Raw genomic sequence first — 288,358 nt, 5'->3', positions numbered from 1 at the left:
GAAAAATGACAGGTGGCTAGAAGATACTTCCCTGGCAAGGGAGGGAAATGAAAAAGAGGAAAGCATTTTGCCAAATCAGGACATTGGAAAATACAATGGACAACACAAGGCATGGAAGAAATAAATGTATTTTTAAGAAAGCAAGGAGAATTGAAAATTTCACTATCTATCTACTATCATTATCTTCTAGAGAGAAAAAGCAGGCACTTAATTCTGCAACTTTCCTAGGTGTGCTCTCCCTCTTAGACTGTGAATTAAAGACATTATTTGTTTTATGCAAAGGAAGAGGGGAGGCTAGAGGCTGGAGTAGCTTTATACATTCTATGTAAAGAAGGACCATCTCTATGCTCTATTCTAAAAATAATTCACTAGTACTAGTAAGATGACCCATTAAAAAAAACAACTACAGACCTATTACTAATTAGCATCAAACTACAAATATTAAGAAAAGAAACAAATAAACATTCAACATATACCAGAAGGCTCTAGAACCAGTTTTCATATCAGAGGATGCCAGTCATGAAACCTATAAACTACAGGAGGCACAGAAGCACAATCCCAAAACAACAAACTTACAACAAAATGGTGGGGATGGACACCTGAACAAAGTTTCACATTATCGGATGCCAGAGGCAGACCCCCCCCCCCCATCAAAATCATATAAATAGGAGAGCACCTGAACACAGCTTCATACCACCAGGTGCCAGAGATGGAACTCTCAAAACAACAAAAACCCCAAACTGGGGCAGGGCACCTGAACAAAATCTCACACTATCAAGTGCCAGAAAACCAAGAATGGTACCTAGGAGACAAACCAGTGGCAAATCCCAGAGAATATTTTGATCTAAACCAAAACAGAAGTTCAAAAATAGAGCAACTGAGTTTAAGACTGGTAGACTCATTTCATTCCACAGCCATGCTACTACTGCTATATATTCAAAATCTGGAATTTTGGGGGATCCCTTTATGTGGGAATCTACCCCCCCCTTTCCAAGTCAGATTTGTTTAATCCCACATCTGTCAACTAAAACCTGAGTTCGAAATAGAGCAGGAATTTGAAAAGTTGCAGAGCTCTTTTCTTCCAAGGCTACAATTTTCTTCAGGTAGCAATTAATGCAATTTGAACCCTTTGGGTAATATGTTTGGGAGAAGAAGGAGAACCTTCCTCTCTTCAATTCCCTGTCCATATCCACATGTCACAGCATACATCTACACAATTTAATAATTTAGGGTTTAGAATATAATTTAGAGTTAAATATATTAGACATATATTAAGTTTATTCTCTAAGATTTACCACAAAACCTAAAGGTGGAAGCCCTCTATCCAAGGTGACCACCCTGAGCAGAGGGAGACCAGGATATTTATTTATAAGAAAAAGATATGGGAATCATTAAACCTCTTTGGAAGCCTGTTTAATAGGTTACATAATTGCTCATCAAAGAATATCATCCTTATACAATATTATCTGAACTTAAAGGAGGATTCATAGTTGTCTCACTTTCCTGGATTAAAGTATAGCAAAGGTAGGGTGAATTTTCTGGCTTTTCTAATCATCTGTCTTCTTGAATTTATAATTTTCATGTGGAGAAATAATTATCATTTCTTATAATAGTAAGAAATCAAACTTTTTACCAGAAATATAGGTTTGAAATACTTATCAGATGGTAAAAATAAAGCATGAGAAGAAGCAGACATTCTAGATACAAAAATTAAGTTGAACAGATGAAATTCTGAGTGGCCAAAGTTTTGGGCTTTTCCCTTATCTTTTCAGAATATTTTGGTGCCTTCCTTCCAAAAACCAACATTTTCCATGCCATAAATTTTTTTTTTTTACACAGACAATTCACAACTAATAAATACCTTCTGTGCCAGTCACTTCTATAGAATCCTCTTTTGTAACAAGGTTCAGAAGTAGAGGCAACTAAGTAGTGTATGGATCAGCCTAGAGTCAGGAGAACCTGAGTTCAAATCCAACCTCAGAAACTTTCCAGTTGTGTGACTCTAAGCTAGTCACTTAATCCTCATTGACCCCAAGATACTTTACCTTAGGGCACTGAAATTTAGAGGATACAAGCAGAACCTCAGCATCTAAACAACTAAGAAACCTGGTTAGAAAGAGGAGTTAACATTCCATCAGTGCAACAATCAAGCACAATTTGGGAGTATCTGCAATGGAGAATACCATCTGTATCCAGAGAAAGAATTATGGAGTTTGAACAAAGACCAAAGACTATAATCTTTAATTTAAATAAAACCCTGTTATCTTATTATGTAATTTTACTATCTTTTATACTATTTTTTCCCTTAAGGATATGATTTCTCTTTCATCACATTCAACTTAGATCAATGTATAGCATGGAAACAATGTAAAGACTAATAGACTGCCTTCTGTGGGTGTGGGGGGAGGGAAACAAGATTAAGGGAAAAATTGTAAAATTCAAAATAAATAAATAAATAAATTTAATTTTAAAAAAAGAAAGAGGAGTTAAATTAGGAGACTACCTAATATGAAAATATATTTAACAGACTTATATACATATAACCTATAGGGGTCAGGGGAGAGGAAGAGAAGGGAGGAAGGAAAGAAAATATAAAACTCAAAAGCTTACAGAAGTGGGCAGCTAGGTAGCACAGTAGATAGAGCATCAGCCCTAGAGACAGGAGTACCTGAGTTCAAATCCAGCCTCAGACTCTTAACAATTATCTAGCTGTGTGGCCTTGGGCAAGCCACTTAACCCCATTGCCTGGCAAAAACCTTTAAAAAAAAAGCTTATAGAAGCTGTTGAAAACTATTTTTGCATGTAGTTGGAACAATAAAAATAAAAAATCAATTTATTAAAAAAATTTTTTTTAAATAGGAGATTACCAGAAGACACCATACCTTCCTCACTGCATTTAGCTGCTTTCCGGGAAGCTCTTCTTGGTCAGGTACAACTATATCTTACTTCCTCTCCCCTATGAGAATAGGGATTCCCAGAAGGGGGAATGTCTCCCCACTTTAGGCAGTATCCTGGGGTCTCTTCTCTATCCTAACCACACAACTAAATTTTGTCTTAAAAACTTAATTTCAGGGTGAGTTTTCTGTGGTTTGCCTTTGGGGCATTTTATGCCATTGCTAATTACAGCTCTCCCTTAACCACATTGCCTCCAAACTGGTGTTGCCAAACTGGTTCTCACCACCACATTTGTTATGGATTTCCCTCTTCTTTTCCTGCTTCCTTCCCTAGCCTACTCATTACCCCACCCATTCTACTATGCCATTACTACTACTATAGTTTGTCATATGGGTTAACTTTGACTCACCTGGGAAAATGCTCCCATTGATAATGTTATTTCCATAAGAAAGTTTGCTTTCAGTTCCAATCAATATTCAGACTCATTTTTGGAAGACATTTGGTTTGTAGTTATAACCCATGACCCAGAGAGAACTGAAGTCTTGCATTTACACAGACTAGATTAGATCTTTAGGATCTGACAATGGTAGTCAGGTTTGTTGCATAATCTCTCTCTCAGTGTTCCCAGGCTTAGAAAATATTGAGTTTGTCTCTGTCTTGAATCAAACTCCTACTGTCTGTATTTCCTCATTTTTTAAAGGCGCCAGTACTAAAACCCAGTTCTATTTAATCATCTAACGTTGGATTAGCTTTTACAAAAGGGTGTTTACTTCAAAACTATAGAAATTTTTTTTTTCCTAGTACCTCAGAGGCATAATACTTCCTATAACACTTTGGTCTCTAGTTCTACCAAATTCAATTTTGGTGTTGCCTGTTGGCTTCTGTTGGGTTGAATTCTTTGAACTATGCTCCTAAATGTGTCACTATTAGACTGACTGCAGCTTCTGATCTGGATTCTTGGTCTCCTGTACCCAATGTCTTGTGTTTTTGACCATATCAAATACCCCACATCCTGTAGCTAGAAGAGAAAAGAATGAACAAAAAAGGCCAAAGATGCAGAGGGAGAGAGGTCAATGGTTTCAATGGTTTCAATGGTTTCAATGGCCCAGAGTAAAGAGTCATTTTCACCTTTAGATTCCAGTGCAGTCAAAAGTCCCAACAAGTGTTGAGTGGAGCTGTTTTAAAGATGCCAACAATTCTGATTACAGAGACAATGGAAAAAGGCTGCTTATAGCCATGTAGTAGGCCAATATAAAATGTCTCTGTATGTTCCAGTCCTTCCATTTCCTGGAAGGATGGATGATGACATCTTTGCAAAATGACAGTGTTTGTACAAGTCACTAATTCCCAATATATAATAAAATCTCTTTATGACTTGGATCCTCACCTAGAGTTTGCCTCAAAGAACATCAGAATTTATCCCAAGTGTAGTCTTTACAAAAAAAGGAAAAGTCCTCAGATCCACACTCTTGCTCGCTCTCTCTCTCTCTCACATATAAATGTGCACGAGTATATATGTGAGTGTGTGTGTGTATGTTTGTGTGTGTGTGTGTGTGTGTGTGTGTGTGTGTGTGTGTGTGTGTGTATTCTAATACTTGGGCTAGAAATATTTGGAATATAGAGCAGACTTTAACCCAATTTTTAAGATGTAAGGAATCACATCAGATCCCTTGTTAGCTTTCCTTTCCTCTCTACTGGGTTTGTGCCTTTGCAAAGGTCTACAATCTTTCAGACTTAGATTATTCCCCTGATTAAACCCTTAAAAGGGGAAAGATAGAGAACTAATTAACCTGCCCTTTCATTTAATTCCTTTATCAAGGACCAATAATTGTTTGCTAAATATTTAAGTCAAAATAAAATAAATTTGTGGGATATAATACTCCTTATAATTTTTATATATATAAAAAATTTTAACTGGTAATATATCTTCCTTTTCCTACAGTTTCTTGTTTTATATTGTTTGCCTTTGAGTTCACAAAATTGATAAATATTCTTTAATTTTTCATTATGAAACTAAATTTTTATTACAATTGATATTCAGTATATCTTTGAAGGACTTTCCATTTTTTTCAAGTTTAACCTTGATCATAGCCAACATAGGTTGGCTATGAAAAACAGGTTTTTCAGTGTGTTTTAAATTGGCACATGCATACAATAACTTCTGTTATATATGTAATAGTCAATGAAGTGTGATCTCTAAGAATTTCAACTTTTGCATGCTAACTTGGAGTATTATATATCCTCAAAACCCACAGAATTAAAAACACAACAGAAAAGAATGAGAAATGTTATCAATGATTCGAGATTATAAATACTTAGTCCAGAGTGATTAAAATGGCTTTTATTAACTCTTCTTTGCAAAAGACCCTTTCTCCTAATGAAAGAAGGCCCCAAATTATGACAATGTTCAGCCTTATTTGCAGTTTGAAAAGCTTGTTCCTCCAGGGTTAAAATCTAATTAATACATTCACCCCTATATAATTTCCCTGCCCTGCTTGCTCATTATACTAATGAGTACAGGAGAGTGAATAATAATATGTATAAACCTTCTTGAGCAGGTACACTTGTAAAGGACAAGGACCCTAGGTCAACTTGAAACCAGATTGGGGAGATCTGATCTAATCTCAAGTCTTGATCAGGTTGGGTTCAATTTTTTTGTCTTACACTCATACACATGCCCATAGTCATCAACACAGGCAGACCCCAGTCTTTGTAATGTAAACTAACAATCTTTCCTTACAATCTTGTGGAAGTCAAACACCCCCCCCCCCACACACACACACACACATTCCTTACAGATATATATTATATATAGTACAAAATCTGGAATTCAACTGATAGTGGACATATTAAAGTGGTGAAGTTCTGGGGAAACCAGCTCAATTCAGTTTCATCTTCTGAGTCAGTTTAGTAATATTAGAAGCATATACATAACCATTGCTATTAGAAAAGGAAATTGTATCAAAATTATGACTTGCTTCAAATAATTCATACAACACTGTTGGTAGCTTTCAAAACTTAAGGAGTCTATCTCTAGACTTATATTGCCATCTCTACCCTACTCTGGCAAAAGGAAAACACTTAAAGTTACTAACAATACACTCCGAATCTTTACAATGTATGAACTTGTTATCCCCAGGTTCATTTGTTGGACCCAGAATTCATAGTACTAGAAGAGCAAAGTTCATTCTTCCTTATTCCTTTACATAATGGCACTATCCCTCACTGCTCTTCAGCTCCAGTTCCTTTTTGATCCCGGAGGCCTGAACAAGGGACTCTTCTCAATCCAAGAGTTCCTCCATTATTACTCTGTATTGTAGACTAGAAATGACTTGAACCAGTCTGCAGATCAGGTTCAAGACTGGAATAAAATGAAACACTTCTAGGTCATCTAAACACAAGAAAAACTAAGTGAATCAATTGATGTAAAACTATATTTGGAAACTTCAAAAGGTTTAGGCACGTCTATTTTATTGGTTTTTTCTGTATCTTTGTTATCAATATTCCTTAGTGTTACAAAAACTTTTTTTTGTGAAAACTTTTTAAAGAACAAAAGAAATTAACATATGGTTCTACCTATTAGGACCAGATACATCAAATGACCTCATATATTTTGATTTCATATTTTATTTCCCCCCAATTACATGTAAAAACAATTTTAGACTTTTGTTTCAAATTTTCTCTCTCCCTTCCTTACCTCCCCATTGAGAAGGCAAGCAATTTGATATAGTCTATAAATTTACAGTCATGTCAAACCTATATCCTAGTCATTTTGAAAAATAAAACACAAAATAAAAAATAGTTTTGAAAAATATGGTTCAGGGTGGAGCCAAGATGGTGGCATGAAGGCAGCATTTCCTGGGAACTCCTTCCCCACCAAACTCCAAAAACCAACAAATGATGACTCTAGCCAAAATTTAGAGGAGCAGAACCCACAGAAAGACTGAGTGATACATTTTCCTAGTCCAAGATAACTTAGAAGTTCCATGGGAAAGGTATATTTCACCAGGGCAGAGGATTGGATAAAAGCCACAGCGCAACCCAGCCCAGCACAGCCCAGAGATCATCAGCAACAGCTTGAAGGGGCAGTGAGAGAACTCTGTTACACCAGAATGAGTGTGGAGTGAGGAGTACCAGTCACAGAATCTGCAGCAAGAATCTGGAGAAAGCAACCTGCACCCCCAGAAACAGTAAGGGATGTCTGCAGAGATTTCTCTGCTCTCCCTTGGGGTAGGACTCTGCTGCTAGCCTACACTCAGATCCAGCTTGCAGTTTGGGCTTCCATACTAAGTAGCCAAGCTAGATCCCTCCTTATAGCACCAGGGCAGAGGGAAGTACTGAGGTCATCTACATATAAAAGCACAGGCAAGAGAGCATGTAAGACCTTGGAGGAATAAAGGTCCCAGTGGGATGTCCCCCCCCCCAAAAAAAAGCCCAAAGCCTTGGAAGTGCTGTCTTGGGCCGAGGAAATGAATAAACAACAGAAAAAGAAGAATCTGACCATAGAGAATTACTTTATTCCCATGGAAGAGCAAAACACATACTCAGATGATGACAAAAATCGAAGCTCTGTATCCAAAACCTCCAAGAGAAATAGGCTCAGACTATGGATGAGCTCAAAAAAGACTTTGAAAAGCAATTAAGGGAGGTGGAGGAAAAATTGGGAGGAGAAATGAGAGTGATGCAGAAAAATCATGAAAACCAAATTAGCAGCTTGGTGAAAGATATACAAAAAAATACTGAAGAAAATAATGTTAAAAACCAGTTTAGGCCTAATGGAAAAAAGTAAAACAAAAGGCAAATGAGGAGAAGAATGCCTTAAAAAGCAGAATTGACCAATTGGAAAAGGAGATAAAAAAGCTCTCTGAAGAAAATAACTCCTTCAAATATAGAATAGAACTAAAGGAAGTTGATGACTGCAAGAAATCAGGAAGAAATAAAACTCTTCCAAAAAAGCCAAAAATTAGAAGAAAATGTGAAATATCTCGTTGGAAAAACAACTGACCTCGAAAAAAGATCCAGAAGAAATAGTTTAAAAATTATTGGCTTATCTGAAAACCACGATCAGGAGAAGAACCTAGCCATTTTTCAAGAAATAATACCGCAAAATTGCCCTGAGATCCTAGAAGCAGAGGGTAAAATAGAAATCAAGAGAATTCACCAGTCACCTCCTCAAAGAGATCCCAAAAGAAAAACTCCCAGGAATATTATAGCCAAATTTCAAAATTCCCAAATCAAAGAGAAAATTCTAAAAGCTTCCAGAAACAAATGACTCAACTACTGAGGCTCCATAGTCAGGATAACACAGGATCTGACAGCATCTACATTAAGGGCTTATAGGGATTGGAATATGATATTCCTGAAGGCAAAAGATCTTGGTTTACAACCAAGAATCAACTACCCAGCAAAACTGAACATCCTCTTTCAGGGGAAAAGATGGGCTTCAAATGAAACAGGGGACTTTCAAACTTTCCTATTGAAACAACCATAGCTGAACAGAAAGTCTGATCTCCAAGTACAGGACTCTGGTGAACTATAGAGGGGGTGGAAGAGAAGGACTAACTATGAGGAACTTAATGATATTGAACTGTTTGTATTCCTACATGGGAAGAAGATATTGATAACTCATATGAACCTTCTCATTTATAAAAGCTGTTAGAAGGAGCATATATAGACAGGACATAGGAAGGAGTGGAATATAATGGTATAATATAGTAAAAAGTTGGAGTCAATGGGTGATAAAGGAAAGTACTGAGAGGAAGGGAAAGGAGATGGAAAAGAAGCTAAGAAATTTCACATAAGAGTCAAGAAAAGCTTTTTTAGTGGAATGGAAAGGGGGAAGGCAAGGGGGAATGAGTTAGCCTTCATTCTCATCAGAAATGGCTCAGAGAGGAAATAACATATACACTTAATAGGATGGGGAAATCTGTCTTACCCTAGAGAAAAATGAGAACGGACAAGATAAGGGGGAATAGGGGGAGGGAAAGGGTAGGGGAATAGATGATAGAAGGTGATAGGTGATAGAAGATCAAGGAAGAGGGTACTCAGATTCAACATATTTTTGGACAGGGCCAGGATGATAGGAGAGAGAGAATAGAATGAATGAGAGTGTGGAGGAATATAGAGTGGAGGTGCAGCTAGTAATAGCAACTGTGGGGAAAAATACTGAAGCAATGTCTTTGGTGGATTTATGATAAAGAAAACAACTCACCCCAGAGACAGAGCCATTGGAATCTGAACACAGACTGAAGTACATTTTTTTCCTCTCTCTCTATTCTTGAGGTTTCTCATCTTCTTGGGGGGGGGGGGGAACGGGGTTTATGTTTACTCTTATGTTTACCCTTTAACACATTCAATTTAACACAATTTAATTCAATGTATAGCGTGGAAACAATGTAAAGACTATCAGACAGCCTTCTGTGGGGGGGGGAAGGGAGGGTAGGGGGGGAATTATAAAATTCAATACCTCACAAAAAATGATAGGTAGATATTACTATTGTATATAATTGGAAAACAAAAAATGTTAACAGAAAAAAAGCAAGCCATTCCCCAATTGACAAATGGTCAAAGGATAGGCAAAGGCAATTTACAGATGAGGAGATCAAAGCGATCCGTAGTCATATGAAGAATTGCTCTAAATCATTACTTATTAGAGAAATGCAAATTAAAGCATCTCTGAAGTACCACCTCACACCTCTCAGACTGGCCAATATAAGCAGAAAGGACAGTGATCAATGTTGGAAGGGATGTGGGAAATCTGGGACACTAATGCCTTGTTGGCGGTGCTATGAACTCATCCAACCTGGAGAGCAGTTTGTTGCCCAAAGGGCAATAAAATGTGCATACCCTTTGATCAGCAATACCACTACTGGGTCTATACCCTGAAGAGATGATGAAAAAAGGTAAAAAACATCACTTGCACAAAAATATTCATAGCAGCCCTGTTTGTGGTGGCAAAGAATTGGAAATCAAGTAAATGTCCTTCAATTGGGGAATGGCTTAGCAAACTGTGGTATATGTATGTCATGGAACACTACTGTTCTATTAGAAACCAGGAGGGATGGGAATTCAGGGAAGCCTAGAGGGATCTGCATGAAATGATGCTGAATGAGATGAGCAGAACCAGAAAAATACTGTACACACTATCAGCAACATAGGGGTGATGTTCAACCTTGATGGACTTGCTCCTTCCATCATTGCAACAACCAGGGACAATTTGGGGCTATCTGCAATGGAGAATACCATCTGTATCCAGACAAAGAGCCATGGAGTTTGAACAAAGTTTAAGGACTATTCCCTTTAATTTAGAAAAAAACAGATATATTATTGTCTGATCTTGTTATCTCTTATACTTTTTGTTTCTTCCTTAAGGATGTGAATTCCCTCTCATCACACTCCATTTGGGGGTATCTGTGATGGAGAATACCATCTGTATCCAGAGAAAGAATTGTGGAGTTTGAACAAAGACCAAGGACTATTACCTGTAATTTAGGGGGAAAATTGATATCTTATTATGTAATCTTGCTATCTCTTATACTTTATTTTTCTTTCTTAAGGATATGATTTCTCTCTCATCACATTCAATTTGGATCAATGTATACCATGGAAACAATGTAAACACTAACAGAATGTTTCTGTGGGGGTGGGGGGAGAGAAGTAAAATTATGGAAAAAATTGTAAAACTCAAAATAAATTAAATCTTTAAAAATGAAAAAAAAGAAAAATATGCTTCAATCTTTATTTGCTTTCGGATATAGATCTAATTGCTGAGAAATGACCCATACACTTAAACATTTTATATTTTTGTTGTAAATAAGAAGAAATGCTCTTACAATGCTTTATTTCTTTGCCCCAAATTAGTCTTTTCCCTGTGAAGCATTGGTAATATTCATTGAATATTTGTAAAATTTTATGAATAATAAATTTATAGAGTAAAATAAAATTTTATATTCTCATGTAATATCATTTTGCAAATTTATTTAATTTATTTTTCTGGCATTTCAGAAAACAATTAGCCTTGTTTTCATCCTCACTGATAAAATGTCCAAGACAGTATCTGATGAACAGATTTCAGAAGTATTAAGAACTATCTCATCCAACTTATCCAATGGTGAACTTTCAGGAATGAATTCAATTGTATAAATGCTACATTTGCAGAGAATGAGGCAAAAAGAGCACTCCTCATCTTAGTCTAGTGTTAATGAAATTCTTTTAATAATTGATAATCTGAAATATAATGAGCAACATAGTACTTGTTGAACCCAAGTTCACAGTAATAGAAATGAAGAGTAACAATGCTTCAAATGCAAAGATAATTCTTGATGATAGACTGTTGCTTCTCAAGCATTTTGAGATGCTTGAAACAGTTTAATCAATTCCTAGATATAAAGAGGTACCTTCCCTTTGATCTGAAAACTGAAAAATACTAAAATCTTGCAGATTTTCTCTAAAATCCTTGCTGTAGAATCATTTTATTAAAAATTGCTACAAGGCCACTAGATGGTGCCATAGTGCCTAGAACTTGAAGCCTGAAGTCAGGAAGACATCTTCCTGAGTTCAAATTTGACCTCCGATGCTTCCTAATTTTGTGACCCTGCGCAAGTCACTTAACTTTGCCTCCGTTTCTTCATCTGTAAAATGAGTTGGAGAAGAAAAATGATAAACCACTCCAATATCTTTATCAAGAAAACAGCAAAATGAGGTCACAAAGAATGAATGAATAGCAACAATCTATTTCCAGTGTATACATAGCGGTTGGTTGGTGAGTATTGCTGCCTTGAAAAGCACACTGTAAATTTAACCAATATAAGTCAAATAAACCAGATAAATTTGATTTGAAATTTTGGTTGGCAGTAAACATCAAAAACAAAACTGCAAACAGATTCCATTTCATTGGAAAATACAGTATGTCTGTAGATGTTTTATTGAAGTTCATGAACACATGATTTAATAAAAGTCTAAAATATAATCTAAGGCAATTATTTTACATCTATTGATATTTCCTTAAGACTTGCAAAGCAGAGGTTGGGTCTATTTGGCAGAACCATGGAGAACTTTCAGAAGAAAAAAGGACATGTAGTTCACTTTATGAAACTCTGGAAACCAACAGTGACCCTGTTGTGATCCTAGTATAAGAGAGCTAAATATAGTACTCCTATGAGTAACTTCCATTCAGATGCTCAAATTCTGACAGAGAACAATTTGAAACAAAAGTTGGCTATTTTATCTTATTTTACAAGGATAACATAGTGATAAATATTCTTGACCAAATGGAAAGATGAAAGCAGCAAGGAGGAAAACTTTTCATGTTCCCCATGACATGAACCCCATCCATATCTGAATAATATTTTTTTTAAGATGTGCAATTTCAATATTAGTCATCAAGAGCAATCCCCAAAAGTAAATGAAGAGTTTTACCAGACATTGTCCAAGCAGCAAATTGGAAATTACAACCATAGTTGAAGACACAGATGCTCTTCTTCTTTTATTTATTTTATTTTTATTAAAGATATTATTTGAGTTTTACAATTTCCCCCCAATCTTACTTCCCTACCCCCCCCCCCAGGAAAGCAATCTGTCAGTCTTTACTTTGTTTTCATGTTGTACATTGATCCAAATTGAGTGTGATGAGAGAGAAATCATATCCTTAAGGAAGAGACAAGAAGTCTAAGAGGTAACAAGATCAGACAATAAGATATCTGTTTTTTTTTCTAAATTAAAGGGAATAGTCCTTGAACTTTGTTCAAACTCCATGGCTTTTTATCTGGATACAGATGGCACTCTCCTTTGCAGACAGCCCAAAATTGTTCCCGATTGTTTCACTGATGGAATGAGCAAGTCCTTCAAGGTTGAACATCACTCCCATGTTGCTGTTAGGGTGTACAGTGTTTTTCTGGTTCTGCTCATCTCACTCAACATCAGCTCATCCCATCCCTCCTGGTTTCTAATAGAACAATAGTGTTCCATAGCATACATATACCACAGTTTGCTAAGCCATTCCCCAATTGAAGGACATTTACTTGATTTCCATTTCTTTGCCACCACAAACAGGGCTGCTATAAATATTTTTTGCTATAAATATTTTTGTACAAGTGATGTTTTTACCCTTTTTCATCATCTCTTCAGGGTATAGACCCAATAGTGGTATTGCTGGGTCAAAGGGTATGCTCATTTTGTTGATTTTTGGGCGCAGTTCCAAATTTCTCTCCAAAAAGGTTGTATGAGTTCACAGCTCCACCAACCGTGTAATAGATTTCCCACAATCCTTCCAGCAATAATCATTATCCTTTTTGGTCATATTGGCCAGACAGATGATCTTCTAATCAAAACATGCCATTTTTATAACACTACATAATACCTTAACAGGACCACAGTTGTACAACAAAACAAAATAAAAAAAAACTTTATAACAAATGCACAACAAAAAAGTATGATCATAAAAATGTGATTCCTAAATTAGTGACTATAAGGAAATATATTTGATAATAAATATTTTATTTCTATCTGTGCAAATATACTTTAAATATAATAATTATAAGCAAATATTTTATCTAGAATAAAAATTCCCATCCTATATCTATTTTCTTTGCCTAATAGATTAAAAAACTACAATGGACCAATAGACACTTTTGAGATATTCTTAAATTCTGGTTCTTCTTAATAAGAGGAGGTTTATTTTGCCAAAGCAAGGATACATCTTTGACCTAGTCTATATGATGGTATAGCTCCTATCATAACTCCATCCCTTGATGGCAAAGTCAAAAAAGTCTACTAAAGCAGTGAAATCAAACTGAAATAGAAATAGATCCCTGTGGACTCCCTATTGACTTAGAATACCACAAATTAACATTATTTTTGTGGTATTTTTATTTTGTTAACTATTTCCCAATTAAGTTTTTGTTTCATTTTTGCAAGGTAATGGGGTTAAGTGACTTGCTCAAGGTCACCCAGCTTAGTAAGAATTACATATCTGAGATCAAGTTTAAACTCAGGTCCTCCTTACTCCAGGACCAGTGCTCTATCCATTGCTTCACCTAGCTGCACCCACCCCCATTAAATTTTAATTTGGTTTCCATTCTTTTCAGTTTTTGTAGGCTGCTTGTTCCCTTCAGACTATAAGTTTGACACCTCTCTTCTAGAGAATTTACTATCACTTAGCATTAGCTTTAGTGATGTTTACTTGACAATACTAATCTTGGGGTCTCATGAAGGTATGTAGATAGCACTGGAAAAAGAGCTTAGCATAATACAGAAAGACAGCAATATGGATGATCAGCAATATAATAGTCCCCTGAATGAACGAACAAATTTGGAAAAGAAGGAAGATCAGAAATCCCAGATTTTGCCTCTCTCTTCTGAATAACCATGTTCTGTGTCTTAGTGAAGTGGTTCATGCAGTAGACAATGTCAAATCTTTGGATCTCACAGTGGCTTTCCTTGCAAAGGAGTGACAGTGAGTAAGATCATCCTCAGAAAAATCCAGGCTACATCAGGACTGTAGCACTGATGTCATTTCTGGCATAGTCACTGATTTGCATCTTGGACCAGGAACATCTTCAATAAAATTGATTGGAGCCTGAACCAGTGACAAGACTTCCTCTTACCACTACCCCTTTAGTGTTCCTTGGCCTCCCACCAGGAGCCTCATGGTGGATAGAGAATACTAAGTCTCTCTTCCTCTCCTGAGAGACATCCCCTTTCTTTCACAAGGCCTAGATAAGAACTCTTCCTCACCTTCATACAGAAACTGAGGATTGCTATAAGCAGGCTAGTTTGAGGATCCATTTTTTTTTCTCTCAGAAAAATATACATTTAATATAATTATATAGTCATGGTCTCTCTTCCCATGGTCTTAGAAAGAAAGGCATTTCCCAATAATAGTATCCTGATTCTCTGAGACCTTTCTGGAAAGAAGTTATTCAAATCATCTAAAGAGAAAGAAAAGCATTCCAATTGAGGGATACTCAGACTGTATCACTAGGGTTTAGGGATCTTTTGATAGGAGGGAGCAAGGACCTCAAGGCCAAGGAGACTCTGATCCAAGGAACAGAATAAGGAAGAGCTGGAGACAGTCAACTGCAACTGGCTAAAGATAGACCATCCTTAATATATAAAGTTTCCTAGAGTATGTGTCTGAAAAACTGCTGGACCTGAGAGTTTTCTTCCTTTTGTAGAGTGGTATTGAATCATCATGGATATGGCTTCTGAGATGTATGTAACACAACTCCAATAGATAGGAGCATTTAGCACTTATTTAATAAGAGTATACCTCTTACTCAGTTGGGAATAGGTCAAATATCATGAAGATTAGCACAATATCACCTGTTAGCACACTAACAGTCAATGAAGTCCAGTTTCACATATCTTTCAGAGTGGGAAGCTGCTGTGAAGTAGGTAAAGTAGTATTCCTCAAAAATCAAGTCCTTTCTTATAAGTGGAAGTCCACTGGGCTATCTGAGGATACAAAATAGGGCCTCTAGCAGAGTGACATGTTTCTAAAAGACATTAATACATTTACTGAGGGACAGCTAAGTGATGCAATGGATAGAGCACAGGCCCTGGAGTCAGGAGGACCTGAGTTCAAATCCAGGTTCAGTCACATAATAATTACCTAGCTGTGTGAATTTGAGCAAGTCAGGCTCTCTAAAAACATGGGCTCACCAAATCAAAAGGGTCCCATGATAGAACACAACTTCTTTCCTGACACAACTTCTTTTAGGCTTCTCTGATAAAAATTCCTTCCCACAGGAAACCTGATTAGCCCCAGATTCCCTGAGGCAGATTCCAGTTAGATATAAAAAATTCCAGTGACTGGAAGTCTAGGTCTTTCATACTCGGTTGATGCCTGAGACCACTCAAGTTATCATATCTTAATGACCTAGTGGCCAGACACATTACTATTATTTGGAGATGACCTGAAATGCTAAATGCCATTTTATCCTTATTAAATATTCTTGCTGTATTGAGTAAAAATAAGCTTTCTTGGTTAAACATTCAGTGACTTATGAATGCCTCATTTCATCCCAATATTGACCCTGAACTAAGAGAGGTCTAGTATTAGAGCCACATCTACCATAGACCTAGGGGAGAGACTGCTGAAAGGCAGGTACAATATAGGTCTTCCAAGACTATGGACTATTTATTCTATGACCCATTTGGAAGAGGTTGACTTGTGAATGACTTGGTAAAGGGGGAAATCAGAATATCTTTATAAATATGGAAAAATCAAAAAGTTGAAGTGACTTTCCCCTAACATAAAGATATAAATAGAAGAGTGTAATGACTTCTGTCCTATTTTTTCTATAACTCACCTAGCTCAACTCTTTCTATAGAACAGAATATAGATCAGGGAACATGAAATGAATCCTCATTTGAAAGAATTGGGGCACAAGATCCTTTCCTTTTTCCTTGATAAGCAATTCCAAGAATCATGAAATTGGCATGCATAAAATGAATAAAGATTCATCATGATCTTTTCTAATTGCACTGATGTCATTGATGGCAGCTTGCCATTATTTCAGAGAACATTCGAAGAATAATTGATTTCTGAGGTGGGTTGGTTATGTAGCAAGAGCAATAGATAATGCAATGCCATGGGCTTAGATAAAAACCATTACATTGGATTGACCTGTTTTGGAGAATTTACTGGAGGACATAGATAAGAGTTGCACAAAATGAGGTGTTATGGATGAGTTGCAACCTATGTTATTGGAGGAAGTTCCCACATGGGAATTATCAGGGGATTAAAAAACACAAATAAACAATAGTTTTGCTTTAAATGCTTTGCCTAATTTTTGCCATTTCTCTCATACATATCTCTAAAGATGGCATGAAATCCCTTGTTTCAGGATCTATCAGATAAAAAGCTTCTGTTGATTAAATCTTCCTTCTTCCCACTTCTCCAAACTCTCCTCTCCATCGACCTCTCTCTGGAATTCATTTCCCTTTGTCTACATCTCTCAATTCTTAGCATTCTAGGAAACCAAGTCCAAGGAACTGTTTCAATAACATGGGATTCTTCTAACTTTCCTTCTTTGTAGACCCCCAAAGGCAAACCTGGCAGACTGAACTTCTGGGTCACATCCAGATCAGTTCTGTTCCCTGGGATAAGTTTCTCCCCTTCTTTATAATTTTCAATCATTATCTTGTTTGTTAGCATTTTTCTGAGCCACTTGAATTCAGTGGATTATTCCATGATGCTTATGCATCATAGCACTGCACAGAAAAAAATTATCCCAAGACCACCTGTTCTAATCCTTTCCTGAGTTAAAGAGCATCACAAAAATGTGGATTATACATTTTAAGTGGGAGAGTCAGTTAGATGACTCAATATACCTAATTTCTCACCAATGAATGAAGCTTTACCTTACCAATGATGATATTTGGGAAAGGAATAGAAGGGAATTCACATTTATATAGTACCTACTATATTCAGGCACTGTGCTAAGCACTTTTCAAATATTATCTCATTTGGTCCTCACAACAATCCTGGAAGAGTGATATTGCTATTATCCACTTTTATATAATTGAAGCCATTGAGATAAGTAGAGATCAAGTGACTTATCCAGGGCTACACAACTAGTAAGTGTCTGAGACTAGATGCAAATTCAGGTTTCCTTGACTTCAGTCCCTGTGCTCCATAAACTGAGTCACCTAGTTGACTCAGTAATATATAGATCAGTGATATCTTCACAGATAGTGTCTGGGGGCACTTCTTTTCCCAAAGAATTCCTGCTCTGGACTCATATTGGATTAAGTACCTAGGGGAATCCAAAAAGGGATCAAGGTTTTTTAATACTCTGGTTCATTATGTCCTCCAGAGTTCTGTGAAAAATTCCTTAAATAAAACATACGTATGGTTCATGTCTAGAATCTCCTCTAAAATTGATTAACAGAATCTTTCTAGAAAAAAGACATTCATTATATAAAGTAAATATACAAGACAACTATCCATTTCTCCCACCACAAAAGAAAGGTTTAATACAAGTTTTAATATAACTGTTATCTTCCAATAGTTTGAGCCATGTTTGATTCTAGATGATCCCATTTGGGGTTTTCTTGGCAAATATATTGGAGTTGTTTGCCATTTCTTTCTCCAGTCCATTTTATAGATGAGGTAACTGAGACAAACAGGGTTAAGAGATTTGCCCAGAGTCACACAGCTGCTAAGTATCTGAAACCAGCGTTGAACTCAGGGAGATGAATCTTCCAGACTTCATTTCTAGTAATCTATCCACTGTGCCACATTAAGCTGCCCCAAACACAAAGTTATGCATATTTAAAGTACAAAACAATAGCCCGAGTCATAATATATTCTCCCAAGCAGTAAAGACACTTTGTGGAAATGCAAAATACATATTTTTCTTTTCCCTCTGACCTGGGCTATCTTTAAAACTCAAAAGTCTGGATCTCCCCATAAACTAGAGTATGGCATGGGATTTCTCAATCTCTTCCAAGAAGTATAGGTTCAGGAAGCACTTCCTGCTACACAGTCATTCCTGACTCAGGAACCTCCTATTTCTCACACTTACAGGGTAATAACTAAGGCTGGGAAATGTTCATCTTGTGGGATTCTCCTTTGGTAACCTAAACTCAGTTAGTAAACATAAAACAAGGAAGAAGAGACAGATTAGGAGCTTGAAATCCAGCAGCTCTTCCCCCACCCCCACATAGACACATACACACATGGGTGTTTGTGTGTGTCTAAAGGTGTGTGGGCATATGTCTGTGTATATATATATATATATATATATATATATATATATATATATATACACAAACATAAAACACACACATATATAAACTTTAAAGTTTACAAAGTGCTGTACATATTTTCTGATTTGATTCTTTATAATGTCAGGAAGTGCTATTACTATCTTCACTTTTATGGATGAGGAAAACTAGAAGAAGAGAGATTACTAAAGGACTTGCCAATAAATGTCTAAGGCAGAATTTTGAATTTGGGTCTGATTTCCAAATCCTGCACCTTCTATACTTTGCACCACTTCTCTGTCTAATCACCTAATTTTGTGGGTCTCAAACTCAACTAGGTGAGCATTTATTCTTTTTTAGAGGCACAAATACTTAAGTTGCAATGGCCCCTGGAAGGTGAAGAGAGAGGAGGTATTGACTATGGCTCAACAAAAGAGTTACTCTCTCTTTTTAAAAATTTAATGCTTTATTTTTTAGCCAATAACACTGTAAAACAAATGTTTAAAAATTTTTTTAATTCCAAATTTTCTCCTCCCTCCTTTCTTTCCCTCCCCACCATTGAGAAGGAAAGCAATTTAATATAGGTTATACATGCACAATCATGCAAAGCATATTTCCCTGTTAGTCAAGTTGTAAGAGAAAACACAGAAAAATGAAGAAAATTAAAAGTAGGCTTTGATCTGCTTTCAAACTCCATCAGTTCTTTCTCTGGAGATATATAGCAATAGAATTGTTTTGAATCATTGTATTGCTAAGAATAACTAGGTTGCAGTTGATCATGATACAATATTGCTATTATGGTGTACTGGTTCTGTTCATTTCACTCTGCACCAATTCATGTACAATTTGCCATGGTTTGTTTTTTTTAGATTTTTGCAAGGCAATAGGGTTAAGTGACTTGCCCAAGGTCACACAGCTAGGTAATTATTAAGTATCTGAAGCCATATTTGAACTCAGGTACTCCTGACTCCAAGGCCAGTGCTCTATTCACTGAGCCACCTAGCTGCCCTTCCATGTTTTTTTCTGAGAGCATCCATTCATCATTTCTTATAGCATATTAGTATGTCATCACAATCATATTCAACAACTCATTCAACCATACAAAAAAGGTCACTTTCAAAGAGGTATGTTGCCCCAAATTTATTCTGCTGCATTGAATCATTACTTGACCCAGGAATGCAGGTGTAAAAAGAAAATAGAGATTTATTAAAAGAAGTTACAATGCAAAAGAAAGTGATAAAGACTAAAAAAAAAAATTAAAAAAAATTAAAAAGGGGCGGCTAGGTGGACACTTAATAATTACCTAGCTGTGTGGCCTTGGGCAAGCCACTTGACCCCATTTGCTTTGCAAAAAACTAAAAAATAAAAATATAAAAAAGAAAGTGATAAAGAAGTTAAGAAGAGATTAAAGAAAAGTAACTTGGATTGCTAATCAATCTTGTTAAGCCAGCAGAAGTCCGCAAGAGAGCTGAGCAGTAGCCCCTCTCCTTAAATCTCCTTAAATTCCCCCTCAGTGTCCATGGGAAGAGGTGGTAACTTGGGAGCTGCCCAAATCCTGCTTTGGAGAGTTTGCCTTTGGGGAGGGGTCTTGGATTCCAGTATGGGTGGTCTCAGATGTTGCCTCAGTGCCTGCATGACCTAGCTTGCCCCACCCATGAGAATGTGGCCATGGTCAGACTGGAAGTCAAGACAGAGTGTCTCAACAGAGTGGTGGAGGAAGAATGAAGATCTTTTTTAACAGTTCAAACAAAAGATTTACAAAATCTGTTTCCAATTGATTTCACTATTCTCCATGCCCATGGTTCTCTGCATCAGATAGAAGTCATTTTATAACCCATAGAATTGGTAGTTCTTCCTGGCCAGATTGCCAATCTCTCTCTCTCTCTCTCTCTCTCTCTCTCTCTCTCTCTCTCTCTCTCTCTCTCTCTCTTTTAAGGTTTTTGCAAGGCAAACGGGGTTAAGTGGCTTGCCCAAGGCCACACAGCTAGGTAATTATTAAGTGTCTGAGACCGGATTTGAACCCAGGTACTCTTGACTCCAGGGCTGGTGCTTTATCCACTGCGCCACCTAGCCGCCCCTGCCAATTTCTTTTGATATAATTTCTAATCACAGGACCAAAGCTTTATTCCAAAAGTAGAAATATGTGACCCTCAGCAAGAGGTCAATGGACACACCTAGCTCCATTACATAGAGAAGAGCACATTATTATCTGCATCATTTGAGATCTTATTTGTGATAGAGTGATTGGCAGAACCTTTAATAGGATCTGAGGAAAATGAATGTTACCTTACAGATAACAGTTTAATATTCCTCCCCTTCTTTAATGGAGATGAGTGGATACGAAAATGGACATAATACTAAATCTGTACTCAGAGCAACTGGGGGATAATCAAGGCAGCAGATTGAATCACAGAAAGCTGACATTAAGATGGACATTAATTTGTGCCATTTGGGGACAGTCTTCCTTGCCAAAGCTAACTTTCTCTCTGTGTCTTTAATCCCATATCCTCCAACTCCTTCAGAACCTTGTTTCATTGTTCATTCCCTCAACACTTATTTTCACTTTCTCTTTCTTTTTTTGTATCTACCAATAAGCTTAGACTTCCATTATTGTTTCCTCAACTTGCTCTCCACTTATCAACCTTTCTTTTTCCCCCTCATTGTCCATTAAATCTCTAGAAAGAGTATATCTCTTTTCTGTCTCCACTTCCTAACTACCTTACCTCTATGACTCATTAGAGCCATACAGGCTAACAAGTGCTTTGCTAGGCAATAAAATTAAGAGGGTGATTAAAGATAGTAAATTCCTTCAGATGGAAGAAGCAACTGAGTTTAGCATCTAGTTAGCAAATATAATTAGTTTAAATGAAAAGCTACTAGATAACCTATTTCTTCCCATTCCCTTAGGTGAGCTTCTCCTAAGCCCAGTCTTCTCCATTCTTGCCCCTGGAAGATGAAGCACATGCAAGGAAAGTGTCTTAGGGTTTTAATCTTTCCTCAATAAGGGCCTTGTGTCCTAGGGTCAAGAGTTTTGCTCCCAAATAAATTTGTCTTTAAAAAGTTCTCTTTTTTTTTGGTCTGTTTTCTTTCACAGCATGATTTACATAGAAATGTGTTTTTTACAACCTATTACTTGCCTTCTCAATGGCAGGAGTATGTGAAAGAGGGAGAGAATTTGGAACTCAAAATTTGAAAAAAAAAGGTTAAAAATTTTGAACTGTAAGTGTGTGTGGGGGGGAACAAAATATTAAATTAAAAAAAATAAAGATGTGGAACCTGGGGGAAGAAGGTCATTTGAGTATCTTTTGTGTTCTTACCCCAGGGTCCAAAATTGCTAGATACAGCTTTATCATCCATTCATTCTTCACTCTCCCTCTCTTCCTTGATCCTCTGTCCTCCCTTGGTTTTAATGACCATCTTCACTCTTTTCTGCTTTGACAAATCCCTCTTGATTTTTTTTCACTGATTCCTTTCTCCCTCATTCCTTTCTCAATCATCAGAATTTCAAAGGCTTTGTCTTTGATTCTCTTCTCTATCTCTACTCTGGCAAATTTATGTACCCACATGCTTTCAGTTATGCCCTTTGTATAAATGTCTCCTAAATTTATATATTTAGCCCTTATCCATTCCCTGGGGTCCAGGCCTGCATTTCTAACCACTGAGCTAGCTTACTGGTATCTCAGACTCAGTACATCCAAAATTGGACTTACCTTCTTTTCTCCAAAGTTTACCTCTTCTTTTAACTTCCCTATTTAAGGTGACAGCATGACCATTCTTCTAGTTACCCAGGCTTAAAGCTAGGAAATGATTCTCTTCTATTCCCTCCATTTAGTTACCCATTTTTATAAATCCTCTCTTCACCACATTTCTAGGTTCTATTTCTAGCTGTCTAGTTCCATGGTCACCACTACTTGAAACCCTAACCCCTCTTACTCTTACTCTTACTCCTCCTAACTGACCTCTCTGATTTCTAGTCTTTCTGCTCTCCAACTCATCCTTCACAGTTGAAAGAGTAATAGTTCTGAATCCAATCATTCCCCTGCCAAATTCTTTAGAAGCTTCCCATAGAATAAAATGTAAGCTCCTTAGCTTGGTCCTCTATAGTCTGCTTCTAACTAAGTTGGATTAATAGCTTTTACCCTAAACTCCCACTAGATATATCTGAAAAAGTCTTCTTACTACCATATACGTACCCATCTTTGTCCATTAATGCTCTTATCCTTTCAAAGCCTAACTCAGGTGCTGCCTCCTCCATGAAATATCCTGATTTCCCCAGTTAGAAATGAACCAACCTCCTTGAACAATGCAGTAAACTCTATCTTCTCCAAAGAATTTAGTCATTTTCTGACAGTTGTTAACATATATCAGTGTTTTTTATTTCATCTTTATATCCACAGAACCTAGTATATTTTATACACAGTAGATTCTTTGTCCATTCATTTGAACTAACAGAGTAAGAATCATTTGAAACTTGACAAAGTAGAACTTTCCATAAAAAAAAGGCGGGGGGGGGGGGGCTGTGGTTTGAAAGCAAGAGAATTTCATTTGAGGGGAATACTGTTATAATGACTGGGTACCAAGGATGTCAAAGACCTATTAAAGGATGATGCTATAATCTTAGACATCCCAAGCCAGTCTTTAGAAAGGATGTAGGGCTCTTCTTTGCTATCATCTCTTAAGAGGAAAATCAGTGAGAAATAAAGCTGTACTTTCAAATAAATAAGTCAGTAGGGTGAGGTTCTTTGGTTTTTTATTATTTAAAAAAAATATGTTACAAAACAATATCATTCATCTTATATTCTTGCTTATTTCTTTTTTAAAAAAATTAAAGTAATAAAAAAGTCATTTTATAAAATAATACAAAAGGGCATGAAAAGGCCTGGGAGGTGAGGATGGAGAGGGACTGAGAAGGACTTCTGGTGGAATTGAGGAATCCAGTGCTTTAGGCTCTGCCCCATGGACCAAAGGCTCTGGGAAGAAAGGGTTGGAAAGGATAACAGGGGAGTCCATACTGGTGACAGAGGCAGAACCAGGAGAGGGTGATGAGTATGTTGCTTCATTTGATAGGCAGCCAGTCTCTGGTCAAACTGCTTTGGAAGAAATGGGAGGAAGAGTTGATATCAGAGACCTCAGCCAGGGAAGGAAGGAGGAAGGGTGAGTAGAAATGATGGGAACAGTATAAGGAAAATGACAACTCCCTCCTAAAATTTTTAATAGATAAAAAGAGGAAAGCCAAATAAGGTATGACATGCACCCTAGATTTTTGGAAAACAGAGTTCAAAGGGCTCAAGGAAAAGACTATAGGATTCTGTGGACTAAAATTCTCTATGGGAAATCTGCCTAGGAAGGATGAGACTCTGAAGAATTTCTTGGTAACTTAAGTCACCAAGGAAAACAATTCCAATGAATAAAAATAGAAGTCCAATGAGATCAATGTAGATATACTGGGAACTCATCAGCCAACTGAGATTTCAAAGAAATATATAAAGAGGATGGAAGCAAAGGCAAGGGGATAGAGGATGAATAAAAGAACATGACACTGTCCCATAAATATAATATCAGGAATGCTAAGGCTCAGAATGGGTAGGAGCTGGCTAGGAAAGTTAAGGATGACCCCCAAAATGGTATTTTAAAAACCATGTTAGGAAAAAAGATTACTTCTTGGTGGACAGAATGTAGGCTCTTTAATTCTAATTGCCTTTATTTTCTGACAAAGAGACAACTCTGAACTGATAATAACAGCAAAAATGACTAACAGGGAGTAGATGTCCAAGAGAAATGAGATAGTAAGAGAATGCCTAGATGCCCTTGATCATTTGGAGGCCCATAGCCAAAATGAATTCCATCCTTGGGTTCTGAATGGGATGTCAACGATGGCAGAGCCACTGTCAATGGCATTTGAAAGACTATAGAAACAGAACAGATGCCATAAGACTAAGGAAGGGCAACTGATATTCCAATTTTTAAAAAAAGGGAAGAGGGGAAGAGAACAATATGCAGACGCAGAGTGCCTTCAATTCCAGGGGGAACTCTAGAATGAATCATTAAAAGAATTATGTAGAAAAATGAACAGCAATCATGAAGAGGCAGCATGACTGGTCAGATCAAGCAAATGTTGTTTCCTTTTTTCACATATTTCCTGGAATAGTGGATTAGAATACTACAGATATGGTTTACTTAGATTTTAGTCAAGCATTTGATTAAATATTCCATGTTTTTCTTATGGAAAAGTTGGAGAGATGTGACAGAATTGAGTGGTCAGATTCAAAAAAGTGACCCTTCATAATTCAATAACAAAACTTAGCAGGAGATATACAGGGAAATATTCTAGGGATCTGTGTTGATCTCATTCAGTCAAACATTTTTATCAATGACTAAGATAAAGTCATACTTTTTTTAGGTGACATACAGCACAAATTTAATGACACCATTCTAAATGACAGGCAGGATCCAAAAAGATGAGTTAGACAGAAACCAATTAAGTGGAATGAAATAAGATTAAATATAAGAGATAAACTTAAAGACACCTTCCAGTTAAAGAAGACAACTTCCCAAAGACAGGATGAGTGAAAGGGCATTGCTAGACCACAGTATGAAGGTTCTGATGGACTGCCAGTTCAAGATGAATCAGCAGTGTGGCCTACATGGAGAGGAATAAGGCATAAAGAGGGAAGTGCACCTGTATATTCTACTCTTGTCAGACCATCTCTGTGACATTGTGTTCAATGCTGGGTCACACAGTTTTAGATGGACTAGATAATGTCCAGAGATGGACAGTAAAAGGCCTGGAGTCCATGTCATGAGAACATTAGTTGAAGGTGCTGGGAATGTTTAACCTGGAGAAAAGAAGATTTGGGGGTTGAGGTGGGGATAAGGGGACACAGGACAGCTTCAAGGATTTGAAGGACTGTTATGGAGGATGGATTAGATTTGGTTAGCTTAGTTTTAGAAGGCAGAAACAGAGACAATGGGTTGAAGTTTCAAAATTTAGACATCAGAAACAAAATTTCTTAATAAAGCTATCTAAAAGTGAAATGGGGTGCCTCAGGAGGGCATAGGTTCCCTTCCTATCCCTATTGGAGGTCTTAGGGTAGGCTGGATGACCCACACTGAATATATTATAGTAGGGATTCTTTTTTTTGGGGGGGGGACAAGGATTAGGCTGGCCACTGAGGACCTCTCTAACTCTGAATGTTCTGTGATACTAACTATCTCTAGACCGAATTGAGGTGGAAGAGGTGGTTTGAGGCTCTATTGGCTTCAGTGGGACACACGTGTCTAGGTCCAAAGGATATCAGGTTAGAGCCTGGTAGTGTGAGGTCAGGTGAAAGAAGGGAGGGAGGCAAAGTGTCTACAGGGGGGTCACCCTCTCCTGTGCTGGCCATGAATGATTTCCACATCCTAACTTCATTTAGCTCCCACTGCTAAGCATCCCCAGCAGCTTGCTGGGCTCTAGCCCTTGTTGCTGGGCCATTTTCTGTACATCAAAGCCCATGTGCATGAGAAACTGGATTATATTCATCTCTTGTCCTGTAAACTGGTCTCGGATAGTGGGACAGGAGGGATTACAGTGGGGCCAGGGGCAGTTGTCAATGAGGTGGACAGGACAGCCCTTCAGGGGAGGTGCTTTGCCGTTTTTGCTGCTCTCATGAAGACTTCGATCCCAGCAGTGAAGCGCACGAGGGAGCGAGGTGCCCTTCACCTGAATGTCAGTCCAGTGGCTGCAAAGATTGAGGCACACAGGTGAGTGGGGGTGGGGGTGGAAGAAAGTGAGGTGTCAAGAAGAGGTAGAAGGAAGCCTGTAGGCTGAGATCTTACACATTGTAAGAGGAACTGAATTGAATTACTGTAATGAACACTTACTTTCGGATGATGATCTCATGGGACAGGCAGGCAGGGGCAAAACTAGCCCTGGGTTGGGAAAGGAAGAGATGAGTGATTATTAGTTACCCATCAGTGCCAACTTCAATCCCATTCTCACTACACTGTACCCACCTGTCTATTCTGACATCCAAGCTCTTTATCCTGTCTCTCATGACCTTCCACCAGCATTTTGCTCCCTAAACATAGAACTGCAGATTTAGGGTTGAGAAGGTACTTTAGAAATGCTCTAATTCAATGTCCTCATTTTACAGATAATGAAATAGAGGTGAAGTGACTTGCTCAAAGTCAGAGCAAACAATTGATAAATCTAAGATTTGAACTCGGGTACTCTGACTCTAAAACCAGTGTCATTTATGCCACAACACACTGTAACTAATTTCATTTCCTGTTGCTTTTCTACATAGAACTTTCTAGTTAGAAGCTACTAGGTGGTGTAAGTGAATAGATCATTAGACTTTGGAGTCAGGAAGACCTAAGTTCAAAGACAGTCTCAGATAGTTAACTATTTGTATGATCCTGAACAAGCCACTTAACCTCTGTCTGTCTCAGTTACTTCAACTATAAAATAAGGATAATAATATCAGCTATCTCCTAGGAACTTTGTGAGAATCAAATGAGGTAAAATTGTAAAGTGTTTAGTACAATGGAACAGGTAAGGTGACAGAGGCTTGGATCCGTAGTCAGGAACACCTGTCAAATCTAGCATCAGACACTATGTGTCTATGTCACTTAACCTCTCTTTGCCTCTGTTTTTTTCATCTGAAAAATGAACTGGAGAAGTTATATTGTTCAGTCATGTCTGACTCTTTGTGAACCCATTTGGGGTTTTCCAGGCAGAAATGCTGGAGTGGTTTGCCATTTCCTTCTCCAGTTCACTGATTGCAAGAGAATGATTCTAAGAGATCTTTCTAACCAGGCTACTCAGCACAAGGTTTTTATATAGGGACCTCTAAAAGTAGGGGCTGATAACTGATTCTTACTTGCTACCACCTCTCTGAATTTGGGACAGATATTGAACATTCCTGAAGGTTTTCTGCTTGACCATTTAGGAATCTGATGATCATCTGGACATGACATCAAGAGGCTAGGGTGAATTATCCCATGACCTTCAAGGACTTGTCCCTCCTGTGTATGCCCTCCCCCCCCGCCCCCATGCTGAAGATACTCACGACACATCCTTGAGTGTATTCCGAAGCTCCCGGCCAAGGTTCTGAATATAGAGCCATTGTCCTTCCTGCACAGGCTGTCCAGTCAAATGCACATTGTCCACAGTCAATTGGGCCTCATCAAACAGCCACTGTACCACGAATACAGGGCCTAGGACAAGGCAAGAACATATTTAGCTCAGGGACAGTATTCCCCTCCTCCCAAGATCCCTTCCTGCTTTTCCTCAGAGGCAACTGCAGGTATTCCCTCATAATCCCCTACTAACCTTCTCCTGCCTATGTATTACAGGTGGAAAGTACTTGTTATCCTGACTACAATTCAAATGATCCTACCTTTGGCCCATGCTCTTGCTCTACACCCTTCTCTTGCAAAGCCTTCCCAACTCATATTCTCAGGAAGTTTACCCCCATTATGATGGCTCCTTTATCCTGCATTTTACCTCCATCCTACCCTCCCCATTTATGTACACAAACTCAATTTTCCCTGGTTTTAGGTTACAGAACCCTAGAACCATATCTAGGTTCTAGAATGTCTGAACTAGAAAGGATCTAATGCAATTCCTTCATTTGACAGATGAAGAAATCAAGACAAAGAAAAGGAAAGTGATTGAGCATACAGCTAAGTGGTAGAACTGAGACTTAAAAGCAGGGCTCAGGACTCAAAATTCGAAAGTCCTTTCCATTCTACCACAATACTTCTCTTACACACACAGAATATTAGTACTGAAAAGAAACCTAGAGAATGAGTGGATTCATCCCAAGGTAGCTTTTAGAGTTAGCTCCAACTGGCTTGTTGGAGCTGATTGTTAAAATTTTCAGTGTGAACATTTGGAACACTACAAATCAGGGACTATGTTGCTCTAAAACCATTGCTTGAGCTGAGCCCAAGGAATAAAATCATCACCAGGCTGGAGACTAATAATGATAATAATAATCATCATCATTTGGTATTTATATAGTGCTTTAAGGTAAAGTCCTTCACATCTATTATCTCATTTGAGTCTCACATTCCCCCTCCTTAAGCTCTAGCTCCTTCTAAACATCCTCAGTAGTTGTCATTCAACCCCTGTTTAAATATCTACATCCACAGCTCATTTCATTTGGGGACAGCTCCAAGTGCCAGTAATTCCTTGGTTCTTTGTAAGTAGACACAAACTCCTTTGGGCACACTGGGCCAGCCTCCTTAACCAAGTAGTTCTCATCCTCTCTCAGATATATTCTGGCTGTGTGACCCTGAGCAATGGACAAATCCTCTGAGCTCTTATGGAGAAATGGGGATACCAATGCCTATAGTACTTAGGCAGCAGGATTATAATGAACTTCAAATGATAATGCATACAACTATGTATACTTTACAAACTTTAAATATTATGTAAATGTCAGTTATCGATCATATAAAAAACAATAATAATAAATTTTCAAAGGTTATAAATTGAAGGAAAAAAGGTTCAGATCTGCATTGGGTTCCTCATTTGGAACTCCCTGGAGCAATCAAATCATATGTCCCATTTTAAAAAAAGGGGGATAAGAGAAATGAGTGTGGGGGCAGCTAGATGGTACAGTGGCTAGAGCATTGGCACTGGAAGACCTGAGCTGAAATGTGGCTTCAGATACTTCTACCTGTGTGATCCTTGGCAATTCACTTAACCCAGATTGTGTGCAAGTGAGTGCACACACACATGAAAAAAGAAAAAAAATGTATGGCACAATGGGTAGAAGGACAGTCTTGAAATCCAGAAGCTCTGGATTCAGGGGTAAATCACTTACCTATAATTTAGACATTTATCTAAAAGGGTAAGTTGTCTAGCTACATCAATGGAGGGAATTTTTACTCTGAGCATTCCCTCTATAGCAAGGAAATTGAAGGTCCAGATTGAAACAAAACATGCACCAAAGAAACTAAACCAAACAAAATCTAGACTCTCATTTCCTTAAGTCCTTTCTTTCCTCTGTACCCCTTAGGCAATACATACAGTAAGAAATGACTCTGTGTTGACAATAAGCCCTACTCCACATTCCCAGATTTTGATCTCTTACTTTTCTGAATTTTCAGGGGGAGTAAATGGATCCTTTGGAATCTTTTGCTATCATGCCTCCTCCTAAGCCCCAAGCTCCCAATCCCACTCACATCGCAAGGTAGGGTAGATTTTGTATCCAAAGAAGCAGTTCCATTCCTCGCCTTCCTTAAACTGTAGTCGGCAGCGCTCAGGAACGACCCCATTCCAGTACCTGGAAGACCAGGAACTTTGGAATCAAATCAGCTCTTGAGAACCTCTTCCAATCCCTCAACTGTGGATTAGGGGAAGCAGGAGTCCTCATAGGGTGATAGGTAGATACTTTCTCCTCTATCAAACTTTGCCTACCTAGACTCAGGTCAACATGACTGAAGTAATAGATCCACTATTCCATGGGCAATCACCTCCCATCACTGGGGGCCATGGGCCTGACCCAGAACTCTCCCAAACCCAAAGAATTCAATGTTGGAAACTGAACTGGATTCAGTCTTTAGTAGTGCTAAGATTCTCTCTCTCTAGGCTCTCATTTCTGACCTAGATGAGAAATGCAAGGCATTCCTAACCCCTCTCCCTGAGTTGGAGAGTCATCCTTTAAGCACCATGGACTAAATGGGTCCTCAATACTTGGGGACAGGGGATCAAAGGGCAGTAATGTCTGATACTAAGGAAGGGAAAGGGGTCTGGGCACCTGCAGTGGGGTGTCAATAACTAGGGGAAGGGAGATAAAAGAAGGTAGAGGAGGCTATCACCTGATCCCTCGTCGAATGGCCTCTGTGGGTGCACAGGTGATGGTGTCAATGCAATCTGTTCGACGGTACTGCCTGTTGTCCAGGAACCAACCAGAATCAGCCAGGCCCCGAACTTGGATGGCTGAATAGCCCAACTCTTCTAATTGTTCTGCCACCCGATCCACATTCAAAAGAACTCCAGTGCCCCCCGCACTGAAAGAGAGGGAGAAGACACATGTTGATCTGGTAAGCAGGGTCATTTCTAGAAAGGTCACTTAGCCATGGGATCATTGTCTATTTTGATGTCTTTTATTTTAGGAGATCCATGGGAAAGGGCCCTGAATTTGGCAATGGTAGTTCTAGAACTGAATCCTAAACAGATCTACTACTGTCCATGTAAATCTGAACAAATCACCTCCCATTACAGGGCCTGTTTCCTCTCTGTAAAATGATAGGACTGGATAAATGATTCCAAGAAATATGAGAAGATGCCACCCCTCCATTTCTTTGAAGAAATACGAGAATCATAGGTGTAATATATTGTATATATTTTCAGACTTTTAAATTGATGTTTTATTGATTTTTTTCCTTAAAAATATTGTTATACAATTTTCACAGCTAGTATTTCTGATAAAAGATTCATTTCTAAAATATATAGAGGACTAGTCAAATTTATAAGAATACAGGTTATTCCCCGATTGATAAATGGTCATAGGATATGAACAGATAGTTTTTAGATGAAGAAATTAAGGTTCATATGAAAAAGTGCTCCAAGTCATTGTTGATTAGAGAAATGCAATTTAAAAACACAATTCTGAGGTACTACCTCTCACTTAACAGATTGGCTAAAATGATAAAAAAGAAAAATGATCAATGTTGGAGAAGATGTGAGAAAACTGAGTCACTATTGCACTCCACAATTGGAATTGTGAACTAATCCAACCATTCTGGAAAGCAATATGGAACTATGTCCAAAGGGCAATAAAAATGTTCATACCTTTTGCTCCAGCAGTACAACTACCAGGTCTATATACCAAAGAGATCATAAAAAAGGGGAATATATACAAATTTTTTCAAAACAGCACTATTCGTGGTAGCAAAGAATTGGAAATTGAGATGCCCATCAATTGGGGAATGGCTGAACAAACCATAGTACATGAATATTATGGAATACTTTTTTTATAAGAAATCATGAAAGGTTAGACTTTAGAAAAGCCTGGAAAGACTTGCATGAAATGATGCTGAATGAAGTGAGCAGAATAAGGAGAACATTGTACATATTAATAACAACATTGTGAGATGATCAACTGACAGCTCCTCTCAGCAGTTCAGTGATGGAGGACAATTCTGAGATCCATTATGAAAAATGCCATCCACATCCAGAAAAAAAAAAATCTATGGCATCTGAATTCAGAGCAAAGAATTCTATGTTCACTTTTAAAATGTTCTTTTATATTTTTCTTTCTTTCTTATGATTTTTTCCTCCTTAGTTTTAATTCCTCTTTCACAACATGAGCAATATGGAAATATGTTAAACATCATTGTACAGTATCTGAAAACTACCTTTGCATGTAATTGGAAAAAGAAATAATAAAAGAAAAATATTGTTATATGAAATGATTCTCAGGTGAGGGTAGAGTTGCAGAGGAGGAATTCTGGGAGAAATTCTGGTTATGTAAAAAAAATCAGCCAACAAATATATCAAGCATTATAATAAGCATTAAGAATAAAAATACAAAAACCCCAAAATTAAAACCCAATCCTAACAATAAATATATTAATAAAATTTATTTTTTAAATGATAGGAATAGATTAGGTGATTTCTAAGATCCCTTTCAACACTATATCCAATGATATTATGAACTCTTTGTGTCTCTCTGTCTTTGTGTTTCTCTCTCTCTCTCTCTCTCTCTCTCTCTCTTCCCATCATACACTCTCAGAACATTATTCATGTCTGGTTTTGTGTTTCTCTTCTGAAGTAAGACAATGTGGGACAGTAGTACCATTCTGGGAATGGGGAGACCTGAATGCTAGTCTTAGCTCTTTGTCACCAGTAGTCTCCCTTCTTCTGGGCCCATTTTCTCATTTGTAAAATCAGGGAGTTGAATTAGGTGATCTCTAAAGTCCTGTAAAAATCTTCAAGTTGCATTTGTAGGTCAAGTGTCAAGAGCAGGTCCTCATCATTTTCAAGGATACACATACTCCTAAAACTAGAGTTCACGAACTACAATTCACTATAGGTGCATAAACCTAAAATTTGTGCTCAGATTTGTGGGTCACTAATCCAATCTGGTATACTTACCTGGCCCAAATAACTCAAAACAAGGGCTTTTACAGGATGGCATTAAAAGAATAGTAATAACAAATATGATGAATAGAATATATATCTTTCCAAAAAAAAAGTCCTGTGAAGCAAAATATTTCAGCTTGGGCCAGTGTCCTTCCCCTTTCTTTACGTCAACCTTTTGTTCTAATGTTCCTCTCCCTGCTACTCACCTGCTTCCAGCCAGCAGCAGTACCTTGGCACTGGTCAACCCTTTGCCCAGGAGCTCTCGAACCACCTCTTGAATAATAAGGGCCCCCATAAAAGCATACTCATCTGTAAATCAAAGAAAGTGTCTCTGATGTAGGAAAGCATTGTTGCTTATTGAGCAGGAAGAAAATAAGATCCTTCCCATTTTCCCCATCCGTCAAATGAAGGGCCTGGATTTCATTTGTTAAAGTTAGACTAAGCCTCACTTGGAAAATTAGGCTCTTTAAAAATTTCAATTCTGGGTGAGCAAGACCAGAGTAGAATGCTCATATCTTGAAGATGAAATACTGTCTAGGGAGATTGTATCCCACAAAAGTCAGGATCTCTGATATAATGAGTCTAAAAGAGAAAGATAGTACTGGGGGAAAATATCCAGGGGGAGATTTAAAGGGATTTAGGACTTGGGGAATCAGGGCTGTTAGAATAATCGTGGGTACCTATGACCATGAAGGAATGAAAGGAAAAAGAAGAGAAGAAAGGGAAGAAAACTTACTGGTTTCAGACTTGGAGGAGGCTCCACTCCAGACATCACTAGAGCAATAGGGGATAAAGCTACAAAAGAAAAAGTTAATAAGACTAACAAAAAAAATAGTATTTCCCAATTCCAAACTGACACCTCCCCTGGGAATCTCAAGCTCTGATTTTCTAGTAGGTATGTGTCTAAAATTTCTTAATGCTATGACTCTACTCCATCTCCCCCCAGGTAATTATCCCTATTCCCCATACTTATCCCTTACACCATGTTGGCATTCCACCAGTGTGGATTCTCCTCTGGTTGAGATGAGAGGATACCAGTACCTAGATGGGAGGGGAGAAAAACAGTGAAACTTTTGATCAGGCTTAAAAATCTTGTTAGAAGATGATACTGGCACAATAGGGAGAGGTCAACTTGGGCCCTAGGGATAGTGAGGTAATAGAATAAGCAAAATCTCTAGTCTAAGACAAACGCTAACTGTGTAAGGATGAGAAAACAGAAAGTCAAGTCACTCAGTGTCTTTATTTCATTATCCTTATCGAGGAGTGCTTACTAATATTGCAAAAGTTTAAGAAATATGGGTGGTTAGGAGTGATGAAGAAGGGTTATGCAGATAGTAAATGCTTCTCTTGAGGACCTGAGGAGAAATCCTTTTAAATAGAAAAGCTTAAGAAGTTAATAATGAGAGTACTTCTTATTTTTTATGGCAAAGACCTCAAAATTCTTCTCTTTCACAGCTGCAAAAATTGAGACATTGATAGTCCTAATAAGACAGCAATAGAATTGAAACCAGACAATTCTCTTGCTTTCCCATATACCACTCCTGGGAGAAGTCATGGAGTTAGAGCTAAGTAATGAGGAGTCATCTAGTACTAACTTTTCTTAAGGGAGAGAAGAAAGGGAAGGGTCAGACAATGGATCTGAGGTTTGGCTAGAGCAAAAAAGAGGAGAGGATAGGGAGTCCAGAGTCCAAGGAGAATTGTGGGAGGAAAGAAGGGGGGTGAAGGAAAAGGTAGCCATGGGGGTAGATGTGACTGCTGACCTGTGCGAGTTCTAGGCCAGTCTTTGGAGCTCATAAGACGCCTCATGGTGTCATAGCGAGAATCGCAGTTCTCCCGGTTAAAGCAATACCAGCCACCTGCCAGGTGAGATACAAATTTAATACCCTTTGGTCTGGGCCAGCCACCCACCCCTCTTTCAAGAGGACCCTCCCTCAATGTCACCCTCTTTGGGTTCCCCAGTTCCTAGAATCTTTCCTTCCTTGCTTTTCCGGCACTCTCCCTCCCACCCTTACCCCTACCCCCCACCCCATGACCCACCTTCCAAAAAGAGCAACCAGCGCCGGCTGCCCTTAGACTCCTTGAGGTAGTAGCTGTAAGAGAAATAGGGTTGGTAGGTCAACTAGGTCTTCCCTGATCCTCCATAATCCTGGGATGCCAGGTAAGAAAGGGTTATTCCACCTGTCACCAAGGTAGAGCATTCTTGTGCCACACGGGGGCGCAAGAGACTAGATAAATCTGTAGCCAAATTGAAGCTTAAAAACTTTTGAGTAGGGCAAAGATTTGGAAAGGACAGAAACAGGTCTCCTGGGGCTAGTCTTAGGGAAGAAGTTAGGGCAGGTCCAGGTTTCTTACACCCTGGAGGGCCGAGCCAGCTCAAAGGAAGGGTTGTTGAGGGAAGACAAAAGGGTGTTACTGTTCTAAAGAAAAGAACCCTGGAAGGGCAATCCAAAACTTTTGTTCCCATGCCAGCTCTGAAACAAACTACCTTTATGACCTTGGGCAATTCATTTGACCTCTTTGGTCCCATTTCCTTAGCTATAAAATAAAGAAACTAATACCTAGCTCTCCTTGCTCTACACTTGTAATGGAAATTTGAGGATATTCTAAAAAAATACAGTCCACCATTATAGCATTGTTGCTAGAGGAAGGAAGCAAAGGGCACCCACCACATGAACCTCCATTCACCTGAGTAATCACTGAAGAAAGGAAAAGATGAGTGGTTTGAGGATCCCAGACAGTTAAAGATATACTTAGGAAGAGCTAACTTAGTGCCGAGGGAAGAAAAACTGGAGAAGATAGAATCGAAAAGAATGAGGGAGAGTTAGAGCAGGAAAGAGGACTAGGGAAGGGAATCCTGGTTCAGTTTTGTTCACTGACCTCATCAACGCCCTCTCCCTCATGGCTGCTTGTCTGCTGTGTCCCATACTGTTGCCATGTGGATGTCCAGTCTTTCTCTTCCACCCCTACCCCCAAGGCTGTGCACTTCATGGATATTCAATTCATGGGGTTGATAGATATTTGGTAAATTCTTGCTGATCATGACTGTCACTAATTTACTGCATAATCCGCAGCAAGTACTTTACTTTCGAGTCTTATTTTCAGCCTCTCAGTACAAGAACATTCCAGTCCTGGTTTCCCTCAATTCTCTTCTAGGCACTGCCTAATGCATCTCTCCTCCCTGCACCAAATACACACCCTAGAAGGAGAAATGATGCCCCCAATGTCGGTTACACAGTATCAGAAGGTATTGGAATCTCTGGACTCCAATTTAACGAACTCAAGGATTTACACTGCGCTGAGCACTGGAGGGACAATGGGTCCCCTTTTTTTCTGGGTCTTTATCAGCCAAGTCAGGTAGACTAAAGAAGCAGTCTTCAGACAAGGGAGAGGGTTCCCTGTGCCTGACTTTGATCTCTACAGTTCCCTCATTTCTTTATATGGGAAAGGACCTAAATTTATTCCTAAATCTTGGAAGCTTTTCTTTGGAGCAACTGATTATTTTTTTTTTGCATGGAAACTAAGTGGTTATTTTTCTTCCCTCATTAATCATCTTTTTTGGTGCCACGTATTGGTGAAGACAGGAGAATGAGCAGTTTCAGGACTTCTGATACTTTACCATCCAGGACTCCTTATGCTCGAGTGGATTTTGAGGCTTCAAATTCTAGGGTCTTTTCCCTAAGTATCATAAACTGGGGAAAGGCTCAGAGAGTTTCTCCAGGAAAAGGGATGGGCTTAGGACCAGAGGGGAGAGGGCTCTCCCTCACTTTCTTCCCCCCTCCTTCTTGTGGGGGAAAATTCCAGGGTCTCTAAAGGCAGAGCCGACCAAAGGCTTCTGCTCCCACAGAATGGACTGGGGTGGGGGGGGAGGGAAGAGGAGGATGCATGGGGTGGGGGCAGCGGGGCAGACACCGCGGCGTGGGACGGGCTGAGATCCTGCTTCTGCTCTCTCGCACTTTTCTTGGGAGAGGGAAGACTGAGACGCAGAGGGGAAAGCAAGCTGAACCGGCGTCCACCTGCTGCAGAGGGAAGTGGACTTGGGAGAGGGCTGCAAACTGGGGACAGACGAAAGTGCAACCCCTCGAGGCCCGATGGATCCGGAAAGCTCGGGATGGTGGGGCTAGGGGACGGGGAAGGGGAGGGAGCGAGAAGGTCCAGCCTCTGGAGTCACTCACCCGGCGGGGCTGCCGTCGTTGCAAGTCACCGAGGTATTGAGGAGGAGGTGGAGTCGCAAATCCTCATCCAACTTTTGCGCTGAACAGGGATACAGGGACTGTGCCAGACTCTTGATCTGAGACATGAAGCTGTCCATGTTGCCCTCCACGGCCGTGAAGTCCAGCGGGAAGCTCTCCACCGCCTGCCCGGCCACCTCGCCCAGCTCGCGGCCAGGAAGCGCCTGGGGCTGGGGCTGGGGCGGGGGCTGGGGCGGGGGCTGCTGCTGACCACGCCGTCGCCAGGTTTTCCTGCCCTCGCTGCCGGGGCCCCAGTGCAACAAGCCCAGGAGGAGCAGGACTCGCACCGCTCTTTGGCCCATGCCAGCGCCGCCGCTGTCTTTCGGGACCACCTGCGGGGGAAGCGGGTCGGCGCTGAGCTTTGGAACCCGAGCCCGGGCGCCGCAGGGGCGCTGGGTCCCCGGCTGCGGTCCTGCCGCCCTGGGCCGGGCTCCGGGCTCCCGGAGGACCGCTGCTCTCGCCAAGGGTCCGTCCGCCCCGGGGCGCCCAGCCTCGCTCCGCCCCGCCGGGGCTCCGGCGGGCTGGGGGGCGCTGCGCCGGCCGCTGGGCGTCGGAGCGACCTCCTGGGCCCCCGGCCCGGGTGCCTCGGCCCGGCCGTGCCCGAGCGCGGGGCCGCCTCCCCTCGGGCTGGGCGGGCTGGGCTGGCCTGGCCGGGCTGTCCCAGGCAGCTCCTGCTCTCCCCGCACCCTGCTCCGGCTCCGCGTCTGCAGGAGGGCAGTCCCGGCTCCGGGTGCTTTGGCTCGGTCCCGCTCCAATGAGCGGCGGGGGCAGAGCCTGGGCGTAGTTTGCGGGGCCCGCGGCTGTCCCGGTGCCCACGCGTTAGATGTGCAGCCGCCGCCTCCCGGGCCCTCGCGGAGCTCGGGGGCGGGGGGGGTGGGGGGGGCGGGGGGTGGGGGGCGGGGGAGGCGGCGATCTCGCTCTTTTCCTAGGCGGAGGCATCGTCCTTTCTTCCCAGACCGCAAACATGACAGAGGGGCCTGGATTAGCCCGCCGTGGCCGCCGGAGGCGCTCCCGGCCCCGCTCGGTGTGGGGCAGCGCGGCGGCGGCTCCCGGCGCTGCCACCGCGGCTCCCATTAAGGGAAAGCCAGCCAGGCGCCTCGCCCTCCCCGCCCCTCCCCCCGGGGGCGGGGGAGAGGGGAGGAGGGGATCGCTTTTAGGGGAAGGGGGGCTCACCTGCGCCCCTCCCCCCTCGCCAGCTGCCCCGGGCGGGCGAGGCCGGGAGCCGGGAGCGGCCGGGACCCCCTCGCGGGGTCCCGAGAGCGCCGCCCGGGAGGCGGGCGCGGCCGCGGAGCGCACCTGAGCCACCGGCCGGGCATCCCCGCCACGAGCGGCCCCGGCCCGCCCGGAGGGAGGCTGCCCCCGGCTCTTCTAGGCTCGGACATTGCGCCCCTCCTGCCCATCGGGCTTCGGCCGGGGGACGGGCCCCCGACCCTCCCGGCCAGCTGCAGCCCCTGGCTCCTAGCTCTCCGAGCCCCCGCGGCGGCGCCCCGCACCGAGCTGCCCCGCTGGGGGGGGGGGGTCCCAGGCCGCCGGCTCCCCCCGCCCCCCGGCGCTGGCGGACAGCCGCCGGGCACTTTTATCTAGCCGGGGGCCCCCCGGATCAAAGCGGCGGCTGCCACCGGTTTCTCCGGGTCTTGGGGGTGCGGAGGGCGGGCGGTAGGCAGGGAAAGAAGCAATAGGCATCTGAGCCAGGGTAGGGGTGGAAGGGGGGAAGGATGGACAGGTGTGACTGGGAGCAAAGATCCTGCGGCGGGGGGAGGCTTCCTCAGGTCACGTAGGAACAGATACCTCCTAATCCCGCAGAGAGCAAGCCAGGATCTGCCCGAGCTGAGACTTGGCAAGGGTTTTATGGGGGGAACCATGTTGGAAACCCCTAGCGCCAATGGATATAGTGCTTTGGTACAGTTTTCCCCGGCCTACTAAATGACCTTAATTCTCTCTTAATTGACTTTGAAGACTCTTCCTCCCCAGCCTATCTTCATTTCACTCTACAGATAAGGGAAACTGAGGTCCAGAAAAACTGAGTGATTTGTCCAAAGCCATTCCGATCCTAAGTAGCAGATCTGGAATTAGAATCCAGACCCTCTGACCCGAAATCCTGTGCCCTTTACACAAGGTCACACAGGGTTGAGAACACATGACAGAGGTGGACTTTCATTTAACCTCTGACTCTGGGACGACGCAATGGAAAGAACACTGGGCCGGAAGCCGGGAACCCTATCACCAACTCTGTGACCTTAGTCAAACTCCTTCTCCTCCTCTCAAATAAAATGTGGCTTTCGAAACAGTTGAGCCCCTACAAGGCACCACTCCAGTCCCTCCAGTTCTAACATTTAGATTCATTGCATACATTGAATTTCTAGGAGCAGCTAGGTGGCGCAGTGGATTGAGTACTGGGTTTAAAATCAGGAAGATATAAATAAACCAATCTCAGACATTTACAAACTGTCACCCTGGGCAAGTCACTTGACCCTCATTGCCTCAGTTTCTATATATGTCAAATGGAGAAGAAATGGCAAACTACTCTAGTATCTTTGCCAAGAAAACTCCAAATGGGTTCATAAGAATCAGACTCGACTGAACTTCGTAGGTAGGAGAAGTTGACAGTAGTAGAGTCAATAGTATTTTCTTCCCAACTCTTCTGGCACTAGAGTACACTAATCCCAATCAGGTACATTAAGTGTACATTGCTCCCTTTGTTTACCTAACATAACTTTTTTTGGGGGGGGGGCAAGGCAGTGGGGTTAAGTGACTTGGCCAAGGTCACACAGCTGGGTAATTATTAAGTGTATGAAGTTGGATTTGACCTCAGGTCTTCCTGACTCCAGGGCTGGTGCTCTATCCACTGCACCTAGCTGCTCCCTAGCATAACTTTCAAAACATCTTTTGTACTTTTGTTTTTGCATCACTTTCATTTCATAAGATATTCCTTCCCCCTCTCCTTCCAAAATATCATCTTATAGCAAAAAATTTTTAAAAAAGAAAAAAGTATTTTAGCAAAATTCAGTTCTTAAGATGAAAAAGACATTTTAGCATCAACTAAATCTAACAGAATAAGCAGTATTTTACATTCATGGTCTCTTACCTTTTATCAAATGTGATAACATGTAAAGGACTTTGAAAACGTGAAGGCAACATATAAATGTTAGCTATTATTAAGGAAGAAAGAGAGGTCCATTTTCATGTCCATAAGTCTGGTCTTCATAACTACTCAAACATTCAGTTTCCATTTTCTCTGTTGTTGGTCTATCCCATTTATATTGTTCAATCTTGTTTGACTCTTCATGACTACATTTGGGGTTTTCATGGCAAAATCAGGAGTGGTTTGCCATTTTCTTCACCAATTCATTTGACAGATTGGGGGGTGAGGGGGTGAGGTGTACAGGGCTAAGTGACCCGGTCCAGAGTCACAGAGCAAGTAAGTAAATGTCTGAGGTTGGATTTGAACTCAAATCTTTCTGACTCTAAGCTGGGTGCTCCATTGGACCACTTAACTGCCCTACATTGTTACAGTTATTGGGTATCTTGTTTTCCTGGCTCTGCTTACTTTGCATTACTTCACTTAAATCTTCTCATGATTCTCTATAATCTGCAGATCCATTACTTCTTACAGTGAAAGAATATTTCCACAATTTGGAAGGAATATTCCTCAATTTGCTTAGCCATTTTCCAAATGAGCACCTACTTTGTTTCCAGTTTTTTGCTACTGCAGAAAGTACTACTATAAATATTTCAAAGTTCTTTTTTCTATCTTGACTTCTTTGAGATATATATCTAGCAGTAGGATCTCTAGGTCATTACATGTATAGCAGGTTAATTACTTGCTTATTTTAGGATATTCCCTTTGTTGGCTTCAGTAAAGCTGAACAAGGTTAGAGACAAAGACCGAAACAATGAAATGTGGATGGCCCTTTCAGATGCAAATTGAGGAAACTGAGGTTTTGCATAACTAAATTTCACAAGAAAAGCAAAGAAAGGACTTTGCACTGGGGCACAAATTATTTTAGTGTCTTTTCCAGCAGTTTTTTTTAGCTACATTAAACCAACAGGAATTTAGAAAGTAGTAGGTGGTCACCATAAGTTTGGGTGAGGTCCCTCATGAAGGAAATACATCTTTGAGCCAGCAAAAATTATGGAATAGGAAGAGCTATTATTCTTCCATTCTCCAAGTGAGGGATCACAAATCTCTGAATCGAGGTTCTGAAGGAAGAGAAATGGAAAGCCAATTCTAGGCTAAGGATCTGCTGCCCTTTCAGAAGGAACACAGGAACTCCCAGGCAGTCCGAGATTGGAGGTGGAGTGAAGGGAATCCATCAAATTAATCATCTAAACAAAGCTACCAGGGAGTCAGATCATCTCCACAACACCATGTCTAGTATTGAGCTTTGTGAAGACTCTCTGGAGACAAAAAACAAAATGAAACAGTGAGTTCTGATGAAAGAATCATTTCTAAAATAGGAAACTGAGTCAAATTTGTAAGAAGATAAATCATTCTCCAGTTGATAAATAGTCAACAGATAGTTTTCAGATGAAGAAATTAAAATTATCTATAATCACAAGAAAAAATGCTCTAAATCACTATTGATTAGACAAATGCAAATTAAGACAACTCTGAACAAGGACCTCACATCTGTCATATTAGCTTACATGACAGAAAAGGGAAATGATCAATGTTGAAAGGGATGTGGGAAAACTGGGACACTAATGCACTGTTGGTGGGATTGTGAACTGATCCAACCATTCTGAAGAATAGTTTGTAACTATGCCCAAAGGACTACAAAAACTTCACATATCTTTTTATCCAGCAATAGTACTACTAGATCTGTATCCCAAAGAGAACATAAAAAAGGGGGAAAGCCCTATATGTTGTTGTTTGTCCTTCATTCTTGAGTATGACCATGACTTCAGAGAGGTGATACCATGAACATGCATGTGATTTGGATTTGAGTAAGTGGGGTTAGGGTGTTGTCCTAAGATCATCAGCCTCATTTTCTCCTCCAGAGCCATCTAGATCCAGTGGTCAGATATGAATCTGCATGACTGGAGATGACCCTGGATTCAAGGCTACCAGAGTTAAATGTCTTGACCAAGATCACACAACTAATAAATGTCAAGTGTCTGAGGATAAATTTGAACTCTTGTCCTTATGATTCTAAAGCCAGTGCTCTATTCATTGTGATACTTAGCTGCCACTCTTTATAGTGGCGAAAAAATTGGAAATTGAGAGAATGACCATCAATTGGGTAATGGCTGAACAAGTTGTGGTATATTAATATGATGGAATACTATTGTTCTATAAGAAAGGATGAGCAGTCTGACTTCAGAAAATCCTAGAAGAACCTACATGACCTGATGCTGAGTGAAAGTTAATAGAACCAGAAGAACTTTGTACACAATAACAGCAACATTGTGTGATGACCTTAGCTTTTCTCAGCAATACAGTGATCAAAGACAATTCTAAGAGACTTGTGATAGAAACTATCATCCACATCCAGAGAAAGAAATGGAGTCTGAATGCAGATCAGTACATATTAGTTTCATTTTTAAAAAATTTGGTTATTTTGTTTTTTCCCTTTTGTTTTGATTCTTCTTTCACAGTGTGATTAACATGGAAATATGTGTAACCTGATTATGCATGTATACCCTATATCATATTTGCCATTTTAGGGAGGGGGAAGGAAGATGAGAGAGAGAAAATTTTACAAAAATAAATGCTGAAAACTATCTTTACATGTTCCCAAATACTTTTGTACCATAAGTTTAAACCCACTCTGCTTTTAAGGATTCTGTAACTATTTGGGGGAAAATATGCCCCAGTTTTTGAAAGGTATGCTTGGTAACTATTCTTGTTATACTTCAGTTAATGGGTTTTTTTTTCCTAAGACCTCAGTCTACTAACTAGGAAGAACACTAGTGGGGCATGTGAAATATAGTGTTAGTGGTAGACATTTTTAGTGTTAGAAGTTGCCTCTTGTAGATATAACCTGCCAGTGACAGGCAGAGGAGTGAACCCAGAGGTGCTACACTATACACAATGCCAAATTGCTTTCCAGAATTGCTAGATCATTCAGATGAATGTCTTACCAACAGTGTAGTTTAGGAAATTACTTTCACATACATTATGAATCATAGATTTAACTCTGGAAGGGACCCTGAAATCCAGTACTCTCCTTTTACAGATGAGGAAACTGATATTACCAGAGGAAGAATTTGAAAATTTGAACCGAGATCTTCTGAGTCCAGAATCACCATTTTTTTCTTCTGTGTCCCTATTTCATTTATTCCTCCTTGAAGGCAGGCAAAGCAAGGATACTTTCATCACCAGTGAATAAACCAAGGAAAGCCATTCAGGTCATACTGTGAGTCAGTGAGATAAATATTACTAGAACCTGGGTTTCCTAACATCTAATCCAGTGTTCTTTCCCAAGTAAAGAATAGAGTGGATACAGCTCTGGACTTGGAGACAGGAAGATCTGAGTTTCATTTCAGACTCTTACTAGCTATGTGACCCTGGGCAAGTCATTTTTCTCATCAATGAAATGAAGGTAATAAAAACACCTATCTCATAGGGATATTATGACTTGAAAGGGGCAACAAGTAAAGTACTTTGCAAAACTTTAAAATGCTTTATATATGGTAAGTAGTTAGGCAGCTAGGTAGAACAATAGATCACAAGTACATTGAATTTGGACCTTATGAAGACTTGAATTCAAGTCTTATTTCACCTCAAACACTAGTAGTGTGACCATAGGCAAGTTGCTTAACCTCTCTTGTCCTTAGTTCCTTCATCTGTAAAATGGGAATGATAATAACATTTACCTCACAGAGTTCCTGTGAGTACCAAAGTTTGATACATATAAAATACTTTGCAAACCTAAAAACTCTTTAGAAATCATTTCCCTGGGGCAGCTAGGTGGTGCAGTAGATAAAGTACTGACCCTGGAATTAGGAGGATCTGAGTTCAAATTCAACCTCAGACACTTAATAAGTATCTAGCTGCATGACCTTGGGCAAGTCACTTAACCCCGCTGCCTTGCAAAAACCAAAAAAAAAAAGAAAAAAGTAATTATTTCCCTTACAAGGCAATGCTGCCTTAATTCACAAAGGCTGAGTTAAGGAAATACTTCAGTTCATACAGAGAAGAGCACAACTACCTAATTCTTGGACTACTTTACCTGATGTTTTTATCTTTCTCTCTCTAAATAGATTGACACCCACTTCTACAACTAGGGTTTTTAATACTGCCTAAGATTTTTTAGGTAAAGGTCAGGTAAAGATTCTTTAACCAAGGTATTTTGATTTTGTAGCTAGCAGAAGGCCAGTATAGTAGCTCAATGCTTTCTGCTAAGAATCTCTGAAATATGATTTGTAGGTAATGACTCAGGTGAAGACTCTGGCTTTCTGTTTATCCCTATTCCTACTCCTCTTCTCTTTGACTTGCTTGCACCAGCCTCTACTCCCTGTTCAATGCAGCTGCTTCCTGTGGTAGACAGTTCCTATTCACACAGGTTTACTCAATGTCAGCAGTATTTTATTTTAGGACCAGGATCTTGAATGTCAACATAATCTTCCTCATACCAGGTCCCCCCCCCCCAATTCCCCACTGATGAATGAGCTGAATGAAAATCGAAACATTCATCTAATATTGATTGAAGGGTAGTTTTTTCCTACAACCTTATCCTAGCTATTCAGAGTACAAAAGGAATATCCTAGTTAAAAAAAAAATGAATAGCAAGTAAACCCCATTTATTCAAACCTATCACAAGTAGGAATCTAAGAAGTCATATGATGAGAATATACCAGACAATACACAAAATAAATGAGCTCTCCCACTGGAATTGAGCTATTTTAGCTCAACCAAGAGAGTATTTTTAGAAAATCTTAGAAACAAGATATGAAAAAAATAAAGAAGAAGCATGAATTCAGATTTGAGGAAGTTTAAGATATAGATTCTGCATACACAAGCCAAACCAGGAGCTGGATCTGGCACAAAAGGAATCAGAATGAGAACGGGAGTTAGTTCAGGAAAGCTTCCATAAGAAGGTGAGGATACAGAGGTTCAGAAAGATGAAATTTCCATTGTAATCTTTCCCCTGTCTGTTTTTTGCTTCAGTAACTATGTGGAACTAAAAAACAACAAAATTTTCTATAGAAAAGATAGCTACTCATTTACTGGTGATTCTGTAGAAAGGAATTTTATGGAAGTTCTTTAGAAATATAGTGGTATTTACTTATCCCTGTCTCCCCCTTCCTCCCAGAATCACATAGGTTTAGGGGTCCCTTCCATATTTACAATCCACCTGCCACAGAATTTCTGATCTTTGACATTTTTAATGGAATCTGGGAAGTGTATAGGGCCAGGAGAAATCATTAGTCCATCCTTCTGAATTTCAAGACAAGAGAGTATTTAATGGATTGTCATTCATCCCACTTTTAAGGGGAAATGGTAACTTTCACTGTGGTTGGAAACAGACTTCAACTGAAAAGAGAAACAAGCCAATTCAAAGAAGTGGGTGGGACAAAGTGCGGTAGAGGGAGGCTGGGATTGTTTTTGCTTGATAAGAATTCACCTGGGTACAGTGTTAAAAGTTTGCAAAGAAAAAAAGAAAAGTTTGCAAAGCCCTTTCATCATAACAACCTTGAAAGGAAAGTAGGTCATAAGTATAATCCCCATTTTACAAATAAGAAGTGGAATTTCAGAGAAGATTTTTCCCAAGGTCATACAGTGTCAGAGTCAAGTTTGAGAGAATGATAAAAGCCCTGAGTTGGGAGTCAGAGGACCAGGGTTCAAATCTCACCTCTGATGTTCACTACCTATATTACCCAGGGTAGGTCACTTAAATTGCCTGGGTCTCAATGATTTCAGCTTTGAAATGAAGGGATAAGATTACATAGTCTTTGAGGTCCCTTCCAGTCCTATATCTATGATCCCATTTCGAGATTTCAGTCTCTGAATGTCTGGCACTGAGGAATTGGAGATCTAAGTCTTGGCACCCTTAGGCTGTCACTCACTGGCTCCTTATCCTGTCTACCTTAAGAATGAGTCAAATGGGAAGTGTGAGAGATATGGTGATTTGAAAAATAAGAATTGGGGTCAGAGCTGGGGCAACCCCTGGGGCTTGTCCTAGAATATGGCGAAGTAAGGATAGTGGGCAATAGGGTAGGGTGGGATGTGGAAGAAGGCTGTCAGCAACTCTGTGGGGTTCCTGCCCTGGGCATTGTGGTGGGAACTGAGAGAATCTAAAACAGATGTGCTGATCCAAAGGAATATGTCTGAGGGCCTGGGATGTCTGTCATCCAGTAAGCCGTGAGTGCCCATTTAATGATCCCACCCCAAGCTTTGTCTCTAGGTCCCGCCAGTGTTCCCTCTTGGGGGCCCCTCTAGAGGGACATCTGAGCTAGGAAATTTTCAGTACTAGGAAACAGCTCAAAGCTCAACTTAGAAGTCTTATTTGTTTTTGTTTTTGTTTTTTCTTGTTGCCTCTTAAGTGGGAGGCCAGATGGCTGCCTCCAGGGCAGTGAGGCTCTCAGGGCCTCTCCCCAGCTGTGTGAACATCTCCTATCCTTATGTGGGGGTGCATCTTTGCAACCATATGTATGTTTCCCACCTGGACATCTCTCCCACTCTATGTGAATGAACCTCAGAAGTCTTATTTGAAAATGTTATTTCAGGCTATGCCATCCTTTTCCCCCAAGCCTTCTTTCCTCTGCCCTTCTCTGTATCTAATGAACATCCTTTAGAGCTACTCAACATTCTGTTCAAATTTTTTTCTGCTCCTGAATTTCTAGTCCATAAGACCAAGGAATTTTGCTGATGAAGATCTGCTGGAAAGCATTCTTTACATCTCATCTAGGATTTCCCCAAGTTTTTGACCATGGATGATCATTTGTTGAGATATCGTAGAGGAAGTCCATACATCAAGATTAGGTGGCCCCCTAGGATTCTTTCTAATTCTTTGATTCCCCAGGCTATGACCTGGGCAGAACTTTCCCCACTTCTAGGTGACCTGGACATCTCCCCTTTGTCACACAACTATCCTACCTCAGTAGGAATAGTCCTACTAAGACTTTATTCCCAGATCCTCTGGGAATAAACTCCTAAGAAAGTTACTTCAATGGAAATTTCAGATCTCCTCAGTGATAGGTTAATGAGTTGAGCAGATAGGTCAATGAGTGATAGGTCAATGAGTTGGGAATATATATTTAACATGGAAGAAACCTTGGAGATAATCCCCTTTGATCGCCTCAATTTACAGATGGAGAAACAGAGACCTGGAGAGATAGAGGCTTGCCAAAGGTCTAACTAATAATAACATCTTTTGAAGGTGGGGTTGGGGAAAGGACTGTCCAGGTCAGAGTGATGATGGTCATATATGACCTCTATGTCACAAATCAAAACAAAGCAATTTATTTTGATTGGAAGGTCAGAAAGGAGTACCTGACCCAATTCAGGCAGAGAGTGAATTCACAACCTAGGACCAGTTCTTTTTCATTTATATTTGGTTCAGGTGTCAGATTCCAAAATGAACTTGAAGTTAATAACAACTAGCACTTTTTGGTTCGTAAAGCATTTTACATACACTATTTCATTTAGGCATACTTTATGAGATGGGTGCAATTATTACTCCCATTTTATACATAAAGAATCCAAGACTCAGAGAGACATTTAGTGACTTGCCCAGGATCACACAGCTGATAAATGTAGAAGGCGAAATTCAAACTCAAGTCTTCCTGATATCAAGTCTATCCCCTATGTAATATATCCATCTAGCTCTCTAGACTCCTTCTCTGTCCCTGGGACCTGCCTCTGATAGCAAAGTTTCTGACAATGAAGTCTATCTATGGGATTGCAGATTTGGAAATAGAGGTCCTTAGAGGTCAACTGATCCAACACTTTCATTTTACAGATGAGGCAACAAAAATTCTAAATCATTTGCCCAAATTTTTAGGTAGCATATGTTGAAGGTGAAACTGAGATCAGTTTTTCTTGTTCAAATATATGCCCTTCACCCAGAGATAGCACTCTAGACATTTATGGAAGCAGTGCTCACCCTTCTTTCAAAGGAAGATCTTAGACTCCAAGAGGCATGCTGTGTTTAGACATTCTTGAGTCTGTATCAAAGTTGATTTTCTCAGCAGCTTTCTCCCACTCACATATTTAACCCAACACCATTTAGGTCCCCTACTAGACTTTATCTATGGTTCAGTCCACTCTATTCTGGGCTGGCAAGCCTAACACTTACTCAAAAAAAAAAATTCGGGTTCCTATACACTCCATTGATCTTTTTTTATTAAAGATTTTATTTATTTCGAGTTTTCAATTTTCCCCCCAATCTTACCCCCCCGAAAGCAATTTTTCCATCTTTACTTTGTTTCCATGTTGTACATTGATCCAAATTGCCACTTTATTGATCTTATGGAAGATCACAGGCAAGTAACTTATGAAGATAAGAGGTTCTGCTGAACCTCTTAAGTTTCCTTGAGCCTCCATTTCCTTACTTAAAAACAATTTTCTTCTAGGACCAACTCTGAATAAGAAATAAGGGCACAGGAGAAAGGATATTTGAATTATCCTGTATATATAGTTTGAAGGGGGAAACATCAGGAAAAGTAGGATCTAATAACAATGGGGGTACCATGGGATCTTAGAGAGTGAAAATGGAGTAAGAAGCTTTTTTTCTGCCAGGGAATAGAGCATTAAGCTGGTCAATTCTATCTACTCCACCGAACTGAGAGTCGGGAAGGGTCTTCCACCTAGTCCATTCCCTCTCTAGGCTCAGGTCCCCGTCCTCTTCCAGGTTGTTTCCTACTCTGGGCCCCATGTTTCTTATTTGATCAATCCATTTTGATCTAGAAGTGGCTTTGGCTAGCCATGTGACCTTTGACTCTTCCTCCCACACTTGTGATCCACATGTGGCCTTTGGAAAAGCAAAGAGCCAACTCTTAGATCTCACCACTTGGAACTTTTCAACTCCAGTTACTTCAAAGGGGGTAGATGGGGGGAGGGGGAGAGGGGGAGGAGAGAGAGAGAGGAAGGTGACTGGAGTGGTAGAGGTCCGCTTCTGCTCTTAAAGGGCCAAGTCACTTTCTAATGCAAAGCAGATCATTGGAAACAGCTGGTTAGCTCCAACTAGAGAAGGAAAGTCTCTGTGAGAGGGAGGCAGAAAGGCAGGCTTGGATCTGGGAAGGTAGTATAGTCCCCATTTTAATCTAGCTCTGAAATAAGTTTCGCTGGCTCACTGATTTCCTAGTTGTGAGATTATTTTTCTTGTCTAAAGTTGAGAGAAGTGATGAGTTTTTTTCCCCCTAAAATTTCTCACACTAACAGACATGAATATTTCTTCATAAAGCGAAGACTGAAAAACAGGAATGTATATGAAACCACAAATTTCCAATATAGTGCTTGGCTTTATTTTGGGGGAAGTATATTTAAATTTTAACATTGGTGTTACCTTCTGAACTTTTCCCTTTCTTTAAAATACACCTTACTATCACTCTTTGTCCTCTATTCCTCCTCAATTACTCTTACTTCTTTTTTTTATTTTCCTTTTTTGCAAGGCAATGAGGTTAAGTGATTTGCCTAAGGGCACACAGCTAGGTAAGTGTCTGAGTTCATATTTGAACTCAGGTCCTCCTGACTCCACGGTTGGTGCTCTATCCATTGTGCCAACTAGCGGGCCCCTTCCTTTTTTTTTTAATATCACAATTACCTTCTCACAAATTCCTAAATTATCCTTCTTCACCAAAAAATCATTCTTTGTAATAAATGCAAAGAGTCATACATTGACCCTGTCTGAAAACGAATGTTTCTTTCTGCATTTATAACTCTTCATCTCTCTGCTAGGAGGCAGGAAGCTTGATACAATATTAGGGTTCTGAAGAATTGATTATTTATTGCACAGATCATCATTCTTAAGTATTTCAGTTGTTTTTCTTTACAAAATTGTAGTCGTTGTACAAATTGTTTTCCAGGCTTTTCTCATTTCATTCTTCATCACTTCAGACAAGTCCTCCCATGTTCCTTTTTGTAATTTGAATCTGGCCTATGGCATTCCTATCCCCAGAGCACATGAAGTGTACTAAGGAGCCTACTAATGGAAAGGGTAGATGACATGTTATGGTAGGGTCTCTGTTTCCCAATTTAGAGCATTTACAAACAGTCTCTACCTGGTTTTGGTCTGTTAATTAGATGGTGAAGATACGTATTGTTGATTGGCTACCAAACTTTTTTCTCTTCTTTCTTGCCTGGCTGTATTTAAATGAGGAGGCAAGGACTATTGTAAGTCATTGGTGGACTACCACCATGTAGCCCATAAATGCATAACCCTGCTTTTGCTTTTTTCTCTATTTTGTCTAGTCTTCTTGATTTGGAGTAGAGTTGTACTGAAGAAAGTTACAACTTTATGAGCTTTGAAGGGTCCGAATACTGAGCCAGAAATCCATGAAGTTGAATCCCAGGCTGAGATATTTAGGAAAATTAGAATGGTGTGATCTTCTTGACCTAGTCCAGCAGTAGCATTGATACAGACTCATCCATTCATTGGTTTCAACATATTTTCAAGTATACTTATCAGGGAGTAGTTGAGTTCAAATTGAACCCATTTTTCCTGGTGGTTAACGCTGTATAGGGGAATGTTACCTAGTATTGTGACCTTTGTTCTTGCTATATTTACCCAATAAATATCTCTTTGCCAAAAGCTAATTTATGTTAACTGGTTAAATGAAAATAATCCACTAATAATTGGCAAGCTATATTTAGTATTCATATTAGGGGTTTAAACTGCCAGCTTTAGAGAAAGACATTCTCAGCACCTCAGGGGAACATCTAGAACCTTGAGGGGGAGATGTTGCTAACCTTAATCAGGATTATAATTCATCAGTATATGTGAATTGGATTGAAAATCCTCAGAGCTGGGGTAGCTAGGTGGTGCAGTGGATAGAGCACCGGACTTGGAGTCAGGAGTACCTGAGATCAAATTTGGCCTCAGACACTTATTAATTACCTAGCTGTGTGACTATGGGCAAGTCACTTAACCCCATTACCTTAAATTTAAAAAAAAAAAAGAAAATCCTCAGAGCTTATAAAAAGACTATATCTAAATTCATCTTTTTGATCATTTCTTATAGCTGTTTAATATTCCATTCCATTCATATAACATAATTTGTTCGGGCATTACCCAGAGGATGGTCACCCACTTTATTTTCAGTTTTATGTTGCAACAAGACATAGTATTTTATAGAAGCTAAGTTCTGGTATTAGTGGATCAAAAGTTATGCACAGCTTAGTGACTTTTTGTAGTTTCAACTTCCTTTACAGAATGGTCAGTATGGTCAGTATTCAGAAGGGTTAGTGTGCCTGTCTTCTTTCAGCTCTTCCTATATTCCTTTTTGCTATCTTTGACAAGCTGATTGAGTAAAAGGTAAAACCTCAAAGTTGTTTTAATTTGCATTTCTTTTTATTATTAATGACTTAAAGCATTTTTTCATTTGGTGGTTGACATTTTGCCTTTCTTTTTTGAGAGCTGTCTGTTTGAAAGATGACAGGCTCAAGGCAGAGAAAGTGGTCTCCGTTTTTGGACATGGCCTATAATGTAGATTTGTTTTGCTTGACTATATTTATTTGTTACAAGGTGCTTTTTTGATGTGATAGAGACCTGACCAATGGGAACAATCCTTACAAGAGTGTACAGAATATCAGTGATGTAATTCCCTCTATGAATGATGAAGAGAGTTTTTGGGAGACTTTGGAGCATATGCAAATATTACATAATTAGTTCAGTTCTAACTAACCAGGTGAACAGCAGTCTCTGACTTGGAAGTACTTATTTTTAATTTATTTTTACTAAAGATATTATTTGAGTTTTACCATTTTCCCCCCCAATCTTGCTTCCCTCCCCCTACCCCCCCCAGGGAAAGCACTCTGTCAGTCTTTACTTTGTTTCCATGTTGTACCTTGATCCAAATTGGGTGTGATGAGAGAGAAATCATATCCTTAAAGAAGAGAAAAGTCTAAGAGGTAACAAGATCAGACAATAAGATATGTTTTTTTTATTTCAAAATTAAAGGGAATAGTCCTTGCACTTTGTTCAAACTCCACAGCTCCTTATCTGGATACAGATGGCACTCTCCTTTGCAGACAGTCCAAAATTGTTCCCTATTGTTGCACTGATGGGATGAGCGAGTCCTTCAAGGTTGAACATCACTCCCATGTTGCTGTTAGGGTGTACAGTGTTTTTCTGGTACTGCTCATCTCACTCAGCATCAGTTCATGCAAACCCCTCCAGGCTTCCCTGAATTACCATTCCTCCTGGTTTCTAATAGAACAATAGTGTTCCATGACATACATATACCACAGTTTGTTAAGCCATTCCCCAATTGAAGGACATTTACTTGATTTCCAATTCTTTGCCACCACAAACAGGGCTGCTATAAATATTTTTGTACAAGTAATGTTTTTACCCTTTTTCATCATCTCTTCAGGATATAGACCCAGTAGTGGTATTGTTGGGTCAAAGGGTATGCACATTTTTGTTGCCCTTTGATGTAGTGCCAAATAGCTCTCCAGAAGGGTTGGATGAGTTCACAGCCCCACCAACAGTGTAATAGTGTCCCAGATTTCCCACAACCCTTCCAACAATGATCGTTATCCTTCCTGGTCATATTGGCCAATCTGAGAGGTGTGAGGTGGTACCTCAGAGAAGCTTTAATTTGCATTTCTCTAATAATTAATGATTTAGAGCATTTTTTTCATATGGCTATGGATTGCTTTGATCTCCTCATCTGTAAATTGCCTTTGCATATCCTTTGACCATTTGTCAATTGGGGAGTGGCTTTTTGTTTTAAAAATATGATTCAGTTCTCTGTATATTTTAGAAATGAGTCCTTTGTCAGAATCATTAGTTGTAAAGATTGTTTCCCAATTTACTACATTTCTTTTGATCTTGGTTACATTGGTTTTATCTGTGCAAAAGCTTTTTAATTTAATGTAATGGAAATCAACTAATTGGTTTTTGGTGATGTTCTCCAACTCTTCCTTAGTCCTAAACTGCTCCCCTTTCCATAGATCTGACAGGTAAACTAATCCTTGATCTTCTAATTTGCTTATAGTATTGTTTTTTATGTCTAAGTCCTGTAACCATTTGGATCTTATCTTGGTAAAGGGTGTGAGGTGTTGGTCTAATCTAAGTTTCTTCCATACTAACTTCCAATTATCCCAGCAGTTTTTATCAAAGAGGGAGTTTTTATCCCAATGGTTGGACTCTTTGGGTTTATCAAACAGCAGATAACTATAATCATCTCCTGCTTTTACACCTAGTCTATTCCACTGGTCCACCACTCTATTTCTTAGCCAATACCAAACAGTTTTGATGACTGATGCTTTATAATATAATTTTAGATCAGGTAGGGCTAAGCCACCTTCTTTTGCACTTTTTTTCATCAAGCTCCTGGCAATTCTTGACTTTTTATTTCTCCATATGAATTTACTTACAATTTTTTCTATCTCGTTAAAGTAATTTTTTGGAATTTTGATTGGTAGGGCACTAAACAGATAGTTTAGTTTTGGTAGAATTGTCATTTTTATTATATTAGCTCTACCTATCCATGAGCAGTTGATTTTTGCCCAGTTATTTAATTCTGATTTAATTTGTGTGAGAAGTGTTTTATAATTGTTTTCAAAAAGATTCTGAGTCTGTCTTGGCAAATAGACTCCCAGGTATTTTCTATTGTCTGAGGTTACTTTTGAATGGGATTTCTCTTTCTAGCTCTTCCTGCTGTTTCTTGCTAGACATATATAGAAAAGTTGAGGATTTATGAGGGTTTATTTTATAACCTGCAACTTTGCTAAAATTGCTAATTATTTCCAGTAGGTTTTTGTATGATTTCTTGGGATTCTTTAGGTAGACCATCATGTCATCTGCAAAGAGCGAGAGTTTTGTCTCTTCCTTCCCAATTCTAATTCCTTCAATTTCTTTTTCTTCTCTAATTGCTGATGCTAACATTTCTAATACAATATTGAATAGTAGTGGTGATAATGGGCACCCTTGTTTCACCCCTGATCTTATTGGGAATGCCTCTAGCCTCTCACCATTGAATATAATGCTTGTTGATGGTTTCAGATAGATACTGCTAATTATTTTAAGGAACAGTCCATTTATTCCTACACTCTCTAGTGTTTTTAATAGGAATGGATGCTGTATTTTGTCAAAAGCTTTTTCAGCATCTATTGATATGATCATATTATTTCTGATAGGTTTGTTGTTGATATAATTGAGTATACAGTTTTCCTAATATTGAACCAACCCTGCATTCCTGGAATAAATCCTACTTGATCATAATGTATTATCCTAGTGATGACTTGTTGTAATCCTTTTGCTAAGATTTTATTTAGGATTTTTGCATCTATATTCATCAGGGAAATAGGTCTATAATTTTCTTTCTCTGTTTTAACTCTTCCTGGTTTAGGTAACAGTACCATATTGGTTTCATAGAAAGAGTTAGGCAGAGTTCCATCTTTACCCTGGAAGTACTTTCAAAAGGCCTTACCCCAACATAATCCCTTGGCCTCCTTCTTTCTCTCTTTCTCTTGGGTGAACCTCTTCCCTTGTTTTGCCAATGGATGGCATTTGATGAGAGACTATGCTAAATGAGAAGAGGCCTTGGGTCTTCTTCTAAAGTTAATGTGGCTTCATGAATATAGGCCTTAGTATTTGTTCTTTGGTATTAATTAGGTGTAGGGAGTTGGAGGCTATGACCTGTTGAGTTTTGAATTCAGGAGAATGAGCCATCCTGGAGCCCATAAATCTGAGAGTCGAGTCCATGCTAGATTTTTTTAGCTAGACTAGTGATAGCTGAAATGAGAACTCATCTAGGATTTATGTGAAATTTTGGACAACTTTGGACATGAACTTGATGGGGCCAATGCTATGTAGAAACTGAGTTAAAATCTGTGTCCATTATTCCGAAAGACAGGGGTGCCTCTGAAGGGTTAGGGAGTAAATGTTTGTACTTTTATGTTTGTTACTATTTAAAATAACTATCCCTTTGTAAAATTTATTTTATGTTAATAGGTAAAGTGAAACTGGGATACTAATTATTGGCAGTTTATCAGTGAGGTGAATATACCCAAAATGATGACTCAAATAAATAGCAGTATAGAAGTTATCCTCAACTCCTCATGGGATGCTCTAGAACTGTAATAGGAAATAAAGCTGGGGGCGGCTAGGTGGCATAGTGGATAAAGCACCAGCCTTGGAGTCAGGAGTACCTGGGTTCAAATCCGGCGTCAGACACTTAATAATTACCTAGCTGTGTGGCCTTGGGCAAGCCACTTAACCCCATTTGCCTTGCAAAAACCTAAAAAAAAGAAAAAAAAGAAGAAAAAAGAAAGGAAATAAAGCTGATATAGCTATGGGACAGTGAAGTCAGGGATTATTTGATTATTAAATTTGTAAAGAGGAAGGCATGACTGGAAAGGAAGTTAGAAATAGTGATATCAAAAAAAAAGACCATTGAAAAAAATTTTTTTAAATGCACAGAAAGGAATAGAATGAAGTTTAGAAGGAGGCAGAGAAAAGCAGGATAGTTTTGAAAGTAATGTGTTGAATTTATGATATACTAATGAATTTTATTTTATTTTTCCCTCTGTTATATGCAAAAACAGGTTTCAACATTCACTTTTAAAACCTTGAGTTCCAATTCTCTCCCATCCTTTCACCCCACTCCCTCTTATCGAGAGAGAAAATTATTTGATATGGGTTAAAAAATGTATAATCATAAAAAACATTACCACAATGTAAAGGTAATCATTAACCCCATCCTGCTCCCAAAAAAGAGAGAAACCTTAAGAACAATAAAGTTAGAAAAAAAGTATGCTTCAGTCCTGTATTCAGATACCATCAGCTCTATCTTTGGGATAGATACCATTCTTTATTTATGATATACTTTTTTTTGCAAGGCAATAGGGTTAAGTGACTTGCCCAAGGTCACACAGCTAAATAAATTATTAAGTGTCTGAGACTGGATTTGAACTCAGGTCCTCCTGACTCCAGTGCCAGTACACCACCTAGCTGCCTTCCTATGATATAATTTTTTTTTTAGGTTTTTGCAAGGCAAATGGGGTTAAGTGGCTTGCCCAATGCCACCCAGCTAGGTAATTATTAAGTGTCTGAGACTGGATTTGAACCCAGGTACTCCTGACTCCAAAGCCCGTGCTTTATCCACTATGCCACCTAGCTGCCCCCCCATGATATAATTTTAAAGAAGCAAGCTAACCAGGATAGAGATTCATAGTTTTATAGAGAATCGTCTTTTTATACTCTACTTTGAATATAGAAATGATGTTTTTTCTCTTCAAAATTAAAAAAAATAAAGGAGAAATATTTGTTCATATCCTTTGACTTTTGGGGGGAATGACTCTTATTCTTAAATTTGCATCAGTTACATACATATCTTGGGCTTAAGGCCCTTTTCAGATAAATTTTTGGAATTTTTTTAACTATTTCCCTTATAACTTCACTGATTTTATTTGTATAAAACTTCAATTTTGGTAATGTTTGAAATATAGTACTGTTAAGAATTCCCTTTCCCTTTTGTCTCCTCCAGTATTTCCCCTGAGATTTTTGAACTTTTGTTCCTCCGGAAGAATTTTGTTATTATTTTACTCTACAGTTCTATAAAATAGTCCTTTGATAGTTTGATTGGCTTGGCATAAATAAATAAATTTTGCCCTGCAGCAGTTGGGTTGAGAGGTAAACAGCTTTAGAAATTTATATCTCACAGACAATGTGGGGGTCTGACAGCTGGGTAGGAAAAGATTGAAGAACCTTTCATTGTCTAGTGAAGCTGTGCTGACCAGAAGGAGTTTGGGACTGTGGCTACAGGGAGAAGTAACTAGTACAAGCCTGGTGAATGGAGTAGCAAGGGGCGTGGACCCTGTTGATTGTGGACACTTGCAGAAGAGCAGAGTCCCTGGTTTCAGTTCCTGGCAGAGAGAACAACTCTAGTTAGAAGCTACAGGAGGGATGGCAGGGAGCAAGATCATTTTCTGGACAGTGTGACTGGTGTCTTTAGCTGTGACTTAGGAGAGGAGAGGCCAAGGTCAAACCTCCCCCATCAATCCCTCACCCCCCCAAAAAAAAAAACTTCAGAGAATAACAATAAGAAGGACCTGAGACTTGGGCATCATTCTGCATATCTCAGATCTACAACTTGATTACACTCATAGCTGCAAAAAAAATCAAAATAAAATACAAATGAGTAAGCAAAGGAGAAAGAACCTAACCATAGATAGTTACTATGGGGATGAAGAAGATCTAGGTCCATATACAGAGGAAAATAATGGAGCTAAAAGAAGCCATTCATTTCTCAATGAAAAATTTCAAATGGTCCCAAGCATAAAAAGGGTTCTTAAGAGAACTTTAGAAGTACTTAAAAGTCAAACAAAGAGGTGGACAAAAAAAATTAAGGGGAAAAAATAAGAGCAATCTAAGAAAAGCAAGAAAATTATGAAAAGAAGGTCAACTAACAGGAAATAAAGAATCAAAAACTTAAGGAAGAAAATAATTCCTTGAAAACTAGAATGGGTCAGGGGGCAGCAGCCCTGGAGTCAGGAGTACCTGGGTTCAAATCCAGTCTCAGACACTTAATAATTACCTAGCTGTGTGACCTTGGGCAAGCCACTTAACCCCATTTGCCTTGCAAAAAAACTAAAAAAAACAAAAACAAAAACTAGAATGGGTCAAGAGGAAGCAAATGACATTTTGAGACATAAAACAATCATAAAAATCATAAAACAAAATTGAAAGAATGAAAAAATAGATGAGAAAATGAAACATCTTATCAGAAAAAACAATCTAGAAAATAGAGCTAGGAGAAATAACATAAGAAGAGACAAACTACCTGAAAATCAAAAAAAAAAACAACCCTTGATTCAATATTATGAGAAATTATCCAGGAAAATTGCCCTAAAGTTCTGGAACAAGAAGGCAAAATAGAAATAGAAAAAAATCCCACCACTCAACACTTAAAAGAGATCTCAGGAGGAAACTTTGGAGGAATAACATAGCCAAATTTCAAAGTTCCCTGGTTAAGGAGAAAATATGGGAAGCAATAAGAAAAAACAAAACAATTTAAATATCATGGAGTTACTTATAAGGATTACAAATAAGACCTAATAGCTGCCACATTGAAGGACTATAGGTCTTAGAACATTATATTCTGAAAGCAAAAGAGTTGGGTTATACTCAAGAGTAACTTACTCAGTAAAGTTAAGTATAACCCTGAATGAAAAAAAAAATCCTAATTGGACGTTTAATCAACTCAAAGAGTTTCAGGTTTTTGTGACAAAAAACCCTAGAACTTAAGGGAAAAATTCAACATATAACATCCAGGAGATGCATAAAATAGACATTAGAGACCAATTATAAGCTATTCCATCAACTCAAATGGTTTACTTTATATAGATAAAAATATTAACAGTGCTCTTATGATTGTCACCATTATTTAGTTATTTTGAAAGAGAGGTATGGGTAAGATAGTGGGGTAGAAGTAAAACAGAGGAGTGAATAGAGATAGGGTAAATAGGGTGAGAAGGATAGTGAGGAAAAATGGAGAAAAATGTACAATAAGTATGTCTATCAGAATGTGGATAGGATGGATTTGCCCATAAAAAATAGATATTACAACAAAATTTTGAATTCAACAATATGTGGTTTTCAGGAAACATAAAAATGAGAGATACCCACAAAGATAAAATAGAAAGGAGAAGAATTTAGTATGAAAAAAAGTAGGGATAGCAATCATGATCTTCGATAAGGTTAGAATAGATTTTATTCAGTATTGTTTTAGACCATTTAAAATATGTAGACAGTATAAAATACCTGAATGTATAACTGCCGAAACACAGAACACAGGACTATATGAACATAAACATAAAATATTTTTTAATAGAAATAAACTCAGACTACATAATTGAAGTAGTATTTATTATTCAGAGATAGGTTAAGCAAATAAAAATTTTAAAATGATAATTTTATCTAGCTAATGTATTCAATATCATCATTAAAAATATTTTACCAAATTAGAAAAAAATAAGAACAGTTTATTTGGAAGAACAGAAGCTCTGGAATTTCAAAGGAACGGGGTGGGGGGGGGGAGAAGATGTAAAAGTAGTTGATTCAACAGTATCAGAGCTTAAATTATGTAATGAGATGAGCATTGTTGAAGTAGAAAATGGAAAACTTTGATTACTTTAACATTTTCTTGTATTAAAAAACCTATGTAGCCAAGAATAGAAGGCATGCAGAAAATTGGGGGGGGAATCTTTATAGAAATCTCTCCAAAAGGATATTATTGGGTTGTAATATTGTCATGGTGTAGGCCTTGAATTTATAAAGGAAGATACTATCCATTTTTAGAGAAACAGATGATAGGCGAAAATAAGCATAGTATGGCCTTAAAACTATATGTATAAGTGTATATGTGCATATTTGTTATAGACATCTATGTATATATTTATAAATTGACCCTTAATTGTAGCCTTCTTTAGGGAGGGGAGGAGAAGAAAAGAGAAAAAAATAAAGTTAAAAAAGTTCACAGCAGGGTGCAGCTAGGTGGTGTAGTGGACAGAGCACCAGCCCTGGAGTCAGAAGGACCTGAGTTCAAATCCAACCTCAGACATTTAATAATGGTCTAGCTGTGTGACCTTGGGCAAGTCACTTAACCCCATTGCCTTGAATAAATAAAAAATTTTTTTTAAAAGTGCACAGCAGAATGTGGGGGGTGGGGGTGGAGCCAAGATGGCGACAAGAGAGCAACTGCTCTTAGAAGCTCTCTCATAAAACTTTGATAATAAGGATTCTAACTAAACTTTCCAGAGAGAGAACCCACAGAGGGACCCAGTGAGGCAGTTCTCCTACTCAAGGTAACCTGGAAAAGAGCAGAAAGGCTCTGCTCCTCCGGGTTGGAGGAGCGTCAAGCTCTGTCCTCTGCCCCTGGAACAGGACTCTGGGGCTCTGAACACATTCAGATCCTGATAGCAGTCTAGGCCCCCCACCCATAGAACAGCAGGGCACCCCCCTACCTCAGCCCCATGGCAGAGGGGGACGCATATGGTCATTCACAGACCAGGAGGGAGGAAAGAGCCTCATACACTGAGACCCTTGTGGGAGTGTCCCAAAAGCTCAGGAAGCACCCCAAAACCAGGCTCAGGCTGGGAAAATGAGCAAGCAGAGAAACAAGGGGAACACCATTGAGAAATATTTTGCCTATGAGCCCAAGAAGGATCAAAATACTCAGTCTGAAGATGAGGAAGCACAAGCTCCTGCATCTAAGGACTCCAAGAAAAACAGAAATTGGACTCAGGCTATGACAGAGCTCAAAAAAGACTTTGAAAATCAAATGAAGGAGTTAGAAGAAAAACTGATAAAAGAAAGGAGAGAGATGCAGGAAAAACATGAAAATGAAGTCAGCAGCTTAGTCAGGGAAATCCAAAAAAATGCTGAAGAGAATAGCATGCTAAAAACCAGCTTAGGTCAAATGGATAAAATAGTTCAAAAGGTTATTGAAGAGAAGAATGTTTTAAAAAGCAAAATTGGCCAGATGGAAAAAGAGATAAGAAAACTCTCTGAGGAGAACAAATCCTTCAGACAAAGAATGGAACTCAGGGAGATTGATGAATTTACGAGAAACCAGGATTCATTACTTCAAAACCAAAAAAATGAAAAATTAGAAGAAAATGTAAAACACCTCATTGAAAAAAAAGAACTGATATGGAAAACAGACTTAGGAAAGATAATTTAAAAATTATTGGAATACCTGAAAGTCATGATCAGGAAAAGAGCCTTGACATCATTTTCAAAGAATTACTACAGGAAAATTGCTCTGATATTCTAGAAGCAGAGGGCAAAATAGAAATGGAGAGAATCCACTGATCCCCCTGAGAAAGAGATCCCAAAAAATCAACCCCTAGGAATATTATAGCCAAGTTCCAGAACTCCCAAGTCAAAGAGAAAATATTACAAGCAGCCAGAAGGACACAGTTCAAATATCGTGGAGCTGCAGTCAGGATCACACAGGACTTAGCAGCAGCTACATTGGAAGCTCGTAGGGCTTGGAATACAATATACTGGAAGGCAAAAGAGCTTAGAATGCAGCCAAGAATGAACTACCCAGAAAGGCTGAATGTCCTCTTCCAGGGAAAAAGATGGACTTTCAATGAACCAGGGGAATTTCAAATATTCCTGTTAGAATAGCCAGAGCTGAACAGAAGGTTTGATCTTCAGATACAGGACTCAGGTGAAGCATAGAAATTGGAGGAGAAGGGAAAAATATGAGGGACTTAATGATGATGAACTGCATGTATTCCTGAATAGAAAAATGACACTGATAATACTCATATGAACCTTCTCAGTTAATAGAGCAGGTAGAGGGAGCTTTTATAGCTGAAGCACAGGAGAAAGCTGAATTTGAAGATAAAATATGGTGTAAAAATGGAGTCAATAGAAAAAAAGGGAAATGTAATGGGAGAAAGAAAAAGGAGAGGGGGAATAGGCCAAGATATCTCATATAGTAAGACTTTTCTTTATTACAATGAGCTATTGCAGTGATATGGAAGGGGGGAAGGCAAGGGGGAATGAGGGAATCTTTGCTCTCATCAGAGGTGGCTAGGAGAGGAAACAGCATATATACTCAATGGGGTATAGACATCTGGAGTAAGGAGGGGGGGCAGGGGGAAGGGGGTGATGTGAGTGATGGAGGAAGAGGATGGACCATGGGGGGAGAGTGGTCAGATATAACACATTTTCCTTTTTACTTCTTGCAAGTGGCTGGGATTGGATGGCCTGTCTGGGACCATAGGGCCAGGTGGATTCTGGGCCTAAGGGGTAGTATGGGGGCTCGGGGTCTCTTGGCCCCAGGACCAGGGATCTGTCTGCTGTGCCACTCAGCTACCCTACAGCAGAGTCAGAGTGAAAGGAGAGAGAAAATATAGTACATGGTAGTGGAGAAATATGAAAGGAGGGAGTTGCACTCAGCAATGGCAATGATGGAAAAATATGGACTTTCCATAAAGAATGTGATCCACTCGCGACAGAGCTGTTGGTGTTGGAACAAAGACTGAAGCACATTTTTTATTATTATTATTTGGGGGGGGTGCAGGGCAAATGGGGCTGTGTGGCCTGCCTGGAGCCACATAGCAGGGTGATCTTTGGGTGTCTGAGGCCGGATTTATACCCAGGTGCTCCTGGCTCAAAGGCCAATGCTCTGTCCACCACCCTGCCATCCCTACTATTATTACTATTTTATTTTGTTTTATTTTGGGTCTTTTTTTTTCTTTTTTTGGTTTTTGCAGGGAAGTGGGGTTGGGGTAGCTTGCATTGTCACATGACTGGGTGATTGTTGGGTGCATGGGGCCGGATATGGGCTCGGGTGCTCCTGGCTCCAGGGCTGGGGCTCTGTCCATTGCGCCACCTGGACATACCTACAATTATTAGTATTATTTTTTTTAATTTTAATTTTCTCTCTCCCCTTTATCACTCAAGCGAGTCTATATTTGGGGGGGGAGGTATTCTGTTTACTCTTAAACAAGAATATTTTATTAATGTATAAATAAATTATTTGTACAAAAAGAGAATAAATAAATATTAAAAAAGGAAAAAAGTGCACAGCAGATAACTAAAGAAAACAAGAAAGCATAGAAAAACTGGCAGCTTCAAGAGCAATGAAAAGTATTTATTATGTAGGTTTTCTTGAAAAAGAAAAATATTGTTTTATATTGAATCCTTTCTTATGGTCTGTTGTATACATAGAAATGTTTTTTGCCTTTTCTTATTTTGTATTTAAGCTCAAATTAAAAAAAAATTTAAAAGATTAAAAATATATCTTTAACATTCATCAAAAAAATTCTGGCATTCCAAATTGTCTCCCTCCCTCCAGTCCTTCCTTCCTTCCCTCATTCATTCATCAAAAAGGCAAGAAATTGTATCAATTGTATGTGTGAAACCATGTAAAATATATCTCCATTTATTACCAAAAAAATAAGAAAAATAAAGTTAAAACATTATACTTCAATTTGTATTCAGAGTTCATCAGTTCTCTCAGAAAGAAGATAAAATTTTTCATCATGAGTCCTTCAGAATTGTCCCAGATCATTATATATATTGATCAGAGTATCTAAGTCTTTCACAGTTGTTCAGTCTATACTATTGCTGTTATAATATACAATGATCTCCTGGGTTTTTCCTGTCACTTTTTTTGGTCATTTCTTATAGCACAATTTACATCATAATCATACACCACAATTTGTCCAGCTATTCCTCAATCAATGGATATCTCCCCAACTTCCAGTTCTTTGCCATGATAAAAAAAAAAGCTCCTTTAAATATTTTTGTACAACATATAGGTCTTCTTTTCTTTTTCTTTGGTCTCTTTGAGATATAAACCTAGTACTAGTCAAAGAATATAGCTTTTTGAGCATAGTTACAACTATTCTCTAGAACGGTTGGGTTAGTTCACAATTCCACCAGCAATGCATTAATGTTCTACTTCTTCCATATCCCCTCCTGCATTTTCTATTTTCCTTTTCTTTCATGTTAGCTAATTTGATGTGATATCTCAGAGTTGTGTTAATCTGCATATCTCTTATTATCATTGATTTAGAGTATTTCTTCATATGACTAAACATAGCTTTGATTTCTTCTTCCAAAAATGACTGTTAATATCTTTTAATCATTTATAAATTGAGGATTGGCTCTTATTTTTAGAAAGTAAACTCGGTTCTCTATATATTTGAGAAATGAGGTCTTTATCAGAGAAACTTTCTGTAAAATTTCTTCTTTCTAATTTTCATGGCATTGGTTTTGTTTGAACAAACCATTTTTAATTTCATGTAATCAAAATCATTCATTATACTTCCTATGATCATCTCTATCTCTTGTTTGGTGATAAACTCTTCCTTTAGCATAGATCTCACACCTAAAATTTCCCATATTCCCTTAATTTGCTTATTATCCCTTTATAATTAAATCATTCCCAATGTGAGATGTTTGTATCAAAATGTTTTCCAGTATTCTCAGTAATTTTTTTTTAGTTTTTGCAAAGCAGTGGGGTTAAGTGGCTTGCCCAAGGTCACACAATTAGGTAATTATTAAGTGTTTGAGGTCGGATTTGAACTCAGGTACTCCTGACTCCAGGGCCAGTGCTCTATCCACTAAGCAAACTAGCCACCCCAGTAATTTTTGTTAAATAGTGAGCTCTTGTCCAAAGTTTGGATTTTTGGAATTATCAAATACTAGATTACAATGGTCATTTACTACTCTGAATTGTGTACCTAAAGATTGCTTTGATGATTACTGTTTGTAATATAATTTGAAATCTGGTATTGGTAGGTCACCTTCCTTTTTTTTAAATTTTTTTTTAGGTTTTTGCAAGGCAAATGGGATTAAGCAGTTTGCCCAAGGCCACACAGCTAGGCAATTATTAAGTGTCTGAGACCGATTTGAACCCAGATACTCCTGACTCCAAGGCCGGTGCTTTATCCACTAAGCCACCTAGCCGCCCCCTTTTTAATGCTAATTTCCTCATTCACCCTTTTCATTTTTGTTACTGGTAATTTGATTTTTTCTTTTTAGGTTTTTGCAAGGCAAACAGGGTTAAGTGGCTTGCCCAAGGCCACACAGCTAGGTAATTATTAAGTGTCTGAGACCGGATTTGAACCCAGGTACTCCTGACTCCAGGGCCAGTGCTTTATCTACTACGCCACCTAGCCGCCCCCCCCCTTTTTTTTATTGATTCCCTTAATATTATTGACTTTAGTTCTTCCAGATTGATTTGCTATTATTTTTTTTTTTCTAGAATTCTTTCTGTAGTTTAAAAGAATTCCTTGGTAGTTTGATTTGTAGGGCATTGAACAAGCAAATTAATATAAGTACAATTGTCATTTTTATTATATTGGTTTGGCCTATTTGACATTTCTCTAATTGTTTAGATCTATCTTTATTTGTGTGAAAAATAGTTTGCAATTATGTTCCTAGGTTTGTCTCAGGAGGTAGACTCCCAAATATTCCATATTTTTGCAGTTATTTTGTTTATTTGAGGCAATGAGGGTTAAGTGACTTGTCCAGAGTCGCAAAGCTACTATGTTCTGACATAGGATTTGAATTCCTCCTGACTCCAGGGCGGGTGTTCTATCCACTGTACAACAAGATGTACACCAGCAGTTATTTTAAAAGAAATTACTCTTCCTATGTCTTCCAGCTGTGTTTTGCCAGAAATATAAAGAAATTTTGATGATTTTTGTGGGTTTATTTTATATCCTGCAAATTACTGTTTTAATTGTTTCTTCTAGTTTTTAATGGCATCGTTAAATATACCATCAAATATAGCTTTGTTTCCTTGTTGCCTATTCTTTTTCTTATGATTTTTTTTATTGCCATAGCTAGGATTTTTTTAATAATATTTTATGTTTCCCAATTATATATGGAAATAATTTTTAATATTCATCAAAAATTTTTGAGTTCCAAATTCTCTCCTTTCCTCTCTCTCTCTCCCCTCCTTAAGAGAGAAAGCAATTCGATATAGGTTATATATATATATAATCATGCAAAACATATTTCCATATTAGTTATATTGTAAAAGGAAACATAGACCAAAAAAGCCAATGGTTTATTTATTTTTTTTCCTGAAAAACTAGTCCTTATTTTATTTATTAGTTCTTTTTTTACTTACAATTTTATTATTTTGACCTTTGACTTCTCAGGATTTCTGTTTTGGTGGTTAAATGGAGACTATTTAATTTGTTCTTCTGTGTTTTTTTTTTAATCACATGTCCAATTCATTGCTCTGCTCTTTTTCTTTTTTATTGATGTAAGCATTTGGAAGCATAAATTTTCTCTCAAGTATTGCTTTGACTGCATCCCACAAATTTTGGTATATTGTCTCATTGTTGTCATCCTCTTTAATGAAATTATTGTTTATATGATTTGTTCACTAGGATTAGATTACTTAGCTTTCACTTCATTTACTTTTTTTTTTGTTTGTTTATTTTTTGCAAGGCAATCTGGGTCAAGGCCAGAGCTCTATCCACTGCACTTATTTAACTGCCCTTTTTCCATTGTACCACTTACTTTCCCAATTCATTTTCAATTTGTGCTTCCAAGACCCTTTTCTGCATGCAATTTTTATTACATTATGATCAAAAAAGGTTGCATTTAATATTTCTTCTTTTCTGCATTTGTTTGTGAAGTTTTTATGCCCTTAAATATGATCAATTTTTGTGATGGCATATTCCTTTCTATTCCCATTCAATATTCTCAGGAAGTCTATTATAACTTTTTTTTTGGCAAGGCATATGGGGTTAAATGTCTTGCCCAAGGCCACACAGCTAGGTAATTACTAAGTGTCTGAGGCTGGATTTGAACTCAGGTACTCGTGACTCCAGGGTCCGTGCTCTATCCACTGTGCCACCTAGCCACCCCAACTTTTTAAACTTTTCCTATTCATCTCCTTAACTTCTTTGTTATTTATTTTATGGTAAGAATTACCTAATTTTGAGAGGGATAAGTTGAAGTCCCTCACTAAAGTAGTTTTACCTTTCTTTCCTCCTGAAGAACATTTAACTTTTTATTTAAGAATTTGGATACGCTGTCATTTGGTACCTATAGGCTTAGTAAGGATAATACTTCATTGTCTTAGGTATCTTTTCACAAAGTGTGGTTTCCCTGATTATCTCTTTTCTTTTTTTTTTCCTTTTGCATTTTTTGAGATCATGATTGCTACTCTTACCTTTTTTTAAACCTGAGCTGAAGCAATATAGATTCTGCTCTTAGTTTCTGATTTTTTTAAAACTCTGTATGTTTCAAATGTATTTCATGTAAACATGATATTTTTGGATTTTGGTTTCTAATTCATTCTATTGGCTTCCCTTTTATGGGTGAATTAATTCCATTCACATTTACAATGATGGTTATGAAATATGCATTTCTCTCTATCCCATTTTCTTCTGTATATCCTTCTCTCTTTTTTTAATCTTATCTCTCCTCAAAAGTTTGTTTTGCTTTTGTCTATTGCCTCCCTTAATCCACCCTCCTTTTTATCCCCTCCCCTTCCCCTGGGGTCCTTCTTCCTCTACTACCTTATTGGGTAAGTTATATTTCTATACCCAACTAAGCATAAACATATATCCTTCCCAATTTGAACCAATTTTGATGAGAATAAGGTTCAAGCATTGCCCACTTCATTGTCCTTTCTACGGTAAAAACTCTTCCTTGAGTGCTTCTTTCATGTGGGATAATTTTCCCTTTCTTCTTCTTCCTCACCCTTCCCCCAATGCATCCACTTTCTCACCTATCCATTTTTTTGAGGGCATTCCAACACAGTTGACTTACACTTGTGTTCTTCTTCTAATTGCCTTAATAGTAAGAAAGTTCTTTGGAGTTACATGTATCATCTTTTTTTTTTTTGGTTTTTGCAAGGCAAATGGGGTTAAGTGACTTGCCCAAGGCCACACAGCTTGGTAATTATTAAGTGTCTGAGACCGGATTTGAACTCAGGTACTCCTGACTCCAGGGCTGGTGCTCTATCCACTGCACCACCTAGCTGCCCCCATGTATCATCTTCTAATATACAATAATACAAACAATTTTATCTTATTAAATTCCTTATAATTTCTCTTTCATATTTCCTTTTGGTGCTTCTCTTGAGTTTTGTGTTTGAAAGTCAAATTTTCTATTCACCTTTCTGTTTCATTTGGAATCCTTGAAGGTCTACTGTTTCTTTAAATATCTATTTTTTTTCCCTGAATAATGATGTTCAGTTTTTCTGGGTAGGTTATTCTTCGTTGTCATCCTACCTCTTTGTCCTTCCAGAATATCATATACCAAAGTCTTCCATTCCTGTAATGTAGAAGCTGCTAAATCTTGTTTGATTCTGTGGTTCCATTATATTTTAATGATTTCTTTCTAGTAGTTTGAAATATTTTTTTCATGACCTGGAACATCTGGAAATTGGCTATAATATTCCTGGGATTTTTTCATTTCAGGATCTCTTTTAGTAGATGATTAGTGAAGTGTTTCAGTTTCTACTTTGCTCTCTGGATCTAAGCTACCTGGCAGTTTTCCTTTATAATTTCTGGAAATGTAATGTTTAGATTATTTTATTGATCATTTCTTTCAGGTAATCTAATAGTTTTTAAAATGATTCCTTTTAAGAATTATGAATAAAGGGTTGCTAGGTTGGAGTCAGGAGTACCTGGGTTCAAATCTGGTCTCAGACACTTAATAATTACCTAGCTGTGTGGCCTTGGGCAAGCCACTTAACCCCATTTGCCTTGCAAAAAAATCTAAAAAAAAAAGAATTATGAATAAATAAAATTATTCTCTCCTTAATTTGTGTTCTAGGTAAGTTATTTTTTTTTCTGATGAGTCATTTCACATTTTATTCTATTTTTTTCATCATTTTGACTTTGTTTTATTGTTTCTTGATGTTTCAAGTTTTCACCTATCCAGTTCTGTTTTTAAGGAATTATGTTCTTCAGTGAGCTTTTGTATTCCTTTTATCATTAGACCAATTCTGTTTTTTGAGGTGTTATTTTTGTCTATATTTTTGTGCCTCTTTTTACAAAACCATTAATTACTTTTTCTTAATTTTATGGCATCATTCAATGTATTTTCCAGTTTTTCATTTATCATTCTTATTGCTTTATTTAACTCTTCCAGAAATTCTTTCTGGGTTCATTATTGGTATATTTTTCTTTCTTTTTTTAAAATTTATCTATCTTTTCAGATTACTACAAGTAATGTGGAAGATAGACAAAGAGAGAAATCTCAAGAAAATTGAAGTGAGAGGAAAAAAAAAGCAGTGTGTTTCCGTCTGTATTCAGATACCATCAGCTCTGTTTTTGGGATGGATTGTATTCATTATCTTAAATCCATTAGAGAAGTTGCTTCAATATTTTTCTCAAAGTTGCTGTTTCTAGCTGCATTTCCCTCCATCCTATTCCTCCCCATGCCCATTTATTGTATTCTCTCTCTCCTTTCACCCTGTCCCTCCTCAAAAGTGTATTGTATTTGACTACCCATTCTCACAATCTTCCCTGTCTTCTACACCTACATTCACCCCCTCCTTTTCCTATCCCTTTTCCTCTCCTTTTTCCCCCTAGGGTCGGATAGATTTTTATACCCTATTGAGGGTGTATGTCATTTCCTCTCTGAGCCACTTCCATTGAGAATGAAGGCTCACTCATTCCCTCTCACCTTCTCCCACTTCTATTCCATTGCAAAAGCTTTTTCTTGACTCTTTTGCATGAAATATCTTAGCCCATTCTACCTCTCCTTTCCCTTTCTCCCATTAACTCCATACTTATACTATACCTTCATATTCAGTTCCCTCCTATGCCTTGATTATATATATTCCTTCTAACTGCCCTAATAAACAAGAAGTTTCATATGAGTTCTCAGTATCATCTTCCCATGCAGGAATACAGGAAGTTCAACATCATTAGCTCCCTCTGGAAGCAGCTGTTGGGTGGTTTCACAGGCCTGTTTCTGGTTCCTGAGACCTGGGCTGTGCTGAAGTCTGAGCTGAGCTGACCTGGCTCTGTGCTCCATTCTGGTGTGGCAGAGTTTTCCTGATGATCTTCCATGTTGTCCTTGGCAATCCCTGAACTGAGGTCTGGAAACTTCTTCCCCCCACAAAGTTCCAGGTGCCCAGGTGGCTATTCCTGGATGGCAGAGTCAGTTTAGTCTGGAAGTCAGTGTGGTGCAGGCTGCACTGCAGCTCTTTCCAACCCCAGTGGAACAGATCTTCCCAGTTGTCTTGGGCCACAAAATTATTTCACTCAGTCTTTTGGTGGGTTCTGCTGCTCTAGAATTTGGTTAGAGTCATAATCTAAATGGTCTGGAGGAGAGCATTCTGGGGAATAGCTAAATAAAAGAATAAGCCATGTCTTCATTCCATGGCTCTGCCCCAACACATTTTTCTTTGAAGCTTTTCTTACAGCTGTTTTCACAATTTTGTTTTTTGAGTTTCTCTTGATATTCCCTATCATCATAGCTGCTTTTTTTTTTTAGTTTTTGCAAGGCAATGGGGTTAAGTGGCTTGCCCAAGGTCACACAGCTAGGTAATTATTAAGTGTCTGAGGCTGGATTTGAACTCAGGTACTCCTGACCTCAGGGCTGGTGCTCTATCCACTGGGCCAACTAGCCACCCCATCTCCCCTTCCTTCTTAAATACACACACATTTGGCGCATAGTATTAAGTATTGGTATTATTTTCATGTTTATGTGAATTTAAGCACAATATAGTTCCCTACTTTTCTCTGTTAAACTTATCTATTTTTATTGTGGCCTTGTATCAAATCATGATTGTGTTTCTGTTTTTTTTTTAATTTTACTGGAAACACAATAAATACTTTACTTTCCCCTAATTTCACCTCTTTGTGAATATTTTTGCTTCAAGTCTGCTTCTTGTTTAATGCAGGATTGCACTTGTATAGACTGTCACTCATGTAACTACTCACATGAAAAAGCCTGAGGAGCCTGCTTTTGAGAGAGATACCATGATTTGTAATAGAAGTACCTTGAAGAGACTTTGGAGCATGCATAGACATTTTATAATTGATTACAATCTGTTAATCATGTAGTAGACAGGAATTTATTTGACTAGCTACAATTGTGAATTTAATAGGACTTAGACACCTTGTTGGTTGGAGTTTTTGTTCTTAGTTTGATCAATGAAAGAAAATGTTATAAGGGGAGAAGCTTTGGGTCTTCTTCTCTTAAGGCCAATATGAAGACCTATGAATATAGGTTTTGTGAATTTTGAAAGGTCAGGCATCTAGGTATTGAGTCTATGTCATATTTTATAGGCAATCCAGCATCAATGTCAGAAGGAAAAAGGATCCAACCCAGTGCCTGAGATAAGGACTCATCAGACAATCATGTCCTATAAGAACATGAACTTGAGAAGCCAAGGTCTGAGATTGCTCTCCCCAGAGAACAAAGTAGTTAAAGGGGAGATTATTGTTGGAAGGAGAAAAATATTTGTATTTTGGCTATTGATGTATCTTCAAGAAAATAGCTGATTTTAATTAAGTGGAGCTGGGGTGCAATTAAGTTATTAGTATCATAATGTAGGGGAACACATCCAGGTAGGGAATTAAGTAGATGGCATCAGAAAAGAGATATCTCAGCTCCTCAAGGGTGCCACCCAAACCTGCAGAGGAATATATAGTTGACCTAACTCTGGAATAGTGAACCAGAGAATACTACTTATATTTTTGAATAACTCATTGTTACATTTTGCTTTCTAATCAATTTTGCTATTCTCTTATATTTTTTTTAGGTTTTTTTGCAAGGCAAATGGGGTTAAGTGACTTGCCCAAGGCCACACAGCTAGGTAATTATTAAGTGTCTGAGGCTGAACTCAGGTACTCCTGACTCCAGGGCTGGTGCTCTATCCACTGTCACCTAGCCCCCCCCAACCTAGATTTTTTTACAAAAATTTTTGTCTTTGATTCCCAATCCTTGGGGGTTTAGAATGGAGGAGAAAAAGATGACTTTCGAGATAGTGGTGAAAGACAAATTATGACCTTCCTCCATTCTCTCCTAGACCTTAATCATTGTTTTTACCCTTTTTTCCCTCCTTCCTTCCCTCCTGAAGTTGAAATTTATTTGATTTGCTGTATTCCTTCCCCTTTAACCAACTCCACTGCCCTACTCCTTGTCCCCTTTTGTTTCCCTCTGAAGTTAAATGTATTTCTATACTAAAAACTCTGTGCACCTGTATTTTCAATTTACTAGTCAATACAGAATAGAATAGAGTTTCTGTCTTACTAGTTCCTCTATTCCTTTCTCCATATTTATACATTCTTTTGAAGAACTTGATTAAAAGAAAGTTTCCTACTTTTTTGCTTTCTTCCCTATATGTTCTTTTTCACCTTCCTTTTTAAAATTTTCTATGACCGTAAGTTCTGCTTCTCTTATTTAGCTCTTTCTATGACTCTTGAGGACATTAAAGTTCTATAGTGATACTTTATTTTTCTCTACTGTGTTAGAATAAAAGCCCTACTTCATATAGTCTCTTCCATTTGCACAAAATGTATTTGTTTCTCTAGGTTTTTCACAGCTCATGTTTGTATTTTAAAGTTTGTACTTACTTCTACTCTTTTCAATAAAAATGCTTTAGGGGCCAGCTAGGTGGCACAGTGGATAGAGTGCCAGCCCTTGAGTCAGGAGGACCTGTGTTCAAATTCAGCCTCAGAGACTTGATACTTAACTGTGTGATCTTGGGCAAGTCATATAACTCCCCTTGCCAAAAATAAAAAGTAATACTTGAAAGTTTTCTCTTTTATTAAAGGCTCTTCCAATAGTCTATTAAAGGACTATAACTCCAAAGAGATCAAAGGAAGAGGGAAAGGGTGCACATATACAAAAGGCTTACAAAACCATTTTTTTTATAGTCACGGACAACTGGAAACAAAATTAGTGTCCATCACTTGGGGAATGGCTATATGTTATATGAGCATAATGGAATATTATTATGCTATTAAAAAAAGAATGATGGGGGCGGCTAGGTGGCATAGTGGATAAAGCACCTGCCTTGGAGTCAGGAGTACCTGGGTTCAAATCCAGTCTCAGACACTTAATAATTACCTAGCTATGTGGCCTTGGGCAAGCCATTTAATCCCATTTGCCTTGCAAAAAACCTAAAAAAAAAAAAAGAATGAAAGGATAGGTTTAAAGAAACTTGGGAGATCTTATATAAAAGAAAAGAATGGAGCTAAAAAAAAGTTCATAATATAATAAAGTAATTCAATAATTAAAGGAAAGTAAGTGTGAAAGACTTAAGAATGATTATCAATGCAATGATCAATCAAAGTTCCAAAATACTGTATCAAGTTTCCTATTCCTGACAAAGAGATGATGGACTATAGGTTAGAATGAGACAAATTTTCATATATGAACAATATGTGAATTTGCTTTATTACACTATTCATACTTTTACAAGGGAGGATTTTTTTGAGGAAGGAGAACAATGAGGGGAGTAATAGGGAAAGAAATTTTAGTGATGTCAAAAAAAAAAAAGGAAAAAAGAAAATAACATTAATGAAATATTTAAAAAACACACCAAAGGGAGCAGAAGAAAGTTCATAAGGGGACATAGACAACCCAATCAGGAATGTGCTGATACTTCTATGTTGAAACCAATATATATCTTAAAAAAAAAGCCCTAGATAATAAAGATTCATGGTTTCATATTCAATCATCCTTTTTAGTTATTCTTTGATTATGAGGATATTCATGTTTATTGAGATTTCAAAATATTCAAATCAGAAAAATATTTTTAAAAGTTTTAAGTTCCTATCCCCAAGGAGTAGGCAAAAAATCTAACACCCCATCAATCCACTGTTCTATCATCTTGGCCTTGACCCCAACAACCCCACCTAATCCAGTGCAAAGAGCTGCAGAGATCCTGAGCTGTAGCTTCTGAGACTATGAAAATTCCAATTCATCTGATCTTTATTGTAACTCCTATGGATATGTTTCCTATGTTTCTCTTTCTCTTTGTTATTTAATTTCTGGTAGCCTAGAAGTAAACTATCTTCACTCTGATGTTCTTACTCTCATTCCTATCCTCTTCAACCCTGCCCCTCCCTTATCCCCTCCCAACTTTACCTACCCCTTCTGCTTTGCAGCTGGGAATTCCTGTGTCATGGTGAACACATTTTCCTTCATTCTGGGTCTTTTTTTCCCTCAGACTTTCTACTTTCACCAAGATAACCCTGAATTCCTGGTCCTTTTCTCTAGCACTGGCCATACCATCTCTCATACTCCTTTCACATTAGTTTTAGAGAGGGAATTGGAATTCTGTACATATCTCACTGTGGCTTTCCCTTTACTTTCATCACTCAGCAATCTCTTGTCCTTTGTAGTTCACTTTATTAAAATCTTTCATCCTATACAGATCATGGAGGTTGTTATATGTTTTCTTTCTGTCCTGTTTCAAGTTCAGTACTTGGCTCACTGTCTTTCCCCTCTAAATTCTTGCTCTTATATTAGGGAACTTCAAAATTTATGTTGATGATCCCTTGAACCCAACTGTTCAGTTATTAAATCTTCTCAAATCCCATGCCCTACTCTTCTACTCCATGTCAGACACACATAAATGGCCACATCCCAAATCTTACTATTGCCCATATGCTTCCAACTCAGTGATGAAAATCTTAACATTCCTCTCTATCTAACCATAACCTCTAAGCATTCTTTCCCTCCCTATGTTTCCACCCTCATAAAGATATTCTTAGCCCTTATTATAGTCTCTTTAGGCCTTGTGCTTTCTCAGACAACTATCCCTTTACTGACTTTGCTTTCCTCTCTTCTCAATTGAGATGTTATAATTAATTCAACTGTACACTGTATTCTTTGTTTGTATTCATTCATGAGCCCTTTGCCACTCATTCCTTGTCAAACTTCAATCTAATTACTTCTGCCATCTGCTGAAGCTACTCCTACTCATATGATACTTATTGGAGTGAAGAAAGTCACACAACTGAGGTGACTGGCTACACCAAGAATTTATATTAACTAATGATATGTGGGGCTTCATTTCAGCAGCTATTCCAAACCCTCTCTTTTTTCCTCAAGCTTCTCATGCCTCTCTTTCTTATCTCATTCTCTCAGCTGAAGATCTTATCTCTTATTTTATGGAGAAAATTGAAGATTGAGGAAATCTAAGTAGAGGGGTATCATGGCAATGGGACCCTGATAATGGTAGCCTAGAAACATGCTGAATAAGACAAAGGAATGCTCTCTCTACATCCACTGTGAAATTCTCCAATATAAGTTCCTACTCAGATTCATGAAACCTCCTGTGTTCTCTCTATTGGATAAAAATTGTCTTTCTCTCCTCAAGTTTCTCCTGGACTTTGGTTGAACCTTTTCTTGGTACTCATCCCTATGATATCATGCTGCCACCTCCTTCCAATCCACAGTCCATCACTGACCTTCTTGCATGCCCTACATTGCTTCTCTTCAGCAGGAAGCAGCCACTGAAAACTAGACCATTGACCCAATTCCTATGAAATATTCCTCCATCCATTATGATACCTCCATCCTTTTTGTAGCTACCCCCTCCCCCCCCACGGTGTGTTGTTGGAAATACTAACTAGAAATTCTCCAAGCATGATGTGGGTTTAGCAAAACTTTCCCCCTTATCATCCAGAGAAGGCAGTTTAATCAATCTCCCATAGTCTTTAAGGGCAAGGATAGTTGAGCATAGTTGTTCTTCCACCTAACCAATAGTTATATTTCACCCTTTATTACAGAAGAATCCACTTTTAATACCAATGCCCCTTTATAAAAAATTAAAACCAAAAGGTTGGAATGTTGGAACTAGGTTTGAGTTTCTTACTTGCCCAGTTGAGCCCCATTGAGAATTGTTTCATAGAAACCCCAAACAACTCTTAGCCTCCATGGAAACCCAAAAAAACTATCAAATCCCCATGGAAAAGGCAATACCTTGCTTTCCTAAAGCACTTGCCTCATAAAAGACATGCACTCCCAACTACTTGGTACTGGAGTCTGTTCTGAAGGAAAGTTCAATAAATAGCTTTACATTCCATTTGCCTGTATTGGCTGTCCTCCTTAGAGCATAGGTCAACCTTTCAGTAAGCATTTGTTTGCATGTTATCTCCCCTTTCCCCCTCCATTGGATTGCAAACTCCTTTAGGGAAGACTGTCTTTTGACTTTATTTGTATCTTTAGTGCTGAGTACAGTGATATACAGTGCTTAGATGTTGTAAATCTAGTGTTAAATAAGTGAATATTGATTATTTAAAAAAAAGTTTAAGAAAAGGTTCAGTGAGTTTCTTCTATGACATTTCTCTTCATTCCCTACTCTGTCCTGTTTTTTTTCCAATCTTTCATAATGAGTGAGGACTGAATTGTGGTTAGATAGCAGAAGTCCCAATACATAATATATTGAAAAATCAGATAATTCATATCTGATTTTACATTGTCTTAAAACAAGGCTGTTCAAAATATGGCTTACAGGACTGAAGTTTTATTTTATGCAGCCCCCTGTGGTTTTACTAAATACTTTAGTAAAAAAAGTTGAGCTTCAGCAGAGCTTTCACTAAAATGGCAAATCAAAATATATTGTATATTGTTTCATTAAAAACTTTTAAAAGTAAGATTGTACAGCCCCGTCTTAAAGTAAGGATATCCTATTTTCTTGCTGTTATTTGATGTCATTCTAGAAATTCTAGCAGTAGCTACTGAAAAAGAAAAAGAAATCCAAGGCATAAATACTGGCAAAGGGTATACAAAAGTTCTTATTTGTTGAAGATATAATTGTTTACTTAGAAAATCCTAGAGAAGGAGCAAAAAAAACCCCCCAACTAATGGAAACAATAGCATTGGTAAAGTAGAATACAAAATAAACCTACAAAAACCAGGCAAAAATTTCTAGACAGAAATAACTAAAACCAGGCATAAATAAAGGGAAATAACATTAAAATATAGAATATCTGGGTGCTAATTTATCAAGGCACACTCAAGAAATGCATGCCTCAATTACAAAATGCTCCTTTATGAAATAAGTAACTTACATAACAGACAGAATATTCAATGCTTATGGTTTAGACATGCCAAAATAATAAAAATGAGGATACTACAAAAATAATTTACAGATTTAGTGCCACACTAATAAAAACCACAAAGAGAATACTTTATAGAACTAGGAAAAAATAACAAATTCATTTGAAAGAGGAAAAGATTTAGAATAGCAAGGATATAATGGAAAAAGTAGAGATTATAGCATTTCTTTCTTGACCTTATAGATAGCAATAATCATGATAACTATTTGGCATTGAAGAAAATAGAAAAATAAGTCAATAAAACAGACTGCATAAGGAAGGAACATAAATAACTGAACTCAATCAACATATAATTTCTGTAATCTTGAAAACAATAAAATATTTGGGGAAGAACTTCCTGTGTGATGAGAATTGCTGAGCATGATTGTACATATATAGCCAATTATTCACTGTTGTAAGGAGGGAAGAGGGAAGGGAGAGAGGTTAAAAAAAATGTGAACTCAAAATTTTACTAAAAGATGAATGTTGAAAATTATCTTTGCATGTAATTGGAAAAATAAAATAAATTAATAAAATAAATTTAGAAAATATTTTAGGGGCAACTAGATGGCTCAGTGAATAGAGCATGAACCCTAGAGTCAGGAGGACCTGAGTTCAAATCCAGCTTCAGACACTTAATAGCTGTGTGACCTTGGGCAAGTCACTTAACCCCATTGCCTTGGAAAAACCAAAAATCAATAAACACTTAATTCATTTATTAAAAAAAAATATCAGGGCAGCTAGGTGGTGTAGTGGATAAAGCACTGGCCCTGGAGTCAGGAGTACCTGGGTTCAAATCCGGTCTCAGACACTTAATAATTACCTACCTGTGTGGCCTTGGGTGAGCTACTTAACCCCATTTGCCTTGCAAAAACCTAAAAAAAATATTTTAACAGATAAGGGCTAGAGTCATACTGTCTTACCCAATATAGCATAATAAATTCAAAAAGGACAAGTTGGGGCAGGACCAAGATGGTAGAGTAAAGGCAGAGACTCCCTTGCATTCTTCCCCAAATCCCTTAAAAAAACTTTTAAATAATGACTCTAAACAAATTCTAGAGCAGCAGACCCATTAAAAAGACAGAGTGAAATAATTTTCTAGCCAAAGACAACTTAGAAAGTTGGCAGGAAAGATCTTTTGCACCAGAGTGAGAGAGAAGTGTGATCTAATGCAGACTGGGCCTTGGCAAACTAGGAGACAACTGAATCACTGGCAACAGTGGTGCTGCCTCAGCTAATAATGGGATTGGACAATGGGTTAGATGGAGTTATCCTGGGGTCCCTTTGCTGTCACCACAGGTAGGACTCTCTTGTATTGCCTATAGTTGTAAGTAGAATATTCCCAATAAAACCATTTCAGGGTTAATATTCATTTCCAGTGAAGTCCTTTCAGGATTAAGAAATATTAAAGGAAGAACAAACTATTATTCTTAAACTATTTCTAGAAGAAAGCCCCTTGTATTCCAAACAGGTGACTCACTTTCTTTACTTTTGATAAGACTACTTTTACTGACTCCTAGAAGGATAGTAGACTTTTTTCCCCATGAGAAAAATCTTGCATTCCAAAGAAGCTCAAAAGCCTCCTCTTCTTTGATGATAAGTATGCTATTCCTAGACCTTGTGTTCCAAGACAAGTTACATTACTTCAACAAGATAGTTATAATCCTGAAGGTTATTCTCACCATCTGGATGGTGAGGTAATATTTTATGAAAATCTTTTATTTTTTTCTATGTTGCTGGGGTAGATTTTCACAAATAGAATGTAACTCTGAAGATTAACCAGTGAGTCAACATTAGGCCATATAGTCTGGCTTGACTGTCAATTTGGGACCGCTTCTTGATCTTCACTACCTTTGTGAGACTTGCAGTGTGCTCTTTTCTCAAGAAAAGCCAAAATAAAATTTATTTTTTTCCTTAGAGGAATCTCTCTCTCTCTCTCTCTCTCTCTCTCTCTCTCTCTCTCTCTCTCTCTCTCTCTCTCTCTCTCTCTCTCTCTTTCCTTCTCTCAAAGTGGATTTTTATCCCCCACAGCTGGATCTGGGTTGAGGTCCTGGTTTTTAGTTCCAGTATAAGGAGGAACTCTAGCATAGCAGAGCTTGTGGCTACAGAGAAACAGGGACCCTGGTCATAGTTCCAAGACTGAAAAGAGTGCTTGTGGTTGCTCACAAACCAATGCACTCTACAAGAGAGTAGTAAACATACTTCTTCTTAGATCATACCACATTGGAAGAGCCAAATACTTACAGGTCCCAGAATTACTGCTCCAAACCACTGAACAAAGAAACCTGGAACATTGCCCTATCCACTTGGGAAGCAAAATCCTACTTTAGTAGAGAGTAAAAAGTCAAGAAATGGGCTAGAAAATGAGCAAACAACAGAAAAAAAATTCTGACCATAGAAAGTTACTATGGTGACAAGGAAGATCAAATACACCCTCAGAAGAACAACCAAAAGTCAAAATTCATGCATCCAAAGCCTCCAAGAAAAATATGAATTGGTTTCAAGTCATGGAAGAGCTCAAAAAAGATTTTTAAAATCAAATTAGAGAGGTAAAGGGAAAATTGGAAAAAGAAATGATAGTGAAGCAAGAAAAGCATGAAAAAAGTCAACAACTTGGTAAAGGAACAAAAAAAACCTGAAGAAAATAACACCTTAAAAAACAGAATAAACCAAATGGTAAAATGAGACACAAAATCCAATGAAGAGAAGGATGCTTTGAAAACAGAATTGGCCAAATGGAAAAAGATATACAAAAAATATACTTGAGTAGAATTGAGTAGAATTCCTTAAAAAAAAGTCCTAAAAAAAAAGGAGGTACAAATGTTTAGTGAGGAAAATAATTCCTTAAAAGTTAGAATTTGGGCAAATGGAAACTCATGACTTTACCAAAATTAAGAAATAATTAATCAAAATAAAAAAAAGAAAAATAGAAGAAAAAGGACAAATGATCAGAACAGTAAAAGTCATACTATTAACAAATTAGAGGAGAACCAAATCAGGTACTTTTTATAATAAAAGCAGAGATAATTCTAATACAAGAGAGAGGTGATCACAAATGATTACAGAGATGAATTTTGTTACATGCAATTGAAAAGCTTTTGTCCAAAAATCAAAATCAAAATGTTATTACAATTAGGATAAAAAGGAATGTAGTCAATTAAAAAAAACTTTGATTTGGATATAAGGGTCTAATGTTCAAGAGATATATAGGAAATGAACATAAATATGTGACTAAAACACATTTCTTTTTTTAATTAAAGATTTTATTTGAGTTTACAATTTTTTCCCTCAATCTTACTTCCCTCCCCCCACCCCCCACAGAAAGCAGTTTGTCAGTCTTTACATTGTTTCCATGTTGTACATTGATCCAAATTGAGTGTGATGAGAGAGAAATCATATCCTTAAAGAAGAAACATAAAGTATAAGGGATAACAATATCAGACACTAAGATATCAGTTGTTTTTTCTAAATTAAAGGGAATAATCCTTGAACTTTGTTCAAAATCCACAGTTCTTTATCTGGATACAGATGGTATTCTCTATTGCATACAGCCCCAAATTGTCCCTGATTGTTGCACTGATGAAATAAGTGTGTCCATCAAGATTAATCATCACCCCCCCATGTTGCTATTTTCCAGGTTCTTTCACTTGGCAGGAAATCAGATCTTTCCATGCTTCTCTGTATTTCTTATAGTTCACTAATATATTTCTACACAACATGTTTTTTAGCCATCAATTTGAATATACTATCTTCAGTTTTTTCTCACTTCAAAAAGGGTTAGTACCAATTTTTTTTTTTTTTAGGTTTTTGCAAGGCAAATGGGGTTAAGCGGGCTTGCCCAAGGCCACACAGCTAGGTAATTATTAAGTGTCTGAGACTGGATTTGAACCCAGGTACTCCTGACTCCAAAGCCGGTGCTTTATCCACTACGCCACCTAGCCACCCCTAGTACCAATTTTTTTTTTTTTGACATATTTGAAAACACTCTATCGTTCATTCCTTAGAGTATGTGCCTAGCAAGTAGGATCTCTCCATCAAAGATCTGACTTTTTAGTTATTTTCGTAGCATAATTCTAAATTGCTTGACAGAAAGGTGGGACTAATTCATAGTTCCACCAACAGTGTATTAATATTCTTATCGGAAACTTTCCAAAGGTGACTATTCTCAAATTTTGTGCTTTTTTGCCTATTTTCTGAGTAAGAGGTAAAACCTCAGAGTTAATTTAATTGGCATTTGTCTTATAATTAGTGTTTTGGAACAATCTTTCATATGGTTATTAAATGAATTATATTCACTTAAGAATTAAATTCATAGGGGGTGGCTAGGAGGTGTACCGGCCCTGGAGTCAGGAGTACCTGAGTTCAAATCTGGCCTCAGACACTTAATGATTATCTAGCTGTGTGGCCTTTGGGCAAGCCATTTAACCCCATTAGTTTGCAAAAACCTAAAAAAAATTATCTTTTATTGTTATACAACAATTAAATTCATTCTTATATGAATTTTATTTATGGAAACTTTTCAAATATATTCCTTAAGCATTTCTCCGTTTAGAAATGTGTTTTACCCTGCCTGAGCTAAAATTATATTATAAAGCAGCAGTCATCAAAACTGTCTGGTATTGGCTAAGACACAGAGTGGTGGACCAGTGGAATAGACTGGGTGCAATAGCAGGAAACAATTATAGTGATTTGTTGTTTGATAAACCCAAAGAGTCCAGCTATTGGGATAAAAACTCTCTCTTTGATAAAAAACTGCTGGGAAAATTGGAAGTTAGTATGGAAGAAACTTAGATTAGACCAACACCTTACAATAGCATAAATGGAAATAACAATAAAAAATCCAAATTGAATGTTTTGAAAGTTAAGGATAAAGGAAAGACTATGTACAATAAAAGGTGAAAAATGAGGGTGGTGATTATTTCAGAAGCTGACCTCTTAAATTCAATATTTCTAAAATCGAACTCATAATATTTTTCCTCCCTAAACTCTCCTTCCACTGAACTTCTTATTTTTATTAAGGGCATCTCCATTCTTCCCATCAATTTCCAGTCTTATCATTATTGACTCCTCTTCCTTACCCAAATATCCAATTAGATGCCCAATGTTCTTTCTACTTCTACTACAACTTTTACATCAGTGCCTTTCTCATTCTCATGTGGCCATCATCCTTAAGATTTTACCATCTTACTTGGACTTTTGAAATAACCCTCTAATTAACCTAGACAACTGTCTCATGTCACTCCTCACTTCAAGGTAAGCTATATGAAGTTCTCAAAGTGATTTTCTTACAGTGCAGGTATGACCATGTCACTTTATTATTCAGGAAACTCCAAAAGCTCCCTATTACTTATAGGATCAAACAGAATCAAAATCAACTCTTTTGTTTGGTTTTTAAAACCCTTCACAATCAGATCTCCTCTCCACCCCACCCCCTAATCTTGCAATATGTTATTCCACTTCTTGTACTTTCTTATCTAGACAAATTCATCTTCTTATTTCTCACATGTGATACTTCATCTATAATGCACTGGTATCCCCAGTGCTTAGAATTTACTTTTTTTCTCTTCTATCTCTTAGAATCCTTTGGTTTCTTCAAAACTTCAAACATCACCTTCTAAATGGTGCCTTTCCTCAGAGGCTTTCTTTCTTTCAGAGGTTAATGTTGCTTCTCTCTCTTTCTCAAATCTACTTTGTATTTATTTAAACATATTTGTATAGGTTTATTTACAGATACATTGTTTCCACACTGGAATGAATGTAAGCTTCATTTTGTCTTTGTATCTACAATATCTAGCACAGTTCCTGACACATTGCTGAACCTTAATCTGTAGATTAATTTAATGATCATCATTCATCTTCTGCCCTTAAGTATTGGTGTCTTCCAAGGCTCTTCTCTGATTTTGATTTTCTCCTCTCTCAGTGATCTCTTCTTTTCTTCTACTCCTGGACATCTCTTAACTGCATTTACGATTAGAAACTCAAATTTGATATGTCAAAATTCAAACTCATATTTTCCTCAAGCTATCTATCTTCCAAACTTTCCTAGTCCTGTTAAAGGCAGGCAGCATCTTGCAAATCACTGAGGGTCACAACTTTCTTCTGTCTACTCCCCTTCACTATTGCAACAGTCTTCCAAACTGACCTTCCTGCTCTAGACTTTCTCCATTTCCATCCACACTACACCAAAATACACACTCTACTGAAATACAAATCTGGCCCGAGTCTCTGCTCTACTAAAAAAATCTTTGGTATCTTTCTATGCTTCTAGACTAAAGTGTAATTTCAGTTTGACAGCTGGATAAAACACAACCTTCTCAATCTCCTTTGTTGGATCATCATCTGTACTGAATTCTCTGTAAATATCTCCTCAAGAAGTTGTCTGGGCTCTCATCTCTCTCTCTCTCTCTCTCTCTCTCTCTCTCTCTCTTTCTCTCTCCTTTTTTGGTGACATTATCAGCTCACCTAGATTCCTTTATGTGACATTTTGATGCTGATGATTCTCAAATCTATATATCCAGTTGTAATCTTTCTCTTTAACTCTACAACACCAATTGCCCATTTGACATTTCATACTAGATTATAGTAGGTAAATAAAACTCAACTTTTCTGCAACAGAATTTGTTTTCTTCCCTCAAAAACCCCATCCTTCTAACAAATGACTCTATTTCTGTCAAGGACAATACCATTCTCTTCATTAACTTGTTTATAACCTTGCTGTTATCCTCAACTCCTCCTTCTCCCTTTCCACTGTCCCTTTCAAGGACCATTGCAAGAGATTCCTTAATGATCTTCCTGTCTTGTTTTTCCCATTCCAATTCATTTTCCTGTAGTGTAGATATGACCATATCTACTCTACCATACTCCTCCCTGTCCCCCTTTTCAGGAAACATCATTTATGCCTATGACCTCCATAATCAAATACAAATTCCGCTTTTTTGGCATTTACAGGGCAGCTATGTAGTATAGTGGACAGAACACTGGGCTTAGAATTGCTAAGACTCATCTTCACGAGTTCAAATCTAGTTTGAGACACTTACTACCTGTGTGACCTGGGGAAAGTTCTCTTAATTCTTTTATCCTCAATATCTTCAACTGTCAAATGAGAAGAAAATGGCAAACTACTTTGGTATATGCTAAGAAAACCCCCAAATAGGCTCACAGATAGTCTGAAATGACTGAACAACAATTTGGCACTTAATGTCCTTCACAATCTGGTCTCCACTTACCTTTTTGATCTTGGTACAAATCACTATTCTTCACAAATAGACTTGTGTTGATTCTTTCCTTATGTCTTTTTTTTTTAGGTTTTTTTGCAAGGTAATGGGGTTAAGTGGCTTGCCCAAGGCCACACAGCTAGGTAATTATTAAGTGTCTGAGGCCACATTTGAATTCAAGTACTCCTGATTCCTGGGCCGGTGCTCTATCCATTGCCTCACCTAGCCACCCCTTTCCTTATGTCTTGAAGGCATTCTTTCTGAACCTTTTCTGCTTAGAATTCTTGGTTCCCTTCAAGGCTTAGCTCATATACCACTTTCTTCATTATCTTTCCAGATCTTCCAGCTGATTGTTCTTTCCCCTCTAAATCAATTTATGTCAAGTTTGTATTTGTCTGTGTTTATATATGTTATCTCACTTCCCTCATTTCTCAAAATGTGAGTTCCTTTAGGTCAGGGACTATTTTTGTTTTGTCTTTGTATCTCCATTACTCAGTGTCCTCATCAGAGAGGGTGCTGTGCTCTATGAGTAAAGCAGAAGTGAAGCAGCTCAAATGAAACAAGAGATATGTAAATTAAGAGTAAATGCCCCAGGTGTTTACTATTTGTGCCAGTCCGGTAGTAGAGCATTCCATGCTCCTATGGGTCTGATCAGGCACAATAGGTTATACTGTAATCTGTCTCTAATACACTGATGTCATTCTGGCCTTATTTGTTTTTTTTTTTTTAGGTTTTTGCAAGGCAAGTGGGGTTAAGTGGCTTGCCCAAGGCTACACAACTAGGTAATTAGTAAGTGTCTGAGACCAGATATTCTGGTCTTTTTCAATAAAGGATAAGAACCCTCAGTATCTAGCACATACTAGGTACTTGACTTTCAATATTCTCCCCAATGTGGTTTCTTTCCAGACTGATTTTATATAGTTCCCCACACACTCTAAATTGCAGCCAAAGTTATTCTCTAAACTTGACCTTCCATCTCTAGCTTCCTAGTCTTCATGAAGAGAGCTCCTCCTCCCTCTTTCCCCACTCTTGGAATTCTTTTTTCATTTCTTCCTCTTAGCTTTCCCAGCTTCATTCAAGACTCTGCTTGGGTTCTTTTTTTGATTGCCCCTTCCCCTCAATTGTCAATGAGGTCATTTTCCATTTGCTTTTCTGTCTATCCAATAGACAGTAGAAATGCAATACATTGAAATCTAATAATCACTCCCCTACTTTCCCAGCTCCACTGCCTCTTCAAGGCTCCTTGGGGGGAAGTGAGAGATAGGGAGAAGAGATCTCAGGTCCTACGTAGAATCATAGAAATTTACAGCTAGAAGGGGCCTTATTAGACCACCTTGCCTTTTTAATTCACATATGAAGAAACTGAGGCCCAGGTAGATGTTGCCTCGGCCAACTAGGATTTGTCACAGTCCCGAGATTTAATCCTTGCTACGTCCTACTCTACCAAATTGCTCAGATCTGGACCTCAAGACACAAAAATGCTGTTTCTAGAATACAGTAACCACTTGAATGTTTACAATTCCCGGCTCATAGTAAATGTTGAATGTTGTCAAGGCAACAGGATAGTTATTGAGGCGACTAAATGGTGCTTTGGGTTTGAAGTCAGGAGGGATTGAGTTTGAATGAAGTCGAGACCGAGTTGTGTAACCCTGAGCAAGTTATTTAACCTCTCTCTCTCTGCCTTAGTGTTGGCAGCTGTAAAATGGGGATAATAAAATCTACCTTTTAAGAGGATCAAAAGAGATAACATCTGCAAAGTGCTTTCCAAATCTTAAAGTGTTGTATGCACATTAGTTGTTATTATTTATTGCGGTTTTGACTCTAAAGGCAGGGGGCGGGGCTTAGCACCCGGTGGGCGGGTCTCTGGGGAGGATGCGCTTCTGGAGTGGGAAGAGGGAAGGGGCTTCTCTGGCTGTGATTGGTCCGTCCGTGGAAGGGAGCTCAGACCCCGCCCCTTCCCGAGCCGTAGCTGTACTTCCGGATCTCTTTGCCAATAAAGTTGTTTGAATAAGAGCCGGCTAGGGGGGGCAGTCACGTGATCGGAAGATGGCGGCCCCAGGCAGCAGCGGGGGCCCCGCGGTGTCGGTTCTGACCCCGAACGGGAGGCGCCTCACGGTGAAGGTGACGCCGAGCACCACGTTACTGCAGGTGCGGCGGGCGGGGAGAGGAGGCTCGGCGGCCGCCCGACGGAGGGTCCCCAGATGCGGCGGGGGGTCCGAGGCCGGATCCGGGCCTCTTGCGGTTGGGCTTCAGGAGGGGGTGGGGGTGGGGCGGGTGAGATGCCCCGGGGGGGCGTGTCGGCGTGGGGGCGGGGCTCCGGGGGGCCAATGGGGACGCGCCCCTCGCCGGGTCCGGAGCCCTGGAGGCCCTCTGCCGAGCTCCCCGAAATGTGGGGTGCCGGGGTGCTGGCGATGGGGCGGGGCGAGTCTCCCGCCGCACCCTCCCGGGCCGAGAGAGAGCGAAGCCGGGGCCGGCGAAGGCCCACGGAGCCACCTGCCTCCCCTGAACCCTTGGAACCCGATGTATTTGTAGTCGAGGCTGTAGACTCCCCCCTTAGGAGAGCGTGAGCCTCTGCGTTGTTTCCTTCCCCAAAGCTGTAGGAATGGCTTTTCGATAAGCTTCTTACGTGTTTTCATCAAGTCACCCTTGTTACTCCAAAGGCACACCCGTTTCCCAGATGACTGGACAGATTGCAAATGGAACGTGAAGCTGTGCTTTTTCCTGGGTAAACCTCACGCACCTCTATAACAATTAAATCTAGGTTTTGTAGAGTAGCGTAGTATGACTTGGTGGAAAGTATGCTGGTGAAGGAGTTGGGGGCTTGTCTCCTATTTATATCTACAGTTTTCTGTGTGTCTTAAGTCACTTTTCCCTTAACTTCAGTTGTTCCATCTGTAAAATGGGGGGAAATTGGATTACATGGTTTCTGTAGTCATTTCTAGTTCTTGCAGTCCTTGGCTCTCAGTAGTATTTGTTTCAAATAGCTGAATTTCTTGCCTTGGACAGAATGATTTAATCCTCCCCTTCATTTTTTTTGGCAGGTTTTGGAGGACGCCTGTCGGCGACAGAACTTCAATCCAAGTGAATACGATCTGAAGTGAGTCAGACTTTATATAGTTGCTTTTTTTTGGTCTAGGATTCTCTAGAACAGAGATGATAGACACACCGCTTCTGCTTGAAAAGCACAAAGGCTCAAGTTTAATTAGTAAAAGAAAGTTGCCCTTTTCCGACATTATTCTCAAAGTATACTTAGTTTTTTTTTTTTCCAATAAATTTCTGATCCACTGCTTCATTCTGCTGTGGAGTTAATGTTGGGCTCTTTGAAGGCTGTCTCAACAGTGTATATAACCAGTCCCACTAAACTGGAAATCCTTGAATACAGATCTCAGAAATGGCATATATCTTGATCTTTTTTTTTTTTTGCAAGGCAGTGGGGTTAAGTGGCTTGACCAAGGCCACACAGCTAGAATTATTAAGTGTCTGAGGCCACATTTGAGCTCAGGTACTCCTGACTCCAGGGCTGGTGCTCTATCCACTGCTCTATTCACTGGCCCACCTAGCTGCCCCTATATCTTTTGCTTGAAAAGGCTTATCACCAGGGATTTGATTACTAGGTGATAATGCATTTTCAGTTGTATTGTGGTTTCAACTTGTAATTTCATCAATTTAGTGGAAATTTATTATACTACTACTCAGCAACTCAGCAGTTCTTCTGTAATTTATAATCCTAGTAGCCTGGGGTTCTAACAGGTGAAGTAATTTATCTGTGGTTAAACCACTAATATGTGTTAGGGTCAGGACTTTGAACTCAGGTCTTCTTTACTCTATGTCTAGTCATTTATCCACTATTCCACAATATCTCCCATTTTCAACTATGGTCATTCACAAAGAATTTTGTTAAGTGTGGTGTGAGGTTATAGTCTTCTTTGATGAAGGCAATGAGTGTTGAAATAAGTTTGCTTTTACCAGCTACTACTTAGGGTTTTGAGAATTAAGAACTTAGACTAATGGAAAGAAAAACAATAAATGACAGAATCTATTAGAAGGTATTTACCTTTCTCCTGTTTTAGTAATAATAAAGGAAAATTATAAAGTTCTTTTAAGATGTTTTCATATCTGTCTTATTTCAGAACTTAAGTGTAAGTTCTGTCAAAAGTTGTTATAGCTATTATTCAAAAACTTAGCTGAATTAAAGTCACCTCACTAGAAATTTGGTGTTTAGGTAATAATTTCTTGATCACATACCATTTCCTAAGGAATAGAAGGGTTTTACCCTATGTCTATGGAGGAAGTACCTTCATGAAAATATTATATTTGAGGTAAATAATCTAGATTGTGAGTTAGGAAAAAAATGTGAATTAGAGAAGTGGCATAATGCCTGTTTTATAAATGAGAAAACAAAAAGTATTTTGGTGAGGGGTGGCTAGGAGCGCAATGAATTAGAGCACCGGCCCTGGAGTCAGGAGTACCTGAGCTCAAATCTGGCCTCAGACACTTAATAATTACCTAGTTGTGTGACCTTGGGCAAGCCACTTAATCCCATTGCTTTGAAAAAACTAAAAAAAAGTATTGGTGAAGGGTCTTAGGGTTACAGAACTGAGCTTAAGAGTTCCTACTTCTGACTAGAATGTAGTTCTGGATTGCATTCATATACTATGATAATATTCTAACTTGTAGTATCTTTATTTCTATGAGAAAATAAATATATCTTAGATGGGCTAATTGTAGGATTTCAAGTTGACTCTGTCTTTTCTTAACTCTCTAAACTCTGTCCATTGTCAGGATTTTTGCCCTATCACAGTGAAATAACTAATCCATTGCTATATGTTAATTGTTTTTGTGTGTGTGTGTGTGTGTGTGTGTAAACTCTTCTTGACAGTTTATTAATGAACATCTGAAGAGCCAGCTATAGAACAATTTACTATTTCTCTTTGTTTACTTTTTTAAGGTTTTTTTTTCCTTTTTTTGCAAGGCAATGGGGTTAAGTGGCTTGTCCAAGGCCACACAGTCTTTGTTTACTCTTAGCTAGCTTTTGGCCCATGTTTTAGGGTGCCTGGAACCAGATGGACTGATTTTTTTTTTGGGTCTATTCCTTTACGACATAATGGTAGTTTTAGTTAACTTTTTCAGTTTTATTCCTGAAGTGGTTGTTTATTTTTTTAAATGCCTTAATTGATAGAAAAACTTAGTTTTGTATTTTCTGTGTCATTTTGTTTTTTCTCAACTTGAAATACTTTTATCTTGCAGAGCTCTTGCCCTGTTTTGAATTTTCCACTTTCTGTTCCACTTTTGCCCTAGAAATTCAATTTATTATTTTTTAACTTCCAAAGTTATTTTTGATCCAGTTTTAAAGATTGATGTTTACCCATTTCCCAATCTTTTTGAACTTTCTTGGGTTGGTTGTTAATAATTCAGAAAAAAATCATTGGTTGTTTTCAATAATATCTTGGCATTTGGGTTATCTGGCTAGCTACTTTATACATTTTCAAATTTTATACACATTCCCTTACCTGGCTTTTAAATTTCTCTCTTTCAGAATTTTTCCTTCTAACTTTTTAAATTTTTCATACTTTAATGGATTTTTTTCTTTTTTTTGCAAGGCAAATGGGGTTAAGTGGCTTGCCCAAGGCCACACAGCTAAGTAATTATTAAGTGTCTTGAGACCGGATTTGAACCCAGGTACTTCTGACTCCAAGGCCGTTGCTTTATCCACTACGCCACCTAGCCACCCTTAATGGGTATTTTCAAAATAAAACTGAGTTTGACATTTGAGAATAGTAATTTATATTTTGTTTTACTTCTAGTGGTTCACATAGTCTTTCTTCTTTATACATCAGAGATGACATTCATCTATCTTTCTTCTTTATACATTGGGGTGAGAGATAGTAATATTTTTTGGATATTTAGCAGTTGTACTTCCTAGACCTGGAGCATTGCTAGGACTAAAAAAAATCTTATTTTTACAAGTTTTATGAGGATTGGAGTAAGTGAATAAGGTAAGTAGAAAGAGAGTTACACTCTTTCATTCTGTCTCCCACTCTAGTTTTTCTTTTGTTCTAGGAAAGATAAATTAAAGTCAAGTCTTCTATCAGTTTAAATAGAGAATTATTTTTCTTAGCATGACTCTTCCAAAATTTACTAGTTACCCTTCTATTCCTTAGGAAATGGTATGCGATCAAGAAATTATTACCTAAACACCAAATTTCTAGTGAGGTGACTCTTTAATTTAGCTAAGTTTTTGAATAATAGCCATAACAACTTTTGACAGAACTTACACTTAAGTTCTGAAATAAGACAGATATGAAAACATCTTAAAAGAACTTTATAATTTTCCTTTATTATTACTAAAACAGGAGAAAGGTAAATACCTTCTAATAGATTCTGTCATTTATTGTTTTTCTTTCCATTAGTCTAAGTTCTTAATTCTCAAAACCCTAAGTAGTAGCTGGTAAAAGCAAACTTTTACCTTCCCAATGACTCTCTTTTCTTTATCCTACATGAATAGGGATATATATATATATATATATATATATATATATATAGTTTGTGATAAATCTACATGTGATCTGAACTGGAAGTCAGGAGTTTGTTTGTCTATTGTAATCCCAGCTGGCTTTCCTTATACCAATTTTCCTGTTAGTAAAATGGCAAAAATAGTGATAGACTTTGCCCCTAAGAATTTTAATTGGTAAGGGAGAGTTCACTAATAAAGATCAGTTTAAGTTTTGGTTTCCTGTTTCTGAGATCTACTTACATTTTAGATCTCTTAATTCACCTCATTTACTTCCAAGAAACCTTATCCCCTTGAACTCTTGGTTCTCTTATTCTTGTCTTTGCATGAAAATTAGGGTATTTTCAAATCTATGCTCTGGTCCATTGCTGATCCAGACTGTCAGCTTCTTTAATCTGGTGGAAGGCTTTAATGATCCAATGATATATAACACTTTCATAGTAATTAATTTTTGCAAAACTAAGAGACACAGAGTTTATTAAGTAACTTGTCTAGGGTCATGAGTGAAATTATTTTTGGCTCCAAGTCTAGAACTCTTTTTAACTGAATTTCCAGCCTAGTTTTTAATCTGGTATATTGTGCCTGTTCAGTATATGAAAACTTGATTTGTATTTGTGTTCATTAGTTAACCAGCTTTCAGATAACTGAAAAGTTACCTGGTTTATGTATTGTCAGTTTTCCTTTTTTCCTTCTCTTCCTTGTGGCCTGGTTTTTGATCACCTTCTCATTTGTTAGTTACCTCCTCCAGGGAATAGGAAGGAGAAACAGGAAGGAGAAAGGAAAAGAAGCCTAATTATTTATTTATCTATCTATCTAGCTATCTATTTATTTACCTGTAATATTCAAATATTTATTTATTTATTTATCTCTCTATCTATTCATTTACTTATTTATCTATTTATTTATTTGTTTCTTTATTTCTTTATTTTGAATTTTACTATTTCCCCCCCTAATCTCAGTTCCCTACCCCTACCCCCCACAGAAGGCAGTCTGTTAGTTTTTACATTGTTTCCATGGTATACATTGATCTCAGTTGAATGTGTTGAGAGAGAAATTATATCCTTAAGGAAGAAAAATAAAGGATAAGAGATAGCAAAATTATATAATAAGATAACAGTTTTTTTTTTAAATTAAAGGTAATAGTCTTTGTTCAAACTCTACAATTCTTTCTCTGGATACAGATGGTATTCTTCATTGCAGATACCCCAAAATCATGCCTTATTGTTGCACTAATGGAATGAGCAAGTCCATTAAGGTTGATTGTCACCCCCATGTTGGTGTTAGGGTGTACAATATTTTCCTGGTTCTGCTCATTTCACTTAGCATCAGTTCATGCAGATCCTTCCAGGCCTCCCTGAATTCCCCTCTAGGTTTCTAATAGAAATAGTGTTCCATCACATACACATACCATAGTTTATTAAGCCATTCCCCAGTTGATGGATATCCCCTCCATTTTTTTGCTGCCATAAACAGGGCTACTATGAATATTTTTGTACAAGTGATGTTTTTACCCTTTTTCATCATCTCTATAGTGTATAGACCCAGTATGATATTGCTGGATCAAAGGGTATGCACATTTTTGTTGCCCTTTGGGTGTAATTCCAAATTGCTCTCCAGAAATGTTGGATGAGTTCACAGCTCCACCGACAATGAATTAGTGGCCCAGATTTCCCACATTCCTTCCAACATTGATCATTGTCCTTTCTGGTCATATTGACCAGTCTGAAAACTGTGAAGTGGTATCTCAGAGATGCTTTAATTTGCATTTCTCTAATTAGTAGTGATTTAGAGCAATTTTTCATATGACTATGGGTTGATTTGATTTCCTCATCTATAAATTGCCTTTGCATATCCTCTGGCCATTTGTCAATTGGGGAATGGCTTGTTTTTAATAAATTTGACTGAGTTCTCTGTATATTTTAGAAATGAGTCCTTTGTCAGAAATACTAATTGTAAAAATTGTTTCCCAGTTTACTATATTTCTTTCAATCTTGGTTACAGTGATTTTGTCTGTGCAAAAGTGTTTTAATTTAATGTAATTGAAATTATCTAGTTTGTTTTTAATGATGTTCTCCATCTCTTACTTGGTCATAAACTACTTCCCTTTTCATAGATACGACAGGTAAACTATTCCTTGATCTCCTGGTTTGCTTATAATAATGTTTTTTATGTCTAAATCCTGTATCCATTTTGATCTGTGAGGTGTTGGTCTAATCCAAGTTTCTGCCATCCAGGTTTCCCAACAGTTTTTGTCAAAGGGAAGAGTTTTTATCCCAATATTTGGACTCTTTGGGTTTATCAGACAGCAGATTTCTGTAATCATTTCCTGCAACTGATTCACCACTCTTATTTCTTAGCCAATACCAGACAGTTTTGATGACTGATGGTTTATAATATAATTTTAGGTCTGGTAGGACTAAGCCATCATCTTTTGTACTTTTTTCATTAAATCCTTGGAAATTTTTGACTTTGTGGGGTTTTTTTTAGGTTTTTTAGGTTTTTTTTTTTTTACAAGGCAAATGGGGTTAAGTGGCTTGCCAAGGCCACACAACTAGGTAATTATTAAGTGTCTGAGGTCTGATTTGAACTCAGGTACTCCTGACTCCAGAGCCAGTACTCTATCCACTGTGCCACCTAGCCGCCTTTGACTTTATTTCTCCATATGAATTTACTTAACAATTTTTTCTAACTCATTAAAGTAATTTTTTGGAATTTTGATTGATAGGGCACTAAATAAGTAGTTTAATTTTGGTAAAATTGCCATTTTTATTATATTAGTTTGGCCTATCCTTGAGCAGTTGATATTTGCCCAGTTATTTAAATCTGCCTTGGCAAATAGACCTGCAAGTATTTTATATTGTTTGAAGTTACTTTGAATGGTATTTCTCTTTCTAGCTCTTTCTGCTGCATCTTGCTAGTCATATATAGAAATGTTGAGGATTTATGAGGGTTTATTTTATATCCTGTGACTTTGCTGAAGTTGTTAATTATTTCTAGTAGTTTTTTAGATGATTTTTTTTTTGGATTCTCTAGGTATACCATCGTGTCATCTGCAAAGTGTGAGTTTTGTCCCTTCCTTCTCAATTTTAATTCCTTCAATTTCTTTTTCTTCTCTTATTGCTGAAGCTAACATTTCTAATACAATCTTGAATAGTAGTGGTGATAATGGACATCCTTATTTCACCCCGATCTTATTCACCCCATTGCATATAATGCTTGTTGATGGTTTCAGATAGATACTGCTTATTATTCCAAGGAACACTCATTTATTCCTATGCTCTAGCATTTTTAGTAGGAATGGGTACTGTATTTTATTCCTATGCTCTAGCATTTTTAGTAGGAATGGGTACTGTATTTTGTCAAAAGCTTTTTCAGCATCTATTGATACACTCACATGATTTCTGATAGGTTTGTTATTGATGTAATTAATTATACTGACAATTTTCCTAATATTGAACCAACCCTGCATTCCTAGAGTAAATCCTACTTGGTCATAATGTATTATCCTAGTGATAACTTGTTGTAATCGTTTTGCTAAGATTTTATTTAAGATTTTTGCTTCTATATTCATCAGGGAGATAGGTCTATAATTTTCTTTCTCTGTTTTAACTCTTCCTGGTTTAGATATTAGCATCATATTGTTGTCATAGAAAGAGTTAGGCAGGGGCAGCTAGGTGGCATAGCGGATAAAGCACGGGCCCTGGAGTCAGGAGTACCTGGGTTCAAATCCCGTCTCAGACACTTAATAATTACCTAGCTATGTGGCCTTGGGCAAGCCACTTAACCCATTTACCTTGCAAAAACCTAAAAAAAAAAAAAAGAGTTAGGCAGAGTTCCATCGTCACCTATTTTTCTAAAGAGTTTATATGGAACTGGAACCAGTTGTTCCTTAAATGTTTGATAGAATTCACTTGTGAATCCATCTGGCCCTGGAGATTTTTTTCTTAAGGAGTTCAATAATGGCTTGTTGAATTTCTTTTTCTGAGATAGGGTTATTTAGGTATTTAATTTCCTCTTCATTTAACCTGGGCAACTTAAATTTTTGTAAATATTCATCCTTTTCACTTAGATTATTAAATTTATTGGCATAGACTTGGGCAAAATAATTTCTGAATTATTACTTTAATTTCCTCATCATTGTGGTGAGTTCATTTTTTTCATTTATGAGACTAGCAGTTTGGTTTTCTTCTTTTTTTTTTATAAAACCAACTCTGGGTTTTATTTATTAGTTCAATAGTTTTCTTGCTTTCAATTTTATTAATTTCTCCTTTAATTTTTAGAATTTCTAATTTGGTATTTAATTGGGGGTTTTTAATTTGTTCTTTCTCTAATTTTTTTAGTTGCATATTTAGTTCATTGATTTCTTCTTTCTTTAATTTATTCATGTAAGCATTGAAAGATATAATATATCCCCTGACAGCCGCCTTGAGTGAATCCCATAGGTTTTGGTATGTTTCACTATGGTCATTCTCTAGGATGAAATAATTAAGTCTTTCTATAATTTGTTGTTTGGTCCACTCATTCTTTAAAATGAGACTATTTAGTTCCCAATTAGTTTTGGGTCTGTATCTCCTTGGCCCAATATTGCATTGTGATTTTTTTACTGCATCATGATCTGAGAAAGATGTATTCACTATTTCTACCTCTCTGCAATTGATTATTAGGTTTTTATGCCCAGTATATGGTTAATTTTTGTGTAAGTACCATGTATTGCAGGAAAAAAGTATATTCCTTTCTATCCCTATTCAATTTCTTCCATAGGTCTATCATGTCTAGGTTTTCTATTTACCTCCTTAACTTCCTTCTTGTTTATTTTATGGTAAGATTTATCTAAATCTGAGAGCTTGGGGTCTCCTGCCAGTAAAGTTTTGCTATGTCTTCCTGTAACTCCTTCAACTTCTCCTCTAAGAATTTGGATACTAATACCATTTGGTGCATACATATTTAGTATTGAAATTACTTAATTGTCTAAAGTACCTATTAGGAGGACATAGTTTCCTTCCTCATCTCTTTTAACGATATCTATTTTTGCAGCTGCTTTGTCTGAGACAAGGATTGCTACCCCTGCTTTTTTCATTTCAGCTGAAGTAAAATATATTTTGGTCCAACCTTTTAGCTTTACTCTATATGTACCTCTCTGCTTCAGATGAGTTTCTTGTAAGCAGCATATTGTAGCATTCTGGTTTTTAATCTACTTTGCTATTTGCTTACGTTTTAAGGGAGAGTTCATCACATTCACATTCAAAGTTATAATTGCTAATTTTTTATTGTCCTCCATGCTATCTTTCCTCTGTTTGTATTTTTTCCCCTTTTTTTAACTTTATCCATATTTCCTTTATCCATTTTCTTTTTTTATATATATATATTTTTTGAGGCAAATGGGGTTAAGTGGCTTGCTCAAGGCCACACAGCTAGGTACTTTGTACCTCTTAATGTAATTTCTTTTTAAGAGATTTGTTTCATAATGAATTATATATGAGGGAAGATCAGGAGACTTTAGCACAGTGCCTGTCTTCTCTCTGCCACCTTGGCCAGAAGTCCATTATGTGAAGAAGCCTATTTATTTAACTTTTTGGTTAAGAGCTTGGATAAAAAATTTGCTGTGAATATGGGGAAAGAGGATGATACAGTAGATAAAATGATGTACTGGGATAACTTGAATTTCAATTGATTGTCCCTCTCACCTAGCTTCCTATATCTTTATGAGCAATCATGATAGGTCTAATTTATTGATGAAAATGAAGGCAATGTTCACTTTGTTCCCTCATAGCACCTAAAACAACCTTGTTAAATGTCCATTGCTTCAAAACCTTGAAAAATAGCCATCTTCCCTGTAAGCCTCAGAGATATGAATTTCTATTTCATTTGCCTTTTCATTAATTGATACCATCACATTTGGAGGAATGTCAGAAGAGTGCTTCTTTCAGTCTGGATGTCTTCTTGTACTTTGACAACTCTGACTTTTAATCACTTTAAACTTTCAGTTCTTTAACTTTTGACCTAGTTTGAAAATGTCAGCAGTAGTGAATTTCCAGGTGGATAATCTACTAGTTTTCTGTCCTTGTTTCTGAAGGATTTAATTCATGGATTTTGGCTGGGGTTGGGTGTGGCAGATGGTTCCAGGGTAATATGCTATCAACTTGTGGTAAGGACTGGTTTGTTTTGCAGGTTTCAGAGGAATGTGCTTGATCTTTCCCTCCAGTGGAGATTTGCCAATCTTCCCAACAATGCCAAGCTGGAGATGGTACCAGTCTCCCGCAGTCGTGAGGGACCTGAAAATACGGTATGTGTATTTCTGGAGGGATTGGAATTACTATGCCTAGGGCCCACCACCCCCTTTTTTTCCCAGAAAAACCATTAAATTCTTCTATATGTCAGATACTCTATTAAGCACTGGGGATACAAAGAAAGGTAAACTCAATTCCTACCCTCAAAGCGCTCACATTCTTTTTTTAATCGATATTTTATTTTATTTTTCTACTCACATGTTATGAAAGTTTTTCAACATTCGTCTACCTACGTATGCATATTTTTAAGTTACACAATTTCCTTTCATCCTTCCTTCCTCCCCTCCTCCCCTCAGTGGCGAACAGTCAGGTGAATATTGTACATGCACTTTTATGTTTAACATGTTTAAATTAGTCATTTTCTGTATGAGGAATTAGGATTAAGGGAAAAGAAAGAAAACCATGAGATAGGAAAGAAATACATAAGAGAATTTTTTAAAAGTAAATGTAGTGTGTTCATTCAGATTCTGTTTAGTTTGGTTTTTTTTTATTTTGTTTTTCTTTTTTGCATGGGGATAGCATTGTTCAAAGCTGGTCTCATAGGGTTGTGCTAGAAGCTCACATTCTAATGGAAGAGACAACACGGAAATAAATAGGGATGTAAAAGATAACAGGCAGTGTAGATGAGCAGTAACCACAGAGCTGAAGGCTCTAGCTGCTTGGGGTACTGGGAAAGGTTTTCTGAGGAAAATGGTATTTAAACTGAAATTTGAAGGAAGCCTGGGAGACTTAAGAGGTGAAGATATGGAGGAAAAGCATTCTAGACATGGAGTTCAGTTGGTGCAAAGTCCAGAAGATGGGGAAGAGGTGGAAATTCAGATTCTTTTTCTGAAATGTATGGGTTTTTTTTTTTTTTTGACATTTAGAGTATGAGATATGAAATGTCCTAGTTAAGCTTATTGCATTTTTGGTGGGACCAAGCCTCTTAACTCTCTGGTCACAGAATACTAAAAATTGTTATAACTACAAGTAACCTCTCAGATCTTCTCGTCCCTTCCCTCATTTTTTAGGCTTCAGAGACCTTAATTCACTTAAACTCAATGAGCTTTTATTGTGTGCCTGGTATGTATTAATCCCAGTATTAGGCACTGAGAATTCAATAATGAGGTAGTTCCTGTCCTCAAGGAGCTTATGTTTTATAGAAACAAAATAAACAGAGTAAAATTCAGAGTAATTTTGGGATTGATAGTTTTTTTTATGAAGGTAAAACTAATTTATTTTTTTAATTGAAAGTTTTTATTTATTTTGAATTTTGCAATTTTCCCCAATCTTGCTTCCCTCCCCCCAGAAGGTAGTCTGTTAGTCTTTACATTGTTTCCATGCAATTGAATGTGTTGAGAGAGAAATTATATCCTTAAGAAGAAAAGAAAAAAATAAAATATAAGAGATAGCAAGATTACATAATAAGATAACAGGTTTTTTTCAGTCTTTTATCTTTTTTTCAAACTCCACAATTCTTTCTCTGGATACAAATGCTATTTTCCATCGCAGTTACCCTAAAATTGTGCCTGATTATTGCATTGATGGAATGACTAAGTCCATTAAGGTTGATCATCACCCCCATGTTGCTGTTAATGTGTACAGTGTTCTTCTGGTTCTGCTCATTTCACTCAGCATCAGTTCATGCAAATGACAGGAGAGTTCTAACAATGGGGTGGATCAGGAAAGTTCTTATACAGGTCAGTCAGACTTTTTTTAAAAGCTTCTACCGTTTGCTAATTACTCTAAACCCTGAGGATATAAAAAGAGAACAAAAACAGTTCCTGTTATCAAGAAGCATTATCTAATGAGTTGTGAGGTTAGAGGTGGAGGTGAGGAAGAGTAGAGTACCCTTGCATAGGAAATAGCTATATTGGGGAGGTAGGAGGTAAAATGTTATGTACAGTTAAATGACTGCCTAAAGTCACACAATTTGTTATTGGCAGAGCCTGGGAGAGAATCTCCTCTCAGAATTTCTAGTTCAGTGTTCTTTTTTACACTGTAGAGTTTAAGCTCCAGGAGACTTAAATGAATTTCATTAGAGCTAAGACTTAGGAAAAGCTAGTAAATTGCAGAAGTCAGGAATGTGTGATATGATGTGTGATGATTTTAATTATATTATACATCATATTAATGTGTACTTCTAGTAGAATGACTTGATTTCAGCATGTCATTTGCTTACCACAGAAATTTCCGCTTTTCTGTGATCTTGTGCTCTTTATTAGTATGGTGGATATCTGTGGAGAGAAGTATATTTTCAACCTACACAATTGGTCAATCTGTACAGTGAAAATGTGTGAAAACATGCAACGTGTAGGACCTGAGGATCTCTCACCTCCACAAAGGAGTGAGTTCAAAGTGTTCTTTCATAGCTTTCATTAGCATCCTGTTTGAGCTTTATAATTTTGTTACATTTACTTTTGTGTTTTTGATATGGTGATCTTTCCATTTACATTGTTGTAGTTGGTTGTGTATATTGTTTTCTTGTTTCTGCCTACTCCATTCTGCATCAAGTCACCAATTATTAGCTATCACAAAAAAGTACTGCTATAAATATTTTGGAGTATATCAGGGTTTTCTTCCTGACAATAGTTTCTTCAGAGCTAAAGCCCAGGATCAGAATCTCTAGTTCAAAGAGAATTGACATTTTAGTAATTTTATTTGCATAATTCAAAATTGCTATCTAAAATGCTTAAATTATTTCACAGCTCCACTAACATATGTTAGCATGACTATTCTACAACCTACCCACATTGATTATTTCTTTTTTTTTTTCATTTTTGCCAATGTGCAGGTTATGTGGTAAAACTGCAGTTATTTTGATTTACATTTCTCTTAATAGAAATTTGGAGTTTTCTTTCATGTGATTGTAGATACATGACAATTCTTTTTAAGAACTATTTGTTGAAATCATTTGACCATTTATCTATTTTATCATGACTATCCTAATATGTATTTGTTAATTGTTTATATGTTTTGGATACCAAATTCTTATCAGAGAAATTTGATATGAAGTTTTGTCCAATTTGACCATTTCTCTTTTTTTATCTGAAGTGCGTTAATTTTGTGCAGAAGTTGAGTTTTAAGTAATCAGTTATCTTTTTTATATTGTAATTATCTTTATTATTTAGTTAAGAATATATCAGCTATCTGCAATGGTATCTGATCAATTTTTCTTCCAATTTTTTAGAGTAGGATCTTTATGATTATGATTATTTTTGTTTTTTATTATGGGGCCATGGTGTTAAGTGACTTACCCAAGGTCGAATGACTATTAAGTATCAAGTGTCTGAGGCTGGATTTGGACTCCAGTCTTCCTGACTCTAGGGCTAGTGCTCTATACTGTCCCACTTAGCTGCTGTGGAGTTTTATATCCATTTATATTTTTTGTTGATGGTGTAAGGTGTGGTCTAAGCCTTATTTCTGTCAGACTGCTTTCCAGTTTTCCTAATAGTTTTTATTAGAGAAGGGATTTTTTTCTCCTGGGATAATTTATATTTTCCTTGTTATCAAATACTGGGTTCTATTACTTTTGAACTTCCCTTGTCTAGATTGTTTTATTATTATTTTTTAACCAATACTAGATGATTCAGATGACTGCTCTTTCATAATGTAATTTGAAGGCTGGAACTGCTAGTTCCTCTTTATCCCTCCTTCTTGTCATTATTTCTCTTAACATTCTAGAGTTTATGTTTTTCCAAATGAATTTTGTTATTATTTTGCCATGTTGTATAAAGTCTTCCCTTGGTGATCATATGGTTGACAGCATTAAAGGTAGAAATTAATTTTTATACTTTTGCAATTTTTGTTATAGTGTGAATACTGAATATTCCTTCAGTTATTTAAAAATAGTTAACATTTATATAATGCTTACTATATTTCAGGCATATAATCTCAGTTTAATTTTGTATTATGTCTTGGTTTTTTAAGATGTTTCTTGTAAACCACAAATTGTAGGGTTTTATTTTCTTATCCAGTCTACTGCTTTTTTTTGTTTTATTGGCTTGTTTAAATCCATTCACATTTCACATTATGAGAATTAGGTTTATGTTTTTCTCTGTCTCTAATATTTGGTTTTTGGTTTTTTTAATAAAAATTTCCCCCTATCTTCTGCTAGTACTGTGTTCCTTTACCTTTAACCTATTTCTTTGCTACCTCTTTTCAGTTCTTCCTCCCTTTTCATACTCTTCTCTGTAGACTTTCCTTTTTCTGAGACAAGTATTTATTCACAGATGCCTGAACTTGTTGATTGGGTCTGGAGGCTATATTTCATTTTATTGTTGATATTTTCCTTGCTGATTCATCTGCTTATGATCAATATTTCTTTTTTCTTAGATCTTTGATAATTATAATCTTTATTTCCCTCTGATTTTGCCATGTTCATTTTCTGACCCTGTCTCCTCTAATGTTGGTTTCTTTGGGGGGCTAGATTTCAAAGTGATTCAGCTTCCTCCTATTCTATATAATTAATGATTCACCAGTTTAAGTCTCTGCCCCAAGTATTTTTGGGTTAGTCAGAAATGGCCCCATCTGACTGCTGTGCCCTTTCCCGTATACTTAGTGGAATGTTTTAGCCCCTACTCTGTCTGTAGTAGTCTATTTCCTTCTTCTATGTTGCTTTTATAGAATTCCACTGGCATATCATAGCTTTGTAGCACTGATGCTAAGGGTTGATTTACCGTACCACTGGCAGGACTGCTGTGCTGGAGCTATAGGATTGTGTCCCTCAAGAGACTTTTGTTTCTGATGGGGCTGCCACATTCTTTAGTCTTTCACTCCCCAAGCAATTATCTGTAGCCTGAAGTCTAGTCCCTGTGACACTGGAAAGAGGGAGAAGGAATGAAGGTGTGGCACTGGGTTTTGTTGTTTACCTGTTTTCATGCATCAGATCCTTAAGAGGTGCTGAGTGAGTTTAGGATCAATTCATATTTTTGTTTGTTTTTTATTTTAACCTTCTTTGAGGTTCTAGGTGCCCTAAACCATGGAGTTGCTTTATCTTTAGTACTTAATTTCTGTTTATTCTGTTTAAGAGAGGTTTGAGATATTGTGGATATCTGAGACAATATCTGATCTTTTATCTTGTTGCTCATGTAACCTAGAAGTCTCAATACTGAAGCTTCTAATTGATTGTCAAGAAGGAACCTTTTAGGTTAAACTGATTTTAACTTACATAGATTGAGTGACTGATGTATGCTATGGTTGCCTCTGCCAGGGGATCCTAGTTCTGTCTAGAAAAAGTATAGGGAAGAAAAGACATAGGGAATATTATAATCTTCTGGTTCTTCCATTTCTTTAAATATTCTTTCTTATTTTGATGACTTTTTATTTCTTGTGGCTATCATTCAGTTCTTGAATCTCTGCATTTTATCCTTGTGATTTTTTTCTTTTCAAGAACTCATCCACTTTAGCAGTTTCAATTATGATCTGTGTCAAAATCTGTTTTTCTCTAGTCTTGTTAATTTATTTGAGATTCAGTATCATAAGGTACTTAGGGCATCTTTTTTGTTGTTGTTGTTGTTTGTTTTTGCAAAGTAGTGGAGTTAAGTGACTTGTCCAAAGTCACACAGCTAGGTAATTAAGTTTGTGAGGCTGGATTTTAACTGAGATTCTCCTGACTTCAGGGCTGGTGCTTCATCCTCTGGGCCACCTAGCTGCCCCTTGTACTTAGGATATCTTGAATGGTCTACCATCACCATTAACTTGCCATGTTTAAAACTGAATTCATCATCTTAGTCTTAGGCTGATTCTTCCCAGCCTCTCTCTTTCTATTACTGTTCTCTTGATTCTCCTACTCCTTTCCTCTTCTCTATCCCCTGTTTAAACTGTTGTAGGTCATATTTATTTTGTATCTCCCTCATTCCTTATTGCTAGACATCAAGTTCTTTTTGCAGCATGTCTTTTATAAATTTTTCTTTTTTCCTACTGCAGCCTGGTTCAGGGCATTAGTACCTTATACCAGTAGTTCTGTTATACCTCCACATTCCCCCCAGTTTTCCCATTTATCATCTCTCCTGCCTAGAGCTAACTGAGGATATTAGGTAGTAGGATAACTTATTTGCTGATTTGGATTATTTGCATAGAAAAGTCAGTTGTAGTTTGAAAAGTGTTGTTATTTGAAAAGTCTTTTTTTTTTTTTTTGCAAGGCAGTGGGGTTAAGTGACTTGACTGAGGTCACACAGCTAGTGTCTGAGGTCAAATTTGAACTCGGGTCTTCCTGACTGCAGCGGTACTCTAAAGACGAATACTTTTAAATTATAATTTGTTGTCATAGAGATCTTTAGGGCCCGAACTATATGAATAGAGCTCATCTCAATGCCAGTTCAGAGAGAATTGGAACTATATTAAACCGCAGGGATAAAGGATGTTGAGAAGTTTAGGGACAGAAAGGAGGACATAAAGGTAGTTTTCATACTCAAAAGTGGCCATATGTAGTAAATATTTTTAATACATGTATGACTTCATGGACAACTTAAAAAGAAAAATATTATTTTAAGGAAAATTCTTATGGAACTCCTATTTACTTTATATGGAACACAATTTGGAAAATGCTTTAAAATATGATACTTATCAGAAATGAAGTTAAGTAGCTTGAGTGTATTAAAAGAGGGCTGGTTTGAATAGAAAGGAATAGTGAGAAGGATGCCTATTCAGAAGTTTAGACTAGGCCTAAAGCAGATACTAGAAGAGAAAATGGCCTGTTTAGAGTGTTTGTAGAATACCTGGGTTATTAGGTGAATGTCAAGAATAAGAAAGTATGGGGACAGAGGAGTAGTTTTTAAGCTAGTTGTATTCCTGATACTGTAATAGAAATGGAGGTAAACTGCAAAGCAAAAGTATGGGGAAGGGGTAGTTCAAAGTTTGGGAGTTTTGTTCGAGCAAAACTTTGGTCTCAGAACAGAATCTGAAAACATGGTATTAGATTGATCATAAAATTGGGGGAGAAAGTTATTTTAATTTACTGTGCATTCTAAACTGGTATAGTCTAAATTAATAAATTAATAGTTAAACTCTTGAGTAGAGGGGAAGTTTATTACAGGCATTCTTTGTCTTTAGTTCTCTGGGAGATCTGGGTGCTGCTCTTCATTTGCCCATTTGCTAGGGCTTAGGAAAATAGTAGTTTTATTCTTTCCCTAATGCTCCCATTCTGAAGTAGAAACGTACTTGTTGCTTGAAACCATACAACTAAAATCTAGGCTCTTTTTGGTCTGTGACTGTTGTCAATTGTCATTCAGGTAGAAAAGAAACTTTTTTCTAACAGATTTTCTACTCCCATTGTTTCATATAAATCTCACATTGTGGGTTTTTTTTTTTTTTTTGGCAAGGCAATGGGGTTAAGCACTTGCCTAAGATCACACAGGTAATTAGTAAGTATCTGAGGTCAAATCTAAACTCAGGACCTCCTGATTCCGGGGCTGGTGATTTATTCACTGCACCACCTAGCTGCCCCTCCACATTGTGTTTTGAAGGAGGGTCACCAGATAACATTTTTTTACTTTGTACTTTTGCAATTATGTTGTTTGGTTCAGTCTCTCTCTGTAGTTTAGTATTTGAGGATAAAAAAGCTGTTATCCTTGCTAATTAATGCATCTAATTTTTTTTTTGCCTTTTCCCCCCCATAGGTTCGAATTGCATTGCAATTGGATGATGGCACTAGGTTACAAGATACATTTTGTTCTCGTCAGACACTCTGGGAAATTCTTGTTCATTTTGTTCAAACCAGGTAAGAAAAAATTATGAATGTTTATCATACATTCTTCAGGGGTAGAAGGTCCTGAATCCTATTTTAAGTATGTGACATTGCCAGGCCTGTGATTGGGAATCTAAAGAACTGGTTAATTCTGGGTGATTTGTATTAGTTAGACTTTTGGGTATTAGACTTATGGTGCTCTAAGATTTTTTTTTTTTTGAGAAAACTGGTTTTAAGTTTAACTTATTTGAAATTAGAATGTTGGTTTTACAGTTTCTTTATAATAAGGTTGGAATAAACTCCCTCATTAAGTTTCCTGTTTAAAGTTATTAACCCTTAATTTTGGATATTATAAGAGGAAGGGAACAAGTAGCTTTAATTCTCTTCAAGGATCCTGAGACTTGATAGATTATGAGGGAGAAAATAAGATTTTTTCTCCCAGAAAATGACTTAATACTTTGGAGATCCTTAAATGGGAGAGAAGGAAAAAGGTAATTCCTTTATTAATAAACCTTGATTAATAAAGAACCTACTTTATAACAGAATTAGTTCTATTTTGTAAAAAACAAACCAAATCTTCCTTCCTCTAAAGCTTTATATTTATGTGAAACAATACTATCCTTCAACATTTGACTCTGAAGAAATGTCTATTAAGCTTGTGCTTTGCTCTGTAGTTCCAGCTAACCCTGTCAAATTGGACAGGAGAAAAAAATCTTATAGCATTTATATGTTGAAAGTAAACAGGTAAACAGGGCCAGCCCTAGGCATGTAAAATCAGAAGTCTCAGTTTTGTATTCTTGGTCCTGGGGCAGACCTCTTTAGGTGCCTAATGACCTCTTGTTCTTTAGCCTGGAAAGGCACAATTTATACTTTGGTATGAGTGAATTAAGTCAATCACAGATTTACATTTTAAGCCTTTTATTTCTGATTATAGAAAAAAAAAGCCTTCCTGAAATTTCAGGCATTTCAGAAATTTTAAGAGTTTCTGAAATCAAACTTCTTACTAGTTTGATACTAGTTTAGTCCTTTTAGATAATTAGGATGAAAATGAGGATAGGATAGAGGAGTTTGTCTTTAATTTCTCTGACCTTAGTTTATCCATTGCTTTTTTTGGAAAAGAAGAAATCAGGAACAGGTCTGGCTCTAGCTACTGGAGGTCAGAAGTTAATTTTTTTTTTTTCAATCAGTGAAAGTCCACCTCTACACCCTTCTATATCCCTCCTTTTCCCCTTGAGAAAGCAAGAAAAACCAAATCCCTGTTACAGATGTATAGTCAAACAAAACAATTTTCAGCATTTGTCATGCCCATATAGCATGTAAAGATAGTTTTCAGTGTTCTTTTTTTTTATAAGATTTTGAGTTCCAAATATTTCTCCCTTCTTTCCTTCCCTTTTCCACCTCCCTCCCCAAGACAACAAGCAATCTGATACAGATTATGCAAATGCAATCATGTTGAACCTTCTATCCATTCCATACATATTATGTATATATTTAAAAATGTACATGTTGTCTCCCCTATTGAGTTTCTTCAGGGCAAGTATGATTTTCACTTTTATCTTTGTTTCTCCAGAGTTTAGTGCAGTGCCAGGAACTTTATAAGTTGCTAATAAATGCATTTTGTTTGATTACCTTATTAGTCATCTTATTTGACTTATCACATTTCTAAGAGCTATCTAGAGTTTATCCCATTTATCAAAAAGGTATAAATACCTCATAAAAGTGGGAGATATAGTAACTTCAGAACTCAGTGAATGATTAAGGAGTTGTACCTCTTCAAAGATTTCTCCTTTAGGGGGCATGTTGGAGCTGTGGTCAAGTAGTTGAAGGGTTGAAGGGCAGTCACATAGAGGAAGGATTAGATTTACTCTGTTGGCCCCATAGATCAGAATTAGGAACAATTGATTGAAGTTGAGGGGTGGAAGATTTAGTCTTGATCTAAGAGGAAATTTGTGACAAAGCTATTCAGAGGAAGAATGTACTAGCTCTGGGGGAATTGGGTTCCCTCTCACCAGAAGTCACTTTAACTAACCTGTGATGGTGGGTCACTTGTCTCTAACATTCCTATTATTCTAGTGCATCAGACAGCCCTGGTTTCTCCTTTTTGGTGTAGCAGTTTCTTTTATTGTTACCTTTATTGTTTTGAGGATAAAGTTATTAAAATACTATAAGAATTTTATAACTGCTCTACTTTGCTAGAGCAAATGTTTCAGTAAGTATCCTTATGCATTTAAATCAGCAACAATAATAAAAATACCACCTTTTCTTCCAAGGCTCTTTTTTTACTAGCCAGATTTTTTAAACCAAGGCTAAATAATTTTTAACAACATTGTTCTCTGTATCTTCTGATCTTATCATGTGTTCAGAATAACTAGAAGTATACAGTAGCCATTAGAATCTCTTGAGAGATTCTTGGTCATGTTTGAGATTCATGTGTTCTCTTATTTATATCATTATTAAATAACTGTTTCAGCACCCTTTAACAGTACTCCTTCATTATTTTTCTCTTCTTCCTTCTACTATCACCACTATCCCCTGATGTTACCCTTGGAACCTGTTTCCTTATTGTTCTCTCCAGAGATAGCCCAGTTTCCCCTACGCTGGGAAGAACTGTATATATTGTAGATGTTCAAGTATTCAACGAATCTTTCCTTACGTCTTTGTTTTATATACTTTCACTGTCTTGACAGTGAGAATTACTCTCTTCCTTTTTATTCTTCTCCATTTTTGTTACATTTCTTAAGCATTTCTCTGAAGAACATCTTCATTTTGTTTACCTGATAAGAAACTGGATTTCTCTAGTTCTTACATTTTACCTTCTGGAAGGAAGAATAACTTGTAGTTTTTTAATAAGAGGTTGTTACATGCTATTGGCAAAGACACAAACATAGTACACTGTCTGAAGGATACAGCAGAATTGTCTTTACCTTCCATCCTTACTCGAAGCAATTTCCAGAGTGCTTTTTTTGGGGGGGTGGTAGTAACTCTTGGATAACCCTTGGAACTGGCTACTATGGCAAACCACTTATTTCCAAGATGCAGACTGAATGGCATCCACTTTTCTCCATTTCTGCCCCTGTTCTCCAGAATCTTTTTTCTTGGACACAGGTTTCCTAGTCCCTCTTGGAAGGTAAGGCTTAATAACAAGTAGATGAATCACAGGGTCCTACAGAAATGAAATCCATTTAATAGTGTCCACACCTCGTTTAATGCAAGGTGCTCCTTCTGGAACCTTTTTCACTGGTGCTGGCTTATTCTTCGAAGGGCAGAAGTCATGCTAATTTGATGCGAAGGACAAGTCAGCACATTTTTTTGTTCAGAGCATGCTTTGCTTGGCTGATAATGGTATGAATTCAACAGCCATCTTGGAAAACCTGACTACACTCAGACAGTAGCTTGCAATTAATAGAGATTTCTCAGGCTTAGAGAGGTTGGGTGCTCCATTTACCTCTCCTTTTGCTGTACCCTCTGCTTGAAGCCGCAATTTCTCTGAAGTCAGTTCAAGAACAATGTGGCATTTTTTTGTAAATGTCAAACTAATAAACTGTGCTCCAAAGATAATTCCTCTCTGCTTTTTTTTTTGTGGCTTTGGAAGACTGCACTAGTTTAGATGCTGAGGCTGGTGTGAATTGTGCAGACTGTAGAATGTGCGTTTCTTTATCCTTATTTGGCTTACCTGACTCTTTGACTCTTTGATGATAATAATAAATTATTTATATATATATATATGCATATATATATGCATATATATATATGCATATATATATAAAGTGCTTCTTACACCAACCCTGTGAGATGGGCACTGTTAGGTTCAGAGAGGTTTAGTGATTTGCCCTTGTTCAGAAAGAGGTTGGATTTGAATCCAGCCATCTGCTGATTCCAGGTCTGGTTTGTTTCTGCTAAGTCACACTGTCTTATCAATGTTTGATTCTTTTTTGTTCTTTCCTACTAAATCTTTATGGTTTTTTGTGTTGCCAGAAAGTAGCTATTATCTATATTAGTGTTGGTAGCTCTCATAAAAATAAGCAACGTGGATTTTTCTTTCCTTTCATTCATTTTGCTCAATTGAAAAAAGTAGAAAATTTGTTGTTATTCTTGAATTGGGGTAGGGGAGGGGATATGTGTGTTGGGGGGTCCTTTTATCAACCTATACTTCTTTGATCTTAGGAATAACAAGTCACATTTAAAATTTCAGTTTATTGAATATATGCTTTCTTTTCTCCTGGTGGCCTGAATTCTACCTCGATTTCTAGTATATGCTGGTATTTCTAACTTGTTTTCACCTAGATGAGACAGAAAAGGTAGAATTCCCTTAAGATAGAGTTCAATTTCTACTGAGAGAACAAGGATCTTAGATTTAATGCATTTATTGGTTGGATATTTAGCTCATCTGTCTTCCCTCATTTAAATCCAATTCACTTGCAAGTCATGGTATCACTTTCCTAATGTTATAGTCCTCTTTGAGGAGATAGGACAAACAATAACAGAAGAGGTCCAATGACATCAACAGATTGAGGTCTTGACTTGTAGATGGATTGGATTTAAGTGAAGCAGAGCATCCTTATAACTAGGTCATTTCTGACATTCATACTGATGCTTCTTCAAACTCCCTAACTTCCCAATTCTTCTTTAAATTCTTTGACCTCCTCTACTCCACTTCAACCACAAAAAGGGATGGTCATAGCCTGGATCTAACCATTACCCACAAATGGTCCTCTTCCATGACCAAAAGCTCTGACATTCCTTCCTTTAACCATAACCTCTACTCATTAAATCTTTCCCTCTGCCTCACCCTTTCTAAGCCTATTCTAAATTGACCTTGCCTCAATCCTTCTACCCCTCACTTCTTTCGCGGGTTATTTATTCATGCTATGGCTTCACTTTCCATACTTTCTTAGTCTTAATCCTATGGTTAACTTAATTTATTTCCATAATGTCATCAACTCTTGAATCACTTTGTTCTATCATAACATACTTTGTCAAATTGCAACCCTTTGTTACTCCTACCAACTGCTTCCACTTTACTACTTATGTGCTGGTGAATAGAGGTGAAGGAATTCACATAATTGAGGTGACTTGGTATAATACTGATTTGTTATCTAATCTCAACTGCCCCCCCCCAGCAAAATCCTTTTATTCCATAATTAATTTCTTTCTTATCTCATTCCCCACAGTAGCTATTCCAAATCTCCTCTTCTCTTCAAGCCTTCCACAGCTCTCCTTTACCTTTTCCTCTCAGCTTTGGACTTCACTTCTTATTTTGTTGAGAAATTTAGGGGCGGCTAGGTGGTACAGTGGATAGAGTACTGGCCCTGAAATCAGGAGTACCTGGGTTCAAATCCGACCTCAGACACTTAATAATTACCTAGCTGTGTGGCCTTGGGCAAGCCACTTAACCCCATTTGCCTTGCAAAAACCAAAAAAAAAAAAAAAAGAAAGAAATTTAACAGTCCATCTGCCCTGAGTTCCCTGTTCTCTCCTCTTTATCTTAAAATCACATGGCATCCCTTCCCATTCTCTCCTGCTTTATTCCAGTTTCTATGACCTTTTTTCCTAAATCCAGTCCCTCCACATGTGGGAAATTGAATCCATCCCCTTTTATTTTTTACCAGCACATTACTCACTCATTTATACCTTCTCTCTAATCTTCAACCTTTCCCCACCTACTAGGTTTTCCTCTACCAAATGTCCGTTTCTTCATCTTTAAAAAACTTTCACTAGACCCCAAACTTTACTTATCATCATCTTTTTTGCAAATGACTCTCAGATCTGCTAATATAGCTCTAACTTCTTCTCAGTTTTCAGGCTTACGTCTCTCCAACTGTCTTTTGGATTTGTCAAACTGGTTGTCTTGTAGACTTATTAAACTCATCATGTTCAAAACTGAACTCTAGTTGAAACTAGGGGTGGGAGAGATGAGAAAGTCTTTTTATCAGTTTATAATCTATTTCCTTACCTTTACCATTAGGATATGTCCCTTTTAAAATTTTAGTTTCCTTTAAAAATTGTTTCACCTCTTTGTTTCTGTAAACAGTCCCTTCTTCATAACTTCCCTATAGAACACTAGCCCTGGAATCAGGAGGACCTGAGTTCAAATGCAGCTTCATGCACTTGAGGCTTTATCTGTGTGACCTTGGGCAAGTCACTTAACCCTGATTACCTCTCATTCAGGACCATCTCCAGTGTCCTGATTCATATCTGGCCATTGGGCCCAGATGGCTTCAGAAGAGAAAGTGAGGGTAGTAACTTTGAGTAAGTCCCCCTCATTCAACTCCAATTTACCTCCTTGTTGTCATGGTCTTCTTTGAGTACAAAGGAACAACATTAATGTCAAGAATGCTCCCACATTTCCAGTTACACCAAGCTTGCAACCTAGTTGTCATGCTCAATTCTTCACCCTTTCTCATCTTCTGTGCTGCCAAGTTCTGTAGATTTCACCTTTATAGCATTTGTTATACATCCCCTTCTCTTCACTGACATTACCACCCTGAGGGTAGGCTCTCATCACTTCATCCCTGGACTTTTCCAGTAGTCTTCTTGGTTAATTTCCCTTACTCAAATCTCTCCAATCATCCTTTACCCAAAACATCCTCTACTGAAAACATCTTCATATTCCCCCAATCAAAAAAACTATAGGGCTTCGCTATATAGCCTTCAGTATCAAACAGAAAATTCTATTTTGCCTTTAAAATCTTTCAAGACCTGACTCCTTCCTCTCCTTCTTCCCTCCCTTTCCAGTATTCTTACACCTTGGCTCCCCTCCACATACTCTACCTTCTAGTGATATTTGCCCCCTGTTTCTCATGTGACACTCTTCTGATATCTAGTTTTTGTTTTTTTAATAGTATTTCTTTTTTTAAAATAATTTTATTTATTTAAGGCAATGGGGTTAAGTGACTTGCCCAAGGTCACACAACTAGGCAATTATTAAGTGCCTGAGGTCACATTTGAACTTGGATCCTCCTGACTCCAGGGCCAGTGCTTTATCCACTATGCCACCTAGCTGTCCCTGATACCTGGGTTTTTTACTAGTCATCTGCCATACTGCCTTTACCTCTTTTTCTCTCTCTCTCTTCTAGCTTCTTTGGCTTTGCTCAGATCTCATTGAAAGTCCTCCATTCTTCAGTAAGTCTTTCTTTCTCTTTCTTTTCTCTCTCTCTCTCTCTCTCTCTCTCTCTCTCTCTCTCTCTCCTTTTCTTTCTCTTCCTCTTTGTTTTCCTTCCTTCCTTCCTTCCCTTTTTTATTTTTTATTTTTGCAAGGTAATAGGGTTAAGTGACTTACTCAAGTCACCCAGCCAAACAAGTATTGAGTCTCTGAGGTTAGATTTGAACTGGGTTTTCTAGATTCCAGGGCCTGTGCTCCACCTAACTGCCCCAAGAAGTCTTTCTAAGTCTTAATCTTAATGCCTCTTTTCTTTTTGGCGGGCGGGGGAGGGAAAAAGTATTAGTGAAACTTCCTAGATATGGGTTTATTTTTGGCAAGGTGTTGGGGCGAGTGACTTGCCCAAGATCACACTGCTAGGTAATTATTAAATGTCTGAGGCCAGATTTGAACTGGGTCCTCCTGACTCCAGGGCTGGTGCCCTATCTAATATGCCACCTAGCTGCCCCTTAGATACGTTTTTAATGAGCAATTTATTTTTTCATGTAAAAGAATAGAATCCAATGAAATAATCATTTTAAAAAACCTATGTGTTTTTAAAGATTTCTGTTTTAATGCCTTTCTTCTGAGATTACTTCTCATTTGTCCTGCATATGATTTGCTTGTATATAACTGTCCATGTTGTCTTCCCAATTAGAGTCTGCATTCTTGAGTTTAAGGACTGGTTTTTACCTTAAGCACAACCCAATTTAACAAAACACAGTATTTGGCATAAACTAGGTGCTTAATAAATACTAGTTGACTGACTGATCATCCTATCATATTTCCCCATGTATAAGATGCTCCCATAGATAAAGACACACCTTAATTTTGGAGTCCAAAAGTTGAAAAAAGAATGTATTTACATAAAGTTATTGAACTCAAGTTTTATTCATCATGAAATTCAAGGACCTTCTGCTCATAGACTTCAGGCATCTTTTGAGCAAGTCTGGTACATTTAGTCCATTCCATTTCATGAACCTGAAGCACCAATTGTGTCCTCCTTTAAAATCAGTCATTCATCAGCAATTTTCATCAGCAATTCTTATCTCAGACACAGGAATTCCAATTGCCCTTTGATCCATATCTTCAATTTCCTCTCGAAATCAGGCCATTTTGCTGACTTGCCTCTCAAGGCCTTCTTCTGCCATGGTGTTTTCAGTTGGGTTTCTTCTTTCTGTAGTGAGTCTTGGATTGTTTTCTCAGTTGGAGGAGGACCAAACTTAGGTTCAGCAGCACGATTTCCATTCACTTTTGCAAACTGGATCACTTTTCACTTGAATTCAGCATTGAACAAAAATCTTTTGTGAGTCATTTCTGGGCAGAAAGTGGCAAAATGTAACCTTAATATACCACTAACAAATGCGAAACAATGAGCTCAAAAGATAACAAGGGTGAAAAGGCAGAAATGCAAGTAAAAAAAATCTACCACCACTATATAAGATGTTCCCAATTTTTAGACCCCAAATTTTTTGAAAAAGGGTGCATTTTCTATATGCGGAAATATGTATATCTTTCCACTTTCTATGAACCAAAATCCTGAAACATGCCATCTATACTCATTGTTCCAGTTTCTGTCCTCTCACTTCTAGCCTTATTAAACTAACACTGCTGCGTCCAAAGTTGCCAGTGGCCTCTTTAAAAAAAATTTTTATTGATATCTTCGATTTTTATTACCTGAATTTTTCCTTGTATCTCTTTCCCCTTCCCAGATAGTCATTCCATATTACTATTTTTTTTATGTAACAAAAAAGGAGGAAGAAAAAAGATTCATAAAACTGATTAATACATTGAAAAAATCTGAAAATTTATTCAGTGTGCACACCTGTAGACCTCTCTCCTCTGAATGAGGAATTTGGAGGTATCTTTTCTTATCTCTACTTTGGAACCATGCTGGTTTTCTTTATAAATTTTTCAATATTCACATTGTAGTTTATGGTGGTTTTTTTTCTATTTTCATCGTTGTAGTGATTTTGTATCATTTTCTTGGCTTTGTTTAATTCACTCTCATTCCAATTTATGTTTTTTTCATGCTTCTCTATATTCCTCATATATCTTTGCACAATGATATTTTATTGTATAATCAAAGTGTGTTTCCTCTCAGTTGTAACTTTGGTAGTCTTTTCTTAGATCTTATTGTTCTTGACCTTTGTGTTATGTTTGACACTTCTGATCACCCTTTTTTCCTTGACACTCTGCTCTCTGTATTTTCAGAGCATTACTTTTTCCTGGCTTTCCTACTGTTTTTTTTTCTCAATCTGCCTACTCTGTATACTCATCATTTATGCACAACTCTAAAATCTGACCTGTACCCTTTTTTCTTTCTGTACTTTTTCTCAGAGATGTCATCAACTCCTAGGGGTTTACTTATTTATCTCTCTGTAAGCAACTCACAGATCTCATGCTTGAATTCCAATCTCTCCCCTGAGACCTTATTTAATGTTCCATAGACATCACAAACTCATCGAGTCCAAAACAGAATTTGTCATCTTCCCCCTAATCCCACCCTTTTTCTCAGTCTTTGTATCTCTGTTGAAGGTACCACCTTCTGATCTTCTCCCAGATTTATATCCTTGGAGTTATCTTCGACTTCTCTTGCTCCCTCAATTATTCAACAGTTTATTGTCTACTTTGTGCCAGATCGAGGATATAAGTATAAAGACTGGAAGTTTATATTCTAAGGGAATATAAAGGGAAGAAAATAATTAATACATATATAAATATATATATATATGCAACATGAATAGCAAGTGAATAATTACAAAATTATATACAAAGTAGTTAAAATACAAGATAGTTTGAGAGGGAGGGCTCTCGAGGCCATCTGTAGAGGCTTCATGCAGAAGATGGAGCTTGATCTGTGTTTAAGGGAAGACAGACTCTGAGACAGGAGATGGACTGTTTGGATTGGATGACAGAAATTCCAAATCTTTCCTTTTCTCTTTTCATCCCTTTTTCCCTTCTTAGTTCAGCCCTTCATCACCCTTCACCTAGGCTGTTGAGATGCTTCCTATGTGATATCCTTCTCCTTGAAGTTTCTCCTTACTTTAGATTGCCGAAGTGATTTTCATTAAACCTAGAACTGACCACATCATTCATTATATTCTATTGATTCTCGTTTGCTGCTGAGATAAACTATAAACTCTTCTATTTAGATTTCTCAATCTGGCTTGAGCCCTAGAAAACTTGACCCCATTCTCTTTTTGCAGCTTCCTGTTACATGATTCCTCTTTTTGTAATCTTTGACTTGCCCCCATCTCCTGAGGTTCTGAACTTTTACATTGGCTATTCCCTGTGCCTGTAATTCATACTCTCCACATTTCTTCCCCATTTCTTCCCCATAAAATGCTACTTTTTCTTTGAGATATACAGGCTGCATCTACTTTCTATATGAAGCTCTTACCAGTTAGTGCTTTCCCTTCCTAAGTATTTTGTATTTAACTTCCTTGTCTTAATTTGTACTGTCTTTATATTAGATATATATGTACTCGTCTCCTACATTAAAATGTAAACTCTTCCTGAGTAGGGATTATTTCTTTTTTTATGCTTGTATTCCCAGTGCCTAACAAAGTGCCTGGCACAAGGAAAGTGCTCTATAAATACTTGTTGATTGATTTATTGAAGGAGTTTCCAGCCCTCATTTTGGAGATGCTGCCTTTTCCTCTTGGTGATGCATCTGAGTTGGCAGAGAAGATCGGCTTAGGTCTTGAAGTTGCACCTTTGTCAGTTTCTTTGTTTTGGTCTAGGGAGTGTCTCTGGCCTTTGGTTTAACTTGGCTGAAGTTTGTATGACCCAGCCCCAATTCTGTTAAACCAAAACAGAAAGCCCAAGAACACAAAAGAGCTTCAAATATCTTACCTTACTTAATGAGCCTGATCGCTGGGAACTGTATATTTTATGGAAGTGGGATGGTTAGACATGTAATATGATGAACTGCTTAGTTAAAAAGCTAGCATCCGCAAAAGCAAATAGTAACAGACATTTAACCCACACCAACAGAGTAGATTTCTTGGACTTTGCTAGGGAATGTTATGTCAACAGAAGGTCTACTAAAACGGACTTCTTTGTTTCTCATGGACAAATTAATGAACCACCTACTTTTGTAAATTCCCTATGCCTATTAAACTCTGAAGAGACAAAACTGTCGTGTGTGTGTGTGTGTGTGTGTGTGTGTGTGTGTGTGTGTGTGAGAGAGAGAGAGAGAGAGAGAGAGAGAGAGAGAGAGAGAGGTTTACATATTCCTATGATCTAGTTTCTCATGATCCATCTAGATAACTGTTTTGCCATGGACTCATGCCTATTGGATATGAACCCTGGTTGCTGGGTCTTCTCCACTTTCCTTGAAGATGTTTAGAACTTTTTGGGAAAGGTTGTGCAGAGGAAGCATTATGGCTCTTCCTAGTGCGTGAGGGGAAGTCTCCTAAATCCACTGGAATTTCCCCCCGGGTCCCCACTGTCCTCTGAAGGGAGATCTCTGCTAATTGGGATTGCAGAAGGTCTGGAAGCGATTGCAAGCTGCTCCTCCCCTCAGCGTGCTGCAGTCCTCACACACAAGATGTTTACAGGCCCTCTCAGATCCCAACATGAGGGAATCTAATCTGCCTGCCATTTCCCTTTGGAGGAGCCACACATCAAAGCCAGTGCTGGGCGTTTGATGTGCCGGACAGCCTCGGAAGGCGCATGTAATGTATTATCACGAAAGAGGGAGGGCACAGGGAAGGCAGTGGGCTCAGGGAAGAAAACAAGGCCATTAAGGATCTCATGTTTGTTTTTCTCCCTCTTTTTTCTGTTTGTGATTTGTAGTTCCCAGAGATGGATTGAAATTTCAAGTCTCATGGGAAGGATCATGAGAGAGAGAGAGAGAGAGAGAGAGAGAGAGAGAGAATGTATGGGTGTGGGTGTGTGAGAGAGTGTGTCATTCAGTATATAATGTTGTTTGATTTTAGGAGTTCCTTTTCAGGAATTCTAGTGTTTCAACCTTAAATCTCAAGACTTTGGATTTGGAGTGATGTGGTAGTATGACTGTTTTGGGAATGACCCATTTTTTCACTTCATTTGGCATATAAGTTCCTGGTATATAGAGAAGGTCTAAATTTTCATTTTAGTTCTTATATGCTTCTCCTTTGCCCAGGAAGCTTTTTCCTTTTGACTTTTTTCTACTTCAGCTTGCCTTCTGATCTTTAGCAGCTTGGCTTCCAAGGAGAGTTAGGTGGAATTGGTTGGTTTCTGTCCAGACTGCCCTGATTTTGCCCATGGTCTTGTTTTCTTTTGGTGAAATCTGGCTTCCTAGTGTGTCACAATAGGTGGGTCATACAGATCTTTTGTTCTTTGGTAATGAGGAAGAGCACATACCTCACATTCAATGAACTCAAGAGAAATAAAGTTTGACAATACTAATCCTATCACAGCAGGATGCTGCCCTGTAGTCCAAGATTTGAATGACTACTTCAGATTCAAAGACTTCACTATTAGCTGGCCAACTTCATAAACTGGTAACTTGTTCTCTTCCAATGGCCTGGATTCTATCTCAGGTCCAGGACTCTGTCTTTGAGAGTAGAGAGCTAAGAGAGAACTCTTAGAAACCCTTCTGTGTTGAGTTTGCTTCAGAAGATTTGATGACAGTGACTTTGGGAAAACCTGAATGATGGAGTGGGCAAAGAGTTGATTTAGCTTTTTAGAGACCACTAGGCTCAAAAGACAATGAAAATACCATTACATTGAATAGCCCTTGTTGTCTTTTTTGTAATGTTTCAGGAAAGGGGGAATAAATAAAGGAAGTAATAATAGATTGAGGTTGTTCAGTAGAGGCCTTCTTACCAGAGATTAGAATGGTATAATCCCAGGAGAATTTTTACTATTAGTCTAGTATAGCTCTTGATGGATTCTGTATTAGTGTAGTGATTATGGAGAAAGATGTTAAGCTGTTGTGTGATAAACTGAAGGTTTAACTTTTTTTGGATAAATTGTAGGAAAATAAAAAGGACATTTCAACAGGATAAAGACTCCATGTCCCTTATTGATACTTGGTTGGTTGTGTTCTAGGGTCTTTACCTAAAGTACATATACGGTCATCTTTTTTAGGCTATCTCTGTTATTGTTTATTGGTCTCTCTCACTGTCCTATTGGCATATCTCTTCTCAAATTTTTTGCAGAGATTTGGGACTTGCACAATAAATTCCTTTTCTGACCTTCCATGCGACACTTTTTACTTTGCCCTTAACCTGGACCTTTTCTTTTTTTTTTCTTTTTTCTTTTTTTAGTTTTTTTGCAAGGCAGGTGGGGTTAAGTGGCTTGCCCAAGGCCACACAGCTAGGCAATTATTAAGTCTCTGAGGCTGGATTTGAACTCAGGTACTCCTGACTCCAGGGCTGGTGTTCTATCCACTGCACCACCTAGCTGCCCCAACCTGGACCTTTTCTGCCTTGTTTTCTTACTCCTTTTTCCTATATAGCCTAAAGTATGATTTGGGCAGTAACTTTTTGTTTGAGGTGCAGGGGGAAGAAAAAGGAGAAGTCTTTGTAAATTCCTGTTCCACTTATTCAAGATGGTGTACTGTGCACTATTTATATGAACATATTTCTGTGAAATCTGTAGAAGGAAAAGATTCAAGTATGGGAGGTAGGAATTTCATAGGAATAATTAAATAAGTGGCCCTTAGGTCTGTTGGAATAGGGGTAGTCCTAGGAGAGAGTGATCTGGACTACTTAGATGAATTCTTTCTATTTAGAACAACAGCTCCTTGCAAAGAGATATAGGAAGTGCACGCTCCTTTGGGACCATTAGATTTGGTTATCATAATCTCACAATTTCACAGCATTCAGTTTTGTTTTGTGCGCGCGTGCGCGTGCACACACACACACACACACACACACACACACATTTTCCTGGTTTTGCTCACTTTGTGAAATTCATATGAGACTTCCATACTTCTCTCATATACATTGTCTCTTACAGTGCAGTATTATTCCATACATTCATGTCACATACTCTGGTCATTCTGCATCGATGAATGTTTTTGTTTTTATATCTTTGCAAGTATAAATAGTATTGCTATAAATATTTTGGTGATGTTTGGGACCCTTTTTGTCATTGGCTACTTTGAGGGTATATATCTAGCAGTGATCTCTATATAGATCAAAGAGTAAGAAGTCAGAACTACTCTATTTTCTTTCCTGTTTCATTTGTCTTGAAATAAAGTTTTTTCCACAGTATGAGAAACAGAAATATATCAGAGTCTCTAGACTTTCTTACCACTATTTTCTTGTTTCTTTTCTTGAATTATGACTTCTATCTGTATTTCATGTCATTGCTAGTCATGATTTAAAAAAAAATCTGGTAGGTCTGCAAGTCTGTCTGGTCCTTTTATTTTTTATTTTTTTTTTTTTTAGGTTTTTGTAAGGCAAATGGGGTTAAGTGGCTTGCCCGAGGCCACACAGCTAGGTAATTATTAAGTGTCTGAGACCGGATTTGAACCCAGCTACTCCTGACTCCAGGGCTGGTACTTTATCCACTGTGCCACCTAGCCGCCCCCTGTCTGGTCCTTTTTAAAAAATAACTATCCTATTTCTTTATTTCTCTAGAACCTAATTATTAACTCCTCTAATTGTTTTATTTTTGTAAGTCTTGTCTCCTCAACTAAATTATGAGCTCTTGAGGACAGGGGACCATGTTGTAATTTAATTTTTTACTGCCTTCTACATATTAGGTATTCAGAATATACTCTGTGAAATGAATTCTTTGCTTACTGGAAATCTCATTTAAACAAATCCAGACTCTTACCTGTTCTGTGATACTTTCTCCCATAAAATAATAGCTCATATTTATTTAACTCTTTAAGGTGGAGGCTTGCTATTCATAAAGGATTTTGGTGCAGAATTAGATGTGGGTGTTCTTATTTTGGTGCCAATTTTTCAGTCTTTTGAAGCTCATAGGCCTTTGGTGCCACCCCAACAGGCCAAGTTCAGACCAGAATATAAACAAAAAAGGGGAAATAAGAGTCCAGCTTATATTTGTATTGCTTTTTGAGTCAGTACAAGTAGAAAGGTCTGAGTTATTAGCAAGATGGAATTGGTATATTTTGAGATATCCTAGATTGTTTTCCATACTTAAAGAGAGTTGTTGATATTGGAATTAGAACTGAAAATGCTGAGTTTTCTGTAGGCTCTTGAGGTGCCCAGTGATTTTTTTAGGTTGTTATAAATTCTTAATTCTTTATGTCTAGAGAACAGTATTGGTTGTAGGAATTAGGTTAGGGGAAGCACATTTCATAGAAAGAAAGGCTCTTGATAACCACATTATCCATACAATGGCTCATGCTGGAATCAAGTTAACCTTGTACCTTGGGGTAATGTTTTGGATCACCAAGAAATGGATCATCCAGACTTACACTTGGAATTTTAGTGCTAGAGGTACCTTAGTGATTTTCTTGTCGGAATGAAAAAAAATTGAGAGTTAAACTGACCATCTATTTGAACCTCAGGCTGATCAAAAATCCATTCTAGAACACATCCATATTTATTATTCAGTCTTTGCTTGTGAGGAAATCTACTATTGCTAGAGACAGCCCATTCTAATTTGGGATAACTTTAGTTGTTAGGAAGTTTTTCCTTGTATCAAGCCTAAATCTTCCTCTCTACATTTTCTCTACAACAATTATTTCTAAATTCTGCCTTCTGGAGTCAACAGGCAGGTTCTTGGTCACTCACCCTTTGCTAGATATAATTAAATAAATTATCAAAATGTTATATTTTATTTTGAAAGAGAAGGTATAAGATACAGAGGAGAGATAGAAGGTGACTTTAAAGGGGAAATCACAAGTTGGGAGTACTAGGGAAAACCTTTCACAGAAGGTAGAATTTAAGGTGATTCTGAGAGGCGGAGGTGATGAAGGAGCACATTCTAGGTTTTGGGTTGAGCCTTTGCAAAAGCACATAAGTAGGAGAAAGACTAGAGAGACAGGAAGAGACCAGGTTGTGAAGAGCTTTAATTGTCAAAGAAGGAAGTTTACATTTTATTTTAGAGGGTAGTCACTGAAGTTTGTTGAGGAGGAGAATGAGATGGTCTCATATTAGGAAAATCATTTTGGCAGCAATATGGAAGATGAGTTGGAATGGAGAGAGATTTGAGACAGGGAAACAAAGCCAGAAGGCTTTTGTAATAATCCAAGTGAGAGGTGTTGAGAAGTTAGAATGAATAGTGGGCTATGTCAGTGGATAGAAGGGGTCATCATATACAAAAGATATTGAGGAGATAGTACAAAAACATTGAGGTTGAAAACCTGAGTAGCTTGATGGTGGTGCCCTAAACTGCAATAAGGAAGTTCAGGGAAAGAGTGTGTTTAGTGTTAGGTGTAGGAAAATGAAGTGCCCCTTGGCACTTGGTGATATGGAATTTGAGCTCAGAACAAAGACTCGGACTTATATATAGATCCAGGGGTCATCTGCATGTAGATGTTGGTGAGATCACCACATGAGATAGTGTAGAGAGAAAAGAGGAAAATCTGAAAATACCTGTAGGTAGGTAGTAGTGACATGAATGTTGATTTAGCAAAGGAGACTGATGGTTAAGGAGTAGTCAGATGATAGAAAGAGGACCAAGAAAAGAGACATGAAACCCCACATAGGAGTGTGTATCCAGGAGAAGAAAGTGATCCAATACTATCAAATGCTGGAGAGAGGTCAAGATAAAGTTTGAGAGAAAGTCATTGGATTTGGTAGTTTTCAGAGATCATTAATGATTTTGAAGAGAGATTTTCATTTGAATAATGAATCCAGATGATTTAAAAGAAAGTTAGTGGATAGAAAACTACTTGACTTTTTCTTGGAATTTAAATCTGAGTTGGGGAGCAGAAATATTGCTAGCTGGACTGGTAGATATGAACATGTTTGTAGGCAACAAGGAAGTAGTATATAGAGAAAGACTGATTTTTAGAATGAGGATAGATGATAGTGGGAGTAATATTCTGTAGAAGACAAGACGAGATTAAAGAATGTATGAGTCTGGCATGGTGGTTAGCACATATAGGCATTTGATAAATTCTATTTTGTTTTTGTTTAGAAGATTGGAATGAGAGATTGTCAAACAATTTGCTTAAAATATAGGTTAACTTTTCTTTGTAATATCACTAAACTGACAGATTATCTACAGGTAATTACAGGTTAGTCTGATAACAATCTGTTCTTGAGGAATTTATATACATTCTTTGCACCAATGTTTCCTCTTTTTTGGGGGGGGCGTTGCAAGGCAGTGGGGTTACGTGTCTTGCTCAAGGTCACAAGGTAATTATTAAGTGAGGTTGGTTTTGAACTCAGGTCCTCCTGACTCCAAGGCCAGTGCACTAACCACTGTGCCACCTAGCTGCCCCTGTTTCCTTTTTTTGCTGTTTGCTAACCATCCTGTTTTTTAACACTCAAAGTCAAATTCACTATAGTTAAGATTGATTTTATTTTCAGTTCCAGATTCTCTCTTTTCTTCTTCCTCCTAATGATGTGTTGAAAAGGCAAGAAAAGTAAAACTTTTCTCTCTCTCTCTTTCTCTGTCTTTCTCTCTCTCTCTCTCTCTCTCTCTCTCTCTCACACACACACACACACACACACACACACACACACAAACATGCAAATCACATTTCCACATTAACCATATTGGGGGGGAAGAAAAAGAAGAAAATATGCTTAAGTTTGCACTGTGAATCTATTATTTTTTTCTGTTAATGGTTTTTTTACTTGTAAATACAATTTTCAACATTCATTTTTGTAAGATTTTGAGTTCCAATTTTTTCTCTCTTCCTACTTTCCCTAATAATCTGGTATAGGTTATTCATGTACAGTCATGTTAAATATATTTACATAGTAGGTAAGTTGTAAAAGAAGACAAGAACAATCAGAAAAAAGAATCAGATCAAAAGGAAAAAACTGTGAGAAAGATGTGAAAATAGCATGATTTGATCTGTATTCAAACTCCAAAGTTCTTACCCTGAAAGTGGATGGCAGTTTCCATCACAAGGCTTTTTGAAATTGTCTATTGCTGAGAAGAGCCAAGTCTGTTGTAGTTGATCATCACACTGTGTTACTGTTAATACATACAATGTTCTCCTGGTTCTGCTCACTTCATTCAGCATCAGTTCATTTATGTCTTTCCTGTTTTTTTTGAAATCTGCCTGCTCATGATTTTTTCCTTTCTTTTTTCTTTCTTTTTTTTTCTAGTTACATGCAAAGATGATTTTCAGCATTCATCCATTTTGCAAGTTTATGAGTTCCATATTTTTCTACCACCTTCTTTTCCCTCCTCCCTCCCCCCTCCCCCCATGGTAACAAATATTCTAGTAAAAGTTGTACATGTACAATCATGTTTAACATTTTTGCATATTAATTATGTTGTAAAAGAGGAATTAGAGCTAAGTGGGAGGGAACCAAGAGAAAGAAAGAAAACAAGAAGTTTTAAAAAGTATTTTAGAGGGGCAGCTAGGTGGTGCAGTGGATAGAATACTGGCCCTGGAGTCAGGAGGGATCTGAGTTCAAATATGACCTCAGACACTTAATAATTGCCTAGCTATGTGACCTTGGGAAAGTCACTTAACTCCATTGCCTTAAATTAAGAACAAAAGTATTTTAAAATAGTATGCTTTGCTTTGCATTCAGACTCAATAGTTTTTTCTCTGGATATAGATGGCAGTTTCCATAATAGTTTTCTCAGGATAATCCTTCATCATTGAACTGTGGAGGGTAGCTGCATCTATCATAATTGTTCATCTCACAATGTTGCAGTTAATATGTACAATGTTCTCTTGAGTCTGCTCACTTCACTCAGTATCAGTTCATTCAAGTCTTGTCTTACTTTTCTAAAGTCCAGTAGCTCATTATTTCTTACAGAATAATAGTTCTTATTTAATCACATTCATATACTATAGCTTATTTAGCTGTTGCCCAGTTGATGGGTATCCTCTTAATATCCAAGTTTTTGCCACCACAGAAAGAACTGCTATAAATATTTTTGTACATATTGATCCTTTCCTCTTTTTTATGATCTCTTTGGGATACAGATCTAGTGCTATATCAAAAAGTATGCATAATTTTTATAGCCTTTTGTGTATAGTTTCAAATTGTTTTCCAGAATAGTTAGATGAGTTCAACAACACCAACAATGAATTAGTGTCCCTGTTTTGCCATACTCCTTCCAACCTTTATCATTTCCTTTTGTCATATTAGCCAATCTGATAGATGTGAGCTCAGAATTGTTTTAATTTGTATTTCTCTATTCAGTAGTGATTAGAACTTTTTTTTTTTAGGTTTTTGCAAGGCAAATGGGGTTAAGTGGCTTGCCCAAGGCCACACACAGCTAGGTAATTATTGTCTGAGACCGAATTTGAACCCAGGTACTCCTGACTCCAGGGCCTGTGCTTTATCCACTGAGCCACCTGGCTGCCCCTAGAACATTTTTTCATTTGCTTTTAGATAGCTTTAATTTCCTTATCTGAAAACTGCCTGTTCATATCCTTGGGCCATTTATCAATTGGGGAATCACTTCTATTCCTAGATAGATATTTTGACTCAGTTTGAGGTTTTTTTTTATCAGAAATTGCATTACTTTTCTCTCTGGGGTGTTCCTTTATATTGAGGTATGTCATTATGTTAATTAGAGTTACTAAATTTTTCAAAGGTAATTATCTTTATGATATAACTGTTCTATCTAATTATTCTAGGTCTGTTCACTTTATATCAGTTCATATATGTCTTCCTATGTTTTTCTGAAACCATCCCCTTCATTACTTCTTATAGCACACTGGTATTTCAACATATAACTTGTTCAGCCATTCCCCACTTGATGGGCATTCCTTCAGTTTTTAGGGCTTTAGGAGTCTTAATGCAAAGCAATGCAAACTATTTTTACTTTTCAAAATTTGTTTTTTCTTATTTTTTTCCCTTTCTTCTTTCATAGCATGACTAATATAGAAATATGTATATTATTATTGTACATGTAGAAAAAAGAATAATAGTAATCCCTCAATTAATAAATGGTCAAAGGAATATAAAATGAAGTTTTCAGAAAAAAGAAATCCAAGATATTAATAGTCCTATGAAAAAATTATCTTTGTTCAGTTGTTTTCAATTGTATCCAACTCTTCATGATGCCATTTGGAGTTTTTTTGAGAAAGCTATTGGAGTGGTTGCCATTTCCTACTCTAACTCATTTTGCAAATGAGGACACCATGACAGACTAGATTATGTGACTTATCTAGGGTCATACAACTAAGGTCTCACGTTGCTACGAACTCAGGAAAATGGGTATGACTGGCACTCTATTCACTGAACCCCCAAATGCTCTAAATCACTAGTGGTTAGAGAAATGCAAATTAAAACAGTACTAAGTCACACCTATCAGATTGGCTAAGATGACAAAAAAAGGAAAATGATATGTTGGAGGGAATATGGGAAAATAGATGCACTAATGCATTCTTGTGGAGCTGTAAACTGGTCTAGTTATTCTGGAAAGTTATTTGGAACTAGACTCAAAAAACTATTAAACTATATACTCTTTGACTAGGCATGTACTTTAAGTGATCAAAAAATGAAGGAAAGAGCCTACATGTACAAATATATTTAAAACATTTTCTTTGGATATGGATATAGATGGCATTTTCTATCATTGGGTCTTTTGGAATTGCCTTTGTATTCCTGAGAAGAGCTAAGTCTATCATAATTGATCATCTCACATTGTTGATGTTACTGTGGATTACTTTTATTCTTGACTGAGTTCCCTATATATTTGAGGAATAAATCTTTTTCTCAGTGAAATTTGCTCCATTGATTTTTTTCCCCCTAGTGCCCTACTTCTCATTACAACCAGATTGGCTTTATTATTGCTAAAACTTTTAAATTTCATATAATCAGAATTATCCATTTTACCTCCTGTGAACTACTCTCTTATTTGATTATGTTCTCTTTTCCTATCTCTATATCTGACAGATAATTTAATTCTAAACTCTACAAATTTATTTATATTAACCTTTAGGTTTAAAATCATGTATTCATTTGAAGTTTATGTTGGTATATGGTGTTGGTCTACCTAGTTTCTTCCAGTTTTCTGAACAATTTTTTTTTCAGATATTGAGTTCTTGCCTCACTAACTGGTTTATAAAATTCTAGATTACCATGCTCATTTGCTTCTATATATTATGTACTTAAAACTGTTTCACTGACCAACCTCTCTTTATTTCTTACTCAGTTCCAAATTATTCTAATGGTAGTATAGTTTTGTAGTATAGTTGTAGTATAGTTTTTTTTGCCAGTTTTTATTCCTTCTTGTTCTTTTTTCTCCTATTGAATTTCTTGCTTTTCTTGTTCCTGCAAATAGAATTTGTTATTATTTTTTTCTAGCTCTCTAAATTAGTCATTTGGTAATTTGATTGATTTATCATTGAATGAGCAAATTAATTTAGGAAATATTATTTTTGTTTATTGGTGTGGCTGACTCATGAAAAATGAATGGTTCTCCAATTATTTAAATGTCTTTAATTTGTTTGAAAAATATTTTGTATGTGTTCGTACAGTTTTTATGTGTGTCTGAGCATGTAAATTCCCAAATGTTTTATACTAGCTATAGTTATTTTGAATGAAATTTCTTTTTCTAGCTCTTCCTGATAGGTTTTATTGATAATGTACAGAAATGCTATTGCTTTAGGTAGGTTTATTTTATATATTATAATTTTGCTGAAATTAGTTGTTTCATTTAGTTTTTTGGTTGACTCTTTAGGATTCTTTAAATAATCTATTACATCTTCAAAGAAGTGATAGTTTGTTTCTTCATTGCCTATGTTTATTCCTTCATTTTATTTTTCTTGTCCTATTTCTGTAAGTAGCATTTCTTTTACAATATTGGATAATAATGATGATAATGAAAATACTTGCTTCATCCCTGATTTTACGGGAAAGACTTTTTGCTTATCCCCATTATAGATAATTCTTGCTTTTGGCTTTAGACAGATACTACTTATCTTTTTTGAGGAAAACATTTATTCCTGTGTTTTTCTAGTGTTTTAAATAGGAATAAGTTTGTATTTCTCAAAGTTTTTCTGCATCTGTTGAAATAATTATGATTTTTGTTGTTTTGTTTTTAATATTGTCAATTATGCTTATAGTTTTCCCTAATACTGAACCGTTTGTCCTTCATTCTTGCTATTAATCCAGCCTGATCATAGTATATAACATATTGTTGTAATTTTGCTAATATTTTATTTAAAATTTTCCAACAATATTCACTGGAGAATTTGACTTTAATTTTCTTTTTTGTTTTTCTGGTTTAGGCATCAAGATATATTTGTGTCATAGAAAGAATTTGTAGAATTCCTTCTTCATCTGTTTTTTCACACATTTTATATAGTATTTAAATTAATTGTTCTTTTAATGTTACCAAACATTTTCCTTAGTAGATCCATCTGTTTTTTGGTTTTTTCACTTTGGAAATTCATTTATGGCATGCTTAACTTCTTTTTTTCCTAAGATGGGTTATTAAGTATTCTATTTACTTTTCTCTTATTCTGGGCAATTTTTGTTTTTGTAAAAATATTCATCTATTTCATTAAAATTTTCAGTTTTATTGACATAACTGGGTAAAATAGCTTCTGATAATTACTTTTTATTTCATCTTTATGGTTGTAAATTTACCTTTTTCATTTTTGATTCTGGTCATTTGATTTTCTTTTTTTAAATTTTCCCCCAGCTGCATGCAAAAGCAAGTTTCAACCTTTTACTTCCAAAACTTTGAGTTCCAGATTCTCTCCCTTCTTTCCACCCTACTTCTCCCCCATTGAGAAAGTAAGTTACATGATGTAGGTTAAAAAATGTGTAACCATGAAAAACATTACTACAGTAGTCATGTTATAAAAGTAAAATAACTTACCCCCCTCCAAAGAAAGAGAACCTGAAGAAAAATAAAGTGAGGAGTGAAAAAAAAGTATGCTTCAGTCTATATTCAGACCCCATCAGCTCAGCAATTTCCATCAAAGAAATTGCTTCAACCTTTTTTCCCCCACAGTTGATATTGCTAGCTTTATTTCCCTCAATACTGTTCCCTCTATCTCCATTTATTCTGTTCTCTCTATTCTTTGACCGGGTCACTCCTCAAAAATGTGTTATATCTGAGCCTTCCCTCTTTTCTATCACCTATACTCCCACTCCTTCCCCTCCTTTCTCCCATCTCTTTCTTCTCCTATTTTCCTCTAGGGTAAGATAGATTTCTATACTCAATTGACTGTGTGTGTGTGTTATTCCCTGAGTCAGTTTCAGTGTAAGTAATATTCACTCACTCCCCTCTTCCTCTCCACTACAAAAACTTTTTCTTGCATTTTTATATGAAATAACTTACCCCAATCTGCCTCTCCTTGCTCTTTCTCCTAGTACATTCCTTTCTCCCCCCATTAATTTCATCTTTTTCATATTTTCTACCTTCAAATTTAACTTCCTCCTGTGCCTTATCTGTCTGTGCTCCTTCTAACTGCCCTAGTAAATGAGAATATTCATATGAGTTATTAGTATCATCTTCCCATGCAAGAATATAAGCAGTTCAACATCATGAAGCCTTTCATCATTTGCCTTTCCACTCCACCCTCTCTATACTTTACCTGAGTTCTGTACTTGAAGATCAGACTTTCTATTCAGCTCTGTTCATTTCATCAGGAAAATTTGAAAGTCACCTAATTCATTGAATGTCTTTCTTTTCCCTTGAAAGAGTTTGTTCACGTTTGCTGGTAGTTGATTCTTGGTTGTAATCCAAGCTTCTTGTGTCTCTCAGAATATCATATTCCATGCTCTATGAGCCCTTAATATAGAAGCTGCTAATTCTTGTGTTATCCTGACTGTAGCTTCTTGATATTTGAATTGTTTCTTTCTGGATGTTTGTAATAGTTTCTCCTTGACTGGGAGTTCTGGAATTTGGGTATAATATTCCTGGCAGTTTTCATTTTTGGGATCCTTTTTGGGAGGTGATTGGTGGATTCTTTCAATTTTTATTTTACCCTCTGCTTCTAGGATATCAGGGCAGTTTTCCTGGAGAATTTCTTGAAGTTTTTTTGCTCATGTCTTTCAGGTAGCCCACTAATTTTTAAATTATCTCTCCTGGATCTATTTTCAGGTCAGTTGTTTTTTCAATGAGATATTTCACATTTTCTTCTACTTTTTTCATTCTTTTGTTTCTTGATTTCTCACAAAGTCATCAGCTTCCTTTAGCTCTATGCTATATTTTAAGGAATTATTTTCATCAGAGAACTTTTGTATTGCCTCATTTATCTGGCCAATTCTACTTTTTAAGTCATTTTTCTCCTCATTGACCTTGGACTGCTTTTTCCCAAACTGGTTTTTAAGATGTTATTTTTTTATTGGAAGTTAGTATGGAAGAAACTTAGATTAGACCAACATCTCACACCCTATTCCAAGGTAAGATCCAAATGGATACAGGATTTAGACATAAAAAAAAATACTATGGGGCCGCTAGATGGCACAGTGGATAGAGCACTGTCCCTGGAGTCAGGTGTACCTGAGTTCAAATCCGGCCTTAGACACTTTATAATTACCTAGCTGTGTGGCCTTGGGCAAGCTACTTAACTCCACTGCCTTGTAAAAACCTAAAACAAACAAACAAAAAAAAACACAATACAATAAGCAAATTAGAAGATCAAGGACTAGTTTACCTGTCAGATCTATGGAAAGGGGAGCAGTTTATGACTAAGGAAGAGATGGAGAACATCACTAAAAACAAACTAGATGATTTCGATTACATTAAATTAAAAAGTTTTTGTACAGATAAAACCACTGCAACCAAGATCAAAAGAAATGTAGTAAACTGGGAAACAATCTTTACAACTAATGTTTCTGACAAAGGACTCATTTCTAAAATATACAGAGAACTGAGTCATATTAAAAAAAAAGCCATTCCCCAGTTGACAAATGGTCAAAGGATATGCAAAGGCAATTTATAGATGAGGAGATCAAAGCAGTCCCTGGTCATATGAAAAATTGCTCCAAATCATTACTTACTAGAGAAATGCAAATTAAAGCTTCTCTGAGGTACCACCTCACACTTTTCAGACTGGCCAGTATGACCAGAAAGGATAATGATCATTGTTGGAAGGGTTGTGGAAAATCTGGGACACTATTAACACTGTTGGTGGAGCTGTGAACTCATCCAACTTTTCTGGAGAGAAATTTGGAACTATGCCCAAAAGGGCAACAAAAATGAGCATACCTTTTGACCCAGCAATGCCAGTACTGGGTCTATACCCTGAAGAGATGATGAAAAAGGGTAAAAACATCACTTGTACAAAAATACTCATAGCAGCCATGTTTGTGGTGGCAAACGATTGGAAATCAAGTAAATGTCCTTCATTTGGGGAATGGCTTAGCAAATTGTGGTCTATGTATGTCACGGAACACTATTGTTCTGTTAGAAACCAGGAAGGATGGAAATTCAGGGAAGCCTGGAGGGGTTTGCATGAACTGATGCTGAGTGCGATGAGCAGAACCAGAAAAACACTGTACACCCTAACAGCAACATGGGGGCAATGAGCAACCTTGATGGACTCGCTTATTCCTTCAATGCAACAATCAGCGACAATTTTGGGCTGTTTTCAGTGGAGAATACCATCTGTATCCAGATAAAGAACCGTGGAATTTTGAACAAAGTTCAAGGACTATTCCCTTTAATAAAAAAAAAATTGCTATCTTACACCTCTTAGATTTCTTGTCTCGTCCTTAAGGATATGATTTCTCTCTCATCGCACTCAATTTGGATCAATGTACAATATGGAAACAATGTAAAGACTGACAAATTGCTTTCTGTGGGGGGAGGGAAGTGAGATTGGAGGAAAAATTGTAAAACTCAAAATAAATAAAATCTTTTAATTAAAAATTTAAAAAAAAAATTTTTTTTAAATCTCCTTCACCAAGCTGCTTATTTGGTTTTCGTGATTTTCCCACATCACTTTCATTTCTCTTCCTAATTTTTTCTCTACCTCCTTTACTTGATATTCAAATCTTTTTTGAGTTCTTTTGTAGCCTGAGACCAGTATTTTTCTTGGAAGCTTTGGATTCAGAAACTTTTGACTTTTGTTCTAAGTGTGTATTTTGATCCTCCATAGGACCAAAGTGATTGTTTATAATCTGATTTTTTTTATTTTATTTTTTTAGCTTTTTTGCAAGGCAATGGGATTAAGTGGCTTGCCCAAGGCCACACAGTTAGGTAATTATTAAGTGTCTGAGGCCATATTTGAACTTGGGTACTCCAGACTCCAGGGCCAGTGCTCTATCCACTGTGCCACCTAGCTGTCCCCAGTCTGATTTTTTCTTCTGTTTGCTCATTTCCCCAGCCTATGTGAAGGATGCACTGTCCCAAGCTTTTGAAGGTTTTTGTAGCTGCTTTCAGGGACCCCTACACAGAGATCTGCAGATTCCTCCAAGGTGTTATGAGAGGCTTGACTGCTCTCCTGGCTAGTGCTCTGGTATGTGGAAGCACTCCTTTCTGCCCTGGAACCTTGAGAAGAGTCCCTGGTCTACTTCAGATGGGAAGCTCTGTTGTACTTCTGCTCCTCTTCCTGAGATAGGGCCCCATTCTGTAACCTGGATCTGAGTATGGGTGAAGCAACAGAGTCCTGCCTCAGGGATAGCAAAGAGACTCTGCAATTTCCACCAAGTCCCTTACCATCTGTGGGCTGAGCACTCTGGAAGCAGTTGCTGGGTGATTCCCCAAGCCTGCTTCTGAGACCTGCATTGGACTGGGCTCTGCTCTCTTCCAAGTTGATCTTGGCAATTCTTAGGCTGAGAAGTGTGGAAACTGCCTTTGATGCCACAGACCCAGGAGCTCCCAGGAGCCCAGGTGCTCAGCAGTCTGTTCCTGGATGGCTGGAGCCCATTTGCTCTAGCATGGCCTGGGCCATTCTGCAGGCCCTTTCTATCCCCCATGAAGTAGACCTTTCTAACAGCTCTTCCAAATCATCCTGGGCCAGAAAATTGTTTCACTGGGTCGTTTTTAAATTTTTTTTTTCCCCCCCCGCAAGGCAATGGAGTTAAGTGACTTGCCCAATGTCACACATCTAGGTAATTAGTAAGCGTCTGAGGCTGGGTTTGAACTCAGGTCCTCCTGACTCCAGGAGCATTCATTATGCTACTTAACTGCCCCATTCACTGAGTCTTTTTGTGGGTTCTGCCACTCTAGAATTTGGTTAGTCATTATTTAAAGGTATTTGGAGTGGTTTGAGAAGAGCTCCTGGGAGGGCTTGCCTTTACTCTGCCATATTGGCTCTGCTGCTCTGATTTTCTATTTTAAAAAAATCGAATTAGCGGATGTTTATCTATTTTATTGTTTTTTTTCTTCAAAAAATAAAAACAGCTTCTAGTTTTATTAGTTCAATGCTTTTTTGTACTTTCAGTTTTGTCAGTTTCTCCTTTCAACTTTGTGTGTGGGTGTGTATGTTTAGCTGGGGATTTTTAATTTGTTGAATTTTTAATTTTTTGGTTGAACACTGATTTGTTGATCTTATCTTTCTTTCCTTCACTGATATAAATGTTTAGAGAGAACAATTTTTCTTCTAAATACTGCTTTGTCTTTATTCCACAAATTTATGGTATTGTCTCATCATTATTTTTAATGAAATTATTGTTAGTTTCTATGATTTATTTTTTCATTCACTTATTCTTTTTTTTAAGAATGTATTTATTTTGTGTTTTACAACCCCCTATTCTTGCTTCTCTCCCCCACCCCCCCCCCACAGAAGGCAGTTTTTTAGTCTTTACAATGTTTCCATGGAATACATTGGTCTCAGTTGATTGTGATGAGAGATATCCTTAAGGAAGAAAAATAAAGTATAAGATTTATCAAAATTACATAATACGATAATGTTTTTTTTTTCTAAATTGAAGGTAAATGGTCTTTGGTCTTTGTTCAAACTCCACAATTCTTTCTCTGGATACAGATGATATTCTCTATCACAGATAGCCCAAAATTGTCCCTGATTGTTGCACTGATGGAATGAGCAAGGCCATCAAGGTTGATCATCACTCCCATGTTGCTGTTAGGGTATACAGTGTTTTTCTGGTTCTGCTCATCTCACTCAGCATCAGTTCATGCAAATCTTTCCATACTTCCCTGAATTCACATCCCTTCTGGTTTCTAATAGAACAGTAGTATACCATGACATACATATACCACAGTTTGTTAAGCCATTCCCCAATTGAAGTACATTCAATTAATTTCCAATTCTTTGCCACCACAAACAGGGATGCCATGAATATTTTTGTACAAGTGATGTTTTTACCCTTTTTTCATAATCTTTTCAGGGTATAGATAGACTCAGTAGTGGTATTACTGGATCAAACATCCACTCATTCTTTAGAATTGTTTTCAATTAAGTTCTAATCTGTTATTCAGAGGATTCTATTACTCTCTTCTCATTTATTTTATATTTATATTTATCCAAGTCTGAGGGAAGAAATTGAAGTCTTTATGATAATTTTATTGTCTCCTGTAACTCATTAGCTTTTAGGAATTTAAGTGCTTTATCATTTAATGTAGTTATATGTAGTTGAGCATATGCTTCATTATATGTGGTACCTTTGAAGTAAAATATAGTTTTCCTGTTTATCACTTTTAATTAGGTCTCTTAATGCTTTTACCTTTTGCTTTTGAGATCATGATTGTCACTCTTGCCTTAATTCAAATGAAGCTCAAAAGATTCTATTCCGTCCTTATTTTAATACTTGTGTCTTTCTATTTCAAGTGTTTTTCTTATAAACAGCATAGTTTTGGATTCTGGTTTCTAATCCATTTTGCTATCCTTTTCCATTTTTAATATGAATTCATCCCAACACCTATATTCACAATTAGGATTGCTAACTGTATTTTCCTTCAACTATTGTCTTATACTTACCTTATCCTTCTCTTTTTTTTAATCTCTCTTATTCCCTCTTTAAGAATCTGTCTTCTGAACACTGCCTCCCTTTACTTTCCCTCCCTCTTAATACTTCCCTTCTCTTACCTGCTCTTCCACTTCATTCCTCTTCCATAAATTCCCATTATTCTTTTGAAAACATACAAACATGATAGAATTATATTCAAGCACATTTCCCCATATAATAATGTAAACATTTTAACTTTTTTTAGTCCCTTATATATCTCACTCATATTTACCTTTTGTATACTTCTCTTGAGTCCTGTGTTTGAACATCAAATTTTTTGTTCAACCTTTGTCTTTTCATCAAGAATACTTAAAAGTTCTTTATTTACAAATAAGTTCTTCAAATATTCATTTTTCTTCCTGTTCTATTATATTTAATTTTTCTTGATAGTACATTTTTTAAAAATTCATTTCATCCATATGCACATGCATTTTTTGCATAAAAGAAAAATTTTATTTATTTTGAATTTTACAATTTTTCCTCTAATCTTGCTTCCCTCCCCCCCACCCCCTACAGATGGCAGTCAGTTAGTCTTTACATTGTTTCCATGGTATACCCTGATCTAAGTTGAATGTAATGAGAGAGAAATCATATCCTTAAGGAAGAAAAATAAAGGGGGCGGCTAGGTGGTACAGTGGATAGAGCACTGGCCCTGGAGTCAGGAGTACCTGAGTTCAAATCTGGCCTCAGGCACTTAATAATTACCTAGCTGTGTGGTCTTGGGCAAGCCACTTAACCCCATTGCCTTGCAAAAAAAAAAAAAACCTAAAAAGAAAAAGTATAAGAGAGCAAAATAAATAGTAAAATAATTTTTTTTTTAAATTAAAGGTAATAGTCTTTGGTCTTTGTTCAGATTCCACAGTTCTTTCTCTGGATTTAGATGGTATTCTCTATTGCAGATAACCCAAAATTGTGCCTGATTGTTGCACTGATGGAATGAGCAAGTCCATTAAGGTTGATCATCACCCCTGTGTTGATAGAATATTTTTAAATAAATATTTTATTTATATTTACAACTACGTGCAATGGTAGTTTTTAGCCGTCATTTTTTTTACAAGGCTTTGAGTTTTACAATTTTTTCTCCATCCCTCCTTTTCCTCTCTACCCCTTGCCCCTGACAGAAAGTAATCTATCTGATATAGGCTTTGCATCTGTAACTGTGTCAAGCATAGAGAAAAATTGAACATGTTGTGAGAGAAGAATCAGATCCAAACATAAGAAATAAAACATTAGAGATAACAAAATTACAAAATAACATGATGCAACTTTTTAAAAAATTGAAGGTAATAAGCTTTGGTCTTCATTTAAACTCCACAGTTTCTTCTCTGGATATAGATGGCATTTTTCCATCACAAGTCTCTCAAAATTGTCTTTTTTCCCTGCTAAAATGAACAAGTACCTCATAGTTAATGGGTAGATTATTCTTGATATAATCCTAGATCTCTTGTCTTCTGATCTGTGATATTCTAAGCCCTCTTTTCTTTTATAGTATTGGCTGTTAAAAACTTATTTGACCCTATCTGTGGCTCTATGGTATTTGAATTCTTTTTTCCTTGTCTGTTTGCAGCATATACTTGATCTGGGAGTTTTTGATTTTTACTACAGTATTCCTGAAAGATTTTATTTTGGAGTTTTCTTCATGATGTTTCTACTTTGTCTTCTAGTCATAAAATATCTGGGTGGTTTTTCTTTATAATTTCTTAAAATTTGATATCTAGACTTTTTTTTTTTGCATGGCTTTCAAGTAGTCTGGTGATACTTAAACTCTCTCTTCTCAATCTATTTTCCAGGTCAGTTGTTTTTCCCATTTGATATTTAGTATTTTCTTCTTTTTTAAGATTTTTTGACTTTGTTTTATTATTTCTTGATGTTTCATGGAATGTCATTAGATTCTATATGACCAATTCTACTTTATAAAGAGTTATTTTTTTTCTTAAGATTTTTGTCCCTCTTTTTTAGCAAGTTTCTCTTTTTCTCTTGGACAATTTTCATTTCTTTTATTTAGGTTTTTTTTTTTTGTTTGTTTGTTTTAGGCTTTTGCAAGGCAAATGGGGTCAAGTGGCTTGCCCAAGGCCACACAGCTAGGTAATTATTAAGTGTCTGAGACCAAATTTGAACCCATGTCCTCCTGACTCCAAGGCTCCACTAAGCCACCTAGCCGCCCATATTTAGTTTTTAAAAGCATGTTTTGCTCCATCTTATCTGTCTTTTAAAAAAATTCTTGTAGACTTATGTTTTTTGTTTTATATTTATATGTCTATAATAGAACTATTTATATTTATAAATTTAAATTTATTCTATTTTTATATTTTTTTAGTTTTATTTTTGATACCAAATTCTCTTCCTTCTTTCATCCCTTTTCCTACTATTGTGAAGATAAAAAATATATACCTATTGTACATATGAAGTCATATAAAGCATATTTCTATATTAGATGTTATGAAAATAAAAAGGAAGGGGGCGTCTAGGTGGTGCAGTGAATAGAACACCAGCCCTGGAGTCAGGAGTACCTGAGTTCCAGTCTGTCCTCAGACACTTAATAATTATCTAGCTGTGTGGCCTTGGGCAAGCCACTTGACCCCATTGCCTTGCAAAAACTACTTCAATCCATCAGTCTGGAGGTGGATACCCTTTTTCATAATGAGTCTATTGGAATTTTGGGGGATTATTGTATTGATCAAAGCTGCTAAGTCTTTCAAGGTTGATTATCTTTGTAATATTGTTGATACTGCGTGCATTGTTTTCTTGTTTAAACTCACTTCATTTGCATCAGTTCTTAAAATTCTTCTGTTAAGTTTTTCTGAAAACATCTTATAGCACAGGTCTTTCTTCCTTTCTTTCTCTTACTCTTCTTGGTGAGACAGTGGGGTCAAGTGACTTGCTCAAGGCACACAACTAGTAAGTATCATGTCTCTGAGGTTGGGTTTGAACTCAGGCTGTCCTGACTCCAGGTTGGTATTCTGTCCGGTGCATCAACTAGCACAGGTTTTTCCACTATAGGTTTATATGCTGGGCTAAATGTCAGAATGGAATTTCCTCTCAGGCTTCTGTGCTCATAGCCACACAGTTAAGTTTCTGATTTTTTTTAAAATTAAAAAAAAATTCCTGTGTTTGCAAGTCAGTTTGAACCTCATGCTCAATTGCAGCTGCTACTCTACCCCAGGATCTGTGAACCAGAATTAGATAATGGGTGATTTGACTGCCGGATGGTACTTTTTCTTGCTCTTAGTCCTAGTTCTAGTGGTATAGTTTTCTGCCTGATGCTTCCTCCCCTGGTATTGATCCCTGGTCACTGGAATATTCCTAATTATTTTTTAAATTTTGTTTAAGGCAATGGGGTTAAATGACTCGCCCAAGGCCACACAGCTAGGTAATTATTAAGTGTCTGAGCCTGGATTTGAACTCAGGTCCTTCTGACTCCGGGGCCTGTGCTCTATCCACTGTACCACCTAGCTGCCCCTACTGGAATATTTCTAATCCTGTTACTGCTGTCAGTGTCACTGTTCCTGGGCAGCTTGCTCAATAGAGTCCTTACACTTCTCTGTCTTTCTAAGCTGTACTGGGCCAGAAAATGATTCACTCTGATTTTTTCTTAGCTTTCCTGATCAGAATTCAGAATGGCTAGCTTGTTATGGGGGACATGTATTGAGAGAACTAGGCAAAGAATGTTTCCTCTCACTCTGCTGTTTTGATTCCTTTCCTTATAATTTGTAGTCTTCATGTATTTCTCCCTTTTTTTTGAAAATCAGGGACAAAATTTGTCTTTCTGTTGTCTAGCCACACTTCTCTATGATTCTATGAAAAATTACTGATAGTGATTCAATTCTTTCAGTACCCTGGAATATGATTTGACCAACCCTAGTCATGAAACATTTTTTTCCCCAATGATAATAGTTTGTTTTTACATTATTTATACTTGAATGATTCCTTGTCACAAAGAATAAAATGGGGAAGGAGAAGTTTGGTAAAACTAACCAATGTATTGTTAAAACCCTGCAGGCATGGCAAATGATTTTTAACTCAACAAAACCACCAAAGTGTTATATATTTTTATCAATTTCCTACTAGCTATTTCATTATTTGTACTATCCATCTGGAAGAGTGCTTCTATGCTTTCTTTGAGTCTACTTTTCTCATTGTAGCCAAGAAGAAAACACCCATTTTTGGGGAGAGGAAGGGGAAGTCTTGGTATTTACTACCAACCTTACCTTATTCTAAAATTACTATTCCTGATGGTAGTCTGTACAGGATCATCCCATGCTTTACCTGCCTTTGTTTCTACTTTATGTATTATTTTAAAATTCTAGTTTGTTTACGTTGTTGCCTGTCAGTTTATATAGATTACCCCTTTTCTTTCTCTTTATATTATAAGAATTTTATTTTTTAAGTATTCATTATCCATCTCTTCTTGGCTGACCTCTATTGAGTGGAATTCTTTCTATCCTATGAAAGCTTGAGTTTGTACAATTAGGTAATTGAATATTATCCCACACACCCCCTGTGATGATTAGAGTTCATCAGCATATCATGCATTGTGTGATGTGGGGGAATCATATGAGGGGCTTGTCATGGGATGGGTGGACCTCTTAGATTGTAACTCAAACTCTTGAGAGCCTATGAAAATCCAAGAGGGAGAGGAAAGAGTTTCTGAAGACTATAAATTATCTGATGTTCAATGCTACCTCGTACCTCATACTAAGTAAGGCACTGTATCCTGCAGGATTTGTGAATAAAAACTACAATTTTCTCTTACTTTAGCAGTTTTTTCTTTCATTCATTTATAACAACTGCCCATCCAAATTCTCTGTCATAACCTCCTAGATGTAGAAATTGTTTATTCCCAGGGTTTCCATAATTTCCACTTTTTTGACCGATTCCTCTTTAACAATGCAAATAGAGGCTAGAATAAAAGTTCTTCTCTCTTTTTTTTTCCTTTTGAAGGATAAAAATCATTAAGGCAAGCTAAGAGAAATTTTTAGATGCTCTCTTTTGTCATAGTTATATCGTGTTTTTGGGTAAGGATTATGATCTGTTTCCTGAGCTCCTTATCTATTTCCTCACTTTATATACAGGAAAACAGTAGCAGACTTTAGATTTTGCCTCCATTAATTGTCACTCAAATGCTGTCCACATTGCTTCTTCCCTTTGTTTTTACAGTTCTGTCTTCATCTCATCCTAAGTCAAATTACAGTTCATGAGTCCTATCCCACTACATTTCAGTGATACTATTATGGTCAAATTTTTTTCTACTTAGGACCTGACATTCACTGCAGTTAACTTCAACAACATAGTTAGTCTAACTCAAACTGTCTGTGAGGTTTTCTTAACAAAGATAATGGAGTGGTTTACCATTTCCTTCTTCTTGTTTATTAAAGCAAGTGAAAGTTAAGGAACTTGCCCAGGGTCACACAGGTTATAAGTTCTTGAGGTGTTTTTATAAGCATTTCATCAATCTGATTCTATTCTATAAGGATCTCAGGATTTTGTTACAAAGGTCCTTTCTTAAATTTTTATTTCCTGTAAATTTCTTAATGTCTCTGCTGCTGTTATTTTTCCTTTATTATAGTTATTCTCTGTGGTATCTATGTTTGTGAAATTGCTTGATTTTCTTTTCCTTTTCCATTTAGAACTCTTGATTAGATCTGACAATGACCAACAAATATATTGTGGTGGTGGTTTTTTGTTTTTTGTTTTTTAATAGGCTTAGTTAGGCACATTCCATGTCCAAGAATAGTATTTCATTTCAGTATTTTAAACTGTGATTCAGGAATACAAATCCCACTCTCCATTATGATCTTTTTAAAAAAGTTCTTCACTTTACAAACCCATGTGTCTCTTTTGCCTTTAATTGGCCCAAGTGATTAAAAATAGCACCTCAACTTAAGATTTCTTGCTCAAGACTTCATAATCTTTAGCAGTGCTTGTTAGGTTCCTTCTGGCATTTGTGCCCATATGAATCATCAGATTTGGATACTCTTCTTATTTGCTGAGTTCTGGAATGTTCTTTATCATGTTCTAGGTACATGCCCAAACATTGAGACATCATCAGACACTCACTCTATTTCTTCTTCTTAATCTTATTGATTGATATCTTAAGTGATAGTACTGTGTGTCCACATTATTATTCCTTAAAGGACAAGCAATTGCATCTTTCTTCAAAGATTCAGTACTCTTCTATGTAAAGAGCATGTTATTTGTTACTTATCTCCAACTATTCAGTGATCCTTCCCTTTATCTTGTCATATTTTCTATTCTCCATCCTTCTGTCACAGATTAGGATTCCATTCTTTTTAGATCCTTCTTTGTTTTTACATTGAAGCCTGTTTTTTCTCTTCTATAACTTGGAGAGTGGGAGGTATTCCTTGAACTATTTTTTCTTTCAGAGTGATCATTTCAATTGGATTACTGCAAAATTCTGACCTTTGTCAATCTTGGCAACCTTTTCATTTTATAGATAAGTTGCTAAGCTCTTGGAGCAACTAAGTGACTTTCCTCAGGACCTGTATTTAGTTACTGACAGAGAAGAGATTTGGACACAGGTTTCTAGATTTCTAATCCAGTGTTCTTTCTGCTATGTTGTATATTATAATAGTCTATTTCTCATTTGAGTGTAGACTAATATCAAATTTAATCTGAGTAAGGATGAGTGCTATAACCAGGAACATGAGGGAGAAGACTGCATATCCTATGTCTTCAGAACACAGCTTTGATTGTGGGTGGGTATGTGGTGGCCTTATTCCCTCACTTCTTAAGCATTGGAGGTATGGGTAATGCCTCCCACATTGACTAGTCTGGGTGCTACAGGATCTCATTTGCTTCCCTGCTAGCTGTTCTCTGAGCTAGGAGTCATGGTGACTGGCACCTGGGTGTTCTCTGTACATCAGCTTCAGAGAGCCTAAGCTGTTTTCTTTTCCTCTCCTTACAGGGAGTGTGTGGAGCAGCTGTGTGAATCTACTCCAGTCTGTGTTTACATGAGGGATGAGGTAGGTTAGCAGCTTTCTCTGGCTCAATAACTCCCATCCCCCATTCTCCCCACCCTCAGAATTCTGGCTTCCCTTTCCCTGTGACCTCTCCTAAATCACTATACAAACTCAGTGCCGCTTTCCGACCTGGAAAATTCTCTCTCCTTCAGACCTGTCTTCAAAGTGTGTGACTGAAAGAAGTTAGAGCTTTTCAAAGCCTGATGTGTTTTATGGAAAAAGAAAAAAAAAAGAAGCTCAGGCTTCGTTGGAACATAACCATAGACTGCCCGGGCGGCTGCTCCTATAAACCTCACTCAATGCCCTGTTTGTTTTTTCAATGTCTCTCAAAGCCCAAGAGTCACAAAAGTGGTTTTGTTTTAATAAATATTTGCTTTGCTTCATGTTTTGATCTCTTTCAAAACTTTTTGCAGTGTGGAGGTTTTTTGTGTGATGTTCAGTCCTGACTTTTGAAGCCTAGATTTTCCTCCTCCTGGCTCCTCCCTCCTTTTCCCTCCTCTTCTTTTTTTCTTTTTCACTTTTTTTTCTTTCTGAGAGTGATGCTTGGGGAGTTCCCCCTTTAGCTCTAGGGTCTCCTCACAACTCCTAGGTCCATGTTGCTGCTTGTCTTGACCCTGAACAAAGCTTCTGCCATTGTGTGGAAATTGATGAAAATTGAAGATGATGCCCATTTATTTACATACAGTTCGACATCCAAAAATCATTTTGAATATACAACAGACTCATCTCTATTTTCCTTATGGCATAATGCTTAACCTGTATAGTAAGCATCCAACAAATGCCTAAAGGCTGACTAAGAGACTGAGAAAAAGTTGAATTTTACAGATGCATAAACTGAGGCCATCAGAAGAAATTTGTGGAAGAGCTAAAAATCTGACTTTCTTTTAAACTACTGTTCTTGAATTTTATTCTGTAACTGAGATAATCAAGTTGGATCCAGGAAAGTTCACTACTTTTCCTAAAGTTTGATATTTCCTGCTTTTATATACATTATTTCTTTGCTATCCATTTCATCAAGATATTTATTATCTGTTCTATTTTCTTTTATCTTATGATTTGAAAGAGGCACATGGACACTGACATGTTTATAAGAAATGCGCCTTAGAAGGAAAATGTTAAATTAATAATGAATTAAAGAAAAGCATCTGTCATTGACAGATCAAATGAGAAGTTTGGGTGGGGAGTGGAAGAGGATAACTGGGAGATTTTTGTGTCTAGATGGCGTGAGAAAGGGGAAGCAATCAATCCTTCTTATCTTCCCTGAATGGCTTCATGGAAGAGATGGGATTTCATGAGCCTCCTAGTCAGAAGCCTTCCATCTGGAGGGTTTGTCTACTGAATCATGTCATCCTTAAGGAATGGAATATTGGCTTCCTAGTGCAGGAGAGACTTCTAGAGATAGTCCTAGGGCTTTGGAGCAGGAGACATGGGTATCTGAAATTTATTTCTTCACAAAGAATCAAAAAGTGCTTCTAACCAACCATTATGTCTTTCGTACTGAAGCATTCAGGACTGTTCAATCTAGGCTTCAGGTTCTTTTGGAATTTTTGTGGTTCACATCCTCATATACAGAATTTACCTTGTTCCATGTTTCTTTTCTGCATCTCTGGGGTTAGTGCTCTTTCATGTGTACCCAAGTAGAATAGTGCCTCAAGTGAGATTAGATGGGGTGGGACTTGGTATAACAATTTCCCCCCCCCAAAAAAAGCTTGAAACTGTTTTACTTCAATGAACTTTAGGTAAATCTTTATTTTTGGATAAGTCATTCTAATTCCTGATTAGTCTAATTGAAATGATGCACAGATGATCCCATTTATCTCATTTCCTTTTTTGCTTATTTTGCCTAGAAAAACTACTTTAAAAAGCAGGGGGTGGGGAGGGGGTTGATCTGACTGTTGCAATGTTCATATCTCTATAGAAAGAGAATTGAAAATTTTATTGGGTTTTTTGCCTTAAAAACAGCTGAATTAAAACATTGGTTACTGCCTTCAGTATTAGTCATAAGCAGTACATACATATTGAGTGTGCAAGGCACTTTGCCAAGTGTAGATACTCCTTTAAAACAGAATTTAGATTCTTTCACTTTAAGGTCTTCCTGGAAAGAAGGGTAAGAGAATGAGCAAGTCAAAATATTGCTGATTTGTTACAACAGAGGAAGTTAATGGGGGGAAAAAAGAAGCCTTTAGGGGAAAGTCAGACCTGAAGGGAAACAGAGTTAGAGCTCTGAAAGTACCAATGAAGAAGAGGAAGAGTTGAGTTCTCCCTCTTGGAAATATTACCTTTAGTTGACCCCTTTCTTTTCCATCCCCTTCCATCTTTCTGATAGCTCCTAAATGTTAGGAATCCAGAACCCCTTCTCATGATCTTTTCTTCCTTCATGAGCCATCCTATAATAATAATAATAATAATAATAATAATAATAATAATAATAATAATAATAATATTAATAGCAAGCATTTTTAAAGTATTGTAAGGTCTGTAAAATACTTCATATTAATGTTTTCATTTTACCCTCACAAAGATCCTAGGAAGAAAGTGCTATTATTCTCCCCATTTTACAGATAAGAAAACTCAGCCAGTGGACTAAAGCAAACAGAAATTAAGTGACTTGCTCACAGTTCCATAGCTAGTAAGTGATGCCTGATTTGAATTTGGGTCTTCTTTAGGTCCAGCACTTAGCTGTTTCTAAGGTTTAGGTCTGTCTCTTCTCTAGCAATGGTGATCATACATTATAACAAAATATACATCATTCCCATTCCATCACTACTTTAGGAAAGACAGGACTCAAATTTGCAGGCAAATCAAGTTTTTGTGAGCAATTATCCTTCTTTCCTCCCTCCTCCAATTTTTGTGTAGCTAGAATGAACATAAAAGATAGATGGCATTCTGAGAAACACCCTGAGAAGCAAGTGTTGAGGAGAGACTCAAGCATCATTTTATCTTGATAATTTGGGGTGAAGGTAGAGGAGTACATATAATCAATTTGTGCGTGGCAGGTCTCCTCTTAGCTCCCAGTTAAGGGGACCATTTTCTGTTCCCCTAGGCTGCCTCCCCTTAATCCTTTATCTGGGAAATAGGATTACTTTAGGAGTAGATCCGAAGTAACAACAGGTACCTGAAATTATAGGAAAGAATATTAGGAAACCTCTGCTCTGGACCTAGGTGCAAAGGGGAAAGTCAGACCTTTGTGCATTCAGGACAAAGATTAAATTCTATATTGTATCAAGACAAACTGTACATATTAATCCTGATTAGATTATGGAAAAGTACAAAGAAAAAAGAATGACTAAAAATTTGGGTTGTCTGTGTAAAGGAATACTGATTATAGTCATTTATGGAAACTGCTTGCCATTTATGCCTAATTACCATGTAGCATAGTAACAATTATGCATATCCTTAAATGAGTTGCTTTAAATTGCATAAATTCTACTTGATGAAAATCTGTTCATAATCTCAGCATTTGTGGATTTTTTCTCCTTGTATAATGTAGTTGGTTTTTTTTGGTAATTTTTATTGTTATCTCCATATACATAAAGGAGCAGAAAATGAACTGTACATAAAATTATGACTTAAGTTATATATAGCTTTCATATTTAAAATGATAGACCAATTTCATCTGTCCTATTTTTGCCTCCTGAGCTCTGTTAACTCTATGTGTTTTAAAAAAAAAATGTTGGGGCAGCTAGATGGCGCAGTGGATAGGGCACCAGCCCTGGAGTCAGGAGTACCTGAGTTCAAATCCGGCCTCAGACACTTAATAATTACCTAGTGTGTGGCCTTGGGCAAGCCATTTAACCCCATTGCCTTACAAAAGCTAAAAAAAAGTTAGTGACTTTTTTTTTGGCATCATTTTTGCATTAATTCATTTATCATAATATGCTCAGTCATTCCATAATTGATGGACAGACACTTCCCTAATTTCTTTCTACAACAAAGTGACTTGCTATAAACATTTTTCATAATTGGATCATTTCTCTATCTCTTATACCTAGTAGTAGTATTCAAGGATGAAAAAGTATAGACAATTTATTCACATTTTGGACATAACTTCCAAATTACTTCCCAGAAATGTTAGACCAATTCAAATCTATCAGTAGTGCATTAAGTATGCCTGTATTCTCATAACTCCCCTCTAACAATTGTCATTTTCCATTGTTATTTTTCTAGGTGTACAAAGTAATAAGCCTTTGGTAATTGGATTGGTATGGCACTGAATAAGTAAATTAACTTAGGTGGCATTGTTATTTCTTAATAAGTGGAACTTAATCATGGGCAATTGATCTCTTTCTAGTTATTTAGGTCTGTCTTTATTTCTATTATAAAGTGTTTTGTAGTTTTAATCATATAGTTTTTGAAGGATATTGGTAGGTGAATTCCCAAATATTTTATACATTCTGCATTTATTTTTAAGGTGATTCTCTTTTCCCTTCTTCTTAAGTGGTGTTGATAATATCCATAAAGGCTAATGATTTTTGCCGGTTTTATATTCTGCTAACTTTGCTGAAGTTATTTCCATTAATTTTTTAATTGAATCTCTAGGAATCTCTAAGCTATCACATTTCCTGCAAAAATATTTTTTTTGTGAAATATAATTTTGATGACTATATACTTAAAATATTTTTTAAGTTGGAAGGAACATTAATCATTGAAATTATTTTTAGATTTGGTTTTTGGCTTATGATCGAACTCTCCAGAGTCTTTTTGGGCATGCCATTCTAGAAGTCTGGAATCCTGGTCCCTTTTTTGGGTTGGGAGTTAGCCTTTTGTAGGGAATGATATAACAAGGATTGAGAACCAGTAGTTGATCTTGACTTCTTTCTCTTTTCTTCCCTAAACTATTTTGATAGAACCCTATCATTCTCAATTGTGTCATCATCAGCTTTCAGGCCCTTATTACACTTCAGGTTTTTTTCCCCCACCCATACTTGACCAGAGGCTTTCTCCAAATCTCTGGGCATTTTGTTTGTTCTGTAGAATTTCTTAATCTATTCCCTTCAGTTCCACTTGGTTGGTTTCCTTGTTTTATAGATCATCCAGTCATAAAATAGAAGGGATCTTAAGAGGTCATCAAATCCAACCCACTCATAAATCTAGAAATGTGACCCAGCAAAGTTAAATGACTGGTTAATGATAGATTTGAGATTAGAATATTCAGGTCTCTTGAGTCTTATACTCTTTCAGGAGTATACCATTCTGCCATTTCATTTATGAGAAAGTAAGAAAATTGGAAAGAAAAGCATCACATGATACAGGTAATTTGAAAAGACTAAAGAGCTTACAGAATTAAGAAGGAACTAGAAGAGAGGAAGTGTAATTTAGTGAAAAAGATACTAAATTAGAAGTCAAAAAGTCCTGGGTTCAAATCCTAAGTATACTCACTAGTTCCGTGACCCTGGGTAAGTCACTTAGCTGCTTTGTGCTTTTGGTTTCATCATCTGTAAAAATGAAGGGCTTGGACTCTGCTTTCTAAGGTCCCTTTTAGCTCTAAATCTATAATCCATGAGTTCTTTTAGGAGTTGTCTATTACTTATTCTTTGGCCAGTATTTTGGAGAAAGGTATATTCTGTTCCTCATTTTTGTCCCCTTCCAGATAACTGGGAGAGCTGCTTTGCAGAAGACCACACTGAAGTCATTGGGCTTAACTGGAGGCAATGCCATCATCAGGTCAGGTGGAGGAAGTTAGTCTTCCTGTCAGAGACTCTTTTTTTCTTTGTAAACTTATAGTGGTGAATTTGTTTTGTTTCAGACACCAGAAAAATGCATTTAAAAAAAAGTTCAAAGACAAAAAAAAATGCATCCTCACAGCAATTACTCCATTTGCCTGTTTATCTAAAACTGTTGCCCAGATGTGTTTCCCATGGTTGCAGATGTTGGCTCGGGCTTTTTACAATGTTGTTTGGGTACAATTTTTTTTTTGAAAATGTATTGTTAAGAGTTTGACAAACATCAGTTAACATGAATATTTCCACTTACAAAGAAGAGCAGAACAAGAGGACTGTATATGAAACCATGAATCTATTAAGTAAAGCTTATTTTTTTAAAGTATGCAACAAATTTAACATGTTTATTTCAAAGTGGTCCTGCTTGTTTTAGTCTCCTAACATTTTTCTGTTCTTTGTGGGTACAGAATAAAAGAAGTACTGTAGATATATTGACTCTATAGGAAATACAAATCATTTGTGTGTTATCTCACTAGTGTTTAATTAAAAAAAATGTTAAAAGCCTTGTTCTTAACCTCTTCTGGGGAAACCTGGCTCCTATGGCTCCGCCTGCTGGTTGGGTTTGAGATCAGCTCCTCTTGATACTAATCAGTTTTAAAACCCCACTCCAGAGTTTTTTAGTTCCTTAAAAAGGCTTAATTTCACTTGTGCATGATATTGGATTAGTATTTAGTTTTGCTTATTGCAGCATAGAGAAGGGGAAATGGAATACATCCTCTGTTGTTCAGTCAACTTCCTGATTCTATCAGAAAAGCTTTGTTTGGAGCTGTTTGCCCATTATCACTATGGTTTGGGGAAATCCTAGGGGATAATGAGGGATTTTTTTTTTATTGTTTCTAATTTTTCTTATTATTGCCTTGGTTTTCTCCAAAAGGTTTTCCATGAAGATGTGTGAATCACCTGGCAAGCAGGAGACTATAGTTCCTAGGATTAAACTCTCAGGAAACCCTGCCCCATCTGTCTCTGTTGATCAGAACACCAGCAATCCTCTGCTTTCTTTGGGCTCTGGTGAATTAAGCAGTGGTGATTTGAACCGACCAGATGATGCAGTTGCTTCAGGGATGAGCCAGATAGATTGTCTGGGCCTTAAACGGTTGGATGATGAAATGAGGCTGAGTTCCAAGGAATCAGTATCTTCCTTTGTTCCTTTCTCTGGGGGCGGGCAACGTCTTGGAGGCTCCTGTATGCCTTCAAGACATCTGGTACCATCTTCATCCAAGATGCCAAAATCTCTTTCTAGTCCTGGAGGCCCTTCTAAACCAAAGAAGTCCAAGCCTGGCCAGGAGCAGGAACAAGAACCAGAAGAGGTAAGAGATATTTTAGAACTATTTCAGTGTATATAGGACAGAGTCCTTTTAAATCTCCTCTTCCGTCTACACAGGAGGCAATAACTGTATGGTAAAGAAAATATATTTTTTCTTTTAGAGTGACCTGAACACTGGAGAATGAATGAATTAAAAGAGCATTTATTAAATATTAAATCATACCAAGCATTGTACTAAGTGCTAGGGATCCAAATACAAAAAGAGAGACTGTCTCTGATCTCAAGAAACTTATATTCTAGTAGGATAGACTATATTTGAAGAAGACTGATTCTAGGGAAGGGTATTTTGATTTAGAAAGTTATCATCATAGTGATGGAGCCCATGAGTAGAAAGGTAGCATAACTTTTTTCAGTATCAGTGGCAGAATTATTTTATTATGGTTCCAGAAGTAAATGAAGGTAGGAGTGGGAAGAATAGGTCTGGAATCCAGGGGTCTGATATAGTGAGTCTCAGGAGCCATTCAGTAATCAGGATGGGATTGGGGGGAAGACATGGAGGGGAGATTTGGGATACTTGATTTTAAGAATCACATCTGTCAAGTAGTGAAGTTGAGTTATTAGCTTCTCTAGTCTTCTGCTTTGTCTGACTTGCTTTCATTTTTCCACTTTTTTTTTTCAAGGCAATGAGCTTGCCCAAGGCCACACAGCTAGGTAATTATTAAGTGTCTGAGGCCGGATTTGAACTCAGGTACTCCTGACTCCAGGGCCGGTGCTCTATCCACTGTGCCACCTAGCTGCTCCCCATTTTTCCACTTTAAAGAATTAATTCAGTTTTTAATTCTAGGCCTGCTTCCCTATCTCCCAAATATATTTCCTTTGCTTTCAGCTAATTGACGTTCAGATAATGCAGAATACTAGCTTAAACAGAGTAGAATTTAAACATTAAATTTATTGTTAAAAATCATGGGCCGTATTCTGAAATTCTCTGCTGGGCACTGAGGATTCAAAGACAAGAAGAAAATAAGTTCTTCCTTTCAGTAACTGATGTTTGATAGGAGTTAGAATGCAACATGAACATAAATACAAAGTAGGGAGAGAGGGATAATAACTAGGGAGTTTAGGAAAGGCCATATGGAGGATGGAGAAGGTACCTAAACAGTTCCTTGAAAGAAATCTCATAAGTAGTTCATATTCTCTGGAATGTAGACTTCGTGAATGAATGAGTGAAGAAAAACACATTTATTAAGAGTTCAAATACAAGAAGGGAAGACAGTCTTTTCATTTAAGAAACTGTTAAATAAGGCTTTTAAAGCTTAAAACTGCAGCAAGTCTTTGGAACTTCCTTAATATGGGAGCTAGAGTTAGAAACAGGAGGATTGAATAGGGAAGGAGTTCACAAAGGGATTATAGCTGTCTGGAAGTGTGGGGGGTGATAGTTCTGGGCAAAAGAGAGTGAGAACTCTACCTATTAGAGCCCTGGTTCCAGGGTTCCAGTGAGATGAAGTTGATAAAAGGGGAGGACACATGATTTGGAACTGCTGGGGATGTGACATGGCTGCCCATTAAGAGCCCAGGGTTCCAGGGCTAGGAAGCAGGATTATATGAAATAAACATGTAGGAGCGGCTAGGTGGCAGAGTGGATAAAGCACCGGCCTTGGAGTCAGGAGTACCTGGATTCAAATCCAGTCTCAGACATTTAATAATTACCTAGCTGTGTGGCCTTGGGCAAGCCACTTAACCCCATTTGCCTTGTAAAAAAAAAAACCTAAAAAAAAAAGAAATAAACTTGTAAAAAGTAGGTGGAAACCTCCACATGGTGAAAGAGGCTAGGCTGGATAGTGTATAGTTTATCTTAGTGGCTACAGGGAACCTGATGATCTTTAAATAGGGGGAGGGATTGTGACATGATCAGATATGTGTCCTAAGAATATTAATTTCTGTCTTTGGCCATATACTGAAGAAAGACTTTGTAAAATAGATTAGGAGACTGTTTCTGTAGTATAGGTGAGAGGTGTCAGGGGGACTAAATTAAAGTACTTTGAATGGATGTGCTAAATGCTTTATAATTATCTCATTTTATCCTTAAAACAGCCCTGGGAGATAGGTGCTGTTATCCTCGTTTTACAATTGAGGAGATAGGCAAATAGAGGTTAAGTGACTTGTCCAAGGTCAAACAGCTAGTAAGTGTTTGAGGCCAGATTTGAACTCTCTGACCTTAGACCCAAGTGCTCTATCCCCCTGCACCACTAGCCCTTCATAACAGGACTTGGTAGCTGTTTGATATTGGACAGTGAGAGAGAGAGAGAGAGAGGGAAGAGGCAAAGATAACTGAGATTTTGAGTACAGGTGACTTGGTGGTACCCTATTGGAAAGTTTGAAAGAAGAAACTGGTTTTTAGCTAAAAATAAAAATCTCCCCACCAACAACAAAGCATTTATTTTGACTCCTTCATACTTTCTCTTCCCCATCAAGAAAGAAAAAAAAATTAAAACTTTTGCCACTTTTGTGTCGTCAGGCTTTAGTAGGGGCCACTAGGTGGTGCCATAGCGCATACAACATCAGTCTGGGATCAGAAAGACTCCTCCTGAGTTCAAATCTGGCCTCAGACACTTACTAACTGCATGACCCTGGGTGAGTCCTCTACTGACTTTTTGCTTCAGTTTCCTAAACTGCAAAATGGGGCTAATGGTAGCATAACATAGTGAGATTTCTTCATTAGAACAATATTAAATGTTAACTCATACCAAGCATTGTACTAAGTACTGGAGATCCAAAGGAGAGACTGTTCTGGTCACAAGAAACTTATATTCTAATAGGAGAGACAATACATGAAGAAGACTGGAGTTAAGGAAGGGTATTTTGATTTGGAAAGTTTACAGCATGATTAGGTTCTTATTCCATTCCTGAAGTTTTTTTGTCAAATTTTTGTCAAATAATGAGTAGCTGGGGTTATTGGGTTTATGGAATAACAACACAGTTTGCTTGGTATGCTGTGTCTAGGGAATGGATGTTTGGAGAAATGTAGTAAGTTCCATTTTGGACATGCTGAGCTTGATATAACTAGGAGACAGATAGTGATGACAGTAGCACATATATATATATATATATATATATATATACACACACATATGTATATTTGTGTACATATGTATGTTTAAATTGACCCATGTCCACTGAAAGAATTCAGGAAGAGGGCTGGTTTGTCTTTTTGATATCTTTTACTTTGATTTTCCTCAAAATTTGTAATGGAGGGGTTTTCTGAATATGTAGCTATAAGGGGATGATTATTTCTCTTAATCATTTGTTATGAATTATATGACCTGCTTATTGGTAGCTAATGAAGCTGGTGGGTGGCATTAAATACAAGAAGGTGAAAATTTTTTTGTTTAGCTATTTTTTTTTAAACCAAGCTCCAAGTTAGGTTCTAAACCATCGAATTGTTTTATTTATTAGGTTTGTGCATTTCTGTTCAAAATATGTTTTATTGATTTTTTTATATCACAGTCATCTTCAGATTGAACCTTTCCTCCAGATTGAACCTTGCCTTGTGAGAAAGAAAAATAATTAAGCAAAACCATCCAATAATTTGTGCTACTAGCTCCATCAATTTGAATGAAGTTTCTCTGAGCGAGTGCTAGGAATTTCAGAATGAAAAGACTTGATCGGTTTTTCATATACATTTCATTTGGGTGGGGGTGGGGGAAGCTAAACAAAAAAATTTTTCACCTGTGTTTAATTCCTATGTTTGGTAATAAAGGCCTCCCCACATGAGTGATTATTTGATAGCTCATTGTCCATTTAGAGAAAGGAAAAGGAGGGGAAAAAAGCCATGAACAGGACTTAATTGTCCAGATGAGGTTTATTCATTTAGTTAGTTTGTTTTAGTTTTAGTTTTTGCAAGGCAGTGGGAGTTAAGTGACTTGCCCAAGGACACACAACTAAGTATTAAGTGTCTGATATTGGATTTGAACTCAGGTCCTCCTGACTCTAGGACCAGTGCTATATCCACTGTACCACCTAGCTGCCCCCAGATGAGATTTATTAAAGGATATTCTGTGCAGCAAACTGAGGCCTCTGGAAGGATAGATAAGGGAAGTACTATGATCTTTTCAATCTCCTACTTGATTGGATGAAGATGTAACTGCTTCCAAGATAATTTCTCTGCTTTTTTTTTTATAGACGAAAAGTCTTACTTTTTACGATAACAGATAAAGCATCAGATTCTGACTCTTCCTTTTATAAAGGAAGTATTGACTTTTTGCTACCATATTAGTAGTTAATAGAATACATTCTTTTTGTCCAGCAGCAAGCTAGGGAATGTGGGAGATGAAAAAGTAGAAGATATCATTCTTGTCTTCAAGTAGCTGAGGGTTTAACAAGGGAAGAGAAGACCAACATTTGAAGGAATTTGGAAGCAGTTAAATGCTAAACTTTTGTACTCTTAATACATTGGGAATTCAGAAAAGAAGGGAGAAATCTCAGAAGTTCTGTGAGCTTTGTGAATTGGAGTTGTAGAGAAAGATTTTATGGAGAGTTTTGTTGGTTATATGAATGATGGATATGGTTTGATTAATAATTCATTTATTTAACATTTTAAGATATATAAAGCACTTTTCTTAGAACAATTCTGTGAGATCATTAGTACAAATGTTATCACCATTTTACAGAAGAGGAAACTCAGGGCTGTAGGTGTTAGGTGTTGGGTTTCAGACCTCCACACTGTTTGTTCTAAGATACCATATTGGACAAGTAGAGAGGAACCATCAAATTATAGGTAGGGGAAGCATCAGGAGCAAAGGCTCTCAAATGGAATTTAGCTTGTCACGTGTTGTGTACAATACAAAGAGTCTGACTGGAGCAGAGGACCTATCTTTGTGATTCGTGGGAAATAAGCTTAATTAGATATGATGGGGTCAGATTATGAAAGACCTTGAAAAAATAGAAGCATTTGAATATGATATAGTAGATAATGAGAATCATTATGGGTTCTTAACTAGGGAAGTAAAATAGTGAAAATAATATTGGATAATCTGGCAGCAAAAGGTGTAGTGGGGGAAAGAGATTGTTTAGTAAAGTATTACTGTAATCTGAGTATGAAGTAGTGAAGAGCTAAATTAGGATAGCAGCAATGTGATTGAAAGAGGAATCATAGTGGATTTAGAGCTGAAGGGGACTTTGGAGCTCACTTAGTACAATTGGTTCATTTTACATCTGAAGGCTAAAAAGGTGAAGTGACTTTTCCCAGGCACAGAGATAGTTAAGAATTTTTTTTGTTTGTTTTGTTTTGTTTTGTTTTGTTTTTTTGATTTTTGCAAGACAGTGGGGTTAAGTGGCTTGCCCAAGGCCACACAGCTAGGTAATTATTAAGTATCTGAGGTTGAATTTGAATTCAGGTACTCCTGACTCCAGGGCTGGTGCTCTATCTACTGTGCCACCTAGCCGCCCTTAAGGCTAGTATTTGAACACAGGACTTCTTCCAGCTTTTCATTACATTCTATTCTGATGTCATTTCTTTGAGCTTACAAATGTGTAAATTCAAAGTCGTGAGGTTATTTCTTCTTCCAATATTTTTTTAAAATATGAGATACAAGTCCAAGAAATGAGAAATTAAGGTTGGAGAGGTACATAGATACAGGTTGATGCCCTTCACCATCTAATTAAAAGCAAATAGCAGTGATACTATGGTTATGTGTAATTTATTGATGACAAAGTAAATTTACATCTTTAAAATTTTGATTTCACAAGATTTTACTGCATATTATTTAATTATTTTGTCAAGAGATCACAATTTTATCACATTATATTATAGTAAATCTATATTTTGTTGGTTAATTTTTTTTTCCTTCAGATTTTGAGTTTTAAATTAGATAAGTGTCCAGGTCATTAAAGGATATAATCTCCCATCTCTCAGATAAATTTCTTTCTTTTTTAAGTTTCTTAATTTCTTTCCATTCTCCCTTCCCACCCCCCTTCCTTTTGTGTCAAACAGTCTGGTGAACATTTTATGTACACATTTGTGCTTAACATGTTTACAGATTAGTCATTTTCTGTATGATGAAATAGGATTATGGGAAAAGAAAGAAAACCTTAAGATAGGAAAGAAAAATATAAGAGAAAATTTTAAAATATGAATGTAGTGTTCATTCAGATTCCAGAAGATTTTTTGTTTTGTTTAGTTTTTCTTCCTCTGAATGTGGATAGCATTGTCCATGGCAGGGCTCCTTGGGTTGTATTAGCTGGACTGCAGAGAAGAACTGCATTCATCAAGGTTAATCAACTCACAAAGTTTCTGTTAATATGTACTATGTTCTCTTGGTTCTGCTCCCTTTGCTCAGCATCAGTTCTTATAATTCCTCCCATGCTTCTCTAGAGTCTGACCATTCATGGTTTCTTATAGAACAGTAGTACTCTATAACATTCATTCAACCATTCCCCAATTGATGGGCATCCCCTCATTTCCAATTCTTTGTCATTACAAAAAGAGCTATGAATATTTTGGAAAATGTGGGACTCTTCTCATGTTTTTATAATTTCTTCTTGATATAGGCCTAGTATTGGAATTGCTTGGTCAGTTTTATTTCTCTTTGGGTATAGTTCTATATTGTTCTCCAGAGCAATTCACAACTCCAACAACAAAGCATTAATGTCCCAATCCTCCCACAACTTCTCCAACATTGTTCATTTCCCCTTTTTGTCATCTTAGCCAATCTGATAGGTTTGAAGTGGAACCTCATTGTTGTTTTAATTTGCATTTCTCTAATCAGTAATGATTTGGAGTATTTTTCATATGATTATTTATAGCTTTAATTTCTTCATTTGAAAACTTTATACTCAGATAAATTTTTCAGCCTTTTGTTTCATGTAATATGGTACAAAGCTTTATTATAGTATTCCATCTTCCCTTAGGAATTTCTATAATTTCAGAACAGTTCTGCTTCTTGGTCTATCAGTGTGTATATATATATATTAGAATTCATCATTCTATTGGACACAGTGGTTGCAAAAACATCCTCAAAACATTTTTTGGGTGGGTATTTTGCAGTTTCTTTTTGATGCTCAGATCTTACAGACTCAACTGGATTTCTTCTGCAAGTCCAGTAAATCCAATAAACATTTATTAAGTGCCCATTGTGTATCAGGAATTGTACAGAGAAATACAATTAATAAAGAGAAAGAAAGTCCCTGCTCTCAAGAGATTTACAACCCTAGGAAGAAGGGTCAGGGAGACCCCAGGATGGACCTAGTTATGGGGGGCATCTTGTTCCATGGAATTGAGACCAGAAACAGCAGCAGAATGGAGTTTTTGCAGTGTAAAGGAAGGCATTGGGAAGAGTTTTGGTACTCCATCCTCCAGCCCTCCAGTCAGAGGGTAGAGGAGACTGGGAGGAATGTGTCAGTCAGAGTTTGAGTTAGCAATGTAGTGATGAGCTTATCCTGGCAGGGGCCTCTTGTTCTGAAGAGTTGAAACTGGGCAGGACAGCAGATTTAGTCTTCTTGCAACAGTTTTAGCATAGTCTTTAATGAAAAAGTGAGTTTCAGTTGCAAAATTAGCTTTTTTCCAATCCTCAGTACTTCAATCTTTGCATTGTCTTGTCCATTTTTTTCAAACGTACTGACTTTTCAATATAGTCTAAGCTCTTCTACATTACCCTTATTAGCTTTAATCACATACGATTTTTCTTCCTTTTTTTCCTTTTTGCAAGGCAGTGGGAGTGAAGTGACTTCCCAAGGTCAAATAGCTAGGTAATTATTATGTGTCTGAGGCTGGATTTGAACTCAGGTCCTCCTAACTCCAGGGCTGGTGCTCTAACCAATGTTGGGATATTGACAGGGACACAAATTTTGTTAAGAGAGGCAAAGAGATTGGGTGTTTAGGATTATTATGGCTGTAGGCATGGGTGTCATAGTTGAGAATTTTGACTTTGAAAAGAAGGATTGAACAGTAGCTTGAAAAATAAAACAAGATTAAGCAAAGACTTATTGGATTTATTAGTACTAGTGCAGAATTATTTTATTTTGTTTATATTTGGACTAGGATTTGTTGGTCTGTTGCTTCAGTCACTAGCCAAGGTGATGAATAACTTCTTGTTCTTCAGATTTCTGGGTTTCTATACCCTTTGTCTGATTCTGTGCAGTTGCAGTATATTTGACATATTCTTTTAGGGGTTACAGTGAAAAGAACCAACCCATTCTTTAACCCCTCACAACAGGTTACAGTCTAACATTTAGCACAGTGTCTGGCACGGTGGGGACTCTCATCTCAAGGAGATCTCTAGCAAGCATGATTGTCATTGTGTTTTCACTTCCAAACAGTTTTGTATTATTTCTATACTTATGAAACTGATTTTTTATATTTAATGCAAGTCTTTACAGCTATCTGGATGGAATTTCATCATATTAATTAATTCAGCAGAATGCACCAGCATTTCAATATTCTTTCAGATCCTGATTTGTAATCAAACTATACAAGTTACCCCTCTCAACTTTGTTTCACCTTTATACTTAGTGAGCCTAGTTTGAATGCCTTTTTTCCAGTAATAGATAATATTAAATAATAGTAAAAGCATAAAGCAGGGGCGGCTGGGTGGTGCAGTGGATAGAGCACCATCCCTGGAGTCAGGAGACCCTGAGTTCAAAATCGACCTCAGACACTTAATAATTGCCTAGCTGTGTGGCCTTGGGCAAGCCACTTAACCCCATTGCCTTGCAAAAACCTAAAAAACAACAACAACAACAACAAAAAATAAAGCAAAGCATAGATCCCTGGAGTGCTTCACTGCCAGGATAATATTGAACTTCATTAACAACTCTTCTCTGCATGCAACCAACCAGTTATGAATCCATCTAATTGTATTATCTAGTAATTCCTATCTCTCCAACTTCTCCATAAAAATGGCATGAGTTATTTTATCAAACATTGTGCCTAAATTGTATCAATAGCAGTTCCCTCATCTGTTAGTTTAATAATTTTGCCAAAAAAAGAAATGAGATTAGTTCTGTTTCACTTTGCCTTCATTTATTTATTATTTATTCATTCATTCATTCTTGAAAGGCAGTGGGGTTAAGTGGCTTGCCCAAGGTCACACAGCTAGGTAATTATTAAGTGCTGAGGTCAGATTTGAACTCACATACTCCTGACTCCAGGGCCAGTACTCTATCCCCTGTGCCACCTAGCTGCCCCGACTTTGCCTTTATTTAGACTTTGACACTCAGCTTATATCCCTTGCAGGCTCCTTTTCCCAATGGTGAGTTCTTAGAACTTCTGTTTTTGAGGAACAGCCTAGAAAACCCCTCCTTCATTCTTTGGACTTCACCTATTATGGGTTCCTCTCTTGAACTCCTTGAAGGCAGTGCTTAACCTAGAGTCTGGCTTATAGTTAGTGCTTTGTACTGGGTGAAGCCATTTTGGCTCATGTAATCATGGTCTAAATATAGTCAACTATGTGCTGTTTCAGAATTTATCCAGTGATCAGTCTTTTTCTTTTTTTTCCTCTCTTCCTTCTACCCTTTCTATCTCCCTTTCTTCCTCTTTCTGTTTTTCTCCCACCCTTCTCCTTATCACTCCTTCTCTCCCTTCCTCCTTTTCTTCTTTTCATGCTTCCTTTCTTAACATTTAAATATTTGCTCTTCTCTAATCTTGTTAGACTTCTCCTTTTTTTCTGTCATCTTTTATATATCTCTAATATTGGCTCGGTAATCACACCTGCCAGTTCTGTAGGACCCAAGGATTTAGACCACATTGTATAATAGCCAGACTAACATTCCCTTTCTTTGTTATTCTTTCTCTTCCCCTCTTTCCCCCTTTTCCCAACCCTTAGGTTAGTTTGGGGCTTTGAGGGAATTGAGATTTTGTTATTCTTACAGAATGAATTCCTAAATGTTTTTTTCTCCATATTTAACAGAGAGACATATGAAACTATACTCAATGTCTTAATTGCTTATGGCTCAATTTCTTTCTCCAGGATCAGCTGGCCAGACCTGATTTTCAGTTCTGGATTGGGATGGGTTAATTTTCATATTGTGGTTTCTTTCATGGGCGTCTCATAGTCCCTTTATGGTATTCTTCAGTTTTTACTAATATTTTCAACACCTCCCTGTTTCCTATAGTCTTGGAATTTCATTGATGCTTCTCCTCACTTCCCCTCTCCCTTTCTGATTATTAGTACAGATGTGAAGGCTACTTGGGCCCATTTTGAACCTTCTTGTTTTTTGGGAAGCCAGCTCTTTCCTGACCCCATCTGTCAACCCATGTAACTGTTGGAAATTAATATTGAGAGGAAGGCTTGATAGAACATTATCAGAAAGACATGGCTGTCTCTGTTTCTTGATCTCTTAAGTCTGTCCCTCTCAAAAAACCCTCTTTTCTCTAATATAGCTTAATTTTTTGATTTTTTGGCAATATATGGTTCTGTTTTTATTTTTATCTTTTTCTTTTTCTTGATGATTCCATAGTTCTGCTGGCTTAGATTGGATTTGGTAGGAAATGACAGATTAACTTTTCAGGCTGAACCGATCTGAACTATGCCAATCTACTTTGGGGATTGACTTTTCTTATTCCAAATGTTCACTGAAGCTAGATACAGGAGTTACATTGTAATAGAGATTATGAGTTAAGCACTTTGACATCTTAAAAATGATTATAAATTAGTTTTATTGTTTAATTCATTTTTTAAAAACAAAATATCCATTAAAAATATGTAGTCATGCAAAACAAAATCCTGTATTAATCATGACCCTCTCCCCAAAAAAGAAAAAGAAAGAGAGCAAATCTGCTTAATTTTGCACTGAGTCTATCATCTCTCTATTCAGAAATGGATAGCATGTTTCATCATGAGACCTTTGGAATTGAAGGGAGTCATTGCATTGATCAGAATTACTAAGGTTTCAAAGGTGATTTCTTTACAATACTGCTTTATTGTAAAAATTGTTCTTGACCTGTTCACTTTGCTTTGTATCATTCTGTACAAATCTTCTTAGCTTCTTTTGAAACCGTCCTCTTCATCATTTTTTATAATTCAGTAATATTCCAGCATATTAATATACAGTAATGTGTTCATTCACCCCCCCATTGATTTGTGTCCCCTCAACTTCAATTCTTGACCTTCAGATTAAATTTGAAAATCAATAAAACTTAACTGCATTTACTTTATATAGTCTTCTCCATTTTATTATATAAATTTCATTGTATAAAATGTCTTTAATTTTCTTTTTGTTCATTTGTCTCTTGTGTTTGCTTTTTTATATTGTAATCAGTATGTGCTGTTTTTATTCTCATTTTTTTATTGAATTATTTCATACAGCTTTTTAAAGATTTCTCTGTATTTCTTTTCCATGTATATATTGTTTTTGATTGTATTGCATTTAGGTGGAACAGCTTCATGGTAGACATGTCATGGTCAGAGATGTAACCCTTTATTCTTCCAGGGCCTGTTAATACAAAGAGTCCAATATGGAAAGGGTCAGTTAGTCATCTTCATTGAGCCAGTTTTATTTTTCCTGAGCAGAGGGATTAATCTGAGGAAATAATAACAGTTTAGAAAGAAAACTTTGCGTACTTTCATCTTAAAGTTTGTTGTCATCTTCAACAGTCTCTCAGTGTCAGAAGAAATGTAGATTCTATTTCTGAATGTTAATTTATCATTTGACAAATTGGGAGACTTCATTTTTAACATTGTTCTGTTGTCATTTAGTTCATGATTTTAGAGTCAGTTGTGGCTCTCTGTCTTTATTAACTTTTCTCTTTCATAGAGTTTCTAAATCCCAGTGAAAATAAGGTTCTTAAGGGTAAAGAAAAGTATAATCTCATACCTTTTTTAATATCTTCTGCCCCTTAGTCTGCCTCCCCTCCCCCCTCCCCGTGGTTTTTAGCATGGTACCTCAGACTTATTAAATGCTTAGTAAATATATATTAATTAAGAAATGTGACTTTTGTCATGAATTAGCACTAGAAGGAAAACTAAGGACACTCTTGGTCAATCAGGAGTGGTCCCCAGGCCCTTGAGGAATGCTTTCTTCTGTTCCATATTTTGATCACCTTATGAAGTATAGCTTGTCTCTTTTGGTTAAGCCTCTGCTAGTAGCATGTGATAACTCCCTATCCTGGTACCTATGTAAACAACATAGATTTCCCTCTTGCTGCCTCTTGTATCTGGATAGCCTCTTCCTGGCAAATTTGTAGGACTCTAGGGATTAACATTCCTAATTTTTTCCTCCAGTTTGATTCTTCTTCTTAAATGATTGCAGGCATTTTGCATGTTCTGTCTTCTAGCCCTAAGACTTCTTTCCTGCTTTTCTGGGACTTAACCAGTGGCTCTTTTTGTGGGGTTCCTGAGTTCAGAAGTATATACAAAACATAGTCCTGGGTTTATATTCTATATGAGGGAGGCTGTGATTTCCCTGTATTCTTTGCCTAGTGGGATGGAGATTCCTGTTAAGAAAATCCTCTAAGTTCAGGCCTTTACAGTTGGGTGAAGTGATTCCTTTGGCATAGCTGCCAATTCTGCCTAGGCAGAGTTTGGGGGTAGGGCACAGTATCATGGTGGTAGTGGTGGTGGTGGCTGGGGTTTGATGGTTTCCGCCCTCACGTTAAACAGTGTGTGACTTTGCTGCTTTCAGAGCCTTTGATCTCACAAGCTTATGCAGCTGATTGATTATAGAGCCTTCCCTCCCCCATTCCTTCCATTCTCCCTTCTCTTGTCACTAACAGCAGCATACCCAGAGGGCTGGCTAGCCACATGACATCTGCTTTGTGTCCCTTTTCAGTGCTGGGGGGAAAGGAAAGGGAGGGAGAAGGAACAAAACAATTTTTTGGAGGGGGGGGGAGAGACATCAAAGGTATACTTTAATAATCAAAAAAAGTTTCCAAGTTTCCCATTAATGTTTTTGCCTGTGTGTGGTTTGGGGATTTAAATAAAGAGACAGGATAAAATATGGGCAGGTCCTAAGTTAGGGACTGGGGATGGTTTACAGACCCAAGCGATTTTGGCTTTGATGTCAAAACATTAATTATTGGAAGATAGTTATATTGGAGATCAGAACTTGGTGCACTGAGAGAGGTTGGGGCTGCCCAGAAACACCCAGCCCTATTCTTTGAAGTTAAATAAGATGTGCTTGGGAGAACTCCCCCCCCACCTTCCCCATCCTTATTCTCATCCCTTTAGTCCCCTCACAATTCCCCATTCAGGGCCAAAGCAGTGATCCGGAACAGATACAGATAATTTTCCTCTTGATGGCCTCAGCCTGTTGAAGATCCCATGGCCCTTAGTGGCCCACATTGGTGAAAGGTTCAGTTCACTGATCAAAGATATACATGATTTCTGTTCTAGGTGAAGCAGCAGAGCTAGTCTGTTCTTAATTAGAAGTGCCCTCTTGTTTATGACCCATTGAGTAGTCTCTTAAGTGAAGGATGTGGCATTGTGGTATTGTGAAAAGAAAACTTGGATTTGGATTGGGATCCCAATTTGGATCCTAGTCCCAGCATTTATTAGTTGTGTGATCCTGAGCAATCTCTGAGCCTTAATCTCACTGTGGAATATGTGTAGCATAATACTTGCAATGTCTATTTCATAGAGTTGTTATTAGGAAAGTTTTCTGTAAGCCTTAAAACAGTTTGGAGGTGAACTATTTTGCCTGACCTGGGAAAAGTTTCTCTGTGAAACTTTCTTATCAGAATTCATTTTTCATCTGATATATTCAGTTCATCAAATGTTTACTAAATACTTACAATGCATTGTGCTAGTTATCAGGGATATGAAGACCAAGGGGGGGGGGGAGAAAGAAATAGGGCCTATCATCAAGGAGTTCATATTTTTGCTGGAGGTATATGGACATATAAATGGATAAGTAACTGCAAAAAAAAATAATTTCAAGAAGTAGAAGCTATTAATAGCTGGAGGGAACAGGAAAGCTCAAATATAACAATTGGTACCTGAGTGGAATAGTTCCTCAACACTGGAACTTGTGCAGATAGATTGTTACTCAATGACAAAAAGAGACCTAATGCTCTTCATAAATGCACTGATTGATACAGGGTAAGCAGACTCCATGTTTGGATATTTCAGGTAAGATACATATGTAAGATTTATATTTAATTTTTTTTTTTTTTTTGGTGTTTAGGGCTTAACTTATATACTCTACTATATGTAGTCCCTTCTCCCTCTGGGGAAAGGGACTTGATTTGACTAGATTACCTCAGATTTGTACTGTTTTCATTTTATTATTATTATTATTATTCTTTTTTGCAAGGCAGTGGGGTTAAGTGACTTGCCCAAGGTCACACAGGTAATTAAGCATCTGAGGCTGGATTTGAACTCAGGTTCTCCTGACTCTAGGGCCAGTGCTCTATCCAGTGTGCCACTTAACTAGTGTGCCACTTAACTGTCTCACTACTGTTTTCATTAAACTTTCTTTTTGTAATATGTTCTTCACAGTTGGTGGATTTAACAAGAGTAATGAAAGGCAGCAATTACTTTCACCTGGTACCTTCTCAAATTTTCAGGGGCATTTTACTCAGACTCAGACCAGTCTTGGTCTTAATTGTTGTAGTGGGTTGCTTCTAGATATGTAAAAATGACTATCTACAATCTAGTTGTTGCCTGACTAGGGTATTTGATATTCTTTCCATCAAACTTTACAGTGTAGCAAAAATCTGGTTTTTGGAAAAATCTCTTCCGTGCTTTTACTCTCTTTCATTTACCTTGATAAAAGATGAGACCATTCTGACTTCCCAGACTGTACCATGGTTAATTCCATATTGTTCCTTGTATAAGAAGACTAAAACTCAAAAGAGACTCATTGTTAAGACTTATCTAACTGGGGCCAACATTGGCCACTGTTATAACTGGTAGTACATTTGTTGATAATCAGCATCACTATGAATTGGGCTGTCAGCCATATGAGGCTCATGTGTCTTGGCAGTATAATGGGGTCTTGTTGTCCCAAGCAGCTCAAGCATACTCACCAGTTGGTATGTCTAATGAGATTTGTTGGTAGGTTGGTTGGCTAACTGGGAAGACTGTTGTTTCTAGGATCTGCTTCTTTAAAATGTTATTTTTATTAATATTTTTGTTTTTAAATTGCCTTTATCTACAAATTTATGTCTTTCCTCTCTTCTGCCTACAAACCATGAAAGAAAAAAGTAGTTTAGAAAAAAACTAACCAATAATACCAATAAGTCTTTTAAGCTTATGCAATGTTTTACATCCATAGTCTCCTACCACTTCAAAGAAGGAAGAAAAGAGCATTTTCTGATTTCTGTAGCCAGATATTTAGTTTCATGATTTTTGAGGGGGGTTTCTTTGTTTTGTTTTTATTGCTGTTCCTATTTGCTGTTCTTGTATACTGTATGCTATTGTGACTTTGTGCCTTTTCACTGACTGGCCCCCATGCCTGAATTGCTTTCCTTCCTTACCTCTGCCTCTTGGCAACGACTCTCAAGTCTCAGTTCAAATGGCACCTTCTTCATGAGGCCTCCCTGATGTCCCTAGGCATCTTTTTAAGTTACCTTCCTTCTACTCAGTATCAGTTGTGTATGTACATAATTATTTATGTTGTGTTCCTTATTAGTTTGTAAGTATCTTGGATGCTGCAACTGTTTGGAGCATAGCTGGTAGTTACTGTGTGTTTGGTGATTAATTAACAATTTCTAGGTATAAAATGAAATTTCAGCTTTGTTTTGATGCACTTCTCTTATTATTAGTTATTTAGAGCAATTTCAAATAGTGAATAGTTTGTCATTCTTTTGAGAACTGATAATATTTTTGCTCACTTTTTATTGGGGAATGACTTCTGTTCATTCGTGTGTGTGTGTGTGTGTGTGTGTGTGTGTGTATTTTCCTTTATAGTTCTAGGATATCATATTCTTATCAGAGATTCTTTGATGCAAAGATTTTTTTTTACCCTTGAGAGCTTCCCTTTTTTCCTTGACAGCTTTTCTTTTTATTCTAGTAGCACAAGTTTTTCAGCTTTAATGTAATTGAAATTATATATCTTTTGTGATGGTTCTTAGTTATGAAGTTTTCCTCATATATACTTCATCAGAATATTTCTTTTTTTCTTTTTCTTTTTAGATTTTTGCAAGGCAAATGGGTTTAAGTGGGTTTCCCAAGGCTACACAGCTAGGTAGTTATTAAGTGTCTGAGGCTGGAATTGAACCCAGGTACTCCTGAATCCAGGGCCTCCAGTGCTCTATCTATCCACTGCACCACCTAGCTGCCCCATCAGAATATTTCTTAAAATTTTTTTTAACAATCTTTAATATTCAGGTCATATGTCCATTTTGAACTTGTGGTAAATAATCTTAAGGTATTTTTTCTTAAGCAGAATTTCTGCCAAATTCCTTTTTAGTCTTGCCGCAATTCTCATCAGGTTGAGAATTCTTTCTCAACTTAAATATATTCTTAGGTTTATCAAATCCTGAGTTTATTTGGCCATTAATGTACTTTTCTATTTTTTAGCCATTTCCAAATTTTGATAGTTACTACCATTACCTCTTCCTTCCTGTTTTTTTCACTATTTTTGCTTCTGTTTCTAGTACTTTTGTTCCTCTGAATTAATTTTGATTTGGTTAGTGATTTGGTATAGTACTAAATCTGTAAATTAACTTAGGTAGTTGTCATCATTTTTTTAAAAATTGACATTTTGTTATACTGGTGAAAATATGAATATTCTACCTATTGTTATTCCTTATCTTCTTAAGGAATATGCTTTGTATTTATATTTTAAAATTTATTTGTATTGTATTTATATATTTTAAATATGTCCTAATAGATTGATTCCCAGATATTTTATATATTTAATAATTATTTCAAATTTTAAATTATTTTTGGTGATTGATTTTTTAATTATTTAATTTTAAATTATTTTAAAATTTTAAATTATTTCTTTCTGTATTTCATTATTGTTATATAATTATACTTTTTGTGTATTTTGTATTTTGATCCCAAAGCTGTTGTGTTAATTAGAGTCTTTTCTGATTCTCTAGGGTTTTCTTTTTTATTCCTTTTTTTTATACTAAATTTGACAAAATTCAGCAAACATGAGCATTTCCCTGCACAAAGAACAACAGGAAAATAAGAAATGCTATTTCCAACATTGCCCTAATCATTTGTGTTTTCTTTTGAATTTTCTTCTGATTCCTCTGTTTCAAAATGATTCATTGTTTTTAAATCTCTTCTTCCTCTTAAAAAATTTATTACTTATCTCCCAACCTTCCATTTCTTCCTTATCTCTCTCTACCCCCAAAGAAGAACACTTTTAGAACAAATAAACTATAGTTATTCAAAACAATCTTCACACTGACTGTCTTTGAAAATGCATTCTGAACCTCTTATTTATCACCACTCTTTGAGGTAGAATTTATTTATTGATGTCACCAGTAAATAGGGGTAATTTTGTATCTTCTTTGGAGTTTATGCCTTAATTCCCTTCTCTAATCTTACTCCAATTTTTAGCATTTTGGGGGACACCTAAAAAAAGGCTACATTCTTGCTTTACTCCTGTATTTATTGGGAAAATTTCTAGTCTTTCCCTAGCAAATAATGCTTGGATCTGGTTTTCTTTTTTTGATTGATAAGTGGCAGATACTTTCTCAATTGTTTTTTTCATTTCCAGTCTCCTAGGAAAGAATGAGATTTTCACTGTTGTTGACTTGTGATGTGGAAGTCTATCAGTTATGAATTTTTACCATACTCATTACCGTTAGCTTGATACTAGGGTCACCTCTTCAGATAAAGGTGAAAGCCATGATCTAAGCTATTTCCTTAAGTCAGTCTTATTTTAGAATCTTGTAGAATTATTATTCATCCAGAATTGTTCTCTGGATTCATTCTGACTTAATCATCTTTCATCCTTTTACTCAGTTGTCTCAAAATGTTTTCTAATCGTATCCCTAGGGTTTAATCTTAGAAGATCTAAAGAGCACTGGATTTGGAGTCAGATTACTTGACCCAGGTTCAAATTCCAACAACTTTTTTTAACCCCTCTGGGCCTCGGTTTTTTGTACCTATAAAATGAAGTGGCTGTAGTTCATGACCTCTAAGGTCCCTTTCAGCCTGAAATCTATAATCCTGTGCTTTGAAGAATAGAGAAAGGGAAATTCTCTCGAGAGAATGACTTAGTTCTTTTCCTTTTCAATGGAAACCTTGTATATTTCTATACTTTTGATTTACTTCCCATGAAGAACTTTTGCCAAGGCAGTAGCAAAGTCTCTTTTGTTGTTATTTATGCAAAAGATATTTCTTTTATGGTTATCAATAGCATAGAACCTTGGTGCTCTGTAGCAGGATCACTTATATTATGAATCTTGTCCCTTTTAACAGATAATTGAAGTTCTTGTGACTGGGTTGCCAAGATCAATGATTAATTGATTAACTATTCACCATCAATTATTTAATTAATTTGATTAACAATTTAATTAATTAATGCTTAATGTAATATAAAGAAGCAAGATGGGGGGGCAGAGCCAAGATGGCGACAAGAGAGGGTTGTCTCTTAGGTGCTATCTTTTAAAACTTATAAACTAAGGACTCTAACTACATTTTTGAGAGACAGAACCCACAGAGGGATGCAGTGAGGCAGTTCTCCAACCCAAGGTAACCTGGAAAAGAGTGGAAAGGCTCCACGGTTGGAGGCAGCCCCAGAGTGCTGGGAGCTGCTCAGAGGGCAGTTTCCTGACCTACACCTCAGGTAACACCAGGCACAACTTGAGGGGATTGGTGGGGCCACCTCTGCCAGAGCGAGCATGTGAAGCCTAGCCCTCAGGGCACACAGCGAGCTGCATGGCCCTGATCCAGGAACCAGAAGCAGGCAGAGCTGGTAAGCAGGAGCCCCCAGGGCATGAGTGCTGAGCTTAGGGAGGAGAGTGGAAAGAGACTTCTGAGCTCTGTCTTCTGTCCCTGGAACAGGACTCTGGGGTTCTGACCACATTCAGACCCTTATTGCAGTCTAGGACCCCCATAGAACAGCAGCACCCCCCACCTCAGCCCTGTGGCAGAGGGGTACGCTTATGGTCATTCGTAGACCAGGAGGGAAGACAGAGCCTTACACATGGGGATCCTTGTGGGGGTTTCCCACTAATGTTCAAAAGCTCAGGAAGCACCCCCAAACCAGGCTCAGGCTGGGGAAATGAGTAAGCAGAGAAAAAAGAGGAACACCATTGAGAAATACTTTGCCTGTGATCCCAAGAAGGATCAAATTTGAAGATGGGAAAGTACAAACTCCTGAATCTAAAGACTCCAAGAAAAACAGAAACTGGGCTCAGGCTATGACAGCGCTCAAAAAAGACTTTGAAAATCAAGTGAGGGAGATAGAAGAAAAATTGGGAAAAGAAATGAGAGAGATGCAGGAAAAATATGAAAATGAAGTCAGCAGCTTAGTCAAAGAGATCCAAAAAAATGCTGATGAAAATAACATGTTAAAAACCAGTGTAGCTCAAATAGATAAAACAGTTCAAAAAGTTATTGAGGAGAAGAATACTTTAAAAAGCAGAATTGGCCAGATGGAAAAAGAGATAAGAAAGCTCTCTGAGGAAACAAAATCCTTCTGACAAAGAACAGAACTGAGGGAGGTTGCTGATTTTACGAGAAATCAGGACACAATACTTCAAAACCAAAAGAATGAAAAATTAGAAGAAAATGTGAAACATCTCATTGAAAAAAGAACTGATATGGAGAACAGATTTAGGAAAGATAATTTAGAAATTATTAGAATACCTGAAAGTCATGATCAGGAAAAGAGCCTTGACATTATTTTCAAAGAATTACTACAGGAAAATTGCCCTGATATCCTAGAAGCAGAGGGCAAAATAGAAATGGAGAGAATCCACTGATCTCCCTGAGAAAGAGATAAAAAAAAACCCCAACAACCCCCCCCCCCCGGAATATTATAGCCAAGTTCCAGAACTCCCCAAGTCAAAGAGAAAATATTACAAGCAGCCAGAAGGACACAATTCAGATATCATGGAGCTTCAGTCAGGATTACACAGGACTTAGCAGCAACTACATTAAAAGCTTGTAGGGCTTGGAATATAATGTTCTGGAAGGCAAAAGACCTTAGAATGCAACCGAGGATCAACTACCTAGCAAAACTGAATATCCTCTTCCAGGGAAATAGATGGACTTTCAGTGAACCAGGGGAATTTCAGATGTTCCTGTTGGAATGGCCAGAGCCGAACAGAAGGTTTGATCTTCAAATACAGGACTCAGGTGAAGCATAGAGATTGGAGGAAAGGGGGAAAATATGAGGGACTTAATGATGATGAACTGCATGTATTCCTGTATTAAAATGATACTGTGAATACTCATATGAGCCTTCTCATTTAATAGAGCAGGTAGAAGGAGCTTTTATAGATGAAGCACAGGAGAAAGCTGAATTTGAAGATAGAAAGTGGTGTAAAAATGGAGTCAATAGATAAAAGGGAAATGTAATGGGAAAAAGAAAAAGGAGAGGAGGAACAGGCTAAGATATTTCATATAATAAGATCTTTCTTTATTACAATGATATGGAAGGGGGGAAGGCAAGGGGAAATGAGGGACTCTTCACTCTATTCAGAGATGGCTAGGAGAGGAAACAACATATATACTCAATGGGGTATAGACATCTGGAGTAAGAAGGGGGACAGGGGGAAGGTAGGGGGGATGTGAATGATGGAGGAGAAGATGGACCATCACAGGAGAGTGGTCAGATATAACACATTTTCTTTTTTACTTCTTGCAAGTGGCTGGGATTGGATGGCCTGTCCGGGACCATAGGGCCAAGTGGATGCTGGACCTTAGGAGTGGTATGTGGGCTTGGGGCCTCTTGGCCCCAGGGCTGGTGATCAGTCTGCTATGCCACTCAGCTACCCTACAGCACATTTTAGAAGAGGGACAGAGTGAAATAGTTTATGGTATTGGGGATGAATGGAGGGAGTTGTGATCAGCAATGGCAATGGTGGAAAAATATGGAAGTAACTTTTGTGATGGACTTATCATAAATAATGTGATCCACCTTCGACAGACTGAAGCACATTTTTTTTTATTATTATTATTATTTGGAGGGGGGGTTGAAGGGCAAATGGGGCTGGGTGGCCTGCCTGGGGCCGCACAGCTGGATGATTGTTGGGTGTCTGAGCCTGGATTTGGACCTGGGTGCTCCTGGCTCCAGGGCCGGTGCTTTGTCTGCCACCCGGCCGCCCCTACTATTATTATTACTGTTTTACTTAATTTTGGGGGGTTTTTTGTGGGGGGTTTTTTTTTTGGTTTTTGCAGGGCAGTGGAGTTGGGGTGGCTTGCATGGGGTCACACAGCTGGGTGATTATTGGGTGTATGGGGCTGGATTTGAGCTCGGGTGCTCCTGTCTCCAGGGCCAGTGCTTTGTCCACTGCACCACTTGGCCATACCTACAATTATTGTTATTATTTTTTTTATTTTAATTTTAATTTTTTTCCTCCCCTTTACTTTATCACTCATGCAGGTCTATATTTTTTGGGGGGCAGGGGTATTATGTTTACTCTTAAACAAGAATATTTTAGTAATGTATAAAAAATTATTTGCACAAAATCAGAACAAATAAATAAATGGGGAAAAAAGAAGCAAGATGTACCTTGAACCTTTTTTAATGACTAAAAGCAAAATGATTTCAGTTTTTCATAACTTTCTGGGGTTAGTATTTTCTGTAGTTCCCCCATTACATGCAAAGATAACCAGGAAGTGCAGTGGGAAAAAACTTATGACAAAGTGGTGTCTAGATGGATTATCTCCCTCCCCTTATCTTATTCATAAAACCACCTCACTGACCTAGTTTAATTGAGGCAACAAACCTTTAAACCTACTAAATCTAAGGCACTAAGCTGGGCATTGATACCAAGTAAATGAAACAATTCTTGCATGTAGTAAGTAATTAATAAATGCTTGTTGATTAATTAGAAGCAAAAGTAGAAATTAGATGGGATGGTTCATCGTGATAGCCATGAAATAGGTAAACTCAAGCCATCTGGTTATATATTATTTATACTGTACTAGACTCTGCTATTCAGCCTTCATTGGCTGTGATTCTTAACACCCACAAAGACAAAGCCTGTTTTTATATCAGCATTTAGTAATGTAGCTATGTGGTAGAAAGAACACAATAATCTCTGAAGAATTAAAAATGAATATTACTGAGTAGCAATGGCAAGGTACCTGTTGGATATGAATGGTTTTCAACAACGAACCAATGAGAAACTTAGAACATGAGTAAGAGTTGCTTTCAAGTAATTGTATAATAGGGAGAAAGAATGGATTGGTTATATGGTGAAGGTCAGAGAATGATATAGGTGGATGGCCTGAATGCCCTATTGGGTCCCATGTCAAAGTTGAGGAAAACCTCCAACATGTTAGGTGAATCCTTGGTGTTAAATTTATGGGAAGATATAGATGAGAGTTCCGCAGAATGGTGGGAATGAATGAGTTATGAGCTGCATCATTGAAGGGAACACTAATGGATAAGATCATCATTGCATTTTAATATTTGAGTTATAATCAATATATCTCCCTTTATATACTTTTACATTGCATGCCCTGTGTTTCCTGAATGCATTTTACTTTTTTCTGCTCTTGTATCTTTATTTACATCATCCTTCTTTGCTGTAATTTACTGTCTCAGTATTCAGTAGTTTCTTTTAATCCTTGCTTTTCTTTGGGGGCCCATTTTAGTCACCATCTCAACTGTGATCACCTAACCAGAAATAATCTTCCCTTCCTCAGGAGGCTCTTTGTGTCTTTCCTAGTCATTCATTTCATTCTAATTTGTATTGTATTCAATTTTATCTACCTTTCTGGTCCGTAAACTCCCTTGGAATCTGGGATATTTTGTTCATCTTTATATGCTAACATTACCACATTGCCTAGAAAAATATCCAAATAACTTTGCCCAAAGGGCAGCCAAATTCTGCATACCCTTTGATCCAGCAATACCACTACTATAGCTTTATTCCAAAGAGATCATAAAAAAGAAGAGAAGACTTATATGTACAAAAATCTTTATTAGCAGCTCTTTTTGTATTGACAAAGAATTGGAAATTGAAAGAATGCCCATCAATTGGGGTATGACTGAACAAGTTATTGTATAGGAATGTTATGGAATACTATTGTTCCATAAGAAATGAGTGGATGGACTTTTGAAAAGCCTGGAAAAACTTGCATGAACTTATGCTGAGTGAGGTGAGTATATACATAATAATAACAACACATTATGAGATAATTAACTATGATGGACTCAGTTCTTCTCAGCAACTCAGTGATTAAGGACAATTCTGAGAGAACTGTCAGAAAATGCCATCCACATCCAGAGAAAAAACTGTTGAGTTTGAATGCAGAGCAAAACATACTATGTTCACGTTTTAAAACTTTTTTCTTTCTCATGGGTTATTTCCCCTTAGTTCTAATTCTTCTTTTGCAACATGAATAATACGGAAATATATTAAACATGATATATATATATATATATATATATATATATATATATATATTCAGATTGTTCGCTGCCATGAGGAAGGGGAGGGAAGGGAAGGTGCTAGAAAAATGTGGAACTCAAAAGTTTTCAAAGAATGAATGTTGAAAACTATCTTTAATTGGAAAAAATAAAATAAAATATTTACTGAGAAAAACAAAGAAAAATATCCAATTGTCTAATTAGTATATATGATAGAAATTAAATTTGTTAGGCACCTTTTCTGTAAAATAGTTGACTATAGAGACACAAAAAATAAGACCTAGATAATCTTTGCTTTGAAAGACTTTATTTAGTAAAGGGAAAGGTAACCAGGAAAAGGAGCTTTGGTCTAAGCAATAATAGGGATTATGAATAGAGTCATAGAGCAGGTGATTGTCTTGCCCTTTCTAGTAACAATGATAATGTTGCTTTGATAGTGTTCCCTGAGCTAGAGGTAGAAGACTAGGGGGGGTAGGGTGTAGGATATATTCTTGGCATCAAGGCAGATGGCAAGATACTCTTCACTACTTAAGGCCTTGGTGATTGACTGAATGAACTGAAGCTTAGTTTGGGGCTGGTATTACATATAAAAAGTTAAAGTAAGTATTAACTAACTCATTTTTGCTGCCCCAGTTTAAAGTTGAGTAGATTAAGTCCTCTGGAGTGGAATGTACAAAGCCTCTTGAAATTTAGGTAAGGAGTGTTGCTGTTCCCTTTGAGGAGAGATGGGTGGCATAGATTTCATGATGCCTGTGTTGATTAGGCAAAGGTGTCCTGGAAGATGTCTAGATTAGATGGAATTCCTGCATTTATCAAAAAGTCAGGCCAGATCAGCAGGTAGAGCCAATTTTGCATTTCCCTTGGGTCCAGGCTACTTCTCATTGCACTATTATTGAAACCCCTATACTTCTTAAAAGGTCAAAGCCATCAAGTCAATCAGCAGTTTATGAAGCACCTAATATCTGCCAAGCACTATGGATATAAAAGCAAAGAAACAGTCTCTACTCTCAAATACAAGGCTGTTCATACCAAGAAGGGAGGGAGGATGAATTCCAGTAGTTGGGCGGTACAGGAAAGGCAGTGTAGAACATGGTGTTTGACTTGTATCTTGAAACTAGAAAGGGATTTTTCTGAAGGAGAAGTGAAAATGGAATTTATTTCAGATGGGAGTTGAAGTGTTATGTTTGGGGAACAGAGAGAAGGGCAGCTTCACTGTACCATACTGTTTAGAAAGGGGAGTACTATATAATGAGATTGAAAAGAGAGGTTTGAACCACTTTGTGAAGGACTTCAAAAAGCAAAGGAGTTTATATTTTGCTCCAGTGGCAATAGGAAATTATTGGAGTTTATTTATTGGGGTGTCACATCTCCACTTAAGGAAAATCACTTTGGCACTTCTGTGGAAGATGGTTTGCAATAGTGAGACAGTGCATAGTCTAGACAAGAGGTAAAGAGGTCCTGAGCTAAGAAGTTGCCTATGAGAGTAGAAAGAAGACAGATGTGAAAATATTTCGAAATAGCAAGACTCTGCAACTGATTAGCTTTGTGAAATGAGTAAGAATAAGGGGTAGAGGATAATGTCAAGTGTCACAACCCTGGAATGATAGAGGGATGAGAGAGAGTGTGTGTATATATGTGTATAAACCTAATGAGCTCTGTTTTGTACATGCTGAGTTTTAGATGGCTTTTTAAAGGATGACATTTTGGTGACCAATTTGAAATATCCATTAGTCATTTGGGATATGGGACTGAAGCTCAAGGAAGAGATTAGGATTGTATATCTCTGAGTCATCTGAATAGATGATAATTGAATACATGGAGTAGAAGAGATCACACAGAGAGAGAGGCTTGGAGAATGCCCATGGTAAGGAGATATAATGAGCTAACAAAGGAAATTTAGTCCCCTGATGATAACCCCAGAGAGAGAGTGTCAAAATGTAGTATAGAGGTCAAGAGCATTTAACTGAAGGTTGAGGTATAAGTAGAGATAAAATGATAGGGGATTATAGTCAACTAGAGGACCATCACCATTTTTTATTTAGGTTAGTGGATCACTTGTAGATAATGATCAGAAGTAGTATAATTACGAATGCCTATCAAATTAAGTCTCTGGTAGTATTGATTATGATTTGTCATGCTTTTAGTTTTCTTTTTTTCATTGATAGCCTGTTGTGAATCCTATTTGTTGAATTCTAGCCCTAAGGTAGCAATATTTCATACTGATATGCTGATGACTAAAATTTTTTAAGTAGTCCAATTTTTTGTATTGTCTTTTTAGTAGTTGTCAAATTGTTATTCATTCCTTTGTTGTCTAAAGGTATTTATATCTGTGAATTTTTTTTCCCTGGATTTGTTCTGATATTGAAGCTGTAGAGATTTTGAACTTGTAGCATTGAATGCTTCATCAAGAAAGTAGCAAAGACAAATATTAACCTTCTTTATGAATCTCTTGAGAGGTTTAGTACCATATTTGACTTCATATGCTCCTGGGGCATATCTTTTGCTTGATGATCTCATAGAAATTGCCTTTGATTCCATCCCCACGTGCTTGTGGCCACCTCCCCTCTAGTTCACAGCTGCTATGCGTGCAAGGATCTGAATTAGGTGGTGTGTGAGTAACTCAGGAAGATTTTGGTCTCTGTTCTTCTTGTAGTGATTCATTAAAAAGCAAAGCCTCAAGGGCAAAAAACTTCAGATACTCTTGTACCAAAAACAACTTTCAAAGGACACCCTAGATTTTTTTTTTATAAAGTACCACACATATACACACAGAAAAAGCTGGAAATTCTCAAGTTGAGGTCGCCCCAAATAGTTTCTTAAATTTTTTCTTCATGTGTAATAATGTACTGGAAAATAACTCTTCAGAAAATGAAACCTTAACTGAGCCAGTAAAGCCACTTCTGACATAACTTTGAAGCCAACATGAATCTTCTAAGCCATTCATACAGCTACAAGTTCTAAATCTGCAATTCCCTGGCTATAGCTGAAAAAGACTCTCTCAAACATTCCAGAGAGTTACCTTGGAGTATGTGTGTACCTTGCAGTCCTCCTCACAACTCATTAGCCTCCTTGGCTTGCCACTATGACTGTTGCTACCTATCTGGAAAAGCTGAGACTTAAAAATATGTGAGGATTAAAGAACCAATTGATACTATGTTTACATAATGATCATCATGGAACTAATTAGTCATTGGAGCTGCCATTTTGGGTTCTTACTAAGCCACAATTGCAGAAACCTCCCATATTTCTCCTAATAATAACAATTCACATTCATATATCACTTTAATATAGTCAAAGCACTTCATTAACTACTTGATTTTTTTTAAATTTCTTTTTTCCTCTTCTCTTTATTTTATCAATAGATAATTTTGAAGAGTCCTAATATAAATACTAGTTTATTTTCCTGCTTCCACATGGAACTTAACTCTTTAGTCTCCCTCAGTCATCCTTATAGTAAGGATAATGAATTATTATATTGGACATTTTTCTGATACCTTTACTAAATATTATCTATGGCCATTTAAGGGCAGCTAGGTGATACAGTAGATAGACCACTGGTCTTGGAGTCAGGAGAACCTGAGTTCAAATGTGGCCTCAGATACTTAGTAGTTGTGTGATCTTGTGCAAGTCCCTTAACCCTGACTGCCTCACATCCCAGGGCCATCTCCAGTCATCCTAATTCATACCTGGCCACTGGATCCAGATGGCTCCAGAGGAGAAAGTGAGGCTGATGACTTAGAACAGCCCCCCCTCACTCAAATCCAGTTCATGTACCTGTCATGACATCACCTGATAACAGTCTTCTTCAAGAATGAAGGACAGGGGCAGCTAGGTGGTTCAGTGGATAAAGCACCAGCCCTGAAAGTCAGGAGTACCTGGGTTCAAATCTGGTCTTAGACACTTAATAATTACCTAGCTGTGTGGCCTTGGGCAAGCCACTTAACCCCACTGCCTTGCAAAAACCTAAACAAAAAAAAAAGAATGAAGGACAAACATCATTATTTGTTACCATTTAGGCCCTCCTTTTGATTTAGTCTTCAGGGTAGATTAAGGAACATAATCATTTTGTGTTGTGGATGACTTTTAAGCTTTTTAAAAAATCTTTTGTTTCAGTTGGAACTGTTGAATCTCAGAGCCAGAAGGGCTTTTATAAAATGAGGAAACTGAGGCCCGGGGAAGTAAAGTGATTATCTCACTTATTGAATTAATAACAGAAAAAGGAATGGAACCCAAGTCTTCAGACTCTCAATCAAATACTGTTTTTATTGTACCACACTTCCTCTTATTCCAATACTATTAATGTTTCTTCATAGGTATTCTCTTTTCCAGAAACCACAAGTATTTTCCAAACATTCTCTAGTTAGTCCCCACAATTGCCTTGTGGGCTAGAAAAGGCCTAATCTTGAGACATCATAAGGTAAGATTCCTGAGTGTATGTACAAAATAATTGAAAGCTTTCAGGCAAATGAGTCATTTGATAATAGTTAAAATTCTTATGCTATCTGTTCTTCCATGTTCCAAGAACTGTTCCACTAAGCAAAAGATATCATGGAAGAACTATTGACCTTGAAATGGGACTTTTCAATTCTGGCTTGTGGCAATGGATGGAATTAGGGCCATGGCACAATGAGCAAGAGGTCCTGGAACATGGCCTTTTGGACCCATCATATAACTCAACCGGTGCTGGTTATGTTTTTGAATTAGTATATGTTATTCATTGACCTAAAAAGTGCATTTGACTGGTCCCAAAGGCTACATTTTCTGGTGTAAGATTTCACATGCTCTGGAAGCCATCAAAAGAACCAAGTTTTTAATTTGTCATTAATTCAAGAAGTTAACTGCTTCTCATTCTCTCTAGTCCTGTGACTCACTTTTCCTAAACTAATGTTCATTTTTCTATGCCCTTCAGTTTCTCTACTCCAAATACCTTACCAGGCTATTCTACTTGCTCTTGCTGTACTTTCCCCTTTTCTCAGTCTTTACCCTGTAGTTAACCAATTAATGCAACACTGTCTTCTACTTGAATCCCTTAGCTTGTTATCACTTGTAACTTTTCCAGACTCTAACCCCAGATTATTCCTGCCTCCCTTCTCTGCTCCCACTTGTGGGATACTGCAACTGCTGGAAGAAGGCATACAGCCACACTGATTAAGTCCATCATAAATGTATGTTATTTCATGTCATCTGGGCCATTACTGAAGTAAGGCAAGCCTTTTACTCCCTAATGGATTCTGTTACATTCCCCACAATAACTACTCTCTCCCCGATCCCTCCATACTCCTTCTTGCTTCCTATCTTGATAACAGAAAACATATCATTTTATGCTTTACTGAGAAATCTGCTGGGAGTCCCCTCTTCCCTATTCTGTATCTAAAAACGCTTATCTCTATCATCATCCCTTGTTCTCTTCTCCTAGTCTCTGATGAAAAGATATTCTTTCTCTTTGCCAAGGCCAATCCTTTTACTTCTGCCCTTGATCCCTTTCTTTCCCATCTCCTATGATGATCTTCACCTATGATGATCTTCTCTTCTTTCTGTCTCCAATCTTCAGCCTTTCCCTATATACTGGTTCTTTCCCTTATGCCTATACACCTACACAGGTCCTTAAAAAAACCCTTTGCTTCATACTGCCATCCCTTCAAGCTGTCACCTTCTATCTTTTATACCTTCCTTAGGGAGTAAACTGCTGCCATAGTTGTTGCTTTTGTTTCCTTCTCTTCGTGACTTCTTAACTTCTTCTGCAATCTTACTTCTGACCTGATTGCTCCTATTTTTTTACTCCTGATTTTTTCCTACTTTTTTTTTCTTCCTACTTTTTCCAATGTTATGAATTATACTTTTTGAAAGTAAGAATTTTTTTATCATCCTTATTTCCTCCTGTATGCTTCTCCCTGTTCCTGTTTTCTTGTTCTTTTCCATTTATGTTGTTTTAGTTATATATCTTGTTTCCTGGTACTTCTCATTTCTCACAGTATCAGTTCATGTTCATTGTTTATCTTCCACATTTTTCATAGCAATTTCCCAAATGATGGGCATCTCCTTTGTTTCCAGTACTTTGCTACTACAAAAAGTGCTGCTAGAAGTCATCTGGTAAATCCATGTATTTAAACTGTGAGTGACCCATATCTGGAGTGCCCTCCATCCTCAGGTCTACTTCTTAGAATCTCTGGATTTCTTTCAAAGCTCAGCTTAGTTGCCACTTCTTACGTGATATCTTCCCAAATTCCCCTTTATGTTAGTGCCATCCAAGTACCTCTTTTGGTATGTATATTTATTATACTTACTATATTCCCATACAGAATATAGAATCCTTGAGGACAGGGTATTTTCATTTTTTGAGTATGTGTCTTTAGAGCCTAGCACAAAACTGCATTTACTAAATATTGATTCCTTGATTGATTAATATGTGCATCTTATTTAGGAAGCAGATTTAAAATCTTATTTATTAAAATATGAAAACAACAGTTAATCTTTTTTCAACTTTTGCATTTGATTGTCTTTTGGGGGGGGGGATGATCTAATTCAGGAAACATTTATTGAGTGCCTTCAGTGTTTTTGGCATTGTACTGGGGATATAGAGACAACCAAAACATCCCCTTTCTATAAGCAAGTTGTATTCTTCTGGGGGGAGGAATATGTATACAGATGAGTAGATAACAAAGTAAATAAAGAGTAAATACAAGCATTTGGTCTGGGAGAATACTAGAATAAGAAAGGCCTCCTAAAGAACACGGCATGGCCTGAACTTGGAAAAAAGTTAGGAATTTTCTGAGGTAGCTGTTAAACCTTCAACTGGCTTTTAGTAAGTATATATCAGGTACTATAATAAGAACTGGTGATACAAAGAATGACCAAAAAATCTAGTCCCTGCTCTCAAGGAGTTCATAGTCTGCTGAAGGAGACAACATGCAAACTGTTGTGTATAAATAAATTAGGATATGGGACAAATTGGGAGTAGTCTCATTGGGAAGGCCCTAAGATTAAATAGGAGACTAAACTAGGTTTTGAATAGAGAGCCATAGATGGTTGGCTAGAGATGGTAAGGGGTAAGCATCAACACCTTACAACTGCTTGGATATTATGGTAAGCAGGGAAATTGAAGAATCAAGGTTGAATTTCAGTAACTGGAACAATAGGAGTTCTTTAAACAGAATTAGGAAACTTAAGGGAAAGGGTAGGGTGGGAAAGAACAATAATGAAGTCCCTACTTCTCATTATATTTTAATACAATTATCTATTTGGTTTTTGTTTTAAAAGTAGATCAGGAGAGCAGAAGACACAAGGAAGAAACAGAACAATTAAACTCAATGATGTAATAAACTGAAAGACATAATTTTACTTCAAGAGGAACCCTTCTGTTTGATAAGAATTTTGGAGAAAACTGGAAACACTGTCCATATATCATAAAACACAAAAATGGATACTTGGTCTGAATATTGAAGGTCATACATTAAAAAATCAGAACTATATCTAGTATTCTCTTTACCCTCTCAATTAACAAATGTTTATTTCTTTCTTCTTCTTTTTTCCTAAAGAAAGAAAAAACAAAACTTGTTACAAATAGATATAGTCAAGTAAATTCTCACACTTGGCCATGCTCCAAAATCCACTCTCTTTCTGCATATAGAGTCTATCACTGCTGTTTGTTCCCATTTTTCATCATAGATCCTCTGAAATGGTGATTTTTCATTGTGCTGATAAGAATTGAGTTTACTTAGTTCATTTTTACAGTGTTTATATAAATTTCTCTTTATTCTGCTCACTTCCCTGCCTCTATTCATTCAATTCTTCCTAAGTTTCCTTTTCATCGTTACTTACAGCCCAGTATGGAATACCACTAAATTCCATTACATAATTTGTTTAGTCATTCCCCAATCAATGGTCAGTCTACTACATTTTAGTTTTATGCTGTCACAAAAATAATTTTTTTATACATATGGATTATTTTTCTCTCTCTGATCAAACCAGTTACTTTTCACAGATAAACTCCAGCTATTTCTAGGGATCAACTTCTTTAAAGAAGTATTAATAGAAGTAATCACAAGAGATAGATGATTTTGATTACTTGAAATTGGAAACCTTTTGCTTGAACAAAATTAGTCCAAAAGTAAGAATGTATGTGGTTATAAGGGGGTAAATCTTTGAATAATAATATTTCTGATAATTCTAGTAACTTTACTTTGTTGATTATTTCCAATTTATGCTCTTCTTGTTTTTACCTATTTGTATACTGTCTCCCTCATTAAACTGTGAGCTTCTTGAGTACAGGAGTTGTTTTGACCTTTATATAAACACTTAATATAGTGCTTGATGAATAGTAGATGGTAATAAATGTTTATTGACTGTGATTGATAAGGATCAAGTGTTGAAATTTATGGTAACAAACTCCTTGGATAAGGAAATTTTCTACTTCTGCAGGTTGGCACCTTTTTATCCTCTTATTAGAGAACTTCCTAGAGCACTGAAAGGTAAAGGGGTTATACAGTCGACAAATATCAGAAGCAAAAGTTAAATCCACTTTATTCCTGATTCTAAAACCAGCCTTCTATTCACCAGGTTAAACTGACTTTTTAAAGTGTTACACACGTTATTACTGTTTATTAATCTATTAATGGCTAGTGGTTGATAATCATATTGATCTACTAAATTGATTCACTCTGTTGCCAATGCCATGTAGTCATGATTAGGCTTATTAGAGTTGGGGATATATTATGTGATTGTAGATTACAGATCACTTTCTTTGCAAACTTTTAAGAGACGAGTAAATGCATCATTGTGAATGTCTATTTGAAGTTCTTGTTAACATTCTATTTCAACTAATCAATACAGAAATATACTTGGAAGGACTTTGCTCATAGAATGCCTTCTTGCATAGATCTTCAAGGTAAAGCTTGAACTTTTCCCCCAGCTCATCAGTAGGGAAAGGGGAGGGAACAAAAATATATTAAGCAGCTGTAACATGCCATACACTGGGTTAAACACTTTGCAAATATTATCTCAGTTGATCTTTATATAGCAACCTTGGGAGGTAGATGCTGTTATGATTCCCATTTTACAGTTGAGAAAACTGAGGCAGACAGATTAAATGATTTATTTCCATCTAAAGCCTTAGTCACAATAATTGAAAAAGCCAGTTGACATGAGCAGTACATGAAGTGCTTATTTGTCAAACTTAGTAAATACAATAGAAGGAGCTTCCCTGGGACTTGTATCCTTAGTATGGGTTGAAGAACTTACAAAAAAGTGTCAATCTGATGGCATTACCTGCTTCTGGTGAGTCACATTTGCACAAATGATGTTAGAAAGAATGCAGACAGCTTTGCTAAATTTTATGAAGTTTTTTGAAAGAATCTAAAGACTTTAAAAACTCATGTAATGTTTGAATCACTGATACCAGTTGAAGGCATGAGCTTCAGAAGTGAAAGTCAGGTGGCAGCGTTTTGGGGGAGATGGTGGAATTCAGTTAAAAAAAGATATAGCTTTCTGAATCATGGCTTTAAATATGGGAAAGATTTGACTCCTGGCCAGGCAGTTATCATACCTAATACAGGTTGGTATGTTTTTTATTTACTTAATCTTGCAAAGTTAATCAAAAGTATTCCAAACTGAAACTAGAGAGGCGTTGAATGACCTTGTAGGTATCTGAGACTTGATGAGATAAGATCCATGGGTGTTCAGTTCAGGCATTTTTTAGTTTTGTCTCTCTTGATGACTCCATTTTGGGGTTTTCTTGACAGAGATACTGTCATTTCCTTTTCCTTACTCATTTTATAGATGAGAAAATGTAGGCAAAAAAGATTAAGTGACTTGTCCAGGGTCACATAGCTAATCAGTGTCTGTGTCCAGATTTGAAATCAGGAAGATGAGTCTTTTTGACTCCAGGCCTAATACTCTATCCTAATATCATGCCACCTAGCTGCCCCACCCCCAGGTGCATACTTTATTTTAAAACAAAAGGATAGATCAAAATTGGCTAGTTAAGGAAAAGTTAACATTGTAAAAAAAATAGATTTGTAAAGAAACCAGATAAGGAAACATGGCAGAGTTTATAAATAAGTTTATAAAACAAATCACAGGCCTGACATAAAGGCATGAGTTAGGACTATTGAAGCATTTCATTTGTCTGCTAATTAGCATCTGCTAATGCTTTCTTTTTCTAAAATCAGAATGACTAAAATTTCTTGGCTTGTATCACTGATAGCTTAATCTATTCAAAGTTAGAGAATTCTAGAACTTAAAATAGATTATAAAACAGTAGTCATCAAAACCATTTGGTATTGGTTTAAAAAATAGAAAAGTATAAGGGAGAATCAAAAATAATGGAACTCAATAACCCAGTATTTGATAAACCTCAAAACTTATATTACTTAGGAAAGAATTCCCTGTTTGATAAGAATTACTAGGAAATTTGTGAAGTAATCTGGCAGAAATTAGGCTTAAACCAGCATCCTTCAGCACATTCCACAGTAAATCCAAAATTGATACATGACCTGAATATTTTTAAAGATCATACCCTAAAAAGTAATTAGAAGAAAAACAAGTGAAATATTGGAAGTTTGGGGAAGGAGGTTAATTTGTAACCCCACAAGGCAAAAAGGTAATTATAAAAGATAAAACAGATAATTTTGATTAAATAAAATTGAAAACCTTTAATACATACAAAAATGCAACAGAGATAAGAAAGGAAACTTTCAACTGGAGGTTGGAGGGGATTTTTTTTATCAAATTTCTTGTATAAGATTTTGGCACTCTGATAATGTGATCAACAAGAAGGAGAAGACATTTTTTTCTGATTCTGATGATCTCTTAGACTTCTCTAGAACAGAAAATATGTACCAAAGACAAAGCAACTTAAGCTGTCTCCACGGTCTAGGACACCAGGAACCTAAAAGATTTTTAAAAAACAAAACAAAAAACCATGAACTAATGACTACCTTGAGCTCACTCAGCATACTCCACCCTCTCCCTGCCCACCATGCACTGGCAGTGTGACTACACTAGCTGTCCTGACCCATGAACTAGCAACAGAGCTAACCTCACACTCTAATGCCTTTGAGATCTGGGTCCCAAAAGTTTGCTGGAACCTCATTCATTGGACCCCAACATTCTTTGCTGTAAAAGATCTCTACAGGAGAGTATAGGATTAGAAGGGAAGGGAACAGAACACGTGTCTGTGCCTGACATAGACTTTGTCTCCTCACAAGTCACTTGGGGCAGAAACCTAGGCTAATAAGCCATGAATTGCTCAGTGTGGAAGGAGACTGGAACTCTTGAATTCCATCCCTTAGGAAAACTATCATCAGAAGGGAGGGAGTCAGAAGTTTAGAAATAGGGGGTAATAAAGGAGAAAAAAGCCAAATGAAATTATCAAAGATCTCAGAAGGAAAAAAAGCTCAAAGACCTTGAGCTAAGCCATTAAATCAACAGGGAAATCATTAAGAAAAGAAAACAGGGCCTTCAGAACTAGTTAATGAGTTCAGACTTCTGAATAAATAATGCAAAAAAAAAAAAAAGGAAAAGAATTCAACACTTGATGAGACAGAAGACCTTGTAAAATTTGAAGAGTACATGGAACCTCAATATACTGTTCATAAGTGGATTAAAAAACAAATGAGAATTGTGAGAGATGAATTTGTGGCCTGTACAGGAGAAGTAATTGATAGAATGGAAAAAATTAAATATAAAATGGTCTCACCACAGAAACCAGAAAGAAAACAACTGAAGAACAGAACACCTTAAAAAGCAAAATGGGCCAAATTTGGAATACAAAAGTAGAAGTGAAGGACAATCTAGCAGAAGAAAAGAAAAAAACAACACTAAAAGGAAAAATGTTGACAGTGGGATGCAGTGATAACAGAATTATACATCTCAAATACAAGAAAATTGAATTGAAAGAATGAATAGGTTGCTTCCAGAAAAAAAATCCAAAATATGTAATTGTTAAGTTTAACTATTTAATTCAGAAGCAACAAATCCTACATGTAACCAGAAGACTTTCAGAAACAAAGGAAATGTGAATAACACTTGGAAACACAGAAGGGAATAGGTGTTCTGAAGAGTAGGGTCTGCTCAGGATGACCTATTTAGAAAATCTGAGGTTAATCAGAAAGATGAATGTTCAGTAATAGAGACCCTTGAAGTGTTCTCCGAAAACCAGACCTGAAGAAATTATTTATTTCTTGAATACCCCTGAGAATAGAAATACAGGAAAGGAGCATGAATGTAGCAGCTAAGGATCGCACAACCACAGAGTAATAGCATTTACACCAGAAAAAAGACTTCTTTCTAAATATACATAGAGAGACAGGGGTAGAAGTACTGGTGGAGATGTATGCTAGCAGTAAAGGGAAAGGTGATCCTTGTGGTCACCCAGGAAGAGAAGAACCTATAGGGAAGTAGGTGAGAAGAGAGAAGAATTTAAAGGGAGGAGAAAAAAAACATTCTTGTGATCTATACTCCTATGGGTGAACATAGGTATTCTGTAAAGAGAGATGGGGACCATGTGCTGAGTCATCTGTGGGGATTTGGTTTTGAAAAGATTGGTGTCCTGCCTCCAGATAGGGAGGGTGGAGTGGAGTTGGAAATTAGGGAGAATGGGAGGGTATGGATCCAAGGAGGAGATTTTTGAGTTATATGAGAAGGAAAGGAGACCAAGATATGACATAGGTTAGAAATAATATGCATAAATAAAGACATGCCATGGGACAGTGTTTTCTCTGCAGGGATTTGTATTTTTCTAGGAGCAAAGCACCATGAAAAATGGGAATCTGTGGCAGCAAATTCTATAAGATGGGCAGAAACTGCTTGGTGGTGAGAGCCCAGAATGGATACCTTTGAAATTTTGACACCACAAAGAATGCAGAGTTTAGAGAGGGATCAGATGAATGTACAAATTATGAACCGGGGGTGGATCTTGAGAAACAGAGAAAAAAAAATTGATTATGAAGAGAATGAGTGGAGGTAGAGCCAAGATGATGATGTACAGAGAACAACTCAACTAAATTCTCCCAACATTTCCTTCCAGACAACTTTAAAATACCTCTTCAAGTAAAATTTTGGATGGGGGCAGCTAAGTGGTTCAGTGAGTACAGTACCAGCCCTGGAGTCAGGAGGACCGGAGTTCAAATGTGGCCTCAGACACTTAATAATTATCTAGCTGTGTGACCTTAGGGAAGGCACTTAACCCCATTGCCTTGCAAAAAAAAAAATTGGAGCAGCAGAACCAACAAAAGGTCAAAGTGAGATATTTTTCCAGCCTAAGACAACTTAGGAGGTTGACAGGAGAGGCCTGTGACTCTAGCTCAGGACTGACCTAGAGTGTGATGACAGTATCAGTGGTGGGCTTTGGAGGCAAATGTGAGATTCCATTAGTAAAAGCTTTGGGAACTCTCTATTTTTTTGTTTTTAATTTCAAAGGAGACCATGACATCAGGGAGGTGATGCCATGACAAGCATGTTAATTGAATTTGAGTGAGGGGGATGTGTGGTAAGTTACCAGCCTCACTTTCTCCTCCAGAGTCATCTAGGTCAGTGGTCAGATATGAATCAGGGTGACTGGAGATGGCCCTGGATGCCAGGCAATGAGGGTTAATTGGCTGACCCAAGGTCACTCAACAAGTCAGTATAGTCTGAGATCGGATTTGAACTTGGGTCTTCCTGACTCCAAGACCTCCAAGTCCTCTTCCACTGTGTCACCTAGCTGCCTTGGGAACTCCTGAGTCAGTTAGGTGATCAGACAACTGGTCAGAGAGAGATTAAAGGATGTACTTTGCTAGCTAGCATTGCATACAGCTGGTGCTGATGTCATCTATTGTCTATATGCAGTTCTGAGTTGTAATAAGGATGGAAAAGCGTACTTTTGGTCAGTCACAAGGGAACAGGGGCCCTAGTTGAAATTCTAAGCACAAAGGAACACTAGTATTTGTGGTTTCAGGAGAACACAGGAGTCATGGTTCCAGGATGGAGAGGAGTGCTAATGTGACTGTAAGGGAACAGGTGACTTTTCTGAGTAAAGACCAAAGTACATACCAGGAGAGTAAGGTCCACAGCTCTCTACAGATCACATCACCTTGGAAGCACCAAAAACTTATAACCCTCCAGAAAGGGCTCTGAAATTAATATCACAAAAAAGCCTAAAGCTTGGGAAAATGCCTTCCCAACCCCAAGGTGCACAGAATCCAACTTTAACATATAGTTCAAAGTAAGAAATAGTCAAGGAAAATGAGCAAAAAAAAAAAAGATCTTGACCATTAAAGTCTACTACCGAGGCATAGAATACCAAGACATAAATTCAGAAGACAATAGTGTGGAAAAGCCCTAAGCAAAGCCTCAGAGAAAAGATGCTAATTGTATTCAGGACCAGCAAGAATTGTTGGAAGAGTTAAAAAAAGAGATGAGAGTGGGAGAGGAAAAATTGAAAAGAGAACTAACAGTCGGAAAAGAGGCACCAAAAAATACTGAAGAAAAGAATACCTTAAAAAGCAAAATGGACCAAATGCAAAATAAGGCACAAACATTCACTGAAGAAAAGAACTCCTTTTAAAGCAGAATTTTCCAAATGGAAAAAGTACAAAATTTCACCAAAGAAAATAATTCCTTAACAAAATGAAAGTTAAAAATGGAAGAAAATATAAAATCTCTTATCAGAAAAACTGACTTGGAAAATGCATTAAGGAGTGAATGTGGAAAAATAAGTACACTAAAACTGCTGGTGAAGTTGTGAACTAGGCCAACCATTCTGGAAAACAATTTGGAACTCTGCCCAAAGGTCTATAAAATTTTGCATCCTCTGTGACCCAGCAATGCCACCAAACTAGTCTATACCCCAAAGACTTTTTTTTTTGAGGCAATTGGTTTTATGTGACTTTCCCATGTTTACACAACTAATAAGAGATCAGATTTGAACTCAGGTCCATTTTGACTACAAGGCTGGTATCTATCCATTGTCTCACCTAGCTGCTTCACCTCAAAGGGATCAAAGGAAAAGGAAAATGGCTTATATAGATATACAAAAATACGGCAACTCTCAGCTGTGGTGGCAGAGAATTGGAAATTGAGAGGATGCTCATTAATTAGGGAATGACTGAACAGGTTGTGGCTTATGATTGTGATGGAGTACTGTTATTCTTGAAGAAATAGTGGGGGGGGGGGGGTTTACTTTAAAATGATGCAAAGTGAAGTGAGAAAGACCTGGAAACCATTGTGCCACAGTATCAACAATGTTGTGGTAAAGATTAACTGTGAAAGACTTGGTTACTCTGATAGAGACAATTATCCAAGACAGTTCTAAAGAACTCAGGATTAAAATTTGTTAATCCTTCTCCAGAGAGAACTAATGAAATCTGAGTGCAAATTGAAATATAATTTTTTTGCATTCTTTATTTTTTCACTTTTATTTTGCAATTCAGTGAATATGAAAATGTTTTATATGATTTCACATGTATAAATGATATCTTTTTTGTCTTGTGGCAGAAGGGTGGGAGGGAGAGAATTTAGAATTCAAATTATAAAAAAGAATGCTAAAAATAAAAAAATTTAAGTGAAAAGAATGAGTTGAGACAATTGCTCTCTAGAAAGAGCTAACAAAGAAAAGAATTTTAAAGAACTGAGAAGAGGGAATCTATTTGAGAAAAAAAAAAGAAGAGAAGAATTAACTAACCATACAAAAATAGAAAAGAGAAAGATACCGATAAGCAAAAGGGAAAGGAATAACAAACAGGAGGAGAGTATTGTGTTGAGGGTGAAAGCTAGGGCTACTTTAAAAAATATTAAGCTAGAGTAATTGAAGAGACATAGTATTGTGTTTACAGAAGGGAAGGGGGGAAATTAACACCTTGAAAAAAGCCATATTAGAGACAAGTGAAGGAAAATATAAATTTAACTGTCATGATTTTAAATGTTAATAAATTACATAATCCAGTAAAATAAAAAAGAATGACACTGAATTAGAGAACAAAACCCTACAATCTTTTGCTTGTAAGATGTACATAGTATATCTTTTTAAATTTTTTCCCTTGTTCATTAGAATTTTTTCCTTAAAGATTTTTAAAAAATTTATTCATTTTGAACTTAAATACAAAACGATAAAAAATTCCATTTACACAGCATAACACAAAGAGAATATTCAATATGAAGCCTTGAATCTCCATTTTACAGTTTCCTTTTTTTGAGAAAAAAACAATTTAATAAACACTATTCATTGCTAGAAGTGGATAGCAACTTCTTTCTTAGGTCCTTTGTAGTTGATTTATGTATCATATTCAAAATAGTCATTCACAGATGTTCTTTGAACACTATTGCTATTAACTATATACAATAATTGGTTCTGCACATTTCACTCTTCATTATTTCATGCAAATCTATGTTTTTCTTTTTTTGGTTTTTGCAAGTCAATAGGATTAAATGACTTGCCCAAGGTCACATAGCTTGGTAATTATTAAGTGTCTGAGGCCAAATTTGAACTCAAGTCCTCCTGACTCCAGAACTGGTGCTCTTTCCACTGCGCCACCTAGTTGCATCCCCCCCCCCATGTTTTTCTAAGATAATTGAGCTTATAGTTTCTTAAAGAACAGTAATATGGGGGTGTGTGGCTAGGTGGCGCAGTAGATAGAGCACTGGCCCTGGAGTCAGGAGTACCTGATTTCAAATCCAGCCTCAGACACTTAATAATTACCTAGCTGTGTGGCCGTGGGCAAGCCACTTAACCCCATTGCCTTGCCAAACAAAAAAAAGAACAGTAATATGCCATCAAAAATCATATTGGACATCCTCTCAATGTCCATTTTTTTTAACCATTAAATGAAAGCTACTCTAAATGTTTTAGATACAGATTCTTTTTCTTTTTTCCCTGTTCACCTTGAGAAACAGACCTAATATTGTATTGCAGGATCAAAGAGTAGAGACAGTTTTATAGCTCTTTGGACATGATTCCAGATTGCTCTCCAAAATGGTTGGCTTGGTTTAGTTTTTCAAACAACAGTGTATTGGTGTCCCAATTTTTTCACATCCCTTCTAACATTTGTTATTTTCTCTTTCTTTCATTTCAGTCTATCTGATAGATGTAAGATTAATTTGCATTTCTCTAATCAATAATGATTTAGAGCATTTTTCATATATATATAGTTTTGATTTCATAAAAAATTGTTCTTATCCCTTGATAATGTATCTATGACTTGACTTATTCTTATATTAACATGACAAACTTCTTTATGTATTTGAGATATAAGACCTTTAACTGGGGCAGCCAGGTAGTGCAGTGGAAAGAACACTGGCCCTGGAATCAGGAGTACCTGAGTTCAAATCTGGTCTCAGACACTTAAAAATTGTCTAGTGTGTCACCTTAGGCAAGTCACTTAACTCCATTGCTTTAAATTTTTAAAAAAAGACCATTATCTGAGAAACTTCTATAAAATCCCCCCCCCAAAAATTTTCTGCTTTCCTTATATTGGCTACATTGGTTTTATTTGTACAAAACTTTTTTTTTTAGATTTTTTTGCAAGGCAAATGCAGTTAAGTGGCTTGCCCAAGACCACACAGCTAGGTAATTATTAAGTGTCTGAGGCTGGATTTGAACTCAGTTACTCCTGCCTCCAGGGCCAGTGCTCTATCTGCTGCGCCACCTAGCCGCCCCTGTACAAAACCTTTTTAATTTAATGTAATCAAAATTATCCATTTTATACCTCATGAACCTCTTGTTTATTTTTAAAATTTTTCTCTCCCTAACTTTTGATATTTACTGGCTTATATTGCCAGTTTAAGATCTGGTATTGCTAAACCTCCGTCCTTTAATTTTTTCTCATTAATGCTTTTCATAATCTTTCGTTCTTCCAAATGAATTTTATGATTTTTTTTCTAGTTCAGAAAAATAATTCTTTGGTAATTTAATTAGGAGAACATTGAGTAATTGAGTTTAGGTAGAATTGTCATTTTTATTGTAATGACTTTACCTACCCATGACAATATTTCTCCAGTTATATAAATCTATATTTGCATAAAAATGTTTTTTATAATTTTGTTCATGTGTTCTTTTTTATCATATTAACCAATAGTTTATCTTTTACAAAATTTATATTTTATTGAAACTAACTCCTAGTTTTATTTTATTGATAATTCAGTAATTTTCTTATATTAACTTTTAAGTTCACTTTTACTTTTTAGTATTTCCAATTTGGATTTTTAATTTATTTTTTCCTAATTTTTTAAATAATATACCCAGTTCTTTGGCCTGCTCTTTCTGTTTTGTTGCCATTTAGAGATATTAAGAGACATTTAGAGATAAAAATATTCTTTTTATTACTGCTTTTCCGACATCCCATAAATTTTGTATATTGTCTCATTTTTGTATCATTCTCTTTAATGAAATTCTTGTTTTTTTTCTATTTTGTTCTTTAACCCACTCATTTCTTCAAGGTTAGATCATTTAGTCTCCAGTTAGTTTTTAATCTTAACTTTTGTTGAATATAATTTTTACTGTATTGTGATCTTGCTTTTCTGTATTTAACTATAATGCTTATGTCCTAATATATGGTCAGTTTTTAAAAAACATATGCCACTGAGGAAAAGGTATATTCCTTTCTATTCCTATTCAAATCTCTCCAGATATCTATCATAATGTAGCTCATCTAAAATTCAGTTCATTTCCTTGATTTTTTAAAATTTATCTTTTGATTATATTTATCTAGATCTGGGAGGGAAAGATTGAAGTGTCCCCTACTATTATAATTTTGCTGTCTGTTTCTACCTGTAATTCATTTAGCTTTTCCTTTAAAAATCTGGAATCTATAGCATTTGGTGCCTTCAGGTTTAGTATTGATATTACTCCATCATCTATGGTACTTTTTTAACAAAACGTAGTTTCCCTGTTTGTTCCCTGCTCCTCTTTTTATTTATTTTTTATTTATTTAAGGAAGTGGGGTTAAGTGACTTGCCCAAAGTCCTACAGCTAGATAACTATTAAGGGTCTGAGGTCAAATTTGAACTCAAGGTCCTCCTGACTCCAGGGTTGGTGCTTTATCTACTGTGCCACCTAGCTGCCTCCCACCTATTCCTCTTTTTAATTTAATCTATTTTAACTTTGTCAGATATCATAATTGCTACATTTGATTTTTTTTGTATTGCCTAAAACAAGAAATTCTTCTCCAGTCCTTTATTTTTACATTATATCACTTTTTTTTTTTTTTTGGTAAAGCAATGGGGTTAAGTGGCTTGTCCAAGGCCACACAGCTAGGTAATTATTAAATGTCTGAGGCCAGATTTGAACTGAGGTACTCCTGACTCCAGGGCCAGTGCTGTATTCACTGCACCACCTACCTGCCCTGGTATCACATTTTTAAATGTGTTTCATATAAACAACATATTGTAGGATTTTAGTTTTTAATCTATTTTGCCTTTTCTATTTTATGAGTGAATTCATCCCATTCACATTTAAAGTTATAATTACTAGTTAAATATTTCCATTGTTTATCCTTCTCTCTTTCTTTTTATCCTATCACTTCTCAAATATCTAATTTACCTTCCTGATCTTCTTCTCTCCTTCCAAGAATTCCTCACTTGACCTCTCCCCTTACCTTCCTATTCTTTAATCTACTCATCTGTCCAAGTCCCCTTGATGTCTCTTGGAGTCATTAGTTTCTTTTTTTTTTTTAAAGGTTTTGCAAAGCAATGGTGTTTAAGTGGCTTGCCCAAGGCCACACAGCTAGGTAATTATAAAGTGTCTGAGACCAGATTTGAACTCAGGTACTCCTGACTCCAGGGCAGGTGCTCTATCCACTGTGCCACCTAGCTGCTCCCCCCCCAGACTTTTGACTTGGTTTTATTGTTTCCTGATGCCTCATGGAGTTCTTAACTTTCTCTTGACCAATTCTGATTCTGTAGTTTTGTCCCTTTTTTGAAAATTGATTTTTGAGGAGTTAATTTCTTCAATATTTTTGGTATTTTTTTTACCAAGGTATTCTCTTTTCATAATTTTCTTGCATTTCTCTCATATCTCTCCATCCCCCTCCCCCAGTTTTTTCTTTTCCACTCTTATATAAGCTTAAAAAATATTTGTTTGTTTGCTCTTTTAAAGGTTTCTTTTACTTTTTTAGGTTTTTGTTTTTGTTTTTGTTTTTTTGTTTTTTGCAAGGCAAATGGGGTTAAATGGCTTGCCCAAGGCCACAGGGCTAGGTAATTATTAAGTGTCTGAGATCAGATTTGAACCCAGGTACTCCTGACTCCAGGGCCAGTGATTTATCCACTACGCCACCTAGCTGCCCCTTTTTAAAGGTTTCTGCAGTTTAGAAGTCTTGGTTCACTTGTGTCCATTCAGGATTTTTCTTTAAGGATTTGCTTGAAGATGTTTCCATATTATTTATTGTCTTGAACTTCCCTATCATTATATTAAATGTTTATAGTCCATTTCTTTTTTTTGTTTATTTGTTCATTTTCCTAGACAATTTCTTTATTTTGAAATTTATGTTAAGAGTTGGACTGTGGGTGGGGGGGAATGTCTGGACTGATTTTCTGACATGGCACCTGAACCTGAGCTCAGTGCTAGCACAGGTGATGACTCTTCTGGGACAGTCAGTTGTGTTTCATCATGGGATTTTTCATCAACCCCATCCAAATCAGTTATAGTAAAGTGACTAAGAGGTCGTAAATCTCTTCCTGGGATTTAAGTTAATACTGAGGTATCAAATACTGGCACCACTCTTGGCACCCACTATTCCCTATTTCACCCACCAACACCTCTTCCACCCTCCCTCCTTAGAGGAACATTAAGAGAAAGATACAAACCCTTTGCACTCTTTGAGACTCCTGTGGAGGGGCTACCTCCTTCCATAGGGGCTGGGGAAGAACTGTCTAGCCCCTCCATCCAAGGACTCAGAATTACCACCAAATCAGCTAAAGGATCCCCTTTTTTCCTAGTAAAATACACAGTATCATAGTTTAATAGTAATAGTTTCACCTCTTCTATGCTATTCGAACCAAGGAATTTCTCACCTCTTGATCCTTCTGTCCTCAGAATGTCATCAACCCCATTCTGCCAGGGGTGACCACCTCCCAAAGTAATACCTAGCCCTAGAAAGGATACCATATAGGGCGCTTATGATCAGTAAAAGATCACCTGGGAGATTAGCACGATTGGTAGCATGGACCATTGTCTTCTCTCTTAAGAGTGGGACACTTGGGGCAGCTAGGTGGCGCTGTGGAATAGGGCCCCACTGGAGTCAGGAGGACCTGAGTTCAAATCCAGCCTCAAACACTTAATAATTACCTAGCTTTGTGACCTTGGGCAAGTCACTTAACCCCATTGCCTTAAATAAATAAATAAAATAATAAAAGAACATAAATTTTTTTTTAAAATGTAAAAAGAAGAAAACTCTTAAAAAAAAGAGTGGGATACTCTTCATTTACCATTCCTTTCTACTCTGCACTTTGGTCCACTCCCACCTACCCAACCCCATTCATCTTTGTTCTGGCTTTTTTCTCACATCCTTCTTCTAAAGATACCATATCTCTTGGCATCCTCAGTAAGACTGATTTTTTTCCTTATCTGACATGAGGACAGAAGTTGAGTTCTAGTTTTTGTACTCTACTGCCACTTGTAGTCTACCATCATCACTCAGCAAACACATCTCCCTTTAAGTTCACTTCATCCTGCCACTTGGACCTCCCCACCTCTTTCCAACCTCTCAATAAATTCAGTTACTTAGATTTAGGCTTCTTTTATTCCAGTCCCTTAAACATCTTGATCTTTTAAGTTCCTCAGCCTTCCAAATATTGTGCCTTCTATAACCTTTCTATCCTTACCATAAATGAGCATTTATACTTTAGACATCCCCCATCTTATTTTTTTATTACAACCTTGCCAGGGATAGTTCTCTGTTCCAACTTATGGGTATATTCTAACAATAAGAGGGCAATATAGCTTAGGATAAAGATCTAGATTTGGAATCAAGAGAACCTGGATCTGCATCTCAGCTTTGTCTCTTCCTACCTGTGAGAACTTGTGCAAATTATTTACTTCTCTGGGCCCAGTTTCCTTACCTATAAAATGAAGTGTTGTATCTTGGTGTTCCTTAAAGGTCTCCTCCTAAGTTGATGTTCCTGTAAAAAGCATTGAGGTTTTCCCATCATCATTTATCAAGTTTTTGTTTGTTTTTGTTTTTTATTTTTTGCAAGTCAATGGGGTTAAAGTGACTTGCTCAGGATCACACAGCTAGGTAATTAATTGTCTGAGGCTGGATTTGAACAAAGGTCCTTCTGACTCCAGGGCCATGTATTTTTGTTTGGTTTTTGTTTTTTGCAAGGCAATGGGGCTAAAGATTTATCAAATTTTTTTAAACTGTTAGTACTATCTCTCAGTCAATCTTAGTTCCAAAGACTTCCCTATAAATTTGCCTAGGATGGATATTACAATAAACTGCAGTGACTACAGAACAGTGGGCAAAGGAATTTGAAATCAGAATCAGATTGCCAGGCAAAGGATCATAAGTAATTAAGTCTAGAACATGGATCTGAAATGTGAAAAAAAATTGAGTGTGACTGATGTGTTCCATGACTTTGGGCAGCTGACCTTGTTTGGGTGTAGTTTTTTTTTTTTTATCTCACCTGCTGAATTCTCTAGGCCATAGGGTCCTTTCCCTTCAGAAAGAGGACGTAGCTCAACTCTTGGCATTCTTGCTCGAGGCCTGCTTTTAATTCCAGTTCTCATAGTTTGTACTTCTGAAGGTTGTTCCATTTGGTGAGATCAAGTATATCTTCTCCTTAGCCATTCCTCTCATTTTGCTAAAATTCTTATTTCCTGGGAGATTATCCAAATCCAAGGACTCATGTTTGAAGCTCCTTGACTCGTGATGTGTCTCTTGGCTTCTAATTCCCATATTTGGAGTCAAAGTGGTGTTTCCTACCAGAAATGCCACAGACTTCCCTTTCTTGTAGGATATGATTAGACCCATCCGTGGCCAGGGTGTCTATCCAGCCCTGTGACTAGTAGGTGATCTGGCTTTTTCTGGCAGCCTTAGTGAAGTTGCTCATTTAGCCATACCCCTCTTTGGTTTGCTTCCAAGCTTCACACAACTGTTTAAGAATCCTCTCTGAATTAAGGTCTACTCTGTTTTGCAGGTATCTGCTGGGACCTAAAACTTATCACCTTTGAACCTAGAAATAGATTTATTCCCTGGGAATTAAAAAAAAAAGTTATTCAGCCTTCAAAGGGAAGAGGTTACAAATTATTTATTTGACTAATTTGCCTCAATTCATTATGCGTACAAACTCCATGCTCTCATTTTTATACTCATAATTCTTGATTCAGAATTTTGGTAACCTCTGCCCCTGCCATATTGGATTTGGTTTTTAGCAATCTTCCTGGAGACCTTCATTTTAGGCACTCCTTTTAGAGCAGGAATTCTTAAACCGTTTTTGTCCCATGGACTTCCTTGGCAGAGCTAGTAAAACCCCTGGACCCTTTATCAGAATATTGTTTTTAAATGCATAAAATAGACAGGATTATAAAGAAACCCATTATATTGTCAGGTAGTGAATAAACATTTATCAAGTGTCTTTGTGCCAGGTACCTTGCTTGAAATAGTTATAAAAATATTTTTAAAATATAAGTTCTTAGATCCTAGGTTAAGAACCCTTGTTTTAGAAGAAGAAAAATAAATTTTTTTGATTACAGTTGACTTTATGTCCAAAATCAGATTTTTAAAAACAAAACTCAATATTTTTTCCTCACTTGGGATGTAAAATAACCTTCTCTGGCAATTGAGGAAGTCTGGAGGCAGTTAAAACTTGCATATTGTGGACTTGTTGACTCTCCCTAGACTGTTTTAAGTGAATCTCAGTCCCACCACTTTCTCCAGAAATTGCAGTGGGTGACACCAGTAAGGGTAATATTGTATAAATGTACATTAAATTGAACTACTTTATACTCATAACAGAAAAGTAATTGCACTTTTAGCCATGAACTATGACTTAATGTAAGGATAACAACTGGTATGTTAGGTCGATTCTCAATGGAAGATCTCTAGAACATTGACAAGATCACTTGGGCTAAGAAAGTATGGATAGCTTGCTATTTCTGTATGGCTGATGAGTTTTAATTAGATGGATGTAATTGATTATTTGTCAAAATGATGTCTATTCCTTTCCAAAATAGAACTTATCTTTTCTTTAAAACCCATGAGTCTTACAAATTTTTACCTTTTTCTAATCAAGATATTAATCATTATTCTTTTAGGGACCCAGGTTCTCATATTACTATCTTTCTTGACTTTTCACTCAACTCTATAAATACAATTTTATTTGCTTCCACAACTTATCTCCATCATATCATCTCCTCCTCTCTACTCTCATAGCCACCAAACTGGTGAACTATTTCAATAGCTTCCCAATTCATTTCCCTACCTCTGAGTCTCTCTCTCTCTCACTTTAACCAGTTCTTCACATAATTGCCAAAGTGATTTTCCTAAAGCATAGGTCTGATGATATTATTTCCCTAATTAAAGCTAAAGCAACAAAACAAAACAAAAAAAAATTGTAGAGGTTCTCTCTTACCTCTAGGATCAAATATAAACTGGCATTTAAAGCTTTTCATAATCTGGCCCATTTCTACCTTTCAAGTCTAATACTACAGTATTCTCCTCCACTCATTATATAGCTCATCCATGCTGTTCTTCTTGCTCTTCCTCACATGTAATAGCACTTCATTGACCTTGGTTGTCTGCTGTGCCTAGAAGGATGTTTCCTTTCATATTCAGATGACACCTGTATGAGGATTAGGAGCTATTGATAAACTTTTCCCTGTTCAAAGGGTTATATTATCTTAGATTTTGAACTGGAAGGTGTATCATTTTATATATGTGAGGGATCTGAGATTGAGGAAGGATAAATAACATGGCTAAAGTTAGCAAATAACTTAGTGGAATTTGACCCACCTTAGTCTCTTTGGTACTTGATGTCTCAACCACACTTCATTGTTACTTTCTTGTTTCAGTTAGAAAAGTCAGATATGTTCAGTCTACTTGCTTGGACAGTCTTGGTTCTATGGCAATTAACAATGAGTGTAACATGGAGAGTGCTTAGAGAAAGGGAGAAAGCTGAATGCCTTCATTTGCATTTCAGATTTAAACTCAGCTGCCTTCTTTTCCACTCCCTTTTTTGTCCTGTGGTTTGGTTCCAGATGTTTAAAAGAGCACTGGTTTTTCTGGTAAGGAGATGTCCCTGGTGATAGAATCATCATTCAGTTACTTACATGTTTTGTTTTTGTTCTGACCTGTGATGTCATCAGTCAAGGGAGCTCCCAGAAAGGAATTTCCTTTATCAATATTAAGTAGCATCTTCTCTGCAATTTATGGTCCTCTGGGTCAGTGGCACAGAGTGACAGTATGTGGCACAAGTGAAGCTGGAACACAGCTCTTCCTGATTGTGAAACAAGCACTTTTCCAATATGCCTTACTTTCATTCAAATAGATGGCTCAAACTAGAGATGTGGAATAGGTTTTGATCTTATCTTCCCTTTAAATTCCAAGAACTTTGTAGCTCTTTTGTCAGACCTTTTGACTTCCTATAGGGAAATGACCTGAAAAGAGTTCAAACCCAACCTGCCACGTACCAGTTTGGCCCTTGCTGTTCCTGAACTGGACCCAGCCTCTCAGACCTTTTCCACATGGGCTGTCTCTGTGGGTAGAGAGGCAGTCCTCAGGGTTGGGGAGCAATGGCTCTCCTATTCTCTCCCAGGAACAGAGGCTGACTTCCTGGCCTTTTAGGAATGTGGACTCTGTGGCCGTGGGGGGCAGCCTGGCGCCTAGCTTTCTGTTATGAGAAACTCTAACACTGGTTGCCCACAATGGCTGGGAAGTTAGCTGTGGCTTTGGAAAGGTTAGTCTTAGAGACCCCAGGGGCCTTGGTTAGCATCCTAAGAGTCATCTTTGTATGAGTCTTTGCCAGCCCTTGTTAGCCAGATCTACTAAGGTGACAGGGACTGTTTGGTCAGTTGTTTCAGTCATGTCTGATGCTGTGACCCTATTTGCAGTTTTCTTGGCAAAGGTCCTGGAGTGGTTTGCCGTTTCCTTCTCCAATTCATTTTACAGATGAGGAAACCGAGGCAAACAGGGTTAAGTGACTTGCCCAGGGTTACTCAGCTAATAAATGTTTAAGGGTAGATGTAAACTCAGGAATTCCTGACTCTAGACCTAGTGATCTATCAACTTTGCCATCTAGCTGCCCCGAACGGGCTGTGGCACTTCTGAAAAAAACATAAATGGTTTCCTCAAGATATAACTGATTGTGACTAGCAGAGTGCTGAATACTTAGTAGGTACTTCAGAAATACTTATTTGTTGACTATTTGCAAAGGATCTGGCTAGGTGAGAAGTACCTAGAGATAAAGAGGGAGGAGCCAGAATGGGGGTGGGAAGAGTGGGTGTTGGAATGAGGAGCTCAAGTAGACATAGCCTGATAGTTTTTTTTTTACTCTGTGTCAAGAAGAGGCCATAAGTTGAGTAATGGAAGCTCCGAGTTTTCTTTTTCTTTTTTTTTTTTTTACCAGTTATCTTACTGGACTGTTGGCCTTGAGTTAATTGTACTGTGAGAATAAGAGACAGTGTAGATAGTTTGAAAATGAACAAGAACAGTTGGATAGGGACAGCTAGGTGGCGCAGTGGATAGAGCACTGGCCCTGGAGTCAGGAGTACCTGAGTTCAAATTTGGCCTCAGACACTTAATAATTACCTAGCTGTGTGGCCTTGGGCAAGACACTTAACCCCATTACCTTGAAAAAAACTAAAACAAACAAACAAACAAACAAAAAAGAACAGTTGGATGAAATGATTATCTACCTAAGAGGACCTTGTTCTCCAGAGCCCCAAACTTTAGCCTGTTAATCCTGGGGAAGTGGAAATTGTCCTTTACTTTTTTTGCTTAAGATCAGCTAGCATTAGGGAGAGGACAGAGATAAACTGAGACAAGAAATCCACATCAATTAGTGGAAGATAGAGAAAGACAGACTAAAGGGAACTAGGTAACTGTAGGCCTGGGACATGTTCCAATATACAAGTTTACATGGGAAGATAATGTTATAGGAGGATATGGAAAACATGATTCTCCAAATAATCCCTTTCCTTTAGAGTTGTCAGGAAAGCAAGGAAGACAAATGTGATTCTCATTCCAAAGCAGTTGAAAACAAAAAGCAAAGACTTGATTGAGGGTGAAGAGGAGGTATTGGGAACTGAAGCATACAGAGCAAGGAAAAAGTTCATTTTCTATATTTTCTATATATACAGATTCTGGCATGCCAGCGTTCCACTATGGGCCAGTACCAAAGTCCATATGAAGCAAACCTTCCATTTATTTTCTTTTTTGTTTTTCTCACTTGCTTCCCATCTCAGGTCACCTGTCTCTCCTCTGGCAACCAAAGTAGGCAAATAGAAAGGAGTCTCGCTGTTTTGTTAGAGGAAAGATTGGCAGATGGTACGCCTTCTGGTTCTGAGGAAAGCTACAATCAGCTCCTTCACCCTTTAGTTAGACCCGGCTCCACTGGGCTTTCTCAAAGCCACCGAGGTGTCCCACCCACACGACCTCACTGGTTTAACTTTCTGAAATTACTCAGTTGGACCACAAATGGAGCTGACTGTGCCTTGTAATTTGTGTTGTCTTTGCTGACAGTCAGGAGTGACTCTCTCCCTTCCTGTGTCCCCAGGGTGGGCAAAGGGAGGGGGCCTCAAGAAGGGGAGGGGTGGGTGAGCCAGACTGGTGGATGTCTGAGGGAGCAGCCAGTTCAGCAGTGCCCTGGTTTTTGCCAAAGCTCTAATTTGGCTCTTGCTTCTCCCTGCTCTGAATGGAGACCCTGACTTGGATGGATCTGGGGCAGATTATTTCCTGAGATTATTCAACCTGATACCTCTGTTTTAGGGTCATGAATCTCTGAAAGGTGGTGACAGGTAGTCTTTTAGCCTATGTGATACCCTGCCAAAGTAGACAGTTGTTGAGTGTTTGTGTACAGAGTGTAAATTAGGTACTACTTATCCCATCTCCTCATAGCACTTTATGATGAAGGGAATAGTGATGACAGTTCATCCCAGCCACAAATGCCAAGAACCAGGGACAAGTTGGAGTAAAGACTTAAAGGGCCATCTGCCCCAGGAACAGAAATGTTGCAAATTCTTTCTTGTTCTAGCCATTAGGAGAGGTCAGGACCTCCAGAGAGAGCTGTGACAAGAATGACATCTTGGTCTGCTTCCCAGGAGGCTGTAGACCTCTTCCTGAATACTTAGTACAACTTTGGTATGCCTGCTAAACCAGGAATGGGTGGGGGTGGGAGGATACCCACTGCCTTAGTCTAAGAAAGAAGACTAGGCTTCATCTGCCTCTGGGAAAGCCTCTCAGCATCTCCTCCCTGAGACCTGGTTGAAATGAGCAGTTCCTGTTCATCCAATGGGAGTGTAAACCACGTAGTGATCTAGTGCTACCAATAGTTCTAGGCTTAGGGATCTTATATTCATACATACATACAGTTATGTATAGTCACTATATAGTCTCCTATATAGTTACTGCTCATAGAGATGGTCATTAAAAGGGTAGCTTTTAGTAATGCCAAATGCCATCCCTCCCTAGCTTACTTGAATGCTACTTTCCTAGCCCCATTGTTTGATACTAGGCTGAGATGAACAGCTGAAGATTCTTTCCTGTAGGTTCTCTAAATCTGTGACTGAAATTTATGCTCCTCTTCTTAATCCACAGCCCATGGAGCGAGAGACAGTGGTATGCCACCCAGATCTGGAAGATCTGTTCCAGGCCTGGCCAGCAGAGCTTCCTGATGAATTCTTTGAGATCACTGTGGATGACGTGAGGAGACGCTTGGCTCAGTTGAAAAGCGAACGGTAGGTCTTTGGTTTTCCCTCTATCATTTGTCTTCTTTTTCCTTACCCTTTAATTTTTATATCCTGTTCCATCTAACCTCTGTTTCCAGAAGACCTCAGGTCTGGCTTCCCAAAGACCATATAAAGCGATGGGAAAGAGGTATATGTACAAGAACTTTTTCCAGGTGAAGGATCTCCTGTCTTCTAACTGTATTTTAAAAAAGACATTGAGCTACAGGATCTAATACAAAAACTTGTGATTCCTGTTAGTGTGTCTGGGTCTGTCTGGGATAAGAACAAAACACATAGAATCTAGGGAGAACTCAGGTCTTGCCTGAATATGCTACCCAGAGCATACTGGCATTTTCCATGGGCAGTTAGAATTTCTTTATGGGTAGGAGTACTAACTTGAGAGTTTTTTGTGGGAAGAATGAAACTTGAAACATCTCCTGTTCTTTTCCTCCTGAATCCCTCTATTTTCCCCCTGTCTCAGGAAACGCCTAGAAGAAGCACCATTGGTGACTAGATCTTTGCGAGAAGCTCAGATGAAAGAAAAACTAGAGCGCTATCCAAAGGTATATAAGATTGAGCATACGGATAATCTAGCCAGCTCTCTTCAGGACTAACTTTGAATAGGGTGAAGTTACAATAAGGGCCTAAGGATTCTATGATACTTTGTGGGATGAGGCAGCTAATGATAGAAATGGTGGTTTCTAATAGTCCTGTTCTCTGCCAACCTCAGAAACAGAGTTTAGGAGTGTTAGGAGACTGAGCTGTTGTTTATTCTTCCAGGTGACTGAACTCAGGGTTTCCTGGATTGGCTGGGTACTTTTCCTCATGATAATCTGCTATTTGGGGGGGGGGGCTATCTTTTTTGGCCTAGATTGCACTGAGAATTCTGTTCCCTGACCGATACATCCTACAAGGCTTCTTTCGCCCAAATGAAACAGGTAGGACTGTGCCTTATGCTGCTGAGTCTTTTAGTAGTACTATTAGGGACTTCTCCCTCCCATCCCTTAATTTCATCAAACTATATTGGTTTGTTCAAAAGGCCCCCATGAAAAAAGCACTATTTAGACAGTAGAGCTAATAGAATAGGTATAGAAGAGTAAGAGTGGACCAGGAACTTTGTTATTTAAGGGAAGCTGGATTGACTCAATCCATAGCTACTTTTACCCTGGTTGAGTGGGCAGCAATATAGTCTGAAGAATTTTTCCTTTCTACTCTTAATTTTTTTTTTAGGTTTTTTAGGTTTTTTGCAAGTCAAACAGGGTTAAGGCTTACCCAAGGCCACAGGGCTAGGTAATATTAAGTGTCTGAGACCAGATTTGAACCCAGGTACTCCTGACTCCAGGGCCAGTGCTTTATCCACTACACCACCTAGTGGCCCCTCTACTCTTAATTTCAATCACTTCTCTATACCCTAGGTATCTTCTGCACTGTCTGAATGTTTGGACCAAGAGCAGGAGGTTGGGGGTGGGGTGGGGGATGGATGGCGCTAATTCAAGGTGGGTTGAAACCCCAGAGTACCTCCCCCCTTGACCCAATGCCTGTGTCTTGGGTCATGGCTGGGACTACAGTTCTATCAGTGGCAGCTAGAACCTGTAAATACCTAAGACAGAAGGTAACAATGAGCAAAATTCTTCAATTAAATCCTCAGTATAATGGCATTAAAATTGATCAAATCAGCTCTGCAAAAAATGGGGGGAAACTAAGGTAGTTTAGGAAGGAGAAGGAGGCCACTAAAATTTGAAGTGTCAAGAAGAGCTACCCTCATGTCGAAATTTATTCTTGGGTTGTGTCTTGAAGAAGAAACTGAGCAAGGAGTGAATTCCAGGTAAGGGAAAAGCACAGAGACAAGTGATGGAATATCTTTGTGAGCAATAGAGAAAGGTCATGCTGGCTGATTTTTCAGAGTGGAGATGGGAAAGTAATGAATGGTGAGGTTGGAAGACAGATTGGAGTCAGCCTAGTTAAGAAAGTCAGTAGAATAATCCATGTGAGAATTGATGAGGGCCTGAACTGGAGTGGTGGTGTATGAGTAGCTAACAGTTGTTGGTCTATAGGAGCTAGTATAAATGTAGAAATAGCAGAATCTGGCAACTGATTGAGTATTTGGGGTACAGAATAGTGGAGGAGTAATCCTGAAGTTAAAAACTCAGGAGTCTCAAAGAAGAGAGGTGTAATTGGAGGAAAAGATAATAAGTTTTATTTTGTTCATGTTGGATTTGAGATGTCTCTGGGATATCTAGTCTAAAATGTCCAGTAAACAGTTAGTGACTGACTCTGTGGAACTGTAAGTTGTCTATATAGAGATAATATTTAAACACATAGGAGTTAATGAAGAGAATTCTTGGGAAGCATCCACATTTAAATAGTATAATGCATTTACACTACCAAAGGCAGAGAATGAGTAGCTAGCTAAGAGGGAAACTGGAAGGGTAGTATCATGAAAACCCTAAAAAGAGAGTATATGGAGGAAAGAGAAGATGATGTAGCAGTTAGGTTGGGGAGAAAGTGATCACTGAGAAAAGAAACTTAGATTTAACAATTAAGAGACCATTGGTAACTTTGGTGAGAGCAGCTTCAGTTATGATGAAGCTGGAAGCCTGATTGCAAAGGGTTGAGAAGTTAGTGAGAAAGGAAGAGGAAGATAATAGCTTTTGACTGAGAAAGGGAGGAAAAGTATAATAGTTAAGAGGATGATAGAATCAAGTGAATGATGCAGGAGACAAGTGTTTTTGAAAGGCAGGGAAGATATGGCGAGAGATAGAGGAAAAGAGAAAGAGGGAAGAGGCAGAGGAAGTAAAAGAAAATATTGAGAATATCTTCTGAAGATCATTGGGGAAATCAAGGGTTTGTGTTGGCAAAGAGAGGGTCAACTCACTGTCAGAAACCAAATGAAAGGGGGTGGCTAGGTGGTACAGTGGATAGAGCACCAGCCTTGAAGTCAGGAGAACCTGAGTTCAAATGTGGCCTTAGACACTTAATAATTACCTAGCTGTGTGGCCTTGGGCAAGCCACTTAACCCCATTTGCCTTGCAAAATCCTTTTAAAAAAAAAAAGGAAAGAAAAGAAAGAAACCAAATGAAAGGAGAAGAGAATAGGGGTCATACAGATAGGATACTGTGTTTTTGCATACACTAAAGTTTTGCCTTCCTGTCACTTAGCTCTGTACTCCTGAACTAAGCATTAGAGAGATCTAAACCTATCTGATGATTCTTATTTTAATCAAGAGCAGAATAGAGATCCATATAGGTCAAATATTGCAAATTTATTATGTATTTAGACTAGAGGCAGTGGGATTACTTCAGAGTGGCAGGAGGAGAAGAGAAATAGAACAGAGAGCAAATGAAGAGAGCTTGTAATTAGGGCTATATATTGCAAACAGTATATATATAGAAAAACCATTAATGCTTATGCTGAAGGCACAATTTGGCATTTCCTCCTGGCTTCCAGTTGTTGCCACCTCTGCAAATAGAATCCCTGTCCTTTTGGTAGTAAGGGAGCCCCTGCTGGTAAACAGCCCTGCACTGCAAGGATGAGTACACTCATATTGTGTGAAATGAATAGGGCTTGATTTCTTATTGCTGAGGCTTGGATTAGATGCAGAGAATGAAAATGTCATTGCTACCTTGGACCAGAAGGGATTATAATTACCCATTTTGCAATACAGTATGTTACTGATAGACATCTCAAATAGTTAATTTCTGAATTCTGCAGGCTAAGTTGATGGGGGGGGTGGGTGTCTAGGAAACCAGAGTCACTGTCCCCTTCCCTCTTCCTAGATCCCATCCTAAAGGGAAATGGGACAGTCAGAGAGCCTGGATTTTAAAATGCTTTTTTTTATTCCTTTTAGATAAATCACAGAGTCTAGACTCTGTCCTGCTGAAATAGTGATTTATTTTCCCTTTTAATTCTTTTTTTCATTTTGTCCTATAGTAGGAGATTTGCGAGATTTTGTGAGAAGTCACCTGGGAAATCCTGAATTATCCTTTTACCTGTGTAAGTTCTTTCTTAATTTCTCCCTCCTTCCTTTTCTTAGAGCCCTTTCAATTCCTGAGATAATGGTAGAGAAGCTGCTCCAACTAGTAATTTTCTTTTCCCAAATCTTCTGCTACTTGAGGAGTCACTAAGAGAGGGCAGGGGGCTTCAGTTTGTATGACTAAGTTATTTATAAGTCAGGGCTTCCTCTGAACTTGTCTTCCCTCCTCCATGTACAAGTGCTGCCACTTGATGGTTTGGAACAGTTGGGTGATATCAGTAATTCTTCCATTCCACTTTGCCTCTGTATCTTGGCTTCTTTGTTTTGGGAGGTAGAGAGTGAGGGAAGAGATTATTCTTAACCAAACTAACTTTTTCTTTCCACAGTCCTTGCCCCTCCAAAAACCATCCTGAGTGACAACACATTGACCCTCTTTCAGGTACTAGAATTGTTCCCAAACATGAGTGTTGGTTGATAGTGGGTTCTGTTCTGGGGTGTGCCTGATAAGATTCTAACTCTGTTAAAAGATTGAGAAGGGAATGTCTCGGGTATATTTTGGGGAGGGTTTCAGATGCAGCATTTCACATCACAGTAAGTTGGATTGGCTTTCCTTTGTGGTAATGGGGACAATTCCATGTTCTTTTTGCCTATTCCTTCTGAGTACAAGCCCCAGCCTGGCCATTAGGCTACTGTCTCTCTGTTGGGTTAGGGAGTCTCTAGAGGGTGAGGCCCCAAGAACTTGGAAAGAAAGTTAATGGCAACTTGTTTGCCAAGCATATAATAAAGCCTTTTAGAGGCAGATTGAATTAAGAAAGGATTAGACCCACTCTGAAGTTGTTTAGAATGGAGCTTTGTAAAATCCTCCACTTCCTGCCTGGGCCCCATTGAAGGGGATGATCTTGTAGCTGTTGACCAGTCCCAGGAGCTGGGGCAGACTGGTATGCCTAGGGTCCCTGACTGAAAGACTGATCCTCTTTGAGCTATTATTTACCTTCTATCCTTTTTACCTTGAACATTGAACACCTGGCATTGGGGATCTTTTGCTTGGCTATGGTTTGCTTGGTTCTCAGGGTACTGCCCCATCTACTGTCCCTTTTGGTGTCTGCCTCCAGGGTCCACTTGAATGAAGTAGGTGTTGCCTTCAGCCCTTCTCCCAGGATACCCAAATTTATCCTTATCAGGAATGTTTAGTGGTTAATCTTGACTAATATTGCCATTTCCATTCCTCCCTCCCCTTCATTGTGGCCCCCTTAGAGACCATTGAGGGTAAGGAGCAGTTGGATCCTAATCCTACTGGTAGCTGGCACCCTAAACCAGAGAGGAGTGTTTCTAACTCATTTATTCTCCTCCCCTTGCCCAACACCCCTCCAAGAGTTTCCTCTTGTCCCACAGCATAGCTGCCTTAATGGTTTCCTCTTCAAAGCCACTTCAGATTTTTAATTAATAACAGCTATTAGCCCCTTTCAAATGACAGACAATGACTCTATGGGCCTTTGAAACAGGAGGTACCCAAATTTGAAGTGGGATGGGCTTCTGGATGAGGAGACTCTTGCCTTTTTTCCTTTGTCTTTTGAAGCACTACCATTAGTAGTAGGGTGCTGCCCAGAGTGGGAGGGGAAGGAAAAAAAAGATAAAGCTGAGGAATAAGAAACAAAATGAGGATATTTCATAGAAAGGGGATGAATGGAAATGACCTTGGAGTGAAGGGATGGTGAAGTGCATCTTAGAGCCTATGCCTGGAGTCAGAAAGACTCTTTTTTTTTGTGAGTTCAAATCTAGCCTCAGACATTAGATATGTGATCATGGGCAAGTCACTTCATCCTGTTTGGCTCAGTTTTTCATTTGTAAAATGAGCTAGAGAAGGAAATGAAAAAACCATTCTAGTATTCTTGCCAAGAAAATCCCAAATGGGGTCACAGAGAGCCTGACATGACGAAAAAAAATGACTCAAGAAAAAGGACCCAACATCTAAACACGAGCTCTGTTTCTCTTTTAAAACTTGTTTTATTACCACATCGCCTTCCTTATGTATTCATAAGTTGAACTCTCTTTATAAATCCAGGAAACTTTCATATCTCTCCCCTTACATTTCTCATTTTTCCTTTTTCCCATTGGGCTTCATGGGCAGGTATCTCTTCCTTCTATCCCTAACCCCTCCACTTGGCTGCTGACCTGTTGATAAACAATTTGGAAGATGCATTATTGTAGAGTATGGGTTAGAGCTCTGGGTTGTTTGACCCATATGTTTCCAATTAGGAGGCCCCAGACTTGTGGAGTCCATGGGGCACTGACTTACTCTTCCATCACCCCATCCCACCTGGAGAAGCCTGATTCCAGGTGACACTTTGCTCCCTACTACCAACAACCATCTCCTTTCATCTGTCAAGCTTTGCCCCTAGTCAGCAGAGGGGGCCAACCAGACCCGGCACCACTTCTACCGGGAGTGGTGTTCCTTCCTGCCAGAGATCAGAGTGTTGGCAGTGACTGAAGGGAGGCCTTTCTCCTCCTGGCGAGCGGCAGGCGCGGAAGTTGAGGGGGCTTTCATGTCCCTGGCAAGACTGTTATTGTTGGCTGGTCTCCCCCACTGGTGGCTGGTCCTGATTGAGTGGAGGCTTCTGAATGCTCCAGGAAAGTGACAGTCGCCTTAGGGGAAGCCAGAACTTGTAGGGTTTGGGGATGTAAGATTTGTAGTGTTAGAGTTTGCTGGGGGGAGGCTCAGGCTGTCAACAGGGGGAATGGGAAAGGCAAGTGGATGACAGGGAGGTTTGTAGCAATCTTCAACCCCTCCTCCGCAACTATATACACATGCACACATACACACATTCTTTGTCTTTTAACCTTTTCCCTGGAAGCTGAGACATGTAAAGTGCTGGCACTGTTTCTCTAGGCTTTTCCTCATCTCATGCTTTCTCCACCCATGCAGCCTCTTCCATGGCACCTGACATCCAAAATGGTTGGTATCCCTAATGGGTCTTCGATACCTTTATCCAAGGAGTTCAGTATGTTCTTTCAACTCATTCTTTGTCTTGAGGAAGGAAACTGTGGTCTAAAATGGAGGAGAAGTTCCCTCCCAACCTTCTGGATCTCAGCTTCATCCTCTCATCATTAGATTGTGCTGGAGCTGAGGGCAGGAGAACAGCCACATTGAAGGGTCTGGTGGCCAGTCTCTAGAGGCTTTCAACAGGGGCATTGCAGAGGTTGCTATTCCTTTCCTCCCTTTTACCCAAACTGGTATTTCCTATAATCAGAATAATAGAGGAATATCCCCAGAAAAGTGCAGGTTTCTGGTTCATCCCCCTGCCTGCCTTCCTTAAGCTTGCAGCAGCCCTCCTCTCTTTCCTTTGGCTGACAATTCAACACTGTTTAGCTGCTGTGGGCATTTCTGACTATTTTGCCTCCCCACCACTGCTAAGGCTTTGCTTCCTTGGCTTTTCTTACTATGGATTGGATTCTTCTTACTCTTGAAATCTGCTTTGAGCACTTGATAAGCCTTTTCCCCTTTCTTCCTTTGCCTGCACCAAGCAGCACTATTAAGGATCATAGAGACTCTACAAATGAGCAGACTTCTCAAACTTGCTCCAGCACTCCCTCTCTGTGACTTAGGTACCTTTCCTGAGAAGAAAGTAGTTCAGTGGATATGGGGTGACAGGAAGACTTCAGCATCACTTAGCAGGAAGCAAGGATCTAGGCCTTCTTTCTAGATACTAGCAGAAAAAGTACACTTTTGACTGCTGACTCTTAAAACAAGAGGAGTTCTGTTTCCAGCTCCAATCTCCATAGAAACCTAGTACAATGCTGGGTATATCATAGGCAGTCAGTAAATATTTTATGCCAGGAAACAAAAAGAAATAGACCTAAACTAAATAGAACAAAAGGAATTTAAGTTAGCTCCAGTGAGAACTTCCTGGCCCGGGTTATTTTTCTTGAAAATGGATGAATAAAGGTGTTTCTGAGGTAGCTTTACCTCTTTGATCTTTAGGGATACTACTGACCCTCAATTTACTGTTTTCAAGTGAATCTTAAGTCACAAGGTACAGAATTACATGCAGAGATCTCTGCCTTAGGTAATATGATGGTTACTAAAAGAGTCTAGGATTCTTACATAAAGAATAGATATGGGGAGAAAGAAGTGGAAAAAAGTTTTCTGTAGTGGGGTTTATAACATGCTCTTGAATAGGGTCAAAGCCTTTCTTTCTTGCTTGTAATTGGGCTGCTTATTCTCTTCCATTCTTCTTCCAACCCTCCAAAATCTTTTTTTAATCAGAACATGCCATCTTTTTTTTCTTCAGAAGATACCATCTTTCCAGTTTTCTATAGAAATTAACTCCTCTGAGGAATCTCAGACCTTTACTTTCCAATCTTCCCTCTCTCTGTCTCTCTTTGTCTCTCTGTCTCTCTCTGTCTCTCTCTCTCTCTCTCTCTCTCTCTCTCTCTGTATGTGCAGAATTGAACACCTGGGTAAGATCTCTGGAAAAGGAATGAGACAATATAGAGACCTAGTCCTGGTTTCTAGAGCTTTCTTACTGTTTTTTTTCCCCCCACTTATAGGGCTAGACATCACTTTCTGGAGGGCTCAAATGGAAACCTTGGGAAGACTTGGAACTAGTTAGATTTTGAATGACATGTGTACAATTCATTGCATTAGGGTATCAATTTGAAGTCCATGTCTCTGTGTGTATATTTGTGCGTGTGCATACCATATGCACATTTTCCTTTTTTTTTTTCCCTTTCTTTTTTCACATCTCTTGAGGTCAGGTGGAATTCATGAAACCCCAAAGAATCTGAGCTTTGATGTCCAATGTAATGATAATAACACTGTGTGTAGCTTAGGAGTCTTTCATCCATGGATCTCAAAGCACTTTCCTAACACTAATTAATTGTACCTCCCCTCTCAAATGCCTTGAGGGAGTTTCCTGTTTCCACAGAGTGTATGTATGATTCTCTGACTCCTTTTACAAGTAAAAAAGCAAAGGGAGATTGTTGGGAGCCAACAAAAGAGCTATAAGAGATGAATAAAAAGTGAACTGTCATCTGTGAAACCAGACACTTATTTGGGCTGTTCATTCCTCTGTCCTAGTAGCCTTCTCTACTGTCTGTTTTGTTGCTTTTCTCAGACATTTGCTTCTTACCAAGAGCCAGAGAAAGAAGTTGTATTGGGTAGGAGGCTGAGCTTAGAAATCCTTGACAAACCTGGCACCCCTGGGAGCTGGGAGCAGCCACCCAGGTCTAGTAGGAGGCAAGGGATCATTTGACATCTGGACCAACAGTGGTTGCCTTCCCAGCCCTAGTTGGTCCAGTTCCAAAAGAAAGAATGAATTCTAACAGTCAACCCAGGAGTAAAGGAAAGGAAAAATCGTTCAGAAAAACAATTACCAGCTTTCCTTAATGTCACTGTCTTTCTCTGAGATTGAAGTTTCTAGTGTAGTTGCCAATGACATCTGATCAAGACAAATCTGTCATCGGAGGCTTCTGTCCTTTCTTGAATGATTACAAGCTCTGTTATTATCCTTGCTAATAGAGTAGTTTGGTCTATGGATGACCTAAAAAAATCATTTTTATTGTACTTAGGAATTTGTTATATGAAATTATTTCTCTTCACATGCACTTTTCTAGTTATGTTTGGCTTAGGTAAAATGCTGGATGAAGCAAGGACTCTTATTTCAACTTAACCACTAAGGAGTTCAGATTTATCTTCCCACAGTGACTTTAAAGGAAATTGATTCTTGCAAAATTTGGCACATGGTTTAAATCTGATTTGTGGTTTATTCAGCTATCTTAAAATAAAATGGTAGCTGATATACTTTCAGTAAAACGTGGAATGTGGTATATGTTACAGAACTTTTTATAGATGGTTGAACTGAATGAAATCTGCAAAATTAATTTGAATTCCTTGAATAAGACATTGCTAGATATCTTAGGACCCTTCTAGGTAAAACAAACATCCTGAGTGTTAAAAATTAGCTTTTGCACATCCAGATATGTACCACTAAAAGATAATTTATCTTCTAATGATAGTGTATAGAGAATTCCTTGCTTATGGGAGAAACAGGATTGTTCTGGAAGATTCTTAATTCCATTCATTGGGTTTTCCTTTTTCTTCCTAGATCTTCATCTTTCTCAATTCTTTAGAGTGGTTTAGGGAGTATGTTTGTCAACCTTGTATGATTTAAGTCTCTGAAGACTTTGTTGGGAGTGGCAAAGGAGAAAGGAGGTAGAGAATGATTTTCCTCGGAAGGAAGATTGGGGATTCTTGGATTGATCCTTCTCAGGCATCTTTGCTGGATTTTCATCCATGTCACTACACTAACTATAGGTGTTTCTTGTTCTGAGCCCTATTATCTGTACATAATCTCACTTGGTGATCTCATTTGCATATGAAACATGAAAAAATAAGAAGACCTAGAGGAAGGATGGTTCCAGCAGGTTAGGTAAATCCTTGGTTGAGGATCCCTAGGAGATATATAAGTACAACTATCAGTCTCGAGACTGATGATACCCAGATCTAAATCTGCAACTCTAGTCTCTCCCCTGACCTCTAGTTCCATATCATCCACAGCCTTTTTGGACATTTCAAATGTTGCCTAAGTATCTCAAACTCAGTTTGCCCATAATAGAATTCAAGATCTTTTCTCCTACACCCAGACCAATTCCAAGCTTCCCTATTGCTTTAGAGAAAATCAGTATCTTCCCAGCCCCCTAGTTCACAGCCTCATTGTCATTCTTGAATCCTTATTCTTACTTAACCCATATATCTAGTTATAATCATATTTCTACTTCCACAACATCTATTTTATGTATCTTTTTTCTCTACTCACACTCTCATCTTCTCTCAACCTGGACTATTGTAATAGCTTTCTAATTGATTTCTTTGCCTCTTGAGTCCCTTCCCTCTGTAATTCATCCTCCCCACAGATGTCAAAGTGGTTTCCCTAAATTTAGCTCACATGATTGCCCTCCATGCCCAACAATAGTGACCTTTCTTTTCCTTGAACATGACCATCTCCCATCTTGGTGCCTCCGACCTCTCTGACCCTTGTGTTTGAAATGCTTTCCTTCCTTGGTTTTGCCTCCTCAAACCCCTAGGTTTCTTTGAGACTCAGTCCAAAGACCACCTTCTTCAGGAGACCTTTCCTGGCTCCCCTTTCCCTGCTAGTGCCATTGTTTCTAAAGCAGGGGTTCTTTAACTTTTGTCATGTTGCCGCACTCTGACAATCTGGGGAAGCCTATGGATCTCTTCTCATAATCAATGTTTTTTTTTTTATAATCATGTTTTAAAAAATAAAAGAAAAACATAGAATTACAAAAGGAAACAAACTATAATGGAATAGTCATCAAAATTTGAAACAAAATAAAACAAGAACAATTAATGGACTCCTTTCCTCCCCCTCCCCCCAGCTAAGAACCCCTGCTGTAAAGTTAGTTTTCATATATTCTGCATTTTTCTTATATAACCCTGTTTAAACTCCTATTGGAATGAAAATGCCTAGTAATCAGGGATTATCTTTGCTTTTATTTTGTATCTGTAACTCTCAGAAGAATTCCTGACACTATAATAATAAGAGCTTCTAAATTCTGTTTTTTGTTTGAATGTTATTTTATTACATTTTTTCCAATTATATGCAAAGATAGTTTTCAACATTCATCTTTTTTGTAAACTTTTGAATTCCACATTTTTCTACTTCCCCCTCCTCCCATGACAGTGAGTAATCTGATATAGGTTATACATGTACAGTCATGTTTAACATATCTCCATATTAGTCATGTTATTAAAGAAAAATCAGAACTAAAAGGAATAAACCATGAGAAAGGAAGGAAAAAACATAACACAAGTTTTAAAATTGTAATTGAAAGTTGTATGCTTTGATTTTCATTCAGACTTCATAGATTTTTCCTCTGGATATTGATGGTATATTCCATCACAAGTCTTTTTAGAATTATCCTTGATCACTGAACTGCTGATAGCAGTTAAATCCAACATAGTTGACCATCACAAAATGGTGCTGTAAATATATACAAAGTTCTTGGTTCTGCTACTTCACTCAACATCAGTTCATGCAGGTCTTTGCAGGCTTTTCAACCACTTCCTTTTTTAGATCTTTACAGACTATCCATTTAAAAATTCTAGATTTCTCCCATATGCTAATTAGACTTCTGACAGTCAGAAATAATCTTTTTTTCCCCTCTAGGCATGCCAATTCTGTTCTCCACAATCTTTTAAATATCATACACAGTGGTTCAGTTTCTGAGGACAGAGTTTATGAGTCAGATGATTTTAACTCATAAAATTCAACTAAGTTCTCTCTTACTTCAACTCACTCATCTTGGGTACCAAAATCCAAAGGTTTCATATCCAAAGATCATACTCTTTGGTAAAGAAAATAGCAATAAAATAAAATTGAACAGCTCTGTTGACAGTCATCTTTCTTTTTAATATACACAAACCCCTACAAATAGTAAACCTATCCCTCTTTTTAAAAAATTTAATTCAATTTAATCCCCCTCCCTCACCCCCAGTTATATGCAAAAACAAGTTTCAACATTCACTTCCAAAACTTTGGGTTCCAAATTCTCTGCCTTCCTTCACCCTCCCTACTCCTCATTGAGAATGCAAGTTACTTGGTCTAAGTTAAAAGTGTGTAGTCATTGAAAACATTACTACAATAGTCATGTTGGAAAAGTTAACATATCCTCCCCCCACCCAAAAAAAAAGAAAAGAGAAATCTCCCTTTCCTCTCCTACCTTCTTCTAGGATAAGATAGACTTCTTTATCCAATTGAGTATGTATCTTATTTCTTCTCTGAACCAATTCCAAAGAGAGACTCACTCCCCCAATTCTTTACCCTCCATTGCAAAGGCTTTTTTTTTTAGGTTTTTGCTAAGCAGTGGGGTTAAGTGGCTTGTCCAAGGCCACACAGCTAGGTAATTACTAAGTGTCTAAGACCAGATTTGAACTCAGGGCTGGTGCTCTATCCACTGTGCCACCTAGCCGCCCCTACAAAGTCTTTTTCTTACCTCTTTTTCCTTTTTCTTTCTCTTTCTTTACATTCCTTTCTTGCCCATTAGCACCATCTTTTTAATATATTTTTAATATATTATACCTTCAAATTCAACTCCCACCTGTACCTTGTGTGTGTGTGTGTGTGTATATGTGTGTGTGTGTGTGTGTGTGTGTGTGCACTCCTTTTGATTTCACTAATAAATGAAAAAATTCATACGAGTTGTCTCATATTCCCATTCAGGAATATAAGCAGTTCAGTATCATTAAGTCCCTTATGGTTTGCATTTCTTGTTTACCTTATTTATGCTTCACTTAAGTCTTGTATTTGAAGATCAGATTTTCTGTTCAGCTTTATGTTTTCATCAGGAAAGTTTGAAAGTCCCCTATTTCATTGAATGTCCATCTTTTCCCCAGGAGTATGTCCAAAGTTGGTGGGTAGTTGATTCTCAGTTGTAATCCAAGCTCTTTTTCCTTCTGGAATATCTTGTTCCAAGCCCTACAGTCCCTTAAAGTAGAATCTGTTAAATCTTGTGTTATGTGACTGTGACTCCACAATATTTGTATTCTTTTTTTCTGGCTATTTGCAATATTTTCTTCTTGACTTAGGAGTTCTGAAATTTGGCTATAATATGCCTGGCAGTTTTCATTTTGGGATCTTGTTCAGGAGGTGACTGGTGAATTCTTTCAGTTTCTATTTTACCCTCTGTTTATAGGATATCAGGGCAGTTTTCCAGGAGAAGTTCTTGAAAAATAATTTCTATTCTTTTTTATCATGGTTTCAGGTAGTTCAATTATTTTTAATTTGTCTCTTCTAGATCTGTTTTCCAGGTCATTCATTTTTCCAATGAGATATTTCACATTTTCTTTTAGATTTTCATCCTTTTGGTTTTATTTTATTGTTTCTTGATTTCACCCAAGTCATCAGCTTCTTTTATCTCCATTCTATAGTTTAAGGAATTATTTTCTTCAGTGAGCTTTTGTATTTCCTTTTCCATTTAGCCAGTTCTGCTTTTTAAGGCATTCTTCTTTTCATTGGCCTTTTGGACTGCTTTTTCCATTCGACCTAAACTGGTTTTTAAGATCTTATTTTCTCCAGTAATCTTTTTGTATATCCTTCACCAAGCTGCTGTTCAGTTTTCATGATTTTCTTTCGTTGATCTCTTATTTCTCTTCCCAATTTTTCCTCTAGCTCCCTTGATTTTCAAAATCTTTTTTGAGCTCTTCCATGGCCTGAGACCAATTCATTTTTCTTGGAGGCTTTGGATGGCAGAAACTTTGACTTTGTTATTTTGTCAGTTATTTTCTTCAGCTTATTTCTTCAGTTATTTTCTTTTGATCCTCCATAAGACCGTAGTAATTGGCTATGGTAGGATTTTTTTTCTTCTGCTGTTTGTTCATTTCCCAAACCTATGATTTGATTATAATGCTTTATTAAGAAGGGACTTTGCTTCCAGGGTGTTGACACACTGTCTCAAGCTTTTGAGTTTTTTGAAGCTGTTTTCAGAGCTACTTTCAGGAACCTGCAAGTTTTCAGTTTTTCCAAGGCTGTGACTACTCCCCTGGACTGTGTTTTGGTCTCTGGATGACCATAAATACTCTTTTCTACATGAAACTATGAGGAGAGTCCCCATTCTGCTAAGGCAATAAGCTCAGTTGTACTTCTCTGCTCCTTTTCCTGAGACTAGGGCTCCATGTTGAGATCTGGATCTGAGTATGGACAAAACATCAGAGTCCTGCCTCAGGGAGAGCAAAGAAACCTTTGCAATCTCACCTGACCACCTTAACATCTGTGACCTGAGGCTTCCTCCTTTTCACTGGAGTTGGGTCTTCTGCCGAGGCCTGTGCTGGACTGTACTCCTCTTTCACCCTGACACAGCACAGTTTTCCTGCTGATTTTCTAATTGTCCTTGGCAATCCTTGGGCTAAGAGATCTGGAAACTGCCCCTACTGCCACAGATCTAGGTGACTATAGCTTGTAACTGGATGGCTGGAGCCTGTTCACTCCAGCAAGACCCAATGTGCACTGCAGCTTCTTACCTGGACTAACATAACCTTCCTGTAGATCTTTCCAGTTGTCTTGGGCTGAAAAATTGTTTCACTCAGTCTTTTTGTAGGTTCTGCAACTCTAGAATTTAGTTAGAATCATTATTTAAAGGTATTTGGAGTAGTTTGAGGGAGAGCTTGGGAGATTCACTTCCTTTATTCCATTATCTTGGTTCTGCCCCAAGCTTCATAAATTCTTGATTGATTCTCCAAGGTCCTGTGAGAACTTGACTTGTCCCCTTTCTCCTTTACTCCTTCTCAGTTTACACTGCATTAAAAAAGACATGATTCCTAGATTCTGATTCCAACTCCATCACTGTGGTATGAATTTGGTCTTAATTAGCTATATGTCATTTAAGTCATTTAACTTTGCAACTATGAGATTCTGTGATACTCTTCTACTTTTCCAAGCCTCTCTTTCCTCATCAGTAAAATTGGGCTTGTAATACCTGTCTAGTTGCAAGTAAAGTGTTTTTTTAAACCTTACAGTGCCATATAAATGTGAATTATTATCCTGGACCTAGAGTAAAGGAACTATTTGAAAATGAACTGGGATCTGGTGAGGGGGACATGAGACATGAGACAAGTTGTTTGGGTTTTGTGTGGAAAACTTTGTGGCATCAAAACAAAACAATATATTTTTAGAAATTCATCTGTAAACTAAAACCTTTGATTCTGAAGCTCCAGATTGTGGCCTGGGCAACCCCAGGGAGGCATTATAGCCAAAGTTCTGCAGCAGAAGCAGGTATTCCAGCTGAGAACTGGTAAGGAAGGTAGAGGTTGGAAAATGATGAGATGGTTGCTGAGAAGCAGAAAAATTCTGTTCTGTTTTTGGTGTGGGAAAAGTGGGTAATAAGGGGGATTGTCTAAAGACTGTAGATCCATGGGTTGAGCGAGTTTCAGGGTCCTTTATGATGGGTTTTCTGCTATAGCCATTTCTCCTCTGTTTGACTTGTAAAGCCTTGCAGAATTTGACCTCAACCTGCCTTTCCAGCCCCATGGTACATTACTCCCCGTGGAAAAAAAAAACAAATCTATACTCAGTGATTTTAAGCCAAAATTTGTCAGAGACAATTTATTAATACACACACATTTCTGCTTGGAGAGATAAAGACAGGCATCATTTTCTCCTGCTAATCGGAATATCCTCCCTGGGCTATGCAGCTTCTAGTCCAGGCTCTATAGGCACCTAGGTGGAATGGTAAATTCAAGTATTTAAACTGTTTAAGACTCAATTTCCGTATCTGTAAAATGGGAATAATAGCATCTATATCATAGATACAAGGATCAAATAAAATATATGAGTAAGAGGCTTTTGAAACCTAAAAATACTATATAAATGAAATTTCACATCAAAGTAAAACAAAGATTTTTAGTTTAAGTTCAGGATTTTTGCTTTACTAATAGAAATGTTAATGCCTGGTGCATCTTTGAAGAAAATATCTTCCTGGAACCCAAACTCTGTACTCACTTTTCTCTCAGTTTTCTCCAGAATAAACAAAGGAATATCTTTTTTTTTAATTGTATAAACAAGAAGACACTCACATTCCCAATATTTGATTCTTTACAGTTAACAAGATACTCTAATAATATAGTTGAGGGAATTAAGATCCCTTCCCAAAATTGATTGACTCATTAGGTGTTTGATTCAAGGGACACCCAAGTTCTTTGACCAGAATACCATCCTCATGTTGTTTTTTACTGTTTTGTCACCCCATTGAGGCCTTAATGCTCCATACTTTCCCTATCCTCTTTCCACACTTTACAATTCAGTCAAATTGGCTTCCTTTGCTTATTCTCATACATGATGGGTCATCTTCCATCTTACAGCCTGGGCATCTCTTGGCCCTTATATCTGAAATGCCCTCCTTCCTCTTTTCTACCTCTGAGAATCGACTGTCCTCAAGACTTGGCTCAAACTCCACATTTCTTTCCATGAAGCCTTTTTCTGATTAAATCAGAACTGCTCATTGATTGATTGGGTTTTTTAATCATTTCAAATCAGTAGTCATTTAAGTGTCCATTCATGCAAAGCACTATGTTATATGCTGGGGATACAAAACAAGAAACCAGAGTCCTACTTGCCTTCAATCAGCTTATGTTCTCAAGGAGTACAACATACAACAGATTTTCAGATAAGTAATTACTAATTTTCTAAAGGAAGAAGAGAGTATTGCTGTAACATATGAGGAAATCAGGGAAGACCTGACATAATCAGTGGATTTCATTTGATCATTGAAGGAAGCTAGGGATCCCAAAAGGTAGACATGAGGAAAGAGTTCATTACAAGTATTGAGGGGGGGTAACTCAGGGAGGGAGGTTTAGAAAGCCTATAGCTGCGAGTTGGAATGTTGTGTATGGGGGAAAAGCAAATAGAACAATTTTGTAGTGTGTGAGGATCAAGGCTATGAAATGTCAGGAAACATAGGCATGAGCCTAGTGAAGGGCTTTAAATGATAAAGGAGTTTGTGTTATATGGTGGCAATAGGGAGCCACTGAAGCTTCTTAAACAGGGCAGGGGTATTTTTCAGACCTATGCTTTTAGGGGTATTGGTTTTACAGCTAGGTGATAGGTGGGAATGGGAAGAAACTTGAAGCAGGGAAACCTCAAGGATTCTATAGCCACAATTGATAGGTGATGTCTTGAATTAGGGTGTTAGCTTGATAAATGGAGAGAATTAGTGTTAGGTAAATAGAAGGGAATGGTTTTAGAAGAGATTGTAAAGGTAGAAGTGCCAAGATATGAGAGAGAGAGAGAGAGAGAGAGAGAGAGAGAGAGAGAGAGAGAGAGAAAAGAAGTGATGAAATAGACTTAGTAGTGATTATTCAAATGTGCATTATTAATATATGAATAGGCCTTATTCTCTCCCAGATTATAGATGGAAAAAATGAGGTATGGAGAGAGGAGGAGTGACTAGGGCCTGGTGATGGCAGGGAACATGATGACCTTGATCTACCACTCACCTTTTGTTTTACCACTAGCTTGCATGAATTGCAGAAAAAAGTTTATAAAGGGTCAAATTGTAACATGTTTTTAGCTTTGGGGAGGGTTATACAGAAGTTAAGAGACAAATTATACCTGTTTTATATGTTCAGTTATGGAGGCAAACATGTCGATAGACCATGTTTGAAAAGATCTGGGAGGAGATAGAAGTGTAATTGTCATAGAAGTCCCTGACATCAACTCTATCCACTATGTAGGGTGAGGAGGGGTGGTGGTGGTGGTGGTGGGTTGGGGTCCCATTTTAGAGATGAGAAAATCGACTTTAAGACTTAGGTGATTTTATCATGGTCCTGGTTTACCAGGGGTGGGCTAGGTTACAGATTCCAGGACCAGAATTTTTTTCCTCTCTGTCTTCCAGACTCTGCCCTACCTCTGTGTCAGGCAGAGGCTGTCTGATTGGTGCCCCTTTCACATTGTTCCACTTTTTTTTTTTTGCAAGGCAATGGGGTTAAGTGGCTTGCCGAAGGCCACACAGCTAGGTAATTATTAAGTGTCTGAGGTCAGATTTGTACTCAGGTCCTCCAGACTCCAGGGCCGGTGTTGTATCTACTGTGCCGCCTAGCTGCCCTGTTGCACTATTTTTTGACCTTTTTCTGTTTTCTCCCATTGTTGCCATTTGGGGCACTGGGCTTCCATTCCCTGACCTAGTGCTGCCTTAATGATAACCAGATTCTAGAACAAGGCTGGTGAGAAAGCATGCCTATTCCCAGGGTTCAGAATCCTATCAAGCTCTGATAACAACTTAAAAGGAAAAAACATCCCTTTGATTCCAAGGGGTGAAACAGACCAGCCTCTCCAGCCTCCTCTCTAGGCAACTGACTGTGAAGAGGGGAAGCAGCTGAGTATTGGCCCTTATAGTCCACAAGGTCAGCAGATGAAATTAGTTCTTGGAACAGAGAGAGAGGAAACTTGTAAAGGTTGCTGCAGTCAGTAATTAGCCTGCAGCCTGGATTTGGAGTCTAAGGACCTGGGTTTGAATCTTGTCTCTGCTACATACTATGTGACCTGGGTAAGTCAGCCCTTCTTTTGGTTCCTTTCTGTTCTATACCAAAACACCTATTCTCCCTTGCCACTCCTGAAAAATAAGAGAGAGGAAAGGCCTTCTTGCCACAGGTCAGAGAACCAAAGCAAGGTGTGGACCTGACTTCTGTGACACTTGGGTCATTGAGGTTTTCCAGACTCTGCTCTCACCAGCTCAGATTTCTTCTTTTACTCACAAGTCTTAGATGTTCTAGGGCCCCCTAAAGGGGCTAAGCTGTCCAGAGCCCTGCACCCCAGGTTCCTCTCCAATCCTGAATCTTCACAATTGAATTTTCAAAGGGCTTGCTTTTTTTGTGTGTAAGAAGGGTGGTAGCGTAGATTTCAGCATTCATTAAAGCCCTCATTTTCTTATTAATCTTTTAATGCTCCCTTCCCCCTTTTCTCCAATGGACTGTTGCCATTTTAAAGCTGCTCATAGACTCCAATGGAAAGCATGTTTTCTATCCCAGCAGCTGCACATTACCCCCATGGACAACTGATTAAAAAGCCACCTTTGACGGATCTTAGAACTTCTGACTCTAGCCCCATAGACCACCAGACAAACATCTGACCCAATAGGTTGGTCATTGGTCTCTCCTCCTCTCTCCCTTTTCTGCCTCCACCCAACCAGTGAAAGTGCCCCAATCTTAGGTGAAGGAGAAACCTGAATGAAGGAGGTTTATTATAATGGTGGGGGGTGGATTAGGGAAGAGTCTGTGAAGGAGGCAGAATTGGAGCAGGAATTAGAGGGAGGGCCGTGGCAGGCTGTTCATGGGCTCCATAACTCAGACTGGGGTGGAATGGCAATGTCAGTGATCTCTAGAAGGGCTTCTTCACTCCAGACTTGACTTTAGGCCCATCATCTCAACCTTGCTCTTTCTTCAGGGGAAGTATTAGGTCTCTCTACTAGGGCACTATAAGGAAGGAAAGGCACAGGAGAAAGCCAGACTTATCTTTATTTGATTCTTCTTTTATGTACTTATATCTGATTACATACTTTCTATTTCACGAATCAGATGTAGTCCCTTACCTTTGAGAACTTAAGAGTTTAGTAAAGTTGGCACAAACAGAATGAAGAATAGGTGATTTCACTGAGAATACTTAGTTCATACAGGAGTCACTTAAAGCTCAGAACAGTGTCTAGAGGCCTATCTTCTACAAACAGGTTCAACACTCCCATCCTTCCCCAGAAAAATATGCTATGAGTCTAGGCAACTCTGGGCAAGGCTCACTCATCCTTCATAAAGATTTAGTTATTAGCTCCTGCAGAGATCTGTGCTAGGAAACAGAAATAGAGGAAGGCATAGTTGTTGCCCTCAAGAAGCTTCACAGTTTACTTAGTCATGGACATAAAGGCTCTGGAAATGGAATCCCCAGCAGTGTCCACTTTTTGAGGATTCTGCCATGCCCCTACCTCTCTTGTGCCAAGGAAGCCAGCTGGGCCACAGTGAGAGGCACAGAATTTCAGAAGAGGACCTTTCTTTAGTTCATGCCAGGGAGTGCTCCCCCTGTGAGGGTGGGGAATCTGATAGGTCTGTTTTGTAACCACTGAGGCTTTTGTTTAACAGAGAGGAAAATCCTCTCACTTTGGGGTTCCAAGGAGTCGTTCAGCCGAAGACAGGGTTTGGGGGGAGGGGTCTTTGCCTTCCCATGCACAGGCTTCTTGATTCCAGTTTCCCTCTATATTTAAACAATACCAAACTGGTACTTGATGGTTGTTAAGTACCTGAGGGATAGAAAAGTAGCATTAAAGATGCCAGCACAGGCACCAATAACAGTCATCAGTCACTGTGCTGCATTTTGAGTGTATAAAGGAGATTCAAACCAAGTATAATGTGAAACGTGAAAGCTTTGTAAAGGATGGTTATTGACAGGGAATCTTTTTTGAAGAGGTGGCCTTTGAGTAATTCCAGGCATCTAAAAATCAGTATGAGCAAGGGCCTGAAGGGAGATGAAAACAGTACAGCATGTGAATGGAATAAATGTTAATAGTTCAGACTGGGATTTAAGGCTGAAAAGTTAGGGTGGCATTAGGTTGTGAGATATTGGGGTCCAGATGACTAAGACTGAGGCTGCATTTCTTAGAGCTTGTCAGTATTGGATTCTTGGGTAGTGGCAGCTCTCCCTCGAGGGCCAGGGAGTAGAAAATCAGGTCTTCATTCAGCAGAGAAGATTGGTACTTGACTCAAGGACTGAAAGGGGAACCTGAGAGATAAAAGATGTTCATCCTTTCTCTCATCCCTTGAATCTTCTTTGCAGTCTGGCTGTTTAGAAGAGAAGCAGGACCTTATGTCCCTCAGCGTCCCAAGTGATGTAACACCAGTCCCTGGGGAGAATCCCAAAATACAGAGCACAAGCTTTCTACTGGTAGAACACAAAATGCTCTGTGTGGCTAGTTGTTAGATGCCATTCTTTCATTACTCTGGAAGCCTCTTACCAAACTTGAGACAGCATTGAATGTGATCCAGCTTCCAGAGGAAGAATGAAGTACCCAGAAGAGCTGGAGAAAGCAAAGGGCCAAGGAAACGAGGGCTGCTTCTTCTTCACTCCGAAGCCATCCCTTCCCATTGTCCAGGGATATCTTGGGTGGGACCTACAAACTTAGTAACTGGAATGGAAGGATCTGAAGAACTTAAAGAGTTCTTTTTAGTTCTTAGCCTGATTCTTACCCTCCACACATCATTTAAAAGAACTGAATACCTACTAATGAAGTGGCAGAGGCCCAGGAGCCAAGGTGTTGGGGGGTGAGGGAGCATGGAAGAAGAAAGGAGGATCAGTGGTGGGAGAACATGAGGCAGTGGGAGAGGGATTGAGGAAGTGGCCAACTCCTCTTTCAACTCTAGTCCCTTCTTAGGGTTGGTGGCTTTCCATGGGAATCTGTCACTTGCAGTTTGTTCCTTGTCCGTAGCAGATCATCTCAGTACTCCCAACACTTGGTGAGGTTTCCTTTTCCTACCCACTTGCCTTCCCCCCTTCTCCACCCTCCCCCCCTACTTTGCCCCTAGCTCTGTCTCTTGGACTCACTCATAGACCCTGCCATGAATTTTCTCTGACCCCTTGGGGCCATTCCCACATGCTGCTTTGATGTGTGTGCCCAAAGTGTGATTGACGGGGAAGTTTTAGTGGCGGCAGTGGGAAATGAAGAGCTAAGGGCTGGGCTTTGAACTAAAGGACTTTGAGCTGGGAGATGCTGTGCTTAGTTATCTCCTTCAGAATATTAATTATTCACCTCGGTAATTGGACAGGAGGAAGAGGTTATTAAAAAATTCCAGCACTTACTCCCTATAAGAACCTTATTTTCCAGATTACATCTGGCATGAAAGGAACAACCTAGAAGGCTGTGTGCTGGGGGATGGGCACTGGGGAAGTCTGTCTTTGCACCCTTACAGGACTGAATTCCTGTGGCCCACCCTTCCTTCAGGATTTAAATGTCATTCTTGGGCTAAAGTAGTAAGCAGAAGTAGATGGATGCAGCCTCAGCATAGAAGATTGGGAGCAGGGGGGCTTGTCAAAGTTAACACTGACTGTTAGGAGAGCATCTTTTTTTCCCTCCCATCCTACTCAGAGCCATTTATTTTCCATAGGAAAACTGATTGTCTGCCTTCCCTGCCCCCATTCTCACCTGGTCTTTCTCTGACTCCTCTGCCCCTCCCTGCAGGCTAACCTCTTTCCTGCTGCCCTTGTTCACTTTGGGTCTGAAGAACCGACAGGTGAGTGAGAAGCCCTCGGAGGTGCTGAGCAAGCTTACCCCCCACCCTGCCTTGCTTCAAAGCTTTTCAAAAATCCCTGACAAAGATCCTTGAGAGGAAAGGTGGGGGGAACAAAATTTCTTAAGGGGAATAAATAGTTTCGAGGGCCTGGTGTGGGATCTTCATCAGCACATATTGGCAGGATCTGAGAACTACTATGCACCCTTCATTTAGGTCATAGGAGACAGGCAGACCCCACAGCTCCAGCATGTCCTATCTTTCTGGGGTTGTGATCCCCATGGTGCAGGGAATAGGACATCACCATTGGTCACACTGTCCTTAAGGACAACCAGGGGAGCCATGGGAGAAAGCTGTCTGGAGCTAAAGGCAGGGGACAGCTCTGGGTCTCACTCTTTCTTCAGTCCACCTGAGGGTGGGACTCGGGGTTTTGCACAGATTTCTACTTGGAACCCCAGCTGCTGGAGAACACCATCTCTCCATCTTCTGCTGATGTGCTGGTGGCCAGGTGAGTCTTGGGAATTGGAGCGGGGAAACTGGAAAGTGGGGGAAGAGGGTTCAGACACCAAGCAGGTGAGAGGGAAACACTGACCTTTGTTCAGTCAGATCCTTGAGCTAAAGACCCACTCAAACCCTTTTTATTTGGTTGCCTGCTCAGGTGTATGTCCAGGGCCCCAGTGACGCCAACTCTTTTGCCAGCCCTTGAGCCTGAGCTTTCTGAACAGGAGGAATCGGCTGAAGTGGCAGTGGAACCCTCAGAACCAGTGGCAGGAACTGCGCAGCCTGTGAGGAGGAATCTTGGCAAAGTGCCCAAGTGGCTAAAACTACCAGGTAAAAAGTGGGATCTCACAGGGGTGGGGGAGGGGAGAGGTGGTGCTGACTTAGCCCTAAGGGCACTAACTCCTTGTCCCTTTGTATTACAGCTGGAAAGAGGTGAGATCCCATCACAGAAGGAGGGGACTCCTCCTTTACCCCTACTTACTCCTATCCACTCCCTGCCTGAGATAGGAATAAAGAATTGGTGTGCTCCTAATCAATTCCAGCATCTTCCTTTCTTTCTGTCAGGGTGATGGGATGTCAGTGTGAACTGCAGTAGCTGAACAAGAGGAGTCACAAACTTATCTTGCCTCTTAGATTCAGGTTTCTTGGCCTTAATTCTGAGGGTTCAGAAGCTAAGGACTTAACAATTCCATAGGAAATGAAATTTGAACCTGCTTTCACATCTCCAGCTCCAGTACACTATTTATGATCTTTCTTAAGTTTCCTTATTATAAGGATAATATAATCTATGTCACTGGGGAGAGATCATGTGGCTAGAAAACCATTTTGGTATTGACTGTCCAGAGGTGGCAGGAGACCCAGAGCCTGGCTTTGAATACCATTCAAAATGAATCAGACTCCCAAGGGGAGCCTCCTGTCCTGTACCTTCTCCACCCCTTGTCCCAATACACCCCATCTCTCTACCTTTCTCTTATTCCTTCCCTTCTCTCACAAAATTTTGTGCTTCAAAGCACTCGAGAACACGTGGAAGCTAAGAATACCTGGGTTCAAGTCCTGATACAAACTGAAAGAAATAACCCTGGCAAGTCAGTGCTCTCGGGACCTCCCAAGACACTAAATGACAGAGAAGGTGCTTCTCGCCCATCTGGAAATTTCCTGTACCAGTAAAATCACAGGCCAGCCCCTATTTCTCTTTAGTTGTAAACTGGGCAAGTCACAGGCTTCTGGAGACTTGCTTGTCTTCAACTATAAAAAGAGAGGTAGGATTAAATGGCCTCTATCCCTTTCTTCCTCACATCTGTGATTATATACAACTATGGACATAACACTTTCCCAATCAAAGAAACTGAATTCACCAACTAAACTCAAACAACTGGAATGCAGTCACTTTCCTATCCTGGAGTTCTGTTTTCATTTAAGAAACAGGTATCTAAATGACATGGCCAGTATGGCTTTCAGTCTCTGACTGAATTTTTCCCCTTTTTACGTAACTGACATCATTACTTCTCTGCTTCACAGAACAAAACTCAGGTGAAAATATCCTTTCAAATGATCTTCTGCCTCTGCTGCCTAGGCTGGAGCAGCCTGGGATCTGGCTATTCCTGTGTGACAGAGAAGGCTGAGGACAACAGGGTTGGGGAGTCTGTAAGGAGCAAGGAAATGGAGCAATGGCCACCTTTTCACTAGGGTCTCCCTAGTAGGTCCCTGTCCAAGAACCATTCCATCTTAGACCCAGCTGTGGGTGTGCCCTGGGCCACTTGGGCAAGTAGGACCCAGGCCAGGCAGGGGTTTCCAGTATCTACTCCCATTTCTGCTCATTGGACTGGACACACCCACACCTCCCCAAAGGAATAAAGCACAGTGGAGCTTTGTACCATCTGAATGAACTTCAAAGTGGCTAAAAGGGGCGCCCAGGGTTCCTGGCACTTGTCATTGTCTCCCCATACCAGCCAGCATTTTCCTTCAGGTCTAATTACTTCCACATGTTCTCAAGTGCTTTGAAGCACAAAACCTTGTGAGAGAAGGAAAGGAATAAGAGAAAGGTGGAGAGATGGGGTGTATTGGGTCAAGGGGTAGACAAAGTACAGGACCAGAGGCTCCCATTGGAGTCAGATGCATTCTGAATAGTATTCAAAGCCAGGCTCTGGGTCTCCTGCCACTTCTGGACAGTCAATACCAAGCCTAGTGCATCATCAGTAAAAGCTTCCACATTGGAAAAACAATGGTATAGATTAAAAGGAATTGAAAAAGCCACTTTTAAAAACAAAAGCTCGCTGCCTACCAAAGGCTCTGACCAACAAAACTGGAGTCAAAGGTTGGTCTGTTTGTTTAAAATGATGACTGGTTCCAGCTGGGTGGGAGTGTGGCTCTGCTCCCTCAGCCACCTGATTCCAGGCAGTTGGCTGTCTAATTGATGCCGTAGTCTCTGGAGGCTGCTCTGGGCTTGTTTTGTAGTCTCCTGACTTCTGAGTATGATTAACTTTGCTGCTTCATACAGCTCTCATCAGCGACATAAAGCTAAAGTTGAGAATGATGGGAAGACTCATCATTCCTTTCCACTGAGGGGATTGGGGAAATAATTAACCTAACAGCCAGGCTGGAAAGAGCCCCAGACTAGATTTGGAGACCTGGGTTCAACCCAATACTGTTTTTGGACCCCATTCTCTTCATCTGTAAAATAGTATTAATATTTTCACTCCGTTTCACTGCTGTGTGGAAAGTGCTTTGTAAACCTTAAAATGCTAAACAAATGTGAACTTGAGAGGCAAATGTCCCCTTTGCTGCTTCCTTCAGATTTTTCTTGGACTTGGGAAGTTGGCAGGCACTTCAGGAAAGCGAAGTGTCTTCTGGACCTGTCACCTTTACACTTTATGCCTGCTGAGCTTTCTTAATGGCACAAAGGGAAGAGGGTACAAAAATCATCCAGACTGAAGAGCAGCAGTCTCCTGGAGAGTTAGAACTCTGTCCAGTCTCTTAGTGGATGCCTGGTCTGATCAGATTCACTGTTCCATTCTTGTAACAGAATAAGGTGACTCTTCTTCCAAGGCTCTTGCAGGACAACAAAGAAAGGTGGAGCAAGGCATCCCTGATGGCCCTGAAGAGGGAGTAGTGCCTGGAACCCAGAGTTCTTAAGGAAACTTCCTCCTTGAATCGGTTGTAGAAGAGTTTGGGCACCACAGTGGAGTTGCCAGAATGCCTACACAAGTGCTGCTTGTGGCTATGCCTTTGGGAAGCTATTTTTTTCCTCAGTCAAGGTGGGGGAGCCCCCACATTATGAATCTCTTCATTCCTCCCATGCCTGTGTGGCCTAACCCATGTCCAAGGAATCAACAGGAAAAGAAGACCTGGATATCTGGTCCCTTTTGCAGTATCCATCCCCTCTGCCCACCAATCCTTTGTGGCACCAACAAGATGCTACCACCCCACACATACTTGGGGCCACTGCTCCTATGAGCAGTTCCCAAGGGCCTGGGGCCAGCCCACACAAACACTACTTTATCCTGCCCAACACGGCTTCTGGAGCAGCCACTGCAGTGAGAGTAACGTTTTCCAGGCAAGCCAGGCTCTGGGCTGTGGCTCATGCCCACATGTGTAAGGTTTCCTATTTCACAGCTTCTCTCAGCTGCCGGCGGGGAGCTGGCTTGTGAGGGCTGGGGCATTCACACACATGCTGTTTGTTATTCTGTCCTTTTTAAGAGTTTTGCTTTCGTCCTAAAAAGATGGAGAAAAAAGCAAGGGGGGGGCAGGGGGATGGGGAGCTGAATAAGGCTTTGAAGCAACTTGACTTTGGGTGATTAATGGCAGTGAGAAGGCTGAGCCAGGGAGGGAGACAGTTTTGATTTATTGATGTTGCTTTGTGAGAACAAATTTATAGCTCAGGGAAGCAGCTTCTGAGGGGAATATCAAATGGTTAAAAGGTTACAAACCAGCTTTGATGTCAGACGCAGCAAGAATGTTGGGAGAAGGCGAGCACTAGGCTCTGTTTGTATATAAACTACAGATCAGGTACCTGGCTCTGAGTTTGCTGCTCCATGAGGGCTTGGGGAGATCCTCTTGGGGCGCTAGCTGGGGGGACTCTGCTGAGGCTGGTGGCACAGGAGAAGAGGCAGGGCCCCATGTCCATATAGCCTTTGTTTTCCAGGGAGCTAAGAATGGATGGCAGCACTAGCCCCTGGGGCAGGAAATTCAAGTATGCTGGAACTGGAGGACTTCACTTTGCTCCAGCATGACCTGGCTTGCCCCCTCTTCATTCTTACCTTGATCCAGTACCTCATCCACTATCCTTTTCTTCCTCTCCCTCTCCTCCCACCTTGTGCTATTTCCAGGAAGACACTACACAGGCTTCCTTATTCTTCAACCCTGGCAGAGGGGAAAGTACGGGACCCTCATCCTGATGCTAAGTGGCTGTGGTAGAAATTCTTGGGCAGATGACAGCTACAGACCTTCTGTTTGGTTTGGTTCAGTCATGTCAGGAAGTAAATATACTCTGGCCTCTTAGGACTTCTTATTGAAACAAGACACTACCCAAAATGGTGGTATAAGGTTGGTTCCCTGTCCTGGAACAGTTAGAGGCAAGTAGACTACTTGAAAAGGTTCAGATAGCCCAGCTTGATCCAATAACCATCTTCTCCATCGCTGCTGCTTCTAAAAATCAAGAAGCTATACGGAAAGAAGAGGAAATTCAGTAACTTCAAGTCATCAGCATACAGACTACTAAACTAATTATCAACAGGGTTAGATTTATTAGACACATGTTCAAATCCTGAACCCACCCTGTCAGCCAGGGCCGTGTCCTCACCTACTGAAAAGGGGATTAGACCAGATAATCTCTTGATGCTATAATTCAGTGTACCCTGTTTCTAGAAATTCTTTTTCACCACCCCACCAACCCTCACTGAGAAGTGAGGCCAAAGGATCCATACCAGCTGGGGCAACACCTTCTCAAACTGTTCAATGTCAACTTTATCCTGGTCTTCAGCCTGGGCCTGTCTTATAGCTCGAGCTGCAGCTTCTGTGTCATGGACATAGGAGAAAAATAAAAGTGAAATTTGGGCAGGGTCAAGTAACGGATCCTGTCTTCAGATATGGTTTATAAAAATTCCCAACAAGAGAGATGACTGGAACCCCCCCCCCCCACGTTCGTTTTGCCCAGGATTACTTTGCTGCCTGTTTTTTCATTGTGTCTCTGTATTCCCAGCAACTAGGCATGTCCTACATTTATTAGATTGACTCAAACTGTCAGTAGTCCAGCTTTTGAGTCTCAGGATTTTAAAAAATCAATTAAAATACAGGAAGGTATATTCCATGGGAGAGAGACTGGAAGAATTCAATGTGGCTCCAACAAAAATCAGAAATTTTAGGACTAAGTCTTAGATGTGACATTACCAGTGGGAATTTTTAAATATAACTATCAAATCACCTTGAACAAAGATCTTCAGCATCTCCACCATGAGCTGCAGAGCATCTGCACTGACTGGAAAGGAGACAGAGTAGAATTATATGCATGCTCCCATCACCATATGCCCAGAGACCAACCTGCTCTGGAGGACTTCTGTCTGCCTTTGTCTTTCCATGGACATGCAGCAGCTTTAAGCCTTGTCTGGCCTCATGGCTGCATGATCAATGAAAATGAGCTCTGCCATTTCTTCATCAAACATGTAACCCTTTTTAGCTCTCTATATCCTACTGGTGGTGAGCATGTGGCCACATGCCACTCTTACTTTTAAACTTTTCCTCTACAAGGCAACAGTTAGCTAGATATTCAATGTCACTGATTGACTTCTCAAGATCCTGACATTAAACCTGACTTCTGAGTGGAAAATTACCTTTGACTTTTATGAAGTGATGCAAACAGGATTCTGTAAGCAGAACCAAGAAAAAAGCCTCTATAATGACCATAGTGCCACAGAGGCTGATCAAAACTTTAGCATTCAGATAGTGAAACATGCTATGTGGCCTATAAATTTGTTTTAGCCTAACTGTGTTATTGAATTACAAGGGAGGGTTCTTTTGAAGATGAGGAGGGGTCTCTAGCGATTTAAAGGGGGAAAAAAGAAAGAAAAAAATTACCTTTGCATCTGTCATCTTTAAAGTGTAAATACAACAACTTGTTTACCAGCTCCTATAGGGAAAAAAAGGAATAAGAGCTAGTAACATTTCCTGACCGCTAGCAGCCACAAAAGTCATATCTGATTCTGCTGCTTTCCTGTTTCCCCTACCACTAATGGGGGGGGGGTCTCATCTGTAAGTCCAAATGCTACATGGGAAGCTTGAATACACAATTATACAGTTAAATACACAAAAATACACTCCACTTAAATACTATCATCTATCCTGCAAGTCTCTTAAGTCCTTTTCTAAGCTTGTTGGTCATAGTGGTTGTGGACCTCCAAATAAGTTTCAAGTACTCTCAGCTAGGTGTGCCACCAGGATGAAGAACTTAAGATGGATGAGAACAAGTACAAGGATTTGGCATTCTTAGCAGATGAAGACTGAAGATCTGCCAGAGGTAGAAGGCTAAGACAGTAAGCTGAAAGACTTCATATGGAGGAATGAAAGGGCAATATTTTAGGGAAATACTGGCAGGAAAATCAAAAAGCAGTAATTATCAAAATGATTTAGTGCTGGTTAAAAAATAGATCAATCAATGAAAAAGTTCAGATACAACATATAGAAGCAAAAATGTAGTAGCATAGTGATTGATAAGACCAACATCTCATACTATTCTATACTAAGATAAGGTCCAAATGCATACATGACTTAGATAACAAACAAATGGGAGGAGCAAGTAAATAACTGTGACCTAAAGATCTATGGAAAAATGGAAGAATTCATGATAGTGAAATAGAGGGGATCACAGAAGATAAAAATGGACTTTTTTTTACAAACTTGAAACATTTTTTGTACAAACAAAACCAAAATCAAAAGGAAAATGTAAGGAAAAAAATTTAGAAGCAAGTTTCTGGGATGAAGGTCTCACCCAGAACACTGTGTATCCCAAAAGTCTTGGTGCAATTTTAAGCTATTAAAGCTTAAAATGTTGACATCCTGTATACAAGGATCTGATTCAAATTTCTAAGAACAAGAGACATTCTCTAGCTATCAAAAAGCAGATGAAAAATGCTGTAAATCATTAATGATGAAATGCAAATAAAAAAAACTTTGTCTTCATATCCAAAGATAACAAAAATGGAGAATGACAAATGTTGGAAGGACGTAAAAATAAAGGCATACTAATACAAGGTTGATAGAGTTGGGAGTTGGTCCAGTCATTCTGAAAAGCAATTTGGAATGATACCCAAAAGTTACTAAACCTCTGACCCAGCAATACCACTCGACAAATATCACCATCCAAAGCAATCTTGTCTGAAGAAGAATGCGTTAATGGAGCTGTTTTTTTTTTACTTAAAGATATTATTTTGAGTTTTACAAATTTTCCCCTAATTTTTCTTCCCTCCCCCCACCCCCCACAGAAGGCAATTTGCCAGTCTTTACATTGTTTCCATGGTATACATTGATCCAAATTGAATGTGATGAGAAACAAATCATATCCTTAAGGAAGAAACAAAGTAAAAGAGACAGCAAGATCAGACAATAAGATATCAGGTTTTTTTTTTTTCTAAATTAAAGGTAATAGTCCTTGGTCTTTGTTAAACTCCAACAGCTCTTTCTCTGGATACAGATGATATTCTCCATTGAGACAACCCCAAACTGTCCCTGATTGTTGCACTGATGGAATGAGCGAGTCCTTTCAAGGTTGATCATCACCCCCTATGCTGTTAGGGTGTACAGTGTTTTTCTGGTTCTGTTCATCTCACTCAGCATCAGTCCATGCAAATCCCTCCAGGCTTCCCTGAATTCCCATCCCTCCTAGTTTTTAACAGAACAATAGTGTTCCATGATATACATATATCACAGTTTGCTAAGCCATTCCCCAATTGAAGGATATTTACTTGATTTCCAGTTCTTTGCCACCACAAACGGCTGCTCGGAATATTTTTGTACAGGTGATGTTTTTTACCCTTTTTCATCATCTCTTCAGGGTATAGACCCAATAGTGGTATTGCTGGATCAAAGGGTATGGCACATTTTTGTTGCCCTTTGGACATAGTTCCAAACTGCTCTCCAGAAAGTTTGGATGAGTTCATAGAATGAAGCTGTTTCTAAATGGTCAGATGTGAAAGGGAAATTATTGAATTCTTGATGACAAGGGTATATGGGAAACCCCAAATAGAAAGTAAAATGAAATGTTAAAAAAAAAAGGTCCTAAATTATTTCTAAATAAACTGAAAGAGCTGGCACATATTTTTCACAGGAGATGTGAGATTATTAAAGTAATGTGATAAATATACAGTTCTGATCATATTTCTCTAATCAAATGGCTCCTCATTGCCTGTCTAGTAAGTTTTATCTCAAGCTACTCACTTTTACCTGCTCTACATTCCAGCCAAACAAGCCTTATTTTTGTAATGTCTTCTCTCCTATTATTTGTGTACATCCTTCCTCCCCATTAGACTATATGATCCTTGAGAGTGAGGTTTGCCATGCATTCAATCCCATCACATTACACTTTAAACATTAAATAAGTGTTTATTAAAACTGAATTAAAGAATAGTTGCAAATTTTAACATCCCAGATTATAAACATTCTTGTGGAATTGCATCAAATAAAAAGTTATCAAATGGGGTGGAGGTAACTATGAGCAGAAACAGATACCTCTCTTTCACCAGTAGGATGGATACCCAAGACCATGGGAATTTCAAAAAAAAAAAAAATGTGTTCTTAGCACCACCTACTGTTTATTTCTGGAAATTAGATGTTACTCATGAGCTTTGATTATAAGACCTAGCATATACAGAGTGCTTTTTTAAGACTGGCAAAACATTTTACAAAAATAATCTTATTTGGTCCGGAGAGGCAGGTGCAATTATCTGCATTTTACAGCTGAGACAGCTCTTAAGAGACTAGCCCAGGGCCATGCAATTGTTGAGTTTCATCCTTACTGCAGCCTCAAAACCATAGGCATCCTAGCTGCCTCATGTATTATCAGTAATAAGCATTCTATTCGTTGCTTTTGCTCAGCTATTTAAGGGGAAATATACTTTTTATTTGAGAGAACCTTGGCAAACAAAAGTTAAAATAACATTTTCACTGAATGAACAGCAAATGCCCATGCCAGGGTACTGACAAGGCAGTGTGTTTAAAAACTGAGGATACGAAGAAAGAAAGAAATACTGTTTCTTGCTATCAAACTCATGCTATAAAGAACATTGTACAATTGAGATAAAACAGAAGGAAGGCATAGGAAAGATTTCTTCTAGACATTTCAGCTAGGACTCTGAGAAAGCCAGGAGATAGAGATGAGAAATAACAAGACTACGGAGCCTTTCTCAACATGATTTTAGGTGTATGAAATAAAGTGTTAAACAAAAACTAATTATATTCAAAGTTATTGAAAGAAAATAAATGCTTGTTAATTGAAAAAGAAAAGAAAAAACAAGGGCTTAGAGAGCTCAGGAGAAAGATAACAAGAAGGAAAAAGTTACAGAAGGGAAGGCCCCAGGAAAGGCACCAAGTCAAGCCAAATCAAGTTAGTAGCAAAAGAAAGAGAAGAAACCTGGTTTTTGTCTTACCCTTCAAAAACTACTGACAAATAGATGGGCTTGGGTGTCTACTCATGGTCTAGCCTCCAACTCTCAACCCTCTTTCTACTTCTCTTTCCAACACTACCCAAGCAATGCCTCTGGCCCTTTGGCCCAACAAAGAGTAGAACTCAAGGAAGTCTGCCTATTCACCAATATAAAATAAAACATTTTAAAAATCAAGTCTTTTCTTCCTATGTTCAAAAGATCTGTATATAAAGTTAGCAATACTATGTCTCTTCATGAAAGCCCTGTCCCAGAACTTCATCTGTGCATGGAAGTGATCTTGATTTCTCCAATAATATGCTACTGGGGTAGAAATCCAACATATATGCCTGTCATAAAAGAACCATAAAGACTGCCAGTTTCTTCCTACTTTCCCTTTTATGGTAGTCCTTTTCATTCTTCCTTGTTTTTCTTTTTTGGTTTTTTTGGTTTTTGGTTTGGGTTTTTTTTGGGTTTTTTTGGCAAAGCTTTGGGATTAAGTGACTTGCCCCAGGTCACACAGCTAGGAAATAATTAATGAAACTGAATTTGAACTCAGGTCCTCCTGACCCCGGGGTGGCAGCTCTATCCACTGCATCACCTAGCTGCCCCCCCCTTCCTAGATTTTATAATCACAGCCCTGTTTTACATTCTCTACTGGAGAGGAACTTTGGGGCTGTCCTGAGGATGGCCTTTAAGAAAAGAAAGGGTTTTCTGCATTTGAAATATGAGTTTTATATTCATAATTTGATTCTATCATAATATACATTTATTATAGACTTATATGAAGAGGGGGTAATGGTATCAAAAGCTTCACCTTAGTTCTTACTCCCCCAGAAGTCTGCTTGTGGGATTCTGCAGGAGAAAGAATATAGTATTTTATTCTGTCTTATGAAGCTTTATCCTCTTCACATTTTTTCTATTAGTAAAATTGGTTTTTAAATGGATTTTAAGATTCATCCATTGTTTACTGCACTTTAAACCTTGAGCTTGACTCAATGAACTGACCTAGCTCAGGGCTGATCTAGAATTAATTTAAATTTCAAGTACAAGACTTTATGCTTGATCCTGAAATGAGAGAAGAGAGTTTACTGATTAAGGCATTGGCCTGGTCAATGTGTGCACTGTGCCAATTATGGGGGATACAAAGAAAAACAAAATCAGTCATTACAATTGAAGAAAGCAAATCTAAGCAAACAAATATGTTCAAACAAGCAAGATATGGAAAACATGGCTGGAGAAAATGCCAAGTTCTGAGAGATGGAGTGCAGAATGAAATGAGGTTGTGAAGGGGTCTGAACACCAGGGAAGTCCTGGCCAGCCAGTGGAGGATAAAATGGAGTGGGGAGAAACCTGAAGCAGAGACCAATAAGAAGGCTAGTGCCATAGTCCAGCTGCTGAGGAGGTAGAAATGACAAGATTTGACAACTACAAACTTGGCTACCTGAAAGCATTCTAGCATCTTTGAGAGAAATAGAGATGTCCCAAGGCTGAAGTCCTAGGAAGAAAGTTGTTCTCACACTAGCTACCTTTCCTGGAGGAGAAACTGAAAGACTCCCCCCACCCCCAGTGTCCTGAACAGCTAGGTGGTGCAGCAAATGGAGCACCAGCCCTGGAGTCAGGAGGACCAGAGTTCAAATCTGACCTAAGACACTTAATTGCTTAGCTCTGTGACCTTGGGCAAGTCACTTAACCCCATTACAAGTCACTTAACCCCACTGCCTTAAATAAGTAAAATTCTTTAAAAGAAAAAAGATTCATAAACCCATCCAATGGATAATTGTTCACAATGTAATTCATTTCACATGGAGGGGTCCAGATTCTTCCCTGACCCACCCAACCCTAACAAATACATGAATAGCATCTCAGATGAAACAAAGATAAATGAAAAATAAGCAAAAATAAATTCCTCTACAATCTAGTACTGTACCAAAAAGAAGGCTGGAGACCATCAAAGGTGTAGAGAAGCAATGCATCAAGAAAGTCAATGTAAATCCCAATAAATAGGCCTAAAATCTGCCAAGCACTTGGAGACATGCCAAAATATGAACAAACAGAAGAATATACTGGAAGATAATGAAGAAACAATATATATTAAGAAAAGCCCAAAAGATAAATGGTAAACCCAGAAGAAAAGAATAACACCCTAACCAGTACAAGTAGAGCCTCAGAGGAAAAAAAAAAAATAGCTTGGTCAGAACTATAAAAATGACTGTGTAAATGAAAAAAAAAAATGGAAGGAGGATAAATAACTTACTGCAGTTGGTGGGAAATTTAACCAAACTCAGGACTTCACAAAAAACAGAATGGAGGAAACTGAAATCAATGACTCCATAAGACAACAAAAACTAGAACAGAGTCAAAAGACTGGGGAAAAAAATGAAAAATATACGCTATTTGCTATTAATAAATCACCTATAAAAATAGATCAAGGACAGACAATTTAGGAATCATTAGACTATCTGAAAACCATTAGCAAACAAAAAAACTGGATAGTCTAGTTTAAGAAAAAGAAAACTGCCCAAATTAAGAAAAGTTAAAATAGAAAGAAATCACCAGTTACCTTAATTTTTTATTAAAGATTTTATTTATTTTCAGTTTTACAATTCCCCCCATCTTACTCCCCCCCCACAGAAAGTAATTTGTCAGTCTTTACATTGTTTCCATGGTATACACTGAACCAAATTGACTGTGATGAGAGAGAAATCATATCCTTAAGAAAAATAAAGTATAAGAGATAACATCAGACAATAAGGAATTAAAGGGAATAATCTTTGAACTTTGTTCAAACTCCACAGTTGTTTCTCTGGATACAGATGGTATTCTCCATCGTGGACAGCCCCAGATTGTCCTGGATTGTTGCACTGATGGAATGAGCGAGTCCTTCAGGGTTGAGCATCACCCCCATGTTGCTGTTAGGGTGTACAGTGTTTTTCTGATTCTGCTCATCTCACTCAGCATCAGTTCATGCAGATCCCTCCAGGCTTCCCTGAATTCCCATCCCTCCTAGTTTCTAATAGAACAATAGTGTTCCATGGCATACATATACCACAGTTTGCTAAGCCACTCCCCAATTGAAGGACATTTACTGGATTTCCAATTCTTTGCCACCACAAACAGGGCTGCTATAAATATTTTTGTACAAGTGATGTTTTTACCCTTTTTCATCATCTCTTCAGGGTATAGACCCAGTACTGGTATTGCTGGATCAAAGGGTATGCACATTTTTGTTACCCTTTGGGCACAGTTCCAAATGTCTCTCCAGAAAGGTTGGATGAGGGCAGCTAGGTGGTGTAGTGGATAAAGCACCGACCTTGGAGTCAGGAGTACCTGGGTTCAAATCCAGTCTCAGACACTTAATAATTACATAGCTGTGTGGCCTTGGGCAAGCCACTTAACCCCGTTTGCCTTGCAAAACAAGCAAACAAAACCAACCTAGAAAGGTTGGATGAGTTCACAGCTCCACCAACAATGTAATGTCCCAGATTTCCCACAACCCTTCCAACAATGATCATTATCCTTTCTGGTCATATTGGCCAATCTGAGAGGTGTGAGGTGGTACCTCAGAGAAGCTTTAATTTGCATTTCTCTAATAAGTAATGATTTAGAGCAACTTTTCATATGACTAGGGATTGTTTTGATCTACTCATCTGTAAAATGCCTTTGTATATCCTTTAGACCATTTGTCAACTGGGGAATTTTTTTTTAAATATGACTCAGTTCTCTCTATATTTTAGAAATTAGTCCTTTGTCAGAAACAATTGTAAAGATTGTTTCCCAGTTTACTACATTTCTTTTGATCTTGGTTGCAGTGATTTTATCTGTGCAAAAGCTTTTTAATTTAATGTAATTGAAATCATCTAGTTTGCTTTTAATGAAATTCTCCATCTCTTCCTTAGTCATAAACTGCTTCCCTTTCCATAGATCTAACAGGTAAACTAGTCCTTGATCTTCTAATTTGCTTATAGTATTGTTTCTTTATGTCTAAATCCTGTATCCATTTGGATCTTATCTTGGAATAGGATGTGAGGTGTTGGTCTAATCTAAGTTTCTTCCATACTAACTTCCAATTTTCCCAGCAGTTTTTATCCCAATAGCTGGACTCTTTGGGTTTATCAAACAGCAGATAACTATAATCGTTTCCTGCTATTGCACCTAGTCTATTCCACTGGTCCACCACTCTATTTCTTAGCCAATACCAGACAGTTTTAATGACTGATGTTTTATAATATAATTTTAGATCAGGTAGGGCTAAGCCCCCTTCTTTTGCACTTTTTTTCATTAAATTCCTGGAAATTCTTGACTTTTTATTTCTCCATATGAATTTACTCGCAACTTTTTCTAACTCATTAAAGTAATTTTTTGGAATTTTGATTGGTAGGGCACTAAACAGGTGTTTAGTTTTGGTAGAATTGTCTTTTTTATTATATTAGCTCTACCTATCCATGAGCATTTGATGTTTACGCAGTTATACCAGTTACCTTCTAAAAGAAACTCCAAAATGAAAACTCCCAGGAACATCAAAATCAAGATCTTCCAAGTCAAAGGAAAAATACTTTGAGCAATCATAAAGAATCCAACTAACAAGGAGCACAAGATCATTCTAAGAATATGATATTCTGAAAAGGAAACTTGCAATCAGGGATAATATACTAAAAAGAGACCTGATCTGAATAAAAATTTTGAAAGTTAAATATATCTGTGGAATTTGAATTAACTAAACAATGATAAAAATGTTCACATTCAAAAAGAATGAGAACAAGAGTCTCTTCAGAATTTGCCTTCAATATGACCAGAAAGGTCAATCAGTGATCAATACTGGAAGGGATGTGGGGAATCTGGGACACTAATACATTGTTGGTGGAGCCACTACTAGGTCTATACCCTGAAGACTATGAAGAGACTATGAAAAAGGGTAAAAATATCACTTGTACAAAAATATTCATAGCAGCCCTGTTTGTGGTGGCAAAGAGTTTGAATTAAGTAAATGTCCTTCAATTGGGGAATGGCTTAACAAACTGTGGTATATGTGTGTCATGGAACACTATTGTTCTATTAGAAACCAGGAGGGATTGGAATTCAGGGAAGCCTGGAAGGATTTGCATGAACTGATGCTGAGTGAGATGAGCAGAACCAGAAGAACATTGCACACCTGAGTGGAATATTCCTTCTTAAGAGTTAATATTCCTAGTCAAATCCTCTTAGGGTTAAAAATCATTAAAACAATGACAAACTATTACTCTTAGGCTATTCTTAGAAGAAAGAGGGAGAGAGACCTTGTATTCCAAGCCAGGCACCCTCCTGATTCTGTTGGGGGAGAAATAATGGACTATTTCCAGAGAGACCTTGCATTTTTAGTTAGTCACCTATTTGATGATAAAAACTATCGAAACTGGGAGAACAGTAGACTGTTCTCATGAGAAAAACCTTGCATTCCAACGAAGCTCATAAGACGCCTCTTGTTTGATGATAAGTAGACTGTTCCTAGACAAGCTATATTACTTCAGTTAAGATAGTTATAATTCTGATGGTTATTCTTACCATCTGGATGGTGAGGTAATATTTTATGAAAACCTTTCATTCTTTTCTTTGTTGCTAGGGTAGATTTTCATAAGTAGAATGTAACTCTGAAGAATAACCAATGAGTCAACAGAGAGGGATGATAGGGAGGAGGGGCTTGTGTTGGGCCTTATATTCTTGCTTGACTGTCAATTCGGGGCAGTTCCTTTATCTTTGCTACCTTTGTGAGACTTGGAGTGTGCCCTTTTCTTGAGAAAAAGCCAAAATAAACTTTTTTTTTTTTTGCTCAAGAGTCGTCTATATTTTTTAAAGTGGATTTTTTATCCTACATACACCCTAACAGCAACATGGGGGTGATGATCAACCTTAATGGACTTGCTCATTCCATCAGGACAACAATCAGGCACAATTTTGGGGTATCTGCAATGGAGAATACCATCTGTATCCAGAGAAAGACTTGTGGAGTTTAAACAAAGATCAAAGACTATTAATTTTAAACTTTTTTTAAACTTTAATTTTAATTTTATTTTTTGGGGTTTTTTTTTTAGGTTTTTGCAAGGCAAATGGAGTTAAGTAACTTGCCCAAGGCCACAAGGCTAGGTAATCATTAAGTGTCTGAGACTGGATTTGAACCCAGGTACTCCTGACTCCATGAATGTTTTTGTGCTTTATCCACTGCAATAACCATCTAGCCACCCCTAGATAATGGGTTTTTTTTTTAAATTAAAGTTTAGGGGCGGCTAGATGGCGAAGTGGATAAAGCACTGGAGTCTGGAGTACCTGGGTTCAAATCCAGTCTCAGACACTTAATGATTACTGAGCCTTGTGGCCTTGGGCAAGCCACTTAACTCCATTGTCTTGCAAAAACCTTAAAAAAAAAAACCCATTATCTTATTAAGTGATTTTGCTATCTCTTATACTTTATTTTTTTCCCCTTAAGGATACGATTTCTCTCCCATCACATTCAACTTAGATCAACATATACCTCGGAAACAATGTAAAGACTAACAGACTGCCTTTTGTGGGGGGGGGGAGCAAGATTGGGGGGAAATTGTAAAATTCAAAATTAATTAATTTTTCAAAAAAGAATCCCATTGCCTTGAAGGAAGAGAAAATTAAGATGAACACATGGTCTGGGAAAAGGAAAAGGAATACATTAATAAAGAAATGAGGAAGAAGGGAAAGGAACTTTCATCTCAAATAACTAGAGCAATTAAAAAGAATATACAAACATGGTAAGAGGACTAAGGGGATACAGTCTGACTGTACACAAATGTCTAATTCAGAAATAATGCCTATTTTCACAATAAGTCTTTTACTGTCTGTTACAAGGTACATCTCATTCTCTGTGATACTGTTTGATGCTCACTCACCATTTCAAAGACCCGTCTTTGGTCTCTCTCAGTATTTCTCCCCATCCTCATCTTTTTCCATTTTGTACTACTAAAGCTACCAAGTACCAAAGCATACATTGATTTGACCTGGAGTCTATTATCTGTACAGTATAGAATTTCTCTACCTGTTCATCTTCAGGAGCTAATATTGGTACATAAGCTGCAATTATTCTCATAATGGTCTTTTTTGCAAATACTTTTTGATTTACAGTATTACAATATGTGGTAACCAAATGAGGGCAGTTAGATGGTGCAATGGATAGAACATCAGGCCTGGAGTAAGAAAGATCTGAGTTCAAATTGGCCTCTGACACTTAATAGCTGTGTGACTCTAAGCAAGTCATTTAACCCTTATTTGCCTCAGTTCCTCATCTGTAAAACTGGAACACACTGGAAAAAGAAATGGCAAATCACTCCAGTATCTTTGTCAAGAATGTGGTCACAGAGAATCAGACACAACTGAACAATAATGATGAAATAATCCATATTTCTTATAGCTTTGGCAGCATGCGATTACTCTTTCCATTGTTTTAGGAACACCCATAAACTATCTTTCCCTCATGCTGCAATTTAATTCTTGTGGTTTCATTTGCAGCAAGAATGTCAAACTTATTATGATTCAACTTCTCCAGCATGATGTCCACTCATGGGTCATTGAACAAAGATCTCTTTAATTTGACTGCTGGTATTCTAAAATTTGTTGATGTGTTTAAAATCGCGATTCTTAACTTTCTATGTCCCCTTTCTGAACTCATGCCACTGTCACTCCAGAAACAGAAGGGAGGCCACATAAGACTAAAGACCCTTTTTCATTTTTCCCTATTTCAAAGGTTGCAATAACTAAAAAAGTTTCATCACTTACTGGTCAGCCTACCAGAAATATAACTTGCTATGACCATTAAATTATTGCTAGTCCTTATAGATTTGGTGTTTTTTGGGGGGGAGGGGGGTTAGGGCTGTCTTATGAATGAAGAATTCTTGAAAGGTTTCAAAGAAAGGGTGATCCCTGAACTAAGCCTTGAAGAGAGAAGGATCCCAAGGGATATATTCTACATGCAAGAAAGAGAATGACATACTGAGTTCTAGCAACATCCAGTAGGTCAATTTGAATGGAATACAGAGAACATAAAGAAAAGTAAAATGAAATAATTGGAAAAGTAGAGGAAAGACAGAATGTGGTGAGTTAAATTAGTCTTAGAGAAGAAATCAAAGCTATCAGTTGACACAAAAAAATACTCTAAATTACAGCTGATTAGGGAAATGCAAATTTTTGTGAATTTTATAATTTCCCCCCACCCTCCCCCAGAAGTCAGTCTGATAATCTTTACATTGTTTCCATGCTACACATAGATCAAAACTGAATGTGTTGAAAGAGAAATCATATCCTTGAGGAGAAAATAAAATATTAGAGATAGCAAAATTATATAGTACAAAAGATACTTTTAAAAAAATTGAAGGTAATAGATTTTTGGTGTACAAGGTTCTTCTGGTTCTGCTCAGCTCACTCAACATCAGTTCATGCAAGTCTTTCCAGGCTTCTCTGAAATGCCATCCCTCCTGGTTCCATAACATGCATATATACCACAATTTGTTCAGCCATTCCCTGATTGATGGACATTCACTCGATTTCCAGTTCTTTGCCACCACAAACAGAGGTGCTATGAATGTTTTTGTACAAGTGATGCTTTTATCTTTTTCATGATCTCTTCAGTAGTGGTATTACTGGATCAAAGGGTATGCACATTTTTGTTGCCCTTTGGGGCATAATTCCAAATTGCTCTCCAGAAAGGTTAGATGAGTTCACAGCTCTACCAACAATGTATTGGTGTCACAGATTTCCCACATCCCTTCCAACATTGATTATTGCCCTTTCTGGTCACATTGGTCAATCTGAGAGGCGTGAGGTGGTATTTTAAAGATGCTTTAATTTGCATTTTTTAATCAGTAATGATTTAGAGCAATTTTTCATATGACTCTGGATTGCTTTGAGAGAAATGAAAAAAAATTTTTTTTTAGTTTTTTGCAAGGCAAACAGGGTTAAGTGACTTGCCCAAAGCCACACAGCTAGGTAATTATTAAGTGTCTGAGACTGGATCTGAACCCAGGTACTCCTGACTCCAGGGCCGGTGCTTTATCCACTATACCACCTAGCCGCCCCTGAGAGAAATGCAAATTAAAGCAACTGAAGTTACCACCTCACACTTAGTAGACTGGCTACCATGACAGAAAAGGAAAATGACAAATGCTGAAGGGATATGGGAAAAATAGGGAAACAATTCTGGAGAACAATTTGGAATTATACTTAAACGGTCAAAAACTGTACATATTCTTTGACATAACAATACCACTACTAGGTCTCCATACAAAGAAATCAAAGGGGAATGGACCTATAATGTAAAAGATTTAAAGCAGCTTTTGTGTGTATGGTGGCAAAGAGTTGAAAATTAAGAGGATGTCCATCTATTGGGGAAATGGCTGAACAAATTGTGGAAGTGATTGTGATGAATACTATTGTATTATAAGAAATAATGAGCAGGATGGTTTCAGACAAACTTGGAAAATCTTGTATGAACTGATGCAAAATGAAGTGAGAAGAACCGGGAGAGCAATATTATAATGATGATCAACTATGAAAGACTTTATCTATTCTAATCCAGACAAATGATCCAAGACAACTCCAAAAGACTCAAATACACCTCCAGAGAAAGTACTGATGAACTGAGGGCAGACTGAAGCATACTTTTTTTTTTAAATTAAAAGAAATATTACTGAGAAGTCTGTATTTTATCCTAGAAGCAAAAGGTAAGAACAGAGGTTTGTTAGGGTCATCTTCAGAAAATGATTTTGGCTTTTGTAGAAAGGAGGGAATGGAAGCAGAGAGATCAATTAAGAACTAATGCAATAAGCCCAAGAGAGAGGTAATAAAGTCTTCAATATAGGGGCTAAGTGAATGGAGAGAAGACAGCTGCAAGAGATGTTATGATTCAATTTGGGAAGGAGGGAGGGAGAAGAGCCTTTGATGACTCTAAAGTTACCAACCTACATGACTAAAAATATAAGATAAACTGTTTAAAGATGAGTTTAGATCCAAGACAAAAATCCTCTTTGGTTTTGGAAACCCTCCTTCGGCCCACTCCCTCCTGGGACACTCCAGGTCCTGGAGCTGGGAAACACTTAAAAAAACAGATGAGGAAACTGAGGCCCAGGCAGGTGAACTGATTTGTCCAAAGTTACACTGATAGTTTCAGTGGTATAATTTGAACCCAGATCTTCTGACTCCAGCTCCAGTATCATACCTATGTAGCCTATCCAATTCACCCACACCCAATCCCTCAAGAAATAGGGTATAAATATTCTGGGGTGTATAAAAAAAAGCTTTTCTTTTTTTATCAATGACCTTCTTTGGGTATATGCCTAGCAGTGGAATCTGGGTCAAAAACTGTCGACATTTTAGGCCTTTTGTAAAATGTCATTTTAAAGCTCACAAAGCACTTTATATTTGCTGTCTTCTAGATCTCCTTTGCATTTTGCATCTACCCCCCTCCCATAGATGCAACAAGTTTTATCTTCATTTTCCAGATGCAGAAAGGAAGCATCAGAGAGGATGAATGCCTTGGCCTGGGCAGGACGTGACTCCGGGAGTTCCTGAGTCCGTTTAGAATTCTAGTCACTCTGACAAGTCTCTTTTCTCAAGTCCATTCGGTAAATAAGCAACTATTAAGCGCCAGGTGGCTCAGCGGGGAGAATTCAAAGCCTGGAAGCGAGTTCAAATCTGGCCTCGGACAACTTCTAGCTGTGTGACCCTGAGCGGGTCACTCCACTCGTGTGTGCCTCGGTTTACTCATCTGTAAAATGGGTCGGAGAAGGGAATGACAACACCCCCCCCCCGCCGGCATCTTGGCCAAGAAAATCCCAAATGGGGGTCCAGGAAAATAAGCCACGACTGAAACCAACGTAATAATGCCATCGTACGCCTGCCGAGGTGCAGAGGGCAAAACTTAGCCGGCTGCCCCGGGGGCACAACCCGGGGGGCACGTTGTGGGCAAGCGGGCTCTAGGGGTGATGGGGGCGGTCCAGGGGGCGGGCAGGGAGCTTGGGGCGCGGGGGTTCGGGGTCCCGAGGCCAAGGGCTGGGCGCGGGCGGGGCGCTGCGGCCCGGCCTGCCCTTTGGCAAGAAGCAGGGTTTCTCCTCCAGAAGATGCTCGGGCGGCTGTGTGCACCCGGGAGCCCCTCCCGGCCCGCAGGCCCCCGCCCCGTTGTCCAGCGCCCCGCTCTCCGGGGCAGGCGACCCCCTACCTTTCTAAAGCTAGGCCCGTCTTCCTCCATCCCGCCGGCCGAGGCGCGCGCCGCTCAGAGACCCCGCCCCGGAGGTGCCGTAGCAGCCAATGAGAAACGAGCGCGGGAAGAGGCGGCGCACGCGCGCTCTCGCCGCTTGCACCCGCCCTCCTCGGCGCTCCGCCCGAAGGACGGCCCCGTGAAGGTTCCTGGGACTTGTAGTTCCTACCGCCTCCAGGCCTCAGGCTGAACTACCTTTCCCGGCGCACCCCGCACTTCCTGGTTACCGAGGCGCTGCTGGCGGCGACCGGTGAGTCGGCGGTTTGCGCCCCCCCGCCCCACGCGAGTGCAGGAATAGAGCTGGGGGGGCCTCGAACCCACGCCTGTGAGGGCGGGGGGAGCAGACGCGCCCTCCCCGGGACACCCGTCTCCGTCGCTCTGCCCCCTCGCCTTCGCTCCTCCCCCGCCCCGCCGCGCCACCCGGACCCGGCCTGCCCTCTCATGAAAGGCCACCTGGCCCCCGGGAGCTCGCGCTGTGACCCCCCGTGGGCACGGCCCCGGCGCAGGCGGCGCAGACCCAGCCCCGCGAGGGCCCCGCGGCCGCCACGACGGAGGCGCTTGGCTCTGGGCGCCGGGGCCCAGCAGGAGGTGGTGAGCCAGGGGGCCATGGCACCCGACCTGCCGGGGCCGCTGGTAGGAGTGCCAGCCCTTCTCCGCAGAAGCCGCCTCCCGGCGCAGCTGCCTGTGAGCAGCCCCGGAGCGGGCCGGCCAGCTCGGGGAGAGCTGCGGCTAGTGACCGGAAGTGCTCCTCCTCTCTGCACCATGCTTTTCCCTCCGGGATGTCCAGGAGCTGAGCTAGAAGCAGGGCTGGCGGTTTGGGAGGCGCTGCTAGCCCCACTTGGGTGCAAGGTGTTCGCCCCTGGCATGAGAGGGGTCATAGTAGTCAAGGTTGATGGTAACGGTTTCACTTTTGAACATGCTTAAGCATTCCGAAAGGATAAGACCTCATACCTAGGAACTTCATTTTATACAGGTCCCCTGTATGTGCCCATATCAGTACCTACCCTTATCTACCTCAGCCGGCATTTTGGGTGCAGAGGGGAGGAGAGTAGGGAAGAGGAACCTAATAATTTTTCAACACTTGTCCCACTTTTTTTAGAATTTTTTATTTAAAGGACAATGAGGTGAAGTGACTTGCCCAAGGTCACACAGCTAGGGTTTTTTTTTTTAGGTTTTTGCAAGGCAAATGGGGTTAAGTGGCTTGCCCAAGGCCACACAGCTAGGCCCGTGCTCTATCCACTGCACCACCTAGCTGCCCCTTGTCCCCCTTTTCCTAATTTCATTCCTCATCTGGTGAAACAGTATCTCCCTTATCTAGTCTTGAAATAAATTGTTAGAAACTTTACTGTTTTCCATCATCCAATCTTGCAGCACTTCATAGTTTCCTTATGCATTTGTCATATCCTAATTTGCTTTTTATTTATCTGTGTCTGTTTTGTTAGCCATGGTGAAGGCAACCTGGCCTAGGAATATGCAGATCTCCCAAGGATGGGAGATAATTTTGTGAGCTTTGAAACTAATTCTCTCATTCTGGAATTTCTTCACAGAAAAGTTATACTATAAGAAAGACACTGAGGAAGCCCCTGTAGTTTTTCTGGACAATGGAGGAGTTCCGCCGTTCCTATAGCCGACTGTGTAAAGACAGTGGGGCTGAGCCCCAGGAAGCAGTCCTCAAACAGCTGCATGATCTTCGGGAGGGCCATCACAAGAGCAGGCTGGACCTGGCCACCCAGAGTTTGTCGGTTGACACCTGTGGAGCTCTGGGGAAGCTTCTACAAAACGACATCCTATTTTCAGTGGTCCTCTTAAGTGACTGCATGATGAGTGAAGAAGGTGAATACTGGTTCTGTGCACTTAGTCAGAAGACAGGTTAGGTTCTAAAACCTTTGGCTGCTGCTTGGACTTGGCCAGATCTGAACTCCTTGTCCCAGTCCCAGACTCAGATACGTAGATTTTCTGATACTTCCATTGGCATTTTATTTACTAAACACAATTATGAGGATTCCTCTCCGAAGCCAAATGTCCTCAGACTCCTTCAGCTCTCTTGGTGTCTATTCTCCTAGCCTCTCTTTAGAATGAAACAGCCTAAGGAGATGGGGAAAAAGTGTTTCCCTCTTCTGCAAAGGACTTGGAGACAGATTTTTTTTCTACACTTTTACAACTGCCACACCATTCCCCCATCCTGTTGCTTCCTCTAACCTTTATACCAAGCTCTAGTTCAGCTTATCATGTGATAATAATTCACTTCCATGAATATCAGTTTCCTTGTCTGAGGCCTGGCAACTTTTCCTGATATATGATTTCAACATGAGAAAATGCTTTTTAGATTTTAACATATTGTATAATGTGATTTCTTAGTATCATTGGGATAAATCCTACAAGTCTCAGCCTTAGGACTGCCTAACCTTGTAGAAATGACCTAATGTTTGACCAGCTGAGTTGGTGTAGCATTTTGTTGCTATGGTCAACTTGGGTTCAGTTGGACATCTAACCCTGACCAAACTGAGCAGATTCCTGCAGATAGGAAAAAAGGAGAGTATAGGAAATGACCCAGAGAAGCCATTGTATACCAAGAAAAAAAATGACTCCTTGTCTCTTACAGGATCCAAACTGCTCATCCAAGGACTTTGTTCAAACACAGTGCTCAGATATCTGGATTTAAAGGTGAGCAGATAGAAATATAGTCTTCACAATAATACCAGACCCAAGGAATAATGGGGAAGGTTAGTGGAGGGGGGGAATGGGGAATGGTAAATAATAATTGTGGGGTAGTGTCTGGTGTCCTTTAGAAGCATCTCAGGTTAGTCTTTCCTAAGTTTGAACCGTTACAGGGATATCATTTGAATTGCCTAGCTTGCCTCAGAATTGTTTGTCTACTTGTGTTATAGATTTATGTCTTGAATTCATATAAATCCCTAAGCTCAAAGGTGGAGATCATAAATCCCCTACAGCGCTTAATATATAGTGTTAAATGAATAAATGTTGGAGTCGCACTAGTTCCCTGAGGAAATTATGTGATACTAATTTTGAGGAAAACATGTCTTCTTTTTTAAAAAAGGCAGCCCCTAACCCTCTTCTTCACTATCTTAAATTCCATTCCTAAAGGTAGGTCTAACCCCAGTTTCACCTTGTAGCAGGATGGAGCACACAGATATACTCACTCAGAAGATAGGGCTTCCACATTGAGAGTCTAGCCTCAGGAAGGTGAATGATTGACCATTCATCTGTCCTAGGGTAATAACCTTCGAGCTATTGGAGCTGAGGCTCTGGGCAAACTCCTTCGACAAAACAAGTCCATTCAAAGGTAAGAGGCTGACCCCCTGCCCCCATCCCTTCTCATCAATATGACTCAGATTTGTTCCTAGAAAGAAAATCTCCCAGACCATCCTCCTATTCATTCCCATGAGGCTTTGTGAGTTCAAATTGCTTTTCTGGGCCAGACCTCTTCAGCCCTGATGATGGCTTTTTTCACAGCCTTATTCTAGAGTGGAACAACCTGGGGATGTGGGAAGAAAGTTTTTCCCTCTTCTGTGAGGGCCTTGGGGCCAATACTACTCTGCTGCAACTAGACCTCCGAAACAACCAGATTAACCACAAGGGGGCAGAAGAACTGGCCTTGGCCTTGAAGAACAATTCCACTCTCCAAGAAATAGGTAAGCAAGTTCCATCCAGGCCTGACCCTGTTGACTCAGCCCCAGCAGGGGAGACACAATTCTCCCTGGCCATGGAGCTGGTCTGTGCTCTAAAAACAAAGATGAATATAAGAATAATAGCTAGCATTTCTTATAGCCCTTTTTAAAATTTGCCAAAGCACTTTACAAATCCCATACAACTCTGGGACACTGCTATTATCCCCTTGTGAGAGATGAGGAAACTCAGACAGGCAGGCTTGCCACAAGTTAAGTATTTGAGACCAGAGTTGAACTTGCATCTTCTTGACTCTAGACCTGCTCCTCTATCCACTGGACCACCTATGGAACTAATTTATGTTCCTTGTACTACTTATATACTTGTACATGTCTGGCCCTGGACCACTCTAAGCCTTTTGCCATTTTTCCTTCACCTATTGTTGCAATTTTCATGTTTTTTCAAGAAGAGGCAGATAAAAGCATATGTGCCCTTCTAACTGGAGAGGAAATGGTAACTTGAAATAAAGCTTTTCCTCTCATCTTCCCAAACCAAAGATCTAGCTCTGTCCCTTTCTTCCTACATTGCCGCCTGTTCTTCCTTGGTTCCCTTAGATGCCTTTTCTGTGATTCCAAAACCCCTCTAGTTGGAATGGGAGAATTGGCAACTGATGGCAAGACTTCTTTTCCATTCTTCTATCCTCTGGTTTTCTCTATCCCAATGATGTTGTCATGCTCCCCCCCCCAGATCTTCGTTGGAATAACATCGGACTCCTGGGAGGCCGGGCAATTGTAAACTGTTTTTCCAACAACAGGACCCTAAGGAAGCTGGAGCTAGCTGGGAACAATGTCCCAGGGGATATCTTGAAAGCTGTTGGTAAGTGATAGAGCTGGAAGGTACTGGATTCTCAGAACTGTGTCTTGAAATGAGCCAACTTTCAGATCTAGTGGGTCCCTTTTGCTTGAATCCTGTCAATTGAGAAAGCCAAATATTTTGCAGAACCGTAAACTAGGTAGGAAAAATCTAATTGCATAGGACTAGGATGTAGTAGAGAAGTTTCTTTTCCATACCTATCTATTGATAGAATAAGGCCTTCTCCTTAATAAAAAGCATTTTGTAAAAGTAAGGAAATAGTAGGTTTTCCCTAATATCTGTAATTTCTAATGAGGTAGTTCAGAAATCCAACCTAATATGGGAGATCCTAAAGCTTCATGAGGCTTTAAGGTTTGCAAAGCACTTTACACCAAATGAGTTAGCATATGTCAAATGCTTTGCAAACCTTAAAGGACTAGGCAAATACCAGCAATTATTATTGATGAAGTCAGTATAGTCTGAGGATTTTCTCCTGATCTCCGTCCCCTGGACTAGTGGTGGGGAAGTCATTGCTTCCGCAGGACACTGGAACCCTATCTATACAGGCCAGACTTTCTGAAAGTTTTAAGGGCCACTATAATAGTAAATTTCTTGTTTTTATATACTGTTTTAAGACTTATAACAGGGGCAGCTAGGTGGCATAGTGGATAAAGCACCGGCCCTGGAGTCAGGAGTACCTGGGTTCAAATCCGGTCTGAGACATTTAGTAATTACCTAGCTGTGTGGCCTTGGGCAAGCCACTTAACCCCGTTTGCCTTGCAAAAACCTAAAAAAAAACCAAAAACAAACTTATAGCTTTTTCATCACAAAATCCTCGGAGGGAGTCATTGTGCAATGATTATTGTCCCTATTTTACACATGGGACCTGAGAGGATGATCTACCTAGGGTCACCCAGCTAGCTAATAAGTAACTGAAGGATTTGAATTCAGGTCTCCTGCCTCTAGTTTAGCACTATTCCCACTGTGCCATACTGCCTCTTCAGAAAAATAATGGTGCACCAAATTTTCAGTCATTCACCTGGGGACAAGATTCTAGTTTGCAAATTATCCAAAGAGAATTAAAAGTTATAGTCCAGTTTCTCCTTATCTCTCACCATAATTCTAAGTCTGCTCCTACAATCTTCTCAGTCAGTGTATTTTCAAGAAATGCAAATTCATTTTAAATAAAATTTAAATGAAATTTCAAGAAGGTAAGACTGCTGAAATAATATCGCTTACAGTTTTCTGCTTATTATTGGGGTTATTATTTATCTCATCTACTATAATAGCATAGCAATAATTTATCTAAGTGACCAGAACAGATAGAACATCTGGTCAGTGGTCCTCAAGGTCTTAAGATCTATCCTCAGCTTCGATCTCTGGAAAAGCCACAAGAACTGTCTGGCTTAAGTGGATTATCCAGGTCTTTGCCAATTAATGAGACAGCTATCCCAGAGTCAAAAGGGGTGTGGGGGTGACACTGTTGTCTTCTGACAGAACAAGCCATGGAACACAACATAGACAGGCAGGTGTCACACCAGGAGAATAAGAATCGAACTTACGTGCTAAGCAAGGAAGTCCAAAACCTCAAAGAAGAGAAGTCCAAACAGGTAAGCAATCTTCCTTCTCACCTGCCACCTTACCTCTGTGTTGGAAAGCTGGTTGGTCGTGTAGCTGCAGTTTGTACCTGCTTTTATTGCTTACCCTCAGTGAGATAATTTCCTTTTTCCTGCTCATTCTAGACTTTATGTAGGTGAAGAGGAACCAAGTGTCCTTTCATCTTTCTTCTTATTCTTTAAGATTTCACTCCTCCTCAGGAAAGGAGCTGTTGGATCCAGAGGCCTTTGGTAGCTTATCCTTTTCTTGGTCATCATGAGCTAGACTACCCACTTCTTTTTCAGGAGAAGGAAGGAGGGTTAGTGCTACCTTTCCATGTCTCTCAAGGGTTTTATCCACATTGTCAAATCCCTTCATCTGATTCTCCAATTTTCCTGACTCCTTTTTTTCACTCTTGAACCCCAGAATGCCTCAATATCAAGTGTTTGTCCTTCCTAGTAACTGATAGCCCAATACTACAGGAATCCTTTGGGTAGATGTGGTATGAAGTTAGAAGGGTCAATTCTCTTATTTCCTTGGCATGTCTTGAGTGCTACTTAGACTTATATTATGCCCTTTGTCCCAGATCTCACCTATAGTATTAGGGTTCACTATTTTTATATGGCTTTATATATCTATTCCATCCCCAGTTTCTGAGCCTGATGGATACAATTGATAAACAAAGGGAAGAGATTTCCAGGAATAGCAGGTAAGTGGTTCAGAAGGAAGTAGGAGGCAGCTGCTTTATGGAATATATAGGTTTGTTTCAATGGTCAGCTCTCTTGTCATTCCTTAGGTCATCAGCAGCCCGAATGAGTCAGCTTCAAGAGGCACTGAATGAACGTCACTCCATTATCAACTCCCTCAAGGCCAAGTATGTAGTAGACTGGTCTGGAGCAGACAGGGTGATGGCTTGAGGTACTTCCCCTCCCCTTAGGCTCCCTGAACATATGTATTATCCCTGCCCTTCATGGAGTCATCAGGGCATAAGAACACAGGCAAGAGCATTTCAGAACACAGGGTAAAATAAAGAACTAGTGGCAACAAATGTGTTTTTAAAATGATATATAATTAAAAGAGTTAATGTTGGATTAGATTAATCCAGAATGGCTTCTTGTAGAAAGAATTTGAAGCTGGGTTTTCAAGGATGTAGGCTGGAGAAAGGGAAAGGTGTATTTGATGGAATGAGTAAGTTTAGTTTGGTTTGATTTTTTTTTTGGATACATCAAGTTAATAGGAATAGAGAGATTAAGGTGATGGGGAAGGAGGCAGGAGGAGGGACAGTTAGTGATGCAGTATGGTCTTTTTTTGGCAAGGCAAAGGGGTTAAATGACTTACCTAAGGGCACACAGCTAGATAATTATTTAGTGAGGTCAGATTTGAACTCAGGTCTTCCTGACTCCAGGGCCATTGCTCTATCCACTATGCCACTTTGCTGCCCCTATTGATGAGGGTCTTTAAAAGTCAGGCTAGGCAGCTAGGTGTCACAGTGGATATAACACCAGCCCTAGAGTCAGGAGGACCTGAGTTCAAATCCAGCCTCAGATATAACTTAATTACCTAGCTGTGTGATCTTGGGCAAGTCACTTAACTCCATTGCCTAACAAAAGCTAAAAAAAAAAGTCAGGCTGAAAATTGCAGGTTTAAAGCAAGAAGAAACTTCTCCAGAGTCTTAAAAAGCACCTCTCCTAACATGGTCCTCACCTAGCACTTTGTTTTTGCAACTCTCTGCTGCATTTTTTATGTGATATAATACTGCTTTTATAGTTCCCTGTATTTTGTCTTATCTTCTAACCAGACTCCTTGCACCTTCAGTTCCTAACCCAGTATGCTGTTCCCAGGAGGCATTGGATAGGCACCAATCTAATAAACCTCCTCTCCCATCATATAGGCTGCAGATGACTGAGGCTGCTTTGGCTCTGTCTGAGCAGAAGGTCCAAGACTTGAGCGATCTGTTAACCACTGCAAAGCAAGAACAAATGAACCTGTCACAGCGACAATCCAAGGAACTGAAACTAGAGCAGCAGGTACACTGACTGAGGATTTATGTTGACTTTGATCAGGGGAAGTATTGGGCAACACTTAGATGAACTGGGAGGGGAATCGTGTAGTTCTCACAGTGTGGCAGAAAGAGCCCTCATCAAAGCTACTTCTCACTTAATTGTACTTCTAGGAAGCTGCAGATCGGGAATCTAAGTTACTGAAAGAATTAACTGCATCCAATGAAAGAAATATGCTTCTACGTAACCAGGTATGGTAGGGGGGCCAGGACAGGGCTAATAGGGTAAACTGGAGCATGCTCCAGTTAAGGAGCAGCAGTTCTGTTCTGACAGAGCTGTCCAGGAGGTAGAACTGAACCAAAACTGAACCACTAAACCATACATAAAGATCCCTATAGACCACATAGTGGCTTAGAAAACTATACATTAACATTAGCTGAATTTTCTTGTATTTTTATTATTTTTTAAAATTTTATTTAAGGCATTGGGGTTAAGTGGCTTGCCCAAGATCACACAGCTAGACAATTTTAAGTGTCTGAGACTGGATTTGAACTCAGGTTCTCCTGACTCCAGAGCTGGTGCTCTATCCACTGCGCCACCTAGCTGCTCCCTTCTTGTATTTTTATTAAAATATTTCCCAATTACATTTTCATTTGGTTTAGGGTGCTCAGGAGAGCCACGTATTTGACATCTCTGCTGTAAATGTTGGGTCTTTCAGGTAGATGAACTAGAGCGAAAGGGCAAATCTCAGCAGGAGCGGCTATTCCTGACAAAGCAAGAACTGACCAATATAACAGCGGAGTTGAAGTTACGACTAACTCAAGCTGATGGTAAGTGCTGGGGAGGGGGGCATGAAGGAAAGGAAACCCAGAGGGAGAAGAGGGTCATGTTGGGGCACCAGGCCACTCCTCTGGAAGGGTATGACCCACAGCTTACTTTGATCTTCTAGAGCGCCTGGAAATGGAGAAGAGGAGATTCAAACAAAACTTAGAGGATTCAGAAAACCTACGACTAAAAGAGGTGAAGAAGGCCTGTCTTTTGGGGAAGCAGAACTTTAGATCCTCCTTAGTCTCTCAAGCTTGTATAGTGTTTTTGCTGTTTCCTAATCTACCAGGAGCACCACAAAACTGACCTGCAACATATATATCCATCTAATGAGATTGGGGGAGGGGAGGGCATGGCATGGCTTCTGGGACATTGTTGTTCTTCCTCACCCTAGTGAGGCAGTCATAGTATCTGAGAATAGCAGAAAAGTGAGAAGAAATCTTCCAGACTCTCTGACCCAAACTCTTCATTTTACCAAGAAGGAAGCAAGGCCAGGGAAGTGAAGTAGCCTGCTAGAAGTCACCCAGAGAAGGAAATTCCCTGAAAATGAATTCACTTTCAAATGGGTGAATAATTCTTTCCCACCTCAGTTTTTCTCCAGTGACAGAGTTGGAGGACTTTTAACCTTCAGTCCAGCTCCTCTCAGAATAAAGTAAATGGGGCTCAGAAAAGCAGCTGTTTGCATAGGCTTTTGAGAAAAGAATTAGGGAGCAAGACTTCTCAAGACTTCAAGTCCTGCATCTTTGTTACTGAGCAGGTACAACATTTGAGTCGTCACATGGAAGAAAGTGAACGAAGTTTACAGGAGAGGATACAAAAACTGGAGACAGTGCGAATTTCCCTGGAGGAGGTGAGCATTTATAATGAAGAAGGGAACACTGACCCAAAACTAACTTATCACAGAGTAAGGGATTGGAAATAACCTCCTGGAGTGTACAGATATCATCCCTACCCCATGCCCTCCTTGAACCTAAGTATCACAGTAGGAACCATGGACCTAAGATTCAAGGATATTGTGGGCTCCCTTACTCTGTGCCAGTGTCTGCCCCTTAGTGTGATCTTTAAGGGAAATGCCCAGAAACCCAGAAGGTGATCTAGGATGCAGGCAGGGGCAAAGCAAAGCTGCAGTTGGGTTGAAAGTGACAATGACAGAGCTCAGGGCAAAGGATGAAAGGATTCTTCTTTGTTACAAGGCCACATTTCTCATAATGTGTTTGGAGAGGGTGGAGGCAATACCTTGCTGAAAGATCTGGTTAAGAAAATAGCTGAATTCGGTTCAATAATTGAGATCTCCGGGCTAATGTTGAAAAGTAGCATGACCAAGTGGATAGCACTGGTTTCAAGTCCCCCTACCCTGCACATAAATGGATGGGTGACCTAGGCAAGTCCCTTAACCTTTTAGTTAACTCTGATCCACCTTCTTAAGGTGAAGAACAGTTGCTCATCTGCATTGATGGTGCTTGCTTTCTTTATGGAGAATTCCTTCTACCAGTGATATTACAAGTCTAAACTTCCCACCCCAAAAGGGCTGACTATGGCCAAAGACCTGCTTAGTAGCCAGAGCAGGGTCACTCCTAGAGAATGGCCCTGGAGGCCTAGAGATCATATCTGTGCCCATGTAGGAGGTGAGCCGAGTGAAGAAAGCTGTACTGGCCGAACGAGGTCAAGCAGAAGAAGAGATGATCAAAGCCAAGAATCAAGTGCGCCTGGAACTGGTGAGTTGATCAAAACTGTAGAAGCCAAGCCATTTATTACAAGAAGTAGATGTCAAAAGTCCCACTTTCAAAGGGTTCCAGGTTTAATGGAGAGGTTGGACACACACATAAAGGGGACATGAGAAAACAGCATTTAAACAAGTATCAACAATTTCCAGATCAAATTCTATTGCAATGGATGCCATGATTAATCTCCCTAATTAAAAGATTTTTCATCTATAATCTTCAACCCATTGATTTCAAGTAGTATTGCATGCAACAAAGAAATTTGAAAGCTCTTAGCTCTTGGGGCTGGTTATAAAGATCTTGGCCTGTTACTTCTGTGTAAGAGTTGTGGAGCCATGGGGCACAGGAGGCATTGTTGAGTTGGGTTGGGGTTCACTGGATGGATTTTAAGAAATCCTGGGAGGAAAAATAAGGCAGTGGAAAGTGTTGGACGAGGGTAGAATAGTGATAGGACACGGTAGTGACCCATTCCTTCCAAGATGGCCTGCCATTGTTTTTCTTTGAACCCTGAAGCAACAACGAATGACTCATCTGGAAGAGAAATTAAGACTGATGACCCAGGCCCGGGATGAAGCTCAGGAATATTGCCTCCAGCAGAAACAAGCTATGGCGGAAAGCCAAGCCAAGAGCAACCAGATGAACCTCCAGATGGAAGCCCTGAGGAGGCAGTTAGAGGAGCTGCAGCAGGTGTGTCTGGAGGGCCTTCCAGGGCCTACAGAGGGGCCAGGGCTTGGATCCCACTTTCTCCCCTCACGGTATTTCCCCCATTAGGAACTGAGAAACAAAGATCAAGTGAAGGTGGCTGAGGTGAGCAAAGTGCGAGTGGAGTTACAGGAGCAGATTGGCCACTTGCAGGCAGAGATGACGGCCCAGGAAGGCTTAAGGGAGAAGATTGCAGCCCTGGAAAGGCAGATAAAAGGTGAGGCCTCTGCCTGAAACAGGTCCCAGGGAGGCCCTTGTTCCTGGATGATTGGAGACAGGCTAATGCAGCAATCCCTCTTACCTCCCACTACTTGCTCCTTATGACACTGTAGAGCAGTCATATTCCCCCTAATCAAACTTCTCCTTTCCCCACAGTGATGTCAAGCAGTCACCGAGAGGCTCTGCTGGACAGAGAGAGTGAAAATGCTTCTATCAGGGAAAAGCTGAGGCTCAAGAATACTGAGATCAAGAGGCTGCGGGAGGAGGAGGCCCAGCGAGCCAGTTTCCTGCAGAATGCCATCTTAGCTTATGTACAGGGTTCTCCCCTGGGATCTTCAAACTTGGACAAGGAATAAGAATCAGGGAAGGTTCTGAGACTGGTTATAAAGCAGGGAGAACAGTGGCAGAAGACAAAGGGAGCTCAGCTCTGTTTGCCTGCAAGACAACCTCCATCTCCTAAGTTAGACCTAAGATGAAAAATACAAAATGAGAACTTCCCAAGCATCTGAGGCTTCCTGGCAGAAGGACAGTGGATCCCAGAGAACTTATTACCAAGGGAGGTGGGAAATCTGGGTTTCTCCCAACTTTCTTCCCTTCTCTCCTTTGATGCAAGGCAAAATGGCTTAACTATACACCATCTCCAACTTAAAGTAACACTGATGACCAAGGAGAATGGAGGCTACTATGCTGTGTTTTTTGAAAAATGCAATTTAGTTCTAGCATGAATTTCATTGTCCCAGATGAATCACCCAGATTAGGTCCAAGTGAATTGTTTTAAGTCTCCAGCAAGGGGTGCTGGTTGGGCAGTGCCTCTGTTTATAAGGCAGATCAGCTGACAGTGTTCCCTGGTACTCAAAGATCTCACAATTCTCTACCCCTTCCTTGCTGTAGCTCAAAAGAAACACAAGAGGTGCAGACTTAGCGACATCTCCACTCCAAATGTTGACATGGACTATTTGTGCCCAGCCCAGAGTAGAGCCTTCTGAGCTCTGCTCTCCGATCAGCCACAGTGGACACACTCCTCCTATACCTTGATGCTGACATAGTGATGGCATTTTGGTCGACTCCCAGCACCAAGGACAGCCACCCATCTTTCCCCTCCAACATATTTTGAGAATCATGTGCCTTAAAAGAGTGCTGGAAGATGACAGAAAAGCTGGAGCAGAACTCAGTTTGAACTCTGCAACTATCCCCCAAGATATAACTGTTGGGGGGGTGAGTGTGTGTGATCATGTGCTAGTTATAAAGCAGATAATGTTATGATCACTTTTAAAATTTAACCTTAAGACTGACTCAGTGGACGTTCTTTAGCACAGTACGGCCGGCCCTGCAGCTAGCCTGGTGATTTTTTGTTTGTTTAGCATGTTTCTGAGTGTAGGACTTGGCCTCCCCCCAGGGCCCCGCCGCCCTGTGCCGCCTTACGTACTGCTCCCTAGTAAGCCCTCACTCCTGGCTCTGCCATGTTGCGACAGTGGCCGTGTGGCAGCCTCCGCCACTTTCCGGGAAGGGGGTCTTGGAGTTTCCTCCTCGTTCAGCACAGGTTTGGAGGAGGCCGTTTGCTTGTCCCTGAATCGGGCGCCCGAGTCCGAGCCCCTTGGGCGGGCGCTCACCCCCGGGGGATGGAGAGCTTCCCCAAAGGGGCCCAGCACCGACGTAGGGCTGCTCGGGCGATGCAGGCTCCCGGGCCCGCTGCCAGCCGGATGGGGCGCGGGGAGTCACCTGGGCGCCCGGGCCCGCCGGGGAGGAGCCGAGCCGGAGCCGCCGCCGCCGCCGCCGCCGCCGCCCGAGTGGGCGGGGAAAGGTGTGGGCGCCCGCCCCCGTGCCGCCTCCGCCGCCCGCCCCGCGCCGCCTCCCCCGCCCGCCCCGCGCCGCCTCCCCCGCCCGCCCCGCGCCTCCGCTCCCGCCCGCCCCGCGCCGCCTCCGCCGCCCGCCCCGCGCCGCCGCCCCCGCCCCGCCGCCTCGGGTCTTCGGCTGTCTCCGGCCGCGGCGCTGGGCACTGCCCCGGTTCGGCTCGCAGACCCCGGCTCCCGCGCAGCCGGCTCCTGGCCCCGGGCACATGCAGGCGATCAAATGCGTGGTGGTCGGCGACGGGTGAGCCGGGCCCGGGGGGCGGGCCGGGGGCGGGGCGGGTGGGGCGGAGGCCGGAGCCCCGGGGCCGGGCCGGGCCGCGCACAGGTGCCACGCCCTGGCAGCCCGGGCCTGGCGGGCCGGGGGCATCGGCGCCCCGGGGGCCCCGACCCTCCCAGTGCGCCGGGCTCAGCCGGCAGCCTCGGCCCTCGCCGCCTCCGGAGACACTTTGTGAATTCGCTCGAGTCATCAGAATCCCCATTTTCTCCACGCTTTCCCACCTCTCGGGGCTCCCCAGAAAAACGACCCAGGGAGGCAGTGGCAACCATGGGAGGCCCCACAGCTTGGCTCTCCTTGCTCCAGACCTCGGGGTGCAGCATCCCGAAGAGCGAGGGTAGCGCCTTCTTCAAGTGGGTGGGCTCAGTGGGGAAGGGTGTCCCAGGTTTATCCCTTCTCTCCCTTTAGAGCCGTGGGGAAGACATGCCTGCTCATCAGCTACACCACCAACGCCTTCCCTGGAGAGTACATCCCTACCGTGTGAGCCTCTGGGGCCCGGGACAAGCGCTACACGCCCAGCTACAAGGCCCACAGCTAGGGGCACGCAGAAAAGGAATGCCCGCCTGGGCTTGGTCCCTGTCTGTGGAGGACACGGGCCAACCTTGGGGACTGGAGGGCCAATGGACAGTCTGCCACAGTCTGCCTTCCCTGGGAATTCCTGATGGGCTGGGGGGGGGGGGGGTAAGACTAAGACTTTTGAAGATCCCTGGCACAACTCTCAGTGGAGATCCAAGGGTCCCTCAACTCTGATTTTCATCTCTTCTCCCCACCAGTTTCGACAACTACTCAGCCAATGTGATGGTAGATGGGAAGCCTGTGAACCTGGGGCTATGGGATACAGCTGGGCAGGAAGACTATGACCGCCTTCGACCCCTCTCTTATCCCCAGACCGTATGTAGTCCCCGCAGTTCCCTACTTCCTCTCCCTCCTAAGCTCAGCAGGACCAATACTCAAGGGTCTGGACCTAGACAAAATTGGAATGTTAATATCCACGCTTGGAAGCCACAGTTGGGATCTCACAGTGGGTGGGGCAAGGTGGGTGAAATAAAGGGTGGGGAGGACATCTTTCATCGGCAAGCCATTGACTGCACTTTCCTACATAGGACGTCTTCCTGATCTGTTTCTCCCTGGTGAGCCCAGCCTCCTTTGAGAATGTCCGTGCCAAGGTACTAATGTGGGTAAGGGCAGGAAGGAAAACCACACTAGAAAGACTTGGCCCTTTTCTTCCTTTTCCAGGCCTGGGTAGGAAACTTGAGGCCCAAGGAAGCAGAAGACTAAGGGTCACAAAAAAGGGACAACCTCTTAGCATCTTGTACCTCTTCCCATAGTGGTACCCTGAGGTACGACATCACTGTCCCAACACACCAATAATCCTGGTGGGCACCAAGCTGGACCTTAGAGATGACAAAGACACCATTGAACGACTTCGGGACAAGAAGTTGGCCCCCATTACTTACCCCCAGGGTCTGGCCATGGCCAGAGAGATTGGTGAGTAGGGGCAATGGGCAGAGTGTAGGGGACAATAAAGAGGTCAGTCACAAGAAAGTGTAGAAATGCTGCCATTCTCATCTTCACCCCGAGATCCCTTCTACTTATCCCTAGGCTCTGTCAAGTACCTAGAGTGCTCAGCCTTGACGCAGCGAGGGCTCAAGACAGTGTTTGATGAAGCTATTCGGGCAGTGCTATGTCCCCCACCCATCAAGAAACCTGGCAAGAAGTGTACTGTGTTCTAAACTGTGCCCAGTCTCCTTCCCCAGGTAGCCTGAGTGGTGAGGAGGGCTTGGAGCCCAAGGGCCAGGGGTTGGGACAGTGTCCCAAACCCCCAAGTATGGTGTCATTGTTGAAATGTTTGATTTCCCTTCAGTCTGATGTGACATGTGTATAGGGAGTGGGAAGATAGAGAGGGAGGGGGGTGGGAAGGGGAGGTTTGGGCTCTGGGAAGAGAAGATCAGCATAAGGAACAAGGCAAGCTGTCCTGGAGGGGAGGGCTGCCAAGGGAGAGAGGAAGCCCCTGCTCCTACCCAGGCCTGGGAAGCGCAGCCTGAAGCTTCTCTCCCCCACCCCTACTCTGCACCCAGGGACCCAGGAGCCCAAGCCTCTAGCTAGCACAGGAGGGAGCAGGGTCTCTCTCGGAGAGGAGAAGGGGCATCGCCAGGGCAGCCCTGGGATGGGCTTCCCAGATTGAGGTGGGTGGGGGGAGGGAAGGGAGGGAAGTATGTGACAATTCATCCTGTCCCAGGACAGGTTCATTATCCCTTATTTTATACAATAAACATTTCTCCACGAACACAGGCCTTGCATTTTTTGGGAGCTGACCCCCAATTAACCAGATTGTTTTTTTTTCTGCACCCATCCCCCTAAGTAACTACAGAGGGACAATAACTTGCCTTAATGATTACTTTGTAACCAGAGTGATAACCAGAGGGGTCCCACCTGTTACTATGGGCAGAATCAAACAGTTTTCCTTCAAAAACCCCCTATTGGCTCTGACCCAGCTTGTTCTGAGCCCAAAGGTCTAGTTTAGTTGGTAAGGTGACTAAGTACTTGAGAGCCTGGATCAGATTGAACTTCCCAAGGGGCCTCTTTTCTACCCCTACTCTCAGCAGCACCACCAACTACCCCCTCCCCTCCTCAGGCCAAAGAATCAACGTTCAAGCATCAGATTATACACATTTAATAAGGCACATGAAGCAGATGCTTCCCCCGGATCAGGATGCAGACCTCCTAACCCACCAGATACCCTCCATCCACCAGCAGAGAAAAGCCAGTGGTCATGGCACTCCGGTCACTGAGCAGGAAAAGAATGCTGTTCACCACATCCTCCACCTCTGCAAGGGGAATAGAGTGATACCTAAAGGTTGGAAGACGGGTGTCTTCCTTTATACTTCCCCTACCACTTTATACTTAACACAAGTGAAAGGGAATGAGGTTCTGTCCTAGGTCTCTTGGAAGGAAGGCACCAAAAGCTAAATGATTAAGGGGAGAAGGGAGGGGATGAAGGGTATTTCATCTTGAGGACTCACCCTCAACTCACCTGCAAACTTGCCCAGTGGGATTCGGTTTAGCATGGGTTCTGATTTCTGGGCATCACTCCAATTGGCCTTGCCCATGGCAGTCATCACCACAGTAGGATTCACCGTGTTCACCCGGATCTGGGTTAGAAGGGTTCAGGTTGGTCCTTTAGGGGCATGGCCATACCTGGGGCAAGCTTGGGAAACAGGCTGAAAGGGACCTGGGAGAGACTCTGGTCCAACATAGGGTGGAACAAGAGTCCTCTTGCAATGTACCTGACGATAACTGGTTATCCAGCTTTTGTTCCACTAATAGTTCTAATTGGTCTAAAAGTTTGGTTTTTTTTACCAGGTAGCAAGCCAAATTTGCTTTTTTATCACCTTTATCCATTACTTTTTGTCAGTGTGTGTGTGTGTGTGTGTGTGGTAGGGTAAAGTGTCTCTTGCTCAGGGTCACACAGTTATAAGTGTCAGATGTCTGAGGTCTGATTTAAACTCAGGTCCTGCTGACAATAGGGCTCCTGTTCTATCCATGGTGCCACCTCACTGCCATATGTGCCTTAGTAAATGTGTATAAGGCAATAGTGACTTGCCCAGCTAGTAAGGGTCTGAAGCTGGATTTGAATTTGTGTCTTTATGATTCCAGGACTGATGCTCAAGCCACTGCAGCACCTAAAACACCCCCAATTCCTTCAACTGATAGGAACGAGACCCATTTCTATTCAGTCTCTCCTCTGAACCCTAACTTATCAATGTGTTTCCTCAATTGTGGTTCCCAAAATTGAAGGGACTACTCCAGCTGTAGTCTGATCAGAGAGGGGGGGTAGGACTTTTAACATCCTGGCGGGAAGAGGACCTTTTTAAGCTTATAACAAGGGAATTTAGATGACTCAGTTCTTACCTTATGGGGTCCCAGCTCCAGAGCCATCACCTTGGTTAGCATGTCCATAGCACCTTTTGTGGAGCCTGGTGAGAGGCAATGGGGTAGAGAGGAAGAGAGTAAAAGAGCTGTCAGATATTTAAAATTGAGAAGGCATCTTGGGGATGCAGTGGCTAGAGCACCGGCCCTGAAGTCAGGAGGACCTGATCTCAATTCTGTTTTCAGACACTTGATTACCTATCTGTGTGACCTTGGGTAAGTCACTTAACCTCCATTGCCTTGCCAAAAAAAATTGAGAGAGGTGGTTGGCAAGTATACAGAGAGGGAGAGGCACCCCAAGGTAAAATGGTATTTTTGTCTTTCTCCGTATTCCCAGTGCTTGGTATTTAAATGTTTGCTAATTGACCAGGATAGCATTAGAGACTCCGAGGGTGGGAAGCAGCTTGGTGTAAGGAGAAGAGTAAGCCTGGCCCAAGTGTCAGAAGACTTGGTTTCTAGTCCTCCCTCTCACCAATTCCCTGGGGATACTTCTCTGGGTCTCAGTTTTTTCACCTGTATAGTGAAGGGGTTGGATTACATGACTCAGGTTCCTTCCAACTCTTCTAGTCTAAGTTAAGAAAGGAAACTGGGTCCTAGTGTTTCAAATGGTTGAAATAAGTGGCAGGAGAAAGGACCAAGAAGGAGGGCTTAAGGGGTGGGCACTCACAGTAAATGGCATGGTCTTTTAGTGCACATTGGGAGGCTTGACTGGAGACGTTGACAATAGCTCCGGGGGCTTCCCGTGCTATCAATCCCCGGCAGACAATCTAGAAAGTAGGGGAATGAAACAGAAGAATGAGAGGGACTTGAATCATGCTATATTTCCCACCTTGTAATTTCCAAACTGTGTGTCACTCACCTGGGATACTTGGACCACTGACCGAAAATTCACATCAAAAGATCTGGGTGGTGAGATACAGACATAGTCATAGCTAGAAGGCAAAAATAGCGCTCTCCCCCGACCCCAACCCCAGAACCCCAGGGCCCAGACCACTTTTTCCTTCTCATTCCCTCAGAGGAGAAAAATTCCAGGCTAGATTCCTAGAGTTTACTTGGGTTGCTCCCCCCACCCCCACCATCCTGAGGCCCTACTTTTTTTTTTTTTTAAACTTAGGGCTTACCTATTACAAGCCTCCTTAGTGACTTCCAGGAAAGGCTGCAGCAAGGCTATGCCTGCATTATTCACCAACAGATCCACAGGACCGATGTTGCTCATAGCCTGCTCTGTGGCCTCCCAGTCTCCCAGATCCACACATAAAGTTTCCATTCCGGGACACTTCAGGGAATTGGAAAGGGCTATTAGGCAACAATAGGAGAAAAGCTAACCAGGTGGGAGGAGAGTTCCACAGCCCAGCCAGGAGTTCAGAAAGGAGGAACAAAATTGGGGAATGAGAGTGAAAAAGTGAGATGGTCAGATGATAATATCTTGTGAGTGCTTCCACTAATGGGTTAAAAGGATGGAGTGGAAGTACCTTAAGATGGTTTACAAAATGATAGTGACTGATATCTTCAGCAGATCCTGTAGCCCTGGGCTATGGTCTCTGGGAACTTTGGGGTCCTCAGAAAAATAGAACCCCGTAGTTCTAAACATAGAGCTGTACTTGGATTTCTCAAGGAAACTTAAGGCTCCCTGCCATGCTGAACCTCATATAATTTTTTGTTTGGGTGGGGTAGGGCAATTGGGGTTGAATGACTTGTCCAGGGTCACACAGCTATTAAATGTCTGAAGCCACATTTGAACTCAGCTCTTCCTAATTCCAGGGTCAGTGCCCAATCCACAATCCAGCTGTCACCTAGTTCCCCCATACACGTCCTTTTTTCTTTTGAAATGTAAAGTGATTTATTTTTCTAACTACATGCAAAGATAATTTTCAACATTCACATTTTGTAAGATTTTGAGTTCCACATTTTTCTCCCTCTTTCTTTCTCTCTCCCCTCCGTGACATGGAGCAGTCTTTTATAGGTTACACATGTATAACTAAGGACTTTATAGACTTTCCCATTTTCTACCCATGTCGATCACAAAGGCCACAACTCTGGGCCCCCAGATTCCGTCAAGTACTTTGCCTGGGAGTAGGAAGGAGCAGCAGCTTTGGCCTCCCTGAACTGTCCAGTGTTCTGGAAGTCCCAAGGCTGTGTCCAAGAGTGACCTCGAAGGTCATCAGATGGAACTGACATGAATGTGTAGTGATTGAGACGGAGTGGTGATCATCTTCCGTATGGCCACAAGCCACGGAACATCTGTAGAGTGGAGGAGACCCAAGGAGGGAGAAATAGAATAGCCTACATTCCAATTCAAAAAGCACTTTGTATATGTCTTTTATTTTAGAGTGACACCCTAAGAGTGTTGGTACGGAAGTCAGGAAGGACCTGGGTTGGAATCCTACATCTGATATATTTAACTAAGCCCTTTCAGCTTCTTTCTTGGCATGTAAAACGAGAGGCATCGGGTTTAGAAGGGAGCCAGCCTGGATCAGCCCAGTCCAGGGTGCCCTGGGGGCTGTGTAACCCAGAGTCAATCTTTTCACTGCTTGATACCCCCAGGCAGTTCTTCAGGGCCATAAACACCAGTAGAACGGATTAGCGCCTCAGGAATTCTCTTTATACATGAAACCACAGGAAAGCTAAAAAAATAGTAACAGTAATACCCTTACCTCCGGGTGGTTGCAGGGCTCGAAAGACAAATGGGTGAAAAGGGCTCTGCGAAACTTAAAATGGTCTGTACAAAGGCTGGCTGTATTTCGGTATTATCTGCATTTTATAGATAAGGAAACCGGGGGTCCTGAGAGTGCGAGGGCACTCGTGGTCCCTCGGGAAGCTCGAGTGGGAGCCTGGGGCTTCCATAAGCCCAAATCTGTTGCCTCCGAACCCCGGGTTTTTTGCTGTTTTTTGGTGGGGGAGGCCGGGCAGGATGCAAGGGTCCGGGGAGGCTGACCCTAGCTCCCGGACTCCCACGCCCGGATGGCCGGGGACCGGCGGTGTTCGTGGGGGGCCGGGGCCGGGGCCGGGGCCGGGGCGGACTGTTGGCCTTGGAGAGCCCTGGTTACCTCCTCGGCCAGGCTGGTCAGGTCCTCCTGGGTCCGGCTCACCGCCACCACCTGGGCTCCGCTGGCCAAGAGCGCCTTGGCGGTGTCCCTCCCGATGCCTGCAACGTCCAGAGGGGCTCAGGCTCCGCCTCCCGGACCCCCCGCCCCGCCGGCCCGGACCCCCCGCCGTGCCCGGCAGGCCCAGACCCCCCGCCCCGCCGGCCCGGCCCGGACCCCCCGCCCCGCCGGCCCGGCCCGGACCCCCCGCCCCGCCGGCCCGGACCCCCCGCCCCGCCGGCCCGGCCCGGACCCCCGCCCCGCCGGCCCGGACCCCCCCGCCCCGCCGGCCCGTCCCGGACCCCCCGCCGTGCCCGGCCCGGACCCCCCGCCCCGCCGGCCCGGACCCCCCGCCCCGCCGGCCCGGACCCCCGCCCCGCCGGCCGGCCCAGGCCCCACCTTTGCCCGCTCCGGTGACCAGCGCCCGGCGGCCGCTGAAGCTCAGCTCCATCCCAACGGCTCCGCGTGCTCCGGGCCCCGAACGGACTCTGCGGGCCGGGGCTGCGGCCGGGCCAACCTGGGAGGGGAGGGGGACAGAAAAGACAGTTTATCCAATCGCTAGTCGCTTTCCAGGAGGGGAGCTTTGGGGATAGCTTCGGCCATATTAGGAGGGCCGGGGGCGGGGCCGGTTAAGAGGCTGGGATTGGCTAAAAACGGGGGCGAAGGCGGAGCCGTGGCCGGGGGCGCGGCCCGGGGCTTCTCGGCCGGGTGTCCGCGGGTTCCGGTCCTGCGCCGTTCGGAGCTGGCAGAGGAGCTCAAAGCGCCCCCGAGCCTTTTCCTTCCTTTTTGCTGGACCCACCATAATGCCACATATAATAGTTGTGTCTCTGCGACATGCTCAGCGCTGGCACACGCCGCCCCCCTTACACACTGCCTGACCTTCCTGTGAAGGGACCCTCGCGTCTCCCCGCTGCCGCCTCTGACGCTCCACAGTCCCTAGACCCCCCCAAAGGGTACTGTCCCCTCCAGTGGTACTGAAAGGGGCAGAAAAGGGAAATCCATGAAAGGGAGACTGATAAAATCAAATTGTGGAGCCTCTCGGAAAAAAAAAAAGCTGACATGCCTAAAATGGCTTCCTGAACAGAGTCCGGTTCCCCAACACATACTCTAGGAAACACGTGAAATCTGTGTCACATTAATGCATTCTTTATTAATTAATTAATAATTCGTTATTAAGAATTTTGATAAGGAACTTTCTCCAAACAGCCTATTAGGAGCAAACTCCCATCCAGGCTAATGAGACAGCACAAACAGAAGGGTCAGAGATACATAGTAGCCTTGAGAACTTTTTATTGGGAGAAAGAAAGAGCAGAGGTCTCTCCTGAGAAAGTCCTTCGGGTGTTTGGAAGTCCCTGGTAGCAAAAGTAACAAAGTGTGGGTGCAGCTTGAACTAGTACCACCTAGGGCTCTGAGATTCCTAGCACCTTGTCCTGTAATGCCAGACAGTTCCAGCGATCGATCTTGCCCTCTGAACCTCCCAAGAACCAGAGGGAATTCATCCAAGGAAAGAATGCAGGTAACTCTAGGCAAGAAAAGCAAGGTCAAGTACTGACTCAAAAATGTCCAACAAAGAGCCGAGTATGTCCCTGACACAAAGTTCCAATTTATGAACTAAAGTGGGGAGATGACTCAAAGAAGTAATAATCAGCTTCAAATCTATTATAAACCTTGAGATCCCCAGGAAAAAAAAAAAAAGAGAATTCTGGATCAGCTGAACCAAATATTCAAAAAAAAAATGATTCTTCCATAGGACTATTCAAATAGCTCGAAGAAATGAGACGAATTTAAAAATAGAATGAAATAAAATACCAGGAAGAAAAAAAAATTGGAGATTAAGTAGCTTAAAAGATAAAGTAGTAAACTTTGCCCAAAGAAAATCAAGAGTGAAAACAAAAAACCATAAAATATTTGATGTCAAAAACAACTGCTCTGGAAAACAAAAACAAGGAAACATAATTTAAGAATTAATCGATTCGGCGTGGCTAGGTGGCACAGTGGATAGAGCACCGGCCCTGGAGTCAGGAGTACCTGAGTTCAAATCCGACCTCAGACACTTAATAATTACCTAGCTGTGTGGCCTTGGGCAAGCCACTTAACCCTATTTGCCTTGCAAAAAAAAAAACTTAAAAAAAAGAAGACATAAAGGTGATAGGAAGAATAGAGGAAGAGACAAAAAAAGTAAATGGAGCATAGGAGAAGTCTCAGGAATTAATGCAGCTGAATAGCTGTTGCAGCAGCTACAAGTGACCTCATTAGAAGACAGCTGAATCCTGCCTCTCTGTGAAGACCTATAGTTATATCTTCAACCTCAAAGGGATTAGAGATGTATGTTCCCAAAATCTGAGTAAAATTTTTTGGCCCTCTCTTCATACCAGAGAAGAAATCTGAATTATTATGGCATTAAAAGATAAAATGTATTGCTAATATAGAGTACTATACATTTATTTTATGTATTTCTGAATTTTTAATTTTTTTCTGACATCTGCTAGCTTTTGCTTGTCATCTGTGGCTTCTGCAAAATTCTCCCAAAATTTAATTCCTTATTCTGGCCAGCAAAGTCTTGATATGGAGGAGATAACTGCTGGGCTTTATGGCTCTCTAGTCACAGTTACAAAGAAAGTACACTTATCTGCCTTATCTGGTTTGAAAGAGGAAATGTTAAGCTTTGCATCTGTTTTACTATGATATTTTACTCTGCTGTCAGAAGCAGACTGGGACTGGTTGGCCAAAATAACTCCTACTATTTGCAGATCTGAGAAGTTCAGCAGTTAGAGAACTTAAGGGAAATGTGTTTTACTGAAGTCCACTGAGACTATTTCTCAGCACTCTGCTGAGGGCATCTGGACATGAAAGAGTGAGGATCAGAAGGGATGAAGCTAGCAAAGAAGTGGCTGTGTACGGTGTCAACTGTGTCTGAAGGGACTAAGGACAACCAGGTGGTCTAGACTTCTGAATTGCTATAGGTGTATAAGTTTCCCCATTCAAGTGCCTTCTGGTAAGTACATGCATGACACCATGTGCATTAGTGGGAGAATATAATCCAGAATTTTGAATGGAGTGTTATATTATTGTTATTCCTGCTTTGGATTTCTATGAATATATATATATATATATATATATATATATATATATATATATATTTACTTAAGTAACATAGTACAACACAATAGAATAAGGAAAATATTATATTGAATAAATGTTGTGATTAGTCTGGCTCTTGCCTTCTATTGATATGATTATTGTCTCTTTTATCTTATTATTTAGTAAATGTTTTCTGTTTAAGGGTTGGTTGGTGGTATCATGAATCATAACAATCCTGAAAAGTCAGCTTACATTCTACAAATGGGCAAAGATGACAACAGATGGGAATGATCAATGTAGGAAGAATTGTGGGAAGTTAGACAAACTAGTGCATTACTGGGAGAACTATGAAGCAGTAAAATCCATTTGTAAAGCAAATTGTAATTATGTAAATGAAGGGACTACAATGTCTATTTTGACCCAGAGATCCTATCACTGGGTTTATATCTCCTAGAGGTCACCAATAAGAAGAAAGTTCCCATATACATTAAATTATTTATAGTAGCACTTTTTATAGTAGCAAAGAATCAGAAACAACATAGATACTCATTGATTTGGGAATAGCTAAATAAAAAAATGGCTAAACAAATGTACAGGAATGTAATGGAATATTACTCAGCTATAAGAAATGACAAATATGATGAATTCAGAAACATGGGAATGGTTTACATGAACTGTTGCAGAGTAAAATAAACAGAGCCAAGGCAACAATAAACCAGACTACAATAATTAAAACAACCAAAAAAATGAAAAATGAATGTTTCAAAATTATAAAAAGCATGGCCCTAAAGAAGAGATATGACAAGGCACCCCTCCCACCCCCTTGTTCTTTGAAGAGGTAGGAGGTCCATGGGTGTGGAATACTGTATATTTTTTAGACTTTTTTTTTTTTGGCAAGGTGTCACACAGCTAGGTAATTGTTAAGTGTCTGAGGGGGGACTTGGACTCAAGTACTCCTGACTCCAGGGCGGATGCTCTATCCACTGTGCCATATAGTGGCCCCCTAGACTTTTTTAATATGCCATTCTACTTTATTCATTTATCCCCTTCCCTTCTTTTCTATTTTTCTTTTAAAATATCATTTACTTTATATGAATGACTCCCTGAGCAGAGGGAAAGGGAGGGATATTGAGAGAAATTTTAATAATATTAAAAAAATCCAAACAATGACAATAAAATTTTATCTTTAAAAGAGATGAAGAAAAACAACATTGAAAGACTCAAGAACTGATCAAAGCAATAATCAACCAGATCTTCTAGGGACCTTTAGTGAAGTACTTTATCTTCTTCATGAAAAAGATGATAGACACAGAGGTATACATTTTTTTTATATGGACACAGACTTCTTTTCCTTTGACTAGGCTTATTTGTTAACCAGGTTTGTTCTTTATTAAAATGTCTTTCTCTTAGTTAATTGATGAGGGGAGAATTGGAGGGTAATTAACAATAGTGAAGCCCAAAACAAGGACCATTGTAGTACTTTACAAAATACCAAGAGAAGGAAACTCAGAAAAAAATTACAAACAGGACCATTTTATGAATGAGGTGTACAATATATTATGTATTTTTTTTAAAAGCAAGTAGTGTGTAATAGAGATTCAGCCCGTTATTGTGTATGAAAATATTCTTTTTTTGTCTTTTAAGTTCAAAAGTAAAATAAATTTTTTTTTAGGTTTTTGCAAGGCAATGGGGTTAAAGTGACTTGCCCAAGGCCACACAGCTAAATAATTATTAAGTGTCTGAGGCCGGATTTGAACCCAGTTAATCCTGACTCCAGGGCTGGTGTTCTATCCACTGCACCTCAAAATAAAATTTTAAAAGAAATTTTAAACAGTTATTGGTATAATTGGTATAATGACTAATTTTGTGCAAATGATAAGCATGAATGAGAGCTCAAGAGCTACTCATGTTGAGAGATTAATAGGAATGTATTCCCTCCTTCCTACACCAGGGTTTCCCCTATAAACTAGAGAGTTTAATATAGAAGTGTGACCTAATTCTCTCTGGGGACTCCAGACATGTAAATTGAATGACTAAAGCACCCCAGCAAGAGAGAGTGGGGTTCTGCACTATGAAGTGGTTAGATTCAGATATATATATGTATGTATTATCTAATATACACGTATATGTATGTTTATGTTCACATACATATGCATTTATTATTATTAGTCCTTGATTTTGGAGAGGATCAATGATATCTTGACTTATTTGTGAATTGGATTTAGGTGAGGTAGAGTTGCACAAGGTCAGCAGCCTCACTCTCTCTTCCAGAGTCATCTAAGTCCAGAGGCAAGACAAAAGTCAAGAGACTAATCATGGTCCAGGATATAGTGGATGACCTTGGCATCTTCAACATCTGACCAAACTCTAAGTGCTCTCTGTTTCTGCTTCATCCACTTTCATGGCCTTTGGAACAAATTATTCTCATCCACCCATTCTGCCAGGAGAAGTCTTCACATACTTGGGTTGGACACTTCTCTGAATCTCTTGTTGGTTACCCTCACCCTAGTTTAATCTATCTACCAAGACAGTAGTATTACCAGGGTGTGGCTGCTGCTCCTGCTACAGCTTTGGCTGCTGCTCCTGCTACAGCTTTTTGGAATCTCAGGTAAGAGTTGTGTAAAAGGTGAATGAGCAACGTTGAAAAGGACTTGACAAGCACTTACACCAAAAGTGCTAGTCCTCCTTGAACATCTCATACATTCCCAAATACATATATATGTGGACAAACTTCCCTTTATTTTGAAGTTATTTATCTTACACTCTTCCAAATACTAGCCCTAAGATCTCTCTTGTTACTCCACACTACATTCCTGGACTATTAGTGTCTTTGGAACATTCCTTGTTTCCCACTGCTATGGTCATTTCCTTTACTGCCATCACTCAGCAAGTTCTCTTTCTTTGAAGTTCACTTTATTATAACTTTCTCTTCAATCCAAATTATGATAGCTATTGTATATCTGCTCTCCAGTTATTCTTTCTTTTTTTTCCTCAAGGAGGTCAGTACCTGATTCATCATCTACTTCTCCCCAACTCTTATTCATTTATTAGGAGACTTTATCCTCAAAGTCTCTAACCCTTCAATTTCTCAATCTCCTTAAAGCCTATGACCCTCTTTTTTACTCCACTCTCATCCACATAAGGAATGATCATACCCAAGACCTAATTACTAACAGCTATTCAGTTTCCTTAATCAAAAACTCAGTCTTATATCTGAACCTTACCTCCTATCATTTCTTCTCTTCCAGAACCTCACCCCTCCTAAATCTATTCTTCTCTTGCATGATAACCTTTTATCCATTTCTCAGTAGTTTCTCAGATCATCATTTCTGTTCCAATCTCACTTTCCTCCTTCTCCAAACTTGTCATCTTAGCAAAGCTAAATTTAAGTCTGGAAGAACATATATATATATAACTGTTGCTATTAAGTAATAAAGTCCAACTGAGCAGAGGAACAGCTTGGAAGAGACTCAAAGAGTTAAACCAGTACATTGACTCATTTGGTTGAGATGCTATGCTGAGTAACCTGTTAGCCATTTACAGTATGCCTTTTTTTTTTAGGTTTTTTGCAAGGCAAATGGGGTTAAGTGGCTTGCCCAAGGCCACACAGCTAGGTAATTATTAAGTGTCTGAGACTGGATTTGAACCCAGGTACTCCTGACTCCAGGGCAGGTGCTTTATCCATTACACCACCTAGCCGCCCCTAGCCATTTACGGTATGGATCAAATTATTTTAGCAGAAGCTTCTGTTCAGCACCAAAGCTATGATCAACAAGGAATTTTTATGGATACAAATAGGACACCAAAGTTTAAAGTTACAGAATTATAAAATGCCTTACTTCTGTATATATGGCAGATTTTCATGAATATATGTTCATTTTTTCCCTTCTGTACTTCAAATACTGAAAGCATTGGTAGGAAAGTGTGTTCCAGGTTTATGTTTGAATTGAAATATTTTTTATTATTCATGCTCTTGATTTAATATTTGAATACCTGTAATGTTATCTTTTTTGCTTTATTGTTAAATAAATCACTATTTTAAAGATCATCATTGTAGTAACTGGGTTGTGTAAATGGAAACTCATAGATGAGGTTTAGGAGCTGAAATGGTAATTGTAATTCCTTTCAGAATTATCCCTAAAACTGAGAAAATTTGAATGTAATAGTGAAAGGGTAGTCCTTTTCTGGGAACATAGACCTTTCAGTGTGAGGATAGATTGGAATGAATGACCCAGCTTAACAAATTCACATGCTTGTGTGAGAGATGTGATATTCCACAATATGGGTGGCTAGCCCCATTACCTGTTTTATTGGACCCATTATCTCCCCCTCCTAATTTAAGGTCCTTTTGAAAAGGGAAGGGAAAAGAAAGAGGAGAGGAAGAGAATATGCATATATATATATATAGATATATAGATATAGATATAGATATATACATTTATACACACACACATATATATATATAAATGTATATATACATACACACACACACACACACACACATATATATATAGTCTGACCTCATTTGAAAAATAAATACATTTTCATCTGTTTCTTAATTTACAATATGACTAATATGGAAATATGGAAATGTTTTCTATAATTGCACATTTTTAAAATTTAAGGCAATGGGATTTGTCCAAGGTCACACAACTAGCAATTATAAATTTTAACCTATATCAAATTGTTTACTGATTTAGGAAGAGGGGAAGTGGGGGAGGGAGGAAAATATGGAGCTCAAAATTTTGTAAACATAATTATTAAAAGTTATCATTACATATAATTGGAAAAAATAAAATACTATTAAAAAATAAAGATGAAGAACTAGAACTAAGCTCTTGGGACTCCCAACCCAGGGTCTGATTCCATTTACTTCTGAGGAGAAGAAGAATCTTGCAGTCTTTCCATGTTAGGTTTATTGATGGATTGACTCTCCCTGCTCCAACCCTGACTCCCACTGTCCCTAAAGAACACTGAATATCTTTAGGAGAAGGGGATAGTAGCTGGGGAGAAGTATTCTGTTGCTACACATTGTGTAGCAACCTTCGGTTCCTGGGTTCATAGATTTAGAGATCAAAAGGAAGGCCATATATAGTCTTTTAGGTTTTTTATTTTTTTTCCAATTACATGCATAGGGGGTTTTCAAAATTCATCCATTTGCAAGCTACATTTTTTTAGGGTTTTTTTTTTTTGTAAGGCAAATGGGGTTAAGTAGCTTGCCCAAGGCCACACAGCTAGATCATTAGTAAGTGTCTGAGGTCGAATTTGAACCCAGGTACTCCTGGTTCCAGGGCCAGTGCTCTATCCACTGCGCCACCTAGCCACCCCTGCAAGCTACATTTTTCTACTACTCCCTTCTCCCCCCTCCTGATGGTAACAAACAATCTGGTACAATGTACAATCATGGAGGCCATTTAGTTTAGCCCATTCATTTTATACAGGAGGAAAAAGCAACCCAGAGAGGTTGTGACTTTCTTAGAGCAGGTATTAAAAGTCAGAGCCAGGATTAGAAAGAACCAAAATAGAATCCACTGATTCCAAATCCAGTACTAGTTGGAGGAGAAGAGTGGGAAGGGGAAATGAAATAAAAAAGAGCAGAATCTGGGGCTTTATTTTCCAGAATAATCAGAAGTGTAAGAGAGCAAAGGAGATCAAAGGTAGAGTCTTAGCATTTTCTGAGATTTATCCATTGAGGTTTTGGGAGAGGAGTGGAGGTGGGATTGAAATGCATCCTTTTCTGAGAAAGCCAAGAAGCTACTATTCCCTGGGAGAGGATTAGCAGCTGCAAGAGAATGGGACCTTTTTGTTTAGTTGGGATGGGGCAATAGATGGGTAGAATCAAGGGAAATAGAAGCCAAGTTATTATATTACAACTGGAGTTAGGAGAAAAAGGGTGTATGTTATCTCCATGAGAACATGCCAGCCAGAGACCCAGATTAGTCTAATCTTGCAACAGGACCAAGCACAAGTAGGGAATACCCAAAATGAATCTTGTGGCTGAGAGGAACCCAGCCTGGAATTGATGAACTGACTGCCTTTCCAGGTGGGAGGTGTAGCCTCTAAAAAAGTGGGCCCAGAGCCTTTGAATGGAACCTGTGCATAGTGCCTTTTTCCCTTGACAGACCAGCAAAATGGAAAGAACCCTGGATTTGGGAACAGAGGACCTAAATTCAAATGCTTATACCTAGGGGCTGTGGGTTAATGAGTTTAACCTGCCTGGAATTCAATTCTCCCATTTAGAAAATAAGGGAATTGAAATAGACTGCTTTGAGTGTTCTCGGTCATAATGGAAGTTCCAGGTTTAAGTAAAACATACTTCCAGTTTTTAGTTCAATCCTTCTCCCCATGGTCCTTTAGCAATTCCACTCCCTCTGTGCAACCTCCCCCTCTCCCACCACATCCATCTCCACACACACACACACACACACACACACACACACACACACACAGCCCTAACGACTAAGAGTTAGCTGATTTAAGAAGGATTGATGATTGAGTAAAAGAGGGAAAATGGGGACATGGAGGGGCTTTACAGGGACTACAGGTAGGGGAGTGGGTGGGAATTAAATAGAATTCCCACTTGCTCTTCTGAACTATGGGGTGGGGGAGGATACTGGGGCCCTGGGGCCAGGCTTTTCTCTAGCCTAGGAGGCCTGGTATCCTCCATCAACCAGGATGCCTGAACCATTGGTCATGGCACTCTTGTCACTTAGAAGAAAGAGAATGCTGTAAACCACATCTTCCACCTCTGCAAAGAGAAAGAGGAGGTCAGATCAAATTGGGGGAGTAAGAGAAAGGAATTGTAGAAACTGATCTATTCATGGGAGAGGCTGAGTTGGGACTGGGTCTCCTTTCCACCCACTCTAGAAGTATCAGGAAGTTGGGGGGGATGGCAGAGAAGGGTTGTGTGGCAAGAATAGATTGTCCACAGCACATCCAGCCTATGTCAATCTATTTTACCCAGATATACCTTTTTATTGCCAACATCCAGTAATTCTCTGATAAAATCCTGACAAGGAGGGAAGTCAACTGAACACTTGTCAACCCTATCTCCCCCCTCCCCCCCAAATATACAGATACATTCATACCTGCAAACTTCTTCAAGGGAGTGCGTTTCTTCAAAGCATTAGCAAATTCTGGATCAGAAGACACTTTTTTCCCCATGGTAGTGAGGACCACTGTGGGATTCACTGTATTTACCCGAATCTAAGACCCAAAAGAGGCATCTCTCAACCTGGGCTTTTCTGTCTTCAGAGTCCAGACTGACTCTTTCTTCATCATTTTCTTTTTGTTTGTTTTTATAAGGCAATGGGGTTGGTGATTTGACCGAGATCATACAGCTAGGCAATTATTAGGTGTCTGAGACAGGATTTGAACTCAGGTAGTCCTGACCCCAAGTCCAGTGCTCTATCCACTGTGCCACCCTAGCTGCCCCTGGGCTATTTCCACAGACAACACTTGTCTTTGCTCCCCTATCTCCAAGGCTATCCCTGGAATTCCCCTTCCCCAAGGCTTCCCACCAGTCCAGACTTGCCTTGTGTGGTCCAAGCTCCTGAGCCATCACCTTTGTCAGCATGTCCATTGCACTTTTGGTGGAACCTAGAGTAAGGAAGGAAAGGAGAAAAACTATGAGGGAGGGGTCACATTGCTTTTCCTAGTGATTTTTTCCTAAGTGATTTTTTTTCCCTTGGAGAATTGTGTAGGACTTGGAAAAGCCAGAGCTTTAAAGGAAAATTCAAAGAGAGAGGGGCAGTAGGATTCTAGAGATAGAAGGAATCATAGAATTCTACTAGAGGGGCAGCTAGGTGGTGCAGTGGATAAAGCACCGGCCCTGGAGTCAGGAGTACCTGGGTTCAAATCCGGTCTCAGACACTTAATAATGACCTAACTGTGTGGCCTTGGGCAAGTCACTTAACCCCATTGCCTTGCAAAAACCTAAAAAAAAAAAAGAATTCTACTAGAGTTTAACATCCTTAATCTAGAGAGGACCCATCCCATCACTTCTTTGCTCTGGGTCTAAGTTTCCCCAAAGTCACACAGATGTGAAAATCAAGATTCTGAATGGGTTTTCTTTTGATTTGGAATTAATGTATTATCCCTCAAACTAAGTTGAGGGATGGCCATACTCAAGCTCTGCCCAGGGACTTAGGACCCAAGGACTGATTCAGGGATTGAATTAAGCAGAAAAGAAGAGAGGACACTCACTATAGCTGGCCAAATTGGAAAAGGTAGATTGAGAGGCCATGCTGGAGACATTGACAATGGATCCTGGGACTCCTCGAGCAATCATCCCTTTGGCAACCATCTGGAAACCAGTAGAAGGAGAGAGGTCATCATCACACTGTTTTCTACCACTCAGAGTTATGACCAGAGTGGAGTAGGTAGGTTTTGTCCCAATGCATCAAAATTTACAGGGCCTAAAATATAGTTACTATGGCAAATAATTCTCTCTTAAATACCTTAATGACTTCTTTTAAAAATAAATATTATTAAAAACTTAATGCTGAAAAGGTAATTTACAGATGAGATCAAAGCAATCCATAGTCAAATGAAAAATTGCTCTAAATCATTACTTATTAGAGAAATGCAAATTAAAGTATCTCTGAGATACCACCTCACACCTCTCAGACTGGCCAATATGACCAGAAAGGATAATGGTCATTGTTGGAAGGGTTATGGGAACTATGGAACACTATTACACTGTTGGTGGAGCTGTGAACTCATCCAACCTTTCTGGAGAGAAATTTGGAACTATGCCCAAAGGGCAACAAAAATGTGCATACCCTTTGATCCAGCAATACCACTACTGGGTCTATACCCTGAAGAGATGATGAAAAAGGGTAAAAACATCACTTGTACAAAAATATTCATAGCAGCCCTATTTGTGGTGGCAAAGAATTGGAAATCAAGTAAATGTCCTTCAATTGGAGAATGGCTTAGCAAACTGTGGTATATGTATGTCATGGAACACTATTGTTCTATTAGAAACCAGGAGGGATGGGAATTCAGGGAAGCCTGGAGGGATTTGCATGAACTGATGCTGAGCGAGATGAGAAGAACCAGAAAAGCATTGTACACCCTAACAGTAACATGGGGGTGATGATCAACCTTGATGGACTTGCTCATTCCATCAGTGTAACAGTCAGGGACAATTTGGGGCTGTCTGCAAAGGAGAGTGCCATCTGTATCCAGAGAAAGAACTGTGGAGTTTGAACAAAGACCAAGGACTATTACCTTTAATTTATTGGGGTTTTTTTTTTAGATTTTTGCAAGGCAATGGGGTTAAGTGGCTTGCCCAAAGCCACACAGCTAGGTAATTATTAAGTGTTTGAGGTCAGATTTGAACTCAGGTACTCTTGACTCCAGGGCCAGTGCTCTATCTACTGCGCCACCTAGTCGTCCCTATTACCTTTAATTTAGAAAAAAAACCAAACCTGATATCTTATTGTCTGATCTTTCTAGCTCTTATACTTTATGTTTCTTCCTTAAGGATATGATTTCTCTTTCATTAGATTCAATTTGGATGATTGTATAACATGGAAACAATGTAAAGATTGGCAAATTGCCTTCTGTGGGGGTCGGGGTAGGGAAGTAAGATTAGGGGAAAAATTGTGAAACTCAAAATAAATAAAATCTTAAAAAAAACTTAATGCTGAACATTACTATGATCAAGTAAACTTGCTTGCAATTATTTTACAGCTTAAATGCATTAAAAATAAATTCACAAAATATCATAACTTTTTGGTCACTCTCTCTTAAATTCCTTTATTCATTCATTTTCATTCATTTTTCCTCTTATCTGATAGTAGTAATATTAATATCTTTCTCTTTGTTCACTCATGCCTTATTCTTCATGATTTCATTTGGGGTTTTCTTTGGGAAACATACTGGAGTGGTTTGCTATTTCCTTCTCCAGCTCATTTCACAGATGAAGAAACAGAGGCAAACAGGGTTAAATGATTTGTTCAGGTTCACCCAGCCAGGAAATATCTGGGGCCAGATTTGAACTCATGAAAATAAGTCTTCCTAATTCCAAGCCCAGTATTCTATACACTATGATGCCACCTAGCTGCCTTCAAAAATGATAGCTAGCTTTTATATAACACTTTAAGGTGTTATCTCATTTGATCCACACAGCAACCCTGAGAAATCAATGCTATTACTGCTATTAATGCCATCATTATCCCCATTTTACTGTTGAGTAAACTGAGGCAGGCAGAGGTTTGTCCAGGGTCACACAGCTGTTATGAGCACAGATTTGAACTCAGATCTTCTCAGCTCCTGGTCCAGTGTTCTATCCACTGCATCAAACAATCTGTTCTTTTGACCCTTCCTTTTCACATTTTATCTTGATTTACTATCACAAAAATCTCACAACAGCCAAAGAGCACCTAGACTCAGACTATCCAGTTCAGTCCACACCTGAAAGACTTCCTGTACATGGAAATCTACTTCTGTCTCCTGAAGCAGCTCAGTACAACTCTGAAGACAAGTTACACTTAGGATCTTTCTTCTTTTTTTGGGGGGGGGGCACAAGGCAATCAGGGTTAGGGGTCATACAACTGGTCAGTGTTAAGTATCTGATGTCACATTTGAACTCAGGTCCTCCTGACTCCAGAGTGCTCTATCCACTGTGCCACCTAGCTATCTCCAGCACTTTGACTCTTGATAATTTGTTTCTTCATTCAAGCCTATTTTCTCTCCTTTTAGCCGTTGGAAAACAGAGTCTACAATGGTTCTTTCAAATTTCACTATATTCTTCATGCTTGTTGGTCTCAAGTACATTTCAATATCCCATTCCATTCATGTACATTATTAATTTAACCTCTCCTTTTATTGGACATTTAGCTTGCTTCCATTTTTTTTTTACAACTACATATAATATAGTCCAGTTGAGAAGGAGTACAATAGATAAGAGTGCTGAACTGGGAATCAGGAAGACTGATCTTCCTGAGTTCAAATCTAGCCTCAGACACTAGCTGTGTGACCCGGGGCAAGTCACTTAACCCTGATTGCCCCAGGTTCCTCATCTGTCAAATGAGCTGGAGAAGGAAATGTCAAACTACTCCAGTATCTTTCTCAAAGAAAATCCTAAAAGGGTAAGGAAGAGTAGAATACAACTGAAATGACTCAACAACAATATTATAATGTAAGTCATAAAAGTTTACACGAGTCTCAAGTATTTTGTAACATTTTTAGGTAAAGACTCAATGATGGATTTATTAGGTCAAAAAAGTATTATTTTTATAACTTTTGTGATCCTGCCAGCAGTAAAAAATTGTTTATTTTAGAATTACAAACTTGATTGGAGACCTATTGGCTCCAGGCTTGCCAATTGATGACCTTGGACACTGAAATTGCAGTCATTCTGCAAACTGCTTCCCAGCCTGTCATCCTTACCTGGGATACTTGGATCACGGAGCGAAGGTTCACATTGATTGATCTGCAGACAAATACTCAGTCAGTCATAGATGCTTCCCTTCCCCTGAGGTTCGTAGTATATTTAGAATTCTTAAATATCAACTAACTCAACTCACTCATTTTACGAAGAGGAAACTGGAACCAAGGTTATATAAGTAATTAGTTGTTTCTTATTATCTTCTCCCCTCCCTTCTTCCAACTCTTCATCATCTCTACTCTGTGTTTCCCCAGCATTGTCTTTCCCTCCCCATTAACTCCCCTATCAGCACAGAGGGTCTCCTCTTCTCCCTGTCCAGTCTTATAGGAAGGAGTAGAGGAGGGCCAGCTCTCAGATCTTTCCTTTCTGTTTGTCTGTTTATATCCTAGCTTCTCGATCCCTAGTTCCAGTTAAGGTCCCCCAAAATCTGGAGATCCTGTCTTCCTTTTCCTCCCCCCGCTTCTAATCCCATTCCTGACCTGTCAAAAGCCTCCTTGGAGATCTCCAAAAAGGGCTCTATCAGAAGTACGGCTGCATTGTTGACCAATAGGTCTATAGGGCCTATGTTTCCCAGAGCATGTTCAGTGGCCTCCCAGTCTCCCAGGTCCACGCAGACTGGCTCTAATCCTGGACACTGTGGAGCAAGAGAGGCAAGTGTCAGAAAGATATTCTAGATAAGAGAAAGGAATTGGGAAATAGAAAAGGTGTCTATGTCTGTGTGTGTGTGTGTGTGTGTGTGTGTGTGTGTCTGTGTGTCTGTGTGTCTGTGTGTGTGTGTGTGTGTGTGTGTGTGTGTGTGTGTGTGTGTGTGTGTGTGTGTGTGTGTGTGTGTGTGTAAGACTGTTAGAAGGCTTACAGGATAGAGAGAAAACAGAAGTGATACACGTGTCAAAGTTATATAATCTCTCTATACATTTGTATCCTCATTTGTAAAATGAAGTGGTTGGTTTGGATGATTTAAGGTCACTTTCAGCTCAAAATTTTAATATCCTATGATCTTAAGACTCAAGAGTTTAAGGTATGTGATGGAACAGAGTTTTTTTAAGAATCTCTATGGGGCATCTAGGTGGCACAGTGGATAAAGCACCGGCCTTGGAGTCAGGAGTACCTGAGTTCAAATCCGACCTCAGACACTTAATAATTACCTAGCTGTGTGGCCTTGGGCAAATCACTTAACCCCACTGACTTGCAAAAATCTAAAAAAAAAAAAAAGAATCTCTAGGAGATGTAAATTGGCCTCAGGTCATAGAAATTTAATTAAGCTGCTCAACAGTTTAAGAACAACTTGAGCCAAACTTTTAGTTAACAAGAAAAATTAGTAAAAATGGCTAGTTTCTAAATGACTTATTTCCACTTCCTAATTCAACCCCCTTCTCCTCTTGTCCTGTAACAGCACCTTCTTAAAGTCCGGTGTCCTAGGGTATCTGTCTCATCCCTTGCACACACTCACAGGGGACATCCCAGAGTATCTGAAGACCTTTGTCCATTGACTCCAACAGAATTAACTTTAAAAGATAGTTAAAGGGGGCAGCTAGGTGGTGCAATGGATAGAGCACTGGACCTGGTGTTAAGCAGACCAAAGATCAAATTTGTCTCTGACTTCAAGCAAATTCCACTCTGTTGGTAGAGATAATACTCACATGGAGGTAAATAGATCTATGTTTATGTATCTATAAATTCTCACACATATACATACAGATGTAAGGTTGGTTCTTAGGTTTTTTTTTTTTTTTGCAAGGCAAATGGGGTTAAGTGGCTTGCCCAAGGCCACACAGCTAGGTAATTATTAAGTGTCTGAGATCGGATTTGAACCCAGGTACTCCTGACTCCAGGGCCGGTGTTTTATCCACTGTACCACCTAGCCGCCCCCTAAGATCAAATTTGACCTCAGATGCTTGCTGTTTACTAGCTGTGTGGCAAATTACTTAACCCCTGCCCTACAAAATCAAAAGTTGGTTACGGTCAGAGTTCTTAATCCAGGCTCCGATTAATTTTAAAATTTTTTTGATATAATTGTTTTCCTTTGAAATATACATTATGTATTTTATTTTATGCATTTAAAAGCATATTTTGAGAAGCATAATCTTCAAGATATTCATGAGAAAAGGTCCAGAACTCAAAAAAGGTTAAAAATAACTCATTTAAAAGCTTGTTTGGTTCCCTGTGCTAAGCTTGATCAATACTATTCTGTATGGCTATGAGATTTGGAGGATAGGGATGGGGTTCAGGGCTGAACTTTCTCACCTCTCTGGAAAGGCTAACCAGATCCTCTTTAGTCCTGCTCACAGCCACCACCTTGGCCCCAGAATCAAGCAGGGCCTTCACAGTATCTCTTCCAATTCCTGTAGGGGCAAAGGAATCTTCAGCATCCCAAGACCACTGCCCCTACTAGTCCAAAGAAGACACAGTATTCCTCAATATTTCCTTTGGTCCCTACTTCTTCACCAGACCACCATAGCTGGAGTACTGAACAAGAATAACTTGAACACTTAATTATATAAATTTCTGATAACAGGTTCTTCTCTACTCTGATGTCCCTCACAGCCAGAATATAGTTCAGCTTTGTTCATTTAAAAAAAATAGTTTAAGGGGGCAGCTAGGTGGTACAATGAATAGAGCACTGGCCCTGGAGTCAAGAGGACCTGAGTTCAAAATAGGCCTCAGACACTGTGTGACCTTGGGCAAGTCACTTAACCCCATTGCCTTAAATAAAATAAAAAAATAGTTAAAAAGCTATTTTTAAAATAATTTACCTTAAAATTTAAATAAGCTTTAAACTGCCCAAAGACTTTTGGAACACATGCTGGATAAAATTAAACACTTCTTGGTGCAAGCATTCTTCTCTTCCCTGACCCAGGTTTGAATGAAATAAGGATCAGATTACTTTGCATAGATGTGGGCTCTCAGGAAACAGTATCCATGTGGTTTTCTTTAGGATATTCTCAAGTTAAACATACATTCCTGTTCAATTAACATATACCAGCTTTGTTTAACAAACTTTTTAGAGACTCCCCATCCTTCTGAATCTCCCTGGACTTTTTTTTTCTTTCCATTTTGAAGGGGGTTAAAAACCCCTTTATATCTCAGAAGCCCTGCCTTCTTGACCTCCTCCCCTTCTCCTGAACCCTCCAGCAGCCCTGAGGGGTCAGCTTGCTAGATTTCCCTTCTGCTTTCTTTCTTCCCTAATATCCTAAGCTGGCCCTTGCAACAAATTCTTCAAGTAGGGCTGTGTGTAGGGTGCAGCTAGGTGGCGCAGTGGATAGAGCACCGGCCCTGGAATCAGGAGTACCTGGGTTCAAATCCGGTCTCAGACACTTAATTACCTAGCTGTGTGGCCTTGGGCAAGCCACTTAATCCCATTTGCCTTGCAGGGCTGTGCCATTAGCCAGGTTGTGGCAAAGGAGGGTTGGGTAAGACTTAGTCCTAGGACTCATGGCAGAACCTGAGAATTTCTGTCAAACCTTTCATCATTGTTGAGTGGTTTCAGTCATGTCTGACTCTTCAAGACCCCATTTGTGGTTTTCTTGGCAAAGGATACTAGAGTGGTTTGCCATTTGCTTCCCCAACTCATTTGGCAGATAAGGAAACTGAGATAAACAGGTTTAAGTGACTTGCCCAGGGTCACATAGTTAGTAAGCATCTGAGGCTAGATTTAAACTAAAGTCTTCCTGACTCCAGACCCAGAACTCTATCCACCACTCTATCATTAACAGAAACATCCTCAGATCTCCACCTCAAATTCTTCATGAGGGAAGAGATTACTTTTAACCAGGACACAGGTAGATTCAGTCACTACCCAACATGCACACATGCCCCGTCTCCCCAATCTTGAACTTCTAAACTAGAGATTCTTAACTTGGGATCTATGAACTTTAAAAAATATATTTTGATAACTGTATTTCAAGATAATTTTTTGTAATCCTATTTTATTTTATGCATTTAAAATATTTTATTCTAAGAAGGGGTCCATCACCTTCAACAGACTATCAGAGGTGTTCCTGATGGAAAAAATATAATCAAACCAGACACTTTCTCCCCCAACATCTTAGTGCCCTGAGGGTACTTTCTAAGCATTTCATCTGGAAGAACATGATCCTGCGCCTTAGTCTTTAATCTTTCCCCCAATCCAAGCAATATTTGGAAAGGACTGGGATCCTGGATCTGAGAGCACACTGTCACTCCTTTCCCCTTCATCCTTACCTTTCCCTGCACCGGTCACCAGGGCCCTGAGTCCACTGAAGTTGATCTGCATGGTGCCTGGAAGGAGAGCTCAGGACAAGTGAGGGACTTCTCCAAGAAGGTGAGGTTATATTCTCATAGGACTGGCTTGAGGCCAGAGAGCAAGAGGTAGGGCTGGATAGCCCTGGAATATGCCCCACCCAATGCCGCAAGCATTGCCAGGGTTATATAAAAGGCAACCAACATTTAGCCACCTTGAGGAAGGGGCTAGGGGCAGGAAGAAGAAAGTTGCAGCAGAATTATGGTTTTTGCAGGAGAACTCTCCAACCCCAATTGGGGGAATTATGACAGAGGGTACAAGGAAAGACTGAGATCTCTATAGTTTTAACAATAGCTACTCCTTTTTTCCTCCAGTTGTTATTTTATTTTATTTTTTCAATTACACATTATGAAAAATTTTCAACAATCATCTAAATGCATATGCATACTTGTAAGTTACATAATTTCCTCCTATCTTCCCGTCCCACCCCATTCTGCTGAATGGCAAATAGTCTGATGAACATTGTAAATATTTATTTGTGTTTAGCAGGTTTACAGATTAGTCATTTTCTATATGAGGAATTAGAGCTAAAGAAAGAAAATCATGAGATAGTAAAGAAAAACAAGAGAAATTTTAAAGAGGTGAACACAGTATTCATTCAGAGTCTATAGTTTGAGTTTTTTGTTTTGTTTTTTTTTTACTCTGGATGTGGATAGCATTGCCCTTAACAGGTCTCTCAGGATTTTTTCCTAGCTCTCTGAACTGCTTAGAGGAGCTAAGCAGTTTTTAATGTATACAATGTTGATTTTAATGTATACAATGTTCTCTTGGTTCTGCTCCCTTTGCTCAGCATCAGTTCCTGTAATTAGTTCCATGCTTTGCTAGAGTCCGACCATTCATGATTTCTTATAGAAATAATACCCCAGAACATTCATATACCATAAGTTGTTCAGTCATTCCTCAATTGATAGGCATCTCCTCAATTTCCAGTTCTCTGCCACTACAAAAAAAGAACTGTCAAGAATATTTTGGAACCTATTTTTTATGATTCCTTCTGGATATTAGCCTAGTATTGATATTGCTGGGTTAAAGGATATGATCATAGTTCCAAATTGTTCTCCAGAATGGTTGGATCAGTCCACAACTCCTCCAACAATGCATCAATGTTCCAATCCTCTCACAACCTCTCCAATATGGATTATTTTTCCTTTTGGTCATTTTAGCCAATCTGAAAGGTATGAAGTGGTACCTCATAGATGTTTTAATTTGCATTTCTCTAATCAGTAATGATTTGGAGCATTTTTTTGTATGATTATTTTTGGTTTTAAATTCTTTTATTTGAAAACTACCTGTTCATATCCTTTGACTATTTATCAATTGGGAAATGACTTGTAACCTTTTAAATTTTATTCAATTGTCTAAATATATAGAAATGAGACTTTATCAGACCCCCCTATCTGTGAAAAGTGTTTCCCCGTTTTCTGTTTTCCTTCTAATCTTGTCAGCATTGGTTTTATTAGTGCAAACCTTTTTTAATTTAATATGGTCAGAATAATCCATTTTGCATTTGATAATATACTCTATTTCTTGTTTGGTCATAAATTCCTCCTCTTTCCATAGATCTGACAGAGTATTTCTTGATCTATTAATTGGTCTATGGCATCACCCTTTTATATCTAAATCTTGTACCCAATTTGACTTTATTTTGGTATAGGTTGTGAGATGTGGGTCTATGCCTGAGTTTTGCCATACTATTTTCCAGTTTTCCCAATAATTTTTTTTACTTTTTTTTTCAAGGCAATGGGGTTAAGTGACTTGCCCTTGGTCACACAGCTAGGTAATTATTAAATGTCTGAGGTCAGATTTGAACTCAGTCAGGTACTCCTGACTCCAGGGCCGGTACTCTATCCACTACACCACCTAGCTGCCCCTTTCCCAACATTTTTTGCCAAATAGTGAGGTCTTATCCCAGAAACAAATATCTTTGGGTTTGTCAAGCAGCAGGTTACTGTAGTCATTTACTACTGTTTCTTTTGAACCCATCCTAATCCACTAGTACATTACTCTATTTCTTAACCATTACCAGGCAGTTTTGATGACTGCAGCTTTATAGTACAGTTTTAGAGCTGGTAGAGCTAGGTCACATTCCTTTATATTTTTTCATCAATTTCCTTGATATTCTTGTTGCTCCATATGAATTTTATTACTGTTTTTTCTGGCTTGGTAAAATATTATCTAGTAGTTTGATAGGCATGGCACTGAATAAGTAAGTTAATTTGGGTAGAATTTGTCATTTTAATTATATTAACTTGGCCTAACCATGAGGAATGGACATTTTTCCAGTTATTTAGATCTGTCTTTATTTGTCTGAAAAGCGCTTTGTAATTGTGTTCATTTGTCTTGGGAGGTAGATTCCCAAGCATTTAATGTTGTCTACAGTTACTTTAAATGGAATTTCACTTTCTATCTCTTGCTCTTGGCCTTTGGTGCTCATATATAGAAATGCTGATGATTCATGTGAGTTTATTTTATATCCTGCTATTTTGCTGAATTGTTAATTGTTTCAAGTTGTTTTTAGATGATTTTCTTTGAGTTCTCTAAGTATATCATCTTATCATTTGCAAAGAGTGAAAGTTTTGCTTCCTTATTGCCAATTCTAATTCCTTCAATTTCTTTTTCTCCTCTTATTGCTAAAGCTAATATTATGTTTCTTTCATACCCAACCTTACAATAACAGAAATTTGAAAAATGCTTATAATTAATGCAATGAATATTTGTTGGTTAACTATTGAACTGTAGAACTGAACAACAAGCATGCAAACATTTAATGAGATCTTACTATTTGCCAAAGACTAGGCTAAGTACTTTACCTCCTTTATCCTTACAATAATCAGGGAAGGTAGGTGCTATTTTACATTGAGGAAACTGAGGCAGACAGAGCTTATTTATTCGGAGTCACACAGAAGTAAATATCTGACACCATTTATTTGAACTCAGTTCTTCCTGTCTCCAGACCCAGTGATCTTTCCATTGGGTCACCATGCTACCCGAACCAAATTCCTTTCTGAATTGAATTTTGATCTCTGAATGTTCCTGGGAGATGGGAGCAAGAGGGATCAAAGTCCTACCTGGTATACAAGTCTTCCTTTCAAGGTCTAGGGACAGTAGTTTCCTTTAAGCTGATTTCTTCTCAGTTCTATCACCTGGGACTTAGCTTAGTAGTCTAGCCCTGCAGAGGCACCTAAATGGTACAGTTGATAGAGATCGGTCTTGGAGTCAGGAGGACCTGAGTTCACAGCTGGCCTCAGATATGTGATACTTCCTAGCTGTGTGATCTAGGATGAGTCACTTAGCTCTGATTGCCTCACATCTAGGGCCATTTTCAGTTGTCTTGATTCATATTTGGCCACTGGATCCAGATGGCTCCAGAGAAGAAAGTGAGGAGAATGACTTAATACAACACCCCCTTACTCAAATCCAATTCACATGCCTGTCATGACATCACTTCCCTGATGACATGGTCTTCTTCAAGAACAAAGAACAGACATCATCACCAGTCAGAGAGTCACCTGATAGGGTTAAATGAGGCTGTTATTTACCAAGACCCTTTCCAGCTCCCCCCTCTTCCAAGTTGTCAAGTTGCTCATACTGGGTCTAAGATACTGTTGACCTCATGTTCCAAGGCTCTTTCCCTTGGCACCTGTGGACATTTCAAGGTGCCCCAAATTCCTCTTAGTATATTGTTCAGACGTGGTAATTGCTTCCTGAATGGTCTGGATATAGACCAAAACCTTGCCACCTCCCGGCTCTTACCAGGTTCTTGCCTTTGAGGATCTGAAATTTTAAGATGATACAATGAACTCACCCTTTCCATCTAGACCTAGTAGATCTTTTCTACCACTGCATCAAACTGATTGCCTCCAAAGACATAAGCCTGGGAGAGGATATTTTGGGATGACTATCAGAACTAGAAGGCACCATCTACTAAAGACCCTCTCTGGTTTTACACTGAAAGAACTGAAGCTTAGAAAGGCTGAGATCATAAAATCAGGGTCAAGCAACAAATTAATAAAAGGGCCAGAGTTAAGAGTCTGATGACTAGTGCTCCTTCAAGAAACTCAGGCAGGGTTTCCTGAGATCTCAACTGCTTTGACTCTTTCTCCTCTTGTGATTTAGACACTGAGGGAGAGAAGAGAACAAAAAGTGCCAGGCTAAGGCATCATTTTATCTTATTTGATTTTCACATCAACCCTAGGATATAGGTGCTCTTATGATCTCAATTTTAAAGTCTAGGAAACTAAGTCATACTTAAATTACTTGCCCAGGGTCACCCAGCTAGTAAATGGCTAAGAATGGATGTGAACTCCATCTAATGTTCTACTCAAGTGAGCTACTGACCAGAAATGTTCATGTTTGCTGATGATATTTTAGTTCATATTAATAAAATTAAATCTTTTTAATTAAATTAAAAAATTAAATCTTTTTTAAAGATCAGAACTCAACCGTACCCTAAGCAGAACACCACTGTGTACCATAAATCTATCTGGAGTGTTAGTTCACTATCCATTTAAAGAGAACTGATTGCTTCATATCCAGGGTCATTTCTAGTTGTCCTGACGCATATTTGACTACTGGACCCAGATGGCTCCAGAGAAGAAAATGAGGAGAGTGACTTAACATGGCACCCCCCTCACTCAAATCCCAAAGGGATTTTGCCCAATGGGCAAAAAAAAGTGCATACCCTTTGATCCAGCAATACCATCACTAGTTCTGTATCCCAAAGAAATCATAGAAAAGGGTAAAAGCCCACATTTACGAAAGTATTTATTGTAGCTCTTTTTGTAATGTCAAAGAATTGGAAATTGAGGAGATGCTCATCAATTGTAGAATGGTTGAACAAATTATTGTCTATGATTGTGATGGAACACTATTGTTTCGTAAGAAATCATGAGCTGTTGTCATCAGAAAAGCCTGGAAAGATTTGTATGAATTGATGCTGAAAGTAGCACCAGAAGAACATTATGAACTTTTTCATCTAAGCAATATTATATTCAAAGACAGTTCTAAAGAACTTGTAATAGAAAATACCATACACATCCAGAGAAGGAACTATGAAGTCTGAATACAAATCAAAGCTTACTATTTTCAATTTTTTTCAATTTGTTTTTTTTCCTTTTGTTCAGATTCTTCTTTCACAACATGATCAATTTGGAAATATGTTCAACATAGTTATACATGTATAATCTATATTAAATTATTCTCTGTCAGGAGAAGGAGGAGGGAAGGGAGAGAGGGAGAAC

At 38.9% G+C, this 288,358-nt stretch overlaps 7 protein-coding genes across 13 annotated transcripts; 3 read left to right on the top strand and 4 right to left on the bottom strand.

The window, feature by feature from the left end:
* Nucleotides 1-23,356: 23,356 nt before the first annotated feature.
* Nucleotides 23,357-37,220, bottom strand: NOTUM (notum, palmitoleoyl-protein carboxylesterase). The gene is made up of 11 exons (XM_074220628.1): nucleotides 36,862-37,220; nucleotides 34,727-34,779; nucleotides 34,450-34,545; nucleotides 33,670-33,730; nucleotides 33,426-33,484; nucleotides 32,896-32,998; nucleotides 30,421-30,612; nucleotides 29,785-29,885; nucleotides 27,660-27,807; nucleotides 26,470-26,517; nucleotides 23,357-26,327 (listed from the first exon to the last, which is right to left on the bottom strand). Exons 1-11 carry the CDS (start codon nucleotides 37,218-37,220, stop codon nucleotides 26,018-26,020), a joined length of 1,530 nt encoding a protein of 509 aa, XP_074076729.1. The 3' UTR covers nucleotides 23,357-26,017.
* A 48,551-nt stretch (nucleotides 37,221-85,771) lies between these two features.
* On the top strand, nucleotides 85,772-223,339 carry ASPSCR1 (ASPSCR1 tether for SLC2A4, UBX domain containing). Of its 3 annotated transcripts, none has more exons than XM_074224855.1 (16): nucleotides 85,772-85,908; nucleotides 86,802-86,857; nucleotides 96,440-96,554; nucleotides 104,157-104,257; nucleotides 140,226-140,283; nucleotides 145,871-145,944; nucleotides 146,875-147,307; nucleotides 199,431-199,570; nucleotides 200,043-200,124; nucleotides 200,433-200,499; nucleotides 203,492-203,554; nucleotides 203,921-203,973; nucleotides 222,258-222,309; nucleotides 222,745-222,814; nucleotides 222,965-223,137; nucleotides 223,230-223,339. In XM_074224855.1, exons 1-16 carry the CDS (start codon nucleotides 85,807-85,809, stop codon nucleotides 223,241-223,243), a joined length of 1,653 nt encoding a protein of 550 aa, XP_074080956.1. In that variant the 5' UTR covers nucleotides 85,772-85,806; the 3' UTR covers nucleotides 223,244-223,339. The 3 variants fall into 3 exon arrangements, with proteins under 3 accessions (XP_074080956.1, XP_074080957.1, XP_074080958.1); XM_074224857.1 differs by lacking the exon at nucleotides 85,772-85,908 and adding an exon at nucleotides 86,263-86,485; XM_074224856.1 differs by lacking the exons at nucleotides 222,745-222,814; nucleotides 222,965-223,137; nucleotides 223,230-223,339 and adding an exon at nucleotides 222,523-222,736.
* Nucleotides 223,340-226,628: 3,289 nt separating this feature from the next.
* CENPX (centromere protein X) lies at nucleotides 226,629-243,754 on the bottom strand. Of its 2 annotated transcripts, XM_074224863.1 has the most exons (5): nucleotides 243,643-243,754; nucleotides 228,877-228,928; nucleotides 228,227-228,280; nucleotides 227,730-227,818; nucleotides 226,629-227,466 (listed from the first exon to the last, which is right to left on the bottom strand). In XM_074224863.1, the coding sequence occupies exons 1-5, from the start codon at nucleotides 243,670-243,672 to the stop codon at nucleotides 227,452-227,454; spliced, it is 240 nt and encodes a 79-aa protein (XP_074080964.1). In that variant the 5' UTR covers nucleotides 243,673-243,754; the 3' UTR covers nucleotides 226,629-227,451. The 2 variants fall into 2 exon arrangements, with proteins under 2 accessions (XP_074080964.1, XP_074080963.1); XM_074224862.1 differs by lacking the exon at nucleotides 226,629-227,466 and having other exon boundaries at nucleotides 227,490-227,818.
* A 43-nt stretch (nucleotides 243,755-243,797) lies between these two features.
* LRRC45 (leucine rich repeat containing 45) lies at nucleotides 243,798-255,896 on the top strand. Of its 2 annotated transcripts, none has more exons than XM_074224852.1 (18): nucleotides 243,798-243,931; nucleotides 245,229-245,514; nucleotides 246,284-246,345; nucleotides 246,915-246,985; nucleotides 247,156-247,334; nucleotides 248,056-248,184; nucleotides 249,658-249,770; nucleotides 250,407-250,465; nucleotides 250,553-250,630; nucleotides 251,648-251,783; nucleotides 251,930-252,007; nucleotides 252,475-252,586; nucleotides 252,706-252,776; nucleotides 253,339-253,431; nucleotides 254,204-254,296; nucleotides 254,816-254,989; nucleotides 255,074-255,221; nucleotides 255,380-255,896. In XM_074224852.1, the coding sequence occupies exons 2-18, from the start codon at nucleotides 245,283-245,285 to the stop codon at nucleotides 255,577-255,579; spliced, it is 2,028 nt and encodes a 675-aa protein (XP_074080953.1). In that variant the 5' UTR covers nucleotides 243,798-243,931; nucleotides 245,229-245,282; the 3' UTR covers nucleotides 255,580-255,896. The 2 variants fall into 2 exon arrangements, with proteins under 2 accessions (XP_074080953.1, XP_074080954.1); XM_074224853.1 differs by lacking the exon at nucleotides 243,798-243,931 and adding an exon at nucleotides 243,989-244,272.
* A 705-nt stretch (nucleotides 255,897-256,601) lies between these two features.
* RAC3 (Rac family small GTPase 3) lies at nucleotides 256,602-259,655 on the top strand. Of its 3 annotated transcripts, none has more exons than XM_074224859.1 (6): nucleotides 256,602-256,763; nucleotides 257,756-257,827; nucleotides 258,121-258,238; nucleotides 258,451-258,513; nucleotides 258,676-258,835; nucleotides 258,950-259,644. In XM_074224859.1, the coding sequence occupies exons 1-6, from the start codon at nucleotides 256,684-256,686 to the stop codon at nucleotides 259,078-259,080; spliced, it is 624 nt and encodes a 207-aa protein (XP_074080960.1). In that variant the 5' UTR covers nucleotides 256,602-256,683; the 3' UTR covers nucleotides 259,081-259,644. The 3 variants fall into 3 exon arrangements, with proteins under 3 accessions (XP_074080960.1, XP_074080962.1, XP_074080961.1); XM_074224861.1 differs by lacking the exon at nucleotides 256,602-256,763 and adding an exon at nucleotides 257,205-257,314 and having other exon boundaries at nucleotides 258,676-258,839; nucleotides 258,950-259,655; XM_074224860.1 differs by lacking the exon at nucleotides 256,602-256,763 and adding an exon at nucleotides 257,205-257,314 and having other exon boundaries at nucleotides 258,950-259,641.
* A 350-nt stretch (nucleotides 259,656-260,005) lies between these two features.
* On the bottom strand, nucleotides 260,006-265,085 carry DCXR (dicarbonyl and L-xylulose reductase). Its single transcript, XM_074224858.1, has 8 exons — nucleotides 264,760-265,085; nucleotides 264,325-264,422; nucleotides 262,399-262,553; nucleotides 262,137-262,179; nucleotides 261,945-262,044; nucleotides 261,260-261,324; nucleotides 260,382-260,499; nucleotides 260,006-260,175 (listed from the first exon to the last, which is right to left on the bottom strand). Exons 1-8 carry the CDS (start codon nucleotides 264,809-264,811, stop codon nucleotides 260,072-260,074), a joined length of 735 nt encoding a protein of 244 aa, XP_074080959.1. The 5' UTR covers nucleotides 264,812-265,085; the 3' UTR covers nucleotides 260,006-260,071.
* Nucleotides 265,086-267,615: 2,530 nt separating this feature from the next.
* LOC141514224 (carbonyl reductase [NADPH] 2-like) lies at nucleotides 267,616-283,107 on the bottom strand. Its single transcript, XM_074224851.1, has 8 exons — nucleotides 283,040-283,107; nucleotides 281,084-281,181; nucleotides 279,319-279,473; nucleotides 278,842-278,884; nucleotides 275,647-275,746; nucleotides 274,976-275,040; nucleotides 274,530-274,647; nucleotides 267,616-274,189 (listed from the first exon to the last, which is right to left on the bottom strand). Exons 1-8 carry the CDS (start codon nucleotides 283,089-283,091, stop codon nucleotides 274,086-274,088), a joined length of 735 nt encoding a protein of 244 aa, XP_074080952.1. The 5' UTR covers nucleotides 283,092-283,107; the 3' UTR covers nucleotides 267,616-274,085.
* Between the last annotated feature and the right edge of the window lie 5,251 nt (nucleotides 283,108-288,358).

This window comes from Macrotis lagotis, chromosome 2, assembly GCF_037893015.1.
Source record: "Macrotis lagotis isolate mMagLag1 chromosome 2, bilby.v1.9.chrom.fasta, whole genome shotgun sequence".
Taxonomy (NCBI): domain Eukaryota; kingdom Metazoa; phylum Chordata; class Mammalia; order Peramelemorphia; family Peramelidae; genus Macrotis; species Macrotis lagotis.
The sequence above is the reverse complement of the archived record's forward strand: the minus strand, read 5'-3'. Positions and strand labels throughout refer to the sequence as shown.

Coding starts and splice junctions, on each gene's coding strand:
- NOTUM (XM_074220628.1), bottom strand. CDS start 37,220: ATGGGCCAAAGAGCGGTGCGAGTCCTGCTCCTCCTGGGCTTGTTGCAC. Junction 34,546..34,726: donor CTGGTTGCTCTTTTTGGAAG/GTGGGTCATGGG, acceptor CTCACCTGGCAG/GTGGCTGGTATTGCTTTAAC. Junction 26,518..27,659: donor AATACACTCAAGGATGTGTC/GTGAGTATCTTC, acceptor TTCCCAACCCAG/GGCTAGTTTTGCCCCTGCCT.
- ASPSCR1 (XM_074224855.1), top strand. CDS start 85,807: ATGGCGGCCCCAGGCAGCAGCGGGGGCCCCGCGGTGTCGGTTCTGACC. Junction 104,258..140,225: donor GTTCATTTTGTTCAAACCAG/GTAAGAAAAAAT, acceptor CTCTCCTTACAG/GGAGTGTGTGGAGCAGCTGT. Junction 200,500..203,491: donor CTTTCGCCCAAATGAAACAG/GTAGGACTGTGC, acceptor TTTGTCCTATAG/TAGGAGATTTGCGAGATTTT.
- CENPX (XM_074224862.1), bottom strand. CDS start 243,672: ATGGAGGAAGACGGGCCTAGCTTTAGAAAG. Junction 228,281..228,876: donor TAAAGATGACAGATGCAAAG/GTAATTTTTTTC, acceptor TCTCCTTTCCAG/TCAGTGCAGATGCTCTGCAG. Junction 227,819..228,226: donor GCTGAAGATCTTTGTTCAAG/GTGATTTGATAG, acceptor TCCATGACACAG/AAGCTGCAGCTCGAGCTATA.
- LRRC45 (XM_074224852.1), top strand. CDS start 245,283: ATGGAGGAGTTCCGCCGTTCCTATAGCCGACTGTGTAAAGACAGTGGG. Junction 248,185..249,657: donor GGATATCTTGAAAGCTGTTG/GTAAGTGATAGA, acceptor GTCTTCTGACAG/AACAAGCCATGGAACACAAC. Junction 251,784..251,929: donor AACTGAAACTAGAGCAGCAG/GTACACTGACTG, acceptor TTGTACTTCTAG/GAAGCTGCAGATCGGGAATC.
- RAC3 (XM_074224859.1), top strand. CDS start 256,684: ATGTTGCGACAGTGGCCGTGTGGCAGCCTCCGCCACTTTCCGGGAAGG. Junction 257,828..258,120: donor GGAGAGTACATCCCTACCGT/GTGAGCCTCTGG, acceptor TCTCCCCACCAG/TTTCGACAACTACTCAGCCA. Junction 258,239..258,450: donor CCCTCTCTTATCCCCAGACC/GTATGTAGTCCC, acceptor TTTCCTACATAG/GACGTCTTCCTGATCTGTTT.
- DCXR (XM_074224858.1), bottom strand. CDS start 264,811: ATGGAGCTGAGCTTCAGCGGCCGCCGGGCGCTGGTCACCGGAGCGGGC. Junction 264,423..264,759: donor GGTCACCGGAGCGGGCAAAG/GTGGGGCCTGGG, acceptor TGGACGTTGCAG/GCATCGGGAGGGACACCGCC. Junction 260,500..261,259: donor TGGAGCTGGGACCCCATAAG/GTAAGAACTGAG, acceptor CTTCTAACCCAG/ATCCGGGTGAACACGGTGAA.
- LOC141514224 (XM_074224851.1), bottom strand. CDS start 283,091: ATGCAGATCAACTTCAGTGGACTCAGGGCCCTGGTGACCGGTGCAGGG. Junction 275,747..278,841: donor CCGTGATCCAAGTATCCCAG/GTAAGGATGACA, acceptor ACTGGTTTCCAG/ATGGTTGCCAAAGGGATGAT. Junction 275,041..275,646: donor TTCCAATTTGGCCAGCTATA/GTGAGTGTCCTC, acceptor TCCTTACTCTAG/GTTCCACCAAAAGTGCAATG.